This window comes from Lepisma saccharinum, chromosome 20 (assembly GCF_977018435.1).
Source record: "Lepisma saccharinum chromosome 20, izLepSacc3.1, whole genome shotgun sequence".
NCBI lineage: Eukaryota > Metazoa > Arthropoda > Insecta > Zygentoma > Lepismatidae > Lepisma > Lepisma saccharinum.
Genome location: NC_139248.1, coordinates 24,528,561 through 24,808,626, shown reverse-complemented (window position 1 = coordinate 24,808,626; position 280,066 = coordinate 24,528,561). Strand labels below are relative to the sequence as shown.

General features: G+C 38.8%; 3 protein-coding genes across 6 annotated transcripts; 2 read left to right on the top strand and 1 right to left on the bottom strand.

Moving 5' to 3' along the window:
• The first annotated feature begins 82,646 nt into the window (after positions 1-82,646).
• On the top strand, positions 82,647-143,574 carry LOC146003823 (acyl-CoA Delta-9 desaturase-like). Of its 3 annotated transcripts, none has more exons than XM_083142247.1 (6): positions 82,647-82,677; positions 120,352-120,576; positions 124,119-124,249; positions 125,706-125,911; positions 134,559-134,744; positions 141,361-143,574. In XM_083142247.1, exons 2-6 carry the CDS (start codon positions 120,360-120,362, stop codon positions 141,629-141,631), a joined length of 1,011 nt encoding a protein of 336 aa, XP_082998373.1. In that variant the 5' UTR covers positions 82,647-82,677; positions 120,352-120,359; the 3' UTR covers positions 141,632-143,574. The 3 variants fall into 3 exon arrangements, with proteins under 3 accessions (XP_082998373.1, XP_082998374.1, XP_082998372.1); XM_083142248.1 differs by lacking the exon at positions 82,647-82,677 and adding an exon at positions 99,858-100,029; XM_083142246.1 differs by lacking the exon at positions 82,647-82,677 and adding an exon at positions 114,206-114,268.
• A 2,209-nt stretch (positions 143,575-145,783) lies between these two features.
• Positions 145,784-273,489, top strand: LOC146003821 (acyl-CoA Delta-9 desaturase-like). 2 transcript variants are annotated; one of them, XM_083142244.1, is made up of 6 exons: positions 145,784-145,855; positions 249,006-249,220; positions 253,057-253,187; positions 258,424-258,629; positions 264,818-265,003; positions 270,743-273,489. In XM_083142244.1, the coding sequence occupies exons 2-6, from the start codon at positions 249,022-249,024 to the stop codon at positions 271,017-271,019; spliced, it is 999 nt and encodes a 332-aa protein (XP_082998370.1). In that variant the 5' UTR covers positions 145,784-145,855; positions 249,006-249,021; the 3' UTR covers positions 271,020-273,489. The 2 variants fall into 2 exon arrangements, with proteins under 2 accessions (XP_082998370.1, XP_082998369.1); XM_083142243.1 differs by lacking the exon at positions 145,784-145,855 and adding an exon at positions 214,892-214,969.
• Positions 151,719-172,930, bottom strand: LOC146003387 (uncharacterized). The gene is made up of 4 exons (XM_083141668.1): positions 172,797-172,930; positions 169,563-170,701; positions 153,274-153,446; positions 151,719-151,775 (listed from the first exon to the last, which is right to left on the bottom strand). Exons 1-4 carry the CDS (start codon positions 172,928-172,930, stop codon positions 151,719-151,721), a joined length of 1,503 nt encoding a protein of 500 aa, XP_082997794.1.
• Positions 273,490-280,066: the final 6,577 nt, after the last annotated feature.

The following is a 280,066-nucleotide window of genomic DNA, read 5'->3' as shown; positions in this document are numbered from 1 at the left end:
AGTGGACTGTATTTTAGGGCAACAATCATCCACACGTTGTCCATTTGTATGCAGAATTTTCCAAACTTTCACCATTGTTGCATACACACTGCTCTTTTCCAACACTGCATCCAATTTCTGCATATACACAGGGTCTTCAACCTGGGCGAGGGCCTCTTTAACGTCTTCTATAATTTTGATGCTTGTTTGAAGTTGTAACTTGTTTGAAGTTGTAACTTGTTTGAACTTGTTGAAAGAAGGAAGACAGAGGAAAAGATAAAGAAAAGAGACGAGAAGCGAGGAGAAGAAAAATAAATACAGTACTATATGCTCGATGTTGGTTGTGGGTACAAAAATAAACACAATATCGACTTATTTTCATACAAATATGCACCTCCTTATGAAATATGCATATGAAATAAACATCATTAAATATGCATTTGCACATGCAATATGCAAAATGCATAGTTATTCGAGCCCTATTAATCAATTTGTTATTGTTAATTCCTTTGTTCATAGTGTGTCTCAGAACAATATTGTGAGTTTTGCTTTAAGTCTATTTTGTGCACAAATGTTCTAATCGGGACTGAACTTACGGTTTAAAGTGGGATGCAAAGCACCATGTGCCTCTATCGGGTATCGAATCCCGGACCCCTTGATTACAATGCAACGACGTTACCAGTACGCCGCCGGAAGATCCAGTTCCTGCATTTACAATTCAGACTTCTCAGTTTACGTTATCTTCTTTTCCTCTCTCTTCTCTCTCTCTCTCTCTCTCTCTCTCTCTCTATATATATATATATATATATATATATATATATATATATATATATATATATATATATATATTCTTTATTATATATTATATATATACATACATATATATGTATACATTCTATATATATGTATATTATTTATTTGTTTATATATTATTTATTTATATATATATATAATCAAGGGGTTCCGGGTTCGATACCAGTTGGAGGCACATAGTGGTTCGAATCCCTCCCTATTAGCCTTTCTGTCCATATAACAAACAATGTAGGCACATTAAGGGGATGTGGGCTAGGTTACCACACATTCTGGATCTCGGCCAGTTTTCTTGGAGGTGATGTGATCAGTACCACGCTCCGGGCGCCTTTACCTCCCAGGGTTACCACCAGGTACCCATTGATTTGGGGCTGGGTGAGTCCCAGAGCCGAGTATGCGGGGACAAGACCGGAAACATTCCGACCTTAGATCGAACCCGGCTCTCCCGCGTGGCAGTCAGATGCCATACCGACTAGATCACCTCCTTTCTGTGCATAAAGTATACTTAAAGACAAAACTCAGGCAGAAAACAATGAATGAATGAATACTTATTTTTAAAAAGGGGGAACCTCCACCCGCATACATTCAGGGTAGTTTATCAATGTATATGATTGTTAATTATGTAGTCAAGAATGGTGGTTTTTGTTAGCATATAAGTATGTTACTTGTATGGCGTGTGGTGTATCTAACTAGAAATCACCAGGCATCCGTTGATGTTGGTTCCAAAGGTACCAGTCGTGTTATTTATTTATTATGTGTTTAGATTAATCGCAACGACGATGGCATAATGATTATTGAATGTAGCACATTGTGAAACAAGCACATTACCATGATTGGGACTCGAACCTTTCGGGGTAACAACGTCAATTGAGAGCTCAAGGCACTGGGGCTCAGCGACAGACGTTGGAAGCATGATATAAAGATGACATCTTATCGAGCGTAACTGAGAAAAGTCACGTTGCCGTAACCGCAGGTCATTGTACTTTCTCCGCTTCCGAGGAGAAAGTCGAAACTGGAGAAGGGTCACGAAGGATGAAGAGATGTGGAAAAATGAAGGATGAGGAAATAACAGGAGAGAAGAACGAAAGGTTAAAAACTTTGAAAAACTGGCATTACAGCAGCCTATGTGGGAGATTTAAATTCTGGAATCATGTACCCTAACCTGCTACTGAAGAGAATGAGCTTCGTTTTCGTCTCAGAAACGGTATATGTAGGACATGTTCCTCATCCGTTCCACATTTGTTATAGATCGGTTTTAACCTAATTGTACAGGGTGATTATAAAGTCAGACCACCCTCTCTCTTTTCGATCCTCAAGAATATAATAACCTAAGAGATGAACCAATTTTTAAAGCACTGATTATCGCACTGCAACAAATTTGAACTTTCTGTCTTGCCGCGATATGAAAGAAAGTGTTCTTTACTAAATCAAATACTCTGATTACAAAAATGAAATCAGAAATGTTCCATCACGTACCAATTTTTCTGGAGAAGATATGCCACATGTACCACTTAGCTTATATTTCATATAGTTAGCAATATATTGTAATTCATGAAAAACAAAGTAGCAACTTTCGCGACACTTGGAAACTCCTCCAGTGCAATACAGGAGTAACCTGTAACTGGATAAAATACAGATCAGGGAACAAAATTAATTGTTTGTATTACAAAACATAAAAAAAGGTACGAGAAAGCTGCAAAAAGGTTGAAATGTATTTACAAGTTAGAAACATGTTCTGGAAACTTTCCGTTTGTGGGTGGATGGTGAAACTTCTTGTAGGAGTGTCCAGCAGTAATCTGCCAAAGGGTTTGGTGACCATCTTCCCTAATATCGTCTTTCCATGGCAGCGATATCTTGGTGAAATCGCTCACCATGTTCGTCACTCACATGTCCGAGATTAGGCGGGAAAAAATCTAAATGAGAATGCAGGAAATGTATTTTCAAAGGCATGTTGCACCACATAGCCTTGTAACAGTCCAGCATGTGTTCCGACGTTACCCAAGAAATTGTTGCATACATCTTTGAAGGCAAGCCAAGCTGCCATCTCAGTATCTGTCAGCAACCCTTCAAAGGTTATGTCTTTCATCAAGTCACGAATTTGAGGCTCAATGAAAATACCTTCTTTAATTTTTGCATTACTAATCGCATGAAATTTGGACAGCAAAAATTGAAAACCCCTGCCATCTTTGTCCATTGCTTTCACAAAATTCTTCATGAAGCCCAATTTCAGATGGAGCGGTGGTAACATCACACTGTCTTTGTCAATACATTTTTCACCCGGATTGAAGCTTTTTCTCGAAGGCCACTGTTTCACTACATAATGGTCTTTCCTTACCCTACTGTCCCAGTAACACAAGAAACAGCAATATTTTGTGTAACCAGTCTGCATTCCCAGCACAACCCCAGAACTTTGAGATCAACGCAGATTTTCCATTTGTGGTTTGAATAGCCAATATACTTCAGAAGTAGTCTCATTTTCTCGTAGGTTTCTTTTAACTGAATGGAATGGGCCACTGGTATCGAAAGTTTCTCGTTCCTGTTATGCAAAAGAACAGCTTTGAGACTACTTTTTGAGGAATCTATGAATAGGCGCCATTCTTCCGGATTGTGAATCATTCCAAATTCTGTAAGCAGCCCATTTATGTCATTACAATATACCAGACACACTGCCATCGAGAAAAAAGTGGAAAGACCAAGCTGTCGTTTACGGAAATATATACTAGTGTTTGGTTGTAGCAGGTTTTTTCTTGAAGACGAGACCCAAGCAATTCTGCTTGCCTTTTTCAAAGACTTAGATCTCTTACAAGATCATTCAATTCTGCCTGTGACAATGGCTGTGGTTGGGGCTGTGATTTAGATGGCGTGTAATCAAGATCTTTGTGATCTATTGGTTGGTCACTACCATCATCTGTTTCATCTTCCAGTGTCCATTCCGCTGGTGGTTTTGGGACTGGGAGAGAATCAGAATACGGAACTGGGCGCATTGTAAATTCCAAATTTGGATATGAAACTGTGTGTTTTGATTTACTTGAGATTCCATTTACTTTCGTTAAACAAAAATAATCTGTTATGTGGTTTCTAGGTTCTCTCTACAACTGTGGTACGGCAAATGGCATAGATGGGTGGGTTCCATGCAACCAGCCTCTTAAATAGTGGGAGCAACGTGGGCAACAGTTCTGAGGTGCCCTACACTTACCCTCATCTACCTTTGATTCAAAATACAACTCGTACGCCTTTTGACGAGCGGGGAAATGGTATGTCTTTGGGACTTCTCGTAAACTCGCCACACACAATATAACAGAAAAGATTTGGCGAATTAACACACTTCCTAGACATCGCTGAACACAAGAAACACACGAACACACACAAACAGTATTCTTCACGTTAGGAGTCTTGCACGACGCACTGCAGGAACAGACACTGGGTGATCCTAATAGCAACCGACTGATGCAAATAACTGCAACTACACTATTCCTCAAACAAGTGTTTATCTACCCCTTCCCTCTCCACCCTCTCCCCTATGCACTGTCAAGCCCTAGTAACAGGCTGTGCCGATAAGCGCCGCGACAACAATAACGTGCAGTCGTGTGCTGATAAAATTGCGATTCCAGAGAAAAGTTTAGGCGATAGCGAAAAACGGTTTTCGCTATCGTCATCGGGGCACTGAACTCCACAGGAATCACATGTTTTTGTTCTGCGGCAATTTTCATTACTTATCAAAGCTGAAAATAGTGTTTTACATTTAATATTAGCTTTGAAGCATAAGCACAAATAATTCAATAGAATAATTACAGTTTTAATTACAGAATATTAACGAAATTAAGTTGTGCTTAATAAGTACAATCATATTTTGTGAATTAAATATTTTTTGTATTTTAAATGAATAATAATACGTTATTATTATTTCCTACAATTATTAGTAATACTGAGAATTAAACTTTATGTTACAACACATTTCACAAACTACAACGAGATTCGTGTGTTTAATTGATTTCCAGAACTTAGGAATGCAATACAAACATTTATATTTGCTCAAATAATGAGGTGAGAAAGCAACTTCGTCATAAAGGGAACACTAAGTTCAGGCAGGTCAATCAGGACTGGACCTACATTATAGTTTAAAATTTGATCTGAATCACTTGACAATATGCCTACGTCAGAAATCGACTCATTCATAACAAGCGATTGAGTATTTTGCTGGTTATGTACCGGGTGGCCAGAATTAAAGTTGCCCAACTCAGAACCCTTTGTAGCCTGTTTGAGGCATCGTAGAACTCTGAAATTTGGTGAATCCACTATGCAGACCATGGGGAAGAGGATGGTGATAAAAAAGTTCAATTTTCAGCCACCAGGTTGAAATGTGGCGCTGTACTTCCATGATGGGTTGTAATAATGACATAAACTGCTCCAATTGGTTATGGATTTGCCTTCACCTTGCAATCTTGCAATAAATGAGATATTATTTTCTCGCATCTTCCAGCCACTAACAAATGTTTTTCTAATTAATAACTCAGCTAAATCACTTAACGTGATTATTTGTACAACCCATCATGGATGTACAGCCCACATTTCAACCTGGTGGCGGAAAATTGAACTATTTTTATCGCCATCCTCTTCCCCATGGTTTGCATAGTGGATTCACCAAATTTCAGAGTTCTACGATACCTCACACAGGCTACAGAGGGCTCTTAGTTGGGTAACATTCATTCTGGCCACCCACACAACAATTGGACTACAATACATAAAACACAGTCACACCATTCTGTTAGATTTCGGGTAGGTTCAGGTAGATAGGCCACATAAGGGTTTCAGATTTTTATTGGCTTTATTTCTTAGCAAATGAAATAACGGCGCGTGTGCCTTTTAAACTAATCATTGAAATGTTTTGAAACAAATTTCAATGTTGCAGGTCATTGTTTTAACCAAGCCAAGTAAGAAAGTCTTGCAATCACCTTCAGGTAAATACTCCAGTGTTAGATTAGTACTGAAAATTTGTTATAAATATTTACAATATGTTTAATGAATGCAAAAATATTATTATCAAATTGCATCGTCAAGATATGAAACGAAATGAAAGTTACATAATAAAAGTTTAAATAAAACAAAAAATGGAAGTTCAAAATGGTAATTATTCAAAGGACGTTACAGAAACATGATATCTTCAAACTGAAGGAATGTTTCTTAAGGGCACAATACTATTATTTGGGAAAATGTTCCTAGTTCTCACCCCACCCCACCCTCCCAGACACCCCCATGGAAAAAATATCTTGCTTGCCTCTCCCTGCGGGCGTCCATGTCTACACACCCCCTTTTGAGTGCTTGAGTGAAATGCTGTAAGGCCCGCTTTAGACGAAAGCTTTTTCCTTAACATTTTTCTTAACATTTACGCCATGACCAAATGCTACCGTGTAAAATGAAAAATCTTATGGCTCTCAGATGCCATGTCATATTTCATGACATTTCTCAAGGATAGGCTCGGTCCGTAGCATTTTTCGTAGCGTAACCAATCAGAAGCGACCTCTAGGCCACGAGTGAAGTTATAATGGCGGCCAGGTGAGATGTAAACAATGTATCACTTCACATTTTTAAAAGCCGATAACTATTCAACCGAGAGGAATAACGTTTCGTGTAAAACGTTTTTAGGTATAAAACAATGGCGCTGCTTAAATACATACTTTACAACGTTTACTGTACACGTATGGAAGCATATTTTAGTTGTTTCAATTGTAAACACCGTGCACTCAGCATTGATGGTGTAACTGGACGTGCCTTTCATGCTGTATATACATTGTAATCGTAAGAGCTAACCGAAGAGTTACATGAAATGCTTACCATCTGCTAAAAGATTTCTGAAAGTTTCTGAAAGCATTTACGTGGCTTTCATGCTAGGAAAAATGTTAAAGCAAATGCTTCCGTCTAAAGCCTGCTAAATACACTATTCATCTTGGCACACAATAATGTATTTATTACGTACGTATATTAATATAACTATGAAAACAGCAATATACCAAAGCAGGTGATATTCAAGCAGTTAGTCGTGTTTTTCATTTCATGGATTATGGTAAGTGAGAGACAGTAATGGCAACAAAAAGAAAGGAGACGAACTTCTTCTGACCTTAGGAGCAAGAACCTTTGATGTTCAACTTTTCCTTTTGATTTTTCAAACCGTTGGATCGTGGATTCTAGAAAGTGCTGCCTCCTCGTGATCGGTGGTCGCAGGGGATGAGAGAACTATAATTTCATCGCTTTCCTCCATCGTGCTATGGAATTTAGCGAAGAGGCACACGCTGCAAGAGCAACCTGGGGGTCAAAGTACTTCCTGTCTCTGCATCCCTTCCTTATGTATGTATGAATTTCAGTTTGATTACCATAAATATAATAATGAAACTTTTCTACTGCAAATACAATTGCTAACATTTCTTCTTCTACGTATTTGAGCATATGACTTTGTCACGCACGCAATGCAATGGCAGCTGCCACTACTTGCGAAGGACGACGTGACTTCCAGTCGGACGTAAAGTTGTATATCCAAATATACTGTAGACAAATGAGGCACAGGCGAAGAAAAACGTACAACCACTGATCGGTCGCACGGCAGCTGCTAAACTGGACGCGACGAACGTCTCGACGCTACTGTCAACTCAACCTCTTTCACAGCGAGCGCGGCTCTGCTCGTCTTACCTACCTGCGAGACTTACTATGGCCGTTACGCGCGCTTATTCACGCATGAGGGTTGACCTTAGCTTAATGTAAGACGCAATTCATCTGCGTAACATATATATATATGTATGTTCATATAACTATAACTGTGTGTTATTTCACTCTCCACTACAGATAACCTTTCAGTAACACACACACAGAGAGCTGCAAGTTATGGTAATCCTAGCCTGCCTCAATCTTCCAAATACCTTATGTTCTAATTTCACCTCGGCTAAAACTCAGACGGCTAAATGGGATACTCTGACCCCTCTCAGGTACGGGCTTGGCGAATAAAGCATTGAGAACTTAAGGGTGTTGTTGGTGAATCATAAAATACAATGAACGACTCTTCTCAAATTTTAAGATTGGCAACTGCATCTTCTGGGAGGTTACTTTGACCTTTCTTTTCATTCATTTTTATCCAGGAGATGGTTTATTTCCAATACATACGAAAGCTTACATTACACTCAAGTTACAATTTACAGTCCATGAATATCCTTAAATTTAAAAGAAATACAGAATCCCCTGTTCGTTAGTATTATATTCGATGAATCCAGGATTCTAATTTGCTGCATGTCTCCATGGGGAAAATCCAAATATGTATATGTGCAGGGAATAGTTACGTGTGTATGTGTGTCGCTAGGAGGAAGCCGTACCAGGGAAGAGAACCCTGTCGTTTTTGCAACCGTAGACGAAGCTTACGGCCTACCATTCAGTAGCAGACAAAAACTTTCGTACGTGCCCCTTCCTACAGTATTGCGACCAAAATGTGTCACGAGTATCGAAGTTAATACGGGCAGGATTTAAGCAGAATCGAATCTACGGGCTCCACTGAGTACTTGGGATCGAGAAACGTTAATAGGCGGAGCTTGCATCAAGATACACGCCAATGATGACATGTCCATTGAAAAACGAGACTTATTGCATTACATGTCTAGTTTTGCTTCCTTGCCCAAAATAAGTCTACGTTGAATAAATTTTGAAGAAGGCCAAAATAAAGTTCGAAGATCTGAAATTCTATCATTTATCCGTAAGAATGAGAATATATGGGTCAACAGTGACAAATACATGTCCAATAGGCAGGCGTCATTAACCTCAAAGGATTTCGGCCGATCCTAACCTGTCGTCCCATAACATTATAAATTTCGGAGTATAAATTGTGCTTGGCGAAATACAGGTATATTTATTCCCAATTGTCATCAGATGTTTATATCGTAGAGCCGACGCTGATGGAATGCGTGCAAACTAAGCTCCGCATTTACTTATATACCTTTCCAATCGATGCTCACTTGTTAAGCATTACGTAATTTGCACAGCGCGACTTGCGACATTTCCAAAAACTAAATACTCATCAATGTCTATATTCACAATCTCAATATCAAAGTTGAACTAATTTCCACGTTGCAGCATAAACAAATAAAATTGTATAAGGGGAACGATTCGCCTCTGTTAATAAAGACTAAACTCTAATCATTCCCCGTTGCAACTTGAACCTTATTGAATACATTAAACTTAAAAGAACAGATTCGATCTTCCCATTGTTGTTAAACGAAATCTATGTCAATCTAAATCATAAACATTTTTCTGCTGTGAAAGAACACAGATTTACATATCCAATATTAAAGATTCGGTCAGAAAATTAACATATAGATTATTACATTAGGCTGCGTTTACACTTTTGTTACAATAATGGAAATATTAGTGGATTATATAAGTCTAGTAATAATCTTTCTATTTATCAAAAATTATGAAATGTGAAATATTAATAATCAAATAATAAGAACCAACTAATATTAAATATCCAAGAATAATTAACGGCACATGGATATTAGCCGTGAGGTTCATATCATATGGCCCCCACTTTGAAAATCGTTTCTTGGACGAAATATATATACATACATATATAAATGAAGGAGAAGAACGATTTACAGAGAATATGCACTATACGAATTACCCTTTTTTCACAAAAATACTAAATAATACGCAATATTAATACAAAGGAATATTTACAGGTACAGACATCCACTAAAACCATTAAATATCTATGGGTATTACAAACATATTATATACACCAAACACCTGGAGTGTTAGTCATAATATTTCCTTTAAATTTCAAGGAACTTTCATGCAAACAATGCCCTTATTGACACAAACATGTTTCATCAGCCTTTTCTTTAATTTGCTACGGCTGCCCACATACTTAAGTTCTGCAACCATACGGCTAACAAGTTCATCAAACTTCAGTTGTTTTCCAGCGATTTGCTCGGAAATCTTCTCCTTAAGATTCTGATTAGAACCTTGATCGATTTCACACACTAAAGGAAAATTTCCTTTCGAGTCTACCTCACTGATTTCTTCCATTTCATTCCAAACTGACTCTTCACCAAGGGCACTAAGTTCGTCATAAAGTCTTGGCGATATGGTTAGATCCACCAACATTTCATCGTCCAGACTAATCTCACTTAAACCATCACCTTCACATATTGTTCGGGAACATTCCGGTTTTTCTTCTACAGGCACTTGCATTTTCATAGTCTTTATAATTAAGTCCATTCGGGATTCTTTGCGACAACCGCAAAGGTTACACACCTCGATTTCTTCTTCAGTTTGTACCGCCACATCCATTACATCTCTCTGCACATGCACGGCGCCTTGCATCATCGTAGAGAGCAACGGATCTCGACCACCATCTTGAATTCCTATAGGATTCTTGAAGTCTTTAGTGCCAGCAATTTCCTCAACTTCTTTTACGTTTGTCCCAGAGAGTTCTGCGGTTAACGATTTCCTCAACAGGGAAAACTGCAAAGACATCTCTTCTTTCAGGTATTTCTTCAAGTCGGCAATTTCCTTTGTCACGTGTTCACGCAGCGAATCCTCCAAAGGTTGGATCTGCTCGGAAACAACTTCTGAAATTAGTTCCTCTGTTTGTATTTCTCTATACATATCTTGTTCTGTCTTTTCGAATTCTCTCTGCCACGTATTTTCTTGAATTTATTTCATGTAGCTTACGCTGATACGCCATCCTTTTCTTCCCTTCTTCTGGATTCAATTAAAATGTTTATCTTCCTTCCGTCTCAATCTAGCTTTCACCAATCTTTTTCTCAATCTAGCCTTCACCAATCTTTTTCTCAATCGAGAATCACCAATCTTTTCTCACTCGGGCCCCACGTTTAGGGTGCCAACTGTCACGAACGAGACAATACGTCGTACGCAATGGCAGGTGCCACTACTTGCCAAGGGACGACGTGAAGTTGTAGTCGGATGTAAAGTTGTATATCCAAATATACTGTAGACAAATGAGGCACAGGCGAAGAAAAACGTACAACCACTGATCGGTCGCACGGCAGCTGCTAAACTGGACGCGACGAACGTCTCGACGCTACTGTCAACTCAACCTCTTTCACAGCGAGCGCGGCTCTGCTCGTCTTACCTACCTGCGAGACTTACTATGGCCGTTACGCGCGCTTATTCACGCATGAGGGTTGACCTTAGCTTAATGTAAGACGCAATTCATCTGCGTAACATATATATATATGTATGTTCATATAACTATAACTGTGTGTTATTTCACTCTCCACTACAGATAACCTTTCAGTAACACACACACAGAGAGCTGCAAGTTATGGTAATCCTAGCCTGCCTCAATCTTCCAAATACCTTATGTTCTAATTTCACCTCGGCTAAAACTCAGACGGCTAAATGGGATACTCTGACCCCTCTCAGGTACGGGCTTGGCGAATAAAGCATTGAGAACTTAAGGGTGTTGTTGGTGAATCATAAAATACAATGAACGACTCTTCTCAAATTTTAAGATTGGCAACTGCATCTTCTGGGAGGTTACTTTGACCTTTCTTTTCATTCATTTTTATCCAGGAGATGGTTTATTTCCAATACATACGAAAGCTTACATTACACTCAAGTTACAATTTACAGTCCATGAATATCCTTAAATTTAAAAGAAATACAGAATCCCCTGTTCGTTAGTATTATATTCGATGAATCCAGGATTCTAATTTGCTGCATGTCTCCATGGGGAAAATCCAAATATGTATATGTGCAGGGAATAGTTACGTGTGTATGTGTGTCGCTAGGAGGAAGCCGTACCAGGGAAGAGAACCCTGTCGTTTTTGCAACCGTAGACGAAGCTTACGGCCTACCATTCAGTAGCAGACAAAAACTTTCGTACGTGCCCCTTCCTACAGTATTGCGACCAAAATGTGTCACGAGTATCGAAGTTAATACGGGCAGGATTTAAGCAGAATCGAATCTACGGGCTCCACTGAGTACTTGGGATCGAGAAACGTTAATAGGCGGAGCTTGCATCAAGATACACGCCAATGATGACATGTCCATTGAAAAACGAGACTTATTGCATTACATGTCTAGTTTTGCTTCCTTGCCCAAAATAAGTCTACGTTGAATAAATTTTGAAGAAGGCCAAAATAAAGTTCGAAGATCTGAAATTCTATCATTTATCCGTAAGAATGAGAATATATGGGTCAACAGTGACAAATACATGTCCAATAGGCAGGCGTCATTAACCTCAAAGGATTTCGGCCGATCCTAACCTGTCGTCCCATAACATTATAAATTTCGGAGTATAAATTGTGCTTGGCGAAATACAGGTATATTTATTCCCAATTGTCATCAGATGTTTATATCGTAGAGCCGACGCTGATGGAATGCGTGCAAACTAAGCTCCGCATTTACTTATATACCTTTCCAATCGATGCTCACTTGTTAAGCATTACGTAATTTGCACAGCGCGACTTGCGACATTTCCAAAAACTAAATACTCATCAATGTCTATATTCACAATCTCAATATCAAAGTTGAACTAATTTCCACGTTGCAGCATAAACAAATAAAATTGTATAAGGGGAACGATTCGCCTCTGTTAATAAAGACTAAACTCTAATCATTCCCCGTTGCAACTTGAACCTTATTGAATACATTAAACTTAAAAGAACAGATTCGATCTTCCCATTGTTGTTAAACGAAATCTATGTCAATCTAAATCATAAACATTTTTCTGCTGTGAAAGAACACAGATTTACATATCCAATATTAAAGATTCGGTCAGAAAATTAACATATAGATTATTACATTAGGCTGCGTTTACACTTTTGTTACAATAATGGAAATATTAGTGGATTATATAAGTCTAGTAATAATCTTTCTATTTATCAAAAATTATGAAATGTGAAATATTAATAATCAAATAATAAGAACCAACTAATATTAAATATCCAAGAATAATTAACGGCACATGGATATTAGCCGTGAGGTTCATATCAACTTTTCAGTTTCTGTTAGACTACGAGAAGCATACGCTACTGGTCTACCTTCTTGCATTAAGCAACAATCTAGCGCTTCACTAGAGGCATCGCACTGAATGACAATTCTTTTTTTGTCATCAAACATAGCTAACACTGGAGTTGTAGACACTTTGTCTTTTAACCTCTGTAATGCTTGACTACAGTATGATGGGGTAACCATTGCCAATGAACTTTATCTTTAAGAAGTTCTCTTAATGGAGCGGTTACAGTAGACATATCTGATATAAACTTACTCAAATTTACCATACCTAGAATTATTTGTAATTAATTCTTTCTTACTTCTGGGTTCATCAATGCTCATAATGGCTTTGACTTGTTCTTGGTCTTCTTTTATACCTTCTTTTCAAAACACATGACCCAAAAACTTCACTTCACTGACCTTGTACTGTACTTTTACTGGATTGAATTTTATATTCACTTTTCTAGCTCTTTCAAACACTTATTGCAATATTCTATCATGCTCAGATTCACTTTCTGCTGCAATTAATAAATCATCAAAGTATATACTTACACCTGAAATATCACCAAAATTCTTTCCATTGATTTTCTGAAAGACTTCTGGTGCTATTGACAAACCAAATGCCAATCTAGTAAACCTGTAGCACCCAAAAGGAGTATTAAAGGTACACAATTTACTTGAATATTAATCTAACTCTACATGGTAAAATCCATCTTTTAAGTCAAGTACAGAATAAACTGATTTGTTACTTAGCCTTGCACTTAACCCTTCCACAGTTGGTATTAACGCAAAGTTTCTTTTAATGGCCTTATTCAAATCCTGGGGATATAAGCACAACCTTAGTGAGCCATTTGGTTGTTCAATAATTACTATATTACTAACCTAAGCCTGAAGATTCTAGTATTATACCTTGTCTTTCTAACATTTCTAAGCTTTGTTTTTATTTAGGTCTCAATGCATCAGGTACTCTTCGTGGAGGCTTAGCGACTGGTTTTACATTTTCATCTATTTCTATTCTTAATTTACCTGAGCATTTACCTACGCCTTCAAAAACATCTTTATTATTTTTAATGAACTCAATTTTGTCACTTTCGGATACTGGATTAACCAGCGCCCTTTTTACTAGATTTAGGCTGAATTTACACCTAATATTGGCTTACATTGCCTGAACTCATCCTTAATTATTACAAATTCTAACTCTGTTTCAGACGATTGTAACGCACAGCTTGACTTTGCCATACCTAATGGACGAATTTTTGCACCTCCATAGCTTTCTATGACCAGCCTTGTTGGCCTTAGCTTGTCTTTACTATTGACTTTATTTAATACCCTTAGTGGCATTACATTAACTTCAGTACCTGTATCTAGTTTGAATTGAATTTCCTCATTTTCTACCTTTTTTTTCTAACCACTCCTTTCGACTTTCTTCTTTATTGTGGGTACTTGCACTCCTACTTGCTGCAAACACAGATGTAACACTTAGCACCTCACCACCAGTATCTGACGTGTCATCTTGCAATTCCATATGTTTTACTTATTTCACTTTACATCCAACTGCAAAATGATTATACCCACTATATTTATTACAACGTTTACCGAACGCTGGGCATGATGCTTCTTTTATGCTTATAACCACACTTCTTGCACTGATATACTTCCTCTTCATTTTTATTATTCCTGTTGCTCTTATTCTGGTACGACTTTTTAAGATTCACCTTACCTCTTAACTGGACGAGCTTCTACTTCCTTATGGGCTTTCACGACCATAACAGCATTCATACCTGGATTCTTATTCTGAATCGTGGTTGCTTGTTGCTTACTTCTTTCTGCTGCCCGACCCATTTCCACGGTTTTTTTGAGTGATAAGTCTCCCTCTCGTAACATCCTTTCTTGTAGGTTTCTGTCATTAACACCTAACACTATGCGATCTCGCACAGCGCTATCTGTTTGGTCACCAAAATTACATGACTTTACCAGTTCTTTAAGATCAGTTACAAAATTATCGAAGTACTCTCCTTGACCTTGCACACGAGAGTTGAAAACATACCTTTCCACCACAGTATTTTTTCTCGGATTTGCGTAGTTTTCATACGCCAGCAAAACGTGTTCATAATTACTCTTGAATTCTCCCGACAACAGCTTCCTCACCTATTACATTAAGTAATATAGCAATTTTTACCTCACTAGATTTCGTGTTATGTCCTGCTGCTTTCATATATGTTTCGAAGTTTTGTCGAAAGCGACACCAGTTAATGTGTTATTAGAGTCAATCTGTCAATTTACACGTTTTTGGTTCTGTGTGTGAGAAGGAGTCTTTCAATGTTCAAGTCTTTAAAGGGAATCAACAGTCACTTTCTTTTAGAAGGAACCTTGAAGTAACTAACTCTCTAGCCTTCTTAAACCCGAAGGTTCATAGCTGCAGCAACACAAGCCTTCCATCTGTCCCTATCCTGAGCAAGATCTATATACTCTTTTCCATCCCTACCAATTTACTTTAGGTCCATCTCAACGTTATCCCTCCATCTTTGTCTTGGCCTTCCTACAGGTCTCTTACCATCAGGTTTCCCAACAAGAATCCTGTAAACTCATCTTTCCTCTCTCATTCGTGCCACGTGGCCTGCCCACCTAAGTCTTCTTGATTTAATTATTCTAATAATATCTGGAAATATATACAAATGATGTAGTTCTAAATTATGTAACCTTCTCCACTCATCTGTCTCCTCATCCCTTTTAGCTCCAAATAATTTCCTAAAGATCTTATTTTCAAATACTCTCAATTTATGTTCCTCTTTCATATTTCGCAAATTCGATAACACCAAAAAATGATATGTAGAGAAGTACACGAGGAAGTCATTGCGTGCAACCCCCCCCCCCCCCCGATTAGGATCATATCCCTTCTTGCGACATTCATTAGCACGCCACTGAGGTTCAGGAAACACCTTTCTAGATGTTGCTTCCCGTTTTTAAGATTGTCTCTGTTATTCGGAATTTGTTAATTTGTCTCATTGGTCAATATTGAGACTGTTGGTAATAATTTCGTAACTGTTCACTAGATATTGGAAAAGAAAATCAGGTTTTATTGGTGCGTTGGCGCGTCTAGAAAGTATTACATCGTCTTGAAACGAGACGTAGGGTTACTAGCTCAGCACCTTAGTGGACAATATAGCTGTTGACCTTCTGAGAATAAGAAAAAAAAAATCTGCACGTGTGAAACGTGATCTCTGCTTTAATTTTAGAATACCAACCACTTCATCCGAAAAATGTACTTGAATCAAGCGGTTCAAACCCACATTTATTAACATCCTAGATAGTGGATGCAATTCGTAATTTTTCACTCTGGGAGGCTTCAGTGTGTCCTTTTTATACTACGAGTAATTAGGGTAATTATGCGATATCGCCCGAACACCTCTCACTCGTATATTTCGTTAATTTTAGCATTGATACTTACCTATTCTGCATTGCGGAAGATTCTTTGAAGTGAAGTTATGCCTTTTTCAATAAAATAGTGTCAATTTTTCATATTATGAGTCATTATTTGTATTCCTTGTTCCGCTTGGGTAACAGACAATATGGCGTGCACTCGTCATGGATCATCGCGCGTCGTGCTTGTGTTTTGTCGATTTGGAGTGGGTATGCAGTGTTTCAACATTCTTAACCGAAAAATACTTACTTTCGTGTTCATTATGTCATCACAAACCATTGACGGATAGCCCCAAAAATTATTCACGATAGCCCCACGAACCATTGACGGATAGCCCCAAAAACCATTTACGTATAGCCCTAAAAACCATTCACGATAGCCCCACGGACCATTTCCGGCAAGGTTAGGTTAGGTTGGGTTAGGTTAAGTAAGCATAGTTAAAAAAATAAGAATAAAAAAATTCTCGTAAAAAAAAGGCACGTTTGGATACACTGGCGAGACCGCGTGACTTCCGACGCTCACGCCATCTGCAGGTACATAATGGAAACAACGGCATAATGTTGTCGCTTTACAGAAAATGCAAGTTCCTTACATAAAAAGTGATTATTTCTTGTTCTACAGCATTCTATGGTGAAGTTTTCAGTTTCCGCGAAAGAAAATACCTCGAAGAACTTCGACAATGCTACAGAAACTGATTTCAGTAAGTAGTTTTTCCTGTAAACTTGAAGAAATCCGTTCGGGCGATATCGCATATTTACCGTAATTAGAGCCGACCTCCGTGGCAGAGTTGTTAGCACAGCGCACTACGACGCCAGGGATCCAGGGTTCGAATCCCGGCCTGGGAATTCAATGTGAGCATCCCTTCATCAACTTGTTACGTACCTTTGAGTCTGCTCAGGAAGTTACCCTTCGCTCCTCACGTTGTTGGCAAAATACTTTAGTAATCACATGTTGTGGTAAAATGAAAGGTTTATTCTTGTTAATCGTACTTCACTGGAATTTATAAACTTAAAACAACACATTGCAATTATTCTCAACATTTTTTACTTCTGTATCCCTTGTTTGTTGTGGCATTTTTTGCTGGTTGATAAATCTCTCAGTTTGATACATGTTGCCAGGTTGGCACATGCAGGTTAGTCTATTTGTCAATCTGATACTAAAGTCCGCCCGGCCAAAGAATGGACTTGAGGAAAACCAGACTTTCCGCCTCCAGTTCAAGGGTGGGAAAGCGGTGTTGCTACAGGCTGCTACACGCCTGATTTTTGTCCAGTCGTACACGACACCTCTTCCTGGCATCATGCCGCCTTCGCTCACATTTCAGGGAGAGGCAGGTAATCGAAGACCCATTCGCTTGCTACGCGGCGGCAACCATTAGGCTTCTCCGTGCTTGGCCTTGTTGAGGGCGCCACCTGTTTCGAAAACGACCCAAAACGTAAAATTTGGCAACGCAGAATACCACGAGAATTCCCCCTCACCACGGCAACTGGACAAGGCCGATTGGTTCAGCGGTTCACGTGACCCTCCATGACTTTCGACAGAAAATACAAAAATAGAATTTCCAAGTCCATTCTTTGGCCGGAACCACTGTAGTTGCCTGTGACATCATAAATATTTGCAAGATGAACAAAAACGAACAAACACAATATTTTAACTAAATAAGAAAGAATTACAGTGTAATGTCCAGGGCATTACAAATTTCATTATATCATTAGCTACTCATCCTCATCTTTACGATTAGCCAGAAGCGGCAGAAAAACGAACTTAACTAAACCAAATAATAAAAAATCAAAATAATAAAGTAGTTGGAGCTTTGTTTATTGTGTAACGATAGACATATAGGCATAATTGCTTTCCAGGCCCTGTCCTAACCCCATGCTCTCCCTATAGCAAGTCCGTTACTCGACATCTATGGTAAATAACCCTATATTACCAATAAGTCTTTAATTAATCTGCTCTGAAGATATATGTCTGTGAAATTCTACCTGTTTCTTGATGTCTGTGGATATTAGAGTAAGTGTAAGGAAATTTTTGAATAAACAATATTGCAAATTCGTTTATCAGCCGATAGAAATATATATATATATATATATATATATATATATATATATATATATATATATATATATATATATATATATATATATATATATATATATATATATATATAGATTGTACATGGTAGTAAAGATCTGAAATACTGAGTGTAAAAATAAATACGTTGTGCATTGTACTTAATAATTGAAATATTGTATTCATGTAGGCTATTTTTGTAGGTAATAGTTAGATATTTTATTCCACTCACTTCAATTAACATTTATTATTATAACTCGGTTTGTTAACTGTTGTATACACATATAATTTAGTGTTGACATGTTTTATGTTTATTTACATTTCTGCACAATAATATTTCTTATCAAACTGTAAATTTACAAACTCAAAGCAAGAAATGTAGAACACTGTAATTGGGCATCCGCCTGTTGTGTTTAATAATAAATAAATAAATAAAATCAAACAAGAACCGCTACTTTTATTCCTGAAAAAAAAAATATTTCGCAAACTTTAGGGATATCCCCCGCCTCCTGAGCCCATGTCTGGCTACGCCAACAAGCAATGTAACATCTATGACCACCTGCTCTGCAGGTACGGTTGAATTTCATGCCCCAGTGCAAAATAATGACTGAAACAAATCAAATCTTCATCAGTAAAGAAATCGGCATATGGCACCTTCATTGTCCAGGCACTGTTCAGTTGCACGGTAACATTCACACAGTGTGGGCAGAGGGATGGAGGGGGGGAGGGGAAGGGTGCCGGTTTTTTCCTTAATGTGTAATCACCCAATAATAAATCAAACTCGTGAAGGTGAAAACAGAAGAAAGTACACGTGACCAATGTGACGTCACTGCAAACTATCTGATAATTTCTAAGCATGGAACATTCGCCAGATCAGCGCATGGGTTTGCAAAAATAGGTTTCACTTCCGGCTCGTCCGGGTAGGTGCATTATGCACGCAACAATTTGAAATCAGCAAACATGATTTGAACTTTCACCCCCAGCTTCGCAGCAACTTTCCACGCTGGTTCACAAAGCAGTACCGCGTTTTGGGTGCCAACTTCTCACCGATATACGCTATTAACTGAATATGGGCTCTTCGTTTTACATGTCTCATGGAGGAAACGGTTAAATTTAATTGGAACGTCAAATTTTAATCTTCAGTTAAACTTTTTATTGTTGTTTTAAGACGTGCCTGGGACAGTGACATGCTGTAATTTATGTCTGCGTCTCAGAGGCGTGTCGTGAACGCATGCGGTGCATGCTGAGCATGCGTCAATTCTGGGAAAAAGGACAGCTTGCTCTGCGACGACATTAATGAACATTTCTACATTCTAATTTCTTCGTATAGGATAAGTATTTATTTTACACGAGAGCGCTCACATAAGCTTATATTACATTTCTTGGATCTGAAGTGAAAAAAGTAATAATTCATTTCCCACAATTAATCCAGTCCCTGTAATAGAGTCCCGTAAAAATTTTAGTTATGATTTGTCTAACCAATGGAACCTAGTAGAATACATGTAGGAGAGTCAGAAAAACTTGGGTAGACATCACCATATTCTGGACCGGGTGTTTTAGACGCCATTTTCCAAAATGGCCGACAGCGACAATATTTTGCTTCTATTTCCGCTCCTGAAACCGTTAAAGTCGTAATTTTGGTGTCTAAATATATGTTTTGAAGGGTGAGGAATCGAATAAAATGGTCCCTGAAGTTGTCTCGTTGTTATTTATTTCAGAAAATCTGTTTTTTGCATCTATATAGGATAATATGAACAAAAACTGACTACAATTATTTGGAAAGTTACATTTATACAACATAATAGATTTGAAAAAATATATATAATAAAATAAAGCACACATCAAAAAAATGATATTCCAATAAAGCACACATGACAATTATGAAAACTCTGAACTTAAATGTTGTTTACAAGTTATTGCAACAAACTGCATAATAATATGATAATTTCTTATTTTTCTCCTACACTATCTTTTACATTCTTCGCCGCATTTGCAATACTCAGTGCATGGTAAATATTTCATACGACATTTCCATCTACTAGTAGCACTTGTTTTACAAGTACACTGTATTAGTAGCTCAGAAGGCATTTCATGAAGGCAAATATCAGGCTTTAGTACGCCATTTGCATCTTTTCACCATCCATAATCGGTTGGTTGCAGGGTTCCATCAGGAAAGTATATCTTCGTGAAAGTTTTAAGCATTTCTTTAGAACAAAAAGAAACTTCTCAAATTTCCATTTCTTATTGAGAAAGATGAGGGTGGTAGCTCAGATATGTGCTTCTGTTTGTGTAATGAATAACGAAGCTCATCAAATGTCTTATACTTTGAGGATGGATGTTAAACTTGAACAAGATATTCCTCTGCTTTATCAAGTGCTTCTTCAGACAGACTATTTTCTTCTGCAAATCCAATTAGTAATTTTTCTGGTGATGCTTTCAGTGAAGATGGCTTTGTTCCTATCTTGCTTGTAACATCACTACCTGTAACGATGTGTGCCTTAATTAAAGTGATGCAAAGCCTAGCTCTCAGTTTTCTCCCCAGCGTGTGTAGAGGCACATAACGCAATTTATCACCCACTCCCACTTTAATCCACATTTCTTCCAATCCTTTCGTGAATAGTTCAAATAGATATCGAAGGACGAGAACAACTACATCAGTGTCATTAGATAATACTATGAGGTATGTTATACCTGACTCTACAGCATCATTCTGGAATCTGCTTCTTCTACAAAGGTCTGAAGGTCAGAGCAAGTTCGAAGTTCCTTGTTCATAACTATGAAGGCATCTCTGGTATCATTGTCTCCTGTGATGGTTCCACTTATCACTGGAAGTTAGTCGTTTTTGCATGTTCAATAAAACCGGTAGCAGCGGACAATTGAAGCAGCTGTTTGTTTTTACTTCAAGACCAGAATCTGTCCATCTGTATAGGAATTAGTGTGTCCTATTCGATTGTCTTCATTTCAATTGGATCAGCAGGTCTCCGTCTTTCTCTTTCACCTTCGTTTAGTGACTGCTCCATGTAACTGTCAAATACAAAATCCACTCTTTTAGTTCCATGGTATTGAGTTGCATTAGTCCAGACTTTATAAAATATACTTTTAAAAGTTCCCATACACTTAGTTCTGAGTTGGCAAACTTGTGACATAAAATCAACTACGACAGCAGTATTCATGACTTCACGTTCTTGAAAACAGTAATCAGTTGGATCTAGTTTTTTCTCCAATGTGAAACAGTAGATACTTTACAGGTTTAGTTATGTAGCCATTATCATCTAATAACATATTATTTGGCAGCAGATCATATTTCAAAATATCTTTCATTGTTTCTCCTCGTGCTTTAGCTATGTGTATACTTCTATCAGCTGCAGCAATATTATTCTTTTGGGAAGCAAGTGTTGTCTTCGATTTCGGAGCAGGCACTACGGTTTCACCCATCATTGTTGGGAGTCTTACCTTCGTGATGACACCAGAACGTTTTGTAGTTTTCTTAACGAAACGTTCACTTCTGAATAGTTCATAACTCTCTTCTCCATGCTCTCTCACTTTCCTCAGGCGGATAGCATCCTCTCTAGGTACTCATTGTTTACTGATAAAATTATGAAGTTGGGTCTGGTTGGATGTTTCATATGGATTGCCTCTACTGTTCATAAATTCAAATACAGCATTCACAAACATTAACATCTTGGAACTCAAGTTTCCTGATAATTCATGACGAAGAGTTACTTCATTGTAACTGGTATCATCAGCACCAGGTATTTCTCGGAAACAGTTGTTTATTCCTAGTACCTCGTGATATACCAACTCCCATTCAGTGACACACATTTGTTGCATTGTTTGTCCAATTATTCCTTCAGAACTCTTTCGAGATCGTTGGATAGTTTGCTCCAATTTCATGACCGGTGACACAGCACTAAATGATCGATTGGTTTGCCTCACTACAAAATGGCTTGTTTGAAATTTCTGATACACTTCAGGATGCTGATCCTCTAACCATCGCATTTTTTTTCCAGATACCATGATGCATTCCTTAAATAGTTAATACTGTCAAATTCACAGAATATAGGTTGAAGGTTCTGAATAGCTTGAAGGTGGCTATTCCAATCGCCATCTCTGTCAGACGCTATGAGAAATTTCAACAAGTTTACAAGGTAAAGGAATGTATCCTAGTATCGGCACATTTCGAACTTAGTGGCACAATCATTTAAACATTTCTGAAAGTCATTGTATAAAACTGCTAAGGTTGCTAAAAGTTCATTAAACTCTGTTGGGCTTGTTTTCACATTCTTAGTTGAAATACTTATTTTCAATTTCTGGGCTTGTTGAATGGTAATAGCATATTTTTCTTTGGGGTTACATTTCCGAAATGCTGACCATTTCATCTTCAATATAGCTTCTTCAAGAATCAGTCATCCCTTGAGCGATCTGACATAATGACTCCCATTCATTACTGATTAGCAGTTTTAACACCAAACACTTTGCACTCAATAAGTGCATCCTTTGCACCACTGCCACACAGATATTTTCCAATAATGAGCCGGATGACCTTTGCGCAATGGAAGTTTCCAATCATTGGTATGATGTCAGGAAACTCAGAAGGGCTACTCATCATAATATCAGAAATGATATGGAATACACCCTCATCTGAAAATACTGGTAAGGCTGATTGTTTTAACTGTGAGCAAACATTGTGCAAACTTTTCAATGATAAGAAAACTGTAGCATGTTCTGTAACTGGCCTGGGGATGAATGGAAGAAATCCCACATGCATGAGAGGTGGTGTAGCTGTTGATACCAAAGCACGACATCCAGCCCATGTTGGAACAATTAGATCATCAGTTGTATCTTCAGGAATCCCATGTTTAATTAAAGGGATTGCAAATTCAATTTCAGCATGTATCTTTTCAGTGCTCTCATTACATAACAGGTCTTCCTTAACTTTGAAACTTTCATGAAAACATGGTTTCCTGTCTGGTCTCTTGTAATGTAGACCCTTTGACATGGTAATTCATTTCGTATGTAGTGACTTCGTTGAATAAGATTACTCTGAGATATCCTTGATTTGACTGGCAGTTGTGTTGGATCTGGACAAACAAATAGAAAAAGAAAAGAGATTTTCTGAAATAAATAATAATCAGACAACTTCAGGAACCATTTTATTCGATTCCTCACCCTTCAAAACATATATTTAGACACCAAAATTACGACTTTAACGGTTTCAGGAGCGGAAATAGAAGCAAAATATTGTCGCTGTCAGCCATTTTGGAAAATGGCGTCTAAAACACCCGGTCCAGAATATGGTGATGTCTACCCAAGTTTTTTTGACTCTCCCACATGTATTCTACTAGGTTCCATTGGTTAGACAAATCATAACTAAAATTTTTACGGGACTCTATTACAGGGACAGGAGTAAATTGACGCATGCGTCACTTCAGATCTAAGAAATGTATGTATAAGCTTAGTTGAACGTGTAAAATAAATACTTCTCCTATATGAAGAAAGTAGAATGTAGAAATGCTCATTAATGTCGTCGCAGAGCAAGCTGTCCTTTTCCCCACAATTGACGCATGCGCAGCATGCACCGCATGCGTTCACGAGACGCCTCTGCTGCGTCTACAGCTTTCACACCGAAGTGACAATTGACATGGGCTGGAATAAACCTAGAGAAATATAAAAGCAAAATGTACTTTTTTTTGGCTGTTTAGCCTATTCGCGACGATTAAAATGAATGGATCAAATTCATGTATAGTCTATCTCGGGAATCTGTGGAGCAAGACCGTGCATAACGGTAGAGAAGGAGAGAAAACGAGTAGGCGGAGCATAGCAAACAGCTGGTAACCCGTCCATGCATCCACTTTCCCTCTCACGCGTTCATTCGTCATTGCCCGAAGGTCTTGTTTTCCTTCGCGTGCTTTACAGATTCCTGGGATAGAGTATAGGGTCAGTCATGAAGGATCGCTGATATCCAGTCAAGAAAAAGCAATATAATATACTAAAAATGCTATAACGAACGCCATGTTAGGCAGATTTCAGTTGTATATTGGCATTTATCTTATTCGTATACTTTCAAGTTAAGAACTTGGATTAAATTATATATACTTAATTGTTTTCATAATTCATGTATATATTTACGTTTTATTTTATGTTATAATATTATTTGCGTATTTTTGCAACATATATTCAGAATTTATAGGCTAATAATTATCCAAATAATATATGCAACGTTTTCATTGTTTTTCAAATCCAAAATGGCTAGGATTATTACTATCTTTCAAGCAAATTTTGTTGTTTAAGCACAAGTTAAATACATCTCTTCTTATTGTCGATTTTTGTTCAACAATGTACAAGATTGAAGTAATTTGTCTTCGTTATAAACTAAATCTTTATTTAATCATTTTTATGTGCAAGGGCAAATATGATTTATTTGATAAAATCAGTTTAGTTATTTCTATATAGTTTAATATTGTAATATTATAGCAAAGTATTTCTCCCTCGTTTTCAATAAAATATCGTTTTGTTATTGGCTGTTTATGTTAGGAGTGGGGGAACCACGCTTCGTGTTCTTGGCAATGTAAAAACTTCCACGTTGGCATTTTTAATTGTTGCCAACCACAATCAAAGCTTACTATCGCTAATTAACATTGATGCGTTATATAAATTATTAGTTTTTCTTGTGTTATTTTATGTTATGAGTTTGTATTGTAAGTTAGAACAATCTGTTATGCTGCGCCTCGCGCTTGAGGTAGCAGTTGAGGTCTTGCTATTAACTGTGAAAGCGGTGCGCGGACTCTCGTGTTAAATAAATTGCTTATCACTGCCTGCGAGCGTGCATGACCCAACAAATTATAACTTTTAACTTGTGCGAATCAGTATGTACGCACGCGATTCGTGATTAAAGATTTTGGACATTTTAATTATAAAGTATTTGGAATTTTATTTACTGTCACGTGTCGCAATTCGGTGGTACCCTTCCTGGAGGAAGGGTGGATCGTCTTAATCCCGATCCCTGGGTGAAATCAGGAGCTCCCAACTGACCAGCCGGAGCAAGGAGCGGTGTGTTGCCAATTCGGATCTCCATACCCTGGGGTTACGAGTGGTGGCACGTTGCAATACAATAAAGTGCATTAGTTGTCTCTGGTGAACAGATTACAGGATGCCCCAAAAATGCTTCATTTTATAACTAAGACCCCTGCCTCGCTCATTCCCTCTTTTCTACCCCTCTTACAGCGCTACAATAGCTCTGCTCGCTCTGCAGTCTATATGTGCCACAAGAACGTTCTTTTACAAATATGGCGGGCTCATTAGTAAATAGAGCACTAAACACGCACGACAACCGAGGTGGTTAATCCTGATGAGTCACCACGATCAACATTCGAACATGAGTCCTGTGACATAACACCGTGCAACTTTAAGAGGCAATTGAAATTATTTCTTCACAATTCCCAGCAAACCTTGATGACGAACGTGGAATTAATTAGAAAGCTTGCTCGCTTTGGCGCTTCAACATCTCTCTGTAAACAAATATTAAGTCATCGCTGATGCTTGTGCCTCGTTCAACGACATACGACTTCTCCGCTTTTTCAGTGCAAGAGAGAAGCACTTCCAGTACACGAAAAACAACAAAAGTCTTGTTGAATAATAATAAATATATTTGATTTAGTCAAGTACATTATATAACCGTGCGTCTGATTCAGAGGCAATGTTTCCGCACTCTTTAATCCCCGTGGAAATTTAAACGTACTAAGAATTCGGAATGCAATGGTCCATATAATTCGAGACCATGAATATCGCCAGATTTTTTTAGGGGGTCAGGCAGGCCGTTGATTATATGAAAGAATAATAACAATAATTATTATTACCATGGTTATAATTGCTATTATACATTATAACTAGAGACCGGATTTTAAAGGGAAGTCCTTTTTATTTTTCAACACGGATCATGGAATAATTAACAACAGTGTTGCCACCAATAAGATTATATGGTTTTGACTTCCCTCTTTCCCCTTTATCAGCCCACATTCCCTTTTCTTCCCTTTTTTAAAACATCTTTGGTCCCTTTATTGACAAGATATCAAATATTTTTGTTTTTTACCTGAATAAAACATTCAACAATTGTCTATTTGGTAGAGTTTAGAGGAAAGAAAGAACAAGCACCTTCAACAAAACATTGAACAATTGTGTATTTGGTACAGTTTAGAGGAAAGAAAGAACAAGCACCTTCAACAAAACATTGAACAATTGTGTATTTGGTACAGTTTAGAGGAAAGAAAGAACAAGCACCTTCAACAAAACATTGAACAATTGTGTATTTGGTACAGTTTAGAGGAAAGAAAGAACAAGCACCTTCAACAAAACATTGAACAATTGTGTATTTGGTACAGTTTAGAGGAAAGAAAGAACAAGCGCCTTCTACATTACCTTCCCTCCATGAGTGTTGGGAGTACGTTGCAGCGATTGTTGAAACAATGCGATCTGGGCTTACGCCTGTTGGGTTGAAAGTGTACTTTTTTTTTCTTATATATAAAATATTTATTGGTTGTGGACAAAATCCATGCACCAGTTAACAATTTATCAATTGGTAACATATACGTGTATGCACATAATATTTACTCACAATTATTCCTTTTATAATAAATAGTTACCAAATTTCATTACACTTTTACAGCATTATATTCGACTTATTAAGATATTTTGTAAGAATATAGATTACCGAGGATGAAGGTGAAGTCAGTAAACAAGGCAGTGTCAGTGGCGCTTGATGTCCACTCCTGTACAATTCCTGTAAAAATGGTTCTCTGCAAGTTTTATAAAGTTTACACTGAAATATAATGTGGTTCGGAGTTGCAGTATATTCATTGCACAAACTGCTGAAGTCACTAAATTCTTGTTGTAAAGTTGAGCTGCGGCGATGGTGTGATTTAACCTGCAGCGCATTATAGTTGTGAGGGAACTCCGGGAGAGTTGAATCTGTTTAAACCAACATTCCTTTGGAATTCTTTCTTGTATAGAATAGTACGCCTTACCGCATTGAGTGCCAGTATTTGTCCACAAGCTTTGCCAGTCAGTAAATAGTATTTTTATAGTGTGTGATTCCAAAACTACGGACGGAATCTTTATTGAAAGCGGCCGTTGGATTGTTTGATTCGCTGCATATTTTGCCAAAGTATCTACGATATCATTCCCTTCTATTAAAGAATGACCAGGTGTCCAAATAAAGTTGATATAATATCCCAATCGCGTTAATTTCAGTGTGAGTATTATTATGTTAACAATATACCATTCAGTATGACATGACCATGATGCACACTGTAAAGAATTTAGCACAGAGGCTGAATCGGTTGCAAGTATACTGAATTCAACTTCTTCTTTTGTACATAAAGCAATGCCTGTCGTATTGCGAAAGCTTCTGCAGTGTAAATGGACAGATACGATGGCAAAGGAAAGTGCACTTATCTGCTAGATTTAGACTTTTATTGTAAAGTTTTTTTAGTATAGTTTTAACTTAATTGTGTGACAGTGACGACAGTATTGAGTGGCAGTGAAATGTCGAAGCCAGGTACACCCAACGACAAAATAAATGGTAGGCGAATTGTCCATCACCGTTTTCATTCAATCTGTGGAGTACAATATGTGCTTCACATCAACAGAATTCCATTCTTTAAAACAACACATGATTCAGAATAAAAAAAATGAAAGTAGTGATGGACAATTTGCTTACCATTTCTTTTGTTGTTGGCTGTACAAGTGGCAGCAAGCTATGGAATGCGGTAAGCTGTTGCAAGGAAGATTTAATCGAAACGGATGGTATGATAATTCGCTGAGCTTTACCTTCCAAAAAAAGGAAATGAAAAAGGACTATAGTTTATTTTTACACTCTACTAAAAATATTACTTTAAATGAAAGCACAATGTATGCCATTCGTATAGTATTAAAAGGGATACATTAATACGAAATTTATCCATTTTTATATGAATATATTGCGCTTTCATTTAAAATAGTATTTTCAATGGAGTACAAAAAACTATACAGTCCATTTTCTCCTTTTAAGAGGAAAAAAATGTTCCTGTAAAATCCGGTCTCTAATTATAACTATTATAAACTAATAAAATAAAGCATTTTTTTTATTATTTATTGATTGAATTGGCCCTTACCATAAATAAAATATAACTATGTACAAAAACATAGCTGTAATGTCGGAGGACTAAAGTATTCTTACTTGGGTTAAAATCTGAGGCTGTGAAGGGGCACTCAGCACACATAAGGACAAAACACAGAATTATACTGGCCATAGGGCCAGTCGCCAGAGCCTCGTTCGTCTGCAAAATGCAGTCCAGTGTGTACTACGTGGAAGTGAGGTTGACAATTGGGTGTACTACGTGGAATGGCCACCCCTTGCACCCCATTTTTTTTTGTTATTATCGTATAAATGGGAAGACTTTGGTACTCGATCCAACAGAAGAATGAACATCCAGCCTAAACGTTTTCTATTATTATTATTTTTTTACACTTCATAAAGTTAGTGTACTGAAATTCTTAGTTTTTGTATTATATTATTAACTTTCCCACATGTTGTTTAAGAAAATACTTTAAAAGTCACTCATATAAGTACTGTCACATAATACTATAGTTTTTAGAATTCTTGAAACTACAGAACCATTATTTTTTTAGATTACAAATGTGTTAAGTAATGTGGATGTTTATAAAATCACTCTTACCAAAAATAAGCGACTATTGTTCTGGAGGATTTTTGTGCTACGTCTGTTTACAACACTGGTAGAACATGATAAAATAACCTGGTTCTTGTATTTTGCACTCAAGTTTTTCGATCTAAATCCATTTTTACTTTGGTTGTTCTGTTCGAATATTAACTAAGTTAAAGGAAATTTATATTTATGTTAATAACAATAAAAAAAATAACAATTTGGCCTTTTTTTTGTAATTTCCAAAGAACAATACCGATTTCCATCGGGGTCGACGAACTTGTTCGATCCGCTCATAATTAAATCCAACAAAATCGAAAATTGAAAAAGGTTTTTATTGGAAATCTTGAAAGAAAAAGAATGACAAGTATTTCACATTTTTACGGAGAGATGGCACTGCTTACGGCAAGAAAACAAATAAATAAATTCAGTCTTAACATTTTTCTTACCAAAATTCAACTAATCCTGAAATCTGAGCATTTTCTTCTCCCGTATATACTTTCTGCATTGTTACGTTGCCTATGAACATGAAGTGTGTAATTTACCGATGACGTAAGAAATAAGCAAGAAATGTACAAAGTAATGTGGATGTTATAAAATCACTCTTACAGAAAATGAGCGATCATTGTCCTGGAGGATGGAACGTATTGTCTTTGTACTACGGCTGTTTATAACACTGTGTAGTCTTGTAGTGTATAAGCATAGAGGATAATTACACATGTGTTGAAGGGGAGAGGGGCCGTTATATAATGTAGGTAAAATAAACCAAAGCAATAAATATATTTATGGACAAAACACGAAAGGAACCACTTCTCGGAAGTCACGTGGTTTTGTTCACATTCACTTCGCTCTTGCAGTGAATGCAGAATGGATCGCTGGAGATACCCTAACCACTTACCCACGGAGCTTGGCTCATAGATCTCTTGGATAATTCAAACAGGAACTTAGATAAACTGAAGCGTACGAGTGAGAATGGGAATTCAAGGGGAGAGCATGCCTTTTTTTCCCTTTGTTCTTTACACGCACTTTAATGTTTTAATCTGTCGAAACATTTGTTTTGCTCGAAGCTCGTAATCCTTTTCAGTGAGCAATTACACGGGGAAAGAAAGTTAGCTAATCGCCAATTTGCCAAATTCACCAAAGAATTCGTTTCGCAAGAGTGAACGTGAAGATATCGACAATTTCCCAACAATAAAAGAAACAGTTGTTTCGCCACCTTGCTGCTGCAGAGTGCCATTTCGCTAAGAATTTTCTTCGAATCAGCAACTTTTTGATTGCGGAAAATGTTCATGTGCAGTTCCTTCAAGGTGCATTGACACGGTTGCACTTCAGCAAGTCTTGCAGTTACTTCAGAGTACAATGCAATATTATAAGGAACTTTAATATATTTATGTTCGAACCATGGCAAGATAATGAAGCTTTTGTAGCTGTGAGTGGGAAGAAAATTATAAGTTTACAAGTAAAAGGGGATATAATTTTAACGCTTAGTCTGGGAAACTTGTTGTTATAATGAATTACAATACACAGGCCAGAAATAAACCAAGGATTCTAAACCCCTAACTCTTCCATGCACTACAGCCAGGAAACTACTCATGCAAGCTAACGAGGGTGTGGTGCCTGAACCAGAGTCGGTCCACCCGAGACCACTTCAGTGGTGCACCGCACCAGATAAAAACAATTGCTTGTGTATTTATACGAGGTTATAAGACGTTAGTGCTTCCAATAAGCAACTAGTTCTTGACTTAGTTGATTGTTTAGACATACTTAAAAATACCCCAAATTACTGAGGCGTCTCTGCTTTCTTTACAAAGAAAAGAAAACGCAGACCAATAAATTAAGACTGGGAAGGCCCAATATTCACCAGGAGAGCAAAGCTAAATATCTCGGTATACTTTTGGGGAAGGTTTAACCTTTAAGGAACAACTGATAAATACCGCAAACAAAGGAAACGCAAGAATAGGGAAATTGTATCCACTCTGGAAAAACGTACCACTAGCAGTTGAAAACCTAATTACATTGTTCAATGTCTTGATAAGATATAGTGCTGACTCATGCTTGTGTTGTGTGGCAACATAGCGCTACAGCTTATTCTAAATCGACTCCAAAGTATGCAGAACAACACTCTACGAATAATAACAGCTGCAGATAGATACGTTTGAACCACAGGTAGCCCTTGTTCGTAAGGTGTCCCAACTGCCGGATCTACAAGGCGTAAAACCCCGTAGTGCGGGGGGCGGAGACAATTAAGCCCTTAGGGGATCCTCAGCCATTGACATAGTAGAGGATTCGTATATGTGTATGTAAAAAAAATAAACTTAGTTACACAGGGGTACAGAAACGAATACAATATATACAGGTAAAGGTAAAGTTCAAGTTCCCAGTGCATATAGCACCGTGCCATGAAGGCTCATTTAGGGTATGTGGACCCCATCTTATTTTCGATGTTGGCCATATTGGAGGTGATGTGATCAGCACCACGCTGCGCCGCATTTACCCCCCTCCGATACCATTTGATTTGAGGTTGGGTAGAGCCGCTTTATGCGGGCACAAAGCCGGGAAATATCCCCTGGTTTCCCGCGGGGCAGTCAGACTATAGAATCAAATCAGGCTAGATTTTCAAGAGAAATGCATTGGTCAAGGTTTCATCAACATATATTTAATCAGGAAAATGTTACGACTGCATGATTGTAACAAATGTAGTTTCCATGTGTGAGAAAACAGTGTCATATATATATATCACATCACTCCCTTCCAATTAAAATTTTGAGTTGAATTCAATATGGCGGACGTCCGCTTGGAACACACCAATGTGGATCCACCTAAGCCTAACCTATTTCTATCATGACCAATTGTACCCAGCCTAACTCCTTTACTTTTTATAGGGCTTTTGAATCACCCTCTAGTCCTTTATATATGACTGTCTGTTACATGAGATCAAGAATTACACACACACACACACACACACACACACATACATTATATATGTGTATGTATGTATAATATACTATATATATATAGTGTGTGTGTGTGTGTAAAGGTAGGTAGGTAGAAGGGGCTGGTAATATTTTGCGGGGGGACCAAAAATTTGTAGATCCGGCACTGGTTGGCCCACTTTAAGAAAATTATATTAGTATTTTAAACAGCTAACAAATGACACTACCTTACGGTACGCAGTCCCTATCAGGCCGGACCCTGTGGGCGAGTGGTTAGCACATCTCGCTGCGACGCCAAGGGTCCCGGGTTTGAATCCCGTTCGGGCTTGGTTGTTTGTGAATGCCCATTCATCAATTTCATCATTTCATCATTTATCCCCATCTTCGCAAACTAGCCTCCAAGAGGCACAAAACGCGAAGTAAAATAAACTAAATCAATCAATCAATCAAGCAGCCCCCCTCAGGTGCAATATGCAGAAAACCAGCTGCCTCGGGGTTACAGCAGACATTTTATGTAAGTTATCGTGTTGTGGAGGGAGCAGTTTAGTCGTCGTTGTAAGAAAGAAATGTGTTTTTGTACATCCTTGAAATTAACGAATGTTCATATATTTTACATTGGAAAAATGTTCTTTGCGTCACAGCAACGACATCTACCTATTTTTGTTTAAAAACGTGGTCAAGATGAGATTTCCTAAGGTGGCTCATGATGGCTGATTTTTCATTCTTCTTTGCTTTTCTGGCACATTGGCTAACCGCGAAGATGAGAATGAATGATGATATGATGAAATCGATGAAGGGACACTCACAAAGAACACCCATACCCAGGACGGGATTCGAACCCGAGACTTCTGAGGTCGTAGGAGGTTATTATAACCACTTTGCCACGGGGGTAGGCTATTAATTGTTATTTTATGTAATGCATATCAACAATCAAAAGTTTGAGACCAACATTTTTCTCTAATAAATTGAAGAAACGTGAATAAATATGTTTTCTTGAACACAAGGTTATTCACCGTTATTGTATGTAATGCATATCAACAATCAAAAGTATGAGACCAACATTTTTCTTTAATAAATTGAAGAAACGTGAATAAATATGTTTTCTTGAACACAAGGCTATTCACCGTTATTGTATGTAATGCATATCAACAATCAAAAGTTTAAGACCAACATTTTTCTCTAATAAATTGTAGAAACGTTAATAAATATGTTTTCTTGAACACAAGGCTATTCACCGTTATTGTATGTAATGCATATCAACAATCAAAAGTTTGAGACCAACATTTTTCTCTAATAAATTGTAGAAACGTTAATAAATATGTTTTCTTGAACACAAGGCTATTCACCGTTATTGTATGTAATGCATATCAACAATCAAAAGTTTCAGACCAACATTTTTCTCTAATAAATTGTAGAAACGTGAATAAATATGTTTTATTGAACACAAGCAACACTTTCTAAGCAACTATAAGTAGGGACGTGAAGATTTCGTTTTAACGTTAACACCGAAAAGTTGAGGGAATCAAAATAAAGCGTTTAAAATGTATTTGGGTAGGCAAGGGAGGCAAGTTTACAGTGTTTTGGAATCGCGATATAACGCGAATTATGCCATTTTTCAGAATAACTCCTAATTTAGCACTTTAACGCGAAAAACGCCGCGAAATATGCAATATAAACTGGGGATAACACTTGTTTGGTTAAAAGAATAACTAACTGAAGCGCTATTTGATCTGTCATTTCTAATCTACCTGATGAAAGTTCAATGCAAAAGAGATTGTCGCCCTTCATTCATTGTAGTTTCGCGCAGACATGACTGACAAGTGTTTAACCTCGTTCTGAAATAGAATTCGCTGGGGATCTTCCCAGAAGGGAAGGTTTGTAGGAACGGGAAAATTTTCAGGAAACATCACCTGTTTTGTTGCAGGTGTTAGGAGGCGTATATGTGTGTGTACACCAAACGATAGTTTGAGATCGCAGAGGGATTTTTTCGCATTGTTAGGGAAATATGATGTGTCTGATCGTGTTCAATGGTTTGGGTGTTATCATTCAATAAACATTTCATATTTAGTGGCTGATGAGATTAAATAGTTCTCCAAATGGAAGAAATCTGGTAATTTCTCACAAAGTAAGCCATTTCTTTTTTTGCATTAAAACTAAAATTTGTCTTAATTTTCCAGAACTTAAACAATGTGAAAATCTTAAGTCTAGAAGGAACAGTAAAAATGCAAGTAAAAATAACACAGATTTTAAATTAATAACACCGAAGTTTGCCCTAAACTGCGAAAAATCACACCGAATTGCAGTAAAAAATAACATCGAAATTTAGGGGAAAATAATACAAAAACTTCACGTCCCTAACTATAAGTCGTGGGTCACCTCTGGGTCCCAAGGTGGCCCAATGTAACGGTTTTGTAAATATTCTTTTAACAAAAATGTTACAAGCAATTTTACAAAATATCCATTTGGTATACGCTGTTGATTAGTTATTGGGAATATTTAATTTATTTTCAGAAATATATCTCTCATTAGAGGTTTGTAAATTGTCCTTGAAGCTTAACTATTGCTACCTTTGGTTCAATTACAACATTTTTTTTGCTGGATCAATTACGAATTAAGTTAAACGTAATTATCTAGCTGGTGACCATAAAAACCAGATAAACTATGCGTCGTGGAGGGAACGATATCCACTCATTGTCCTCACACGTGCGGATGTTGAGAACGCTACATACATTCCTGTGCAGACGTTATTAGCTTGTGTATGATGGAGTCGACAGGAGTGAAGAAACCATCTATCTTTTTTTCACTATTTTTTTTAATCATAATTCGCGTGTCTACTTTCGGTTTTACAATACAAGTCGTTCTTTCTTCAAGAATTGGGAAACAGAATGCTTTACCCAACAGACAGGAGGTGGCCACATATTGGTATTAAACCGCTTTCTTCCGTCACGAGAGGTGTCCATCCTCCGGACAGTGACCCTCACGAGGGCAGGCCAAAAAAAATCCAACCTGGGAATATTATCGACTCGAAGAGTAATTCATAACGGGAGCCAAGAACTTGTGGTGTTCCTGTCGGGGCAAGAAGTACTATCTACATCTGGAACACACGAACACGATTCTACTCCAGGAACGATCGCAGGTAAAACACTTTTTGATAAGCTGAAGAAACGTGTGCTAGAGGAGCCACTGACACCTGTTCCAAACGTGTACAGGTTTGTGTACGAACGATTATTTTTACGAACAAATTTTAGGTTAGGTTAGGTTAGGTTATGTAATAATAATGACCCTTCATGTCGATAATATTCCCAGGTGAGAAATTTTCTTGTGTGCAAGGCGAAATGGGATGTCCCGTTTTGCCTTAGAAAGTTCGTGTCACATAAATCATTTGAAATTGTATTGGTGGAGGTGAAAACGCAATTAGACGAAATGGGATAGGGCGAAAATAGTCTAAACTACCAAAGCATAAGAAAAAAATAATTAAATGTTAATATAGTTTTTATTCTTACTTCAAGGTTCATAAATACACCGGTTTTTCTGTATACGTAATTCTCCTTTTCAGAGTGGATTTGGCACGATACGGTAGACGGCCAGCATCTGAAAATATAGCTTTGATTAGCATTCATCAGATTATAATTTATGTCGTGACTAAAACCGCAGCAAGGGAAGTTCAAAGTATTTGAAGCTTGCACTGACAATATTTTATGTTAATGGTGTACTTGATGAGAAATTTAAATATGTAAGTTATGCTTGCACATGCACGAAACAACAGAAGAGGAAAAATAAACTTCACAAATGATTTTAAACATTGCAATAAAGCGGCAAAATATACTGAAAAATTACATAAAAGCTAAAAAAGACAGAAAAATGCAAATTGATTGATTGGTATGATTTACTTTACTTCGCGTTTCTACCACTTTTGGCTAATTGCGAAGATGATGAAAGATAATGAAAAAAATACAATATTTTGTGGTTTTAACGTACGGGAGGCGGACTACTATCACGTTTAGCATTGTCTTCAAGGCCGAGAAAATATTATAATTTTTCATCAACGCCATGTACATAACAAATACATACTGTCATTTCTCTATTCTTATACAGCCTTTTTAGCAGTTCAAGAAACAATACCATTTGATTTAGATATCATTATGAATAATATATTAATCCAATTTATTAATTTATAATTTAACGTATTAATTGTGACATTCACAAGTCAATCATTTGCACGATTACATTTCGTTCATATATATTTGAAACTAAAACGCGAAGGTGAAGATATAACTTCTATGGGTCTATTCTATTAGTGAAATAACTGAGCAATATGCAGTTCACTATTACCTATATTTCCATTTTTAGTCACACACATTACCACATAATGACTATTGATTCTTGTTGCTATAGCAACATTAGAATTCCAAATATCTCGTTTATACAGCGTATAGTGCAATAAATAACATAAAACATAATTAACGTTGTACAAAGTAATAATTATACATATTTTTAAACGTTAATATAAAGTGATTTTTTATAATATGAAATTAATAATTTCAATAAACATATAATTATATTGTGCGGATTCACAGGACCGTCACAACATTCCCCTCCTCCGGGAAAATGAAAACTACGAAACAACGACGAGGAGTTTTCATTTATAAATCAGTCAGATGTGTATCAACATAACTACAACAAAGTTACAAATGGACAATATTATCTGACATTCGACAACAACGTGCACATAAACAGATTTGTGCCTAACAGGTAATAACAAATCAGAACATAATACAACATTCAATTGTACAAAATAATACACAGAATGGTTTCCTTTTTCCAGTATCTACTCTCATAAATTTAATTTTCAGACAAGAGTTGATTCCTCTTTTCTTCCGAACAGTTAAACACTCGAAGATTTGAAAAGTTCACCTTGTCATAATATTGCTGGTTCATTGTGTAAAGAATTGCATTATTGTCCTTAATTTCCTTGACAAGGAATGGCCCAATATACAAGTTGAACAATTTATGAATCTGGCTGTTAATTTTAGAACTAACTTGCCTATTTTTTATCATAACCAAATCTCCTGTTTGAAGTTTGATCGAGTTCAATGCATTCTTAATCTTTCTACTTCTTCTAGATTGTCTAGTCTTGATTTCTGCTAAAAACAATTTGCGTTTCCATGGCAAAGATTTAATTTGTTCTGGCCAGCCGATTTCTTCAAATATTGAGTCCTTCATATATTCATGTAAGAAAAGTTCACTAGGAGATAATCCGGTAACTGAAGAGCATGAATGATTTAATAACTGAATAATAGAATTTATTTTTGGATACCAACCGGTGTGATTATCATTGCAGAATAATCGCAGTAATCTAACAATCTCCTTATTGTACCTCTCAATAGGATTAGATTTCGGATTGTATGTAGTGGTAGTAATATGCTTAATTTTCCTTGAATCCATGTAGGCTTTCCACTCATTTGATGTAAATTGGCTTCCACAATCTGATAATAATACATTGCATACAGGGTAATGTTTAAAATATTGTTCTTCAAAACGATTGATAATTTCCCTGGCAGTCGCTTTTCTTAACGGATAAATCATAACAAACTTTGACATAACGTCTACAATTGTGAGGAGATATTCATATGTACGTGACCTTGGTAATTTTCCGATTAAATCAATAGAGAGGAAATCGTGTGGTTTGTGAGAAACGACGTGATATTCATCTCTCCGCAACGGCCGACCTACAATCTTTGTTCGTGCACATTCTAAGCAATCTTTCAGGTAATTTCTAATTGATTTTCTCATGTACGGCCAAAAATATGCTCTTCTACAAGCTGTTAAAACCTTCTGATAACCAAAATGTCCATTTAAATCATGCATTTTGTGCAATACCAAAGGTATAAGCTCACGTGGCACTACAAGTTTACAAATTTCATCTGAATTGGGTTTATAAAAAATAATTTTGTTGTAAAGAAGATACTTTGTAAAGTCTTTATCCGTTGTATTATCTTCCAGGTGAGAAATTATATTATTGCATTTTTCATCTGTTCGTTGAGCTTTTAACCAAATAGAAGAAGTATCATCTTGTGAATCTTCCATAATTACTTGATTGATATATAATTTATCATCAAGTGCAGAATAAGTAGTACAAGGCGGAAATCTGCTCAACGTATCAGCAATATTATTCGAAACTCCTGGGACATGATATAACGTGAAATCAAAACACTGCAGTTTGAGAGCCCATCTAGTAAGACGAGAATTAAGTGATTGTGCAGTTTTAAGCCAAGACAACGACTTATGATCTGAATATAAGTTGAAATCAGTTCCTTTAAGATATATAGCAAATTTCTCCAGAGCAAATAATATAGCTAAACATTCCAATTCGTGTGTACTATATGTAATCTCTGCTCCTCTAAGAGAACGACTGCCGTATTGTATGACACGAATTTCATCATTATCAACTTGCCAAAGTACACAACCTAATCCTTTCTGGCTTGCATCAACAGAAACACAAAACCTCAACTCAAAGTCTGGTTGACTCAATGCTGGTGCTGAAATTAGAGCATTCTTTAATAACAAGAAAGCTTCTTGACACTGAGGTGTCCAATAAAATGGCACATTCTTGCGTAAAATATGATATAATGGACTAGCGATATCTGAAAATCCCTGTATAAAACGATTCCTCCAATTTGCCAGTCCTAAAAATTTGCGAAGTGACTTTTTGTTTTGAGGAACAGGAAACTGTAGAATAGCTGAGTCTTTATCATGATCGACCTTCATCTCGGAACCAGACACCACATGACCCAAAAACTTAATTTCCGTTTGGAAAAATTTGCATTTGGCAAATTTTATGGACATGTTCGTCATCTGCAATGTCTGTAGAACATAATCAAGATGTTCAAAATGTTTCTCTATTGTTGGGCTAAATATTAAAATGTCATCCACATATATCATCAGAAATGAATGAGTCTCTGGTCCAAACACCTTATTCATTCTCTCAACAAAAACAGAAACAGCTGATTTTATACCAAATGGCAAGTAACAAAACACGTGCTGTCGTCCTCGATACGAAAAAGCTGTGTACTTATATGAGTCGGGCGTAAGTGGTATTTGAAAATATCCACAGGAGAGATCAATCGAAGAAAAATATATTGCACCCTTAAAATGTTGAAGTAGCTCGTTTATAGGTTCAACATGGGTAAGTGGTGAAATTACATGTTGGTTTAGGCGACGAAAATCCACCACTGGACGCCACTCACCATTAGATTTTGGGACGATATGTACTGGGTTTAAATAAGGCGAAGACATCTCTTTAATTATTCCCCAGGCCTTCCATTTCTCTAGTTCCCTTTCCAACGCTGCTCTTTTGGCGAACGGTACAGGATATATAGGTGCCTTGATTGGTTCCTTTGTGTCTAGTTCAATTTGATAAGGTTCTACGAATGCAGATCGGGGTCGATCAGAAAACAAACTATGATATTCTATTATTAGATTCTCAAGCTGAGACTGCTGCTCCGTGTTGAGTGATTCACACGACCGCACCTTCGTTGTGATCTGATCTAGAGAAACGACAAGTAAATTTTCTGCTTGTTTGACTATAGTAACTTCCTGCATCTGGCAGCGATCCCTATCAGTTGTGATTTTGCTAGAGTTAAATGGCTGAACCAATTCGGAACCAGTAGACGCCATCAAACTAATTTCGTTTCTTCTAAAATCGAGTACAGCTTTGTATTGCCTTAAAAATGGTATTCCGAGAATTAATTCAGCATGCAGTTGCTTCAATACGAACATCTCCAAAGTAAAAACTTCCGAGTTAATTGAAATACTTATAATCTTCCGACCAGCAACACGAAACTTCTGATGTCCTGCAAACGGCAATAACTTAAGTTGATCCACTGTATCCAGTTTGGCACTCGGAATAATTGATTTTATACTGCACCATAATTCATAACTGACTAAATTACACTGGCTTCCACTGTCGATGACACAATGTATCGTAATACCGCAAACTGTTCCTGTGATCAAAGGTTGATCAGTAATGGGAGTAGGTATACCAGTATCATTTAAAATCCAAGTAGGTTCATCTTCGTACCAATCTAATTGAAAAAATATTGAAAGTGGATAACAATGATCAACTTCAGGTAAAACGGAATTACTTAATACAGCATACTGACAAGTTGTGCCTATATTATCACTACGATATGATTTAGACGGACCCTCCATTATGTTAGTGCGAGCAAACTGGTCCACGTTCACCCGCGACGTTCGTTTAATGTTGCTTCAGGGACAGAAGAAATGAACTGTTTACAAGAAGTTTCTCTTGGATCGAAAGATGGAGCATTTTCATTTAATGGAGTATTCGCCACTGCAGTTGCATTGCAACTGTTTCCCGTTGACAACTGAGAAGACGAATATCCGCAATTGGCACATACACTGCATGGTTGGAATGAGTGGAAATTATTGTTAGAGAACTGAGAGTGAGGACGCAGTGTAAATTGCTGTTGTTCTTGCTCGTTTCTGGCATTAAAACTGTTGCTCATAAATCTACCATTATTGTTGAAGTATCGTGAGCTTTGTGGATTTCTATTTTGCCGGAAATTTTGAGTTCCTGCACCATTACGTCTGTAACGATTATATGGTCTGTTAGTTAGGTTAGGTTTCCCAAAATTATTATTTCTATTAAATATCATCGTCTTCTGGCTGGAGTTTGATTGTTGGTTTTCAGCAACAAACGGAACATCTGTACGTGGAATCTTGTTTCTTTTATTTTCATCGCTAGAAGAAACAAAATGAACAGTATCATTAGGTCTTACGCTACGTCTTGAACCTTGATTTCCATTAGGTTCATCATCGTTCACAAACGATGAACTTTTAGCAACACTCTGAACTCTCAGTTTTGCCCTTACACTATTATTGTCGGTAAAACTTTTAGAATTATTCCCATCATGTCGGAAATTTTTTTCACGTACATTATCATGAACATTAAAACTCTTGTTTGATCTTGAATTCACTAAATCCAACCTTTTTAGTAGCGCAATTACATCATCCATTTTAACTAATCTAGCAGCTAATATTGTTTGTGCAATAGATGTGGGCAACTGATTGATTAAAATATCAATAACTTCTGCATCATTCGGACGATCAACTAAATTATAATATGCTGAATGCGTACGAATAGCAAAAACTTCCATACTACTCGTCGATTTAGGATCATATTTACGACTTCTAAGTTCAGATAATTGAGCCTGAGTTAACGAATAAGACGTGTAGTGATTCAGAAATTCGTCAACAAACTGTTTGTACGATGTAAACGAATCGACATGAGTATTATACCACCCTTCTGCAGGTCCTTGAAAACAATTAGTAATACATTCAAGCCTTTGCATGTCAGGAACTTGCAGTAAGTCTAAGTAGGACGTTAAAGTTTTAATAAACTTACGTGGACTTGATTTTTCAGGATCTCCAGAATATTTAGGAAGAACAGTAAGTTCATTCAATCTTACCAACCGTCGAGGTTCTTGAGTAAGCGAACGCATACAATTGTCAGGATAATCACATCGATGATTCTGCGGATTTGCTGACTTTTGGTTTACTTGCCTCTTTCTTTCCTGACCAGAACCATCAGAATATAAGGAACGGGTTGATTGACATAACTTGTTAGTATTACTAGTTCTCACTCGATTATTTCTAGAACGTTTGTGTCTTTGTGAAGCAATGCGATTGTGTTCATCAGAAACATCACACGCTGAAGAATCAGATGATTTAGGAGAGGTTAGGTTCCGTGCAGGAATACCAGGTTGACAGTTACTATTCACATGAGAACTGTAAACTTGTACAGGATTACTTGATTCAACATTAGTCGAAATATTAGATGTCAACTTAGCAATATTTTCCTCACATGCTTCCACGCGCTTAGTTACTTCGTCCTTGCTCACAACGACTTCAAGTCTTTGAACTTGCCGAGACAACCCTGAAACATTGTTCTGGCATTCTGTAATTTGATCAGTCAATCCAGCAAGTTTATCAGAATTCTCTGTACAAGTAGTGTTGACTTCCTCGATTTTCTCTGTTAGTCCTTGCACTTCTCTTTCCATTTCCTGATGTAATGAACGTGTTGCTAATTTGCAGGACTCGGCAACTTCAGCTAATTCCCTTCGTAACGATGTACTCAATTCGTGGAAGTCAAGCTTGAGTAGTTGCTGTGAATTTTGAATTTCCTGTTGAGATTCCCTGATTTTTGTAAACTCAAGCTGATTAGACTCTTGAGTTTGCCTCATTTTTGTAAACTCAAGCTGTTGAGATTCTTGAGTTTGCCTCATTTTTGTAAACTCAAGCTGTTGAGACTCTTGAGTTTGCCTCATTTTTGTAAACTCAAGCTGTTGAGACTCTTGAGTTTGCCTCATTTTTGTAAACTCAAGCTGTTGAGACTCTTGAGTTTGCCTCATAGAATCTTGAGTTTCCCTAATTTTTGTAAATTCCATCTGTTGTGACTCGCTCATTTTTCTTAACTCTGCCAGCAGATCCAACATTTGAAAAGGAACATTACTTTGCCCCGTTGACGTCTCTGCCAACACAGAAGGACGAATGTCAATTTCTTGAACATTTTCTTGACTTCTTTTCCATTGCACAAAAGCTTCAATACTGAACGGATCATAAGATGGATCACAATCTGTACAGAAATAATTTTCATTTAACTGGTATAACTCCCAATGCTTATCGGACAAACCCAAACATTGTAAATGATACCAATGGCCACAATTTTCACAAGCTACCAACCTTTCCTTATCGGGGTCTTTGCAGCACTTCACCATATTCATGGCACCATTCTCATTTTGTGATTCATCAGGTTCATCACCACAATTGATAGATCTAGTTGTAAGACTTGTTTTGGATCTCAGATTATAAGGATTACTTGATGCGTACATAATATAAATTTATGTACAAACTAGATTCACGAGAACAATGGTGTAAGTTAACACTTACGCAAAACACATCACTCAAGATCGTGCTGATAACGTTCCCCAATACTGGACCACCAATTATACTGTGACATTCACAAGTCAATCATTTGCACGATTACATTTCGTTCATATATATTTGAAACTAAAACGCGAAGGTGAAGATACAACTTCTATGGGTCTATTCTATTAGTGAAATAACTGAGCAATATGCAGTTCACTATTACCTATATTTCCATTTTTAGTCACACACATTACCACATAATGACTATTGATTCTTGTTGCTATAGCAACATTAGAATTCCAAATATCTCGTTTATACAGCGTATAGTGCAATAAATAACATAAAACATAATTAACGTTGTACAAAGTAATAATTATACATATTTTTAAACGTTAATATAAAGTGATTTTTTATAATATGAAATTAATAATTTCAATAAACATATAATTATATTGTGCGGATTCACAGGACCGTCACATAATTTAAACATTTATATTATTATTATTATTTCTGAGAAACTTGCTTCAGACACTTCTATCCCTATCCCTGGATACGTGCCTATGGAAGAGACATATCCGGATGTGTTATACAATGCGCCCTTCCTGTTTGTTCCTGCCCTCTCGCCTCTACGGACCTACTTTCGTATCTCGCAGTATATTTTGTCATTTTGTTGCCGATGTGCTAAACGTACACCTCACAACTTTCTCCGCGGCTTTATCTCAGAGGCGATATTTGAGAAGGCGTTCGCTGTTTCTTCCCTTCCTTGCACATGGTGTATCCATGAAGGAAGAAACTGCACTTATGCCACGTCCCTGCAAAAATGTTGCAAAAGGTCCATCTCTTCTTTCGGCGGATGGGTTTTGAACGAAAGTGAAAGCGCGAACCTGGGGAGTTAAAACCGTCATCGTCTTTTGGATGCTTTTTTATTTCTTTCGTTCACCCTAAGGGGGTCATCTGCCGTCCGCAATTTTGCACCTATTTAAACGCTGGATGACGGAAAGGATTTCCATGCTATTGTTGCCAGGGATTATGCAACAGCATTACGCTGTTGGCATGTTTGACTCTTCATAAATGGCAAACCGTGCTGCAAATTCGTTAATATGTTTTTGACGATCTTTGCGGTACATTTCTTCAGGCTCTTTCGCCTACTTACTTCTCCATTACGTGTATACCTATTATCACTGAAGCTTCATGTTGGTAATAATTTGTCTCATTAAGGTACTTGATGTCATCAAAGTTTAACTTTGTAGTCCTAATAGTTACCGAATAATCGATGGACGGGATTGGCTTAAGTCCTCTGGGGAAGACAAGCGCGTGGCAAAAGTATCATGTTCGTTTTCGTTGCTTCTTCAGTTCACTTAATTTCATATTTACTTCTACTCTTGTTTTTGAGATGTGGTTTAGATAAGCATGAACGATTTTCTTCAGTCTGTTAGGCGTCTGTCTCATTTCCACTAGGGACCTCCGGCTTGGAAACAGGGCTCCCCCGAAATACTTCACCAAGATCAAAATTAAATAAGCAAAATACTTGTATAATATAAAGTTGATTAACATAATAACGTAACAACACTTTTGGTACTCAACAAATAATACATTTTAAACATTTTTGGCATTAATTTCTTTGTGAGGACAGCTGCTTTTATACAAAGTTTAGTCATCTTAACTAGACATAAACTAGATAATTAATACATGCTGTTATATCTTTATTCTTATCATCAATTTACCCGTTCATGTAACATTACAATTATTATTATTATTAATTGACGAATTTAATAATAATGTTATTAATACACAGATTACACTGGGGAACAAAAAAAATATTTTATTTTGCGGCATAAAGTTTAATAACAGTTTCAGCACACAAAACAGCTGTTATTGACAATTGTATGATTGGTTCAGTTGAATTGACTCCAGTTATAAAAATAAACACACCATGGAAAATATAGGAGGTAAAATTACTCTACGCTTTTCTCGGTAATATCAAAATTTGATAATGGGCTGAAATTCCCATAATAAACTTATTTATTTATTTGTAAATTGTTGCTAGGCAACTTATGAAGCATTGCTAGGCAATATATCACACACTCAACAAACCTTAAGGAAGAATACCAAAACATAAAAATGGTTTTAGAAAAAAATTGAATATGCTGAACATAAGTGGCTCGTGTGTGTGGATTTGAAGATGGTGATTTTTTTACTAGGACAACAAAGTGGGCACACAAAGTATCCCTGTTTCCTATGTTTGTGGGATAGTCGTGCTAGAGAAAAGCATTGGACGATAAAAGTTTGGCCCCCAAGGGAAAATATTAGTGGGAAAAGCTAATATCATTCATGAACCGCTGATAGATAGGGACAAAATCATCCTTCCTCCACTGCAAGTAGTATAAGTGGCCCGGTTCTACGCCCGAAAATGAGGCTCGGTGAGGCTCGCAGTGTTGCCAACCCCTTATTCGAAAAAATCACCAAGGTTTTTATCTCGGTCTAACCTAATTTAAAGCAAAAAGCTGGCAATACTGCGAATCTCACCGAGCCTCATTTTCTTGCAGTGTTGCCAGCTCGAGCGAGGCGTAGCCTTTTATGGTGTATGTTAACGGTTTGCTCTCGTAAGGCATGAGCCTTATTTTCTCGCAGTGTTGCTAGCTCACCCCAAGAATATTTCACCATGTGATATTTTACAGGCGAAGCTAACCTACAAATGGGAGTTGGCAACACTGGCAACATCAATTGCGGTTTAGTGTTGCTAACTCACCTCAAGAATATTTTACCATGTGATATTTTACAGGCGAAGCTAACTTACAGAGTAGTAGGATCAAGCCGGTTGACCAACCGAAAATGGCGCTCGGTGGCGCTCGCAGTGTTACCAACTCCTCACTTGAAAAAATCACCAAGGTTTTTGTTTTTGGGTCTAACCTAACCTCAAGCAAGGAGCTGGCAACACTGCTTGAGGCTTTTCTCGCAGTGTGGCCAACTCACCCCAAGAAAATTTCACCATGTGATATTTTACAAGCGAAGCTAACCTACAAATAGGAGTTGCCAACACTGATTAGTGGAGGTGCACGGGTTGAGTGCCATCAATTGGCGATCAGTGTTGCCAACTCACCCCAAGAATATTTCACCACATATTATTTTACAGGCGAAGCTAACCTACAAATGGGAATTGGCAACTCTGGCAACATCAATTGCGATTCAATATTGCCAACTCACCTCAAAAATATTTCACCATGTGATATTTTACAGGCGAAGCTAACCTACAAATAGAAGTTGACAACACTGGTAACATCAATTGCGATTCAATGTTGCCAACTCACCTGAAGAATATTTCACCATGTGATATTTTGCAGGCGAAGCTAACCTACAAATAGAAGTTGACAACACTGGTAACATCAATTGCGGTTCAATGTTGCCAACTTACCTGAAGAATATTTCATCATGTGATATTTTACAGGCGAAGCTAACCTACACTGACTAATAGAAGTGGCCGGGGTTGCGTCCGAATCAGCAGCAGATGTCACCTAGAGCGCTGTTCCATCCGGGACTCAGCCAATCTCTGTTGTCTGAATTTGCGGTAGACGTGGAGTCGGAGGGAGGCGCGACAGATGCACGCTTGAACTCGCTGTGACGCTGCGCTTGGCAGCCATATTCTAACTTTCATTTTGTACAGACAATATTTACTGATTAGAGGATGTAAAACTCAGTTATATTTTAATATTTTATCGATAATGAATGCAGAAAACGTAAATGATGAAATAGCGTGTTATATTTTTTAATGTGAGTAGTTAGGTGGAAATCATTGTCATGTTTGTTTGCGCCCCAGAGTGCGGTGGGTGAAGTTCGGGCTGACACCTGGCGGGAAAAGTGACAGGCGTACTACAAGGGGACATGCAGATTCGGACGACTTGGACGCGACTTCGAGTGCACGCGAGAGCAACGGGGGAGAACGGGATGGAGCGCTTGCCAATCCGGACACGGCTTTTGTAAACCTCTCTCGGGAACGATGTGCCACACACGCGCGCGCGCGCCTATCGGTAGATTACGTTTCGCGTATTTATTCGTTGTGCTGGCACAGCGTGATGAGTAAATAATGCATTTTCTCATTTTTGAAGTATGAATGCACTTTATCGTAATCTTCCAAGTCCCGGGGACACTAATGTTTGTATATCGTGACTTTTGTAAACCTCTCTCGGGAACGATGTGCCACACACACACACACGTGCACGCGCTGGCGCCTCTTATTATTTCTGTATTATGGCGCAAACACATCTAGAAAAACTACAATTTTGCTCCCTCTCCTCTCTGCGTGTGCTATCAACAATACGTAAGCCTTGGGACGACGAAAATTACACAACGGTGAGCCTCGTCAATACACCTACCCCGCAACATCTGGAGCGTGCAAATACATAAATAGCGGGTCGCTTGGGTGTATACAATTTGTTTTATTTATATTTTGTTTCAAAGCAAGCGAGATAACCGGAGCATGCAGGCACACAACAGCGAGCTGGGATGGAAGATCATCAGCATATCCGGAGCGTGCAGGTACATAATAGCGAGCTGCTTGGGCGTTAGCGTGGCTTCGCCGGATGCAATACACACGATGCTTAGATTACAACAGGTTGTTAACATTAGCTTTGGGGAAGAATATTCTAGAGAAGATTGTCTCAGAACATTTTCATAGTTTCACACTTCTATTAAATTGGTAGAAAAAATATATTAGTGGGCAATAAAATCTGAAGAAGATTTGTGTCTAGCAAAAATAAGCTAAATAGAATTACACATGCATACAATATTTATTTTTTTTCTATCTACAATCATATTTTTCTTATATATTTTTTCAATTTTTTTATAGGGTTGATTAAAGCACATATTTGAAGAAGACAACGCTCTATCACCAACCGATCACATATAAATAAACATACCCAAAAAAAAATGCGCTCCATGAAAAGTTGCCCTGTGTGCAAAACAGCCATATCAAGCAAAAATTTTGCAAGACATTGTCGCACCTGCGTGCCAAGCAAGCATTTGGCTGCCACCGAATTGTGTTCCGGATGCAATAAATACATTACAATTGCGTATGTCAAGAAGCATAAGCTTACTTGTCTAAGCAAAAATACATCTGGGGCTCAACCGTCGACCAGCTCAACCAAGAGGAAGGCAGAAGCAGCCTCCATCAATGCACCACCTGCTAAACGCGTCAAGCCTGCGATAAAAGCAGACCGGTCTGCTTTTGGGGGAATATTAGGAGATTACATTCAATTGTCGGATGGCTCATGCGACGTGCGTAGCTTTTTAGAGGAGAAGCAAGCAGAAATAGTTTCTATTTTTAGTAATGCACTGGCTACGCACTCCTCCACTAAATTCTACGCATCGCTTTGTTGCTGGTACAAGAAGCCGTCTGATGAAATTTACAGCTTCTGCCACAACACCAAGGCGAAGACGCTGCATTTGGCGGATGTCGACAACCTCGAGGACATCTACAACAAGTTTGTCGAGGAGCTGCTGGCAAAGCAAGAAGAACATGAAGCTAAGGGCTCGGGGGGTTCGCTGTGTGGTGAGCCTCACGAGCTGCGCGTCAAACTTTCCAAGTTTGTGCCTCTCTCCGCCTCCAGCTACGTCCGCTTACCAGAAGCGATTGAGGATAAAAAGGCCGTCCTGAACATTCAAAACAGTGACGCCAAGTGCTTTCTCTGGTCTGTGCTTGCAGCATTGCACCCTGTCGACTGGAAAAACCATCCATACCGAGTTAACCACTACCTACCCTACGAGCCTGAGCTGGAAGATGCCATTGCTGGGATTGACTATCCGGTGGCGCTTTCGGACATTCGCAAGTTTGAGGCCCGTACACACAACCCTCGGTTGGCCATCAACGTTTATGGCCTCATCGACGAAAATGTGGTGTACCCCATTCGGGTGAGCGACGTAGACGACGACGGTGCGCAGGAAATTCACCTTCTGCTCATCAAGAATGAAACTCACCATCACTACACCCTCATCCGTTCTCTCTCTAGACTTGTTTCGAGCCAGCTGAGCAAAGACGAACACCACATAGAAGTTTGTCCCAGGTGCTTGTCTAAATTTCGTAATCGAGAATGGCAGGATTACCAGCGCATCAGAGGCCGCAACATCGCTGCCGAGAAGCTTGCTAACCACAAGCTCTACTGCAATGCCAACGAACCTGGGCTGGCAGACTTGCCCGAACCTGGCACCGTGGAACGTTTCCACATGCACGGTGCCATGGTAGAGCACCCCGCCATCATCATCGCGGATTTCGAGGCCTTCCTCAAACCCCTGTCCACTTGCGATCCCGATCCTGAAGTTTCTTCCACCACCCCTTACCAACTCCACGAGGCATCCAGTTTCGCATACGTTGTCGTGCGACGAGACCAACACATCGCCCCCGAGCCCTACGTGTACCGTGGTCCCGACGCTGCCAAACACTTCCTCGAGAGGATGGTTGTCGAGGCTATCGAGATAGGGAAGGTGCTGTTGACCCCCAAGTCTATGCTCCCACTGACCCCCGACGATCAACGTAGACACGACGAGGCCATTGCTTGCCCTGTCTGCGTCAAGGAGTACACCGCCAACAACTGTAAAGTCCGACACCACGATCACTTTAACGGTAGGTACGTTGGTTCTTGGTGCAACGATTGCAACCGCTTGGCCCGGGACCCGCGCTTCATCCCTGTGTTTTTTCACAACGGCTCGGGGTACGATTTTCACCACCTGATCAAGCATCTTGGGTACGACAACGAGCGAATCAACGTCCTGGCGCAGAACGAGGAGCGTTACATCAGTGTGAGCAAACGAGTGCCAATCCCAGAATCCGACTCTACCGTCGAACTTCGCTTCCTCGACTCCCTGAGGTTTCTCCCAGCCAGCCTCGATGCTCTTGCGGGGAAGCTTAGCGACGAGAAAATGCTTATCACCTCTGCGAATTTTCCGAACTTGGACGCCGGTCTCTTCAGGCGTAAGGGGGTCTACCCCTACGAATACATCACAGACCCTACCAAGTTTGCGGAGACGTCGCTTCCTCCTCGAGCAAACTTCTATAGCAAACTGCAAGGCTCGGGCATCTCTGAGGATGACTATAACCATGCTCAGTCCATGTGGTGTGAGCTGGATTGCCAAAATCTCGGAGACTACCACGACGCCTACCTCAGACTTGATGTGACGCTCCTCGCCGACGTGATCCAGGCGTTTCGTGCAACTGCGAAGACCATCTACCACCTGGATCCCGCCTACTTCTATAGTCTCCCCGGACTGGCATGGTCAGCCATGTTTCTGGTGACGAAAATTGAGCTGGAGCTTCTTTCGGACGTGGACATGATGCTGTTTGTGGAACGTGCCGTGCGGGGTGGAATGGTCCAGGTGTCGCAGCGACACTCGCACGCCAACAACCATCACATGGCTACTGGCTACGACTCCACCCAACCGTCCAGCTACATCATGCACACGGACGTGAATAACTTGTATGGGCACTCCATGATGCAGCCACTCCCCTTTAGAGGGTTCGAGTGGGCTGACCCTTCCAACTTCAACATTAAAGGTTTCGACGATTCGAAACATGGGTTCTTCGCCGAGGTGGACCTTGAGTTCTCCGAGAAGCTGCAGGATTCGTTCTGCGATCTTCCCCCTGCACCCGAGTTCAAGTGTCCACCCGATTCCAACCAGAAGAAGCTCGTCATGGATTTCGAACCCAAAAAGAATTACGTCCTTCACTACCAGAATCTCCGGTGGTTGATGCAGCAAGGGGTCACAGTCCACGTAGTTCACCGTATCCTCAAGTTCGAGCATTCTCCGTGGTTGCGTCCATATATCGAAGTCAACACCGAACACCGCACCGCAGCCACGTCCGAGCTTGATAAGGATTTCTTCAAGCTCATGAATAATGCGGTGTTTGGCAAGACCATGGAGAATGTACGGAATCGCGTGGACATAAAATTGGTGACGAGGAAAGAGCGATGTCGTCAGCTTGTTGCAAGTCCATTGTTCAAGTCTCGAACAATCTACAACGAGCAGCTGGCTCTGATTCACATGAGGCAAGGTGTGGTGAAACTCACCAAGCCCATCTACGTTGGAGCCACTGTTCTGGATCTGAGCAAGCTCCACATGTTCGAGACGTACTACGACATATTACGTCCACACTACGGCCACAACATCTCGCTTCTCTACACAGACACAGACAGCTTGGTGTACCACGTTCGCACAGCCGACGCATACGGGGATATAGCCTCAGTTCCAGCTCTTGAAGAGCTCTTCGACACCTCGGGCTATCCCCAGCCGAACCAGTACGACATCCTAGCCCGCAACAAAAAAGTGCCCGGCAAACTCAAAGACGAGAAGGACGGAGATGTGATTCTCGAGTTTGCAGGTCTTCGCACCAAGGCCTATACCATCAAAGCCGAGGGTGGCGTTACCAAGAAGGCCAAGGGTGTCGGCAGACAGGTGGTTCGGCAGCATCTCACATTCGAGGACTTCGTGGATTGCCTCAAGACCAGGTCGTCGGTTCTAAGAGCAGAACAGCGCATCCAGAGCGTCGACCAGGTGTTGACCACCAACAAAGTGAGGAAGATTGCCCTGGATCCCAACGACGACAAGAGGTGTGTTCTCCAATGTGGAATCCACACACTGCCGTGGGGGCACTATCGCTTAGCAGAAAGCAAAACCTGCAACATATGTCCATCTTCAACAGAAGATTCATAAAACAAAACAAAAAAAAGAAAACAAAAAAAAACAACACTGACTGTTATTACAAAAAAACTTTGACCGTATTTTAAATAACCAGCATAATATGAATCTTTTTGGTTTCCGAAAACAAACCAACATGGAGACTGTACACCGCGCGACGACAGATCATGAATTTCTACCTTCCATGTTAACTAAACTCAACGGTCTACTGATTGTTCACCTTAACAGCATTTGGACGAAATTGGATGACGATGTGGGCAAGATGTTTTACGTCTTCAACAACAATTTACATTTCTACGAAATTCCGATCGATGGAAAACTTCAAATCGCCGTGAATCCGGAAAACGTAGGCGAAATCAAAATATCTACCGGCAAGAACATTTTTCGAATCAAGCACGACAAGATGCTTTCTAACATTACGTACGATGTTTCCGCAGGAGATTACCTGTACGTCGAACTCCTCGGAGATTACGACAAACTCATTCCTCTCTTCGTAGAATTACGAATCGTCTATCCTATTATAAATAACCGTTAACCAAAATGCCTAACGATATTTTCGGCAACACTAAGCGTGTAGACCACGCAGAAGAGATTCTCATGTTGGACGTCCGAATTAAAAAGTTGAGGAGCGATTTAATCGCTTTGCAGGAGACCTTAAACAAAAGTTTAGAGTCGGAGATCGCTACGCTCCAAACGCAATGTCTCGACCCCATTCTGAAAATCGATTCCGAACTAAAAACGCTCATAAAAAATTATGTCGACGTACCTTCTTACGACAACGTTCAAAATATACAGTTGAGCGTGGATAAGCTTCAAAATGATTTGGCCAAATTGCAGCAATTTCAATCAAAAAATGAAGATTTGGAAAAATTGAAACTCGAAATCGAAGAACGAACTTCGGCAATCGAAAAGAATTTCTCTGAACTTCAAACCGTCGTGAAGGATATTGATGTAGAACGCTTGCACGTCGTCGTTTCCAAATTACAAGAAGAATTCGCCGGCACGTTGGAAGAAATTAAATCCAAGTTACAGACTTTGGAAGATACCATGACGAACCTACCATCGTCAGACGAACTGCAAGTCATCAGCAAAAGCGTCGCGAACATAAAAATTCAATTGGAGGCTTATCAAGATTTCGAACACATTCAAACCACCATCGCTACGCTTCAGGCATCTCTGGAGTTGATCAACGAAGAAATTAAAAATATTCACGCTGAAGCAAGTGCGTTGACGAGCATACAAGACACGTTGAGCACGGTTCAGCAGAAGATCGAATATTTAGAAAATTTGAACGTCGAAACGAACCTTGCTCATTTTCATCACGTACTGGACAACATACAGGGTGACTTGGAATCGTTACGGACGAGCGTACCTTCGAGCGAAGATTTGGAAAAATTGAAAACGGCGGTGACGGCACTATCCGATTCGAGCGACATCAAAAATTCATTGAGCGATCTCGAGAGTAGGGTGGCCAATCTCCCCACCTCCAAAGAATTACACGCTTTGAAAAGGAGCATATCACGTATGCTGAAACGACTGGAAACGGAAACGGCGAACGTGGAACAGATTCGAGACGAACTTACTTCGCTGGTGTCGACGCTGCCCACTTCGCAGAGCGTCGCCGACCTTCACACACAGTTTACCGAGATGCGAAGCATCGTGAACGATCTTACCGAGAAGAGCTCGAAATTGAATCAAGTCGAGAACCTTCAGAATATCGTCGTCAACATCAGAGATCAAGTTGGAGTGCTGGAATCCACGCAGGAATCGACGCTGGCCTCTTTCGGTGCCAAATTACAAGAACTCAACGAAAACTTCAAGCAGTTGAACGTGGAAGTGAAAATCAAACCGTCATTTTCTACAGTAACGGATACCATCGTCGAACATTTGTTGCCCGTACAAAATACACTGGGACAGCTTCACAGCAACCTCGTTAGCGTCGATACTAAATTCGCTAAACTGCATTCTCTGCAAGCCATCGAAATCAACAGCGTACCCAATCAACAGAGAATCTCCACGTTCGTTGAAGGTAACAAACTGTACATGTTGCATCCTTATCATCCGTACTACAAGTTTCTTCTCGATGGCACGATTCAGATAAACGAATTTTCGTACTGGTCTCACGGCAGAAAAGCTAGCGTTCCCACCATGACCTTGATATCGAATCGTGGTGTCCAGAAAGCAGGAAACATTCCTCTGGCACGTTGGAACGAAACGCGCAACATATATGAAATACACGAAGACGAAGATCTCACCGTTTTTGACGTGAGTGCCGGCGATAAGCTGATCATTCAAAACACGAGCGAGGTGCCACCTTCTTTGAATCCCATCACGCTGGTGCTTCTCTTCAAACGTAATCTCTAAAAATGTCTAGGCAAGCCATCGTCGAAGAATTGCATAAACCTGCACGTCGCAACTACGAACGTTTGGCGGTGGTGACCAAGGGCATCGATGACCTCTGGCAAAGTGACCTCGTGGAGATGAGTAGCGGCAATCTAAAAAATGTGCATAAATTGAACAAGGGCAACAAGTACCTCCTCACCGTCATAGACACGTTTTCGAAATTCGCATGGGCTCTACCTTTGAAAGCCAAAACGGGAACGTGCGTAACGGAAGCATTTAAGACAATTTTTCGCGAAAGCGGCAGACGACCACGCTTTTTGCAAACAGACAACGGGAAGGAATTTTACAATGCCGTATTCCAAAAATTTATTCAAAAACATGACATTCAACATTATTCAACCTTCAGTCACATCAAAGCCAGCATCGTGGAAAGATTTAATCGAACCTTGAAAACACACATGTGGAAACGATTCACACTTCGAGGAAATTACAAATGGGTCGACATACTGCCGGAACTCGTTAACGACTATAATAATACGGTACACAGAACGATAGGCATAAAACCAGCTGACGTTACGAAATCCGACGAGCAGCGTTTAATTTCTACAGTTTACTGTCCAAAGTACACTCCCACGACTACCAAGAAATCAAAATTCAAAATTGGAGACCAGGTGAGGATCAGCAAATTCAAACGCACCTTCGAGAAGGGGTTCACAAAAAATTGGAGCACGGAACTTTTTACGGTGGTTCGAGTTTTACCCGGAAACCGACACACGTATATAATAAAAGATAGTAGCGACGAGATTTTGAAAGGAAGATTTTACGAAGAGGAACTCTCTAAAACAAAACATCCCGACACGTACCTCATCGAGAAAGTATTGCGTAGGAAAGGCGACAAACTGTTTGTCAAATGGCTGGGACTTCCGGAAAAAAGTTGGATCGACGCGAACGAAGTGATCTTGTGAGTACGTGGAACGTGGTGAAGCGTCTACCGGATTCGGAAAGTCAAACGAAAAAAAAGAACGGTGAGTTGCTTCCCGACAGCATCCGCTGTCTGATCGTAGGTCCTTCAGAGTGTGGGAAAACAACACTGCTCGTGGACAATTTTCTCCTCGCACCGAATTGGTTAGATTGGAAGAACAGGCACCTCTACGTATTTTCGAAAAGTCTCGAACAAGCGAAATACCAGCAACTGATGAAACTGTACGATGGTCTGGACATTGCAACATTCTCTTCGGAAATAAAACCCCTCGACGATTGTCGTGAAAATTCAGTTGTTGTGTTCGACGATGTCATCCTGGAAAATCAAAATGAAATTCGCAATTTTTTCACGCAAGGTCGTCACAAAGGAATAGATTGCTTCTTCCTAGCTCAAACGTTTTCCAAAATTCCAAAACAGTTAGTACGCGACAACGCTAATTTCATATGTTTGTTTCGTCAAGATCACACCAACCTCAAGCACGCGTACGATGACTACGTAGGCGGAGACATGAACTACAATCAATTTTCGGAACGCTGCTGCTCCCACTGTTGGAACAGTGACGATTTCGGATTCGCGACGATCGACATGACGAGGAAACCCAACGATGGAAAATACAGAAACAAAATCAACAACTTTCTAAACGTTGCAACGTTGTGAGCAACAACGTGTATAAATAACGTTATGGCGAAACGAAAAATCGAAGACGAAAATCTCAAGTTGCGAAACTACCTCGCAAAACGCTTCAAAGGTTGGAAATCCGAGAATCGCGGATTCTACGAAGAGAAGAAACGTCAAGATCAACCTGTGATCGATGCCATCAGCGATCTAGGTAAAGAAATTAAAGGCGTCACAGAACAAAATAAAAATTTGATCAACGAACTCGTACCACTTGCAGCTAAAAGTTACACCGTACCCACGCCTATTTCGAGCATTCCTTCAACGCCGTTCGAACTGAAGGACGTACCGCCAGGACGTCGAGCCATAAGCAGCACGTCGTCGTCTTTGGATAAGATCGAGTTGGGACCTTTGGCACGAGACTACCTGAGCACGGCGAAATTCGACAAGGATGAAGTGTTCGGATTGTATCCCACCATGGAAACCAATGAAGGCGGCGGTGTGGTTTGGAAGATTGGAAAATCGAAAGTTACCTTCGAAGGCAACGACATTAAAGTCAATTTAGGCGATAAGAATAGCTGGAACAGGTATCCGGGTACGGTGGGACTGTGGGAACTTGTTGCCAAAAAGCAGCCGAAAGATTACACCGACGAAGATTACCAGAGTTACAAGGAAATTCTGATCATGACGGACGCCTTGTACCAGAACAACGACGCTACGCAGAATAGGGTGAAATCGAGCAGCGGCGAAAAATACAGGAATCTCATCAAGCCGATATGGAACCAGGTGAAAACAGGCAGCGGCGTCAAACTCTACAACACCCTGCCCAAAGAGTTTGTGTGGGTGGACGACGTGCGCAAGCTCATAGACCGATTGTTGGTTATTGCAGGAGAGGAGAATGCAGGCAATCGTAATTTCTACAACGAGAAGGTTGGCATCGTGGACATGATCAGCACAAAACTTTCCAACTTCATCGTAAACGACGACAAGGGCATAGGGTACCTCATTAAAATCATCAACACGCTGCCTCCGAGATTCTGGAACGTGGCCGAAGGAAAGGGTCTCGTGAACGACATCATCAACAAGTTACCTTTCGAGATGCATTTACCTGGCTACCAGTACTGCGGACCAGGTACCAAACTCGAGAAAAGATTGGAGAGAGGAGACAAGGGTGTGAATCTGTTGGACGCCGCATGCAAAGATCACGACATCGCTTACAACACCACTCGCTCCGATCTGGATGCACGTCACGAAGCAGACAGAAAGTTAGAGCACGCAGCTTTCGAAAGATTCGTTAGCAGAGACGCTTCGCTGGGAGAAAGAGTTGCAGCACTGGGCACCACCATCGCCATGAACACGAAACAAAAACTTGGATGGGGTGTGTAGAAATAAAAGAATTTCTCTACCGTGAAAAAAATTTCTTCGGTATATAAATAACACTACGTAAAAAAAAAAAAACTCCAATTGTGTTTGCCATTTATAAAATGAGTAAACAATCACTAGACGCCCAAGCATTAAAACAAATGCTAAATTCATCAGTCGAATATGTAAAAATTCAGGAATTAGAAGTGGACAAACCTTACACGATAACTTCCGGTTCAATTGTTTCTACCCAGTATGGCCCCAAGGCGCGTCTGTTGCTCAACGCACAATACAGTCTATTTTTACCAGATCGATACGCTAACATGTTATCCGACGAGAAGCTAGCTATTTTAATCGAGAACAAAACTCAAATCGTGTACAAGGGTACAAAGGAACTTCTTGGTAAGAAAACAAAGCACGTAATAGAATTTGTGTAAGGGCTCTGCGCGAAGTATATCCTTGAAAAAAAAAATTACACAAAAAAAATCTCAGAACATTTATATATAAATAACATACCGAAAAAAAATTACACAAAACAAAAAAAATCTCAGAACATATATATAAATAACATACCGTGAAGATAGCATATAGAGCATCATCATGAAGCCCAAGGGTGTCGTGTACCAGATACCATACTCCAATCTGAGAAATCTAGGTGCCCTCGATGGGTTACTCACCAAGAAACAACGCGAGAAGAAACGTTCTTGCTTGACGAAAGGACACGGAATGAAATTACTTCTCAGCACACCTCAATTGAAACGCTTGCAGCGTTCGCGAAAACAGCAAAAAATCGGAGGTTTCATATTCAGCATCCCAGCCATCCTGGCAGCATTGGGGGCCGTTGGAAGTTTGGCCGGCGGTAGCGCCGCCATCGCGAAAACCGTCATCGACTCGAAGAAAAACAAGGCAGAATTGGAAGAACAGAAACGTCACAACCTGGCTATGGAGAAGAAGGGGAAAGGTGTGACCAAAAAGCGAAAAAGCAACCTCGATGCTTTGAAGAAATATAAAAAAAAGAAGAAGCCCTGTCCAACTTCGATATTGAATCTCTGATCGAACCGTTGGGAATAAAAAACTTCAGGGGTGTTTTCATGTCCGATTCTCTACCCTCTGCTGTGAAGAAAAAAGAGTATGGCGTGGTCAACCTGGACAGTTACAAAAATCCTGGTACACATTGGATATGCTACCTCAAAATTGACGATGACAAAGCATTTGTTTTCGATTCGTTTGGTGGCACACCACCTGCCAGGTTGGTGAAGTATCTCAGTGTTGCCAACCTCTACTACAATGACAAACGCATCCAGGGTTTCACCGATGTTAACTGTGGCCACCTATGTCTTTCCGTTCTCGCATACATGTCTAAAATAAATAACCCGTCGGTGGAACATTTTCAGAAAGTATTGTGGAATCTTAAACACGATGGGCGTGTTCCATCTCACGAGCGAATCTTCGATCTTGAAACTCACGCTGCACGACGACATCGTCTATCCTAAATCCGTAGCTCTGCGTGCATTCTACAGCATGTACCTCATACCTAACGTCACGCAGCACAACAACAAAATTAGCGTCGGAAACGAACACATCATCGTCACGCCAGGCCAATACAATCTTTCCACTTTGCAAGCTCAATTACCCAAAGGCACGTACCTTTCTCAAAATTCGGTCACGCACAGAGTGGAAATCCTATCGGCGACGGAGACCATAAACCTGGGCACCATGGGAGAACTTTTAGGTTTCGAGAACGACACCAAACTCGAAGCTGGCATCAAACATACGGCAACCAACATTCCTAAATTTCTAGCCATAGAAACTCTAAACGTTCACTGCAACGTGGCGGAAGGCATGATCACTAAATCTTCGGACGGATTACTGGGAAGTCACAAGCAGACAGGAATCATAGCCACATTCAAACCTAGTTCCGAATTCATGGAACCGATCATCTACACACCCTCTTCGCCGATCTATTTTCCAGTATGCCGCAACCGCATAGACGACATAGAGTTGGTGGTGACAAACGAGAAAGGAGACGTGGTGGATTTCGCAGGTGCAACAACCACTGCCATCGTGGAGATCAACGTATAATAAATAACACGCATAGTAAAAATGGAGCAAATCGAAAGTTACGAATTGCAATCTTTCCCTCCCAACCGTCGCACGTTCGCCAATCTCAACGAAGCGAACAGGGAGATCGAATACGACGTGGACGTAGGCGACGGGTTTGTTCATCCTCACAGAGCGGACCTCTATCTTCAATTCGACGTGGTGAAGAAGGAAAGCGGAGACGCGTTTCCCGCAACAGCAAATTTGATACTCGTGGACAACTTCGTGCCTCACCTGTTCTCGCAGGTGGAGGTGAGGAAACACAACACCGTCATAGACAGAATAGATTATCCAGGCATCACGTCGACGGCAGTGGGAACATTGAAATTATCCAAAACTGACGCAGCATACTACCAGGCGGGAGGATTCGAAGCGGGGACCAAAATATCGACTAGAAGTCACACGGTACTCTTTCCCATGCGTCTGCTACCGGGATTCTTCTCGGACTACAAGGAGATCATGTGGAAGGGGGGATTGCGCGTCACGTTTCGAAGAGCAGCCAACGACAACAACGCACTGATGCGATACACCAACTTGAACGCTGACGGCACGCCGATAGCCAACACATTACCCGAAGCGGCCAAGTGCGTCATCCGGAGCATGGAGTTGAGAATGCCGATCGTGGAATACGAAACAAACTACGCCCTCAAGTACAAAGCGGAGATCTTGAAGAGTCCGCAGGTGCCGATTCATTTTCACGGTTACCAGTGCGTGCAGAAGATGGCATCGGGAAGTCACATGGAATTCGACGTGACGACGCAGTTCAACAACATACAGTTCGACATGCCAGATTTCGTCGTAGTGTTCTTTCAAACCGGGCGCGATAACAACCAGGAAAAAGATTCCAGCAAATTCGACGACTGCAAGATCAAAAACATTTATCTCAAAAATGGACGCAACGAAGTGTTCCCGCGCGAGAATTACAACCTCGACATGACCAAAGACGATTATCTCAAACTTTACGAAGCTTACACGGCTTTCAAACGCGTGACCGAGGGAAGCATGGACATGTACTACACCCCCAGTGAATTCAAAACCCGCAGGCCGATGTTCGTCATCAACACATCTAAGAGGAAGCAGGTGGTGGTCAACGATCGAACCAACATCAAGATCGTCTGCGAGTTCAACAGTCCGTTGCCCGAGGACACCGTATGCAGTGTGATCCTGGTCGCCGAGAAGTCCTTCGTCCACGACGTGAAGAACGAGAGGGTCACAGAGCAGTTTTAACATGTTTAACATCTTTTTTCTTGCACAAATAATAAGAGGCGCCAGCGCGTGCACGTGTGTGTGTGTGTGGCACATCGTTCCCGAGAGAGGTTTACAAAAGTCACGATATACAAACATTAGTGTCCCCGGGACTTGGAAGATTACGATAAAGTGCATTCGTACTTCAAAAATGAGAAAATGCATTATTTACTCATCACGCTGTGCCAGCACAACGAATAAATACGCGAAACGTAATCTACCGATAGGCGCGCGCGCGCGTGTGTGGCACATCGTTCCCGAGAGAGGTTTACAAAAGCCGTGTCCGGATTGGCAAGCGCTCCATCCCGTTCTCCCCCGTTGCTCTCGCGTGCACTCGAAGTCGCGTCCAAGTCGTCCGAATCTGCATGTCCCCTTGTAGTACGCCTGTCACTTTTCCCGCCAGGTGTCAGCCCGAACTTCACCCACCGCGCTCTGGGGCGCAAACAAACATGACAATGATTTCCACCTAACTACTCACATTAAAAAATATAACACGCTATTTCATCATTTACGTTTTCTGCATTCATTATCGATAAAATATTAAAATATAACTGAGTTTTACATCCTCTAATCAGTAAATATTGTCTGTACAAAATGAAAGTTAGAATATGGCTGCCAAGCGCAGCGTCACAGCGAGTTCAAGCGTGCATCTGTCGCGCCTCCCTCCGACTCCACGTCTACCGCAAATTCAGACAACAGAGATTGGCTGAGTCCCGGATGGAACAGCGCTCTAGGTGACATCTGCTGCTGATTCGGACGCAACCCCGGCCACTTCTATTAGTCAGTGTAGGTTAGCTTCGCCTGTAAAATATCACATGATAAAATATTCTTCAGGTAAGTTGGCAACATTGAACCGCAATTGATGTTACCAGTGTTGTCAACTTCTATTTGTAGGTTAGCTTCGCCTGCAAAATATCACATGGTGAAATATTCTTCAGGTGAGTTGGCAACATTGAATCGCAATTGATGTTACCAGTGTTGTCAACTTCTATTTGTAGGTTAGCTTCGCCTGTAAAATATCACATGGTGAAATATTTTTGAGGTGAGTTGGCAATATTGAATCGCAATTGATGTTGCCAGAGTTGCCAATTCCCATTTGTAGGTTAGCTTCGCCTGTAAAATAATATGTGGTGAAATATTCTTGGGGTGAGTTGGCAACACTGATCGCCAATTGATGGCACTCAACCCGTGCACCTCCACTAATCAGTGTTGGCAACTCCCATTTGTAGGTTAGCTTCGCTTGTAAAATATCACATGGTGAAATTTTCTTGGGGTGAGTTGGCCACACTGCGAGAAAAGCCTCAAGCAGTGTTGCCAGCTCCTTGCTTGAGGTTAGGTTAGACCCAAAAACAAAAACCTTGGTGATTTTTTCAAGTGAGGAGTTGGTAACACTGCGAGCGCCACCGAGCGCCATTTTCGGTTGGTCAACCGGCTTGATCCTACTACTCTGTAAGTTAGCTTCGCCTGTAAAATATCACATGGTAAAATATTCTTGAGGTGAGTTAGCAACACTAAACCGCAATTGATGTTGCCAGTGTTGCCAACTCCCATTTGTAGGTTAGCTTCGCCTGTAAAATATCACATGGTGAAATATTCTTGGGGTGAGCTAGCAACACTGCGAGAAAATAAGGCTCATGCCTTACGAGAGCAAACCGTTAACATACACCATAAAAGGCTACGCCTCGCTCGAGCTGGCAACACTGCAAGAAAATGAGGCTCGGTGAGATTCGCAGTATTGCCAGCTTTTTGCTTTAAATTAGGTTAGACCAAGATAAAAACCTTGGTGATTTTTTCGAATAAGGGGTTGGCAACACTGCGAGCCTCACCGAGCCTCATTTTCGGGCGTAGAACCGGGCCCACTGTACTACTACTGCATATTAAACTTGGGTTGATAAAACAGTTTGTCAAGGCCTTAGATACAAGTGGTGATTGTTTCAAATATATATGCCACACTTTTCCAGGACTAAGTATTGAAAAATTGAAGGCAGGAATCTTTGACGGACCACCACAAATTCGTACACTCATAAATGATGCCAATTTTACAACTTACATGTCTTACATCGAATCTGAGGCTTGACTGAGCTTTGTGTCCGTCGACAAAAACTTTTTGGGGAATCACAGAGCAGAAGTGTACCCCGATATAGTTGGAAATATGTTGAAAAATTTTGAGAAATTGGGAGCTAATATGAGTGTGAAGATACATTTTCTACATAGCCACATTGACAGATTCCCTGAGAACGTTGGTGATTTTAGTGAAGTACGGGGAGAAAGGTTCCATCAGGATATAAGGATAATGGAAGAAAGGTACCAGGGACGGTGGGATCGCCACGTGATGGCCGACTACTGTTGGAGCTTACAGAAGGATTGTCCTCAAAAGCAATACAGCAGGAAATCGTATAGAAAACGTTTCACATAGTTTGTTACTTCATTGTGTACATATTTTCTTAATTATTTTGATCATAGGCCTATATACATTTATTTTTATAATAATGATTGTAATCACAAAAAGAAATATTAAATTGTTGTTGGAAGTTCATTTATATATATGTCTTATGTTTCCGCCATTTTCGTTTAGTTGCATTTATTTCATAAATTAGAGCCAATTCAGGAAATATATTATTATATTATTATTCAGCAGCATGAAATTGCCCTAAATTAGCTCTCAAACACTGTGCCGCAATTTCACTGTTCCCCAGTGTTATTATTATAGCCACCAGTCACTTCAAAAAGTTGAATCAGTTCAAAAACTATTTATCAGGTTATTATGCACAAAGTTTAAAAGAAAATACTATGACCAACATTACTCGGAATGGTTAACACAGTTGAATTTGTTTACCTTAGAAGAAAAATGAAAAGAATGAATTTTGTACAGAAAATCTTAACTTTCCAAATTGACAGTGAATATTTTTTGAATAATATATCTTATAAAATTCCCAGATATTCCCAGAGGGATATCTCAATACTTACATGTCCAAATAAGGCCAGAGGTTTTGTAGCTGATCTTGTTGAAACCTACAATTTGAATTTATGTTGATGTATAAGATTGTAGGATCCACTGTATCATTTTATAATTATCTATTCAATTATGTAATTTTGTATAACCAATTTTGACATAGTGATGTACCTGGTTGTTAAATCGTGCTCATCACTTAAATAAATATTATTATTATTACATGTGAGACACTTGGTTCGGATTGATTGATTAATTGATTTAGTTTATTTTACTTCGCTTTTCTTTCACTTTTGGCTAATCGCGAAGATGAGGATGAGTGTTGATAGGATGAAATTAAGGTGACCAGACGTTCCATATTAGCCAGGATAGTCTGTTGTTTTGAGTCTTTGTCCCGATTTTCTTAAACCTTAAAACGGGAGGCCAAAATGTCCCTTTTTTGTAACAATGACTTACAGTCATAAAATTACTACGTAACGCCAGAAATATTGGAAAACGGAAGCTGGAAAAAACATCACTTATACAGCGTACGGTTTTAGAAGCGATATCGGGCGGGGCCACGCAGAGCCCGTCCATCGTGACCAGCCAATGGTAGGAGTGCAACGTTGTACAGTTAGGAAACTGTGGCGCCCAAGTTAAACGCCGTGTCCTGTATTTTCCTTGCGCGCAAGAAGTTTTCATAAAACTCGCCACTGTTTGGTTCATGATAAGATGGGTCAAGACATTTTGAACCTGACTGTCCAAGCTTCATAAATTTCCGTCGCCTACAGCCGGAGTTATCGTTTCTCGAAGAAACACTGGGAAATAACACTTCTCCACACACACATATTGACCCTTTCATTTTCCATCTGTTTTTTTCGTTGCCACCGTGTTGACAGCTGAGTTGTTGTGAAAACAATGTGTGTTAAATTCGTCTCAATATACACAATGACCCTTCATTGTCGTGGGCGTTCTCCAACATTGCGAGTCTGAGTCAGTTTGAGTTCTTATATGCTGCAGTGATATGATATTATAATCCTGTGTAGAAATATTCACTATATTATTTCACCGTACTCACATCCGTACACTGTGTATGCATTACAAAAAAAAAAGTTGAATTTTAGACACAGCGAATTCTCTGTATTTCCTTTCGGCTAGCAGTTAGTTTGGCAACAGCGCAATAGCACTGGCTGCGTATTGGCTGAACTCTTATTCTTTCTAAAAGCGTACACCATATAGCGATTGGGTAGAAATTATTTGACATTTCAATGTCAACAATGTGGCATATTCCAATTTTCTTAAAGTATTGGTATCTATTCTCTGTTTACCTGGAACTAATGTTCCCACTGAACGAGTGTTTTCGTACATGAATAGTTCGTGAACATGAACGCTCTTTCAGTACAAACATTGAAAGCTATGTTGATTAATAAGGTGGACTTTAAACGCACATGTGAAAACTTTTACAGAATGTTATTTGAAAAGAAGAATGCACTGAAGAAGATCCATTCATCGGCAAAATATCAATAAGTGACTTCTAATTCTAAAGTTAGAGTCCAGTGCGTATCACTATATTATACGAGTTATTTACACAGTATTTATTTAGTTGATTAGTTTTCAAATATAAGTATTTGTGGCGAAACAGTTTTTATATTAAAATGTGTAAACCCTGTCCAAGCTAACTGTAGAGCAGGGCCGCGCATATCGGCAGAGGAGGAGGAGGAAATCGAGTGGTAAAAGCGCAGCGTTGCCAACCGTGCATGTACGGACGCACGGTCTAGACCTTAGACCGTACGCTGAATGCACGGCTTGTCAAAATTTGCTCTTGCAGTTTTATCCCTAATGTTTAACTTAAAAAATTCTTAAACCAATCGTACGGACCTGGAGACAAAAATACGGTCCCTTTGCCATGTGCATTATCCTTTTCAATAGTTTGCAACGCTGCATAGCGAAGGAGAAAATCGGGTAACTCCCGTCGCCCATTACGCAATCCAGTTTCTCTCACTGTTCATTGGTGGAGCCGTCTCGCGTCACTACTTGCGCAGGGACTTGTTCTCGTTCGCCTGGTCTACAGTTAGCTGGTACGGAGTATAGTACGTTTTGCCGTCCCATTTTTCCTTCAGGAAAATATGAAAATATCCCGTTTTGTTGTTTAAAAATCTAGTCACCTTAGATAAAATTGACGAAGGGACGCTCACAAGGAACACCTATGGCAGGCCGGGATTCGAACCGGGAAACGGCGTCGTAGTGCTAACAACCCCGTCACGGAGGTCGGCAGTTGTTTGCATAAGAAACTTACTAGAGATTCACACATTCCCGATATCAGCCACAGTGGAGGTGATACGATTACATCGTTACACCCCAACCCCCACATCGTAGCCTGTAACTGCACCGAGTTACTTTTTAAAATCAGTAACTGTTATTGTAACTGTGTCACATGTTGAACCAAGTAACTGTAACTGTAATTAACAGAGCGCGCCACAACACCAGGGGTTCCGGGTTCGAATCCCGGCCTGCGCACGGGTGTTCCTTTTGAGTGTTCATTCATCAATTTGGTCATATCATCACTCGTCCAAAAGTGGCAGAAAAGCGAAGTAAAATAAACCAAATCATTGAAACAACTTTTAACTTCCGAACACTGTACCTTACATAACTTTTCTTGATGTTATTTGCACTTGTTAGTAAATTCCAATGCAAAATGACTGATGATGTATTGGGATTCCTTTGTTACATAAATAAATAAACAGATACGCAAGTAGCGACCCTCCATGGCCACTCAGCGAGTTCCCACATGGACAGTTTCGTAACCTTTAGTTTCCGTAGAGTGTGTGCACAAGCTGTTTGAAACGTCGCTGGAATGTTTTCTCAGCAGTACAACTTCCGTCTTCCCTTAGACTTTCACAGCCAGCAAATACTTGCTACTCTTTACGAGTTTTCCATTTCTTTACCAATGACTCACTCACATCCCCTCGCTGAGGTTCACTCACTCTGATGGAAAAAACCCAATTTCAACAAACTCCTTGCCTTCAATACACTGCAAGCAAGACCCCGAGCCATGGTTGTTAAGGGTTGAGGAACCCACAAATTCTAATGGGTTCTATTGGGTTCCGTAACAGGATGGGAACCTTTCTTTCTCGAACAATTTTAATTCGGTCCAAGTTTCGTATTGTTTCATTTCAATAGGGAACTTGGACCCTATTTAAACTGATCCGGGAAAAAAGGTTCCTGGACTGAATTGGAATACTTTACGATAAAAAGGTTCTTTATGGTCCAGAACCCATTTACGCTTGCTGATTTTCTCTTCTGGACCGGAATTGAATTTATTAAAATTCCTGGACCTTTAACAACCCTGCTCCAAGCTCTTCCACTGCTTTAGTAAACATTTTGCATTAATCATGTAATTATGTAAACAATTGAGCACTGGCGTACGCAGTTTCTTTTGGCGGGGCTGGAATTGTAAAAATGGATAGTAGCTGCTTTCTATCGAGGCTGTAAACACAATAAGATAATTCATATTTTTAGAACTTTTCACTCTCGAGAATGGCAAATGGGGGTCATTTTCAGGGGAACTTGCATTTACCACTCTGGTTTTTCTCGAGTTCTTCACTGCTTTTATTAAAAAAATGTTACCCTCAGCAGCCCCTCCTCCGCCTACGCCACTGACAATGAGTCATTTCATGTCAGTTTATCCAATAATGTATTGAATATCACACACTGGCATATATCTCCATGAATATGTGTATACATTAGCATTAACCATAAGAAACCATATCAATTTGTTCTTCTCTGCGGGCTGATAGTTTTAATTACAGGAGGTCAAAGTTTTCAGGATTTGCTTACACAGGGTGATTATAAAGTCTCGATCCATTTTTTGAGGCTTGAGATTAGAACAAATGTATTGAATGATCTCCCGAGTACAAGGTAACACATAATCAACATTGAAAGAAAAAATATCGGTCATGATAAGTGGTGTACAGAAGAAAATCCGTGAAAGTGTCACATGAACATGAGCGCCCTGCATGCCTACACATGAATCCCAACGACGCACCGTTTCAACATCACCTTTGAGACTATTGTCGGTGTCATGTTTAGCACAGCGTGCTGGATACGTTGACGTAGGTGTTGAAGAGAGGTGATACTCACCCCTGTGACGTGTTGTAACCCCATGTAAAAAAAATCAAGAGGTGTGAGATCCGGAGATCGTGGTGTGCATTTGTGCTGTGATTCCCTACCAATCCACCTACTTGGAAACGTAGCATCCAAGTACGCACGAACAGTCTTTGCGAAGTGAAGTGGAGCTCCATCCTGTTGGAAAAACACGATTTCCAACATGCCATCCTGCTTCAATTGTGGTTGTCGGAATTGCAGCATATCGAGATACGCATTGCCTGTCACTGTGTGTCTTGCGAAGAAAAACGGGCTGTATACCTTGGACTTGGTGATCTCCAACAGCACATTGACTTTGGGGGCGTTTCGTTCCCATTGGAGTACCACACACCACAATCGTCCACACACTACTGCCATTATCTCTTCAGTAGTCAGCATCTTTCACATAACAAAGAAGTAAAAGAAGAAATCAGTCGTTTTCACAAAAATGGATCGAAACTTTATAATCACCCTGTATATGTCGCTGCAATAGTGTAGTACATTCGTGGCTCCATGAAATGTTTTCCGTAAGCCAATCAAAGTGCGCAGATCCAAAGAAAATTGTCCGAAGGTCTCTGTTTTTTTCTTACTGTTGCAAAACATAATTTTACGTAAACAAAACATATTCCCTACTGCCAAAAGCATCACAGTGAGATACAGTAAAACCTCGTTAATCCCGACTAATGGGAGGGATAAGTTGACCGGTTTAACGAAAGTCTGGATTAACTGAAATAACCTAAAAGAACAGTAGAAAGTGCATTAAAACTCCGTTTATAGCAACAAAACAAGTTTATTATGGGCTGTTTTTTACAAACTTGTTGCTGAATGTCGTTCGACTTCAAAAATTTGTGTGTTGGCTTAAAGCAAGGGGAGTCCGTTCTGAGAGTTTGGCAGGCGGAAGGCAAATTGTAAGGCTATTAGAATTGGCGTCTTGTTATGGAAAAGTGTCGCGTTTGTACGGCCACGTATTATAGTGACCAGAGTATTACGAGAATATGCCGAGGGTATTCCTGTGCCAATGCGGCTTCTTCCCGAAAGCCTGCGGGAAACAGAATTTCATCAGTGGTTGACTGCCTTTCCTTTGGGAAGTTCTCCCATGAACGTTGGATGTACGTATTCTTAGCGGTTACGGAGCAATATGACGAATGCCATTGTTGACTTATAGCCACATTTAAAACCTTGCATTCTGCTTTTTTTTCTTGCCTTTTGCCTGTCCGGATTAAGAGAAGTCCTGCTTATCGGGGTCCGGATTAACGAGATTTTACTGTATTAATATATAGCCGAAGGCAGTAATAATATTTAATCATTATAGCACTCTTTGTATTGCCTTGGTAATGTGCAATATCAGTGTTTTTAATTGAAGTGATCTCTAAAATGTTTCATATATTAGCATAAATTTTACGTATACGAGGGTCACTATTTATATTTTGAGCCTAACAATGAAAAAACAGGAATTTGGCATTGAAAACTGCTTTATTATTTTTCGAAGTATTCTCCTTTATGGTCAATACACTTTTGCATTCGTTCGAACCATTTGTCAAAGCAGTTTTTCCAATCTTCTTGAGACACCTCCATAATATGGTATTTGAACGCATCAACAGCGTCTTCCGCCGACGAAAATCGTTGTCCACGCAATTTATTCTTGACATTCGGAAACAAGAAGAAGTCATTGGGTGCCAAATCAGGACTGTACGGCGGATGACCCATCAATTCGATTTTTTGACTGTTCATAAAGTCGGTTGTTAGACGAGATGTGTGACAGCTGGCATTGTCTTGATGAAGAATGATCCGACGGCGTTTGTTTGTTTTCCGTATTTGACCGAAGACCTCTGGCAAACAAATTGTTGTGTACCATTCAGAGTTGACCGTTCTACGTTCCTTTAAAGGCACAGCTGCCACATGGGCAGTTTTCCCGAAAAAACAGGCGACCATTTGTTTCGATGTGCTGCGAGCGCGAACAACTTTTGTTGGATTGGGTTCATCTTGAAACACCCATACAGTCGACTGCTGTTTACGTTCCGGCTCATATGCATATATCCATGATTCGTCACCTGTTACAATCTTATATACGTCTTTTGAAGCACCACGATTGTATTTATTGAGCATTTGTTTGCACCAATTGACGCGAGCGTCTTTTTCAGTTTTTGTCAAATTGTGTGGGATCCAACGAGAACATACCTTTCTCACAGCTAAATGATCATGTAATATTTTATATATGCTGGTGGAACTAATGCCTATGGTTGCCTCAATCTCACAGTATGTCACATGACGATCTTGCAATATTAGGTTTTGCACAGCATCAATGTTTTCTTGAACAACAACTGATTTTGGACGACCTTCGCGAATCTCGTCGGTGAGCGAATGGCGGACACGATTAAATTCGTTATACCAGCGTTTTACAGTGGCAAAGGATGGGGCTTCATCGCCAAATGTGGAAGTAAGTTGATCGATGCACTCTTGTCTTGATAATCCACGTCGAAAATCGTAAACAAATCATCGCACGAAAATGTTCACGAGTTAATTTCATTTTATTGTTGTCGCGCAATCTCCAAGGCAACATAAACAACACAAATCAAGCTATTGACAAAACATTTGAAGTACGTTATGGTCAATAATGCCAGACGATTCCGTGCAAACGTCAAATCGCGCCTAACTTCAATCAGTGTTGCCAAGGCTCAAAATATAAATAGTGACCCTCGTACATAAGCCATTGAAAATCCACAAAAATCTTCTCTTAATAATTTAGAACCAGAGGCAGCTCAAGATAAAATTTTCACCCGGACGAGATGGATATCTGGCGCCATCTACTTTTCATCCTGTCGCCCCTAACTTTCCACCCTGGTATACCTATTTTCCACCCCCACCAATACAACCCTTGAACATATTATATATTTACGGATTTCATTACGAAATATGATAACTTTTTTCTTTAAAATACTTCAAGTGTTGCTGTTAAAGTACATGTTTATTGTAGGTATGTGTTTATTTAATACCTACATAATGATATCAAATAAGAGTAATCAAGTAATTACTTAGCTAAAATTGCTACATGATTTTGCACAAAACCAACTCATTTTCAAACAAATAGTCACGCTTATACGTATAATCAGAAATAAGGTTTTGGCGTCTCTGGTTAGAACATAGAGGATTCAGTGGCGTAGTGTGCGAATGCCCGGAGCGTCGTTCATAAGGGCCCTCGCGTACCATGGGGTTGATACGAAAAATGTATTAAAAGTGAGGAAGACAAGAGATGGAAAAGGCTAAATTTTGTAGGCATTAAAAATAAAACATTCTGTTTACATCTGGTTTTACATTCTAGTTTAACGGTATAATACGTCAAATCAGGGGCATAGCATACAGGCTGGCGGGTCCTATTCCTAAGGGGCCCCGAAAAAGTAAAGATTATTGTCATATTTCTCATGTGAAATATTTACGCAAAAATTCACGGTAACTTGGTTGGACATTTTTACCCATTTATTATTTTCTTGAATAAAAAGCACTTTGTCTTGTCTTCTTTCTCTTGATCTAGGATTCCCGATTTTAATATTTTAACAATAAACAATTAACAACTGCCACGAAGCAAGTGCGAGGCATTAAAATGTTTGCGTTGTTTTCAACGCAAAGAGATAATGGTTTATTAGCAGTTCTTCCTTCCTTTCTACAGCTTCAGATTTCAGCATCCGGAAAACATAGTATTTAGTTGTCGCAGAAGAGATTATAAGTTTTACCGCCATCTTTGTCGTTGATACAGTGTATCCAACTGATGAACAGAAAATTGTTGCACTTTTGGGTCACGAAAATCGGGTGAATAGGGTCAACACTGTAACGAGTGCACTCACGATCCCCGAAACGACGTGTCAATCATACCCCGGCACGGGGCCAAACGTCGTTATGTGTACGGGAGACCGGTCGTGACTCTCGGTCCAGGTTTTCAAGTTCGGTACTGAGACGGTCGTTTATTGTCATAGTATTGCGAGGCGGAGATTAATACCTTGAAATGTTACACTGTTTTGTTTACCTTTGATACGTAGATTCGAACAATCATAAAACACTAATAGCATAGTATCTGGTACCTGAAAAACGTCAAATAACAACACTGACGAACGGTAAAAAAGTGAATATATATTGTAACAACAAATAAAATATTGCAATCAACAACTGTTTACAAAACCTCCTCACTCTCACAACATTCACGCTATCTCTCTTTCACACACATGAGGCATTTTTACATGTGAAGTATGGATACAAATCATGGATCTCATTAACATATCATTCCTTTTAATTTTTAAACCTTTATGTGAATTTAGGGCATTTGTCTGCCAGCTCCTGTGCTCTTTTAAATTAACTTAAGTGCCAGCCCTCGGAAAGCGGTTAACTAAGACAATGGGTCGGCGTGGTTAAACCTTTCGTTCGAATGAACGTGTGTATCGAGTCGTAAGCTCGACTTTATACAAGTTTCTCGGACGGGGCATTACACACAAGCCTCTCTCGTCCCATGAGAACAACTACTCAATTACATAGTGATGCAAAAACTTAATTGGCTCCAGCTGCCGGAATACACTAATCAATCGTCGGCGCGAGCAAAAATTACCTTAAAAACCACTATGCAACAAATAATACTATTTCACGCACACGACCTTGCAATAAAAACAACTACGCTTTCCACAATTAAAAAGGACTCATCAGTCAACTATTGACAAATTAAATGGCGCGACGGGGCGGTCGGTTACACCAAAAAATGGAGCACACTTTGACAATTTATACTAAATATTAAAGAAATGAAATGGAGCTTCTAACGCTGAATGCAGACAATTAAATTAGCACATCTGAACATGAAATAACTCTTTTTTATAACAATACCAAAAATTATCAGACGCGGGGTTAGGTTTAGGTTTTTCCTGAGTAACTTTGCGAATAAGTGAGACTTCGGCGTTAACTGTACGGTGTTGATACTAACGACGCACGTTTACATGTACATGAGACCCTCTGAAGTATACTGTACCAGACTCTGCTACATGGCGTGGTCATTCATCTCTCCTGGACGCGGGACTTGCACACGGTTCCTTTGTGGCGAAATCGTCCTCCGAGGTCGATCGCGACGAAGAATAATTGCGACGATATGGTGTACTTGCACCTCCTCAGTACTTCGGGCGTTCCTCTTGTCACTAGCGTCGGGTGTACGCGGTCACGCGCCGGTCAGGAATCTCTCCAATGTCGGGCATCAATTCGGCGTCGTTCTGGAAGCGTCGTTCTGGAGTCGTCCTTCAATCTCTCCCTCTGGCTTCGATCAGCGTCGTTCTGGAGTCGTCCTTCAATCTCTCTCTCTGGTGGCGGGCTTCGGTCGGCGTCGTTCTGAAGACGTCCTTCGGGCTTTGGGCAGTGTTTGGCTTTGATGTCGTCTTTGGCGTTGGCTGACTGGCTTCATCGGAAGATGGCGATGCATCGTTGCGGGCGTCAGGGGAAGCGACGTCCCCCCTTCTCTATCTTCTCTAGCCCTCCATCCTTATGTAGTCCACGTTTGGCAAAAACAAATCACCGCGTAATCTTCACCAAAATAAGGCGCACACTGGTAACTCTATCTGCAATTCGCTCACGATACGTAAGGAAACAAAGTCCACGGACACAAAACAATGATCACGCGAGAGTGTAGCGCGGAGATGCTCTCTCTGTGAAATCCGGGTAAAAACTGTGTCTGGGATGGTAGCACCGCGTATTTAAGAGAGATTCAAATTCGTCCGTTGGGAATGACGCTCAAGTGGCTTGGCTTCTCTTTCTGAGGGAGTGGAAATGACCTCTCTCCATTGTCTTGAAACGCGGTCAAGTGCGCGTCGTCGATCCTTGCAGGACTTGAGCTCCAGCTGGCTTTCCTGGTCATCCGTGAACATGGGTTCGAACGCCTGCTGCGACTCAAGCTCGGTAGCGGCGAAAACAATCTTTCCTTATCTTCGCGCTGGTGCAAATATGTCATGTCCTAAGCCGAAAAGACAGTTCCGCTGTCACTCAAGAAAAACCCCATCTCTCAACTCCCGACGTCCGGCTCGGATACAAGTTTATTCACAAAATAAACAACCTCACACTTTCAAGTTGGTGCATAAAATGAATCAATAAACAAAAAAATAATTTTTATCGAACTGCGTTTTACATGTCACTAGATACCGTGACAACACAAGATATGAGGCTTCTAAATTAATTTGTCTCCTACAGATGGAGAAATTTAAGAGGAAATCTTCAACTTCGTGGAATGAGAAGGACATGCAGAAAGCGATTAAGGCATTTAGGGAAGGTAGGAACCAACGACATGCCGCAGAATTGTTTGGTGTTCCTTATTTGTATCTCCAAAGAAGAATACAGAGTGGCCAGGACAAATCCATAAGAAAAAGAGGGCAAAGTAGTTTTACCGTGGAGCAGAAGAATGGGCTCTTATCGCAGTTACTAAAATTATATTCGTGTGGTTTTTGCATCGACCCCAGTGATGTGAGAAAGGTTGCATTCCAATCTGTCAAGTCGCTCGCACGCTCTCATCATCATCATATTCAGAGTCGGAAATCGTCAGTGATGAAGAAAACGTTACTGTCTGTATGTTCTGTAATGTGAAGTACTAATACAACGAACCTGTTTCTGTGAAATTGGTTAATTTGGTACAGTGGCAAGAAAATCTAAAGATGGTTATGATGGGAAATGTATGACTGCACAAGGGAGAATAAAGTTTATTTGTGGAAAATGTGCGAGCAAAATATAAGGTCCTACAATCTAAACCCTTACATGTGACCCGATTCACCTGAACTCTTAAGAGTGAATAAGGTCATGCAGAGTTGAAGTTTAAAAGCTTCGGGAAAAAAAATAAGAGAAGTTAACAAACTATTAATTACTCGAAATTATAGTTAAAGGATTGCTTTATTAGATTCATAATTATTTTAAATTTGAATAAACCGTAGGAAATATTTACATTGTTTGATTTTTGACCCGATTCACCCTAAGTTATCGATTACGTCACCGAAGGGTAGACTGTATGTTGCAGACTAACGAGGCATTGGTGTCTGGACCTATGGCCAGTATAATCCTATAAGACAACCTTTTTCAGTCCGGGACCCACCTTGAAGGATATTATACTTCATGGAACCCATTAGCATAGAAGCCAGCAAAATTGCTTGTAGGGGCGGGCACCAAATTTACAATCATAATTTTGCTAACATCGAGTACTTTAAGAACATCGAAGTACATCGAGTACTTTAACAACATATCTTATTAATTAAAAAATAAAAGGTTTTAAAGACACAGTAATTAAATTTTCGAGCCCGACTTTGAGAGCCATCAAGCACCCCCTCGGGACCCAGTAGCGGGTCGCGCCCCATAGGTTGAGAAACAATGATCTAAGGGACTTTGTTGAGTGTTGTCCATATGTGTTTGTGATTATCTCTTTCATCTCACTATTCATCCTCATCTTCGCGATTAATCAAAATTGGCGGAAAAGAGAAGCAAAATTTACTATATCAGTCAATAAATAGAATTAATGAGTTTTAAAAATTGAGTGAGGAAGTTTTTAATAGACATCCTTTATTTTCTTGTTAGAGGCCTGTCCCCAATTTTGATTTAGTTAAGGAATTTATCCTCGTATCGTGTGAGGGGCACAAAAAGACTGTGTCCACAATATCAAAATTATTAAATCAAGCAAGCAATCAACCTTTATTCCGTGTTCGATTCAGTGGCGTAAATACCACCTCACTGTGCAGGGGGGGGGGGGTCAGTAAGAATGCTAAATTAAGAAAATCATATAGTTCGCAAAAGTTTTCCTTTCGGCTTTAAAATATATTTTCAACCAAACATATTTAATTTCTATCCTTACAACTGCAAACAGAAAATGTTAATCACTAGATTTAGAGGAAAACATTCATTAGCTGAATAGCTCAAGTCATCGATTACGTCACCGAAGGGTAGACGAGAGGCAAGAAAATATGATTTTCTACCGTCTTTTAGAAGTTGTAGTAAATCAAGTAAACAATAGATTTCAGAGTATGAAACAAATCAAAGAAAGCTTCACTTTTCTAAGCCCCACAACCCTAACGGAACACTGTTATTTTCTGGGAGAAATATGAAGAAAACGTATCTTGCACTGTAGCTACAGACATTGTTTTCGGAATGTAGTGTCAAAACTGAAATAATAAAAAGAAAAAACATGTCGAACATCAGCGAAGTTTCAGAGTTCCTGTTGACATAAAACAAAATTCTGGTTAGTAGCATTTCTGACGTATGAACTGTTTACATATATGCTGTATTTGACCATACCTGTGAACGTCTTCATCAACTGAGGTCGGTTTCGAAGCTAAAATTGATAAATTGAAGAGCACAATGGCAAGAGTGAGATTGAGTCGACTGGTGCTGTTCAGTATCGAAAGTGATCGATCAAAAAACGCAGAGGACTGGTAATGGGCATTTAACATTATCGTAACTTTTGTAGTAACAGAGTAGCGTCATTCTACAGTTTGTCTATTGTCTTAACCTTAACATGTATGCATTTTCATATTTGTATATGTCTAATATAAATGTAGGCGTGAATTAATATTTTAGAAAGGAAAGCTTTTTTAAAAAATAATAAAAAAAATTTAAAAACAAAAAAACAAAAACGAAAGGGGCGCACAACTGAAAGTTGCGGGCGGGAGGGGGGGGACAGTTCACCGCATTCGGATCCATTTCGAATCTCCATAAATGGCATAACATATAGATTATAGTGCACTATAGGTGCACTATAAGCACAACGGAGAAAAACATCTTTGCATGAAATGTAGTTCAAAATGTATGTAGGTTTATACGATGTTACAGCACAAGAGCGTGGGGAAAGTAAGCCATGCAATAATAGGATGAGAAAGCGGAGAGCAACTTGTTTTTTTGGTAAAGCACGGATATTTTGTTCTTGTAATTATCCTTTTTACTTCCAGCTACGAGGATAACCTAGAGGCACAAATACGACACGAAAAATATCTAAGTCAACTTAAAAATCATGAATGCGGAAATATACGTATAATCGTTACTTCGACATGCCAGTAACCACACACGCTGATTTCGTGGAGGTGAGAGACAATGATGGACATTGAGTTTCTTTTGCAGTTCACTTTATGCACAGGAAGGACGATCGGGACTAGACCTACAGTTTAAAGTGGGATACGAGCCGCTCTGTGCCTCCACCGATCATCGAACGCGGGATACTTAGATTACAAGGTGTCGACGTTACCACTACGCTATCTGGGAGGCCCTTTTCTGTCCATTAAAATACCTCAAGAGTGGCAGAGTATCATTTGTCTCCCAAAGTTTATCTTTTAAATATATCGTCGATGTTCTCACGAACCGGCGAATGTGCAAAATATTGATTTTGAGAACAAGGAAGTTGAAAGTAGCCAAGTACTTGCGAATCATTGAAAGAAATATTCGAGCTAAACTATATTTGGAGATAACAATAAATGCTGTGTGAGAAGGTGGTTCACATGAGAAAGTACACCGTAGAAAGAATTTTAATGAACAATAAATGAACAAAGGATTTCATTGAATCTATTCGTCAGTTCGTGAAAACAAAAAAAAACAAAAAATTGAAATATTTTTATCTTGATTCGTCATTGTAATTTTCACTAAAACTGCGAAATCTACAGTTCAAGGCTAAAACTTTCAACTTATTTATTGGATATTTATACAGAGTTAAATATTAGGCCAATCCTTAATACACTAATGATAACATACACCATAACAGTTTAATACGTAACAGTGAGAAACAGAGAAATTCACACAACACTAGACGTACCCGCAAATAAATTTCAAGAATAATAAAATTCAGGAAATAAAATGTAAGGAACAAAATAGTAATACATTGACCAACACTAGTCTGTTATCAAATACAAAGTTAATAGACGCAAAATGGTTGTGCAATTAATGAGGTAATCTGACATAGAAGTCTTTATAATCAAGATGAGAAATTACTGGTATTACTCCTCGACATAATGATAGCAAGTCCTGGTATTTTTTCATAGGCAGTTTTGGCTTTGAAGTAAAAGCCCTTGGTGGTAAATTGTCCTCTTTAGCACTGCGTGGATTAGGAAGTGATATACTTGAGTGTGTGTTTAGGTTATGCGATGTTTTTATAAATATATTGGGACAACCCGTGCGCACTTGAATTTGCATGACTTTTGTCCAGTCCACGGGTTGACCCTCATTTGTTGTTCTAACTTTTAGGATACGCAGGTATTGCGAATATTGTTTCCAATCTAAAATGTCTTTAGTATGCAACTCATGAACAGCATATGGTTGTTTCTTTCTTGCCATCCTGATTACCGGGATGAGTTGGGCAGGGATGAAGATATCTTCACTCCGTCGAAGTGAGTTTTCAATTGTTACTGTGAATAGCATCATCACCTTCACTTTGTCCGTGACTCGTTTCGAAGAAGAAAACATGCATGGTGTTGATGTTTTGGGCTTCATTGTTTAAAAAATAAACGAACATAGAAGGCAGGATACTGTTTTTGTTCTGAGATGCACATGCATCGGGGAAGAACGCTACCTGTTTTACACCTTGTTCATCTTTCGTCAGCAGAAACTTCCTTAAGTTTGTTGCAACTTCATTCGGGTCTCTTTTCGCTAATCCTTCGTGCCAAACGTAGCAATGACACTTACGTGAAAACCGAATCATATCGAGACGTTTGTGGGCAATTTTCACAGAAATTACCTGGTGTTGCAGCTACAGGTAGAGAAACAGTTAGGCAACGTGTTCCAACATTAAGAGAAACAGAACTTACAATAATTACGGAAGAGGAACTTTTACTGTCAATCAAAATTTTGTCAAAAGATGCCGGGAATGTGTTAATGCAATTGGTCACTACTTTGAGCAACTCTTATAACACAGGTTAATGCTATGTAAATATAATTTTCTGCATGCTAAAGATATATGGGTAAAAAAAAAAAGAGGGACGTTATGGACCTAAAATGCCGGAATCTGCGCCATGCCTCGCCGTCTGCAGTCACGCGCTATCTTGGCCCCGAGCCAAATTGAACGCTGATTATAACGTGCGTGTCTGACTTCAGTAAGATCTATTAAACAAATATAATGCTTTCATCTCTTTTAAATCGTTTAATAGGAATAGAACGAACTTCCTTTCTGAACATTGCATATTATATAACAAGATTAAGTCATTTTAACTCGTTTCACTGACCAAATCGCTCTTCTTGAATTCTGGCATTGAAAGCCGTGGTTGAACTTCATGGAAGGTCATGAGCGGTTTTCCTTGCAGGCCAGTTTGTGATGTAACTCGCGTTAGGCAGAAGACCAGTCCTTGACCGAAGCAACCAAACCAGGCACTTCGTACCCACGTCCGTCTAATTGCAAATTCCACGCAAGTAGCTTTGCGCCATTACTTACAGAGTCTAACGCAAGGAACGTCACATTTCCTTTGAACCGTGAAGGTTTATGCGTTCCAGTGTAAACATTCTTCTTGCTTCTTCATTCATCTATTTCCTCTGGGGTGTAAGGGGTGAACCTCCCACGTAGTACGCCCAAACGTTAACCTTACTTCCACGTAGTGCACCTTGTTACGTTCCCCGGTTTATTCTCAATGGATCAACTTACGTTTATTCCTCAACGGCGAGCCTGAGACTTATCAGCCTACTATGAAGCCCTCAGGTTGTGGGAAATCAGATAAGGATATGCTTACGTAAACCTTACTAACTCTCGAACACCAAAAATATATTTAGATGTCAGTTAATGTTAATATATAACACTTGCACTCTCAATTAAACTCCTTATTACAAACAAAATTGTATTAAGATCATAATAGTTCTTGACTACACAAATTAACACATTCACATTTCCAAAATCACTTCCATTATCCCGCAACATTCATAATATCTCTCTCCTAACAACCCACAATCAAATGTTTTAAGGTTAGTCCATAACCACAACAGACTACCCAATTGAACAAAACAAATTATGTCATCATAGATACTTAACATATTAAACACTTAAAATGATACAATAAGTGGGTGCGTATCAACCTGGACTGCATTTTGCAGACTAACGAGGCTCTGGTGTTTGGACCTACGACTAGTATAATCTTCTGTAGCGCTGTGTGTATGTGTTGTCCTGTGTTTTGTCCTTATGTGTGCTGCGTGTTCCTTTACAGCCTCAGATCTTAACCCAGGTAAGAATGTTTTAGTCCCTCGACATTACAGTAATGTTATATTAGTTATGGTAAGGGGCTGGACCCCGTATAATATGACGTGTGCAATAGCATAAGTGCTGACGCACCCACAATTTCGGATTCAATCAATATATTGCCTCTATTAATCGTTCCTCGTTTACCTTAGTTGAAAGGAGATACTCGAACATTTTGTCGTTTAGAATGCACTTTCGAGATCCGAAAAGTGTAGTTTCATAACATAAACATTGCCAGACGTAGGTATAAGTTCGGGTCCTGGTGTGTACAATATAATCGGGGCCTGCAACCAAAATTTTTCAGAGGTTTGTAACAATCCTTACTCTGAAGCGCAAGTGTCCTGTACGATCACAATACAAACATTATTACAATTAATAAACAAATAACAGTGGCGTTCCCAAGGGAGCGGTTGTAGGGGGTCATAACTGCCATTTAGCCCAGTATTCCTAAAAAACAGAACGTCAAAGGAAGGAAAAGATGGCAAAATGAAGACTCGCTACTAAAAAGTACACGTAACCCCATCTTTCGAATATCCTGCGCACGCCAAATAATTTATATATTTCATGTTATGACTTAAGAGGAATGAAGAGAACGTGTTGGGAGGATAAAACCAAGATTATGCGATGTTAATGAACATTTCTAAACTAATGCTTCTTTTCATTTCCGATGTTCCACTGGTGCGACGTTCATTGTATTTAATTACAAAACTGAGTGTGTTCAATATTAAACTATTATTTTCTCTATCAAAGTTGCAATCATATCCAATAATAGTCTATATCATAATTCTGTTTGCTTACTTTCCATTGAATTTTGACGGTGTAGTGAATTTACATTGTTTCACATGAAATAATATTTTCACTTCATGATATTATTCTCTGACAAACGAATTTTTGCATATTAACTATTATTTTTATTGAAATATTTAAACACGATTTTATGGTACTTTTTTTAGAATATAATTTCAGTAATGTTTATATTTTTAAGTATGTCAAAACAAGATCAGGTTAGTTGCATAATTGGAAGCACCAGCGAAGTTGAAATTCCCACCGTGAAAATAGGGATTCGGTTGGGATGAAAGAGTGTTGTACTGACAGTGTCTGAAAATTAAAATACAATAATAATAATATGCAAAAAATAATAATCAGGGGTTACATTTTTTTATTAGCCTACCTCCATGGCTACGACGGCAAGGGTCCCAGGTTCAAATCCAAGCCTGGGCATGGGTGTTCTTTCTGATTGTCCCTTCATCAATTTCATCATATCATCATTACTCATCCTCATCGTCGCCAGTAGCAAAAAGTGGTAGAAAAGCGATGCTAAATATCAAAATTCAAGTCAAATATTTTTTTTGGATGGAAAAAACAACCTTTTTGTTATCTAAAAAATATTGCACTTTATTTATTTTGACATTAGTTTTCTTCTCAAAACAACTTTTTTAATAAATTTTTACACTCTTAACGACAAATAGCTGTCAAATCTCTGTGTATTATTACGCTATCCTTTCACTTTCTAAGGCAATAATAATAATTATTATTATGATATGATATTATTCATAAAATAATTATTAAATTATTCTTATGCTACTTATCATTCTTTACAAGAAGATGTATTATTACTGTTATTATTACATGAGAGGCAGCGTTCAAGTAGGGATTTAGGTCAGACTTCAGGCAAGAGTGGTCGACAAGAAGATATCTTCAGCTAAGAAATGTGACATGTTACATAGGCCTACATTGAGTTTGTATAAGATGCATTTCCTATGTTGCAAAATCTCTCAGAATTGTTTAGAATCACTCACCAGAACTTGTATATCGCATTGTTTCCTGGGATTTACAAGAGATTTGCGTTTGTTATTGCTTTATTTGATGTCACTTTTCAGCCACCGTTGTTTGATCATGGTAATTTTTTGTAACAGTGGAATGGTGACTGACCGCGCTACGATAATGCCAATTTACATACAGAAAGTCCACGCTAAAAGATACGTAAAAGCTTTTGAGAAGGATTCGTAACACGTATAATTAGTTTTCAATATTGGCACGATTCTAAACAGTTGAAGATTTTTTTCTGAATTATCTTCCCCGATATTTTTCTAAAATATGTACTGTTTTGAGGAACCGTCCTGATAATTCATATTCTGTAACATAAGATCTCATTAAAGCGCAAAAGAGATTGCATGCGCTGTTTTGAGGATATTTGTAATTGAAAGTAGTGCTACGACGTTAGGGAAAGTTTGAGTTTTAAGTTCACTTTACGCACAAGTGAGCTAATCGGAACTGGAACTATACTTTTAAAGTGGGAACCACTATGCGCTTCGGCCGAGTATCGAACCGTTAGCTTCTTTATCGAAAGACCCTTACAACACTAGAAAACTATTACACGAAAATTATCCTGAACGGATCTGTATTGAGATATGTTCATAGTTTTTATTGTCACCACAGGACAATGCCCCTACGACACCTATAACGAAGAACACTGACGTTTTTCTCCTACCTTCTTACTCATTGTGATCCACTGACCCTTCTTTCCCGTCGCGGATAACCTAGTGGTACAATTACACGCCAGCAAATCAGCCAATCAAATTTTGCAGAATTTGGAATACACTCAAAACGAGTGATATTTGCGAACACAAAAAAGTCGTTGTCAAGACAGCCCGAAGCGACTAAGCACGCTTCAAGACCAAATCGCACGTGGATTAGCAAAAAGGACCACTTTCCTCTTGTGCAATTATCGTAGCTTGTTCTGGAAAACCTGTCGCAATCCAAAGCTACTTTTAACTTTGTCCACTGCTGGAAAACGTGTTATCTGGAACTGGAGTGAGGTTACGGAGGCGTCGTGCTCGTGTGACATTGACACTGCACGAGCTGTGTGCACAAAAAGGAGGGGGGGGAGAGTATGTGCATGTCATTGCTGAATGACAGAAGCACGTACCGTTTGTCATAGCCGCGTAATATGTGGCGAAAAATAAAAAAATGTCACTCAGGTAACATCCAACACGTTCCGTCTCCGCTGAGATGTGATCGTTCACTCTCTCCACCACAGCGATGCTCTGTAGGCTTGAGTCTCTTTTCGGTACCGGCATCTCTCCCCCCGCCCCCAGTGTGAGAAAGGAAAGTAGCGAGCATGGAAGCACGCCTCCTTTTCCTTCTTTTCTAAGATGATAAAAAGGCCTCACCTTCGTCGGAACTTGCCGAGTATCAAACTTGTGTTTCCCGATAACAGAAGCGAATAACGGTGAGTGACAAATTTCGATGGAAACGTGTTTTCAGCAGGTGTTAGTGAATAACGACCTTCTTTTCGACTCTCGAACTGATGTTGATTCACTCCTGAATCAAAGCTGTGGTTATCGGTGATAAAAGCAATCTTTCTCTTGCCTACATTGTGCCTTCTGTATCTACAAATATATGTGCAAGGGGAGAAAAACGAAGCATTTGTTTAAGAATAACTTCAACGTGAATAAGATCTGTTTGTTCTATTTGACTTATGTACACTTTCTGAACCTGTTTCTTGGTTGAATTAACCAAGTCTGTGCAAGGGGAGAAAAACGATGAACTTGTTAAAGAATACTTATGTACACTTTCTCAACCTCTTTCTTGGTTGAGATAACTTCGCGAGTCAAAAGAAAATCGCTACATACTAACAACCTGCTCTTCACGTTGTAGTTTCATTCAACAATACTGCAACAATTTTAATCTAACAAGGCTTTGCTTCTTATATGTGCTGCGAATCTTACTCTAGCTCGGTTTAGCACCGATTATTGTTTTCTTAATAGTGATATTATTGATAAACACTTGTTAATGATCATTTCTAAGGTGCAAGCATGATATGCTAATGCTAACGCGCCCAGAACATTTCATGCTTATCTGTAACGAATATAATTTCTCAGTTAACGGGAAACCGGTCACGTGGTCTTTTGCCCTGGGCTACACGGCAGGTCTCGTGAGTCTTAAGTTATCTTCTGCATTAAACATGCCAAGGATTGTACTTGTTATTTACCTTGAACAGTGTCTACTGCTTCACCAGGTGGGGGTGGCGAACCGGTCACTTCGAATTTTAAAAAATCCATTATTTTGACTGTCGATAACAAAAACGAAGTCCTATTAATGACTATTCTAGCAGAATAGAACCAAATAACATAAAATATTTTTCTCGAATAATTGAGCGTAAAACGTAAGAACAAGGTCAGAACTTTATGCTTTGTAATATTCTACCTCTTTATCCAAAGTATAAATGAGTTTTCGAAACTCTGTAAATGAGATTCAACAACGAAATCTTTAACTAAAATTTCAAAGATTTTTCTCTAACAAGTTTTGCGGAAGTTAATATCGGTACTTTAGTATTATACAGACTACCTCATTCTCCAGCGTTTATAGTTGTCGGAATTTCGTACTGGACTGTTTGAAGCAATTTTAAAACTGGAAGTAGGTAAGGTTAGGTTAGGTAGTCCGCATAATACTAAAGTACCTTAATATCAAAGTAGAATAACTAAGAATATTAACTGTATAAAAAGTGAAAAATAAATAAAAATAATTTTGAATGTTCACTCATCTGGTGTATGGAGTGATAAAGTCTCTCCAAGAATAATAATATTAATAAATTGGCAATATAATATAAGTTTATTATTGCTCGGTTATAACAATTATTGTTATGTGATTATTATTATTATTTCTACTGCGGGCCTCTTAACCTGTTTCTGAGGAAGTTTTGAGTCTATCCGCATCTTTTTAATGTGTTGTGTATCTCCTGTGCAGGTCCCTTTTCAACCTTGCACTTTTAACCATTCTCAAGGGACTTTTCAGACTCCTCTATTAATATTAAGGTAAGGGTTTCAGATAAGAGAATGTTTTCCTCGCATATTTTGAAAGCTGCAAATGGTAATGCATGTCGATGCACCCAAAAAATATAACTAATTCATTCATTTATTTATGTCAGCGGCCTAAACCCCCCTCCCCAAAAAAATTCTTGCTGCATCCATGATCTGATGTCTTAAGGAAAATTGTAACAATTTAAAGTTGATCAAAATATTAATATTAGTGGGTAAGTATTCCATTAGAATTACAGGCATCCATTTATCAGAGTTTTCCTTCAAAATGTTCCAAAATTGAATCAGAATATTAAAATACTTGCTATGTAATTACAAATTTTAGTTTTTCTCACAATATTAGTGCAAAATAAATGGAAACCTAACATTTTGCATAATATCCAGGATAATTCGACTCCCTGAAAGTGTCGCGCAGCATTTTTGCGGACCCCTTGAAAGACCAAAACTTAACTAATCTTTTGAGTAAAAATAATTACATTATTAATTTAAGAATAATTATAACGGGGGTGGTTTATGAATTTAAGGCGCATAGATGTATACACCTGTAGTCTATTAGAACAATACCGTATAGTATAATTAAAATTTGCAATGTTCTTACGTTATTGTTACATTTAGAGGAAAAGGTCTAAATATGGGCCCCCCCTTTTTATGTTGTCATTTTCGGAGGACAAAAATTAATATATCATGCACCTGCCTTTAAAATGCATATCTATGAAATATATACTTAAATGTAATAGCATGCTAAGGTAAATGATATATTTCAAAATTGTGGTCTAAATACGGTCTACTAGTGTCAATATCACTAAAAGCAATTAATTTTTTTAAAAAATAGTCATTTATCCCTAAAACATTATAAAAATCATATTTGCGAATAATCTGTTGTTTTGAAAATCACGCGGAATTGGAAAAATCGAAATTAAGAAAAACATCCAAATATTTGTTGAAAATGTGATCTTAACATTAGACCCCATGTCATAGCCCATATTTAGACCATGACGCTATTTTTCTTCTTCAATTTATTTTCGCTCTCTGTGATACATATTTCACAAACATATCATGGCATTATAAAAGCCCACAATTGTTTTATGTACCGCTAATATCATAACGTATACAAAGCAGATGATAATTCAGAAAACGCCGAGTTAAAACATACCTGCAAAAAGTTTTCGGAGGTCGCAATTCTATAATAGCGTCCAAGGCCGAAACTAACCACCACTTTCTCTTGCGAATTGTCGACGCAACCTTTGTGCTTGACAGATAATCAGTTCCAATAGCTTCTGCCAGGCTGCAGGACAGCGCTGATACCTCCAAAACCCATATTTAAACCTTCGCCCATATTTAGACCTTCTCCTCTACCGTTAACCAGGGGTAGAGAAAACTAAAAATAAGTCAGGTGCCAGCTTTTTGTTTGGCAAAAAGGAGCTAAGAAAGCCATAAATCTAAGACAAGCTACGAAACGTGATCTTAAAACATTTTATTTATTAATTAATGCAAATTTGGGTTAATGCACCCGAGTGGCCTTCCTAAATAAGGCTCAACTGGTAACAACATGAATACCAAGGCAATACATTCCAATATATGGCAGACTCTACCATATGGCTGTAGATTTTTTAATTCGGCTAGCAACAGTGCAAAAATTTATAATCGCATGTTTAATATTTTGATTTAATGATACCGGGTGGCCAGAATTAAAGTTACCCAACTCAGAGCCCTCTGTAGCCTGTTTGAGGCATCGTAGAACTCTGAAATTTGGTGAATTCACTATGCAGACCATGGGGAAGAGGATGGCGAAAAAAAATGGTTCAATTTTCCGCCATCAGGTTGAAATGTGGCGCTCTAATAATGAATATTGAAAAACATGAGTCAGGTGTACAAATCTTTAAATCCGCCACTACAACAGCCACTTCGGTGACAACTTCTTCTGCAATCGGCCGGCGGCCTCCTCCTGCTGCAACACCCAGATCTCCAGTCTCTTCAAATTTCTTCATCATCTTTCTTAACCCATGCATCGTCATGGCCCCCTTTCCAAGTCCTTTCGCATGACGATAGCCTCGCAGTGCAGCTGCACTATTACTACCGTTCTGATAAAACAACTTCACCAGCAATGCACGTTCTTTCTTATTTAATGGCATGGTGATCACTTCCGAACTTTTGTTCAGCACTCACGTTAAAGCTGAGCTATTAATTAGAAAGACATTTGTTAGTGGCTGGAAGTTGCGAGAAAATAATCTATCGTTTATTGCAAGATTGGAAGGTAAAGGCAAATCCATAACCAATTGGAGCAGTTTACGTCATTATTACAACCCATCATGGAAGTACAGCGCCATATTTCAATCTGGTGGCGGAAAATTGAAGTATTTTTAATATCGCCAACACATACCGTACTCGTTATTTAAAAAAAATTAATCGAAATTTCCGTAATCGAACTATAAATATTAAAAAGAAATAGAACTGGATATAAAAATTTAGTCGCCAGGTAAACATTTTCAGGCGCCATGGCTAACGGGCGCCCTATATTTTTTCTACCCATGCCGTTAACAATGCCATGAGTAAATTTCGTCAAGGATGGTTTTTATCAATAGTCGTATTTCGGCAAAAAATCGAGGAGATATCTTGTTTATTGAAATTGGCAAGTACTCCTTTAAATATTACCCTAATACTGTGGTATATTTACGAGGGAGGCTCCAAAAGTTCGTGATTGGCAACACTGCACCGATTCTGTGTAAGCCGAGTCTGTGATTGTTGCACGTGAACATAGCCTGTGGTGTGCTTTGTTAATGTACGAGTGAACCAACGCGCAGCTGTTGTTTGATTGCTCGCTATAAAAGTCGAACTGCAGAGTGTATCACAATGGCGGATGAGAATAATATACCGATAATTACCAGACAAAGGATCGCTATTTAATTTTGTGTGAAGTTACGCAAAAGTGGCCAGGAAAGGTTTGAGATGATCAAAGAAGCTTACAGTGACGAAGCAATGGGCAGACGACCGTATTCAAGAGTTGGAAGCATTTTAAGGAAGGTAAACGCAATGTGCAGGATAAGGCGAGAAGTGGGAGTCTATCAACATCAGTGAACGATGAGAACATTGCGAAAGCAGAGACATTGTTGAAAGAAGATAGACGTTTATCGATTCGTGAATTGGCAGCTAAACTGAATGTTAGTGTAGCAAGATGTCACGAAATCGTTAAGGAACACCTGACAATGTCTTATATTTGTGCAAGATGGGTGCGACATTCACTGAGTGAAGAATGGATAACGCTAAGCCACATGTGGCAGGGCAAGGTATGGCAGCATTGGAGAAAATTGGTGGGCAGTCTCTAGACCATCCTCCATACAGCCCAGACCTCGCACACTGCGATTTCTGGCGTTTCCAACACTTAAAAGAGTTACGCGGAAGGAAGTTTAGCACGCACCAGGAAGTGAAAGCTGTCACAATCACTACCTTACACCGACTCTCAGAAAATGATCTGCAACGTGTGTTTGAGAAGCTAGTGCATCACTGGAATAGGTGTATAGAGTTTCAAGGGCGCTATTTCGAAAAGGAAACTCACACCAACATTCGTACTGACTCGGATTCCTAATAGTGATCTCAGTCCACGAACTTTCGGAACAACCCTCGTATATATATTCGGATCAAGGACGCAATTGAATTTTCAACTTCCAAAACCTGAAAAAATGGTTATATTCGACGAAATACGGTACATGGACAAACAATCTTTGCCTCTTTTTAAAATTCGTCTTCCATCCTAATTATCAGGGAACTGAACTTTATGTGCTAAAAAACTCAGAAATATTTATTTTTTATTTGTCATCAATGTTGAAAATATGTGATAAAAGCAGGAAATTATGTGACAAAAATAGAAAACATTTGGTAACAAAAACAAAATATTACATGCATTTTAAACATCTGAAATCCGTTTCTAAATGTTTAACTCTTAGCGAGCTATTTTTTGGAAGAGTTTCAGTGAATCACCATAGTTTTTTTCCAAATTCTCCGCTGTAAATCTGTGACGATTATCTCTAAAAAGCATCTTATATTGTGAGAAAGATCGCTCCACGTCACAAGAAACAATTCTTGCATATTTGAAGTACGAAATGTCACGAAAGCTGAAGTTTTCCAAAGCTTCCTCTTCCTCTATTTCCCCTTCCAAAAGACGTGCAATTTGGCACAAAATTTGAAAACCTTGGTTTTTCCCAAAAATGCATGTACATTTAGACATTAGCACTTGTGCGTTAGATCCAGTGGGGGTAATATTTTCCCACAATAGGATCGTAGGCGAGGCGCCAGAGTCTACCAGCGAGCGTGTTCAAAGACAAAACAAACGTAGCACTCTCGATATGAAAGAGGTGCGGAGAATAAACATTTTTTTCTTCGAGGAAGCTGGAGTCAACGAGCAATTTTATGTACTATTTAAAATGAAAATTCACAAAATATTTATTTACATACGGAAAACTGGAAAATATATGATTTTATGTAAAATAAAATTTGCTGTGTTGACATATAAGGCTATGATCAGAATTTTGGCAAAAACGAGGGTCTCTATCTTATCGCAGAAAATAAATATTTATATACCTAAATTTCCGTTCCCTACTAATTATAGTGGTTAACATTGAAAGTGAGAAGAGCAAATTGATGTAACAAAAATTACAAGAACATATAATAACTGCTGGCTTCGACAGGGGCGTATTCAGAAATAAAAATTTGGGTGGTCCAACAGGAGTCCTCATTCCCCTATCCCCTAAGGGCAATGGCGGATCCCCCGTCTATAATGGTAGGATGATCTCGTTATCTTGGGGGGAGGGGTGTTTTGTTATTCTTGGAATCGTAATTTCAGAATTGAATGTCCATTGACACTTTTCAGAAGCAGTTTGAAATATTTGGCTGAACTCATCTGAAATCTCCTGAAGTCTCTGAAGCAGTTTTGTGACGTCTCTTGGGTGAGAAAGAGCAGAGGCTAAATTGTGATGAGGACTCTAAATACATTGAAAACTGTACAGTAAAAATGGAAACCTTTTCACAGAGTACAATTAAGACAGTCCCCTTTTCAACTGCGGCTACAAGATCATTTGCTTTGGATGGTTCACTCGGACAGCTCCGTTTAACCGAAGTCAGATTTTCAGCTGGTATATCACTACCCAGTGTGAAACTAAAGGGAAAAAAATAGGTGATGTTATTTTGAGAATCCACAAACCGTGCACACAGAGAGAATTTTCTATACCTGCCACATCAAGTGTCTCATTGGAAAGTATGTTGAATCTACCATAGTATTTTTTAAAAAAATGAATGAATTTGAGGGGGGGGGGTCCGGACCCCCTGGACCCACCCCCTGGATACGCCCTTGGCTTCGAAGGTACTGGCTGTTGGTACCTAAACTGTTAATTTCCTACTTCCGTCTCTGTTCTGGGACAACTTCAAATGTCTGAAGATAATATCCAGCAAGAGCGACGAAACCGGGTTGACCACGTGCTGGCCAAACATCCTAGCGTTCCCGAAGGCATTCGTGATACTTTTCTTCCACTTTGTTTTGTTTCCTGACGTGTTCCAGTCTGCTTCAATCTACGGAACTACTTTCTTCCAAATCGTTCAGTATTTTGATTAATATTCAACATACGAGTATATTATGAATGTCTTAGAGCCCTTAGTAGAGCGTGTGCAGTGGACAGACATACAACTTTGCAACAAAAAAATCATCCGTATATAGAAGGCGCAGAAAAAGAGAGAATTGAATAAAGGCATTTTATCAGCACCTTTTTTCAAACATTTTCAGAACCTTCCCCCCCTCCTTTCCCTACCATAGCTTTGCACCTCAAAATCCTTTCGCTAGTGATCAAGAGTTGCAATACTTAACATCACGCAATTCTTGCACATCTGTTACTAGTGGGGAAAACCAGATGTGTAAAATGCTTTGCCGACCACGCCGAAACAGAAATTGCCTCCAGTGTATTGGAAATCAGTTTGATAGCTTTCTCCCCTGACTCATATTAAGACATGTCCTTTCCTTTTCTCAATCTCTCTTTTTAGAGCGTGAATTCATAGCGATAAGGTTTGATTTGTTAGAAACGTGTGTTCAGCTGTACCCACTGGCGTATTTGTAGAGGTAATAGGAGGGTCTCAACTTTCATTAGTCCGATGATAATAACATTTAAATACCTCTAATATTAATACTAGCTATTGGTTACGGTTGTTATTCACTAATGGTAAACTGGTTAATAATTACAATATTTTTCCTTGAAAAAGTGTTAATGAATATTTCCTATACATATCAAAGTTCACTGATTATATTAAAATATAATAATAATAATAATTATTATTATTTCACGAGTTCGATTCACGGTGAAGGCACATTGCACAGTGGTTCGGATCCCACTTTAAACTGTAGATCCAATTCCGATATAGCAATTCTGTGCATAAAGTGAACTTAAAAAAACAACAATTCAAACTAATTATACTAAGAATGACAATATTATTTTCACGAATTAATTATGTAAACTTAGATTTTTAGTTTCAAACTTCTCAGGTAAAAAATATACGAGTCATTTGCCATTTTTACAGTACATTTTTAAAATAAGGAACACCGATACAGTTATTCTGAAGATACATGAATAAAATAGAATTATTGTACAATCAACGGCAATATAAATGGGACACCTAGATATGAAAATACTCGCTTCCAGGCAAGGCGTTATGTGTGTTGCCTATATCTACGGGGGTGGTAGAAATGTCATTGAAAATTTGCTATTTAATTATAGGAGTCAAAGTATGTACGACTTTGCCCCCGCTCCCCTCCTAATCTACGCATTATATTTTTTAAAAAATAATTAACAGCATTCTACCCGAGATAATGGGTACTGTCAGTAGCTTCTTATGCTGTACAAATACAGTCTAAAACAGAGATTAGAAAAGGTAGGAAAATACTCACAGAAAAGCTAATGCATCAGCTGATGCAAAAAAAATGCATACAGTATGTAGGTCAGGTCAAATGTTTAAAGATGCGGAAAGGTGTATCAAAAACGCATCTATTGATGTATTGCAGTGCAGGTCACTTGCATCATAATATGATGCACTCTGGCGATACCTTTACAAACGATGCACCAAAAGTCATCAAATCGTTAACCTGATTCTTGGAATAGGCAAAAAAAAAACACTTTAGTGCATCAAATTGATTTCATGCATTTAGTTGTGTGTGTGTCGAGGAGAAACAGAGGTTAATTTGAAATATAGATGACATAAAAATGCCAGGAGAAATGAGGAAGGAAAACAAGTATAAACAAAAGTAAATACATGGCAAACATTGACGGCAATTAGGTGACTTGAGGAAATTATAAATAATGAAATAGTTCCAACTTCCTCCTTCGGCTCTGTTATGTGTGCAACAATTTATATATATTATCGAGACTTGACAAACGATTGAAACAAACAAACAATACCGTATTTTATTTGTTTCGTTTTCCCAAGAACCGGTTGGATATTGTCGAACTTTCTTTCAGAAGCTTCCGGTAAATATATGAGAAGAGGAAACAGTGCCATCTAGTTTTAAAAAGTTGCATAATTCAAACACAAAAACAATGAAAAATACAGCGTAAGAAGAAAAGACATCAAATCCTCGAGACCCTCGAGACGGGCAAGTAGAGTGGAAACCGGAAAGAGAGGAAGTGTGGTAAAGGGAAAGTGAACAAGAGAGTGTGTGAGGGGAAAGGAAGCGTGAGAAAACAATATGCAGAAAAGGAATAACATAATGGAGAGTGAATAGAAAGGAAGAGAAGAATAAGCATGAAGAAGATGATAAATGGAGAAATATAGTACAGACGATGTTCTGTATTGGCAGCTTAGGAGCGAGTCACAACTACTCAAGGCACCAATATACAAGTGAGCCGCTGACGTCATTTCAGCTCTGCACCTATCGCTAACGCTCTTGCTCACGCACTACACGCCTACTAGACTCGCTAGCTAGATTAGTTGGGATGTTCTGAAAGTAATCGGATTCTAGCAACGAATGGAAATGAAGGCTGTACGAATATCACTTTACCCTGAGCCTCCTTATGAACGCCGGAGTGTTTAACAACAATAATTGAACACACAAATAACCAATCACGATTTAATGCCACATTAAAGAATAATTATGCATTAAACTTCCATTAACTGCGTTAATGATTATTGACTTTATATGCCAGATTGACATAGTAAAACACAAATACAGGGTGATTCGTAAGTCTGTGTAACATTTGAGAAATTTATTACAGATGAACGATACAACAGACAGTCGTAATTCTGATATAGCGACAAATTCTAAAAGTTCTTTGTACAGACCTCACAAATGTTTTATGTGTCCAACTTTGCTGCCGCGGCAAATATCTAACCAATACTGCATTTCTTCCCACTCGCGTGTAAGCATTCACGGCCGATCAGTGCAATAGTCGTGGTGATATGGTTGCGAAGTTCCTGGATATTAGCGGGGAGAGGGGGCTCTTTCCGAAATTTTGCTCGAAATCGCCACAGTGGACAAGGTTCTTGCGTATTTCAACACAAAAAAACGCCTTCTGTCGTTTACTTAGCGTCATATTTGGTACTACTGCCTCCTAGCGGCAAACTATGGTAACTATGTGCTCGGGTGGTTTCCAATAAAAACTTGAATCGTTTGTAGTTTATCGGCATCAGCATTACCACTACCCGTTCTGTAGTGAATTTCTAAAATGTTTCAGACTTATGAATCACCGTGTATGTATTTGCACGCTCTGCCTGTGGACTGTTTGCATCAACTCGAATCGTAACTCCTTTGTCAGTTTCCAAAACTCACATTCCGGTTTCACCTTGTTTGGTTTCACCTTTCTCGAGTTAAACCAACATAATTTGCATAAGTTGACGCACGAGTCCTGCTAATCCACGAAGCTCAGGAGTTTGACAGAGTAGAAATATGTTGCAAGAAAGAAAGTAAGCTCGTGAAAGAGCGGTAAAAAGACTAGTGGCGTCAACTTACATGGGCCTGTAGGGCTCGAGCCCACACAATAATTTTCCAGTTGTTCAAGATTCATCCGCTTAAAAAAGAATGTTTCATCATGATATACGAGATTTAAATAATTTTCAAAACTTAGTTACTAAGTGATATAAAAATATTTCATAATAATATGTTACATCTCTAATATGATACTTTTCAGTATCCAGTATTATTTACACTATCCGTGGTCACATTGTTATTGAGAATATAAGGATGAGGTTCGACAGGCACTAAAACATCTCTAAATAGGCAGGTAAAAAAAAGAACACATAAAATACAAAACGAACCCTAAAATTGATGAACATCGACAGACACTAAAAATTGCCAATGTGGAAGTTTTTACATCGCCAAAAACAAATAGCGTGGTTCCCTCACTCCTAATATAAACAGCCAATAGGAAAACGATATTTTCTTGAAAACGAGGGAGAAATACTTTGCTATAATATTACAATATTATACTATATAGAAATAACTAAACTGATTTTATCTAATAATTCATATTTGCCCTTGCACATAAAAAATGATTAAATAAAGATTTAGTTTATAACTAAGACAAATTACTTCAATCTTGTACATTGTTGAACAAAAATCGATATTAGGAAGAAATGTATTTAACTTGTGCTTAAACAACAAAATCTGCGTGAAAGATAGTAATAATCCTAGCCATTTTGGATTTGAAAAACCATGAAAACGTTGCATATATTAATTGGGATAATTATTAGCCTATAGATTCTGAATAAATGTTGCAAAAATACGCGAATAATATTATAACATAAGATAAAACGTAAATATATACATGAATTATGAACACTATTAAGTATAAATAATTTAATCCAAGTTCTTAACTTGAAAGTATACGAATAAGATAAATGCTAATATACGACTGAAATCTGCCTAACATGGCGGCCGTTACACTCTCATGAATGTCCTGAAAGGGTTCTTTAAATATAGAAGCCTACATTTTCTGGGGAAGGGAAAAAAATTCATTTTAGGGATATTTCTGAGCTTTCTTTTGACGTAGTATATTATTATATAAAATTTTAAAACAAATCTCCGATTTCAGTGCATCCATTGTTTATCGAAAGTTGGTGCTACTGGTAAATGCATACGAAGAGCACGGGACCATGACGGAACGAGACTTGGCATAATCTCGTATCGTCTCGTGAACGATAAAACTTTTCTCTATGTTTGCTTACTTGCTTGATTGATTCTGTTTATTTACTTTGCTTTCTGCCACTTTTGGCTAATCGCGAAGATGAGGATGAGTGATGATATGATGAAATCGATAAGGTGGACTCTGACAAAGAACACCCTGCCGGGATTCGAAGCCAAGACTTCTGCCGCTATGCTAACACGGATGTTAGTGTTGTAAGTAACTAGTTATAATTGAAACGCAGATGCATGTAACAGTTACTTTTTATGAGAAATTATAGTTGTAACTATACTGATCGTGGCTCCAACTGGCGGCTGACCTACATAGCTTCATCTGTCCACCAATCGCCTTCGAGGACATGTTGCTCGTCGAAGGTCAACAACCTCAGTTGCGAAGTAAAAGTTGCAGGGGTAACATCGCTCTCCCGTTACAACGTTGCCACGTCTGTTTTTGTTAGTTGTTTTTATTAGCTTCTTTGTACAGTGTTTGGGTGTTTTGTGTACTAATTTTCCGTGCTTTGTGTACTATTGTACAACTTTTATCCAGCAACGCCGCTGATCAACTCCCCCCAGCCCGTTTTACAGTACGTTTGGCAACATGCTGCGTATACGACGCTCATTTGTTTCGTCCCGCTAGGAACTTTCGGTGCCTTGTGACGCGAAAATGCCCGATGTCAGTCGAAGATAATTCAACTGATCGCTGATTCGTTGTTTCCCAGCCGCCAATTGGAAATTCGATTAGTATAGCTATTTGGAACGCGAAGGAACAGCTATATTTGTCAACTATGCACCTTCTCTTGATGTCAAAGTGAAAGGACATTCGTGGAATTGCCTGTGTCATCACATATTATGTATTTCAAACAAATATGTAATCCCTGTAATCAGTTTTCGGAGGACTGTACGTCGTGACTACACCGCACGTGTAATAATCTCTTTGCAGCCACTCCGTTAGTAGTTGAACTAGAAAAAAGTCATTTGGTGAGCGAACCTTGTTGAGCTTGGAATGCAATTATCTTTAAGCATTGAATATTATATTTACTAAGCTAATAAAGAAATGTTAATGAACTATATTGCTTAATTGGAGAAAGTGCTTAAGGTACATGAATATATAATCAGAGACAGTAAAATAAAATAGATTGTCATTAAGTAGAGCTAATTTTTTTGTCCTTCATTCATTTGTTGTAATAATATAAACAGGGCTACATGAAGACCTACATTAAGTATCAGAAACCCAAGTCTTCATTTATATTTTATATTATATTATATTATATTATATTATATTATATTATATTTTCATTTATATTTTTAAAAAATAGTAACTCTGGCTGGCTCAGTTCTTTTAAAATTAACTTTCCTAATACTGATTTAAACTTTCGTCTCGATCTCGTAACAATGGGAATGAAAGCAGTCATACGAAACGGTGAGAATAAACCCAATAAAATTGCCTAAGGATTATTCATGGTAGAGTTGTAATTACACAGAGAGAGGGATATAGAGAAAAGGAGAGAGAGAGAGAGATGAATATAGAAAAGGAAAGGGATAGAAAACTAGAAAATTAAAAGAGAAAATAAAGAGAAATAGAATATAAAGAGGAAATTAGAGCGAAGAAAATATATTAAAAAAATGAAGAAATAGAAAAGAGGGGAATAAAAGAGACAGAGAGTGCGAGAATGGAGTAAAAAGAAATTGGAAGAAATGTAGATAAAAGAGAATTTAAGAAAGAAAGAACGAATAAAATTTAAACCATAAATACATTGGAACAGAGGTGGGAGAGCAAGAAACATAGATGAACAAAATTAAGGAAGAAAAAATGATAGAGAAACTGAATGAAAAGTGATAGAGAAATACAGAAAGAAGGAAATGTGGCAGAAAGGAAAATAAAGAAAAATAGATAATCAGGAAGGATGAAAAACGGAGGGAGAAAATATAAAGAACAAAAGGTAAAAAAGAGGGAAAGAAAATAAACTTGAAAATGAGAGAGAGAACAAGACAAAACAAGTGAGTAAGAGACAGAGATAGAAAGAGATAAACAGAGGGAGATAGAAAGGAAACAAGTTAAAAACAGAAGATGGATGAGACAGATAGAATTCTTGCAAGTATGACCACCCGAGTGGGGCCACAGCCCAAGCACAATTATCATGGGACGTCAATAATAGGAACTGAAGTTGCAACCCCCGCAAGCCTTCCGCATAGCATGCGCCATTTGTCATACTGTACGGTAAACAGCTTTAGTGATGTTATGTAATGTACACAGCGGAATAATCATTTACCAATTAACACACGGGTGTCGCAAACTTGGAAGGAAATAGAAAATTATTATTTTTTCTTTTTTTTGGCCTAATCGACTAATACCGGTCGAACTAAGATTATACATCCTGTACAAATATGCTGTATAAACATATAAACTGCCGGGTTTCAAACCCGTTTGACTGCATCTCTCCACCGGAAACCCCCTTTGGCGAAGGTTTTTATTATTATAACCTGTTCTCTATATGACTTCCTCTCAATTGTACAATGTTACACCGACCTCCGTGATGGAGTGGTTAGCACAGCGCACTACGACGCCAGGGGTCCCGGGTTTGTTCGAATCCCGGCCTGGGCATGGATGTTCGTGAATGCTCCTTTATCAGTTTTATCATCACTCATCCTCATCGCTGCGATTAAACAAAAGTGGTAAAATTTACTCTCTTCTTCACCTAATCTACTTTCTTCACCTAATGAATTCAACATCAATTAGTAGTGACATCGGTTACAAATCGCGTGTATAATTGTAAAAAGCAAGTAATTATTAACCATTAATTATCGAAATGTTACTAGAGTTGACGAGTTGTATCTTTGCGGGTGAGCCTTGACCGCGACTGGCTGCGCCGTAGCAAAGGGAGGAGCTACCGGCTGCTTTAGCCAATGGGTGTCATTCTCCTCTAACGTTGTAAGAGCTGTCGACCACTCAACGGCGAGTAGGTAGCATCTACGGACATGTATCTGCGCGAATTTGTCAAGGTCACCCGCAGAGATACAGCTCATCAACTCTAGTAGTGTATTCCTCAAGGAACCTTGTGGCCAGCGATTGTTAGCTGGGGTTATGTTTTGTCGAGGCTTGGAGATAGCTGTAATGCTCAATTGCAGAGGCGGCGCCAGGGGGGAGGGGGGGCAAGCACCCCTTCATTTTCTTCCGCGCTCAGTCCTCACACCCTTTTTAAAACTTATTAAAACACTACTAACTCTTCTAGTGCCACAGAGCCGCGGTGATATAGTCGGTATGGGGTCTGGCTTCCACGCGAGAGATCCGGGTTCGATTCCGATCTAAGGTCGGAATTTTCCAGCCTTGTCCCCACATAAAGCTCACCCAGACTCAAATCTGGGTACCTGGAGGCAACCGTGTGGGGTAAAGGCGGCCTGAGCGTGGTGCTGATCACATAACCTTCAACATTACCGAAATCAAGAATGTGTTGGGGCCCTACCCTCGCATCCTTAAATGCGCATTCATGGAACAGCGCTATATTCGCATGTTAAACTTTATCTTTACCTTATTAACAACACGTCGTTATATTGAGCGTATGTATTAGGTATTGGCGTACTGTCGTAGGGAAAGAGAGACGCTTCCCACGTGGCCTATGGCAAACTGGACATTGCTTCATAGAGCTGAAGTGAGGCCGCTATTTTTGTCTGCAATAGGCAAGCCATTCATTCTAATCTTCAAAAAAGGCTGTATTTAGTTTCCTGTATTGGGGGCAGTCTTTACAAGAATCAGCTATTGTTGTCTTTCTTACAATATACCAGGTGGTTATAATTAAAGTGACGGTGTTCAGATTGGTACAGCACGGGCTGTAATGAGAGTAGCAGTCTGAAACTTCGTAGATATGCTAATGAAGCAATGCGCTCACGAATTATGCAAAAAAATAATAGTTCCAATTCTCGCCACCAGGGTAAAAAATGGCGCTGTAAGCAGTCAAAACGTGGAATTTTCCGTAACTCTGACGTCAAAGTCGGTGACATTGCCTAACCATTGTGTGAGCTCCCTGGTTGCTGTTGGCGACGCTTGTTGCTTTTTCCTTTAGTAACGTTCATGTAATTCGAATAGTGAAATTGTAGCGATATTTTATTACAAAGAGTATTGTTTTCTGCGATTTATAGTGTTTTTCCTGTAACTATACCAAGTTTCGACTGCTTACAGCGCCATTTTTTACCCTGGTGGCGAAAATTGGAACTTTTTTTTTTTTTTTGCATAATTCGCGAGCGCATTGCTTCATTAGCATATCTACGAAGTTTCAGACTGCTACTCTCATTACAGCCCGTGCTGTACCACTCTGAACACCGTCACTTTAATTATAACCACCTGTTACATACATACATTATATGCCATTGAAGCACCTTGAACAATCTTTGTTCATTTCAAATTACAAAACATGTTGCTGTTTGGGTCAAGCCATGCAAGTTAGTAGTAGTCCTCAGTTTCATTTGTAAATGTTCACATTTTAAGCTCACAAAAAGTTGATTGATTTTTTAAGTACAGTAAAACCTCGTTAATCCGGACTAATGGGAGGAGGATAAATTGACCGGTTTAACGAAAGTCCGGATTAACTGAAATAACCAAAAAGAACAGTAGAAAGTGCATTAAAACTCCGTTTATAGCAACAAAACACGTTTATTTTGGTGTATTTAAAGGGCATAGTACAGTACAAAGTCTGCGGGAAACAGAAATTCATCAGTGGTTGACTGCCTTTTCATTGGGAAGTTCTCTTGTTGACTTCTAGCCACATTAAAACCTTGCATTCTGCTTTTTTTCCTTTTGCCTGTCCGGATTGAGAAAAAGTCCGGCTTATCGTAGTTCGGATTAACGAGGTTTTACTGTAGTGACTAAAGCATGCATGCATATTTCATTTTCAACATCGCACCCCCTAAATTCTAAATTTCATCCCGCACCCCTTCAACACCCTTAAACAAAACTATGGAGGCACATAGTGGTTCGGATCGCACTTTAAACTGTAGGTCCAGTCCCGATTAGCCTTACTGTGCATAAAGTGTACTTAAAACACCAAATCAATCCAATCCGATTAAGCAAAACTCAACACATTCGCGTTGCAGTGGCGTATCAAGGATTTTTTTTTTAAAAGCAGGACAAGACCCCCACGTCCCCCTTTTGGTGACGGCACTGGTTGCAGCCACTCATAAAATCGTGATGGAATAGAAAGTACTGCATGAACTCCACATCGCTATGCTCCTCGAACAGGACATGGTAGAATCTTCTTCCTGCATCGTGTACTACCTTCGCGAAACATAAAAGGGAACGTCACCCCCTTCCCCCTCATGGGATACGATGTTGCGCTGGCGGCAAGCGGAGAAATCGATTCGAGGTTGTGGGAGGTCGGGGAGCGGGGAGCAGAGTTGGCAGATCCATTTCCTGTGGGTGGGGTGGGAAGTTTCTGCCACACTGCTTAGCGATTGTGTTCGCAGGACTCCTCACACAGTGGAAGTGTTACAGGTTTTTCCACCTGGGAAAAAATGCTCCTGGGATATTGTGCAAGAGTGAAATTGACAGATGAACGATTACGGTCGGTATACTTCAGTGTTGCCATCTAATGGAAAAGATCTTTCGGAGAAAGGGAAATTTCCAACTGTGAGTTGTTACTTTCGCTTTGATATTGAATACGCATTAATTCCAGTTATTACTATTTATTTAATTATATTAGAGAAACACGGAAAAAACCTTTAAAAATATACGTCCTCCTTTTTCTATGCAAATTACTTAAATGTTTTAAACGCCATATATATTTTAATATGATTTTAAATTATGCTTTTCCAGTCTTTCTTCTCCATTTCGACACGTATTCTCATTATTTTCAGCAATTCTTGATTATATTTAGAATGTTTCTGATGCAAGATTGATAAGTTATAATTATACGTCTTGTTTTAGGAATTTGTTAAACGTTTTCAACTCCATTTTCTGTTTAAATCACAGACTTAAACAGGGCCTGCCTTTTTGTTGGGCGACGCGTAGTGAGCGCATCAAGTCCCATCGCCGCTGCATTTTGGCTTTCGCTTCTTCTTTTCAAGTAGCTCGCAATTGTCCTTCCGATTCTGGGTCAACACCGAAATTTTGGGAACTTCCATTTGTGTTACGTAGTGTTGCTTTTCTGCCACTTATGGCTAATCGCGGCGATGAGGATGAGTGATGAAATTAATGAAGAGACACTCACACCGATGTACAGGTCAGGATTCAAACCCGGGACCCCTAAAGTCGTAAAGCGCTGTGCTCACCACTCCACCATGGTGACCGCTTGCACCAAATGCGAAAACGACATCTATTTGTCTACGCGGGAGCTCATTAAAAACATATACTCTGGTATAATTAATGATTCCAGTGTAGAAATGAAACAATACAAAATGTTATTTTATTCATTAAAATTCATAAAATATTTTTAAAAGTTTTAAAAATATTAATAATAAAGTTTCTGAAAGAGAACAAAGTTTTAACATTTCGCCCACTAAATTTTTGTAGTAAACATGACATAGAAATATATTACACTGTGTTCTCTTTAATTTGAACTTAGATAATTCAGAATTTTGCTCCCCTTGAAATCGTCTTTAATGTCGTCCTGTTTTTGTTAATTCGAACTTTTTTCGTGTCTTCTTGAAGTTCGAATTATAAAGAGTCCATTGCACCGGGTATCCCAGTTAAAAGTAGCCAGGCTCAAAGACATCTATGAGGCAAATGTTGGCTGTATAAGGAGAATAACTAATAGGCGTAAATTTGGGAGAACTAATTAATTCCCTATCTTTCTTTTGTATTTATGCCACTTTTGGCTAATCGCGACGATGATGATGAGTGGCAATATGATAAAATTGATGCAGTGACACTCATCATTCGAATAAAATAACCAAAGTAATATCTGAATTAGATTGAAAAAATGTGTAAAATAGAGAAACAAGGTTATATTTCCACATTCTACTATTTAATTAAAAACATTAATAGTTCCACAGTTCTCCAAATTCCAAAAAATACAGTGCCTCCCTGATGGCGTAGTGGTAACGTCGTCGCTTTGTAATCAAGACATCAAAGGTTTGATACCCGGTGAAGGCACATAGTGGTTCGGATCCCACTGTAGTCCCGATTAGCCTTTCTGCGCATAAAGTAGAATTAACAATAAAGGTAAGTTCTTTTTATTAGACACCATACAACATAAACTTCATGACTAAAATTTTCCCTCGGGTAAAAAGGGGTGATTCTTCCACGTAGCACACCCAATTGTCAACCTCACTTCCACGTAGTACACCCTGAACTGCAGACGAACGAGGCTCTGGCGACTGGCCTTACGACCAGTATAATTCTGTGTGTTGTCCTGTGTTTTGTCCTTGTGTGTGCGAGTATAGGACAATTGTAATGGCGGACAATTGCGATGAAGCCAAAATCGCGGACAATTGCGATGATTTTGATGATGAAGGTCATTTTACACATTTTACACACAATTTCGACGATCAGGACCTAACCTAACCTGACCAAAGGCGCCACAGAACTAATAATGCTGTAGAAGGTTGGAGCAACAAAATAAATAGGTGGCTTGGAAGACCGCATCCACAAATTCATGAAGTTCTGGCATGCCTCAAGAACCAAGCAGAAGACACCAACATCGAGTACATGCGGATGGAACTTAATCTAGAAGGTCAGAAAAGGAAAAAGCGTGACATTAAAATCGACGAGAGAGTTGGAAAGTGTATTCGCACATATGAGGCAACGGGTGACTTCAAAAGGTGTCTGTTGGTTCTAGCCCATATTCAAAAACTTGATTGAATTGAACCAAATTCCCAGCCGAATATATAAATATTTCACATAATTCTCTTGTAAGAGGTATTGTACGGGGTGTTAAGTCATCCTTCAATTTGATAGAAGATTTAGAATGTCATCACAATTGTTCACCCGTCCTTTCACTTCTAACTGTGTTGATTGCAATTGTCCGTCATCGCAATTGTCCGTCATCGCAATTGTCCGGCTACCGTGTGTGCTGAGTGCCTCTTAACAGCCTCAGCTTTTAACCGGTCAGAAAATTTTATTATTTTAATATTTTAGTTACGAGACGACATTACAATTATGTTACCTGTATTTTAGTACTGGTAAGGGGCTGGATCCCGTATAAAGTGACGGGTGCAAAATAGCCTAAGTGCTGACGCACCCAAAATTTTAAATCCAAATTCAAATTTTTTAAAAAAAATCCGCTAACATTTGTGTTGATATGTTAGCAATTAAATAGAAAAACTTTGCATTTGGGTACACTAACTGCATAAAATTATTAAAAATTATGAAAAATGGTTGTTTGGTGGATTGAGAAGAAGAAAGAGTCTTCTCGGGAAATAACAATAGTAATGACAATAATAAATTTAGAATAAAATTTATTTCTATTAGTCTATAATAATTATTATTGTATAATAACAATATTAAAATTATTATTATTTATGCTATTCAACTTTAACAAAGCCCTGACCCCCCTTCCCCCCCGACAAACTTTTCTACCGACACCTATGCTATATATATGGCCATGAGTGTAACCAAAGAAGATTGTATACGTTCCGTTTTGGTCGGAACAGTCCCGTTTCAGAGACGGGTCCCGGTTGTCCCGTCGATATTATTATAAAGCATTATTTGTCCCTTTTTATAAAAGTCTACGAGAAAGTTTGAAAATCAAATCCAAATTTGAGAGACATTTCAGGTTAAAAAAATGTTAATGGAGTTATTAAATAGCATCATGTCTACACCATGGCAAAACAGCTCTACCGTTTCAAGCACTTCATAACAGTCAAAATGTTCCGTTGTCGTCGAAAATGTTCAGGCAGACAGTTGTACTGCATGTCTTGCGATATTTGTAGAGCAATGAATAGGCGTAGTTTCAATACAAACCTGCAAAAGAATTTAAATTCCTGCTTTTTCACACAAACTGAAAATTCCGATCTCGCGTTGTGTGTCAGATATGTTTTATGAATCTCTGGTGAAAAATTAAATTGTTCTCAAGAAGAAGATCGATTCTTCTGATGAATACTTCTGGTACTCCTTTAACTTCAGCGTCGGGCTAACATCAAAATTTGATCAGAAGAGACAAGAAAGACTGTAAATCACACCGAGTTGGACAACGGGACATCATATTTCATTTATTGGTTATGATGTATCATTTATGTGATCCATACTTCAATAACAATAATTTTATAATTACCCTTATAGATACTTCACTAGAAATCGAGCATCAATAATTAATGACCTCCTTAGAAACTTGTGCATGTTCTTAGAACAGAAAATATTATTAAAAGTTTGAGCCTTAGTTTTGTTAGATCCTCTATGGTAGGGAGCCTACCCGAATTCGATTATTGTAGCTTAAATACATATCGATTGTCGTCTGTCACGATCATACAGTCTAGTCGATTCAGTTAATTTATGCTGGAGACACCATCGTTACGGAGTGTTTTTCTTCCAGCCTTTTATGATTACTACCTCAGAAACAGTATTAAAGGAAGGAACCATGTGTAAAATGTAAGACATTTTTGTTGTTTCTACAAAAATATGTCAAGTTTCTGTTCCCGTAAGCGTATTGTAACCACTGATTACACGAAGTTCGCAATATCGCCACTAGGTGGCACTGGCGTTTCAACTTACGTTTGTCATTTGCTTTATACAGCTTGACTACCCTAATGTATTAGTGGATGAAAGAGGAAATGTGAACAGTCATTTGGCTTTTGACAACCGAAACAGAATAATGTTGATTGAAATCTGTGATGAGTTTGTAGTCGTTTACATTTGGAACGTTTCGACCATATTATCGAAACTTGACTTTACAGAAGACGCCAAAAACTTACCCGAGTAACTTATCTATTGTATGTATGCTGTTTATAGATTTTGCTGGGAAAATTGTCACCTAAAATCACCCAGCACGGCAATCGAACCATGGTCTCGTACGTTGAAGTAAGAATCTCTAAGGAGGATGGTGCATTTATATTGAAAATATAAGTATCTCAAAAAATTCACATCTTACGAAAGTAACGTTCAATATGAAAATTATGATACCGAAAGGGGACAGTAAGATCGATATAACTGTCAGTGAAACAGATACCAACCTCATTTCATAAATATTTTCCTGGCCACTTCGTTCGCAATATGACCATTTAAGTAGAGGCTATATCATGTTTATACTAACGGCTTAAAAATAGATTTGTACAGTGGGACCCATGAGTATTACAGTGTAAATTGTCCATTACCATGTTCGTGCACTTTATATGACCCAATAAGAGTTTCAAGAATTAAAAGAAAACTCAAAACAAACTGTTCACAACTTCTGCACCAGCGTACATAAAAATCCATCGCTTAGAAACACATTGGATGGAAGAAAAAAATTATGAAAATAGTCATGGACAATTTGCACGGTAATACTCATGGATCCCGCTGTACTATTTGTTTGTGATGATATATATAATGAGTAATGTGAGAGTAGTAGAATCAATAAGCAAACTTTGCATGGAAGTAATCGTGACGCAAATGGTTCTTGTGTCAAAATGTGTCAACAACTTATTCCGGTGTTCAAGTTTGGTTTCGCGCTTAATCCTTTTCGATGTTGTTCCTTTCGTGTTTATTCCGGTGTTCAATTTTGGTTTCGTGCTTAATCCTTTTCGCTGTTGTTCCCTTCGCGCTTATTTCGGTGTTCAAGTTTGGTTTCGAGCTTAATCCTTTTCGCTGTTGTTCCTTTCGCGCTTATTTCGGTGTTCAATTTTGGTTTCGAGCTTAATCCTTTTCGATGTTGTTCCTTTCGCACTTATTTCGGTGTTCAAGTTTGGTTTCGAGCTTAATCCTTTTCGCTGTTGTTCCTTTCGCGCTTATTTCGGTGTTCAATTTTGGTTTCGAGCTTAATCCTTTTCGCTGTTGTTCCTTTCGCGATTATTTCGATGTTCAAGTTTGGTTTCGAGCTTAATCCTTTTCGCTGTTGTTCCTTTCGCGCTTATTTCGGTGTTCAATTTTGGTTTTGAGCTTAATCCTTTTCGCTGTTGTTTCTTTCGCGCTTATTTCGGTGTTCAAGTTTGGTTTCGAGCTTAATCCTTTTCGCTGTTGTTCCTTTCGTGCTTATTTCGGTGTTCAAGTTTGGTTTCGTGCTTTATCCTTTTCGATGTTGTTCCTTTCGAGCTTATTTCGGTGTTCAAGTTTGGTTTCGTGCTTTATCCTTTTCGATGTTGTTCCTTTCGCGCTTATTTCGGTGTTCAATTTTGGTTTCGTGCTTTATCCTTTTCGATGTTGTTCCTTTCGAGCTTATTTCGGTGTTCAAGTTTGGTTTCGTGCTTTATCCTTTTCAATGTTGTTCCTTTCGAGCTTATTTCGGTGTTCAAGTTTGGTTTCGAGCTTAATCCTTTTCGCTGTTGTTCCTTTCGTGCTTATTTCGGTGTTCAAGTTTGGTTTCGTGCTTTATCCTTTCCGATGTTGTTCCTTTCGAGCTTATTTCGGTGTTCAAGTTTGGTTTCGTGCTTAATCCGTTTCGCGGTTATTCCATCACCACGCTACGTTGAGTGATGTGGCTTATCACATGCACTATTTTCTTATGCGCAAGATTCCATTTGAATAACCAATACGATTGCTCACATGCCACACGCATTTATTTACTTTTACTTGATTCTTACTTACAACAGACAGAAGAATAAATCTTCAGCCATCACAAGAGCTAAGGAGATCATTTTCCACTTACGTCTTGGCGACATTTTCTCACGGTTGTAACTCAGATAATGCATTTCCGGCTGTCCCCATAGGGAACTTTCTCCATTGTTATTGAGGAGCTCGAACCATCCCCGTCGCTCCCACAGCATTACGCATAAAGATCACGATCCAAGGTCTCACAACCACTTTTACTCTCGAAATGCTACGCTGGCCATTTCTCTTAGTTGCCCCAACTCTCACCAGAGGGCACGGAGGTCGCGTGGAAGGCAAGCAATGTACGCGAAGGTCAATCAAACAGGTTCTCTCTCTCACATCACTTTGTGGCATTGAACCCACTTTCTTTTATAACAGTTCTGTGCAACAAAATTTCCAGACTCTGTTTACTTTCTCCATGTGTCGGAGCTGCAATTGCGGAAACACGTTTGTTTCGTTTTGTGCACAGTGAGTGAGTGGTCTTGCAGTTTAAAGTGGGATCTGATTCCGAAGAACTATGTGCCTCAACCGTGTATCGAACCCAGAATATCTTGATTACCAGGCCACAGTGCCACCAGAGAGGCTCTCGACATGTCTCATGGCTTGAAACAAAAACAAAACGTGCATTAAACAAAGTCTATGTCAGGAAGATGAACTCTTTGTCTTACTTAACTGAAGATTACAATCTCCTTGCTGACGCTCTACAGGACAACTCGGCACACATAAAGAGATAACACAGGTCAACAAACCAACATACCGGCTTTGGGTCCAGGCACCAGAACATCGTTAACTTTCATGAAGTTTGAACGTGCGTTACTACGTGCTAACAAAGTGGACTTGATGATAATGAACACATTGTAAAGATCTCAAGATTCAATTTAGTTCTTACTTGTAGATGGCAACACAGTACAGTATACATTTTGTGTTACAAATATCTTAAAGGTTAAAAGGTTGATGAATATTTCAAATAACCTTTAATTGCAGATATTTAAGCTTTGAAAGAAATTAGAAAACTATAATTTGAGACTGAATTTCTAATAAGAATTCACCAATAAAATTAACATATTTTACGGTAATCATTACAGATTTCTAAGAAATACAAAGCTTGCATCAAAAACAACAAGCAGTAATCTCATCTTTTGCATGTAGGCGAGAATTTAAAATTCCCACTAACTTAAAAAATTTGTCAACAATGAAGTTACTTGAACACACTAAAACATAATATTTGAAAAATATAATATGGATCTATTTTTTATACACACACACACACACACACACATGCCTCACTTATACTTATAAAACTTAGCTCGACAATTTCCGATGTATACATTCATGTATACATTCTTAAGTTCTTTTAAGTAATAAGTAGTGTTGGGATTTTAATGCCTAATTAAATACCAGAAAATACTCTTGTAAAATGCAATATTGTCATATAATTCACAGAAGTATTCTATGACTTGTCACTTCTATTACTGGGTCCCTTTATTCTAGAAGGATGTAACAGTTTTCCTGGAACCAAAGTTGTTGTTCTGAAACTTTCAAACTGGCAGGAAACAAGTGGCCTGCTTTTTAGGAAAGAAAAAAACTCAGAAATGCCCCTTCTCTAGTGAAAACATAAAAAAGGAAAATAATGTTTTTACAAAATTGTTAAAATGTGCTAAAATGACAAGAAACCCCATAACAATGCAATATCATAAAAAATCATGAAAACATTTCCTATCAAAGCTGCCTGTTCGGATTTTGAATTTCAATTAATTTTTTTTGGGTGCGTCAGCACTGAGGCTATTTTGCACCCGTCACACTATACGGGGTCCAGTCCCTTATCATAACAAAAATAGAAGCGTGTCTCAAAACTAAAATTTGCTTACCTTGGTTAAAAGCTGAGGCTAAAAAGGGCGCTCAGCACAAACAAGGACAAAATACAGGACGACACAGAATTATACTGGCCATGGGCCAGTCGCCAGAGCCTCGTTAGTCTGCAGTCCAGGGTGCACTACGTGGAAGGAGCACCCCTTACACCCCACCTGTTTGGATCGTTTTGATATGAAACCCATGAACATGTAATCGAGCAATATATTGGGATTTTTTTTAAAAAATGCAAGATCATCAATACCTCAGCCTTGACCTGCTCTGTCCAGCATTTGAACCCATGGTTCATAGCACGTGACTCCGGTGGCGTGTCCACGGGGGGTGTTGACGGGGTTTATACTCTACCCCTTTACCCAGTATTCCTTAAAAATAAATAACGTAAGAGACAGAAAATATGGCAAAATTAGGACTGACTACAATAAAAAAGTAAACGTAAGATCCTTCTTTACAAAATCTTGAATGCCGGCCCCCGCGGCGGACTGATTAGCACATCGGGCAACGACGCCAGGGGCCCTGGGTTCGAATCCAGGCCTGGGCATGGCTGTTTTTAAGTGTCCATTCATCAATTTCATCATATCATCACTCATCCCAATCTTCGTAATTAGCCAAAAGTGGCAGAAAAGCGAAATAAAGTAAACTAAATAAATAAATAAAAAATATTGAGCACGCCACTGATCAGGATGTCTGAGGGGGAAAGGGGTATAAGCAGTGGCCGACCCCCCCCCCCATTCAGCGGTGGAGAGGTCATACCCTCTCCCTTTGCCCTGTATTCATAAAGAAAGCAAAATGAGGGCTACGCCTTGTTTATTGTTAACATCAGTGGCGGCGATTAGAGGGGCATTTGCCACTTTTGCCCCCGTACTATGCTAAACCTTATATACCATGGAAACGTAAACTGTCCTTGCCCCCCCCCATGCATCTTGCCCCCCTAGATTTGGAACCCACTGTTTAACATGAATATGTTTTATTTGTTTGTTTTAATATTGTAAGTGTTATCAAATTTATATTTTTTCGTATTTATGTGTGATTAAAAGTGGTTTCTAGACATTTCTAAAACTATCCAGTCTGATACAGATATATATGTGTTGCTGAGGAGGTTGCCATGACAACAGTGTACGATGAGACAGAACGTTGATTACGATGTGTAAGAAATTCTATTTTAAGTAAGTATTTTACAGAGAAAGGTTCCTTGAATTGTAATGGTGCATGTAATTATAGTGGTGTTAAATAATTGTGAGTGTTCCTTAATGATAGAACAAAAATAAACTTTAGTAAAGGTAAGAATTTTGTTTTAAAAGTCTTCCGCTATCACGTCCTGAGAGGTCTCTTTTGTAGCCGCAACATAAAGGAGAGTCTCATAACTAAAGCCCGGATTTGTATGTAATTACATATTCTATTCCCTTCGAGATACATACCTTGAACAGGAAAATGTAACTGACTTGATTTTTCATAAGTTTTGTGTTACATATTTTTACACATTTGCTAATTTACTTTACATAAAACAACATATATTTCGGTAATTTTTTCCTATCTTGATTCTCTTTTTTTCTATGTTTTCGATCTCTGAAACATGATGAAGAAAATTTGTAGCTCTTGTGATGTCATATTTTATAATCAATAGATGCCTAGTGCTTACGGTTACCTAAGATTGACTGCCAAGTCGAAAAACAGGCTGAAAAGGGAAAAAAAAACCACGCGAACTGTTATTTATCGAAAGATGCTGTTCCCCTCCCCCTCCCCCTCCCCCCGTTCTGGTTGTGCGTAGTGAGTTACACAATATGTTCCCTTGTACAAAAAGTAGCTACGTATTTTCATTCGATTGTTTTCTGTGAATGCTTCTTTTTACAATTTGTTTCTAAAGTTGGAAAGAGCTCTCTTACATTTGCTGTGTGAAAAGTAATTAATAGTTGACAAAATTGGTTTCTTAAATATGTACACGTTGGTATGATTTTTTTAGTTTATAAATGTGATTCAAATATTAATTTGAACAAGTTATGTCGTTAAAAATTATGTTGAATATGTTAAAATAAAATGAATATCTAGAAGAATTCTTGAAATTCCTTGGATACTCGATTGTTATTAATATTACATATTATTTGATACTACATACTATTTAGCTACATATTATTTTGATAATATGAATTTAGATACATATTTTATCAATTATTGTTACATATTTATATACATAGCCTATTTTGTACTTTGATATCACATAGAAATCTGGGGTCTACTCATAACCCTACCGAGCACGTTGATTGGGTAGCTACCGTGACGTGGTAATCCTGTGACTCCGACCAAAAAGAACGTCAAAACTACTAAAGAAAGGTTTTGTTTAGTTTAGCCGGAAAAAGCGCCGATTGCAATGATGAATGAAAAGGCAAATAACCTACAAGAATGCGTTACATAATAGCATGCAAATGAGCATCTGTTTGATAATAAGTATGGCTAAGCGTGTTCCGAGACGGGAAGTCTACGATGAGTGGACACGAAGTGAAGTATGAATGATGACACTGCATCTTCCGTAACCCATATTGAGAGACCTTGTCTTGCTCAACAGCGTATGGTGTACGTTTATGAAATGATGACTCATCGGAATCGAAAAGTCGAAACAGCAACTCGATTAGAAAGCATTAAAATACAAGTTGAAGGAATTTGGTAAACATGAAAACGTCTTCCTAGGAAACAAATCCTTTGTAGGTTATTTCTTGATGACTTTGCATTTCTAGTTGTTTGTTGACTTGTGTCGGCATAATTACGTATTAGCTATAGGCATACTAAAATCCTAGTTCACACACACATATTAAAAAATGTATCTTTTCACCATGACTCGGGATGACCATTCTGGAAAAACACCAAGCATAACAGGATGGCTAGCACTCTCGACTCTGGTGAGAGCGGTCTTGGGTTCGTTCCCCGGCGGGAGTTCAAGAATTTCGGTGTTCACTCATCATCGTCACGACCATTGTGGAGCTACATGAGATGAAAAAGTAGAGTGCTCCGGTCTAGAAAGCTAAATAACAGCAACGATGGGGCTCGATTCAATGACCATGCGTCACCCGATGATAAGCCACTTAAGAGGCTTGGCCCTGCTTGACATGAACGAAGATCTGAATAGTTTAACTTTTTAAGAACCAGGAGCGTATATTCTAGGCCAGCAAGCCTATCTGCGAAGCCTGCAGCGTAGAGAATAAAGTACAGGAGAATAATCGATCAGAAATTGTAAATAATATTATTCATATCAGTGATATGATGATGCTGATTCTGGAGTTGGTAACCAGATTTCCTATGAGTTGGCAACCTGACTTCTTATGAGTTGGCAACCTGATTACTTATGAGTTGGTAACCAGATTTCCTATGAGTTGGCAACCAGATTTCCTATCAGTTGGCAACCAGATTTCCTATGAGTTGGCAACCAGATTTCTTAGTAGTTGGCAACCTGATTTCTATTCATAGCCTAGGAGCACGTGACATAGTGAGATGGTCCAGACCTTGGACTCGGTATACGCCACTGTCAAGAACGTATTATTAAAACAGAGGTTACAGTAGATTAATTCAAAATTGCAGAACTGCACAAAAACTGATTTGTTGGAGTTAACCAAAAATGTTTGGTAAAGCTTTCCAATTAACCAAAATTGTTGGTTGAGCGTCTGAGTTAACAAAAAATTCTTAGTTGAGCTTTTGAATTAACCAAGAACGTTTGTTGAGCTTTGCAATTGACCAAAAGCGCTTCTGGTTGAGCTTTGCAACTAACCAGAACGTTTGGTTGAGATATTGTATTAACAAAAACATTTGGTTGAGCTTTTAAATGAACCAAAAACGTTTGGATGAGAATTTGAATTAAGTAAAATCGTTTGGTTTAGCTTTTTGAATAGGTTAGTCCTTACTGAATTGGGTAATTTGGACTAAATAAATATTAATTTTAACGATTTTGGGTTAAATCGATATCGAATTGGGTTAAACCAAAGCAAGTCTCTCCTTGTATGAATAAAGGTGTGGGTGGGGGCGGGAGGTTTGCAGTAAATCTCCTTACGACATTTCTGAACACACCACCGCCTTACAATCATAGCAAAGCACCAAATATTTGCAGATTACACGTGACCGGCTCTTTCTCCTTTCCTAATGAAGCCGAAAGATTTCCGGATTTTGTGTGAAAAATTAGAAAGTAAATCACACTTGTCACGCGACTGACTTGTAACTCCTGAGAAGAAGACTTTGGTTTTATTTGTTTTTATTTTTACGACAACTGGAAGTAAAATACTTTATGGCCACAGTTTTGTCAACTTCCTGTCCTGTGCAGCTTAATGTTTCGTTACGTTGAAATAGTAATGAAAAGCGAGTTTTGGACATGGTCGCCTAGAACATAGAACCAGACAAGTTCATTCGAGACTTCAAGATGAGACCGAAAACGTGAAATGAGACCTCGACTTACTCACGGATTAGCTAATTACTGTAATTAATTCAGACCCGTAGCATGGGCGTAGTTCGAGCTTTTGCTTTGGGGGTGGGGGAGAAGAATATGATGTACCTGAGGGTTAATCCCTTAGTTTATAAAGGGTCCGGAGGCCTTCCCCCGGAAATAATAAAAAACAACAACTTAAAAACACTGAGATTTAGGCCTTTTAGATTTGAAAATGTGAAATATCCTCGCTTAAGTAAACAAATATTAATTAATATATTGGTTGTCAGTTTTAAAAAAAGCAAAACAGTACGATTATTGCATTTTGCATTTCATTAATTTTTTTATTGATACAATACTCGTATTACTTTAAAAAAGTTACGGTACAATAGTAAGCTTCAGAAATTTTAGAAAAATTAAATTGAAAAGTTCTCTTGATGCCTCAGCAGTAACTGTAGACTCAACACAAAGTCATTTTACGTTTTTCTTTCTTCAAACTGTACACATCAATCAAATCGTCTAAGTCCCGCTATTGCGGCGCAATTACCGCACATGCCATCATGCCAAACGTCAAGATTTGCGGTATGGCTTCATAACAAAAATGTAGTAACTGAACTTAATCTTGTGTTATTTTTTAGCCTTTATTAAATTGGGGGGCCAGGTCCCCCGTGGCCCCTCCAGAACTCCGCCTCGAGGGGTAGACTGGAGCGGGAGGGGGTTGAAGCCTTAGTCGCCATGCACAGAGGGCGCCATTCAAAACTTTATTATTGAAAAGAAAATACAACCAAGTCAGAATATGTGACGGAGAAATTTACGCTTGGTAGACGTATATTCTGGTAGCACACTGCTGGAATTTTCTGTTCCTCAAAGTAGTAGTAGTAATAATACGTTTTGAAAGAAAATCTTCAGACACTAAGATATAACTAAAATATTCCTAATGCTATTTTTTTAAATCAGGACCGCAAACTAAGAATCTTTAAATATTATCTATATTATCTTTAATGAGTTTTTCTGTTTCCTCAGTTCAAAATTTGTATTATGTAAATATCACAAACCATGGCATAAAAAGGTAATGTCGAAGGACGCACATAAAATGTTTGTGGGGCCGGGGGGAAGGTGCAAATCAAGATCCTGCCTAGGGCGCCAAAATATCCAGCTACGGTGCTGAATTAATTACACGAATGTGTAATTCAAACCCAGGATAACACATAGACATATTGTCACACAGGTTTCAGCATATGCAACATAAAGACACAATTTCGTTTTCGACCCACTTAGACAATTTTATGGACCTGTATTTGTTCCTTGGTTTTGGACCCTGGTTACTGAATCTTAGGAAGGAAAATTTCGCACCCCGTTCTAAATTTCCCTCCCCAGGTCGCCTGGTGCGTTCAATACTAAGGCGGGGCCTGCAAATGAAAAAATCTTTCTGTGTTCGCTGTAAGATTACAATTGTGCAATCTCATTAATGGGTATTGCTCGCCCTTTTCCTTTGCGGACAGTGTCTTACATGTTACCATCTTTTACTGCAACCGACGTTAGGTAGGGTGAAAATGGGCCCCTACCAACCCCATCACCCCGTGGGCACGCCACTGACGGCAATAATGACGTGTTGTCTTTCGTAAGCCAATCGTTCACCCTTTGTCCTTGTATATATTTGTTTCCGTTGGCAGAACAATACATTATTACTTCACTTACACAATTCCTAGAACTAACAACAAACATCGTATTTTGTTTCACCATTACAACCTTCCCATGTGAAACAAATTTTGAGAGAAAAACAAGCTAATCACTTTCAGGGGTGTAATCAGATGAGGAAGTAAATAAGGAAAAATGCTATAAAGTAAAGAATGCACTTCAACGAAATATTCCTCTAAGCAGAACCAAACTGGAAACAGCAATAGTGTGGTGATATCATCATTAGTGAGATGACTACAATACAAGGTTGGTTGCATGGAAAAGCGTCTCTCAACCGGCAGGCCGCGAGCTTCATTATACTCGCAGTAATTTATTTATTAATATTTAATTTCACGTACATGTATACAGTGAAAAATTAAAAATATATTTCCTATAACGTAGGCATAGATTTTAAAGAAGAGAATTTACCGGCCCGCGGCTTTGAAGATTGTAAACCACACCACACCACATATATATATATATATATATATATATATATATATATATATATATACAGGGTGTTTCCGGGCTGATGATACAAACTTTCAGGGACGATGGAGAAGGGCACATGTATCATTTTGAGATAAGGAACCGTGGTCCGGAAACGACTTAGTCGAAAGTTATACGCGAAAATCTCAACCTCTGGGTCGTTCGAACAATGTCACAGGCAGCGAGAATTCTTGCCAGTAGATCCTCTTCAGTCTCGACAGGTGTCTCGCCAGAACTTTGTGCGACGATGTCATGCCTGCAGCGAAGCTGGGGGACGCCACTTTGAACAACTGTTGTGAATGTAGCAGCTTGTGAAACTTGTGCAGGTAATAAAAGTATTACATCTTCATACACAGATTTTCGCTTATAACTTTCGACTCAGTCGTTTCCGGACCGGCGTTCCTTATCTCAAATTGATACATGTGCCATTCTCCATCATCCCTGAAAGTTTGTATCATCAGCCCGGAAACACCCTGTATACGAAGAAGAGTCAAATAAAAAACTAAATTCGACTTTATTTTTTATCTAGTATATTTCTTCGTGCATGGTTGCACAAATTTGCTGCATTTTAACATAGACCAATTGCTGATCTCATATAATTTCAAGTCTAAGTTAGTGTTTCGATATGGAAGTGCAGTCTCATATGAGCCACTGCGAAGTTCTTTCAGCCCATCAGCCCTCCGAGCTGAGGACATTTTCAAATTTATTCCCACCATCCCCAAAATTGATGGTGCTGTAAGCATGCATAGTGATATTGTATTTTCATTTGCCGTACAATTTCTATTCGTTATAAGGGGCCGGGACTTTACGTCCTATAAAACTGTAAAATATGTATGTAATTATGTCATATAAATTGGAAAATATGTCGAAAAATTACAAATATGTCAGAAAAATGCAGAAATATTCCCAGTAAAGCCAAAAATATGCACAACAGTACTCTCGAATTTCTCCCATTCCCGACAGAGTATGTAGAGAAGGGGCTGTAATGTACCTAATGTTATTTTTACTTTTGACTGATTTTTGTGAAAAGCGAAAAAGGTAAAGAAATGAGAACGAAACTTCTTTACTTCCCGTGCAACAATGAGAGAGAACATTTTTCCTCAATAATGATTGCATGGCTATCAATTGTCGGCGGGATAAAGAAAGTGGGGTATTATTGTTCTGTACTAAGAAAAGACGGCATCTTTCTTCCTCCGTAATTTCCATGTCCTGCCATCGACAATATGAACTATCCGTTGTGCTAAAGCTACGAAGAAAATAATATGAAATAACCGATTATGTGCAATAGAATTACGAAATTATACAGAAATATGTCATATTACAACAAAATTGAAGAAATATGTTGTAAAAACGCAAAATTAGTGAAATATGTCAAAATAAGCTTTGTCAAGTTTGTATATTTCGGCTGATTTTCATCAGATATGTAAAGATCTCACCCCAATATTAGATCCGAAGCCAAATGAAAAATTTGTTATAACATACAGTCCCGGGCCCTTAAGCTTCAAGAGAAAAAGAAACCACTGTTCTTCACTGGAGCAACTGGGTGAATTTTTCTTACAGGGTTAATTAAGAAAAATGTTTCTAGAATATTGAAGATTTTATTACTTTTTATAAATATATATAAAAAGTTTATTTGTACGTTTATTACATTTATTTATATAAACGTATGTAAATTTTGATTAAAAGTTCGTAAAAGTTATGTCTTTCCACCATTTTTGCTACGAAAAATATTAATTTGAATCCACTCTGCCATCTATGAACGTAAAAGGTTACTTTGTATTTTTAACTGTCAGAAGTGCTAGATGAAGTATTAGTACAAATTGGAATGTTGTGTAAATAAGATATCTGTTAAGTATGTCACTGTCTACGTATATTCCACGGAGCTACAGCAGTGATGTGCGTCTACGCGTAAACAACGATAGTCTACATTCTACACGTAGACTATTTTATGCACGTAGGTTACGTAATCTATGTAAAGAACATGGCGAAAGGTGATAACTTAGCAAAGGGCGCCGTGGAATTAAAGAAAATTATACTACGTATAAGGTGCTGATGTGTAAGGATAACTTTTCATGCTCTTTCTTCCAAATTCGAGCAATTTCTCACCTAGAAGAAACCTAATATAGACAATATTCTAGTGTTTTATGGGGAAAAGACCACTCTTAGCTCACGACTGCCATCTGTTGTTGTTTTTCGCATACTATTTATCTTCTTCCATAGTTGATAATAGAAGAGACGAGAAATTTTGTTGTAAATAGGGTTCTTTTCATTTCGTTAGGAAGCAATATAGTTGAAAATGTGACTTTCCTTTCATGAAACCCTTTAAAATTAATTTTAATGCACTTTAGATTGTCTACGTAGTCTATGTAAACTACAACCCAATGTAATCTACGCGTAGATTACGTGTAGACAACGCATGTAGACGTAAACGTATAGTCTACGGCACATCACTGGGCTACAGCCGAAGCAGACTACCGTGAGAAGAAAAGGTGGGGGAGGGCGCTTATTGGCAAAGCGGCAAAAGATCAAACACTTAGGTTCTCAGCATGTTAAGTGATTAAATTCCACTTCGGCCAGTAGGCTCCGAGGAAGTGACGCAAGGTGTCTAATGAAAAGACTTTCTCCCACAAATTAGTCAGCGGTTCCTTTCCATTCCTTCCATTGTGAGGGCCACAGCTCTCTCGCACATTGGCTCTTTCAGACGCCAAGGGAATAGCTTTTTTTAAGTGTATTTTTTGCTCGCTTGTTTGCTAACAGTATTACGCAAAATGTTGCGGTCGACTTGTGCTTAACTTTCGCACCACAGAGGAACAGATTTGATTCGGTGAATGCCTCACATTTGTTCCAGTAGGTTAACCGCGATGTGGAGATGAGAAAACGAGCAAAGATTAGGTACAAGAAAGAGGTGGGAAATGTTCGTGCCCTTTCGCTTAAGTAATAAAAGCATTTGCCCGTAATTACTGAGGGAAAACCACTGTGAGCAGGGAGGGTTTATAAAATTCGGGCCTCTAAGCTATCCTGTGAGCCTTGCCAACGTTATTATTATTATTATTATTATTATTACTATTATTAACAGTTTTGTTATCATGGCACTTCACTTCCACTAATTGCATGCTATGTATTAATAAAACTTGTAAACTTTAAAATATAGACTCACTTGATTAAAAAAAATATTCATTAAACTTCTTAACTTGACTTTCAATTCTTGGCATTCAAAATGTTCTCGTTTCTTCAAGGAACTATTCGTTTATGTTCGAGCACTGTTACATAACCTCACGCGGCTTCCTTTGCAGTCTGCCATACAGACTTGTACTCCCGTTAAAATACAGTATTGAAAATAGGGTTATGATGGAAGACGTTATTTCAACCCTAGAAACTCCTACCTTCTTTAATGACATAAGCAAGGACTTGACATTTTTTACTTTGATATTATCACAATATAAAGGAATTTTAAAAGCCCATGATCCTTTGCCACTTCTGCGTTTCATTTTTGTGCGCCACGATTATTGTAGGAAATGCACTATTAAAAATCAATTGGAGAAATGACCAATAAAATGATTAATTTTCGGTACCACCCAACTACCATAACAAAATGACCATGAACGTTTTAAAAGTATTAACGGTCATTAAATGATTAACATAATTAATGCAATTTTATTGATTCGGTTTTTATAATATATTTATGGTACACTGAACTGCAATTTCTGATCATTATCTATCCTTTTGCATGATAAAAATTTCAAATTTAAATAATAAAAAAATACTGTTGTGTTCCCCTTTTCGTAAATTGACACGCAGACCATTAATTTTTAGCCATATAGCTTATTATTGTAAATTTTACTGTCACTTCTAGCAGTGGGAGTTTTTAAGTCAACTTTATGCACAGATAGGCTAATCGAGACTGGGTCTTCGGTTTAAGCTGGGATCTGAACCAGTATGTGCTTCCACCGGGTATCGAACCCGGCGCCCCCTTGATTAATAGAAGACGACGTTACCCTTGGCAATTTTATTTGCTTATTGGAATTGATGGATGTGACGAAATTGACAGCATACATAGGTGATCGGATGGAACTTCATGGACAACAAATAGTTATTTATCTAATTATAGTCTAACATGTCTCAGTTTGTTGCATTGCTCGAGCTAGATATACTTTATGAATTATGCTAAATTGTTATCTGACCACAAATTTTCAAAATATATATTATTTTATGTAGTAACAACGAGATAAAACTATGATCTTAAACTCTCTTTCTAATACATATAAATGTGTCGCACACTTGTGCCATCTACCGGACAATATCTAACCTCTCTGTTAACATTAATATTGATTGACAATGAAGAGAGAAGTTGGGAATATCCACATTTTATGACAATGTACATGAGCGTCCGGAAGGGGGGGCGGGGGGCCGTGGCCCCTCCTGGAAAATGAAAGTAAAAAAAATATGTATATCACACATATAATTTCACTTTAGCCACAATAATATGTGTTAATTATTGCATTAACACCATAAATTCAAATTTAAGCAATGTTTTTTTTTAGGGAACTACACTCTTTTCGGGGAAAATGTGACTTGTTTGCCTGCCCTGGAAAAAATACCTTCCTTGCCGCTCCCTGGAAAAAATCCTGCGGACGTCCATGACAATGTAACGCATTACTTTTTGTGTGAAGCAATAACAACATGTTATTTTTGTGTAACGGTATCTTGTAACGTTACAACGAGTAAGTTCCCAGTATGTCTGGTTTTGGGTTAATTGTGTGTGTGTGTTTTCATCAACTTCATCTGTTCAGAACTTTTAAAAATCATTGGGTGGGCTGAACTCGAAGATTTGTTGTATAATATTATATAACAATATATGGAGTAGCGTAGATTAGGGGTGCATTGGGGGACAGTTGCTCCCCATTTTTTGCCAACTTTGCTTCCGTACTATGGCCTCCTAATGCTCTAAGCCTTGTCCACCAATGCAAAGTAAACTGTCATGCCCTCTCCCCCTCCCCCAGTTCTGGCACCCAATCACCTGTCCCTTGTCCAGAAAGTGTAGGCTTTCACGTTGAAAAGTCGTCTCAGATCATTCTGAAAGGAATACATTAATTCTATAGTGGCTGTTTTTGTCTATTTAAGCCTAAGTGCCTAGAACTCTTTTTTTTAGTGCCTGAAATGAAAAATCTGTCGATGTTTATCAATTTTAGTCCCTATTTTGTATTTTTCGGTGCTTATTTGCCTGCCTATTTGGAGAATTTAGTCCTATCGACCCCCATCCTGATTATAAGTCCTTATTATGCTAATAACGATGTGACCAAGGATAGCATAAATGATATAAGATCCTGAAAAGTATCATATTCGAAAAGTAACAAATTCTTATGAAATATTTTTATTACACAATTAAGTTGTGATAATTCTTTAGGTGAATAATGATGAAACATTTTCTTTTCCTAAGCTCGGGTACTTTATTTCAAAAAATAAATATAATAACAGACAAATTATTAGGTGGGCTCGAGCCCCACAGGCATTAGATATGATCCAAGTAGACAAAATATTAAGTTTGTAGTTTCTACTCATAGGTGGCAGCACAATGTGATATAATTTTTGTTGGATACGGATAACCACTTGAAGCTAATAAGTAGATCATTGTTAGTGCTTTTAATACACAGTAATTAGTCCTAAATGAATTAATTAAAGTATAATAAAGCAATTTATGTTGTAATAATTTTAATTAGCTGTTTAATTGCAACTCCTTAAATATTTAGATTAGCCAGCAGCAATTTATTCAGAGGGAAAATGTTATCAAAGATATGAGCTTAAATATAAAGTTTCGAAAAAATATGATGCTTTAACCTCATGTTTTTGTGTCTTTTTTGCAGCTACCGACATGCCGCCAAATAATACAACGTGTATAACGCCAAGACTGGCTGAGAAGGTGCAGGATGATGTTGCCAGGGATGCAGTGGAGGGAATGAAGGATAAGAAATATCCGAAGCAGAGAATCATCTGGCTCAACGTCTTCAACATAGGCATCGTTCATCTACTCGCGGTCTGGGGCATTTACAGATCCATGACGTCTTCCATGGCTTCCACCAATCTTTGGAGTATGGACAATTTGTCATATCTATTATCTTGAACAGTTTCACTTTGAATGAGTCAAAATTCTTAATTTGTAGACATCAGTAGTGACGGGGGGGGGGGGGCGAACTGGTCACTCTACCCTACACTGGAACATCCATTTTCAATTTAGAAGAGATGGTAGTTGCTAACAGAAGTAAAATTCAGTTAATGAGAATTTTAGCAGAATTGCCAAAAGGAAAGAAAAGGTCATGTTGGAAAAATTGAGCGTAAAAAGCAGGAACCATATCAGAAATTCAGATTATACCACTTAATCCATAGAATGAATGGTTGCATGAGTTACCACAAACAAGAACGCACGCAGGATTTTATCTCGGGGGGGTGCAGCAGTGATCAAAATGAAGGGAACATGGGGGATACTATCCCCCAGTTAAGAAAATTCTCATAAAACATCCACCGACTAGGATAATTCGCATAGGCATCCTCCCACCCACTGCAATTTCTCTATGTTGGCCCATACAAGCATCTCCCTCATCTTTCCCCAAACTGGGCAAAGCATCTCCCCAGTTACGAATTTCCACTTCGAGCACTGAGGGGCAGAGAAAGATTTCATATCTTGACCTTCAGTAATAAAAACTCATATTTATCTTTTATTATTTTTTTTTATTATAATAAATTTACAAATCATATAATTGAAATTGAATTGAAAAGCACATTAGCGTTGTTGTTGAGTCCAGGCTGGAGCCCACTATTTATTTCACCATTTGAATTATGTGAAGGTTTGCCAGATATCAACGGGAGCAAGTACCCCCTGGCTCCCCTCTGCGGCGCAATTGACCAAAACCCAGAAGAATGATATTTCTATGTTCGACGTCATAGAACGTAAACTATAAATGTATAGCTAGCTACGTCCGGTTTTCCAAGAGTCTTTTTCTAAACAATGTTTCCATTGTTACATAGTCTCTGATTGTTATTGTGAAAACATAATATTGCTGAAGAAGTATCGCCGATCTCCACGGCGGAGTGGTTATCGGTGTTCTTTGAGTGTCTCTTCATCAATTTCATCATATCACCACTCATCCCCATCTTTGCGATTAGCCAAAACTGGAAGAAAAGTGACGCTATGTAACAAAAATATCAGTCCAGTTGCAATTAGCTTATTTTGTTCATAGAGGGAGCTCGAAAAATAAATAAATCGACAACAATGAAAATAAAGCAATAATTAAAAGAAAGCAGTTTTACAGTTTAAATGTAAATATTAAAGAATTTAAAGACGTTTCATATACAGTGCATGTCTGCAAAAGTCAACTGTTAATAGTATTTTAACTTACAAGCTCTGTAGCACTGCCTGACACATGCATGATTAATAAGATGACAGTCTTATATTCGATAAATTAATGGAGAATAGATTCTGAGTTGTACTTTATTTGCAACAATAACAGTAGAATGTTCGAGTACGGGGTTAAAACTTAGGGTATGGTATATTTATATTGACATGTCAAATATCTTTCTTGTACTTGAGCATATGATCGTGTATGCTCAAGGTATGAATGTGTAACGTAAGTAACTATGGAGTAATTCGCAGGCTCTTGCGTCATCATATTACTAAGAAAATTACAAGTCTTCAAAATCCATGCTCGTTTATCATTACGTTCGCAGTTATTAATGGGGAGCCATGGTTGTCAACAGGAAGTATGACCCTTGCAAAGTAATTTTGCGTGCAAGGAAAAACATCCTAACAAATGAATTTGCGTGCAAACGAAACTTAAATGAAACTGTTTACGGATGAAGCGTGCAATAGGAAATTTAAAAGTTCCTTGGTTTTCGTTCCGTATTTCTTACTTTCTTATATTTCTTATCTCTATATCTCTTATACTCTGTCTCTCCCTCTTTCTATTTATGTCCTTCCACTCTCTCTCTCTCTCTCTCTCTCTCTCTCTCTTTCCATCTCTCTGTGCTTTATCCCTTTTCTCTCTCTCTTTCCAATTCTGTGTTTTTATCCCTTTTTCTCTGTATCTTTAATAACCCTTTTCTCTCTTGCTCTCTATCTTCCTCTTCGTGTTTGTGCTTGAGCGTATCTTTATCTCACTTCTCTCTCTCTCTCTCTCTCTCTCTCATTATCACGCTTTTCTAATTCCGATCATAATCTCCCTCCTCTCTCTCCCTCCCTCCCTCTCTCTATCTCTCTCTGTCTCTGCATCTTTAGCTTTCATCTCTCTATTTCTCTCTCTCTCTCTATCTCTCTCTCTCTCTCTGCATCTTTAGCTTTCTTTTATCTCTGTGTGTATCTTTAGCTTTCATCTCTCTCTCTTCTCTCTCTATTTCTCTTTCTCTCTCTCTCTCTCTCTGTCTTTAACTTTCTTCTCTCTCTGTCTCTCTGCATCTTTAGCTTTCTTCTATCTCTGTGTGTATCTTTAGCTCTCATCTCTCTCTCTTCTCTCTCTATTTCTCTCTCTCTCTCTCTCTCTGCATCTTTAACTTTCTTCTCTCTCTGTCTCTCTGCTTCTATAGTTTTCCTCTATCTCTGTGTGTAGCTTTAGCTTCCATCTCTCTTTTTCTCTCTCTTCTTTCTCTATTTCTCTCTCTCTTTCTTTCTCTCTCTCCTTCTCTCTCTCTCTCTCTCTCTCTCTCTGCATCTTTAACTTTCTTCTCTCTCTGTCTCTCTGCATCTTTAGCTTTCTTCTATCTCTGTGTGTATCTTTAGCTTTCATCTCTCTATATTTCTCTCTCACTCTCTTTCTCTTTCTCTCTCTCTCTATCTCTCTCTCTGCATCTTTAGCTTTCTTCTATCTCAGTGTGTATGTTTAGCTATCATCTCTCTATTTCTCTCTTCTCTCTCTATTTCTCTAACTCCGAGTCTTTAACTCTCCCTTCAATCTCTCTCTCTCTCTCTCTCTCTCTCTGTGTGTGTGTGTGTTTTTTAGCTTTCCTTTCTCTGTGCGTTACCCTTAGGTTTCATCTCTCTCTTTCTCTCTCTCGTTCTCTGTATATTTTGTTCTATTCTCTCTCTCCTCCCTCTCTCTCTCTTTCTCTCTGGTGTGTGTGTGTGCGCGCGCGCGTGTATCTTATACCGCCCACACTCTAGTATTTTCTATCTTTCCTATTTTTCCCTGTTTCTTGTACCTTCCTCTCTCTCTCTCTCTCTCTCTCTCTCTCTCTCTCTGTCTATCCCTATATATATATCTATCTTTATATCTTTTCTCTCTATCTCTAGTTAAACCCCTCTTCTGTATTTTCTGTGAGTATTTTCCTCTTCTCTCTCCCCTTGTCTCTCTGTAACTTCATCTTTCTCTCTCTTTCTATACTCCTCTGTAGCATTATCTTATTTCTCTTTATCTGTCTCTCTCTATCCCCTCTTCCTGTATCTCTCTCTCCTTATTTCTTTTTCATACCTTTATCAGTTCCTTCTCTACTCTCTCTCTTTGTATGTGAGTGAACGTTAAAATACGTACAATTCACATCGTGTTCCAAGAAACTACACATTGCAATATTAAAAAATGTGTGCTAACCTTATGACATTATCTCAATATTTGTTAGAAACACTTATAATTTCCTGTTTTCATTTCAGCTCTGGCACTGATCATTTCCTCTGGCGTCGGAGTGACCGCGGGCGGACATAGACTTTGGGCCCACAAGACGTACAAGGCTAAGTGGCCCCTAGAGCTAATACTCACCTTCTTCTTTTCCATGGCCGGACAGGTAGGTTTCCCATACCTCTTCTTCTCGCTTTTCTAACATAAGAATATGTGTATGTGTGTGTGAGAGAAAGATTTACGTGGTTTGGGGTAATTTAGGATTATGGAGTTTCGATTATAGTGTTGTTTGCGGTTATCGGCGAAGTGATTCAATGAGCTGACCACGCGTCATCCAATGAAAAAGGCGCTGTGGCAGGCCGTGTCACTTAGTTCTAATCTATAGTTTTAATTTTGCTGCCCGTTTGGGACAATTTTTGTCATAAATATGTCATATATGATTGATTTGATGTTTTGAGTCCACTTTATGCACAGTAAGGCTAATCGGGACTGGACCTACTGTTCAAAGAGGGATCCGAACCACTATGTGCCTCCACCGGGTATCGAGCCCGGGACCTCTTGATTACAAGGCGACGACGCTACCACTGCGCCAATAGGGAGGCCCAAATTTGTCATATAATTTTGTCATATATTATTTATTCCATTGCTCTTTCACCGGGACAATTTTCAACTTTCTGTATTTAGTCGATTATTTCTTTCGAGCAGGGGGAAATCTCGTCTTGCTTTCAGTCATTTACTCGCTTTCAGTGACTCTTTTCTTATTTTACGTCGCTTTCTACCACTTTTGGATAATCACGACGATGATAATGAGTAACGATTAGATGAACTTGATAAAGAGACATTCAGTAAACACAACAATACTCAGACCGGGATTCGAACCCATATGCATTTCGATTGCCACCGGATAGACTTGTATGATGATTTGATTGATTGATTGATTTGATTTTACTTCGAATTTCTGCCACATTTGGCTAATCGTTGATTGATTGATTTAATTGATTTGTTGTTTTAAGTCCACTTTATGCACAGTAAGGCTAATCGGGACCGGACCTACAGTTTAAAGTGCGATCCGAACCACTATGTGCCTCCACTGGGTATCGAACCCGGGACACCTTGATTACAAGGCGACAACGCTACCACTGCGCCATCGGGGAAGCCTTGGCTAATCGTGAAGATGCTAATGAGTTATGATATGATGAAACTGATGAAGGCACACTCACAAATTAATCAGGCCGGTATTCGAACCCGGGATCTCGGTTGTCGTAGTGCGCTGTGCTAATCTCTCCGCCCCGGGAATCAGGCAATATTAAGATAGTTTGATTGACTGATGGATTGATTTTGTGTTTTAAGTCCACTTTATACACAGTAAGGATAATCGGACCGGACCTACAGTTTAAAGTGGGATCCGAACCACTATTTTGCTTCCACCCGGTATCAGACCCGAGACCCCTTGATTACAAGGCGACGACGTTACCACTACGCTATATATTGAGATGGTGTTTTCTTTTTGATTCTGAATTTGTGAATTTAGTATGTGAATTCTCACATAAGAATATGCTAAAATTTTACACTGATATTGCTTCCGCTTATGTAATGTAATCCACGTGCATCTTCTGTTACAGAACAGCATCTACGAGTGGGTGAGGGACCACAGGGTGCACCATAAGTTCAGCGAGACCGACGCAGACCCCCACAATTCAAGGCGCGGTTTCTGGTTCTCGCACATAGGGTGGCTGATGATGGAAAAGCACCCCGAAGTCAAGGAGAAGGGAAAGACGGTGGACATGAGTGACCTCAAGGCAAACCCCATTGTGGAACTCAACAGGAGGTAGGTAACATACGAAAATTTAGTGTTTAGTGTAAATATAGCTGCACCTGGCAACCCTGCAAACAACTAAGTTTCTGCTATTGGCAAATCCAATGCTGATACAAATTCTTACCACTTAGAAGGGACGGTAGTGATAACACAGCTGAATATATTTTAGGCGAAGTGTTGCAGTTTGCCACCAGTCGTGCATTAATTTCAATATAGTCGGAATGGACAATGCTACTGAAGAAAAAATCAAGGTGTGCAAAAGAGTATGAATTTCTCCGCATGTTGCAAGTGGAAGCGTTTTTTAGACATTTAAAAAATATTAATCCCATGCATTTCTTTTGGGGGTAAAACCGCAACAACTTCAACTTTAAGTTACTGCTAATCAAATGGAATCCGCTTCTCAATCACATCTTCAATCTGTCCTCTTTCCGTTGATACATTTTTCTATGCCATCGGAAGTTTGATATTCCCAAGAGAACAAATAAAATAACACTCCCATAAGAGTAACGCATTTCTCCTTGTCTTCAACGGCCATCCTGGAAATGTTGCCAAACCTATTGCGCATAAAAAAAGCTAAATTTCACCTTAAATGGAGTTAAAACTTACTTTATGCACAGATATGCTAATCGGGAGTCGACCTACGGCTTAAAATGGGATCCGAACTACTGTATGCAATGTGTCCCGGCGGGGTTAGAACTACGCCATCGAGGAGTAAGACCTTTAGGGAAGAGGATATTTCTCCCCACTCCCTGAACTCCTATTTCGTGATAATATTTTGGGACTATATTTATGACAAGAGTTTTAAGTTTTGTCTTAAGTCTACTTTATGCACAGGTAAGCTAATCGAGACTGCACCTATGCTATTTTTCAAATTTTTGTTTTTAAGTCCACTTCATGCACACATTGGCTAATCGGGACTGGACTTACAGTTTGAAGTGGGATCTGAACCACTATGTGCCTCAACCGATTCCTTGACAACAAGGACCCCTTGATTACAAGGCGACGACGCAGGCTGAATGCTGGTTTGTCGTATCTCCATTTTACGTCTGAAATGCGTTCATCACGTTATGGTATTCCGTACATGTTAATGCGTCACGTTCCGAAGCGACGTATCTGATTCTCAGATAGTGTGCATTTATCAACAATAATAAAATATTTGTGCAAATCTTGTAGTGTATTTCAAATCCACGTAAGTCACACGTTAATCGGCTCTCCTGAAAGCTAGTGCAGATGGACATACGACAAAGTAATGTTCAGCCGGTGATATGCCAACGAGGAGGACCGCCTATATTTTAACATCACAATACATATTTTAATTTGTATTGTTATTTCTAAAAATAAAATTGGTCACATTCTATACTGCTGGACAATGAAAACCGGACACTTTAATATTTGACATCTGAATTGCAATAACAGCTCGCAGGTATATTACAGAATGTTCGGCAGATCATGTAGTACCATATGCACCATTCATAGGCTCGGACTTTGTTTATGCATTCGTACTTAATTCAGTTTCTGCAACATTTAGTTAGCCCTTGTACCAGAGCTTTTATCGACCCATTGCGTTATCACAAAAAATGCAAGTGTCCGGTTTTTTTTGTCCAGCAGTATATTATATTTTTCTTTGATGAAATGTCATATTTTTTCTGACATCTCGGACACGATGCCCATTAAATATACACAATATTACACTTTGTCTAGAACCCAAAAAAGGTAATTTTAAACTCATGTTTTTTGTATTTTTTGCCAATTTTCAGGTTTTAGGTCATTTCCCCCGATTTTCGGCATTTCCCCGTCATTTTTCGCAACATTCGGTGTATTGTTTCGTCATATTTTGTCACTTCTTTCATTTTGGTAATATTCTTGATTCTTTTCACCAAGGTGAACATATGCCTATATATATATATATATATATATATATATATATATATATATATATATCTCGCAGGATTGCAATTTACGAGCAAAAGAAATAGTGAACTGGTGACAGTGTCGGGGGAAAGCACCAGGTGTCCGTCTGGGGTAAACTCAGATTTAAGATAAGATTTTTCCATTGGAAATCCTCGTTGCATATTTTAATTTAATGTGCATGTGCTTTCATTTGGTGCCTTTTTTTTAAAGCAAGATTGCATTTTGTTTAATTTCCTTTCCATTTCAATTTTTAATCTGAAACTAACAAATTTAATGGTCATTTTTTGCATTTTTTTCGTCATTTTTTCCCATTCTTTTAGGACATTCTATAGGTCATATACCTATGTTTTTCAGGTCAACAACTTCCACTCCCTAGTGATAAAACATGTCGTAATAGCTTTCTTACGAGCCTCAGAGGGCTGGAAAAAGTCCCGCCCAGTTCGGGAATCGAACCCCAGTCTCCCGACAGGCAGCCACACGTCATACTGACCACCACGGCTTATAAATTAGCGAGACTAATAGAACCCGCCAATAAGAAGGCTCAAATCTTTAGCTCCGTTTTAATAGGGAACGGGAAGTTTACCGAGTCCAGAACACACAGAATACTAACTCCGAGCTCCTTGGAGTGATTTAAGATTCTCTGATCTGAATTCGACGCACACGAACTCCTTGATACATCAGTTTCACTCTGTGCAAATTTTTCCTCTCTGGTTTCTTCTCTGATCCTTACTATTAGTTCATCAGGTCTGAGTCTACAAATGTCACGTGCAAGCTTTCCTTTTTCTGGGCCAATCAGTCACTGGATTGAAACTGAACACCTTTCGAACCTACTGGTTTGGGAGTTGTTGGTGAGGACCCTTCCGGGGGTGCGCAACTGGGAGTTATGATTGGTTGATTGATTTGGTTTATTTTTCTTCGCCTTTCTGTCACTAATCGCGAAGATGAGGATGAGTGGTGAGCCCGGATTTATAAGCACAATCAAACAGTAAAATAAGTAAGTTAATAAGCACAAGAAATGAAAAAAATAAGCACCAAGATAAGCATAAACAAGTACAGGAAAATCTGGAAAAAATATTTGTTTATTAGATCTCTTACCTTATTCAAAGCTGTTACAGTATGTAAGGAAGGTCATCCTGAGATTCTCTTGTGTGAAGCTGGTGTGTCTTTGAGTGAGGAATGATTTGTACAGTGAAAATGTTCTTTCCACGTAGCATGACATCACAGGCACATGTGAAAAACACCACAGTTCTTCTTCGGTGAATTCCTCTTGAATGTCTGTTTCTTCACCAGAAATATTTTTATAAATTTGACACGGTGTTTTGTAACCGGGATTTTTCAGTAATTCCTGACTGAGCTTGTCGGACACAAGTTTGCCAAAACCGTGAGTTTCTGAAGACAACGTTACCGAAATTTCATCAATAAGAGAAAGCGAATGTTGCAATGTATTATTTCCAACTTTCAACTGTGTTATAATATCAGGTAATTTGGAATAAATGATGATGGATGTACTGTATCTTTTCTTGGATGCTGTTTCTCCAGTGCGGATATTTACAAGCATTGATCTCGTCATCCCGATGCCGTCGTGTGATTGAAATAGGATTGAAATATGACAGATTTGGGCTATGCTATTTTTAACCAAAATCATAAAATAAGCAAGCATAACCGTTTCCTGCAGAAATAAGCATTTATAAGCACTTTCAACCTTAGTTAAATAGCTCATCAAGGTATGTAATACGAAGTATAACCTTTCTTCTTACCATTAGAAGTCTGGAAAGGAATATGCATTTCACTTATAAACCCGGGCTCTAGTGATGATATGGTGAAATTGATGCCAGGTCGGGATTCGATACCGGAACCCTTGACGTCCTAACGTACTATTTAACCATTCCGCCACGGAGGTCATTATCATGATTGGAGGTACAATATAAAGTTTACTGCACTATCTGACAGTTAAAAGTGAAGTAATTCATGGGCTCGATTGATTGATTGGATTTGAAATTTTGGCTGCGTCAGCACTTAGGCTATCTTGTACCCTTCACATTATACGGGGTCCAGCCCCCTTAATACAACTAAAATATAACTATAGGGTCTACCAATTTGAACGTCAGATCTTTAAAATTAAATAGAATGAAAACCACAAGTGATAATGACATATTTTTATTTTATGTTCAAGAGCAAACAATGGCATTATGTCTTGAACAATAATCGTTCAAATGTCCTCCTCTGCTTCGGTGGGTGGAATGGATTCTGAATGTCCAATTTTCCAGCACGTCTGCACACATATTGAGCGGTATAGCCTCAATGTTCCGTTTCAGGTCACGAACTGTGCGTGGCTTAGTCTCATAGACATTAGATTTGACATAACCACATAGAAAATAATCCAAGGGGGTTAGATCACATGATCTGGGTGGCCAGTTGACATCACCCTTTCTGGACAGAACTCGTCCGGGGAACTTTTCCTTCAATAATCACATTGTTTGGCGAGCTGTGTGGCAAGTTGCACCGTCGTGTTGGAAAACACATTGTTCATGTCAAGATTTGCCAGTTTAGGCCACAGAAACTGCGCCACCATATTCCTGTATCGCTCCCCATTGACAGTCACGTGACTTCCATGCTGGTCCTCAAAAAAAATAAGGCCCGATCACGCCATTGGCCCAAAAACCACACCACACAGTCACTTTCTTCGGATGAAGGGGTACGTCCAGAATCACTTTCGGATTTCCATCTGCCCAAATCCTACAGTTTTGTTTGTTCTGTCGGTGGATTATGTTGACCATAAATTCCTCTCAATGCACGAAATGTCTGTCGAACTGAACACGAAATTTGATAATAAATTCGAATAGTTTCTATGCGTTGTTGCATTGTGTATCTCTCCATGATAACTTGCCACAGACTACTGCACACAGATGTCACAGTTCCATCTTGTCATTCGAGTCAGTGTTGCCACAACACTCTTTCAAAGTTCTGACGTTCAAATTGGTTAGACCCTTTAATATAACATTACTGTAATGTCGAGGGGACTAAAATATTCTTACCCGGGTTAAGAGCTGAAGCTGAGCACACACAGGAAAACAGCACACAAGAGTCCTACAAGGATTATACTGGTCGTAGGTCAAGACGCCAGAGATTCGTTAGTCTGCAAAATGAAGTCCAGGATGCACTGCCAGGAATTGATAGGAATGAATTGTTAGTTTGACTTCACCAATGCATCTAAGCCCAACCTTAGCATGGGTGTTCTTGTGAGTGTCCTTTTGTCAATTCCATCATTATTCATTCTCATCGTCGCGATTAGCCAATAATGACAGAAAAGTGACGCTAACTAACAAAAATCAAGAAATCAATTTCCTTACTTGGGCCTCTCTCTATTTGTGTGTGTGTGTGTGTGTGTGTGAGAGAGAGAGAGAGAGAGAGAGAGAGAGAGAGAGAGAGAGAGATCTAAACAAAGCAAGACCAATAATCTCAATTGCGCTGGTAGGTCATGTATCTGTTTCGAGTCTGCAGTGCGTAACCACTCTCCAGGGTTATCTGACGAAATAACACGAAGAGGTTCATTCAAATTGGACAACCACGAAGCGAAAGTGTTATACTCGTATCTCAGTTTTGAATGTAGCTAATTTTCACACATAGAGAGAAGCTTTCAAAGCTTGACCAACTGCTGTTCCATACGATAGAGCTCATAACTTTCTTCTCCATCGTCATTGTGTGTTCGTTGGTGTTGCGAAATCAGGCATCGCACTGTGAATCAGCTTAATAGAAATCGTGCTTGACCAGCGCCTTCTTTCATACAAGGCCTGCGCAAAGATCCTTAGTCTACATGCAACGTCATCAGTCGTAGGCAGTGATGTGCCGTACACTGTAAGTTTACGTCTACACGCGTTGTCTACACGTAATCTACGCGTAGATTATATTGGGTTGTAGTTTACATAGACTACGTAGACAATCTAAAGTGCATTAAAATTAATTTTCAAGGCTTTCATTAAAGAAAAGTGACATTTTTAACTATTTTGATTGCTAACGAACGGAAAAGAATCCTATTTAAAACAAAATTTCTCTTCTCTTCTATCATCAACTATGGAAGAAGATAAATAGTATGCAAAAAAAAAAGAAAACAGATGGCAGTCGTGAGGCAAAATTAGTCTTTTTCCCATAAAACACTAGAATATTTGCTATGTTAGTTTTTTTTTCCTAGGTGAGAAATTGTTCGAATTTGGAACGGAGTGTATGAAAAGTTCTCCTCACACATCAGCAACTGATACGCAGATTATTTTTGTTTTACTTCCACGGCGCCCTTTACTAAGTGATCACCTTTCGCCATGTTGTTTACATAGATTACGTAATCTACGTTTATAAAATAGTCTACGTGTAGAATGTAGACTATCGTTGTTTAGGCGTAGACGCACATCATTGGTCGTAGGTCATGTATCATATTAAGATCAGAAAATTCATCTTAGTATTTTTATCGTGTGTGTGTGGGGGGGGGGAGGGGGGCAAGTGTAAAGAACACACAGTTGCGACTGCAATGATGCCGATATCGTTTTGTGCTTCGTGACCTACTACTTATGACGTCGTATGTAATGAAAGGGCATGCGCAGGCATTGTATGAGAAGGCGTTGGCTTGCCCCTTCGTTCAACAAACAAGGGATGAGGTAAAGGTTGGCAGAACTTTCCTTATTATGAGCAATGAGTCCTAATATAATTAATTAATTAATCTGAATTTAAGTTTAAGTAATTTTTTTCATAACACATAGTTACAGAATCAGTGTCAGCGTAGCGATCAATGATATCACCCTGTAATCAAAAGAAGCCGAATCAGATGCTTCGATACCCCACCCCTTTTCTTTCTCGCCAAATTTAAAAAATTCGGTCCACGTTGCGTATTGTTTCATTTCAATACCGAATTGGACCGTATTTAAATTGATCGTGAAAAAAGGTCCCGGGACCGATTTAAAATACTTTAAAGATAAAAAGGTTACTTACGGTCCAGAACCCATTTTCGCTTCCTGATTTCCTCTCCAGGACCGGAATTAAATTTCTTTACAATTGCTGGACCTTTAATAATCATGAACATTTTTTTCAAAAAAAACTATGTGGTTTTTTCAAGATAGTGTTTTACATGTTTCAAAAATACGTACACTCTGAAAAATATACACATGAGCAGTGGCGGCGATTAGGGGTGCGAGGGGGGCAGTTGCCCCCACTTTTCGCCACTTTTGTCCCTCACTATGCTAAATCTTATATACGAAGGGAAATATGCTGTCTTTGCCCTCCAGTTTTGGCACCCAATCGCCGCCACTGCACATGAGTTGCTATCAAAAGTGGTGGCAACAGGTGTTAATGCGAAATTGGCATTGTTTAGCACCATTTCTGGTGTCTTCGTACATCATGGAGGACTGAACACTCGGTTAGCTGTTGTGTTAAACAGGGTGCGAGATCATTGAAGACTGGTGGGGGGGGGGAGAATGATCGTAATATACAAACCCCCTCCCCCACAAACATATATATCAATTATACGATATATATATATATATATATCTTTATAATGTAATTAAAAGTAAAAATAATTCACTAAATTAAAAATATGTTATTATTATTATTATTAATTACATTCGTATAAAGAAATTAATTTGTTACTTTAATATATATCAGATATTATAAAGTAGTAAAATAATTCCTTTACTAATTGGTTATAGATGTTAATAAATTATGAAATAGTTGAAGTGGTTTTATTATGAAAAAGTTTTTATTTAGTTTTTGCTACATGTTAATATAAATCAATTAGATATCATAGTTATTATTTTCTCCCTTTTTTTACTTTTATTGTGCATATTGATGTAGATTGGTTAATGATCTCTTGAGAGAGATTATTAACAATACTCACAACCACACTAATTTGTGTGCCTTTTCGATATTATTCTTAGCGAAGTATATTTGAAATTAAAAGTACTTGCTTATCTTTTGTTTGTTGTTACAAGAATATCTCCTCCGGAAATTTTTGGTTGGGGGGATGTTTTAGGCCAAGATTGTTGGTGGGGGAATACCCCCGTCCCCCCAGGATTTCGCACCCTGGTGTTAAACCAATTAGGGTGTTACATCACTTTTGGTAGCAACTCAGTAGCATAGTGTACACATCTCTGGAACAGATAAAGCTCTAGGCCTATACTCTGTCCAAGGTATCTCTGAAGGAAGGCCGCGCATAACGTCAGAAAAAGGGAGGAAATCGAGTGGGCAGAGCAAAGCAATGGGCGCTGCTGCGATGGCTGGTAACTGCAGTCGCTTCCCCCTCCACGCAATCCCGTTCCTCTCACGTGTTTATTGGCGGACCCGTCTAGCGTCACTACTTGAGCAGAGACTTCTTTTCGTTCGTCTACTTCAGAGATAGGTGGGACAGGGTATAATCCCATCATTTTCAGTAATTTTAAACAGTATTTACTTAGTTATAACATTTTCGAAGAGCCCAGAACCAAGTGAGGTATTGTAGTAGGTTCAAAGTGGTCTTAATCCCTTTGTACAGGTAGATAATGTAGAAAAAGACACTTATTGAGTTTAGCTACTAAAAACGACATTCTTTTGACGGCAATATCTTATTTGAGGGTTGTACAGTACGGATCAAGAACTTAGGGCGCACTGTATACCGTCAAAACGATTTGTGATACAATTTATCCCTGTATTCCCAAGTTCCTGCAGCATTGCAAAGCATAGTCTTTCACAGGAACATAAGTTGAGTAATTAAGTCATATATTTGTTTCAGGTTCTTCGTACCTATCGGCATTTTCTGCTGGTTCATCGTTCCTGTCTTCACGCCCGTCTACCTGTGGGATGAGAACTTTTTGGATGCACTTCTGGTTTCGGGCATCTTCCGCTATGTTCTGACGCTCAACATCGCTTTCTTTGTGAACAGCGCCGCTCATATGTGGGGGAACAGGCCATACGACAAGTAAGTGACAATCTTTTCCCAAATATTTCGTTATATATGGTACAGTGCACGTCAAAAGTGGGGTACCCTCAATATACATCCTCAGAGGTAGACAATCCGCAGTACTCACAAGTAGAGCGGGTTCCATAATGTATAAAGAAACTGGTGCAAACTCGGTTCTTATGCAGGGCAATTTAACTATCAAGACAAAGGTAGGTAGATAGGTACCTTCAGGCACCGCTTAATTATTATCTGTTTTTAGTTGTAGATTTCACTCCCCGCAATAATTATGCAAGATATTTTTTCCGTGCAATACATTATATGATCTGTAGCATGTTCAAGAAAACGTAATTGTAGCTGTAACTAGGAATATAGGCAAATATGTTAAATTTGACAGAAAATGTGTATCAGAATATGGAATTGGGCTTCTGTATATTTGCCACGTTCTGCTCTTCAGGTACACACCATAAAATATATTGGAGACAGATAAAACAAATATGTATATATATATTTGGACGCAATATTGGTAGGTTTTTTAAAAGGGGGGAAACCCCCCTTAAAGTTTGGAAGTTGCAATTTTGCTTTACGTCCATTCTATGTACAGTTAGGATAATTGGGACCAAACCTACAATTTAAAATGCCTCCATAGCGTATCGAACCCGGGACCCCTTCATTACAAGGCAACGACGTTACCAGTATGCTATTGGGGAGGCCTGGCCCCTCTTAAAAACGGACAAATTGAGAAATAGCACAACCACTTGAGTAAGATGATGGATCAGGAATACCCACACACAAGGGTGCCGCAGGATTTTTTCTCAAGGGGGGCAGAGTCATGGAAACTTTCATTATTATTATTGTTATATTTCTATTATTATTGCTATTATTTTTATTTTTTTAAAAAAATTAGATACATTTGTATTTTCCATATTCTGTGTACCTATATACAATTTGCATAACTGTATACTGAAAAAAAGCTGTTTTTTTTATAGTTAGATAGTCAGTGTAAAATAGACTAAGCTTAAATGTAACTCATTTTCAAATAATAATAATAGTTGCTGTAACTTATGGCCTGCTAATCACAGAAAACAACATTTTTTTGTTATCAAATATCCACTACAATTTCACCATTAGAATTACATTAACTCTATACAGAATTCTCAGGAAAGGGGCAAGTTCCCCCTGGCCCCTTCCTGCGGCCGCCCTTGCACACACACCTGCACAGTGTGTAACAGTATAACACGGGCAAAGTTTCACTTCAAGACAAGGGCTTTCGCGGTGGCGCAGTAGTACCTAATGTCGTCGTCTTGGAAACAAGGGTTTCCGACTTCGATACCCGGTGGAGGTATACAGAGGTTCGAATCTTACTTTAAACTGTAGGTTCAGTCCCGATTAGACTATCTGTGCATAAAGTCAAAATTGATGATTGTTACGAAGAAACAAGGCGTGATAAGAACTACCTCTGTAAGTCCGTCTGTCTGTCCAAAGTTAGAAAGCAACAGACATTTAAAGGTGCGTATACATGTTCGAACAGAACCGTTTGTGAACTGCTTGTGAAGAAACCGCGAACCACAGGCAATCATTTGTTCAGTGTTCATCTTGTCGTCATGTCTTCGCGTGAGGAAAAGTATGCGATTTTGTTGATGAGTGGTGAGGTTTTAGCAATGGCTAGTTTGTGGAAGAAGAGGAAACAACGACGTTGGTGGCACACCAGCCTGTATAAGAAACGCACTGGTACGGAGTTTATGATGGATTTGAAATCACATTTGTCCGCACAAATATTCATCTCGGCTCCTATTTCCCTCCAGGCATCTTCTTTTAATTTTTTTCGAAATGGTCCTTATGTTTAGGATCCCAGAGTAAAGATCTGGTTTCATAAATACCAATAAGCTTTAGTGCATTTTCCTCTGACCACTCCATAATTACTGCAACAAAACCAATAGAAAATCTGGAGGTTCGCGAGCAGACCAAAAGCAACGAACTACGCACCACGCGTCCCGCGAACGCCTTTGAGTTCGTCAGAAAACCGACAGGAGGTGGATCGCCACGTGCGGTTCACAAGCAGTTCGCTCGGCGCTGAAAACCACGTCCCAATAGTGAGAACAAGAGGATCACCAGCGGTTCGGTTCGCACATATATACGCACCTTAAGAGATAGTGCGTTACTCGCGGGTCTGTCACCTCCTACGCCAAGGGCATTATATGACGTGAAGCATGGTAGCAAGCCATTTTTGTGCGTTTGGAGTTGAACGACTTTTTCCAGTGAATATTCATGTGTGTTGTGTCCAACTTTCTCCTGCACCTAAGAAAAAAGAACTAAAAAAAGTTGAACAGGTCTTCGTGCCAACTCTATTTCTTTACACGTGGTCCTCAGGGCTCTTTGCTTTCCCTTCTTTGAGCATCCCAGACAGGGCGTTCTTTCACGTGACCACAGAAAGAAGGAAATAAAGGGTTCATAAGTTTGCCATCTTTTTCCAGTATAAATTAGACTACAGAACAATCCCAGAAAAATGTCAACCTTAATGGTCAAAATTATATATCAGTGAGGAACAATATGATGTACATTATTTTTGATTTGTTGTTTTAAGTCCACTTTATGCACAGTAAGGCTAATCCGAGACTGGACCTACAGTTTAAAGTGGGTTCCGAACCACTTGTGCCTCCACCGGGTATCGAACCCGGGACCCCTTGATTACAAAGCGACGATGCTACCACTGCGCCATACGTTGTGTTAAAGAACATCTTTAGATTGTGAATACATAATACATGTTTCTAAACTCTCAAATTTGTAAAAATAAAAAATACCTTACCAAGTGCTATTCCACTAACTTTAATTCAGAAAATTTAGATTCTTAGGTTGCCAATTGCGTCAGTCTGTTATCGTCAAATTTGTTATTATACAATGCTGGCTGAATACATTTGAAGAAATTTTGCTATGCAAGAAGGAAGACTACTACTTGTAAATTCCCTGGATATATTTATTTCATTATATGTTTAATGAATCATATACAAAGAAACACATTAAACCTGCTTCAAAAGTGTCAATCTTTTACTTTTGGAATTGCTATGTCCCTGTTGGAATCAGCTACTGCTTCCAAAAGTGCCCAATAATTCTGTTTATGATCACAAAATGATCAGCACGTATCTAGAAATATATTTTGCGGGAGGGGGGAGGGGTGTCCGAATCGAATGTCTCAGAAATAATAATAATGATAACAATATGATAATAATAATATCAATGATTAAATTAATACGTAAATATAATTTATAGGTCCTTCCATAATATGTAAATTAATTAATACTGCATTGTCATTATTACATGAATAAATAAAAACGGGGTATGACTAACATATAAGTGCACGTATTCATTATTTAGCTTTCGTGTAGTTAAGATCGCTCAAATTTGTACAAAAACAACTGTCCTGGGAAGGATATTCATGACAAAAAGATAAAGAATTGAATATTTTTTAATAACACAAAAGGATGTTAGATTCAATTATTGAAAAATAAAGTTCCTGATTAATATTCTGTTCATATTATTGTAAGTAGTATTGAGCGCAAATCTTTTTTGGCACCATCTGAGCCGTATAAGTTCGGCGGAAATGAACCCACCATTATACAACAAATGCTAAACAAGTATATTTTCATTATTTAATTTTAGTGCTTGCTAAGTCTTTATGGGGGCCCGGCTCCCCAGTGTTTCCTCTAAACACGTGCTTGATGATGGCAGTATTTTTCCTTTCCTCTGATCAGAACTCAAAAGAGGTTTTCAGTTGAATTTCTGTAAAGTTTCCTGGTCGTTGTGAAGAAAGTAATGTTGAAACTGCAGCCAAATCAACTAAATCGCCAACGAGTTTTTTCCAAAGATAACATAGAATTTAATGTATCTGTGTGGGTTCATTTACATACAAGTCAAACAGACGGAATACTTTAAAAAGTTTTTTCATATGAGGACAAGAATTATCGAAATACGAAATTATGTCAACCCATCCAGGACAAGTGACATTATAATATTTCAGAAATGTGGTAGCACCTTTTTGGTGCAGATCGTTCAGATTTAAAATTCTACATCTTTCACTTAATTCTTTTGTGTGTGTGTATTATGTGCATATTCTGGAAAAAAGACACTGCTTTGTATGTATATTATGGAGAAATACAATACCACCTGAAGGACGGGGTTTGAGGCTCGAAACTTCGCTTAAACCGTATCAATGATGTCTGAATTATAACAGGCAAAATACTTTGTGGTAAGTTCAAGTGGTGTATAATCAGTAAAGTTTTAAGATTGCGTGTAAAAAGTAGCTACTTTTAATCCTAGTTACTTGTGAGATATTCAAAGGATGGTGCAAAATTTTCATGATCAAATGCTGGAGAAGTAAATTTGAGCTAGTGAAGTTCTAAGTTTTCCATCAAACCTCTGACATTTCCCTAATGGAAGTTTGAAGGCGAGTAGCAAACGTTATACTAAGTTGCTGGTGTCCAGTGGCGGCGATTAGAGGGGGCGAGGGTGGGCAGTTGCCCCCCTCCCTTGTTGCCACTTTTGCTCCCGAACTATGCTAAACCTTATGTGGAAAAGTAAACTGTTCTTGCCCCCCAAGTTTTTTTGAACCCAATCGCCGCCACTGTTAATATCATTTCAAGGCTGAAGAAATTCCTCCTCATTTTACCTATTTTACCCCGCACAGAGTGATATTATGATAGCTGGAAAGACCCAGTTTATTTTAAAGAAAAAAATAACAATATATCAATGTATTGTTGGTCGCTACTATTCTATTTCGGCTTTTTAGTAGTCATTAGCAGTTTGAAACGAGGGACTTGTGCTGTTCTTCCGTGCAAGAGGTCAGTAATCTCGTTTTACAAGCTTTATCAGCAGAGTTTGCATTATAGTAAACGGCTTTGCAAACACGAGAAGCAGATTATGTTAAAAGTTTATATCGCTGTGTGATGTTATTCCCTGTTTCGCGACCCCACCGTGCCCTAGTTTAATGATGAGCAAGGTAAGTGAATTTTGAAAATATTCTAAACGTAAACTTTGCACAAGTCAACTGTAGAAAAGAAAGTAGAGTAAGAAGTTAGAGGAATTATACATGGAAGAATGGCACAAGTATCTCGTTTTCAAGCTGAACGCCTCGTTCATAGAGCGATTCGAAATTGTTTGTATTTTGATTTGGTTTTGTGGTGTTATTCTTGATTTATATTCCAACACACAATGTGTATCCAGAAAGCCACATTTAAATATGTATAACCATTATTACACATTTAAAGAAGGAAATTGGATTACATCCATAATACGGCTTGCTGTCATATTGATCACTACAGGATGTTTATCCTTGTCAACACTTTTGTCACAATTTCAGACCAATAGAAGACTAAAGTTGACGATGGATTTACCTTGGCATTCTATCTCATTTTAACTTTAATTATGTGCATTAGTTTCGTGCCACTATTTATGTTATAACGGTTGTGTTGATTTTTCTCAAGTGAAATGGAACATTATTATGCAATCTTCTGTGTCATTTACCGGGTTAATATCTGAATGTTCAAATTTGCAACATGCAATTTTCTTCATTGCGTAAATTACTTTCGACCTGATAGTCGAAGAAAGATCTATAGGAGATATTTGAACCTAGAGCAAGTTGCACAGGCTACTTGATTGTAGCCTAACCAAGTAACACCACTTAGATGCATGGCACACTTATCAAATAGTGGAGATAGATTATTCTACGAGGGACATTGTTAAGGAGGGCCTCTAGGTACCCAGATAACACAGAAAATTTGCTGCAAACCTGAAGCAAGCCTGCCATACCAAATGAAGAAGCTTGCAGCAAGCTGTCCACCCAACTATCTAGTTACCATAATTCGAAGTTGCAGAAAACTTGCCTGCATCAAGCTTCTCATAACTAGCTGTAATCTTTCGGCAGAAGCCTTTCTGCAAAGCAAAAGTGCTTGCGAACAGTCATTTGCCGAATACCACTTACATCGAATTTGCCATATCAAACTTACTTTGGCAATTATAAGCCTATAAGCAAGCTGTCGTGAGCTTGTCACAAGTTTACGCGCTATCTGGATAACTTCAACATGCCCCCCACCCCCCAAAAAAGTTTCCGTGTCTTATGAAAACTCTCCAAAATATTTATTAAAAAACGTTGTATTTAGATCGCAACTGCACTGTATATGTCTGTATATTAAAAGTTTTATGACACATGTATTATGTTATGAATATTATTCATGTAGATAGAAAACAATATTTTTTTTCCAAATTTGCACCCCCACGTCTCTATATTCTACTAACTCCTTCGAAATCTAAGAAAACCTCCTTGTTGCAGAAACAGACTTACAGAAATCAACAAGGACTAATCTTACATGCTCTTCCGCTTTTTTTGTTTCTTCTTAAATACGTCAGGATTTGAAGTGCCAAATAGTTAAGAGTATATTCCAGAATATATTATAGTACTATCTAGGTATGGTGCCGAGATCGAATATAGTCTATCGTCTCAGTTCTAAGAGACGAGGGCCAGAACACATTCATGAACTCCATCACTAGACAGAGAATGATTTACCATTCGAAACTAGGATCGACCCTCAGTACCATGCCTAGAACTAACGTGACTGGCTGTTAACATCCCAACTCTTACTTGCAGATCCATACAGCCAACAGAGAACATGTTCGTGTCCATGTTCTCCTGGGGAGAAGGCTGGCATAACTACCACCACGCCTTCCCATGGGACTACAAGGCGGCAGAACTAGGAAACTACCGCATGAACATGACCACCATGTGCATCGACTTCTGGGCATGGCTGGGACTTGCCTACGACCTCAAGACCGTCACCCCGGAAATGATCCTTAAAAGGGCCCAGAGGACTGGGGATGGGACACATCCGGTGAGCGCAGACGACATGTTTAGTGAGTGATGTGCATGAGACTGTGCATTGACTGAATCAATGTTGGTAGCTCGTGACTGTAAGAGTTCTCAATACCTTGAGACTATGATCTGAGATCAAGTTTCCCAAAGAGCAAGCAAGCGCGACTTCTATCAAAGTGTATGCACTCTACGAGTGCCCATTTGGGCACTCCTTAAGTGGAAGTTATTAGGTGGGTCTCTTCTCTGAAAACTTATTCTGATAACCTGGACATTCGGTAAATCCAGTCTGGTGTAAACCGGGATTCAAATCTACACCTCCAAGTTGACGACGAGTGTAGATATTGTGTATAAATGTACTTAATGTGCATGAGCTGTCTGTGACACCTTTCTCACTTACAAGGTTTGACAATTAACTTCCAGGACTGAGCACATTACCTGCAACTCATGAATCCTTTGGAGCATGTTTCAACTTGTCCACATTGGCTCTCTCTCACTCTCTCTCACTTCTCCTAATGAAAGTATATATTGTTCTTCAAATCAATAAAGAGCAATTGATTTTTCTTTAAAAAAAAACAAAAAAAAGAACAGGCAATATTGAAACTGCCATCAAAGCTCATACTCTGCGAATAAAGTATATTCCATGACAATTGTTGGCAGTGGTGACACGTGGCATTATCGAAGCAGTTCGAGAATCGATTTCAACTTACAGAAGGTTGCAAGAGTTACTCTGACAGTATCATAGGAACAATTTGCCACGTGTTTACTGAATATCTTTTTCTTGCATGTTTCCCTATTACTGAAGATAATGTTAGTTCCTTTTCCATGACAATGAAAGATCTCACATTAACAAAAGAAGAGATTTCAATAGTTAAATCACCACCATAGTTTATCCTTACAATCTTTTTTTTAATTCTTGTCCTTCAGTCTATATTGACTTGGAGACCAAGATCATTAATTGAAAAATGACAAATTAATTGTTAATTTCTCTTTTCCTATGAAAGTGTTTCCACCTTTAACAGCAAATGCAGCAGACTGTAACTTCTAACTTAGTTAGTCCTGGAAGTAAAATGTCAAACTATGCTTTGTTATACTGTATATTATTAATATAGATAACAAATATGGATGAAGATGAACAACGGGCTCAAAACCCAAAACAAGATCTTTCCGTAGTGAATATGTGCACTGACAATAAATAAACTCTTGCATCATCGAATTTCTAAGTGCACTTAAACCAAATGATATCAGACGAAAAAAGTGTGCTTGTATCGTAACTCACCAAATTTTCAGGACGCAATGGTCGATTCTGGGGCATGTATAGCAAATTCAGACCATATGCAAATTTGTCCCATTATAATACATTACGCAGTGCTAGTGGTCTAATTAAGGATATGACCTGCGTACGAAACAACTTTCAATGCAGTATTTTTCCTCCAAGTTTATTCCACGTAATCGAGTGTTTAATCCAATAGTGACGTACGATTTTCTTCAGTTGACTAAACGACCCAATAATGATGAATGTTTTGTTGTGATGAGTGTTGTACTTAAATGAGCTCATATTGACTAATAAGGTGTAATTGTAAAAGGTATGATCTGAAAGCAATAACAAAATACAAGGCCCTTGAGACTGCATGCGCTTGTTCAAACTGTTCTTTCCCTACTAGAAGCATAGAATGCATTAAGATAGACATAAATATTTTAAAATGTCTTGCTGTTGTCCATGTTACAAGCATTTATTCTGTAAACTGTGATTTCTATATGAAACAGTGGAATAGTTTTCTATGTTTTTGAAGCTTCATCAGATACAGTAATTATACTTCTTCTTATTCTTTTCTTGGCCCACATCGCATTTAAGTGATTTCTAGCCAACGTTGCCAAATACTGATTTTGTTATCTTTATTCTTGTTCCAAACACAGTAATCTATATGTGTATTCACTTTCCTCAGGAAATTATATTATCTATTGTCACTTATACAATTTCGTTTACATTTCTGTTTTTAATTATAAGTTAAACAATATGTACAGGCTAAATAAATGATTGACATAGAGATCATTAATTAAAAAAAATACGTTGTTAACAAAAATTGCTTAAAATTGTAGTTATATTGCTAGTTTCATTTTTAAATTTAAATTTATTTTCACTATGTATGTAAGAAGAAAAATGTAGATAAAGAAATATAAGCTTTAAATATTTAATGTAACAGTAATTAGTAATTAGTTACCTCCAGTTAATTGTTTACTAAGCCTGTTTCTATTGTTTAAATGTATTGTCAATATATCTTTTGGTAAAAAAAATGCACGTTTGTAATATCGACATCTCGAGAATACAGAAGAGTTACACAACAAGAGGAAGATTGTGTTGAGACCTGCATACAAACGAAATTTGATAAACACAACTGTATGTTTGTAACAGATGGATTTGTGCACACAGTGTGTCTAATCTTAAATCAAACTAAGTTCAACAGATAGTAGTACTTGTGTTTCTTCAGTCTCTTGTAATTACCTCCATGTCATCTTCAGTTTAGCTCATCTTGCTATTGTTAAGCGTAGACTTACATTAACTGCACAACAAAAGCTTTCATAAGTTCGTGGAAATGACAACTAAGCGCATGACTAACTTGTAACGAGATTGTGATATGATTGATGGTCTAAAAACTTGTAAATAACTTCAACTTGCTTTAATTATAATAAACACGTGAAAGACATTGCCTTTTGTATAGAATGACGTCACTGTATATAGGTCACTATGTTATACTGTAGACATGAGTGTGGTGATTTGTATTATTGATTTAAATGTAGTTGTTGAATATTTGTAAGATTATATTTATAAATAAAGACACTTTAAACGTACACATTATTTTTCTTTGTTTAAGTTTTTAGAGGATGATTGATTGATTGATTTGCTTTATTTTACTTCGATTTTTGTGCCACTTTTGGCTAATTTGCGAAGATGGGGATGAGTGATGATATGATGAAATTGATCAATGGACACTCACAAACATCCATGCCTAGGTCGGGATTCGAACCCGGGACCCCTGGATGCAATCCAGCCTCCGTGGTGAAATGGTTAGCGTAACGCGTTTCGAAATACTCGCTTTACTGCAATGCGTTGTGTGGGTTGTCTAAATGTACGGGGATAACCAACCTTTCTATTGAAAAGTTGCTGTTCAAATTATCTTATTGCCGCAACATACAGGCAGACACTAGCCAGGGGGAGGGCTCGGGGAGCTGAAGCCCCTCCCCACGAAATCCTACAAATATCTAATTTAAATAGCGTACAGTGGTTATAATATTTTACTTCCTTGGCAAGATTAAACATCTTATGTAATAATTTGTAATGTACTGAGAAATTCATCTTCAGGGCTTCTATCCCCTAACTGTTTCGCCTTTAGATGGCTGCTGCTGATAAGGGATGAGCCCCGCACGAAATAACATTCAGGCTACGGACCTGTACACAGATTATATTGCAAGCAAAAGAGTATTTCAGGATTTACACAGAGAAGAATGTTTGGAATAGGCGACAAGGCACAGGTTTCTGCACCAGAACCAGCTTTTTAGTAATCGTGTGCATATTTGTTCAGAGTTGCCAAGTAATCTAGAAAATTACCAGATGTAGTAAAGGTTACATTATTTTATTTGCGACTACCACAAAGCTTGACCAACTGTGTTTTAAATCAAAGAAAATATGTTTCCACCATTTTTATTGCACGTGTCTATACATTAACATTTACTCATTAATCGTTCATCATTGCCTTCCCGTGTTACGAAGCTACGACGCCAGAGGTCCTGCGTTCGAATCCCTATCTGGGCATAGTGTCCTTTTATCATGATATCCCCTATCATGACTCGTCCTCAGTTGAGAAAAGCGATGCTAATAACAAAAATTAAACCAACCATAAAGAAGGGAAGTGGTGTTAGATAACAATTTCTTTATTCATCACTGTGAAATTTCACTTTCAACAGTGACGTCACTAAAAGAGCGAGGTGAGAGTTCAAGCTGACGCAGCAACTTTCATTGACCAGTTCGTTGAGGGAGATTTGAAAAGGAAAGTTTTTTTTTTTACTCTCTTTGTTGTGCCGGTGAAATTCTAAATGGATGTGGAGTACAGAGTTGTCCCTGACCAACCGGAACCAAATTTCCTCCGATACGGAAGAAGGTTGACGATCCTTGTCTGTAGAAAGCGGCTGTCTTAGTAAAAGATCAGCCCATTCCGAAACTAGTGCACGTGAGGTGGATATCCGAGTGCTTCAACGCTTGAGTACATCTTAACTCTTAGTAAGTACGATTGTACATTTATATTTTCTTCGTGCTCAAATGTTCAACTTTGTTAGTAAAGGGTGTAATAGAAAGAACTTTGTTTGACACGCACCTTCTGTCTTCGGGGCTTGAGATTGCTTACTTGATTTGTTATTTTAAGTCCACTTCATGCACAATCGGGACTGGACCTACAGTTTATAGTGGAATCCGAACCACTATCTGTCTCCACCGGGTATCGAATCCGGGACACCTTGATTACAAGGCAGCGACGTTACCACTACGCCATCGGGGAGGCTTTTGGAGCTTGACGTTAGTCCATATACAACCTCTTATCGGACTTCTCTCAAAGGGCATCAGTGGGTCTCCGTGGTCTGTGGTGTAGGATTCGTTTTACCTCTACATTTTTGGAATATATGATTATTAATATCTCTTCTTTAGAGCTTTATTCAAACTACCGACGATGTACATAAAGATTTTAAACAGACAATTCACCCGATATAACTTGTAGGCCTACACCTACCGCAGTTTAAAACCCTGGTTTTTTGGTGATGAAGAGAAGCGCCCTTTCGGAATCTGGGTTAGAAGTATTCGCCTTTCGTACACCAAAGCCACCCCGAAGAGCACGGTAAGATATTTCCCAAGGGATCCCCTAAATCGACAGCCTTTCAGCAACCAGGAGAGTGTCCCCCCCCAGTTTACAGAGCTTTCTCCTTTTATAGAGTGAATTTGTTTACATTTTTCCAAGATGACACTATAGTTGTTTATACATTCTCATAGTTACAGAACTTTTACAATGATTTACAATTTTCTTGTATTTAAGCAAAATACCAAATTTTTTTACGTTATTTTTTAGTAAGAAATCAGTTGGAAAAACCTTTACATATGTGATATTAACAATACAGTAATTTTTAGAAACATATTTTAAAGAAAACTGAGTTACCACAGATCACTCAATTGGCGTTTTAAAAACGAGCAGTGCACTAGGGCGACAGAACTTGACGAGAGCAAAGTAATATATTTCACGTGTCGTTAGAGGTACCGGCTCCAAACTTCACAACAATGTCTGTTTTACTTCGTTTTCTGCCACTTTTGATTAATCGCGAAGATGAGGATGAGTGATGATGATGTACCGACATTCACAAAAAAAAACCATGCCCGGGGCAGGATTCAAACAATTACTAATTTGGTAGTGAAGTTAGAACGAACTGGAAGTTTGGAGGATTGACTTGCGGGGTTTTTAATTTTTGTATGTAGACATAATCATGTGATTACCTATGAGGCGTCTCGTATAGAACACATGATTTCATAAACACCATGAGTTCTTAAGTAATTTCCACTTTGTTAAGTAATTTGAAATGCTAACTTCTTGCAACTAGCCTTTACCAAACTAACACATCCATTATCACATCAAATCGAAAAGAGATCGAAAACTGGCGTCTTAAAAATTCCTAAAAAAAAAGACCTATCACATAAAATATTTTCTTATATTTCCCTTTGATGCGGTAACGCTTATGGTAGATGCTTATATCACTATGATACGCGTATGCAGGAAGAAGCACATACAATCTTACTTGAATCATACTTCTATTGTTTCACGTTATTGTTATGTGAGCAAGACGAATTGGATTCTGAAAAATATGTATCGTTATGTCCACGCATGTCTGTCAGAAGGTGACGTCAAACAATGAAGATTGGCAGCAATGATTGTTGCATTCTATTGTTAACCACTGGGTACAGCTCTTTTCTAGTTGATATCTGTTTTTGCGGACCTATTATATTAGCTGACTGTTGGTTGCATTCGTGTTACGTACTTTAGATTTCTCTGTTTCGCCGTACATAACGAGAAACTACTGTTTTTGTAAAGAAACAGCAACAAGCGGATCATTGACTCAAACGGTGAATTACGCGTGTCAGTGTTTCGAACAAACCTCCTTAATTCGTTGCTAATTGTGTCATAAAGTAAAAAGTATTTTTTTTATTGAGTCAGCAGAAATTATCAAGCAACTGTAATATAAACTGTAAGGGGCTAAGTTTGCGCTACAACCCCTCCTCCCAACAGCGGTGACGCCAAGTGTTCGGGGAGGGGGCACTGGATGCGAGATCTGTTCCCGATTCAGAACTTTTCAATACAGGAACTGTGGAAATTCCAATGAAATCAATGCCATTTCAGGAACAGGTTCGTACGCACCAGTTGGATATTTTAGTGAAATGTCTTCCCAACTCAGGACGTCCTACTAACTGCCTCGAGGGAAGATGAATTGGAGTTTGAAATAGTTGACATTACGAACGTCTGAGTAACTGCTAACCTAACCTACAAGCAAATGATCTGCAATATACTCAAAATGGGAAAGTAGAAAATTTCGTGCAGTCAACAGGTTCAATCACGGAGAGCCTGAATGACATAGTAACGTCATCTGTTGTACTCACCATGTAACTACGTACTTGGAAACATCAAATAGATCATATTGATTACATGCACCTTATTTATAAACCTTTCAAGTGGCGAGATTAGACAAGTTGAGATTGTTTTTACCTTTCACGAGTTCTACAATGTTCATAAATTTAATCTTGAGAGAAATGTTCACGAAATATTACATATATTTGGAAATAAATGAGTGAAAGGGTGTCGAAGGGGTGTGGATAAATCACCACAACAGGTAGACTCCATTCTTCGCGTTACTAATCGTTAGAAGCCCTTCAGGCAAATTTTCTTCCACGGCACAAATCGGCAACAGAATAATTGCGACCGCTTCTGCCACCTAGTGAGAACTCTCGTAAGTACATCGATAACAAGGAGACGCAAATTTCCTATTTTCGTTTTGCCTATTCAGCGTTTAATTTTCAACGAATGGAATTTCAATCTTAAGCTCCTCATTGTTCTCGTTAACTAACGATCGTTATTTCAAATAAATATTTGGAACCAATAGTGACGAACTGTCATATGATAAAACTACGTCAGAAAGTACCCCTGTCATTGTAGAGGAATGTGCTAACCACTCCGCCACGGAATTCCGCTTTATATATATGCATATAATATACGTTAGATTATATGCAGTAGTGTTCATCTCAAAAAGGGGAGGCGCCACAAGGGGGAGGGGGCTATACTACTGCAACAGAGTCTTAGCCCACCCTCCTACACATTCAAATATTGTCCCGTAGATTAGAAATGTTTAACAAACAATACACCCTGCAAGTAGTATTTTTATATAAGACGCACACGCACACACACATGTGTGTGGGGAGAGGGAAAGAAAGGAAGAAAGAAACGGATAATGATAGAAAGAAAGAAGAGAGTGGGAGAGAAGAGAATGAAACAGACAAATAGGAAAGGGATAGAGAAGGACTAGAAAATATATGTAGAGAGAGAGAGAGAGAGAGCAAGGGTTAAAGACAAAGAAATAAGAGAATACATAGAGTGGAAATAAAGAGAGAGAGGGAGGAGGAAAGATATAGATAAAAATATAGATGAGCCATCGAGAAAGGATAGAGGTGCGTCGAAACGACGCACCAACGAGAAAAGTGTTACTGAGAAAAGTTGCTTGTTTTCACGTCCTCTATACGAATGTGTGGTCCGTGGGCGCCATTAAAATGACACCCTGTATATATATATATATATATATATATATATATATATATATATATATATATATAAAGAAGGGAAAATGATTAAAAATAGATAAAGAGAAAATGGATAGAAATGAATAATAAAGAGAAAGAGAATTAAACAATTAGAGAGAGGGATAGAGACAAAGGATTGAGAAATAGAGAGAATATAAATTGAGAGAGAAGGGTGGAAGTAAGATAAAGAGAAAAAGGGAAAAATGCCATCGAGGAAGAATAGAAATATAGATAAAGAGAGAGTGGGATAGAGGGGGAGAATATATATATATATATATATATATATATATATATATAAAGATGGAAGATAAAGATAAATACAGAGATGCAGAGAGAAAAGGGATAGAGAAAGACTATGAGACATAGGGAGAGAGTAAAGAGAGAGAAACAGACAGAGAGGGGATAAACACAAAGAAAAGAGAAATAGATAGAACATAAAGAGGGAGAGAAAGGAGAAGTAGGATAGAGAGAGAAGCTGCCGAGAAAGACTAGAAAAGATAGATAAAAAGAGAGAGAGAGATGGAAGATAAAGAAAAAATAGAGAGAAACAGGTACATAGAAAAGGAATAGAGAAAGCCTAGCAAAGATAGAGACAGGCAGACAGACAGAGAGAAAGGGATAAAGACAAAGTGAAGAGAAAAGAAGAGGTACGATAAAGGGAGAGGAAAAGCGACGAAAAATACTATGAAGAACATAGAGAGAAAGGGTAATAAAAGGCTGAAGATAATAAGAAATAGAAAGAAACAGATAAAGAGAACATGAATAAAGAGAAGAATATGGAAGAAAAGAGGAGAAAGGCACCAGAGAGAGAGAGAGAGAGAGGAAAAATCAACAGCACTGACCACCGAAGAATTCACTTGAAAATATTTCTGACAACGCAAGTGAGATATTTTTTGAGTAGTTCTCACACTGTTTTGACGCTAACCATCAGAGACATCTAGTGGATTCCGCTGTGCTAATCTTAATATTGAACAACGCCTGCCGCTTCTGACAAATGAACAGCGCATTTGTTAAGCTATCCAATTCAACACTGGTAGACACAGGGCAAATCAGAAAGGACATGAAAGGGGAAAAGTGCAAAGTCATCTTAACATAAAAAGAGAAGAAAAGGAACATAGTTTCTATAAAGGCAGGGGTAATAATCTCTCGCTGGAATTGGAGCTGGAACTCTTCCGCAGTTTCCTGGAACTTTTTCTTCCACTTATGCTCAGTGGGCGAGCCGCGGTAGCTCAGTAGTTAAGGCTTCTGACTACCATGATAGAGACCCAGGTTCGATCACCGGCGGGATTTTTTCCACCTGTTCAAGCGGCTCCGGCGCCCACCCAGGGTCGTATAAAGTGGGTACCTGGGGGAAAGTGTGGGGAGGGGAGGGGGGCAAAGGCGACCAGGGGCGTGGTGCTGATCACATCACCCCCCCCATCTTTGGCCGTGATAAAGAAAGTGTGTGGCCCTAACTCCACACCCCCTCGTGGTGCAAAACACAGGGGAGCACACACACTATGCTCAGTGGCGTGCCGCACGAGCGTTGAGGGGGGAGGCATATTCCCTCTTTCCTTTGTCTGCCTCTAAGAAAAGGATCGGCAACTCCAGAAAACGATAGCCTATCATATGACTGGCTGCTAGAAAAATCAAGAAAACATACCCCCCTTAAGCCGAAGAGTGACAGACAGTTTCGCATCAGAGTGGTCCAGATGCATGGAAAACCTGGTCCAAATTAATCTTTTGGTCTGTGACCTCAGAATGCAGATTTTTTTCACACATTCTATCATTTTAGGGAGCCAACACAATATTGGTCAGTATTATGATATTTTAATGCCAATTGCACTCACAATACAGTAAACTACGACTTACGCGTTGTTCAACGTATTTACAATTTCCATCTCGATCGGTTTCAACATCAGCCAGTGACTGATTAAGGAAGTCCAATACATCGTTTTGAAGTGTCTATCTCAGACTGCTCTGTGGAAGTGACTGGATTTAAGGAGTCGACGGATTACATCCTCCTCCTCCCCCCCCCCGAGAATTTGTCCGAGTATGGTGTTACGGATACTGCTTCTTTATATGCTTTGGCATCTTGAGTCTCTTCTGACATTTCTCCTATTGGCAGAAGAACAGCCGAAATAATCGCTGGACCATGGACAAGTATCTTGTGAATGGAAGCTGGCATGTTGATAGAGCGAGAAGCGCAGCTTAATTTTCTGCTTGGTCCCCATCTCAAATTTCACCACGTCTAGGCCAAGTCCATCAGATAGTGACTACAGGATTATTTCTTGAGGAGGTCTCTGTCTATTTCCGTTATATCCACCACATTCTTGGAGTTCTGGGGAAAAAAATATTCTTCTCGGTATTCTTGTCGTTGGACGTCCCACTTTCCACTTGCCTTGGTGCATCTATAATGATGCCTATTTCCACCTTCATCTCGGCGTGTATATTCTGTTTTATTTTCTTCATGAACTGTTTATTTGCCTTTCAACTCACCTGCCATGATTTGATTTCCATGCAGTTCCACAAAGTGTAATGTAACCTGCAGAGGCTAATACGGAATATGTCCAGATTTTCGTTCCTGCTAAAGTCTATTATCTTCGTATTTTTGGGAGTCTTGCCCCCCCCCTCCACACACACACACAAGCATGCCACTATTGTGTAGATCTGGGCTAAGTAAGCGCATATAACACCGTGGTTTCCTTTTTTAATTGTAGCCTGATCGGATAGCAAAATCTTGTCGTTGAAGATCAAATATTTTGTCAAATACCAAATTTTCCTACTTTCTTGCATTCATTGTGTATCTTAAGCTGCACAAGGGATGTGAAGAAAATGTCTGTGTCGTGAAATGCCTCTTCCTTGGCCCTCTGCTTACATTGAAATTGCCCAGATGTCCATCCCAACCCAACTTAGGAAGAATGAAGATCTAATGTATCCAATTACATTTTACGACTTTTTTTGAAAAGGAGCAAGAACGGGCAAAACTACTTTTGGATCCTGAAACTAGAAATATTATTCTAACATAAGATGGCTTAATCTTAACTTGTGCTTGTTTGAGTCGTTCTGTAGCTCAACGAGAAGTATCGAAAAAGAAGAAATCTGTGGCTTCTGGCACTAACTTCAGTTCCGGCACATTAACAATTTAATACTTGATTATACCGGATGACGAAAGTATCTCCTTATAATGAAAGCTCAAAACTAACAAAAAAAAAGTTTCAAACCGCAAAACTATGTGGAAAAATCCTTTCTGCAATAAACTAACAAAATCACACCATACCCACACTTCAATGGTCCCTAGCCAACTGAGGGTGACACTTATTGTGTAACATCAGGTGGTTTTCAATAGAATGGACCTTTTTACTCTAGAATTATAAGAGTACCAAACCTACTTTCGCAATCTCAATTTTGGGATTTTGGCAAGGTTTTCCATTCACTTGGACCACTGTGGCATTTATTTCAATATCGTTGGAATGGGCACCGCTACTAAAGAGAAACCCGACTATAGAGGAAAGTGAACTTCTCCCCGTGTTGCAAGCGGGAGCGATTTTTCAATGGACACGGTGTTTGAAAAATATGATAGATAATAATTTTCAGATTCCCATGCATTCCTTATGGAGAAAAGAAACTCAACAACTTCAAGTTACGGCTAATAAAATTGGAATATTCGACTTCCCTCCCCTCCCACGACTAATCAAGTCCTCAACGTGTCATCTTTCCGTTCATGTGTTTTTCTTCGCCATCGGAAGTTTGGTATTCCCGAGAGAACAAATTAAAAAATACTCCCATAAGCGTAATGCTAAGTTTTCTCCCCTCCTATAACCATCCAGCAAACATACCTCTTTCCCCAGCTCGCTGCTTGGAAAGGTCGGTTGAGGAGGAGCAGATGAGGGTCTTCGCGTCTGGCTGGACACAAAACCGTTCCTCCTGCCCTTAAGAAATTGCAAGGCACGCCACTGTGCACTTTCCTTTCTTGAACCGGTTTGTGCAAGAAGATAGTTGAGCAGAAAAACTGCAAATATTTTTTAATGCAAACGAACATGAAAGTGCAGTGAAATCAACGAAGTTATGGATATATAAAGAAGAGGAATCTAGAACGCTTCACAACATATCTAAAGCAAGAAGAATGGAGTGTCAGCAGTGTATACGGACAGGTCTTTAATGAAATGAGATGTAATTATTTGAAGGTACTCCTGCGTCTTCTGTATGCTAGTTCATTGAAATCCAAAGTCAATCATTTATTCAGTAAATTTTATTATTTGTGTGAGTTGGCAATATTGTACGAGTTTGGCAGTGGTGCCGAATAGGGGGCATTTTCCATACCACTTTTTGCCACTTCTTTCCCGCACTATGCAAAATCTTATGTACCAAGGAAAAGTAAACTATTCTTGCCCCTACACTTCTTGCACCTTGCCCCCCTAGTTTTGGAACCCAATCGCCGCCACTGGATTTAGGTAATAATAATAATAACAAAAAATCCATGTTGCAGTTTTGCGGTAAGAAATTAAATTTTCTCACACGTAGGGGAAAATTTGATTAAATGAAATTTTGCAAATGTAAAAGGGAAATTTCGCAAATGGAAAAGGGAAATTTTGCAAATAGAAAAGGGAAATTTTACACGTGAGTAAGGGAAACTTTGAAAATGGAAAGGGATAATTCTGCTCTCACGTTGTGGCAACACTGATCCGGAAACTATTCCATGTCTACGAGTACTTAGCTTATTTTTTAGAACCCAGGACCTTCGTGAGTCGAACAAGTAACGCGCTCGGTCACTGACGCAACACACTGACGCAACACGCTTCAGTTCATCTCCCTAGAAATAGCCAAGATGCTGGCGCACACAGACAATTCAATATTACATTGCGCGCATATACAGTGAGTGTAAAAAGTGTTTGGACACCATTGATGGTACGTAAACAAGGAATCCGCTCAGGGTTGTGGGTGCAGATAGGCGAATTGAATGAAAACCACATTATTCTACCTCATATACTTGTTTATCTGATACAACAGGAAAATACAAAATATAAAAAATAAACCATCTATAAACAATAATAACGAAAATATCACATAATTTGAACACAAAAAGTCTTTGGACACTTGCCATTCTTGTCCATATTTTCTGCAAAAATAAAATAATTTAATATTTTGTTCGATTTCTGCGGCACGAATCACTGCCCGGAGCTGGAGCCAGATCTGCAGTAATCTGAGGTGAAGTGGCGTTCCATTCTTCCTGCAATACTAATTTTAGGTCGGATTTGCTGGATATGTTTCTTTTTCTTATTATTTTCTCTAATACACTCCATAAATTTTGTATGGGGTTCAGATCTGGGGGATTTAGGGGGTGTGAAGTTGTTTGGGGGTGTTATATAACAGCTACAATTTTGTATTAAGGGCGGTATGCTTAGGATCGTGGTCCTGTTGAAACAAGTAATCAAGCCGCACTAGCGCTCAAATTATTCTTCAATATATCAATGTACATGTACTGATCCATCGTCCCCTCTATGAAATGCAACTTGCCAACCCCAGCAGCACTCATACAAGCCAATACTAAGAGTGAACCGCCACCGTGTTTGACAGTTGGATTAAGTTTCGCGGCTCCAATTCTGTATTTCTTTGCCGCCATATCATATGCCTACCATCCTACCCAAATAACTTGAATATGCTTCCGTCCGAAAAAAATGACCTTGTTCCAGAAGTCTGTGACGTAATTGCAGAGATATAGGGCAAATTCGAGGCGGTTCTTTCTGTTTATTGCACTAACCCAACATTTCTTCCTTGCCACTCGTCCATGGTAGGCACTTCGTCGGCATACATTACGAACTGTACTGGAGGAAACTTGCTTACCTCGGTCTTGAAGGCTTGCAGCCAACGTAGGAGCATTAGTTTTGGGGTCTTTTTTGATAGTATATAAAAAAAAAACGTTCGTCTTGCACAGAAAACACTCTTGGTCGTCCACTCCTCGACTTATTTTCTACTGTTTTTCTTTCGCCAAAGCGATCTATGATCACGTGCACTGTTGATTTAGGAATTCCGGACAAGCGTGATATTTCCCTTAACGATTTGCACTGATTGTGAAGCCGGATAACTTGCCGACGTTCAAAGACGGCGAACTCTCTCCTTCTGGGAGATAGTTACACTATCGTATTCAATGAGACGGAGCTTCCGAACTGACAGCTGTGAGGCCAGAGGTTGAATGGGTCAGTGGTACGTGTATGGCAGTCCAGGTTTATTGATCGTGTTTCACAGAGGTCCTTTTTAATGTTTCAAGTGTCCAAAGACTTTCAGTGCCCATAATTTGTGGCATTTTTGTTATAATTGTTCCTGGATTATTTATGTTTTGATATTTTTATTTCGTTGTTGTGCCAAGAAAGAAAGAATTTGAGGTAGAACCATTACACTCTTATCCCGCTCACCTACCTTCATCCAGAACGCCAAGAGAATCCATTATTAACGTAACTACTGCAGTGTCAAAACACTTTTTACACTCACTGTATTTCCCAACGTTCTCGTAAGTTCACTTCATCATCTATCTTCCTTGCACTCTGCAATCAGCAGGTCGCGACCTGATTTTATCCCCCCTTTGACGTTTGCAAATCTGGGAAGACTCTCTTAACACGTGACCAGCGGGCGCCGATTGGGACACTCCGTTTCCTCATTCGCGAAGTCCATCAGAAGCACGTTTAGCAGCACGTAGGAACTTTCTCCTACACCCCTGCCCCCCTCTTCCTCTCGACCCAACAATGAAGCTGTTTGCTGTTAACCTCACTACATGATACACGAGATCTGCAGCCGTGAGGACTGACACGTAATCTACATACCTTGTCGAAGATTCGCTTTCTTTCTTGATTCGTGTGTTTGGATTTGGGTTTGATGTCCGCTTTATGCACAGATTGGGACTGGACTTGCAGGATAACATTGGATCCTAACCACTATGTGCCTCCAACGGGTATCGAACCAGGGATCCCTTGATTACAAACCGACGAAGTTCCCACTGCGCCATTGGTGATGCCTTCTACATCTTTTCGTTTCCATTTCACTTAACTGCGCACTCATAGGCGTCGCCAGAATTTTTGTAGGGGTAGTTTAAGCCATTGATAAAACTTGAATAGTAGAAAGAATAACAATGATGAAATTATTATTATTATGCTTATGATTATTATTTTTAAAATGAAATGAAATATAAATAATAATAATATTAAACCAATGTTTTCCAAAATAAAAATAGTTACAATAGTTAATATTATTATTATTTTTAATGTCAGGGAACAGATTTATTTGTAAATACATATATTTACACGATGCTAAAATCAATGTTATTTTGTATTATTTTTGCGAATATTGGCATGTAAGCTCCAAAAATGCTGTTTTTATTATTTTACATATATTAGCACATATTTTACATATTTTAGTTATTTTTACATACAATGTATATATTTTCAATCGTTTTCCAGCAAATATTCCATTTTCATGTTGATAGTACATTTTCTTTTCTTTTGTTACATACCAAAAGTTTAGAGTTCATCTGCATTTTGTTCGTTTTGTACATTGTTTATTTTAAACCTTAGCAATAGACAATGAATCTGTCTTGTCAAGAATAGACAATGCAAACTCAAGCTTTCGCTGTGAAATCTATTTCATATTTTAAAAACATCCCCTGTGATATTGAACGCAGCTTCGGTCAATATAAATTTGTGATTAGGCCCAATAGGAGATTCACGAATTAGTACTCAAAAGAAACTTTGTAATCCATTTTTGTGTTTAGATTTTTGCATTACAGCTACTGTCATGTAGACTTGAAATAGTTTATTCAGTTAGGTGAACCGCTTGCTTAACTAAAATTGCCAATTTCACAAATGTAAGTTCATATCTAATTCCATATTTTGATTACAATAACTAAATATATACCGGGTGGCCAGAATTAAAGTTACCCAACTCAGAGCCCTCTGTAGCCTGTTTGAGGCATCGTAGAACTCTGAAAGTTGGTGAATCCACTATGCAGTCCATGGGGAAGAGGATGGCGACATAAAAAAATAGTTCAATTTTCCGCCACCAGGTTGAAATGTGGCGCTGTACTTCCATGATGTGTTGTAATAATGACGTAAACTGCTCCAATTGGTTATGGATTAGCCTTTACCTTGCAATCTTGCAATAAACTAGAGATTATTTTCTTGCAACTTCCAGCCACTAACAAATGTCTTTCTAATTAATAACTCAGCTAAATCACTTAACGTGAGTGCTGAACAGAAGTTCGGAAGTGATCACCATGCCATTAAATAAGAAAGAACGTGCATTGCTGGTGAAGTTGTTTTATCAGAACGGCAGTAATAGTGCAGCTGCACTGTGAAGTTATCGTCATGCGAAAGGACTTCGAAAGGGGCCCATGACGACGCATGGGTTAAGAAAGATGATAAAGAAATTTGAAGAGACTGGAGATCTGCTGTGCTACGCTTCCAACAGGTCATTCACTTCTGGCACGCATATCATCTAATCTTAGTAACGATTAGCCAAAAATACAAATAAGAAAGGGGAATTCACCATTAATATTTCAATGACTGATTGATTGATTTGATTTATTTTAAAGTATTCGATTGTCTTATGCTGATAAGACATTAGGTGGAAACGTCATTAGACGAAAAGGGAAGTTAACATAAGTGCGAATCGAGCATAGAATTTTGAAAGAGTTCCTAATCGGAATAGTGTAAACTGAGTTTGGAATTCTGCCACCTCCCGAGCAAACAAGAGAAACTAGGTAACTAAAAGTTTATTTTACCCAACTATGCATTTTGTATAAGGTATTGAGGATTGAATTGAATTGACTACGCCTCCGAAACTGCTTCCCCTCTCCCTGCCTCCCTACTACTTTCTTCTCTGTAGCGGTTATTGACCTGCGTACCTCGATCACAATGGAATAGTATCATTCATAATTGAAAAATCGAACCAAAACCGAATTGAGACAGAAAATTCTAGTAAGGTTTTACAGTATAGCCTCACAGTACCCCCAGATAAGCTGAAGTCTTCAGATGAATTGAACAAGTTGACCCCAACTTATTTGTTAAGTAGTCAAAAACAGAATATGCATAAAAGTATTCACTAAATAAGTGTTCAAAATAAAGATAAAATAGGCTAAAACAGTCAATATGCAAACCTCAGAATTCCACAATGACAATCAAACAATTTAACTACATTAAGAATACATAAATATAGTGCATTCACAAACTCGTACACTAAGCAGTGTTACTGTAGACTACTCTGTGTACAAAGTGATATTACCGGCGTAGAGGCTTAATTTCTTTTTTATTCTTGTTTCATATAACGCAATTTTGTCAACGGCAAATAACTACCGAAATGTTCATGAATACCTGAACGAATCAATTCGTGCTTCCATGCTACCAAAGTTTTCAAACATTTAAATAATAGAAATAACCATGTAAAGATTGTATACTGGTTACGTCGTAATAAAGCAAACGATGAATGTTTCTCTCAAAAGATATCGGTATATACTTAGATCGTGTTTGGTAAAATCCTAACTATGATCATATGAATAAAGTTTTATGAAACTGTGAGCGTTCAAATTATTTACCTTGCTGAGGAATTTTGAACAAATCAAGTGTTCTTGGTACAGCCACAGCACAATCATAATTCAAACAAATGACCGTCTTTACTACGAATAAACACGGCTTTCATATCAACGAACGCAATGATGCACCAAGATAAGATTTTGCTCAAGAATCCCTTTATACGTGTATTCAAAGAAGATTTGACGCATTTAAACAATCTATTTGTCAGTACTTACTCTCGTTTGAACATCGCTTTGACTCGTAAGAGCAATATAATTACATATGATGTGGTTAACAGACGTCTGATAACACTACTACAACTAACATGTATACAACATAATCTCGAGGTATAAACTGCATCGCATTCGATTATCACGAATCGTTGTCTCTCCCCCAGAAAGCTTATAAATAAAACATAGATTGAACACAGCTTGTATGTTGGTTTACTATAACTTGCATACACGTAGATCCTGTCATCTTCATACTTCATAGACATTTTTGCAACAATCCTAAAACTTCGCTGCAATCATTAATGTTGCCTACACTCACTACGTTCAGAATCTTAGTGCTTTAAAGATCCATTTTTCTTGAACCAAACACTAACACAGGAACGTATCAACGGCAAACAGAAGATTTCCCCCCTTACTACGTTTCTTTCACGACATTAATCATCAGAATCCCCATCCCCTTTTCCGAACTAAAGGAAAGTCTCAAATACCCAATAGCAGACAAAACAAACATTACTTAGCAATCACTCATGACTTGACAGTTCATTCATCTAAAAATGAAACGATAATATGGAAAAACATTTGAATATAACTATAAACAAGTTCGGATTATTTTACACAACAAACTGATGCTTATATCAATACGCCTTCTACATGTGACAACAAATACGAAGTGGAAATTACGTCGAACAATTTTCGGGTAGATGTATTTCATCCTTTTATCCTAAATATATAGAAGAGTTACTTCACACAAACGCAATACAAGTTGTAAAATGATTTAAAATGGGCAGATAGCGTTCATGTAACAATTTTCAACAATTAAGCAGCTTCTAAACAATGACATTTAAAATTAAAGCAAAATGCAATTTTCCACCTGGTGACGTCACTTTAACTAGTAATTTAACAGTGCCATCTATTGACAAATAAATCACATTTCTATTACCTCCACAGCATAAAGGCCTCTTACAATTGACAATTTTACATTTTGGGTATAGGTCTAGTGTAATTCTGCTTTCAGTTTTTGTTATTTTTTCGGAAAAAAGAAAATAGGTCTTAGTACTATTCTCGTGAAAACATTCACATACGTTACGTTATGGCCAGGAGATAGTTTCGCAAGAGAATTTCAATTACAGCAAGGGCTTTTTCAGTATCATATTTAGGGTTAATGAAAAAAAAATATTGTTTCTGCAACTTCATTTTTGTAGAAGGAAATTAAACATACTACTTGTATTGCCACGCTGATGGATGGAGAGAAGGTACCACATTTTATTATGTATTGCACACTATTCCACACGCTTCCGCATTTGGCCGCTAGATGATACCATGCGCAATGCACTTCCAACGGAAATGAGAAAGCGAAATCGTACAATCCAGTTTCATAAGTTTCTAGCTTACCTTTATTATTGTGAAAAGTTGAACTATTATTTGGCAACTATGTATTTCTTATTCTTGTAAATGCGATGGAAAATTTAAATATTATCTTGACTCTCTTAATAACATAAGCAAGAAACAATTATTTGATATGCTTCAGAGTATTGGACAAGTAACTACTATCCTATGTCATTACATCATGAGCTTTGTTCTGCTAATTTCTCTGTCTTTTCTTTTCTCCGTAATTTTTATGTTTATTGCCTCGTTGGTTTTTTCACTTTACTCACGTTTTTCTCTATATTCTCTATTTAGTTTTCCATTTCTTTGTCTCTCCTTTTCCGCTGTTTCTTTTTGCCTTTCGTCCATTGTCCCTTTTCTTCTTGTTCGCTGTTTTTCGTTTTTTCTCCTCTAAACCATTTTACATTTCTCCTTTTCTTCCCGTTCTTCTGTCTACTTAACTCTTTCTAGTTTTCTCATTTTCTTTCTTTCTCTTCTCCTACACTATTTTATTTTCGTTCTGCCTCCTACTCCTTATCTACCATTTTGTTTTTGCCTTGCTCTCTTTATTTTTCTACCACATTCTTTCTGAATTTCTGTCTTATTGTTCTCTTGTGTGTGAGTGGTTCCTGCTTTATAAAAATTCTCTTGTATGTTTGGAAGGACAAAGAGGTGGGGGGCTGAGATGGGCTACTGCTCACCTTATACATATACATTTACACAGGGGTTAACAAAACTAAGAATAATTCAGGCGTCAGGCCCATTTTCTCAGGAATATTTTCCTTTCACGTACGGGCTCAGAAAGCCTTGAATCCAAATAAGATAAGTTATGAAATATGCACTTAAAACAGTTAATTTATTAATTAATACAAGATTCTATTATAAGTAATTAATTCTTGCGCTGGGGTGGCATTAATAAAGAAGGCTCAAGTGGTAACAGCATGAATAACTATGCAATGCATTCTAATATTTAACCGTCTCCACCATATCGTTGCAGATTTTAAAATTTGGCTAGTAATAGCATGTTTATAATTCTGATTTAATTATATATGTGGTACGGAAAATATACAAACATTCAAAAACTCAGACTGTGCTCGTTATTTTATAAAAGTAATGGAAATTTCCGTGAACTCTAATTTATAAAACAACAACGTTTGATCTGATGAAACTTCCCAGTGATGCAGAAGGCGAGGGGTTAAAATTTATATTGTCGCTGCTGTAATTGCTGGTGTATATTAGCTTTGTTGTATGTTAACATTATTGAATCAAGATGTCTCGGATTCGATTTTCAGAGGCGGCACATTTCAACGTCAAACAGATCCACTACCGATTGTCTTATTTGTACAAAACTTTCTCTTTTCGTATTCTTTGGTAGTCTGAAAAACAGGATAATTTTGTTATTTAGCGTTGCTCTTCTGCTACTTTTGGCAAATCGCGACGAGGAGGATGAGTGATGTGATAAGAGAACATCCATATCCTGACGTGATTCGAACCTGAGACCCCTCCGCCACAGAGGTCAGGTGTTGAGGGACCCTAGTTTATTTTACTGGAATCTAACTATGGCATTACCATTAGACATTTCATAACATTTGGTCTCACAGATAGATACAACGCCAGGGGTCCCGGGTTCGAATCCTGGTTTGTGTATTCTTTATGAATATCCGTCCTTTCACCAATTTCACCATGAACGTCCGCAGGATTTCTTTTTCCTGGGAGGGACAAGCATAATATTTTCTTTCAGGGGAAGGCAAACGAGATATATTTTCTTTCCTTCATAATAATGTTGCCCCCTAAGAAACACTTCTTCGAATTGAAGCTATCATGCTTCTGCAACTGCCTTCCAATAATTAACATAAATTACTGTGAATGAAATGAAATATCGGCACGTGTGTAATATATAAGTTTAAGTAATATCCATTTTACGGGAGGAGGCCTGGTCCCTTTGCCCCCCTTCCGCACGCCCGTGCATATCATCCGCTCATTCTTACCTTCGCGAGACCTCCCCGATGGCGTGGTGGTAATGTCGTCGGCTTGTAATCAGTTGGTCCTGGCTTCGGGGCACAGTGGTTCGGATCCCACTTTAAACTATAGGCCCAGTCTCGATTAGCCTTTCTGTGCCTAACCGGACTTAAAACAACAATTCAATTTATCTTAGCGATTAGCCAAAAATGGGAGAAAAGCAAAGATAAACAACTAAAATCAAGCCATAATACTTAAGCCCCGCGAGAGGTTAAGTTTGCAACAACGTTTCGCATATACAGAACAAAACGTGCAGACAGAATGTAGTTGAGGTGTAAAACTGCCAATTTTCTCACAGTCTGGGATATGAAGAGCTTGGCGGTTGAGGTAAGACTGGCACGGGAGAAGCTGAGAGCCATTCTCGAGCGGACTAATACCAGTGATGTGCCGTAGACTATAAGTTTACGTCTACATGCGTTGTCTACACGTAGTTTACATAGACTACGTAGAGAATCTAAAGTGCATTAGAATTAATTTTCAAGGGTTTCATGAAAGGAAAGTGACATTTTCAACTGTATTGGTTCCTAACGAAATGAAAAGAATCCAATTTACAACAAATTTTATCTTCTATTCTATTATCAACTATGGTGGAAGATAAATAGTATGCAAAAAACAACAACAGATGGCAGTCGTGAGGTAAGAGTGGTCTGTTTCCCACAAAACACTAGATTATTTCCTAAATTATTTCTTCCTAGGTGAGAAATTGATCGAATTTGGAAGGGAGCGTATGAAAAGTTCTCCTCACACATCAGCAACTGATACGCAGATTATTTTTGTCTTACTTCCACGGCGCCCTTTGCTAAGTTATCACCTTTCGCCATGTTGTTTACATAGATTACGTCATCTAAGTGTATAAAATAGTCTACGTGTAGAATAAAACCTGCTGCAAAGTTAACCTGTCGCGGGGTTTAGTCATCGTCTTAAAGTGCACGTGCTACTGTTATCCCCCCCTTTTATCCACTAATTCCGTCAATGGCTAATACATAAACATTCCCTGCTTTGTTTCGAAGTCATTGCAGTGAACTGGTAACGTTCATTTCCGGATATGAAGCACTCAAGTCGAAATTGCCCATAAAGAAGAGATTGCACAACGTAAAGATTCCTATAATAACAGTTCATAACAAGCATATGAAATATAATGCGCGCGTTTCTATTTGCACATCCATACTCTTCATCTTCTCACAGGTTTTCATTGCCCTTTTCCCTAGCTCCTTAATTACATAAGGTTATCGAAGAAGGGGCAAAAAACAAACAAAGACAGGACAGTGCTTCATGGGCTGGAGTGCTAACAAGAATTGCTCAACGTCTTCGTGATGTAAAAAGCAGTGTTTGTCACGTTGATAACCTGATTCCAATGACTCCGCGTTCCGCTTTCAATACGCGTGGTCCATGTTCCTCACTTACCCAAGACAGCCTCCGGATACTGCCACTTTCTTAAAGCCTGTACACCAGGAAATATAGTATGCAAAAATGTTTTGAAAGCAATATTTACTCGCTATTTCTTTCTCTTTTTATCAAAATTGTTCCAAAGGAAGCAATTATGGTCTACGACTTTCCAATTAATAATAATCCACGTGTCCTTGAACGCATTTGTTCAAGAAGTTCAGGTTCAAGAAAGGTTACACTTCTAAGTAGTGGCGGCTCGTGGTCTGGCTCTATGGGTGTGCACTTTAGTCTCGCGTCCAGAAGTGTTATAACATCCCTGTCAAATACTAGCACCCATTTTTGAGCATATATTGATGCTTATTATATTGGCATCCCAAGTTTTGATCAACTTTCACTGAAAATCAAGCTGTTTTACAAATTTCAAATATCTCTGAAATTATCCAGCAAATCACGAGAAGAACGATGTTATTGTGCAATATGTAATTCAGCATTCGATAATGTGACAAAATCACTCAATACGTATAAGTACCGATCTACAATATCAATACTATTGTCGATTTGCAAAATATTTTATAAAAACTTCCTCCTCTGCTCCGCTGATATTAATGAACAAGGAGAATAATAACATTGGCGTACACCAAAGAAGCCGATCCTACTACCACATGTAGGAAATCAATTGTAATCTATCTAGCTAATGACAGACTGATCGAACCAAGCAAATCAAGCGAAATCAAGAGAATAATAAATCTTAAAGAAAATTACAGTACGCACTCAGTTCACACCAGGGAGTCGTAACGTACCCAATTTGCGTTACACGGTACGTTCCATTTTGTAGGAGGAAGAGTATGGTTCAGCTGCTGGTACCCATGGAACGTAACGAAATGCAATATGTTACAGACTGACGTTACAGAGAACGTAACAAAATGTATTATGGTAGATATTAACGTTATAAAGGAACGGAACGAAATGAGCACATTGGAACATAACGTAATATGCAATATGGTATATACTACCGTTACAAGGATACAAGGAACGTAGTAACGAAATGCATTGTGGTATATACTAGCGTTACAAAAAAACGTAACGAAATGCAACATGGTAGTAAATAACGGTACATAGGAACGTAATGAATGCAATCCTCCGTAACGGAACGAAGTGAAAGGCAATATGGTTAATTAACGTTACATAGGAATGTAACAAAATGTAAACCACTGTAGCGGAACGGAACAAAATGCAGTTGGGTACATACCATCTGCATAAGGAACGTAAATAAATTCAGTATGGTAGATGTTAACGTTACAAGGAAAGAACAATTCACAAATGTTTGCTAGTAACGTTATAGGTGCGTGACAAATATAATCTATTAAACATCAAGGAAGAAAAAGGAATAGCCCAAATCTCTTGCCATTCATTGGAACATTGCGAAAAATAACTCAGTATATTGTGTGGGATTAATGTTTCGTTAAAAATATGGTTGTTTGTAAATTAATGAATTTCCACCAGGGTTGTTAAAGGATCAGGAATTTTAAATCAATTCAATTCAGGTTCAGCAGGGAATATTAGCAAGCATAAATGGATCTGGACCGTAAAGAGCCTTTTTATGTTTAAGGTATTTAAATAAGTTCCAGGAACCTTTTTTCTGGATCAATTGAAATACGGCACAGGGTCCTTCGTTCCGGATCAATTTAAAGACGGTCTAAGTTCCATATTTGAAATGAAACAATACGCAACTTGGACCGAATTTACACTGTGATAGAACAGGTTCCGGTATTGTTGCGGAACCCAATAGAACCCATTAGTTGATGGGTTCGTGGACGTTTAAAAACCCTGATTTGAAAATTACATTTTTGGCTCGAAATTGAATAAACCTTCCATGTAGTGTAGAAATGAGTAGCCATAGGCGTGCGCACGAAGTCCAAAGGGGGGGTTAATGCCCCGCCCTAATCATGGACGTCTGCAGATATTTTCGACGGAGGGAGAAGCGAGGTATTTTTCCATGGGGCATATTACCCCGATAATAGTGTTGCCCCCTCAAGAAACACCACTTGAATTCGAAATTATCGCATTCCTGCATACCCATTATAATAATTAATGTAAATTACTATGACTGGAATCAAATTATACGTGTGAAATATATACTTTTAGCTGACATTCGTTTTCTAAAGGAGAGAGGTGGCCATCCGCACCCCCCTTTCAGATTTCCATGCCCCTATATTATTATACTTTAATCCAGAAATTTAGGGGAGAGGAATTTTATCGCCGGTTATTAAACTATATTATGCTCTTGAAGAAAATGAAGTATTTTTAAGCCAATGAAAGTTCACAAAACAACTACGGCTAAAGAAGGTGCAGTGGCGCAACCACAGGGGGGGGGAGATTGGGCCTCAACCTTGGACGGAAATCAATTCTAAGGGGTAAGGTTGCAAACATTGAACTATGGAAAGAAAGGTTGCAGAATCTAAGAGTTGCAGGACAAAACGATACTAAAGACGGATTTAGTTTTCACGTCTTTCGTGCATTATTTCTTCCAGACGGTCAAGAGCATCTGCAAGGAGGCACAGAAGGGCAATTGCCCCCTTTCGATTTATATCTTTATACAAATGTAAATAAAGTTATATAAAATTGTCTAGCTCGTTTCGCTCGCAATATCTGCTTTTCTTACAGTCTTGTCAATTTCAAACCCTTAGCTATAGTGGAACCATGAGCAAAACAACCTGCGCAGACCCACGACTCCTGTACACCATACTCCCGCTTGTAGGGGAGGGGGAGAGTGGACCATGCTTCCTTATGGCCCGAGGTGGAGGGAAGAAGGGAAAGCTGCGCGGGGACTTTTCGTCCCAAGGTTTTTTTCCTTGTGGTCGATGTATAGGGGACGGCGGCAGTCAGCCCTGGACGCCGAACGATGTAAATAGAAAAAAAAATGTAAAAGAGAATGTCATGGGCCTCCATGATTTTTTTGCGCCATATTAAATCAATATTGTTTTCAGTTTGCAAAAATTTGGATCTAAAAGTTTTCTTGATCGCTTCGCTAGCAATTTATTTTCTGTAATGCATTGTAAATTACCAGAGGGAGAAGTAACAAGAAGTAAGTACGTCAGACTATTACAAACAGTTGAGTCTTAAATGTATGAACAATTGTTTGGGGGAGAAGAAGCGCACACATTTCAGAGGCATATTTTTTGTTGTTTGTTGTGGGGGCGAATGAATTCATTATGTAATGTATTAATATAGGCTATATAAATTGTGTACGTATAATAATAGTGCCATTATTACTACTATTATTAATAGTTTATCCAAGTACTCCCCCCGCAGACAAGAATTTGTGGTTACTCCTCTGAGGGGGTGCATCATTTTCTATGTAATTGAAAACTATCGCGCTTCGTTCTCTGGCAAATTTCTTAAAAATAAAAGTAAGGACATTTTGAACAGGACACTTAATAACATAATGGCGATGTCTTCCATTCCTAACTCCCAGGTGTGGGCAGACGTTGTAACATGCACTTTTAGTGACCATTGATTTCTACCATAAATTGCTACTACTAGATAGTGAACATAGAAGTGCATGTTTGGACACACGCCAGAGATTGTGCTTATGGCAATGGTCATCGTTAGTGCTCGAAAGTTGATGTGTGTGTGTGTTCAGTAGACTTTCAGCTATGCAATTGCGGGCGCGCACTTATGTGTGTGTAACAAATTTACTTTGTTTTTATATAGTTTTGTGCAACGTACGCATACTGTACTTTAGCGAGGACAAGAATTTACATGACCCCAACTCAGCCATGCAAAAATTAAACTTTGATAGTTATTGGAGCCCATTTTAATATTACAATTGTGGGTTCAGTATTTTTGAGGTTTCGATAAGACATGTGGAACGACTGATTCTAACAAAATGAGTCAAGTTCAAAAGATATGTGGATGCTATTTGTCATCTCCATTTACATTCCATGCTGTTACACGGGATGATTTGGTAGTAGAGTGATTGACTATTCGGTTTCCATTCTTCAAAAACTCATTGTCCAGAACATTAGAAAGTAACATGCTGATTTGGATACACACACAGGCAGACACGTGCGTCCATCAAGGTAATTAATGTACATTAATTTGCATTTGCGTGCGTCTTTTGATAATTTATCAGATGCCATGCAATAATTACTTAGACAAGATAATGACAATGATGTTGCCATTTTTTGATATTTTATTAAGAGAATTTTATAACAAGAGAACTAAACTTAACCTTAGGAAGTAGCGTGTTTGAAAAACAAGAATTGATTTTAGGTTACATATTAGGAGGCTAACAGTAACGTCTGTTATTGAGTGGTGTTCCTGAGTAATTTGCTCTAAATGTTACATTTTGAGGTACATTCTAAAATGGCTGTCAAATTTATCATAAAAAATCTAAAAATTTACACTAATCTCTCACAAAGAAATAGATATCATGGGAATTAATACAATAAAAAAAAATTAGGATTTGTTCACCAACCAAGGAATAACAATATTTGCCATATATTCAACTCCCTACAACATCGAAGCTCAATTTTTTTTAAAAAAATGTAAATATACATATATTTAAAGTATGCATTCGTACTGTATAAGCATAAGAATAGAACGGAGGTTCTGAAAAGTATATATTGAAACAGTTTTTAAAATTTTGTTGAATATCTTTATTATTCTCTTAATCATTCCAAGGTAAATTCTAAAACAAGGAAAAAAAAGACCTTATTACTTAAAAAACTAGAGAAATTTTGTATCTTTCAAAACAAAGCAAATACACTGTCATTTCCTTCAGGTGTCAATTTAAAACTAAACAGAATTCCACAAATTTGACATGAATAAAAATATATTTCATACTCTTGTATAACATCAGTATATCTGTGCAATTTTGTGAACAGGTAAGACAGCTACTCAAAACTAAATGTATTAATTACTAGGAAACATTAAACAAGTACGAGCAAAATTGTTCTTTTAATTAAATTACTTCTTATGGAACCTCTGAAAAGATTTTCTTTGGTTACAGCTACTTATGTATAATGAACTATAAGATCACAAAAAAAATCAAGTAATTATATACATTATTAATCTAGACAGTAATATTCCCCACATTTTCAACATGTTGTACAAGATCTTTCTGTGGTGTATCATTGGATTCCACAAAGTTTGCTACAATGTTTGTAGTCAATTCTGTGCTGCTATTTCTGAGATTGCTTTTTAATGAAGATTTAGTTAGATTTTTTTTCATGAAAATATAATTATTTCTAATAACAAGTATGTCATCAATAATTTCGGTTGCCATATTACACCTGAGTGGGTTTAGTATGAATTTCAGAGATGAAAAGAGTCTCTCGACACTAACTTGTGTTGCAGGAGTAGAGAGAACAATACAAGCCAAAATGTACAATTCGGGACAACTTGATTTTCTAATTTCCCAGAAATTTAAAACATTTTCAGTCCTTTTCAGTCTTCGAGTTGAAACAAAGTAAGTGTCCAATAATGACGCAATATTAAACTTTGGTGCAGATATGGTATTCCGCCGCAATAAATCTTGTTTCTTTAAGTAGTTTGTGACATGGTCACTGTCATCATCTTCAGTGCTGGAATCTTCTTGTTTCTTTACCTCTCCACACACTGATAAGGATTTCATGTGTTCAAGTCTTAACCACAACTTCTGGAGATACACCTTCGCCACATGGATGTTTTCTTCACTTAAAACAGAAAAGTACCTGGGATCCATGTAAATAGAAGCAAGAAATCCTGGATACTCAAATAATGATGGAAGTCTCTCTTCGTTATTGACATATAATGCTTGTTTTTCTCGTTTGTCCATGCCCTCTACTATGTGGCGTGCAAGGTCTGTGTTGATTGTTGATGTTTTAAGGCGACACTCCAGCCATATCCCGTAGAAGTCGCCAAGTAGAAGCTGTTCTTCTTGCAGCCTCTTTGTGGCTACTTTGGCTGGTTCCAGTGACGTCAAAATAGCCTCAATGTATATCCAGTCTTCTTGCTTTATTTTAACTTGCTCTTGATAGTAATCCCCTATGAACTTTTTAAGTGTAAAAAGTGACTGGAGCATATCATTTGTGCTGTTCCATCTTGTCGGGACATCAAGGGATGGTACCGGCAGTGATTCTGCATTCAATTGACGCCGTGCTGTAGGCGATCGTAAGACACGGCATGCTGCTTGACATGTCACAATAATATCCTTAACTTCAGGAATGGAATTGAGAGCATCATTCACGACTAAATGAAGAGTATGCGACGCGCAACGAACGGATTGGAGACGATAATCTTTACTCGTCAATTCCATTTCAATATCTTCATCTTCGTAAGTGTCTTGAGAAATATTAGACATCTTTGTTTCTTGATCTTCCCCAATAAGTTTCCCGGCTTTAATCATGTTTGCTCCAGTGTCTGTAGTTAAACTATATATATTCTCCACGGGCACATTATACTTATCCAGAATGTTCAACAATTCGTAACGCAAATTGCTACCTGTTTGAGACACAAATAACTCTTGAACTGACAAAGTACGCAATTGGAGAGCCCCATTTACAACAAACTGGACGTTGACACCAAAGAATGATCGTCCATTTTTCGAAGTAGAATCAACTTTTAGATGTATCAATTTTCCCTCCATTTCGCCGCGTATTGTTTCTCTGATCTGCTGGGCCTGACTGAATAGCATGTTCCGTACACCTTCCTTGTTCACGATAAACCTGCAGAGAATAAAATTTGCTTTAATCCTTAATTGATAAGTTGTTTCTTGATTTTTGAAATTTTCAAGACATTTGTTTCAAACCCAAAATAGAATTAAAATTCTTAAAAATATTTTTCAAATAGTATGAATTAATTATATTATCAAGCTTTCATCAACTAGGCAAATGCTACAAATATGAGAAAGCAGAACACTTTTTTGGTGAAAGTGAAAAAGATTGTTATTTAAAACCATAATAGGTTAACCTCTATCAGTGTGTCTAGAAACTAACGCAGCTTGCATGCAATAAACAGTGTTATTTGATGCAATCAACGCTCTTTAGTAAAGTTTGAACTAATGAGGAAGTTATAACACCACCCTCCCTGGTCACAGCACTGGGCTTTGGCAATAGGTCTTTTTGCTTCATTCAGATATACCTAAGGCTGTGAAAAGGATATATGTGACACCTATATTTTTTTTTATTTTCTAAAATATATTAACAATAGTATATAGGGGATATCTAAATAAGTTGTACTGCATGCTCAGTTCCATCCAGCACTGGAAAGCTACAGAATGTTAGCATAACCTGTCTCTAGGCATATGGAGTACAGTGAGTTTGTTTTGTCTCTGCGCAGAGTTAGCACGTGATATGGGACAGATGCCGGCATTTTCGTCCCGTAACGTCTAGCATGCAGACAATTATACAGTATTTATATTACATATTCCGACCTAACCTGTGTTATAAGAGTTTAAAACGAACGCACTGTATATGTAACAACTTTGTAAAATTGAGGAAAATTTGACATAATATTTGAAAACTTTATATTAATTAGTTTTGTTTGAGTGTACAAAAGTGTGTTAAATATCATTTGATGAAAAAATGTGTCTCATACATATCAGTCTTCAGAAAATTACTTTTCCAGACAGTTATACTTAGTTTACTTATTCAAAGAGTAACTGTTGCAGTTGAAATTACTCATGATTATGTCAGTGAGTAACTAGTTTTACAGTTATTTGAAAAACTAACTTAACGTAATTGCATTCCTTCTAAACATTGTAAGGATATACAGAACTCTCTACCTTCATTACATGAGGCTGGATCAATAAAATCAATGTATTTGAAGTAACCTGAAATGAATTTCTAAGGAATTCTAACTAAAGAAGGTAGCTGTAACCGTAGCAGAGTTTCATTTTTGCAATAGATGTAACTTTATGACGTTACTTTTACTATTCTTTAAGACAAATTTTTAACTTTAAAATTTGTAGCGTTGGGGGAAAAAGTTAAATTTGGCAACACTGTTTCAACTATGGGCTCCCGCGTAGCCAAATTATTAGTGATTTAACATTTGGCGCTAGCGGTCCAGGGTTAAATTCCTGGTGGGAGCCCTCCAAAATTTCAGTCCTGCCCAGCTACGCGAGGACAGTAGTTGAGCTAGTTAAGGAGTGGGTTCTGTCTTGAAAGCCAGAAATAGCTGCGATGGACTATGCGCGGACCAAGCGTCATCCTTTGAAAAATCAGCTTAGAGTTGTTGGCATTTGAATAATTAGTCTTGTTTGTATACGTCAAATTGATTTAAGGGCCTTTCTCTTAGAGGGGTAGTTTAGCTTCCAACTATTTCTTTTCTGGACGCTTTTGTTTCCTTTTTTTTTTCGGAATCTCCTACTAAGGCAAGAAAGCTGGGCTTCGTTCCATTTTGAATTTAGGACATCCACGCTTTGTTGCAATTCGTCATTTCTAGTTGCTCATTAAAACTTCAGTGTTTGGTTTAATCTTGATTGTTGTCATAATATTACAATGCGATGACATACCACAGACATAAAATCCAAAATAAAATTTCTTAAATATTTATTTTCTTGTAATTAATGATCATTGGGTGTGTTCAATTTTTCGCAATAAAATATCCAACAGAAAGTAACTGCAAAAGTAAGTTATTCTTTAAATTGAGTAGCTGCACCGAACCTACTTTTTGAACCAAGCAACTGACTCGAGTAACTTTCCGAACACTGATTAAGACTGTCCGTTACTAACAATGAAAATAATTTCATTCGTATACAATGTGAACATACTAAGGAATACATGTAAAGGACAATCTGACGACATTGATGAAAATACGCACCTGTCAGAAGCTGGCATCGCTTCCAAAAGAGGATTCACTATATCTTGAAATGCTTGGTCATTCATCAGTGAAAAAGGACGTCCGTGCTCCGAGATGAGTCGGATGCAAGACTGCCTGAGGATGTCTGCGGTCATCTTTACATTTAGGAGAATATTGGCTTTCGGATTACTAGAGATAGCATTTCTCATTTTCTTCTTCTGCAGAAATGACAGCTTATCTTGATGCCTCCGCTTGATATGTTTCTCTAGGTTACCACTATGATCTCCCTATAAAGAAAATAGTTTTATTCATACTGAAAGAATTAATATCAAAGTAAAATCTATGTGCGAGTTTGTGTATTCGTACAATATACCCATATACGTAAATATATGGAGACCACTAACTGTCATTATATAACAATATGCTTAATGTATGGAGATTAGTCACAAATTGGAATCCCAGCACTTTTTACGCCTGATTAAAATACTATAGAATACCCTACACATAGTGGACCTTCCCCAATATAAAATACGTCGAAATTCTTGAACATGGGGAAAGCTAGACTACAATGCGTGTGGAGAATTTACAGGACAACGAGCTGGAGGCAACTATAGAGGGGGGCGTGGTGATAAGTGACAGAACAAGACTAATTTGCGGTATAAGCTCGCCTAACTTCTAGATAAACTCTACAGGTTATAGGGAGAAAGTTGTGCTTATGGATTTTGAGATTTTGGGAAAAATTGAAAGTCAATGATTGGGATATGCATTTGAGTTGATTTAGTATATTTTACTTCGCTTTTCTGCCAATTTTGTCTAATTGCGAAGTTGGGGATGAGTGATATGATGAATGGGCACACTTTTGCTCTTTTTACTATAATAATAGAACAAGTAATTTGATTTTGAATTTTAAAAAAAGGATGCAAAGATTGCTCCAATGCAAGAACAATGTGCGTAAAAACTTTGTTCAGTAAAGCCAATTTGTTCAGGCAAATTTGCTTTGAATTTTTAATGCTTAAGTAATGATAAGTAACTTTTGTCAATTCTAGGTAATTTTGAACATTTATAGTAGTTTTCTGAAGATTTTTTGTAGAGTTTGACATTTTATTAATTGAATATCTTTTACCCTTATTTTTCAAATTTTGTCATGTGATAATGTCCTCTTGCTGACTGAAGTAAACCTAGGACACACTGCTTTCAGTATCTTTCAGTTCTTTCAATGAGAGTATAGAGGAGCTTTTCCATGCTGATTTCGATGCATAAGTATTAATTACTAAGCAAATTATCCACCATCGCGTTTGTTCTGTTTTACCCAATGAGAGTTGCGAATTTGAACAAAGCGCCAGACAAGCAACTGAATCTCTACACAAGCATTTATTTCTCAAACACACGCACGATGCAAGAAAAAAAATTAACAAAAGTAATCTTTGTCAATTTCCCACACGATACTTGTGTATCGTACTGTACACGTCTTTACTAGCAGACAATCATTTTTATTTTAGAATCTCCGTCAAGTGTTTATTGATCATATTACTTCAGCTTTATTCTGAAAAGCCATTGCAACTTTTGTCTTCTGTAACAATACAACATAAAATTATTTTTTAAAAAAAATGATTTTAAATCTCACGTATTTGCCAATTCTGCATTAATCTCACTGCTGCTAACAGTGTGTATTACTCCATTTTCCGAACAAGTTGTAGTAAATTTAAACATTTTACACTTATCCATTAAATTTATCAAAAATTAACTCATCAACTGTTAAGGAATTAATAACAAATGATATATTTTTAAAATTTTATTTTTAGGTCATTAATTGCTTCGCCCTGTTATAAACGCTATTTCCTTGATATTAACCAATTACTGCAATTCAATCCTGGACATATTGGACACCCATTCAGAGGTGTGTGTTTTATAAACTACAACCCACGGAAATCTTTCCTGAACCTGATATTTTGTCTTTCCAGTAAAGTCACAATTTGATCTGAAATATTTTCATACGTTCAGTTTTGGCCCGCAACGCCATCAATAAAGCATTTGGTTTCTGACGAAATATAATGTATGTACCAAACGTAAAATTTAACTTACCACTCCATCAAATTGATCAATTTAGTCCAATTTTGCATATACGAATTAAAATAATAAATTTTACTAAACAATTCAAGTGATGGAATAAAGGTCCTACTTGGAATGTTAGAATGTAACCATCCTCCGCAATTTTATATGGATATACTAGCTAATGGATAGTAGGAATTTCCCACGATTGCTCTCTCCACGAAAACAGTCCAGTCAAAGTCTGAGCTTCCCCTTGTCTCCTCCACACCCCTGGTCCTACAGGGTTGCCACACATCTTAGCTGCTCAGTCGACACTTCGCGCGTTGTACAGTGGGATCCATGAGTATTACCGTGCAAATTGTCCATCACCATGTTAGTGCATTTTATTTGACCCAATAAGAGCTTCAAGAATTAAAAGAAAACTCAAAACAAGCTGTTGACAACTTCTGCACCAGTATACATAAAAATCCATCGCTTAAAACACATAGGATGTACGAGAAAAATAACGAAAATAGTCGGACAATTTGCCGAGCAATATTAGTGCATCGCACTGTACGTATGCGGTTGATTGCGTCAGCTGAAATTGTTGCTTATTGGTAGAAGAGGCATATATTTTTGGTAAATAATACAAAATTTCGGTACAATTTTCGGGTTCAAATGCGCTAAATAAAATAAAAATTCGTTGTTATAGCGGTGAAAAATCTGATCAAAAGTGGTGTATAAAATGACAAATTGAATATAATCCTAAATTTGATTAAAAAACTTCACTTATTACACAAAATAAGTATATCCCTTATAGTACATTCGTAGCATATCAGTTCTGTTGGAACGCTACGCATTTATGTAGTTACGAGAGTATTAAGTCTATTCTGTATAAAGGGGTCAATTTATGCTTCTCAAATATTTACAGCAGAATTAATCATTTCTCCGTGAATTACCTAACTCAGGATATTTCAAACTTCAGAAAGTATCGCATCGGTAAATAAACTAATTTTGTGTTTAGGAGTATTTCTTACTTTGCAGATCATTTCGTTACGAAACAGGGTAGGAAAATGCACCTCACCTTTCAGAAACATGAAAAATTAACATTACAGCATGTCATTTCACATTTCGTGTTTTCGTCAAAAACGAAATATGGATGTGTCTACTTACTGGCAAGACTAGGTGAGCGGCGTGACCTTGACTGAACTCTTTTCGTGACTTTAGATTTATAAATTAGCAGTTTGCACCTTTTCATTAAGTAGCCTCCTTCCTTTTTTGTCTTATTTCTACAGAGACTAGTTGAATATCTAGTAAAATGACGCGCTGTATTACAATTACTAATAGTATTACAAATTGTACACAAACATCAAAGAATGAAATACATTAGACACGAGTTTTCTGAAAATTTCTTCTTTTTCAAACTTTATACAGACGAAAATCGTGAATGGTAGTGAGCTCGCCCTGTTGAATAGGATGGGATTTCTGAGTGGAATGTTCAATGCAGCATATTGATCAAGATACAACAACTGAATTACGGCGAAGTAGGTTAGAAACCCTGCGTGCTCAAGAGCAGCTTCGATAAGGCACCTGAATTGTCTAGAGCTGAACAAGGAAATGGGCGATCTTTATTTCCCAAGGCCATTCCGCAAAACTAATGCCACAAGAAGTTTCCTGTGTGGATTTGTGAGCATGAAATTGTAGGTTGATGATAGTACTACAAGACGTCAAGTGGATTTTTTCCGTTTCGTTATTTTATATCGCTTTGCTACCTATAGAGTTTGAATAACTAATTAATCATTTGATGAGCAGACAAACACAAAGTAGCCGATCCCGTGGCAAATTAATTAGCGTAATACAATGCGAAGTCTAAAGTCTGATTAGAACCTGGACTAGAAGATATTGTCTTTATACCACTTCCATCATCTATCGCATCCTTTATCATCGCGATTAACAGTGGTAGACGCGAAATAAAAATAGAACCTTTGCAAGGACGTCCGAAAGAGGGGCAAGGGGTGGACGACCCCCCTGGAAAATGAAAGTCAACCAAAAATTATATATATATATATATATCACACATATAATGTCATTTCAGCTACAATAATATATGTTAATTATTGCATGAACATAACTTCAAATTAAAGTAATGTTTTTTTTTAAAAGACAACACTTATGGTGTAGGACATGCACCTTGTTTCCCCCCCTGGAAAAAACTACCTTGCTTGCCCTTCCCTGAAAAAAAATGCGGGCGTCCATGAACCATTGGTATCTACTTCGGAGTATAAAGCGTTGTTTCTTCAATGTATAGCGCGGAAGTAGACCGCAACAGCCTCTTATTTGACAGGAAATAGCAACACGAGAATAGGGATTCCTCGTATTTTAGATTTTGTCAAACTAATTTCAAGTATGTGGTGGAAATTCCTTCTATATAGTATGCAAATCGAGGTTTGCAGTTTGAATGGGCGTATTCCTTTTCTCGGTTTTTCCTGGAGACGATATTTTCAATTACTTTGAAGCATTTTGTACCATTTTTTATTTTTATAAGCAATTTCATTAATTATACATATGATAGAATGATCTAAACATGAAACTCATTGTCTCTTCCAATGATTAACAGTTTTCCTTGCCTTTCATTACGCTAGGCCTCTCAGTCGCTATCTTTGTTGTGAACCTAGATTAAGTGTGGGGCTTATCCTCTATGCTTTCATCATACAGCATGGCTGTGGGCTACATGCTTGACATCTTAACACAACTCCTTTCAAATATTTCTCGGGAAACGTATTTCACCTATCGTCCTACGGGAATCAGACGAACGTAACTACAAAAATGCGGTTTTCAGTTTTGTTAAAAAAAAAATCCTCTGAAGGGTATTTGAAGTAAATCGACATTTTTCCACTTCTAATTCTTATCTGTAAGACTGAGTCACGTTTAAGAGTCAGACTTTATGCACAGTAAGGCTAATCGGAACTGAACCTACAGTTTATAAAATTGGATCCGAACCACTGTGTGCCTCCACCGGGTATCGAACCCGGGACCCCTGGAATACAAGGCGACGACGCTACCACTGCGACATCGGGGAAGCCGACCTTCACTTCAAGTATCGCTATCACTTTTTAGTAGTCAAGGAGTATTGCATTCATTTCAATTTGGAGTAAGAGTTCAGCATTCACGTAAATCAGCAAACTTTGAGTTTTAGATACCATGTTCAATAACAACTTATATCGTCACGGCCAACAAAATAATGGCCATGAAAAAATTAGTATCAAGACACCATACTAAAATTGCTGCTTGAAGAACACCGTAAAGAATAAAGTCGTTGCCTGCTCCGTGACTGATCAGCTAAGCTGCTATTTGAAACCCTGGCTAAGGTATGGACGTACCATTGAGTTTGTCCCAATATCTATTCAACCTCAACATAGTAAATAACTGAAGAGGTAGGAAAGCTACGTAAAATTGCCGAAATAGGAAATAAAATACTCCTCTACCCCCCACACATGCATATGCAGCCGAGTTTTGAAATGCCGAAGCAACTATTGCCGACGGTCAGACGATCAGTTGCTTTCAAACGTTAACATGATGAAATGAACGTTTCTATATGCACCTCCATGCAAATAATTTCATAGAATCCCAAATAAAGTTAAATTAATTAATGTATTGAAACTAGGCATTTGAATTTTCCCAAGGCAAACCTGCAGACATGAAAAGATCTGCTCATAGTCTTCAAGCACCTTTAAATACGCTGGCTCATAGCAGAATGTGATGTGTGAGCAAGAGTGCACTCGTGCACAATCCTACGTGTAATTTACAAACGTTAATTATTTTCCATTTCCTTTCGCCTGCATCCTAACATTTTTTTAATCCACGACAATCAGAGCAAAAAGTTTAGTTAGTTTTTTATGATAAGATTGAATTCCTGCAGAAATGAACAGAAACTACTGTGGGACCACAAGGATATAAACCTGAGCAGACTCGCGGCTCGCGTGCACCGTACTCTCGCGTGGAGGAGAGGGGCACAGTAAAGCATGCTTTCTTATGGCCAGAGCTGAATGGAAGAAGGAAAATCTGTGCGTACACTTTTCGGCGTTTTTTTTCCCCTTGTGGTCGCTCTATACGACGTATAACCCCATTGCACTCTAAACTAAGGCTCTCCGACATTAAGACGAGCTGTTTTCAGTTTCCTTTTTCGAGACCACGTTCTCTACGTTGACCCTCACTGGCAGAACAATTGAGAGGAAGAATGTAACTTATAAGATAGAAAACACTTATGATGTTTAAATAGTAATAACACGATCAAGGTGGCTTCGGTCTAGGACGGCTATGAGATTCGACAAGTTAAGATAAGTCCCATCCTGAAATCCTAAATAACGGAATTTACGGCGAGAACTGAAACATTTCAACCTGCCCGAAGATTGCACTTACCGCAACTTTCTTTCCGCAGCCCGGAATAAGACAGTGAGATTCTCGTCGTATGTCATAAAAGGAGAAAAACATGCGAACGGGATTTTTTCTCTTTCTTCCCTTGGATAGCGAAGAACCTTCTCCTTCCATTGTAACCAATCGTAAAAGACCGAGATTCCCATTCACGCTAGTTTTAAGGATCCCAATTTCTTCATCTACCTCCGCTGTAAAATGTAGTTCTAACCTCCTACCCCTCCCTTAAATCGAACACTGCGAATCTGATTGGCTCCATGTAGAAGCAGCTTGTGGCGTATTTGTACACTGCTGAAAAATGCAGAAGCAGAAATAGTTATTTCCGTGGGTTAAAGCAAGATATATATATATATATATATAGATATATATATATATATATATATATATATATATATATATATATATTGCTTTAGTATATATATATACTAAAATGACAAAAAGGTAAGTAAAATAACCTAATTCAATTAATCATATACATATACACACCTGAACGATTATCGCCTGCACCATATTACTGAACAAATCCAAAATAAAACTTTATAATCACTCATTCCACTAAATGCCCTTGAGAACTGGAGATAGGTTGTCGTCGTCTTCTTTGTTTGGCACACACCGCCTATTAGCGATTTCTTGCCAGAGGTCCTATTTGGTAGTATTACACTTCTCTTAAGAAAAACACTTGAGGTGTTTTATCAAACTTTCTAGGGTGCACGCAGTGATTCTAATCCATTTCACCAAAAATATACTTTTGTCCCTATGGATTCATGTCTCACCATATGTACGCTTAGATTTATTTATTGATTTATTTATTTCAGATGTTACCCCTAATGAAGTTAAGGAGTTTTCATTTAATGCCCTTGCATTTTCTTTCTTGTGTCCCTCTGCTTTGATACCGAAATGCTCTTTTGTTGTAAAACACACCTACAAATACTTAAAAAAATAATAATTCTAAAACGTATTAGCTAAAAAATACATTTTTCTTGGACTTCTTTATTAGGCACAAATGTGTACACTAAATACATATTCAACAAATACAAAGTGAGATCACTTACCTTTAAGAAGCCGGGTTCGCATCCAGGATAAAACGTTCAATAAATGTTAGTATTAATATCTCCATTTCCTCTCTTCTTTTTCACTTAGAATTCCATCAAATAAACAGGCGTAATTCTGCAATTCCCCATCATTTGACATTTACAATCAGTGAATATGATAACAAAAGTGCTCACATGTCTACAAATGTCTTTATACTTCACTACCTTCGAGACGTTACGTTGTTCACGTCGCAAACAACAGAAAAACGCTTCGCTAAATAGGTAGACTCTCGAATATTTGGCCAGATAAGACGTTTTCATTTTAAGGCATGTCAGACACATTTTAAATGAAGGAACGTTAGAATTTTTTTTAAAAAAATATCTTCGGTATCGTAGATGTGTGATACAAAGTGGAACAATTTTGAAAAAATACAATTTAGTCAGATATTAAATTATGAACGTTGGACTTTACATAGCAGCAACATTAATATTCGGATACACTTAATAAAATAAGGAACAAAGGAAGTAGCTAAAAATGAGTACATAAAAAATATTACGTGGTAGAGTGGCACAGCACGCTACGACGCCAGGGGTTCCGGTTTCGAATCCCGACCTGTGCAGGAGTGTTCTTTGTGATTGTCCCTTCATCAGTTTCACCATTTCGTCGCTCATACTCATCGTTGCTTTCTTAACCGCCAGATTACCATTTCGGATGTGCAGACGGGATCAAATGAAATGTACTTCCGTTTTCCTACCAACTCAGAAGCGAGTTGGAAACTCTTCATTGCTCCTGTATAGATAAGAAAGTGGGGGAGGGCAATAGCAGACAAGGCCAGCACGCAAACTTGTTTCCGGCAAAGCGTCTTGTTGGAGTCTTGGCAGTTTGTGGAAGGATTTTGTGTTCCTCCCCCACCCCAACCCCGCCTTTCTCTCTCTCCTTGAGTTTGTGTTTGTGTGTGTGTGTGTGTGTGTGCGCGCGCCGACACCTGTTTCATTTTAAGTTTGACGTATTTTTATTGCATCGACTAATTGCTGTCATGACTGGAAATGAAACAGGTTAGCAATGGAGACATAATGAGGGATCAAAAATACAAAAATTCCGGGCATGAGTACTTAGTAGTAGTAAAGGTAAGGTAAAGTTCGTCGTGCGAATAGAACCGTGCCATGAAGGCACATTTAAGGGTTTGTGGCAGTAGGGTGTCGCATATTCTCGAGTTCGGACATTTTGGAGGTCATATGACCAGCACCACGCTCCAGCCGTCTTTACTCCCCAAGGATGTAGAAGAAACGAGAAAATAAAAATGTTTTACATTCTGCGTATGTGACAAGTAATTTTTTGGATATTGTCTTTGAAGTATCTGTTAACATCCTAACCCGCAATTTTGTTTAAGGATAAAACTGGTTGAAGGCCGCGAGTGTTCCTGAGAAGTAATGAACATATCACAGAACGCGCAATAGTTTAGCTCGCGTTTTTCTGAAAAAAAGAAAGAATGATATACAAATCAATTCTACGAATGCTTACGTCATTGTGACCATGGAGTGCATTTTGCACACTAACGAGGATCTGGCGTCATGACATAAGGTCAGTATAATGGTCTGTGGGGTTTGGACTGTGTCCTATCCATTTACGTTTGTAGTTGTCCTTTCACAAATTTCATCTTAACACACCTTTCATACTTATCTTTGTGATTACCCAAAAGTGGAAGAAAAGCGAAATAAAATAAATAAACACATCGATTATTGTGTCCCTGCGTTTTTCAATCTTTCTTCATGACCGAAAATTTATGTTTCACTGATGTAATGCATCACTTTAATCATGTGAATTATTTTCCGTCATCGTTGTGTGCTTAATCATTCCTTAAAGCATAGACTCTAATGCTGTTGTCCTTAGTGTAATTGATCTTATTGTGTGGAAGTTTTGATGTGGACAAAATAATGGTGAAGAATAAATCTCAATTGATTGTTCGAAATTTAAAATATAATAACTCCGAGGTGACGCATATTAACTGTTCTTAGTTCGATGTCAAAGAACGATTTCTCCTATACATTAAGAAGGATTCCGGCCTCCGTGGTAGAGTGGTTAGCACAGCTTGCTTAAACACCGGCTTTGGCATTGTGTTCATTCGGTGTTCATTGTGAGTGTCCCTTCATTAATTTCATCATTTCATCGACCATCCTCATCGTCGCGTTTAGCCAAAAGTGGCACAAGAAGCGAATTAAAATAAAGCAAATCAATCAATCAATCGATCATAGGGTCTCCGGTTTCATAGAGCAGTATGCAAAGCACTTCGTCATGGATGCCCTCAAAATTCAAATAATAATTTGCAACAGAAAACCTGATATTAGAGTATTTTAATAGTTTAGGCATATTAACAATTCACGTCAACCAACAATAAACAATTTATTGATTGATTTTCTTTTATTATACTTCGCTTTTTGTGCCACTTTTGGCTAATTTGCAAAGATCAAACATTCATGGCCAGGCCAGGATTCGAACCCGGAACCCCTGGTTCTGAGATTTCGGCCTGTGTATGGGGTTGGTGGCCATCCACCGTCGTGAGGAAATTGAGGAGCTACAAATTAGTAGCGTGACGCGGCCATGGAAACCTGCAAAGACTGAAGACCACAGATTAGCTGAAGACTTGTCTTGTTAACCACGCGTCACCCCATAATTCCAACCTCGGCAGGTGGAAGTGAAGCCGGCAGTCGGTAGGTAGGACGTGGCCCTCACGGACCGTTGCGTCACGGGTTATTATTATTATTATTATTATTATCATCATCTTCAATCAAATAAAGCTTTATCGTTATATATTACCGTATTTCATCGCATAATCGTCGCACCCTGTTTTTCAATCCAAAGAGAGAGAGGAGGGGGGGAAGGCAGAACACAAAATCCTTCCACAAACTGCCAAGACTCCAACATAAAGCTTGCTGGAAACAAGTTTCCGTGGTGGCCTTGTCTGCTACTGCCCTCCCCCACTTTCTTATCTATACAGGAGCAATGAAGAGTTTCCAACTCGCTTCTGAGTTGGTAGGAAAACGGAAGTACATTTCATTTTATCCCGTCTGTAAAGCAGTCCCAATGTCTGCTCCAAGTTGCACAGCTGCTTTCAGAGCCCTTGGTTTGAGAAGGGGGTGGGGGTGAGGAAAGGGTCTTGATTTTTCATACCGAAGCTCCTTCATTTCTTTCTCCCATTTATCTTGGTTGAATTTTCTGAGATACGGAATTTACCTCATTTTGCTTTTCATTACGTTTTATTGCGTTACCCACGGTACGCTTACATGTACTTAACATTTTCAATTTCCTTGCACGTACCGACACCCTTTGGTTAGATACGGCAAATATAAATAGCTGTCGTTCGTCAAATGTTGTTTTTTTGTTTTGTTACCCATTTTTCTCGTACTTCAGTCAGGGATCAATGCAGTTACTCATAACAGATGTAGTCAGGAAGTAGCATGAATTGTTCTTTCCCCGCATTGTAGTTGACCGGTAAAAAACTATGTAACAGTAACAGAAGGCTTTCAAGATTTGTCTGAATATTAAAGTGATCTTTTTTTTCACACCCAAATATAAATAACTAATTTCAGATTTGAAAACGTAACAGGGGTGTAAGGGGTGACCTTCCACGCAGTACATACACCCGATCGTCAAAATCAGTTCCACGTAGTACACCCTGGGCTGCCTTTTGCTGACTAACAAGTCTCTGGCGACTGGCCAGTATAATTCTGTATGTTCTCCTGCTTTTTGTCATGTGTGCTGAGTGCCCCTTTACAGCCTCAGCTTTTAACCTAAGTCAGAATATTTTCATATTTCAGTTATGCGACCTTACAGTTATGTTATTTGTTGTGGTAAGGGGCTGGACCCAGTATAACGTGGCGGGTGCAAAATAGCCTAAGTGCTGAAACACCCAAAATTAAAAAAAAAAAGAAAAACGTAACAGGGAATATAGCTTTAATAAATGCGTATAAATATTTCACAATGGATTATATTTATGTACATGTTGTTAATTGTGAAATATTGTGAAGAAATGAAACAAAATGCTACGTTTCGGTTACTAATGTGAGCCACTGTATATGTAATGTTTTTATTTCATTAACAATGTACAATGGTCAAATACAACTTTGCAGACCTCCGTGGCGGAGCGGTTAGCACATCGCAATACGACGCCACAGGTCCCGAGTTCGTATCCCAGCCTATGCATCATTTTCATTTTTCTTTGTGATGTCCTTTCGTCAATTTTGTAATTTCATCACCCATCCTCGTCTTCGCGATTAGCCAAAAGTGGCAGAAAACCAAAGTTAAATATAACAAATCAAAATCAAACATTACTTGGCATGACAAGAATGGATAGGTTATTTTGAAGCTGCTGTTATTAAAAGCAAATTTTATGTAGCTTTCCTAGACAGAAGTTTCAAACACAGAAACTGATTGATTGGATAACGCCTGTGGATTCCTACTCGAGCAGAAAATGTATATGTTTCCATTTATTACTTACAACAATAGCAGACTGATTTCCCGCTAAATCAAAGAAAACTTGCATTCACAGTTACAAATTGACGTGTTGAATGATTTCTCTCACTCCAATTCTGCTTAATCGAACAGCACACCACAACGTGGGTCATTAAATATTTGCAACTTACTCTCGAGTTCCTCAACTAAAAATAAATTGACTGCGAAACAAGACCTCGTCTGCGATAACTATATACCACGTTATATGAAGAGTATACGCAAGTTGAAATTCCATCATAATAATTTGAATTCTTCTAGTAGCTACAAACATATTTTTTCATACATATTTTCTTAGCAAAATATGAAGTTCCTCACTTCAACAAGGACAACATATACACAGTATTCCACAAGAGTTTTTAGTTCGAGCTAGTCGTAATATGAATATACACGTCACTTCATTACTTAGTTTAAAAAAAGTGCCAGGCAATGTGAATTCGACGGCATGCCTGAAATTATTTGCAGTATCTCATGTATCAAGGGGGCTTTTTAAGTAAAATGAAGGACACATACCACATGCTTGGGTCAATTGAGAGTAGTAGAAACGTAATTATACTGCATGTTGCAACTGAAACAGTATCCTCGAAGCCGAAGTCGTTGAGTGATCCACTCATAAACTCTCTACCAAACATTTCAAGTTCGAGTAGACACCTGGGCATGAGCGTTTTCTTTGGTAACCATCCCTTCATAGATTTAATATGATCATCATTAATGTTCATAGTCGCGATTATCTACAAGTGGCAGAAAAGCGATACAAGAACAATACAAAAGTAGAAGAAACAAAAGAGGATAAAAGGATGAACTTAGTTAATGATAGGAAGTTTTATAAAATTACTGTTTCTTGAAGAATCTTGTCCTTTGTTCCGATTGTATTTCTCAGTCACACGTTGCTCAATGTCCATGTCGACTGTCGTTCTTACATTCTTGAAAATTACTTTAATGTCTGCCTATGCTCTTCTTTCAAACGTGGTAGGCGCTCTGTCTGTTTCTACACCAAAAAGTTTAATTCATCTCCTGTCCAAAAAGGCACGAATTACTGAAAGTAATTTTCAAAATTGTAAGCAGATGAGGGCCCTTGTAAAATACGTGTACTGTCCTTTTATTCGCTTAGTTTTGAGAATCACTCTCCATACAATTGTTGCCTACTTCAGAGTCCAAAGGCCCTGTCTAGCTACAGACCAGTTGCGCAAACGCGGTTTCATTTGTTTCGTACACAAATTCCATCCTTTATACGTATTTTCTACTTGCTAAAAGCAGCGGCGGCTCAAGGGGGAGAGCCGCCGTGCCATGGCACTACCCTCAGAAGAAATGCATACCTAGCCCCTAGCCCAAGTATTGTTAAATTAATACATTGATAGTTTACAGACAATGAGATTCGAATCTTTCAATCGGTCAAGCTGACGTGACGACCGCCCCAACCACAGACTAGATATGAACCGCCCCAACCTCCTCACTGCATCGCCAGCTGTTTCGTATCCTCGGCGAGGCAGCGGTCGGCGCCACCCAAGAGCTGGCCTAACCAAGTTGAAACGCGTGCAGAGGGTTGGTGAAGTCTCAGCGAGTAACCTTTGCACCATAAGCCGGGAAGAAGGTGGCAGGGGGTGGTGTTAGCCAATGGGGTTAGCCCATAAGACACCAGCCGTGCCCGTTTAGCACAGCGAGGGAACTTTCTCAGTGTTGACACCGTTGCCAACTTCAGAGATAAGTCGCTAAATACGACGGATTTGTACGACCCGTTGGGGAAGTAATTCGTGAAAAAGGTACTATCTACTTTTCTGCCAACATTTGGAGAAACGAACCTAGTATTTTTCCGAAGTTAAATGAACATTTTGATAATAGATAGATGCGCCTAGAGGGCCATCCAGACTTTTTAAAAATATAAAAGTAAAAATTCCTTTGGCATTTCGACAATTTCTTTTTACATCAAATGTAGAATATTTTCAACGTCCAGTTGGAATACGTGTGCATGGGGGAGGAGAAGGTGAGAAGATTTGCTTTCCCTTCCTCTTGTAATTGTGTTTTTAGTGAAGTGTCCTGTAGTGTTTAAAGATAGGTTAGTGAGTGAAGATGAATCGTATTAGTGTGTTATTACTTAAACACACTGTTTTCCACGTTACCAAACAAGGATATACATCTTGGCCAGTGGGGCAACCTCAAGGAGGGGGGCCAAGGCATTGCGGAGGTTTTTTTTCTTCGATTTCTTGATCACGTTGACAGTACCCGCCGGCCGCCACTGGCTAAAAGTGCCTTTCATATCGCCTCAGGGCGTTGTCTACTCGGATGCTTCGTGATCGAAGGTCACGTGTACAAAGTTTCAGATTTTCCGATTTGCGTGGTGCTGCTGCTATCAGTTCGGTTCGCCATCTCAAGGTCGCGCAGCAAGCAATTATTTTTCGTCTTCCGATAGGAAAAAGCTTGCCTCTCGCTTATGTGGACGAACGCGTGGCACGGATGACTTTTTGGCTCGACCATGGTTGGTCCTTTATGTTTCGTCCTTCAGCATTTTAATCTAAGAACGAATCATTCTCATCGAAAAACATAATGTATTTTTTTTTAATTGATGTAACACATGTAAACCGAGAGCGAGAGATAGATAGATAGATAGAAACGTTTTCCTTCAACAAACGTTTGTTTTCCTATTGTATAAAGTGAACGCACATGTTAAAATTCATCTTGCATAGATATTCAAATTAGAACAAATTCACGTAAAGTGATTAAGTATGCAGAAAAGAAATATATTTGTGATAAATACATAGTTAGTCAGTAAATTCCGATAACCAGAATTCTGTCACGCCGAATGAAACGTTTTGTTTTACAATTTAATGTTTTCACTGACATCCAAAACGAAAATACGTATTATAACTTAATGACTTTCAAGGTGTCAAAATATTGTAATGTTACTATGCTGCCGATCACAATTATGAGAACGCTACGGGTCCCGGGTCCGAATCCCGGCCTGGGCGTGGATGTTTGTGAGTGTGCATTCATCAATTTCATATTGTTATCACCAATCTCCATCTTCGAGAATTAGCCAAAAGTGGCAAAAAAAAAGCGAAGTCAAATAAAGCATATCAAAATCAAACAATTATGAGACTTCTTCGAAAACGCCTTCGATAACGGTATTTGCTATTCGTAACGGATATGTGTATCACTTTTTCGAAACAGACTTTTGTGGAGGAAAAGAACTGTAACGTTACAAAAGTAACGAGCACAATTATACGAGAGACCTATGTTATTCTCTCCGGAACACGGCATCGGACACGGTATTGCACATCGGAACGTCTGTATGATACCAGCTATAAATAACGTTGTTGCTTTGAAAAAAGGAGTGTAACGTTTTTTCAGTAGTGACCTCAATTAAGTTACTGGTTAATTGTAACGTTACTATCACTTTCCACACACACTAAAGTTACTAGTCAATACGTGACGAACCTCTTTCTTACCCTGTAACGTTACTGGTTGCCGGCAATGGATGTAACGTTAAAGTGTCACGTGAAGACCTACTTCTTTTAAAGATCAGTTATGGTTCGGTACCGTTATGCACACCTGTAACGTAATGTTCATATACCTGAGGTAACGTTTCTGTTCACGAAAAAAGTTATTCTGTTTCTGGTTGTAACGTAACGGAAACCGTAATTGAAAATACCGTTCCATTTCGTTACGTTACGACTCCCTGGTTCACACTGCCTTGCTTCATACTTCAGAATTTTTCCTTCCCTTCCGCCGTATCTATATATTGCTGCAGTTGCTACAGGCTTTGTAGCTAACTTCCCTCTAAAAATTCAACAACGTTAAATATTAAGTCTCTGCTTTCGCTATGCACAGTTTCCCTATTCATCATGAAATCAAACAGTTTGCACTGAAACAGGTACGAGCTTTTGACAGCGCAACTCAGTAACAGAAACACACAATGCAAAACAGCTGGCTGATTGATGCACGCTCCCTCCGCGTGGGTTGATAATTCGGCTACTGCGCTACAGAGACCGTTTATTTTGGCCAAGATGGACTAAGGAAAGGCAATATCAGGCTTGTTTAAAACACCCGTCTCGCTTTCAGCTGCCCTCCTCCCCTTCCCCCATTTCTTCCCCTATCATGCACGGGACACCATCGAAATTTCCCTTTTCTAAAAAAAAAAACAACAACCTCAATTTGAAATGATGTATGGGTTGGCTCGACTCTGTCACACGATCTCTAATGGAATGGGTTTGCAACACTACATTTGCTCGCACACCAATCGCTGTGTTCACAGCTTTCGTAAATGATGCAACCTCCCCTCACACGGCGCTCAAGCCAAAAGACCCAATCAGCGTCCTCTACGCGACTGCTTCAACAGCGTCCGTCATAGGGAGCGCAACTTACATTGCGTTCAAGCCTCAAGCCCGGCTCGGTCGATGTGGACTGATCGCAGGCTTCTCCACCAACTCTATTGGTGAAGCGGCGTGGGAACACTTGATGTTTCGAAGGAGATAGAGTTCAATAAATAAGTATAATAATAATGTTTTGCATTACAGATTTATTTGGGTGTGCACGTGCGAATAGGCAGAAACCGCTACTTGTTCGAAGGATTTGGTGTGTGTGTGCGCCGTTAAGACCTCGAAAAGATGCATACGTTAAAGTCTCTAACATGTTAGATATGATATACATAGACAATAAAAACACTCTTCAAAATAAACGAGCGGCTGCAAAAGCCTTAGCAACTTGGAAATACATGCTACCAGCACGAAAGCTGACCTGCCTAACCTGTCCACGTAGGCATGTAATAGAAATAAGCGTGTAAATAGGTTAAGTAGTTGTGGCGGCGAGTGGGTTCCAAAACCGGGAGGGGGAGGGGCAAGGTGCCAAAACTGGGGGGCAAAAGCAGTATATTTCCCTTTGTAGATAAAATTTAGCATAGTGCTGGGGCAAAAGTGGCGAAAAGTTGGGGGCAATTGCCCACTCGCCCCCTAATCGCCGCCACTGAGTAGTTTATATTTTGTTTATTTAAACTATTATAGACAGACATGGATAGGTAAGGCTTGGTGCTCGTCCAAAATAACATCACATTTGTAGTTTTCTAACATAGGTGGCAGCACAATACCATAATTTTTTCTTTGCTGGAGAACTCGACTTAAAGGTAGGAAGTTAATCATTATCCAAAGTTTTTAATACACAATAATGAGTGCTAAATTATTTTAGGAAAGCGTAATGTGTAATTAATTTTGTGTGCAGTGCACCTGAAGTTTCATTGACATTATTCAAAGCTAACCAAACAGAAAAAAGTAGTTATTCAAATTTCCAATTTTATTTCAACTCGAATTCTTGATTTGATCAGTATCAATGTACCAGGACTTGTAAAATTGAAAATGAGATGGAGACCTTGCTGTTAGTTAACTAATTTGTATGTATTCCACGTCTGTATTTTAAATCATTTCTAATTGGTCTTGGTTTACTCCAATGCAGCTTATATTTCCACACTTAGGGTGACCAGATATTTCTTGACCAAAAAGAGTATAGTCTATAGGTTGAAGGTGCGCATGCACAAAACATATAAATAAAACGAAAATACGGGTGGTTATTTGTTATTGCTTCTATTATAGTCCCTATAAAATAGGCTTACACTCTACAGATTCAAATTACTTATGAGTCTAATGTAATCAGCTAATTACAAATACTTCCTCACCAATGACACCATAATTCATACTTCTGGGATGATTTTGCTTTCTTGAGTATGTTTAAGTCGTCCTTTATTGCCAGTCCAAACTCTTCACAGGTCATGTCCACATTGAATTTCACTTTCATTACTTGTTCGAGTGTTGACACCAGGAGTGTACTTTATCCTCTCGCCAATAAGTTTTAATAACACTGAAGAGTCTTTCACAATCAACATTTGTACCAGGCAGAGTAAACAAGAATTTTATAAGAGGCACAATCACTTTTAAATTTGACCCAGCCTGTACTGGTCTCCACTTACCCTCATTGTTTCTTTTCTTTCTGTGGATTTTAAATTAAATAGGAAGGAAAAGAGTATATTTGTGGATTTTTGCAAATTGAAAAGAGTATAAAGTATATGAACCTCTAAAAGAGTATAATACTCTTAAAAAGAGTATGTCTAGTTACCCTATCCACACTAAACCTTGCAAATCAGGCAAATTTTATCGTGTGTGTGTGTGTGTGGGGGGGGGGGAGCGGAATCTTAACCTACGCGCCATATTGGTGTTCATGACTCAGCCTTGGTTAGATCCATGGGCGTATATATAGCTCACGTAAGGAGGGGGGTTCAACTTTTGGTTCAATTAGGGTTCCAATATTTCATAAGTGAAAATCGGGGACACTACTCACCGGTAGCTTGTTAGGGACCGGGGAGAGTGGGGGGGGGGGGGCTGGACCCGATAAAGTTGTATGTATGCACAACATAATTGTCATTTACATACCTTATTTGAAAACTGCGGACTGAACAGAGAGGCACCCAAGCACTGACTCTTTATACTAAGCAGGTTAGTATACAATGAATGGAAGAGAATCGTAACTGAAATTCAGCACTGCTAGCAGACGGCGGCGCCATCGTAAAGTCAAAGATGTTTGCAGTACCGTCTGTATCTCGTTAACTCTTGTATTATGGAGAGGGAATGGTTCAATGTAGAGTTAGATTGCTTTGTAAAATGATAATTTTTAAATGACGTCCAATTTTACTAAAAATTTTAAAATATAAATAAAGTTCAGGAGAGTATAGTCTTAGTCATTCTTCTTTCCCACCCGATTCCAGGACATTTGTGCATCCCCAAGAAACTATTCGGGACACCAGGACAAATTATACTATTCCGGGATTGTCCCTGAAAGTCCGGGACGTATAGGGTCCCTAGGTATGATCTGGCTATCAAAATACACTCTGCCACCACATGAAAGGTCATACATTTATTAAATTAAGTCTATCTACGAAATTCTAATTTTTTTTACATAAAATGAGCAGAAAATGCTTTGAGAAAGCTAATCCCAGCTTATCTTTAAAAAGGAATTACAATTAGTATTTTCCTCCTTGCTACAAAATTGAAAATAACATCATTGGCGTTATTTTAATATTCGTATGTATGCCCACTTAACAGGGCCCATTAGTCGAGGATCTCCCGTTGAATTACAAGGAAAATGGGAAATGGTTTATCGACTTTCGGGATTATCAAACAGTTGGGAAATTTAAAATTATCAAAAAATTAGAACCTGAGGAATACTTAAAACTTGAATGGAATAACTTCTAACGAAATTATAATATTCGTGCTATAATTTCACAAGCAGCTGCTTCGGGCAGAAATTACATGTGGCATTATAGAATTTGTGAAATGTCAGGAGCTTTCTGAGTATTTTCCAGAGAAATTCCGAAACCATCATGAAATTGGAGACATTTGCTTTGCAGTCCCATCTGGTGTGTGGAATTAATTTCTTTCCCATCCGTATACCATTCTATACGGTTGTAATTTATGAGAACAAAATAAGTCTGAAGAAATTTTTACGAACAAGTCTCTGCGCATAGCGGATAGAACAGGTAATCTGGTAATTTTACTGAACCTAAAGGGGGGGATTGGACCCGTTGAACCCCCCCCCCCCTTAAACCATTGCGCTTAACCTAAACTATGGGAAGACAACGTTGACTTACCAGGCCCCAATAAGAACACAACTACCGCAAATTCAGAAACTATTGCAGCTACATAGATAAAACTTAGCAGAGAGAAAGACCTGATAACTGCTACCGTATTATACCCGTTTTATACCTACTATACCTGCCCACTCAATCATCGATATCTCAAGGTAAGATTTTCAGAAATTCAACCTCTAAGGGAGCAAAGGGGGCGTTAAACTTTATTATTATTATTTTGATAATTTTAGAACCCAAACTCCTTGGTCTTCAAACATAGTACTTATTATAAAGAAAAGTCGTCAAGAGATGGCGCTGTGTATGTAAAACATGTCTTTTTCGGAGAACTAATATCGAACAAGCCTAGCATATACATATGTAACATATAAATATAGCATATCGCGCAGTAAAGCCGGAGGTTGGTCGTTAGTAATACTATTTTGGATCACACTAACACATACTTCAAAGGACAGAGAACAATTCCTTCAAAATCTATTTAAGAATGTATACAAATGTACTGTCAAATGATGATCACAAATTCTTGGAAAGTAATGATACTAAATCAAGTATTCAGTTGTCAAAAATTGTATGCTGTGATTTTGAGACGAATTTGTCATGGCAAGGATATCAAATATCAAGTTCTTAGAAACGAATTTGTCATGGTAAGGATATCAAATATCAAGTTTTTAAGAACTGCGTAGAACTGGCGCAACCAATAAATAAACGTTTATAAATTTCTTGTTTTCTCCTTCTAAAGATTAAAACGAGCTTTACAATGAATGTTATTCACTTGTAACTTCAGTATGTTGAACATAAGAAAATGAAGTATAAGGGATTTGTTAATAGATTATATTAGTGAAGTGTTCCCCTGTGCTTTGCTCCAAAGTCGTATAAGGTGGGTGTGGAGTTAGGGTCCCACACTTTCTTGATCACAGTCGAAGGTGGGAGTGATGTGATCAGCACCACGCCCCTGGCCGCCTTTATCACCAGATTTGCCTCCAGGTGTTCACTTAAATCGACGCTGGGTGCGTGACGGCCGCTTGAACGGGTGGAAAAAATCCCGGTTCTTCCCCGTTTACATATATCAATTTTTACTATATTTTCGGTTTTCTCATTACGGACAAACACAAACATCCATGTCCTAGCCGGGATTCGAACCCGGGACCCCTGGTGTCGTAGCGCACTGTGTTAACCACTCGCCACGGAGGTTGGCTAATTGTGAATAGAAAAAAGAGTAGAGATTTCTATGCGATAGGTCACATGAACTACATGGCGCATCCACCTCAAGACTAGATAATGACTTAGGGTAAATGTCCTGGCTTGCGTTACATTCTGCAGTCAAAAAGAGGGATATGCACCCCCAAAACCCTCCTACGGTTCGCCCCTGTAGTATGTCCATAAGGGAATTACTTATGCAATATATAAACTGTACTAAATCGTAAAACAAAACTTTATCAGGAAATAGATAAGCAAAATATTTACAAATCCCACTCATGTTATCAATTTGAAAATATTTTGCACAGAAAGCAAAGCTACATAATCTGAAATCAAGAAATGGTATGTAACACGTCATTTTTACGCGAGACTTCTGCATCTGTGTCTACATAACACGCAGCAGGCAATCGCAATGCAATAAAACGCTTTGCTTGTTATTTTACAATTCATGCCAGTGAAAGTAGAGGTTTGTAGTAATAAAACTCGCGAAGACAATAAAATGGTAGAAACTTATCGCTTACACCTATTGCGCTGTCATTAAGGCTAACGTCTTGGTATGACCTCTCAAATTGTTTCGATTTTACAGATTGTGAAGGGGGTTTTGAAAAGTGCATTGAAGGCGAATAGTCACGCATACTTAATTCTCATTGTGCAAGGCGCTTTTAAAAAGAAATGGCCGATTCATTACATGAAACAAGAAAATAAGTGTAGTACCACTGTATTAGTGGTTACAAATACAGTAATACCTCGTTAATCCGGACTCCGATAAGCCGGACTTCGCTTAATCCGGACAGGCAAAAGGAAGAACCAGGTCCGTCGGGCACATGATTATCGTATGGGTATCGCGTATGCGTGTCCTCCCGTTTCGCCTTATTGCGTTTTCACCAACCCCAATACAATTTCAAATGATTTATGTGACACGAACTTTCTAAGACGAAACGGGACCCATGTTGCCTACCTTGGCTCCCCCCCCCCCACGACCTCCAGGAGCACCGAACAGGTTAGGTTAGGTTAGGTTGATTACAAGTCAATAATATTCTCTGGTGGGAAATTTTTTGTGTGTAAGGCGAAACAGGATAAGACGAAATTGGATGTCAGGTATCGCCTTAGAAAGTTAGTGTCACATAAATCGTTTGAAATTTGAATTGGGGAGTTGAAAACGCAATAAGGCGAAACGGGCCGTAATACCCGTATGTACGAACTGTATTGTATCTACAGTATTGCTTTACATTTTACTGTACTGTATAGTGTATGTAGGTCTATGTCCTTTAAATACAATAATAAACGTGCTAAAAACGGAGTTTTAATGCACTTTCTACTGTTCTTTTAGGTTTTTTTCCAGTAAATCCGGACTTTCGTTAAACCGGTCAACTTATCCCCCATTAGTCCGGATTAACGAGGTTTTACTGTACGTACATAACCACTTCATTTCTTAACATAGTCACTATTATTTTCCGAGCACCTTTGGTAACGCAGAACAAACTTCATTATTCCCTCTGCATGGAAGTTCACCGCCTTTGAGTGCAGCCAGTGCAACATTGCCGTTTTCAACACTTCAGTTTCTTCAGATCGTTGAGATGCAAGTCACTTCTTGAGGTGCAGGAAGACGTGTTAGTCCAGGGGTTCCCGAACTGTTTCGTTTCACGGCGCCTTTAGTGTTTCAAGATTTTATCCGCGACGACCAAGTCAGAATGTAGGCCTATCTAACAGTTGCAACACCCAGTTAGTGTGGTTAGGTTGCTTGCCTTAAGTTAAAAAAATAAACACATATTTCAAATTCAGAAACATTTTACGAGGGCTGCTGGAAAAGTTTCTGCAATCAATATGAAAAAGACATGTGCAATTCTGAGAATGGCTTTATTGTTTTTCAAAGTATTCACCCTTATTATCGGTACACTTTTCCATACGCTCAAACCAATTTTGAAAGCATTTTTTCCACTCTGAAGCTGATACCGTTCGGAATGCGTCAACAGCTCCTTTAGGCGACGCAAATCGCTCACCACGCATCTTACTTTCCATGTATGGGAACAAAAAGAAGTCATTAGGTGATAAACCAGGTGAGTATGGACAATGAGTTATTAATTCGACATTTTTACTGAACAAAAGATCAACAGTTTGGTGTGCTGAGTGGGAACTGTATAACGGTCAAATATTGAGTGACAAGTAATTAATCTAATTGCCCGTTAGTAGGAATTAATTGCAATTGGTAATATTAATATCCGTCGCGAATACAGGTGTCTAGCGAACTGTCTTAGCCAGCACTAGCTTGCTCAACCACCGTTTTTCGCCCGAATTCGGATTTACATGCATTCTTATGGGAATAGCAAGAAAAATGCAACTTCTAAACCAATGGACCGAATTGGATGATATTTTACCCAGCGGAAGACCACATCATGAAAGTACTGATTCCAAGATTTGAGCCTAATCAGAACAGAAATACGGGAGTTATGATTTATTAAAGATTCATCGCTGGATTGAATAGAAGACGGAACCCTACTGAGTTGGCCTCTCTGAACGTGTCGAATACATAAGAGGAAGAGTTAGCCTAATCTCTGCGCGAGGGGCTGCTACCAGGGGTTAAGGACCGGAGTGAGCATTGACCAGGATAGGAGGACAACGGTCAAAGCACCAGAAACAATAAACAAGCACCTGATCATAGAGGGTAGCGCGTCACCACGTTCAAATCTGGAATAAAAGGGATGATTTGGAATAGCGAGACACAGTTTTGCCACAGTTTTGCCTACAATCGCCACCGGAGTGTGAGCTACGCGCGACCGAGCTGCGAGTTGCAAGCAGACTCGAGGTCTGGATTTGTTTTTCTCGAGTGAGTGTTTCAGAGCCATGGAGTAGAGCAGAATAGAACCAGGGGCTCCTTCTCCCCCTCGTCAACGCATCCGTGCACATACGTGTGGTTATGTGAGAATAACGCGAGACACGTCCACCTGTGTCAATCGTCCGAAACAACGTCCTAAGTAGTAAAAGTCAATAACATTTGATATATATGTGAAACCGCGAATGGCTCATCGCGTATGTTCGTCTCATCGCCCAAGTCACGTATCTGTACTTACGAGTGACCGCGAAGAACTGACCTATTATTGCGCAAGTTGTCGTATGGAGTCGACAGTGTACGTGTACCGTCCTGGACGTCCCTGCGAAGTGCACGAGTGAATCCAGGATCCGATTATGCCAGATGGAGCTGCCGACTGATCCACTTCCGCCAACCAGGATAACCGCGAGGTGCAACAATGGAGAGTGGAGGCCTTCCAAAACTGTAGGACCACTTTCACCCAACCCAGGTCAGAGGGAATGCAGCGAAGGTAAGATCCAACCATGTGCGTGTGTGAAAAAATGACGACTATCTACCGCGAATCTGCGTAAATCAAATCATTGCTTAACTTAAATCAGTGCTATGGCATCCCTAGACATCTGTTTTCCGACGGAGTAATCAATTTAAAGATGAGAGTTTATGTTAACAGCAAACAATAGTTCATTGAATATATTTATACCTTCAAAAAAGATAGAAGGGGTTCGCACAAGGAACAATTATTCACTTTATACTTAAAATCCTAAACGATAAATTGTAAAAGGCAATGTAGCCAAGACATAGCAAGAGTATGGTCAAAGTAGTAAATAATCTAACCTTTGTATTTGTCATATTGTCGCAATATGCCATGGAATGAGAGAATGAATGTGAGATCGAGTGAAAGAGGGCAAGATGTAATGTGTATTTATCTGTGCTTTAATATATGTGTATATTCAGAAACACCGTAGTATTATGTAACGTCATTTCAGGTATTTAAAATCAAATCCTCCTAGGTTTATTCTTGGTAACTCCGACTGTTAGGCACTTATCCTGACCGTATTATATTTCAAGTGATGTTTAATTCGCCCAGCAGGTGAGGCGAGCGATTCTTCGTTGTTGCGTTGCTAAGCTCAGTTGAGTTAGTTGAGTCCAGTTGAGTTAATTAGTTACTTATTAAATTAGCCCGTAACAACTGGCGTTGTCGTGATGAAGAATAATGCGACGATTTGGGTTTACTTTACGCAATTAATTGATGACCTCTGGCAAACAAATTGTTGTATACCAGTCAGCATTTACGGTCCTTCGATCTTCTAAAGCTATTGTTGCTACATGCCCGGTATAACCGAAGAAACAAGCAATCATTTGCTTGGAAGCACTTCTCGAACGAAGAATTGTTGTTGGTTTCGGCTCACTTTGAAACACCCAAACAGTGGATTGCTGTTTAGTTTTCGAGTTCGTATGAATAGATTCAAGTTTCATCCCCTGTAGCGATGTAGTACACCAAATTTGACTTGCCTCGGTTAAATTATTTTAGTATTTCTTTACACCAATTTACGCGAGCCCGTTTTTGAGCTTCCGTCAAGTTGTGTGGGATCCAACGGCTTGAAAGTTTCCGTACGTTCAGATGACCATGCAAAATAGTATGTATTGCTTTCATGTCAATCTTCAAGGATGCCCGAATCTCACGGTATGTCACATGCCGATCTCTCTCAATCATTTCAAGCACAGCATCAACATTACAGGATGGACGACCTTCACGAAAGTCATCACCGAGAAATGTGCGACCACGCTGGAATTCGGAAAACCAATTGTACACAGTCCTATTGGATGGTGCTTCATCCCCAAAAGCCAAATGAAGTCACTCGATGCATTGTTTCGTTGTTAAACTACATTTGAAATCATAAAAAAATCATTGCCCAAAAGTGTTCACGAGAAATTTCCATTTCTCAAACGAAACTACTTCTTCAAACTGCTGTGAGAAATAAACGAATAGGCTTATACAAACAATCAAATATAATTTAAACATAAAAGAGGTCTATTCTTCCGATTTTTATAATAGCGGAACACTAGCGCCACTGTTGGTGGTAGTTTGCAGAAACTTTTCCAGCAGCCCTCGTACTCATACAAAGTACGAAATAAGCGCATACGAACAAGTGTCATTTCAGTGAAAATGGTAGAACATTTCGCGGCGCCCCTGTAAGCCATCCACGGCGCACACTTCGGGAACCACTGTGTTAGTCACTAGGTGCAAGATCTGGATTATACGGGGAGTGATCAAAAAGTTCCCGAACCTCTCAATTGTCTGGATAGTGAGCGCAACGGTGTTTGGTCTCGCGTTGTCATGATAAGAACAGTTCCTGAGTGCAGCATTCAACGTCATCGGTTTTGTATCGCACGTCTTAGCTCTGATAGTGTTTCACAGTACGCCTGCGATGTGATGCTTTCTCCCGGATCCATGTAATTCACCAAAAGAACCGCCCTATTAGTCCAGAACACAGTTGGCATGACTTTCCGTGCAGATGGAGCTTGCTTGAACTTTGTCGTCATTGATGGGTGTGAACGCACACCATTGCCGTACTTCTCCTTCACTCATTACAACTCGGACCTTACACTTCACACAGTTCTCGGTGAATTTCGGCATCATTATGACATTTTGCGTTAGGAAATCTAATCACAGACGTACGTCTAAACTTGCGGGATTGTGTAATCACACAAGCCATTTTAACACGCTCTAACTCACAAGATAACCAACAGTTGACAGAGAAAATATTATTGTTGGGTCGTCAATGGATGTTACTGCGCAGGCGCGATGCGATCACTCTTGCCAGTCACTTTTTTTTTAAATGCACCTCGTATATATGAAAGTGAAACTACACTCGTGCCGTAGGAGTCAACGGTTGGAAGGGTTAAGGGTACCTCAACGAAATAAAGAATTGTGTATCTTTGTTATATTACGATCCGTTTCTGCCATTTTTGGCTATTAGCGTCGATGAAGGATGTCATCCTTTACATCTATTTCTTTTCCTGCCTCTCTTTTACTTTATTTCTTTTTCTCCCTCATACTCCCTGTATTGTTCGCTTTCTCTCTTTCGTATAAATTCTCTTTATTCTGTCTTATTTTTTACCTCCTTGCCTTCCTTTTTCTCCTGCCCTCAATACCTGTCCCTCTCTATCTCTCTCTCTCTATAAATTTTCTTCTTTCTTTCTCCCTTTCTATACTATCCTTTCTTTTCTACCAGGTGTGAGTTTCTCTTTCTAGCTTTTTTCTGTCACTATTCACCCTTTTTCTACCTTGACTGTTTTCGTCCTTCTTTTCTTAACTCTAACTCTTCTTTCCCTATGTACATTTCGTTTTCTTGTTTTTCTGTCTCTCTTTCACTTTTCGATCTTTTTCTACTTTGTGTGACTTCCTCCTCCTTTCTATTTTCTGTCACTTCTTACTTTTTCTTTTCCTATTTGTCTGCTTTCGTCTTTCTTTTTCCGAACTCTCTCTCTCTCTTCCTATCTATCTCTTCTCCTATTTTAATTCGCTCTCTTTCTGTACTTTTTCTTTCCTTATCTACTTTTTGTGCCTTCCTTTCTGTTACCCACTTTATCTTTTTCCACTTTGCTTTCGTCTTTGTTTTTCTGAAAGTGTCTGTCTCTCCATCTGTATTTGTGTGTGTACTAACTAACTAACTCTCTAGCCTTCTTAAACCCGAAGGTTCATGGCTGCAGCAACACAGGCCTTCCATCTGTCCCTATCCTGAGCAAGATCTATATCCATCCCTAACAATTTCCTTTAGGCCCATCTCAACGTTATCCCTCCATCTTCGTCTTGGTCTTCCTACAGGTCTCTTACCATCAGGTTTCCCAACAAGAATCCTGTAAACTCCTCTTTCCTCTCCCTTCGTGCCACATGGCCTGCCCACCTAAGTCTTCTTGATTTAATAATTCTAATAATATCTGGACTGGGATACAAATTATGTACTTCTAAAATATGTAACCTTCTCCACTCACCTGTCTCCTCATCCCTTTTAGGCCCAAATATTTTCCTAAAGATATTATTTTCAAATACTCTCAATTTATGTTCGTCTTTTAATGTAAGGGACCAAGTTTTGCACCCATATAATAGTACAGGCAATATTACTGTTTTGTATATTTTAACTTTTAGTTTCCAACTATTGTGTACAGCTTTACTAATCTGGATGTAATGCTTCCTATATTTCCATTATGGTTAAACTAAAGCCCGCAGCGCAACAGGCCTCAAAAGACCAGGGCCTATCAAGCGCCTTTTTCATTGACTAACATGTGGTCAGCGCATCTATACTCTATCCGGGGAATCTGCAGTCGCCCCCTCCATACAATCCCGTTCCCTCTCACGTGTTCGTTGGTCGAGCCGTCTCGCGTCACTACTTGCGCAGAGACTTGTTTTCGTCCGCTTGCTCCAGAGGCAGAGTATAGTAACATTTCTGCTATTTTCTGGCTTTCGAGACCGGAGCACGCTACATCTTTTCAAGTAGTAGCACGATTCTGGACCAATGCTGAAGTTTTGTGAGCTCCCATCGGGAATCGATCCCGGAACCGCTCCCACCAATGGCTGAAGCAATTCCATTGTGATTGCTACATAATATATTGCTATTAAGTCACGTAAATTAAATTCCCACAAAGTTAAAATTATTTATCACTCGGTGTGCATACGCCCAAGCAGGCTACTTCATATTCTACTGTTCCCAGTACCGAGTGAGCTTGGCGTGGAATATCCTCACATTCTCAAGGAAATGTCTTTTCTTCCTTCAAGTTCGATACGATTGTTGCGAAAGAAAGTCAACAGCTACATCTCACACAATTCCATATGCAAGCAGCGTGTGAATTGTTTTCGACGGTTTTAAAGGAAATGTTGTGTTAAGAATCGCACAGCTTTGGATTTCTTCCCATCCAACAAATGTTGCACTTGACTTGGATCCCCCCAAAAAAACCTCGTCTCCAAAAATATTAAAACTATTGCAACAGACCTTTTAATTGAAATACATTTTGCAATTACGTCTCGTTAATTTCTGTTCTGTATCATCTGTAAAGAACGAAAAAAGTTTCGTTGCACGAACTGTATGGAATATTGATGTTCTTTTGTTAACAGTGAATATAGTCATGTGTTAAATGACCAATTTCTTTACTTCATATGCTCCCACTGCACTATGCATTAATTTGAATCAAAATTGATTGATTGATTCTTTAACGTCGCATTTCTCCAACTCTTAGCAATTCGCAAAAATTGGGATGAATAATGATAACATGAAGTGGATGAAGAGACAATCACTAACAGATGGACGACAAAACTCAAACCTCTCACTAGCAGCCCCCCGTGGCGGAGTGGTTAGCACAACGCGCTACGACGCCAGGGGTCCCGGGTTCGAATCCTGGCCTGGGTATGGATGTTTGTGAGTGTCCATTCATCAATTTAATAGCATCACTCATCCCCATCTTTGCAAATTAGCCAAAAAGTGGCAGAAGAAGCGAAGGAAAATCAATCAGTCAACAAGCCTCACACTGGCAGAGAGGTCAGAGACGCCAGAGCCTCGTTGACCTGTATCATTGCAGCCCAGGATGTGGAAGTGATGTTGACTTTTGGGTGCCTTCTCTAAAGGTCCGCTGACCTCCATTGCGGAGTGGTTAGCACAGCGCGGTAAGAAACCTAGGGCCCCGGGTTCGAATCCAGTGCCCAACGTCATCACTCATCCTCGTGTTCGCGATTTGTTAAAAGTGGTAGAAAATCTAAGCAAAATAAAATTAATCAATCTAATTTTTTGGTGTGTAATAATAGAGGTGTGACTTGATTATTTAAATAACAATAACTCAGGCAGTTAAGAATTGAGAGTCTTTCTTGGGGGTTACCTCCACTGCTGGTTCAGGAATGAAACGCTACTGCTGTAGACCAGTGATGTGCCGTACACTGTAAGTTCACTTCTACATGCGTTGTCTACACGTAAATTATATTGGGTTGTAGTTTACATAGACTACGTAGACAATCTAAAGTACATTAAAATTAATTTTCAAGGCTTTCATGAAAGTGAAGTGACATTTTCGACTATATTGGTTCCCAACGAACTGACAAGAATCCTATTTACAACTAAATTTATCTTCTCTTCTATCATCAACTATGGAAGAAGATAAATAGTATGCAAAAAAGACAACAGATGGCAGTCATGAGGCAAAATTAGTATTTTTTTCCATAAAACACTAGAATATTTCCTATGTTAGGTTTTTCCTAAGTGAGAAATTGTTTTAATTTGGAAGGAAGAGCATGAAAAGTTCTTCTCACACATCAGCAACTGATACGCAATATAATTTTGTTTCACTTCCACGGCGCCCTTGGCTAAGTTAACATCTTTCGCCATGTTGTTTACATAGATTACGTCATTTGCGTGTATAAAATAGTCTACATGTAGGATGTAGATTATCGTTGTATACGTGTAAACGCACATAACTGCTGTAGACACAATGCACTGGTGTTCCAATTTCTGGCTCGTCTGCCAGACATCCGAACGAGAGCGAGTCTGGCCAGAACGTAAAAGTGGAAATACCTGATCAGTTGAACGTATCCATTACACTCGAAGAGTCAGTCTGGACAACACGTAACCTTCACTCCTCGACTGCCTTCTGAAAAAGAGAAGTGTTTTTTTTTTGTTCTAACCGTGCCATTATGCAATACACCGTTATAATGTTCTTTATAGAAGCGATCCGGTAATCTCTGGTTCTAACTTCCTGCGTGACTAAACTCGCAAAAAGTTTGTTTTTTTACATCGTTTACGTCTGGAAGTTGCTGAACCTGTTAAAAGCATTCACGTTTAATTGTAAATCCTGACAATTATTTTTTACAATATTCTTAACACAGATTCCAAAGGAAAATGGAGAAAGTTCTTCAAAATAACACCTTTCACTATGATGTATTTTGACCTTGACATCCTGTGTATCTGGTTCAATAGATTGCAAGAAAAGTAAGCATATGTAAGCTATGGGATGGCGGGTGGCTTTCCCGTGAGCACCAAAATGTCAACCTCTCTTCCACCCTGGACTACATTATTGCAGACTAACGAGGCTCTGGTGACAGTATAATCCTCTGTGAGACTTTTGTCATTGACCCTTGATCCTTTGCATCTCATCACAATTTTTATCATCATAATTTCTGTCAATGTCAACTGTGATATTGGTAACGTTCCACTCACAGGTACACACACACGCGCAGAGAAACAGAATTGATTGATTGAATTGGTGTTTTTAAGTCCACTTTATGCACAGTAAGGCTAATCGGGACTGGACCTACAGTTTAACGTGGGATCATGACCACTGTGTGCCTCCGCAGGGAATCGAACCCGCACCCCTTGATTAAAAGGCGACGACGTCACCACTACGCCATCTGGGAGGCCCTGCAGAGAAATAGAAAAATAGAGAACAAGAAAGAGAGAGGAGAGAGAGATAGGGAGAGAAGAATTAAGGTAGACAAATTAGATAAAGAAAGAGAGAGGAAAGAGCAAGAAGGAAATCGAAAGAGGAGGAAAAGGAAAGAAAAGAAAGAAAGAAAGAGGCAGGAAAGGAAAGAGAGAAAAGAAAGAGGAATAAAGGGAAGAAAGGGAAAGATAGAGGAGGAGGAATAGGAGATAGAGAGAAGAATGAGATGCAACAAAAAGAAAGAACACTGAAAGAGGAAGAAAAGGAAAGAAAGAAAATAAAGATAAATTGAGAGAAGAAAGGTATAGAAAGAGGAAGAAAGGAAAGAGAGAGAAGAGTGAAAAGCAAAGAAAGAAAGAAGACTCAAAGAGGAAGAAACGGAAAGAGAGAAAAGGAAGATAAAGTAAGGAAAGAAAGAGGGGGAAAAGGAAAGAGAAAACAGAAGGAGGGAGAAAAGAAAATAGAGACAAAGAAAGGGAAAGAAAATAAAGAAAGAAGGAAATTGAAAGAAATATAGAAAGAAAGGGAGGAGGAAACGAAAACAGGAATCAAACAAGAGGAAGGAGTGAATGACACAAACCATGTTTGGGAGAGAAAGAATAACGGTTAAAAGAAAGGGGACACAAAGCAGAAAAGAAAAGATAAAAGGAAGATGAAGATAAAGAGAGGTGGAGAATGAGAGATGAAGACAAGAAAGGAATAAAGAGGTGTAAGTCAACTTTAGCTCAAATAGGGTTAACTGGACTGGACCTGCGGTGTGAAGTGGGATCTGAACTAATGAGTAATGTGTCCCTTCCAGGATTAGAACCCGGGATCTCTTAATTAAGAAGCGAGACTGTTAGGCGGAGAGGTATTTTCAACGTAGAGGGGTAGGTAACAGGAACAGCAGTATTGAATGATTCCTTCTGGACGAGGAAAATGTTCATTCAATAATTCAGGCAAGCTTATTCAGCACAAATTGTTGTAAAGTAAACGAACTTTCTTTAAGACTTGTGTCAACAGGTCTGGTGTTGCAAGGAACTCCTTCCCTCTTCCCCTTTCAGGTGAAAGTATAGAGTAACAATATGTCTGGCGTGAGCAGAGGCGCAACCACGATTTTTTGTCTGGGGGGGCAAGTACCAGGATAAACGTACCTGTAATAATAATAATAATAATAATTTTAATAATAATGCAAATAATAATAATGTTATTATAATAATATTATTATTATTGTAATTATTGATTTGCTTTATTTCACTTCTTTTATTGAGTCACTTTTGGCTAATTTGCGAAGACGGGGATGAGTAACGATATGATGAAATTGATGAATGGACACTCACAAACATCCATGCTCAAGACGGGATTATAACCCAGGAGCAACCTTATTGTTATTATTGTTAGTAGTAGTAGTACCAAAGACGTTATTACCCTCGTAAATTATGCAAAAGGGGGTAGAAGTTGATGCTAAAGCATTTGTGTTCGAACAAACAATTTGAATTATTTTTTCAACACGTTCAATTTCACATTAATAATGTAAAAAGAAGCCCACAAACTATTTTTGAAGGACAGAAAATGCTTGATAAATCCATTTCAAATATAATTCATTTTTACATTAACATGTATAACTTTCATGCACGATATACGTTTCACATATATGCAAGATCAAGCGATGTGGACACTAAATTGTGTACGTATTCAAAGTTTCTTTAATACATATATATACAACATGTATTATTTTTAAATACATTACACAACCACAATAAAGCAACAGCAAAAATGACATAAATTATCTCCCAAATGTGCACGCTCCTTTTCCTGCAATTGTTCATGCATTTAAAACAAAATCAATTACGACAAGTCTTATTTCTCTGTCTGGTAATTTACAATACATTACAGAAAACAATGAACGATAAATTGCTAGCGAAGCGAGCAAAATAAATTTTGGATCCAATTTTTCTCCAGGCTGAAATCAATATTGATTTAATAGGGTTCAAATAATTCCACAGGATGCCAATGCATTCTCTCTTTTACAACTTTTGTGCCCCCCAATGGTGTAGTGGTAACGCCGTCGCCTTACGATCAAGGGGTCCCGGGTTCGATACCCGGTGGAGGCACATGGCACAGTGGTTGGGATCCCACTTGAAACTGTAGGTCCAGTCCCGATTAGCTAGACTTCAAATCACAAATCAATCAATCAATTTTACAACTTATTTCCATTTAGATCGTCCGGCGCCCAGGGCCGACTCCCACTGCCCCCCCCCTTACGGTTCTGAACTTGATAAGACTAAGAAAAGTAGGAAACGCGAGCGAAGCGAGCAAGAAAATTTTACGAAGAGTATTTTTATTTGCATAAAATTTGATGTTGTTGGCGGTAATTGCCCCCTGCAGGCACACTTGGCCGTAAATGTTTGCCCCCCCTTGCCCCCTTAGAACTCATTTCCATCCAAGGTTGGGGGGGGGGGGCGATGCTTCCCCCTGCCCCTCCCCTGTGGTTGCGCCACTGGGCGTGAGCGTGTTATACTATACTCTGTCCCGGCTATCTCTGGAGAAAGCGAAGGAAAACAAGTCTCTGCGCAAGTAGTGACGCGAGACGGCTCCACCAATGAGCGCGTGAGAGGGAATGGGATTGCGTTGAGGGGTGAAGCAACTACAGTTACCAGCCATCGCAGCAGCGTGTATAGCTTCGTTCTGCCCACTCGATTTCCCCAATTCTCTGTCGCTATGCGCGGCCTTGCTTCGGACATAGCCGGGACAGGGTATAGTGTTTGGAATATACGAGGGGTGGTTAGAAAATGAAATGGAATATCATTGTTATGTTTCTCTTCGTATCTTCATTTTTCATTACCTTTATTGTTTCTGCCATGCGTTGCTATTTACTCTTTCTTCCATTTTAAAAATACTGAAACATGCCGTTATGGGGTGGATGTGTAGGTAGGGCTCCACGCATTGACTATCTCAGCCATTTGTTGAGGTGATGTGATTAGCACCACGCTCCGCCCGCTATTATCACATTCCACCACCAGGAATGTCCTCAATTTTAATTTGTTTGAGGCCGAGTGAACCCCAGAGTCACTCTAGGGACATTGCTGGAGAAATTTCTCACCTGAAATTACCCGCAAATCGAACCTCGGGTCTTCCGCATGGCAGTCCCGCTGTTTATTACCTTTCGGGACTGGAGTCCGCAACTATTGCTTCAAGAAGAACGACACCGAATTTTGGAGCCTTCCACCGGGAGTCGAATCTAGGACTCGCATTAAAAGCAAGAGTGGTGATCATTTGGCTATGCAGGACCTCTGGTAAATCTATTTACAGCGAAATAATGAATAGTTAATAATCGTCTGTAAGTCTTTGTTAGAGAATGATCGCTTTAAAGACGTTGACTCACTCTCTCGCAATTGAAAATTCCTGGATCGAGTCTTGGCCTTGGCATTCCTTCATCAATATCATCTCATCAAACCATTCATCCTCATCGTCGCAATTAGCCACAGTGGAAGAAAAGCAACGTAAATACAGTGACAATGCAAAGGAAAGCAATGCAATGTGATTGTTGGTATATTGAAGAAGACAATGACGATATGATTATAAACATTCATATATTATTAAAGAGACATGCAGAAATTTCTCTCCAAGGGAGTTTTCATGCCAAAACAACAAGCGCAATAGAGGTTTAATCATAGACACCATATGGAGCTTTTAGACGAAGCGACACGTGTCATTTGGGTACAAGACCTGAGAAAGGAATGCAACCTTTCAGTGCGTGACGCTTGTCGGTCGGACTGGGTCATTTTCTCAATTGTAGTACAAGCGTGCCGACTGCATGTGCCCATGTCACTTGTCACTTCGGTGCGAAATACACCGTGTAGCTTGTCATCTGTCACGTGTCTCATAGGTTTGTTCCATAACACGTGTAGTGCCAATGGAGCTACAGCACCAACAATTCTCCAGTGAACATTTACCTTTCTTGACGGGGATACTTGAAATTGATGAGGGGTGATAACACTTGCACCCCATCATTCTGTTGATTCGCAACCTGGCTTGTTTAATTTTTCTTCGCTTTTATGCCACTTTTGGTTAGTCGCAAAGATGGGGATGGAAAGCTGGAGTGTTCAGCATTAGAACGGCGATCCTCATGAGGGCAGACCTCATCGTCACCCTGATCCTCAACCCCCCGAAGACTTGTGAGGGTGAGGTCTTGAGCGAATCGTGAGGGTGATTACGAGGGCGGCCGTGAGGGTGAGTGAAGTTGATTCAAAATTAACACCTCTGATGAAAAATTAACAAATGAAATTGACGTTTACACACTGCAACCTGATTTGAACCCGGAACAGATAAATCTCCTGTTCCCTTCTTGTACCTTTACCACATTAATTTAATATCCAACACCAAAAACATTAATAGATGATAAACAAATAAGGCTATCGATTTATGTCTTGCGAATGCACATAACTCCCAATAGAAAGCTCTTTTCTACTTCAAAGCTTTTTGTGAAATGTTCTTTCAATATGCTAGAAAAGGCACCAACAAACACTTCCTGAATATCATTATAACGCATCACTCTCAATTGTATAGGAAATCTCTTATCTCTTTTTCAGCTCTATTTAAGAATTACCATCACTGGATATAAACTTTCAATGGCTTAACTTGGAAGAAAAAAACTTACTTTTTCACCAATCTATTTTCTAAAGACACGACAGTCAAAAGTAAGTAGAAGTAAGTCAACACATTCACGTGTTGTTTAGTCAGACTTCAAAATTTTCTTCCCAAAACAGTATTGACATTCTCACAATTTAGTTAATAAATTTTTTTAACAAATATTTTCTTCTGATCATATATACATAGAACATACTATACTTGTGTAACGAACATGTACATGCAGTGGTGCCTACTTATATGGGCCTGTGGGGCTCGAGCACACCCAATAATTTACCTGTTATCATATTTTATTATAGAAATCAAGTCACCGCGTGTAAGGAAACATGATTATACGTTTAAAGAATTCTCACAATCTAATTTCTGACCGTGTTATCAAAATATTTCATAATAATTTGATACTTCCCCATTATAATACTTTTCGATGTCCTATAATATTTCCAACACTAAAAACTCAAAATAAGCAGGCAAAAGTATAAAAAATACAAAATAGACAGGCAAAAGTACGAAAAATACAAAATAGCCAGTCAAAAGTACGATAAATATAAAATAGGCAGGAAAAAGTACGAGAAATATAAAATAGGCAGGCAAAAGTACGAAAAATACAAAATAGGTAGGAAAAAGTACGAGAAATACAAAATAGGCAGGAAAAAGTACAAAAATACAAAATAGGCACTAAAAGTGATGAATATTGACAGATTTTTCTTCACTTTGCGGGATTAGCCACTCAAAAAGCAGTTATGTTTGAAATAGGCACTACGACTAAAACAGGTAAAACAGTCACTTTAAAAATCAGTATTCGTCTCAGAAATGCCCTAAAACTGTTTTTATTCCTAGAAGCCTACATTTTCTGGAAAAAGAAAAGGCACATTAGAGCAAATCATCATCCAACTTATCTAATGTTTTTTCATGCAACAAAATTTAAAATAAATGGGGGACTATATTCTTACGAAGCAATACTACGGCAGTAATATTCGCGCAAGGATACAGACAATGCTGGTGAAAGAAATGAATGACGAAATGCTGATTGTTAGACTCATATGTTAAATAGAACGTGATTAAATTTTATTCAGTTTTAGCAATATCGTTTTAACAGTGTAGTCCTCTTAGGACTTGTTGGATCCCTATTAGAAATCCCAAATTGTCGGTGTTAATCCATCTTCGTACTCATCTACACCATAAATTTTATTATTGTATAAAGTTTTTCATAGTATAGACACTTTACTCTTAAAGTAAATAATAATAATAATAATATAATGTCGGCACGATCATCTTAAATCCAAATGGTACATCCGCCATACAGTCCAGATCTGGCGCCCTCTGATTATCACCTCTTCAGCCCTATGAAGAAGGCATTGTCTGGCCAGCACTTCTGGTCTGCTCGTGAAGTGCAACATGCTTTCGGCAGTGGTGGTAGCAGCAGCCGACAACGTTGTATGGCACTGGCATATTCAAATTGGTGTCACGGTGGGGAAAATGCATTGCCGTCGGATAGGCCTCCCCGATGGCGCAGTGGTAGCGTCGTCGCCTTGTAATCAAGGGATCCCGGGTTCGATACCCGGTGGAGGTACAAGTGGTTCGGATCCCACTTTAAACTGTAGGTCCAGTCCCGATTAGCCTTACTGTGCATAAAGTGGACTTAAGGCAACAAATCAGTGGTGGATATGTAGAAAAATAAGTAAGGAACTGTTACTGCTGCACACCTATTGTCGACTTGTTTGACCAATACATTGCTGTGAAAAAAAATCGTGGAACCGACTTATTGATTTGCCCTCGTATGGCTCTTTGAGGTATTAAATTTCATTATCGTTGTTATTCTATTTATATTTATTTAATATTATAAAAATTACATTTCAATGTTGTGAAACCTTGCACGTACCTATATACATGTCTCTGTCCTTGGCCCAATCTCTAATGTGCAATTATTTGTCTACTTAACTAAGTAATATATATAAGTTATTTCCTCAGAAACTATAAGTTCAACATAGATAAAACTCCTAGTAATAAAAGATCTACAAAATTACAGCTGATTGGAACATTTTACTGCAAGAATAGACATTTTATGCTCCAGAGTGTTGTAATTTATATTACTATAGGCATACACAGAGCATTTATTATGTGCCTGCCATCTACAGAGATGTCTCATAAGTAGCTAAGGTCGTGTTTTAGTAGAACAAGAAAAAAGTTCTGAAGTTCTCGGGTTCGAGATTCTGTCTAGACATGTGTATTCTTTGTGAGTGCCCCCTTGATCATTTGATCAATTTCATCTGATCAACACTCATCAAGGTCTGGAAAGTACACTGGGTGATTAACAGTTCGAATTAATTCTGCTGTTTGACCTAGGTTCAACGAGCTGTATTCATTGGTGCATTGCCCGACCCTGTGGCCGAGTGGTTAGCACATCGCGCTGCGACGCCAAGGGTACCGGGTTCGAATCCCGGTCGGGCTTGGTTGTTTGTGAATGTCCATTCATCAATTTCATCATTTCATCACTCATCCTCATCTTCGCAAATTAGCCAAGAGGCACAAAACGCGAAGTAAAATAAACTAAATCAAATAAATAAAAAATAAAATAATAAATAAATAATCATTGGTGCATTGTTCTGAAACAACAATACTTGCTTTCTGTTGACGAACGACATGTATCTTGGAAGCTTTTTTTTCATTTTTGTAGAAAACTGAAAATCAATTCCTACCTTGTGCTTTCGCCATTTTCGTATCGGCTGTTTGGGCTCGAGCCCATCTTGATCCTCTGATGACGACGCCTGTGCGTAAATATTGCTGAGACAGATGCCATGTTTTGTCACATTATCAAACCCGTGACCACTTGATTACAAGGCGATAACGTTACCAATGCAACATGGGGGAGTTCAGTTCCAGGAAAGGATTAGATATCAAAACTGGGAGGACAAGGCCAGTTTACCTTTTCTTGGTAAACAAAGCCTAGCATTAAGATGCCATAGTGCGGGGCAAAAAGTGGAAAGAAGTTGGGGCAACTGCCCCCTACGTCTCCCCTAATTACCGCCACTGGTCGGAAGGGGTGATTTTGCATGTAGTAGAGTGAGATTACTTTCGTAACATCTCTGGCTGTTTTGCATTAGCAGCTTTGGAGCGAGTCATAAGTCCCGGATCAACCAATCAGCAAACGAACCGCTGGGTCATCTCTACCCAGCACCTATCGCTATCCCTGTTGCTCGCGTTCTGGACTGTTGATAGGCTCACTAACTGGACTCGCGCGGTTAGCTGGTGGACCACGGGTCAGTTTTGTGTGTTTTCCTGTGTTTTTCCGATATATGAAGTGTGCCCCTTTACAGCCTCTGCTTTTAAGGTAAGGAGATTTTAGTTCTCTGAGACACGTATAGATTTTTAGTTATGAAAAGGGGCTGGGACTCGTATAATGTGACAAGTGCAAATAGCCTATAAGTGCTTACGCACCCACAATTTTAATTCCAATCAATCAATCAATCAAGTTCCACGAAAGAACAGACAGACGTTCGTATTTTTGTTATTTTGCGTCACATAGCTGCCCCTTTCGCATGATCGCAGCGACGATGATTAGATGGAATTGATGAAAAGATACTCCCAAATGAACACCCATGCTCGGGCCGGGACTTTGCTGACAACTTCGAAACTCGGCCACTGGGCAGATTGTGATTATCCAAGTTCCTGCTCGGTAGATCTTGCAGTGTGTCGAATAAGTTGTGAAAATATCTCAGATAATGACTTATGACGCAACGGAACTTGTTTCCCAGCACTGTGGACTCCACACATATTAAAATCTGAAAAATCTCGCCCCGAAAGTGAATCGTTTGTCTTTCATAACTCGTCCAACTGCGGTTGACCAATCGTGAAAGGCTGCGGCTGAAATACAGTGTTCTGTTGCGTGAACTGCGGGTATGAGATGTACGATAAATGCACTTCTGTTCATCGTTGCCAACCCAGGGTACATATCACTAACCGTGTGGATGTTGCCAGCTGAAAACCCGCAAAATGAAACTTGAGAAGCGAAAGACTGGTAAGGGGGCTAGGGAGAGATGAATACCCCCCAAAACAGAATTCAGCCCCTCTTGTAGCCCCAGATTTTTGTAGTACGGTAGATGCATTTCGACCTAATTTAAGAAAAACTATAGGTTTTCTTACATAATATTTTACATTATAAAACTTTTATTGGGCCTAGATCATGGCAGATCTCCCTGTATCAACAATGGCTACTGATAATTTAATACTGTACATGAGTCGGCCGCCACACTTGCTACAAATTTGACATGATACTGCCTGAATGGTAATAAGCAATAAATAGTAATATTTGAGATTTCACAAACGTCACAGTTATTTAGCAAATAATCCTGGACGCTGTTTTTATTGGATGCAAAACTTTTTGAATCTCTTCCCCCAGACTTAAGCCTAAGGTTTGATTCTAATCCCTCAAAATTAGACCCTAGGTCTGATTCTGCCTCCTCAAGATTAGGCCCGTTTATAATTCTTCCCCCTCAAAATTAGGGCCAGTTTAATTCTTCCCCCTAAAAATTAGGTCAAAGTTTAATTCTTCCCCCTGAAAATTAGGCCGTTTAATTCTTCCCCCTCAAAATTAGGCCCAAGTTTAATTCTGCCACCTCAAAATTATACCCAGTTTAAATCTGCTCCCTGAAAATTAGGCCCAGTTTAAATATGTCCCCTCAAAATTAGGCCCAAGTTTAATTCTGCTCCCTGAAAATTAGACCGAGTTTAATTCTGCCTCCTCAAGATTAGGCCCAAGTTTAATTCTGGCCCCCTCAAAATTTGGCCCAGTTTAATTCTGCCCCCTCAAAATTAGGTCCTAAGTTACGCCCATGCATCTTACCATTCATTTTCTGGGATGTTATAAAGGATCCCTTTCACGAAATGTTCCTTGGTTAAAAGGAAAATTTACATTAATAGATAAAAAAAAACTTCAAATTATTGATATCGGAAGTTTTTCATGCTAATTACAATCAGTTTTATTTTTATGGATAAAGTTGAACATAAACGTAATAATGTGCCTCTTACAAGTATGGAGATATAGTCATCATCCATCTTGTTTATTTCATAGAGATTGACTCGTGCCTCCACAATTGCTGTTCATATTATATCTTGTTGAAATCATTAGGGCGTCTGACCGCCAGGAGGGAGACCTGGGTTCGGTTTCGGAGGTAGATGATCTAAGGTCGGAGCATTTACGGCCTTATCCCTGCATAAAGCGGCTCTGGGGCTCACCCAACCTCAAAAATCAATGGGTACATTGGGACAACCCTGGAGGGTAAAGGCGGCCGGGGCGTGGTGTTGGTCATATCACCTTCAAATTGGCCGAGCTCGAGACTGTGTGGTTCCCTACCTATACATACATATATACTACATATGTATGTATGTATATGTGTGTGTGTGTGTGTGTGTGTACACACACACACACACACATTTTCTTTTCTTTTCTTCTCCTGCCTTATCTCTGCATAAAAGGGCAGCTCTGGAGTTCACTTATCCTAAAAAAAATTGGGTACCGGAGCGTACCCCCCTAAAATGGCCGAGATCGAGAATGTATTGAACCCCTACATCCTAAGGAAAATGAACCATGTAAAAGGTAAGAAAGGTGCTCTCCCCTGTGCTTAGCACCACGCCATGAAGGCGTATAGGGGGTGTGGGGGTAACGCCCCACACTTTCTTGATCCGGTCGTGAGTGGGGGTGATGTGATCAGCACCACGCCCCTGACCGCCTTTACCTCCCAGGGTTTCCCCCAGGTATCCATGTTATTCGACGCTGGGTGGGCGCCGGGGCCGCTTACAACGTTAGAAAAGTTCCCGGATTTGAACCGGCCGGTGATCGAACCCGGGACCTTTAGCATGGTAGTCTGACTGAGCCACCACGGTCATGTGCAACTTATAATTTATATATATATTTGCAAGGGCCTCCCCGATGGTATAGTGGTAACGTCGTCGCTTGGTGATCAAGGGGTCCCGGGTTCGATACACATTGCACAGTGGTTCGGATCGCACATTGAACTGTAGGTCCAGTCTCGATTAACCTTTCTGTGCATAAAGTGGACTTAAAACCATAATTCAATCAATCCATATATATCCAAATTCCAAATCCCCCCGCCCCCGTCCCACCAAATACATCAGCCTAGCTACGTCCCTGTTCTTCCGCATCGTTGCTGTCAGCCAAGAGTAGCAGAAAGCAACATAAAAACAAAACATGCATGGAACATCCCTAAAAACAGTTGGCAACACTGCTTCTGTTGACAAATACGTGTGGAAAAATTAAAAAATGGTTCTCGGCCGCTCGGTGACATAACGAACGGATCGCCACGGAAAGAAGGTTCCCTCGATGGAGCCACATCCTCCCAGCAGCCAATGGAGGGGACGGCAGAAAGAAAGTCCTGGCCCAGTTACCACTGTTCCTCATGCCCCCGAGTCCGCAGGAGTGATCCGTATAAAACGTTGGGGATTGCGCGAAGCACGTTTTAGTTCTCGGCTGCTACCCACGTGAGGACTGTTCCAGGAAGTAACCGGGTGAGTGCTGCACCTCTTTCTACAACTACATGTGCTGTATCTTCCAAGAGCTTTTGGCCAGATCCTCGTGTAATTACCTCACTCCCGCTGTCAAGCATTTGTACTTTTTACATCGTGTTTTACTTATCTGTCTAGATCAATTGCAGGGAAGAGTATTTTTAAGTTTTTGCTTTCAACTTCATGAACATGTAAGCTAATTGGGACTGGACCTACAGTTTGAACTGGGATCCGAACCGCTGTGCAATGTGCCTCCATCGGGTATCGAACCCGTTACCCCTTGATTACAAGGTGAGGAAGGAAAGAACAAGTTTTTTTAGTTTTCGCTTTGAGTCCATTTTACGTACGTATAGGCTAATCGGGACTAGACCTACAGCTTCAAAAGTTGTATCCGAACTATTGTGCAATGTGCCATCATCAGTTATCGAACCCGGATCCCCTTGATTACAAGGCGACGATGACAAGAACGATGTTTACTGAGATTTTAACTCCAACTTTATACACAGATAGGCTAACCGGGACTGGACCTACAGTTTAAAGTGGAATACGAACCGCTGTGCAATGTGCCTCCATCGAGTATCGAACCCGGTACCCATTGATTTCAAGGCGACTATGTTACCAGTACACCAATGGGGAGGCCCAATTGCTAGGACGAGCTTGAATGAACGTGATTGATTTAGTTTAGTTTATTTAGCTTTTCTGTCACTTTTGGCTTACCACAATGATGATGACTGGTGATAAGACGAGATGACGGATGAAGGGACAATAACAACCATACGACACAACAGGATATCCACAGGGAATTAATACTGGCTGTGAGTCCAGACGCCAGGGCCTCGCTAGACTGCAAAATGCAGTTCAGTGTATACTATCGTTGAAGGGAGCTTGCCCCTTACACCCCGAATATTGCTGCAACTTTATGTCATGACCCCTTAGCGGGGTTTGGCTGCTTGCAGCTGAAGTGTGGTACCTCGTTCGATACCCAATAGGCAGGGTTACTATATTTTGTGAAGTGTAAAAGAGAACAGCAATTTTTTTTAAAAAAAAATTAGCAAACAGTAAACACGTATATTACAATTTTAGATTAACAGATTTGTTCACGCTTTGTTACAACTTCACAGTATTTCTGACGGTTTAGTAAAACGTCGACCCCCGTGTAGGAGTGGTTAGCACAGCGCGTTACGATTCCTGAGAGTTCCGCGTTTGAATCCCGGCCTGGGCATGTGTGTTCGTTGTGAGTGTATCTTCATCGTTTCATCAGTTGTCACAATCTTTGTAACTAGTCAAAAGTGGCAGAAAAAACGACGCTAAATAACAAAAAATCAAATTAAAGCATTAGTAAAACCTCTCACAAAAAGATCGTGAGCCATGTACCAAATCTGTAACCTTACGTTTTATTTTTTGCCATTTCCATTTCATGCAAGAGCACAATAATTCAACTGCACGTTATTTGATACCACTTTTAACGGAACACAGATAAAACTTCGAGTCCCAAGATAAATCAACGCACAGGATGGCTTGTTTAGATTTCTGCTTTCGACTTATCGACCGCTATCGATAGTGCTTGCGTATCGATTCTAGCGAAGATCGTATGTGCACTTGAACTAAACTGACATCTAGCGAGCATATCGTGACTTGCTATGCTAATTTTTAAGGTTTTTAAACTTTTTGTTTAAAACCTGAACAAAGTAAAATCTTTTTTAAATAAATAGAACATGTCCTTAAAAAATATGGCGTATGGTAATCCTGGGTATACACGCATCTCATCGGAATCCAGTGGTATGCCCAGGATTTTGAAATGGGTGGGTTATGCTAACTTTTTTCTGTAGTCAACCCTCATTTTACCTTATTTTCCTGTCTCTGACGTTATTTTTTCTAGGAACTGGACCAAAGGGGGAGGGGTTATGACCCCCATTAAACCCCCCGCCTTGGGCACGCCACTGGCGGTGCGTATGCCATTTAGCTTCGGTCTCTATAAACTTACGAGTGTACAATGTGAGATCCTCTGACTTGTAGTACCAACAAATCATGAACCAACATTATGAGAATTTTGAACTAGTTTATTTTAGTACAATTTTCAAAACAAATATTTTTTTTTTATCATTTACTTGTAGTACCACATTTGATTTTGATCTATCTCTGTTATTTGGCTTGTACAAAAATTTTGATTTGTTTTGCAAAATTGACAAAAACTACAAAATTCCTGCAGTATTTACTTTATATTCTCGAAAATGCTAGTGAAGATAAATGGTAGATACCAATTTTGATTTTTATGCGTTAATCGATTTGTACAAAACTTCTAATTTGTTAGGGGTCCCGGGTTCGATACCCGGTGGAGGCACATGGCACAGTGGTTCGGATCCCACTTTAAACTGTAGGTCCAGTCCCGATTAGCCTTCCTGTGCATAAAGTGGACTTAAAACAACAAACAATCAATCTAATTTGTTGTACAAAATTGTACAAAAACATTAATATGTGCCTCTACTATTTATTTTTGAATTCTTGAAAGTGGTACTACAGCATTTACGTGTAGTACTAGTATTGTCTTTGACTTTTCTCGGTGATTTGACTCGAACAGAATTCTTGATCTGTCCAGAAAATGGTACAAAAATAGTACTAAATTCTATAATGTTGGTTTTTGATTCGTGAATGTGGTAATACAAGTAAATGGAGCTCAAGAAATGGACTTCACGACACGCCGAATGTCTAAAGAATAAGAATGAACTTGTCCCCCTGATAGGGCAACGTTGTGTAGCATTATATCGAAGAGTTCTGAGTTCGTTACGCGGTGGAGACACAAAATGATTCGGGTCCCACTTTGAACTCGACTAATGTCATGAAAGTACTGTCTGTTCTTATAGTTTATTGAAAATAATACTTACTGAAAGTGTGCGACTCACTATTCCTGTTTCTAATGTTCTTATAGTGTGTTGAATAGAGATTACATTAGACGAGACAGGCCACAGTAAAATCGAGACGAGACTCAGTTTCCGAGAATCTCGGTCTCGGTCTAATATTTTGAAAACTGTTTATCGTAATTGCAAAATTGGTTCATTAGTGTCAACTGTAAATGTGTGCGGCGTGGTTGCATACATGCAGGATACACTTTAATGCGTTGATGAAAGAAGAGATTCATTTTGTTTCTTGTATCAATGCCACACTTCACGTTCTATGTATCTACTGTCTGCAGCCCTAGTTGTTAGATGCAGAAGTTGCCCTCTTTTAAATCTCTCATATATCTGGACCCCTGAATGCTCCCAAGAATCGAACCCAGGACCTCCTTGATTACAAGGTTATAGGGTAAGTTCTTTTTACATCAAAATAGCAATCAGACACCTCGAACAAGATCCTTACCGGGGAAAATGTTGGAGGAAATTCAACGAAATCTGTACTGAATGATTGCTTTTTGCTATTTAGCGTCGCCTTTTTGCCAATTTTGGCTAATCGTGGAGATTCGGATGAGTGATGATATGATGAAGTTGATGAAGGAACACTCACAAAGAACACCCATGTCCAGGCCGGGATTCGAACCCACCACTTAGGTTGGCTATCAATACATGACGTAGACATGGGTGGAAGTGATGTGATGAGCACCAAGCTCCTGTCGCCTCTTCCTCGCCCCAGGTACCCCAGTACTTATTTGAAGCTGGATGAACCCCAGAGCCGCTCAATGCAGGGGCAAGACTGAATATTTACCACCTGAAATAACGCAAACAAGGAATCGAACCCGGGCTACTCGCTTGACAGTCACAAGCCCTACGGAGGGAACTAGCACGGACGAGCCGACTCGTGACGAGAGGGGTGTTTATAATTTGAAACGAGATAGTGGTCAGCACCACACTCCTAAATCCTTGTTGTATTGGATTATTTAACGTCCCTTTTTATGCGTTTCATTTAAATCCTGTGGCTGCAGCGCTCGAGGTGAGGAGGGATGCGGGAGGAAGGAATTCCCCCAGCTAACAATTTTTTGCAAAACACCCCCCCCCCCCCAGCTGTCTCACTGTCACCATGTTAAATCATAGGAGCATTCCTCCAGATAATCCCAACGCTCGACCAAACATCCCCCCAGCTAACACTTTAGGCGCTCCGGGGATGAATGATGATTAGACGATATAGATGAAATGGCAAGTATAACAGGAACACAAACGCCCTGTCAGAGACTCGAACTCGGATCCTCCGCAGTCGAATTTGAGTCGAGGGCGCTCAGATTACACATCCAAGAGCCTTGGAAGACCTCAGACCTAATAAAATGCCAAGCACGTCCTCGATACCGATCTTAAGTCAATCGCATCGAAGCCAAACACTATTACTACTGGACATCGCAGGTTTTTCTCGAGACCGAACAACAATGAATCATTGTAGGAAGTAAATGCTGCGTGTTGCAATCGCCGGAGTAAGGCCATTTTCTCTGTCCTAAATTCCTTAATGGCGTCTCGGTCGCAAGAATGAAGTCATTAGTTAAAGTAAGAGATTAGTGGAGAGAATGTTCACTGTGATCTTTCGTCACCGTTCAAACATGAATGCACTTCTGGAACGATATTCACTCACGTCTTCACATCACTTGGCATGTTCTTCCTGATCTTCTTTCGAATGAGGCATATTTCCCCAATAATAGCGTTTCCCCCCTCAAACAACATTATTTCAGTGTGATGTCATCATGTTCCTACAACTCCCTTATAATAATTAGCATATATGACGATGACTGAAATGAAATTACATGTGTGAAATATATAATTTTAGTTTGACATTCATTTCTCGAGGGTGACGTTCCCCCCCCCTAAAAAAAAGGTTATTGAAATTGTACCCCAGTATTTAACCTAATGCACCGACTTTCTGTTCCAACTAAGACTTCAACATCGAACTCATATGATAGCCCTAGTGGTAAAAAATAACTATTTTGTTGTGAGAATCATTATAAGTTTTCTGATTAAAATTCTTTATCTATGGCATATTTACTATAAGTTGAAAAATTATTTTTAGATGATTTTTTAAAGTTTTTTTGTCATTTTGTGAATTTTTTTGGGTCATAAGGCATTTTTTGGTAGCTTTTTGGTTAACACCACCTAGCAATCACAGAAACATTTATCTCTTATTGTAGAGGCTGCTACGAATTGAAATGATATTGCGTTTCCCTTGTCGGTCCTTCCGTCCGTCTATCGTGATAATCAGAAACTAAAATGGGCAGTAGCGTGTCCAGAGATGTCATAAGGGGCCGGGGGTAAAAGCCCCCTTCCCTCTTCCCGTGATGTACAGTATGCCACTTGCGCATGTTTTCTTCTGGCGTATGAATTCAACGGGAATTCAACCACCTCCTCTTTACGTGCTAGGATACACCCCTTACAGAAGCTGAGTCCGTTCGTTTGTCCGTATGGATCATAGGGAAAACATGAGTATGTGGTGTTTCTAAGATACACGTTGATTTGGTGTTTGAAGTTCACTTTATGCACAGTAAGGCTAATCGGGACTGGACCTACAGTTTAAAGTGGGATCCGAACCACTATGTCCCTCCACAGGATATCGAACCCGGGACCCCTTGATTACAAGGCGACGACGCTACCACTAAGATACACATGCTGAACGTTCTATATTTCAACACGAATATATATTTTATCAAGTAGTATTGTACAGTCACATACAATACGATTGCATATATATTTACTCTCATCGCCTCCATTAAATATACAGAAGAGCGTTGTTAAATTATCAAAACTACAACAACGCTACGACGCCAGGGATCCTGGGTTTGAATCTCGGTCCGGGCAAGGATGTTCGTCGTGAGTGTCCCTTCATCAATTTCATCATATCATCATTCTTCCCCACCTCCTCAATTAGCCAAAAATGGCAGGAAAGCGACGTAAGATATACTAAATCAAATACATGTCAGTTCTCAATGAACACACGGTAATTACGCGTCGTAAAACAGCTCCAGCTTGTTCAAACATCAGCTCAAGAACAAAGTGTTGGCCGGCTTTCCTGATTTCGCGACGAAAAGGGAAGAGCGAGTTATGCAAAAGTTGCCGTCAGACATCCTATGTTACCTCACTGCTTTAAGTAGGTATACATCAGAGACGGTGATGCTTCGGGCTATTGTCATGTCCTCTCCGCTATTTGCTTTCGCACCTTCCGCTTTTTAAGCTAATAGCGTAATGGAAGTGTGGATCTATCAGATGTTACTCTGAGGGGTGTTCCAAGAGGAGTGTTTCAGGAATCAGCTTTTAAGAAGTATTGTGGGAAATCGATCTAACTGGAAGTGAAAGTGAGGATGCCATCCTCGGACCTTTGGGTCATGAATCTTTTCGCCTGATAATGTCCTCGATCGTAAAAAAATGTTCTTCCGTGGTGAAAGGGAAAGGAGTGCAGAGACGTCTGGGGCCAAAAAATGAAACCTTTGTTTTATCGATTCCATAACGAGCTAGCGATAATTTGCACTCGACCGTTCGGATGTGTTTTACATATTTCACTACATTTTGCTTTCAATGTGAACTAGATTCTTCATCTTCTTCTCCTCCTTTCCTTCTTCTTCTCCTCCTTTTCTTCTTCTTCTCCTCATTTTCTTCTTCTTCTCTTTTTCTTCTCATCTTCCTTTTCTTCTTCTTGTCTTCTCCTCCTCCTTCTCTACTTCTTCTTCTTCCTCTTCTTCTTCCTCTTGCATGTCTGGATAACAAAAGTACGTTATGCAACTCCAAAAATCGATCGGTGAATTGGTTTTCCTAAAATTCTTCTTCCTTTCGGCCTGTAATTTGAGGTAAACGGCTATCTGGCATCCTCAGAACGTGTAGATTCCACTTTAATTGGTATTTTATAAAATTTCTTCCATCATTTCTTCGACCATCCATTTATTTCGAATTTCTTCACTTATAAATTTGTCTCGCAAGGTAACTTCACTTAAATACAGCAAAAAACATCATCTCTGAACAATTTATTCTTGTTTTATCATCTTGACGAAGAGTCAAATATTCGCTACCATGTAGAAATTTTGGAATTATGTTATGGTATTTAATTTGATTTTCTTTCCTAATTTGTTTTCCAATTTTTTTTTTTCAAAATTCCATTTTAATCTGTTATCTGTTCTTGTTAATGTTCTCCTTTTTATATCATTGCTCTGTTTTCTATTCTTGCACCTTTTTCACTTACTTCCTTGTATCAATTTCCTTCAATTTTATCTATCTCCTGTTTTTCTTCAGCTTTTCTAGTTTTCTGTCACTCTCTCTCTCTACTTCTTTAAACATCTCCCATTATTCTCATTTCTCTTGTTTTTCTATTCTGTTAATCTTTGTATTTTCTTTAATTTTATCTCGTTCTCTCTCTCTCTCTCTCTCTCTCTCTCTCTCTCTCTCTCTCACACACACACACACACACACACATTCTAGCTCTCTCTTTCTCTCTATCTCCCCATCTCTCTCGCACACACAGTGCAACACTCCAAGCGATGCAGTACCCTCACCCAAACCTTTGATCTGAATTGTTCAGTCACCAGCAATACACCTACATCCAGAAATACTCGCTTCTCTACAATGTGTGTTATGTGTGTTGCCTAACTCTCGGGGTATAGCGGGACTCCCTGTTGAAAAGTTGCTAATGAAGATGATCCATCGCCGTACAGTTAGACAACATGCATAACGCTTTACAGAGAAGCGAGTAATTCAGGATCTATGTGTTCCATTTTTATTGCCGCTGACTGTACCTCTTGTACCGTCCTCATATAATTTGACAGACATACAACAATGCTGCCGTTAAAAAAAATCTCGTTTTTAGTAGCTAAACGCAATTATTTTGATAACATCATCTCCCCATCCAAAATTGATTGATTGGTTTACTTTATTTTACTTCTTTTTTTATGCCACTTTTCGCTAATTTGCGAAGATGGGGATGATACCTCGGATTTTTAGGTTCTAAAAAGTGTACTTTTAGGTTCATAAAATAGGCTCTAAAAATCCTAAAATAGGCTCTAAAAATCCTAAAATAGGCTCTAAAAATCCTAAAATAGGTTCGAAAAATCTTAAGATAAGCTCGAAATTTCCTAAAATAGGCTCTAAAAATCCTAAAATAGGCTCTAAAAATTCTAAAATAGGCTCGAGAAATCCTAAAATAGGTTCGAAAAATCTTAAGATAGGCTCGAAAAATCCTAAAATAGGCTCTAAATATCAAAAAATAGGTTCGAAAAATCTTAAGATAGGCTCGAAAAATCCTAAAGTAGGTTCAAAAAACTTAAAATAGTTCGAAATTCCTGAAAAATGCTGATTAGGTATAGTCACCGGCAATGAAAATTGGACACCTTTATCCCGAAATACGCACTCTCTTGCACAACGTTATGTGTGTTGCCTAACCCTACGGCTATTGGAAATTTGCTATTAAAATCCACTCTTCGGCGTATAGTTACGCAACAATCTTTTTTTCATGTTATCAACAGTCAAACTCTGCAATTGTGTCTGTGAGGATCATGTTATGTGCTGAAAATAATCTTTCAACAAAAACATAGTTAGTGGTGCAAACTTCAATGCTGAAATGTTAGTTTGCAAGGCGTGAATGCCACAAAGCACCGAAGTGACGCGAAAGTGAGCAAGACCACACGGATCAGACCACTTTGGATTGCACACAGTGGCACCAGACATTTTGCTTTGTTGAGAGCTTTGAAAAACCACCATGGACTTGGAGGAAGGGAAATCGACAGAGTGTACGTTTCAAACACGTTCGTCATTGAATTTTTTCGTGACAAAACAAAAAAAATGCCTGTGTGTGACATAAAAATCTTGTAAAATCTTTAAAAATATATAAAAACCTTTAAAAAGGCTTGATTTAGGCGCATAAACCAAAAATAGGTTCTAACAAGCAAAATAGGTTTTTTAGGCACAATAAGACTTCATCAGTTGTTGCATTTTTTTTTAACGAAACGCTGACACAACATATTTTTTCTTACATACCTGTAAAGGGAAAAAAATGGATTGAAAACTTACGAACGATGAAATTGATGAATAGACACTCACAAACATCCATGCCCAGGCCGAGATTCGAACCCGGGACCCCTGGCATCGTAGCGAGATGTGCTAACCACTCCGCCACGTGGGCGGCTAACCAAAATAATCCAAACCACCGTATACCTATTATACATCCACTTTGACTGTGGTCCTGGAAAACTTTATAAGGAAGTAAAAACTGCTTAAAACGAGTGCAAAACGATGAGTAGTGAGTTGGTCTTTTAAGTCCACTTTATGCACAGTAAGGCTAATCGGGACTGGACCTATAGTTTAAGTGGGATACGAACCACTGTGTACCTCCACCGGGTATCGAACCCGGGACCCCTTGATTACAAGGCTACAACGCTACCACTGCGCTATCGGGGAGACGAAGTGCAAAACGATGAAATGAGGCATAGAGCTTATCTATTCATTCCTGAATTGATACTTTTAAAAGTATTAGAAACTATCCTGAAAGAAGCAATTCAATTTACTCAAAATGATTTTGTGGATGTAGCTTTTTTAATTGGCAATATTAGGTTATTAAAATTTCATTTTAAAAATTAAGAGCTCTCTGGTCTGTCTTAAAATGGAATGGAGGTTGAATGTTGTGCTCCCCAATCGAAAACGAACCTGTGCACTACACACACTTCGCAAGTTCTTTAAAACTCTCGCATCCCCTTCCTTAAGTGTTGTTCTCTACCACTATCTTTCCACGTCTAACCTCTCTCTATCATTTGTATTAAATTTTCGTATTTTTCTCTTTCTTCGTTTTCTTCCCTCTATTCCTCTCTACATCTGCATTTCTCTCTCGTTCTAAAATCTCTCTATTAACTCTCAAGTTTTGTCTCATTCCTCTCTCTTTCCTTTTCTGATCATTTTCTTGCTCTTCCTTCTCTCTCTCCCTTTCTTTCTCCTACTTTCGCTTTCCCCCTCCCTTTCTCCCTCTTACACCTCTCTCTGTCTCGTTTTCTTTCTTCTTTCTCGCCTTTTCTCTTTCTCTCTCAAATCCCCTCTCTATCGCTCTCTCTCTCTCTGTCTCTCTCATTGTCTCTTTCTCATTCAAGCTAATATTCTTTCTCTCTCGTTCTTTATTTCGCTCGCTCTCCTCTATTTTTCTCTCTGCACATTTTCTATGTTCCTTTTCTCTTTTCTAAAGTTCACCATTTTCTCTTGTGTTTTCATATGCGTTTTCTTTTCTCTTCACCTTATTTACAATTTTCTCTGTCCATCTTCCTTGCTATTTAGCGTTACACTCATAGAAAACGAATTTTTCTTTATGACAATGCATACCCATGGCTAGGCTTACCATACGTCCGGACTTAGCCCGGACAGTCCTGGTTTTTTAGAGCTGTCCGGGGTGATGTTCGGGATTGCAAAATGTCCGGGGTTTTGAGAATCTGAACATGAAAATAGCTACCGGTATAGAATTTCACGACCAAAATTTATGACTGGCAAGGATCGATTATACCTTTTCTGATTTACAAGAGAGTGCACAAGTTATTAATGCAATTGTAAAAGATGCCGTAAATATTGATGACCTATTTGATGAACAAGGTAATTCAAAACCAAAAGGTAGGTTGTGGTTCAAGTTCTGAAAAAGTACCAGATACTATTGAAGAGAAGTGGCAAGCAATTTTTAAGGTGTTTCAAAAGACTAATATTTCACGTAACAACATTTCTAAAAAGGTTGAGTTTGCTATGTCTTTGCCTGAAACATCTGCTCCAGATGAGAGAGTATTTTCAATTATGGGGAATATTTGGTCTGCAGAAAGCGGAAGACTTCAAGTATCAACTGTTAAACATCTTCTGAAAGTTAAAATTAATTCAGAACTTTCATGTTGTGAATTTTATGATGTTATTAAAACAAGCAAGCCATTTCTGAAAAAAGTCATGTGTAGTGAAAAGTGCAACTGAGTCAACTACATAGAACAGAGAGGTTTCCTAAACATCAGAAAATTGATTATTCAATTAAACATTTGAAAATTAATTGATTGATTATAGAAAATAATGTTAATATTTTTTTGTACAATTTATAGTTTAATGTTCCAATAAAATGTTAAGGCTTTTAAGTCATTTCAATTTAATTTGGTAAAAGAAACCTGAAATTCAGCAGTAACGAGGTGATCGCGAATATGTCCTGGGTTGGACCAAAAGATAATATGATAAGCCTATCCATGGCTATATCTCAATCCTGCCATCTCGGTGACCGAATAGATTGAGCCATTAAGTCACGATTAGGCTTGTATGTTCCTTTCTCTTCATCAATTTTCATCAACTTATTCATTGTCATTGTTGCGATTAAACAAATTCGACATAAGGCGACGTTTTGACTGCAATACTTCTTCATATTCTCCCAACCTCCGTGGCGTAGTGGTTAGCACAGTGAGCTATGATGCCATGGGCAGGGTTGTTATAGGTCCAGGAATTATATATAAATTCAATTCCGGTTCGGGATAGAAAATCGGCAGGCGTAAATGGGTTCTGGACCGTAAAGAATCTTTTTATAATTAAGGTATTTCAATTCGGTCCAGGAACCCTTCTTTCCAGACTAATTAAAATACGGTCCACGTTCGGTGTTGAAGCGAAACAATACTCAACTTGGACCGAACTTAAATTGTGTGAGAAAAAAGGTTTCGGTCCTGTTACGGAACCCAATACAACATATTAGAATCTATAGGTTCTCTGGACCTTCAACAACCCTGGGCAGGGGTCGCGAGTTCGAATCCCGGCCTGGCAATGGTTGTTCTTTGCGAGCGCCCCTTCATCAATTTCATCATATCATCACCAACTGTCGCGATTAGCCAGAAGAGGCAGAAAATCGACGCTACACAACACAAGTGGCTCCAAAAATTAGAGCACAACATTCTATAAATTCGTTATTTTCCGAGGTTATTAAAAAATGATACCCCGCGGAAGATATTCGTTTCGGAACATTGCGAAAGTGAAAGTGAAAATGTGACATCGTTACTCTTCTCTGCCAGGTACGAACCGTCCCTCATTCAGGATTTCGGAGGTATGATTACCTACACGAAAACCGTACGCGTCATGCACCGGGATTACATGATGCTTCCCACTCTGGGCGAAATTATATATACGTATAGACATACGTTAACCATTGCGAAAAAGGGGGACAGCGAATGTAAGAAAAAAGTCAGAGGCATTAGCAATAAGAAAGAGAAAAAAATCAGCTTGATATTTGGGTCCACGGGTTCTATCCCGGTGGAAGTACAGTCACCAGCAATAAAAAAGTGACACCAGGATCCTGCTATTAAATTTGCTATTAAAATCTACTCGTCGCCGTGAAGTTAGGCAACACACATAGCGCCTTGCAGGCAAGCAAGTATTTCAGAATCCAGGTGTCCCATTTTTACTGCCGGTGAGTGTACGTGGTGGCTCGGATCCCACTTATTGACCACCGTGGCAGTACGAGGTCATGGATTCAAGGTTCGAGTCACTGGTAAGACATTTCTCTGAATTATTGGTTGATTTGGTGTTACAAGTCCACTTTATGCACAGTAAGGCTAAACGGGACTGGACGTACAGTTTAAAGTGGGATCCGAACTACTATGTACCTCCTCCGGGTATCGAACCCGGGACCTCTTGATTACGACGCTACCACTGCGCCATCGGGGAGGCCCTTTCTCTGAATGAGTAATACTGATACACGAGAGATGGGGGGAAAGTGACAAAGGAATATACTGAATAGGGGTTTAAGAAACTTTAAACTGTAGGTCCAGTGCCGATTATTAACCTATATACTCATTCTTTGATTGATTTTCTTGTTATTTAGCGTCGACTTTCTTCCCGTTTTGACTAACCGCGACGATGAGTGATGATATGATTAAATTGATGAAGAGACACTCATGCCCAGGCCGGGATTGAAACCGAGACGCCTGGCGTCGTAGCGCGCTGTAGCTGTTGACTAGTGGCGTCGTCAGAGGGGAGCCAGGTGGGGCATGAGCCCACTGACATTGAATCTTGCCCCTTCACCAGAGTTCCCGAAAACCGAGAAAAAATGCATAGCAAATGCTATTGTAACACAAATATGAACTTTTTATGGCATTGACGTAACGAAATATCTCTTTCTTGTAAATCAAGTCCGCCATTATGACTCCGAACTGAATTTATTGAACGCGTGGAGAAGCTTGCCAAAAATATGTAACAGCATGTTTTACAATGTTACATCACTCGACTGACGTCACGGACAAGCACCAATACATGACAATCCTCAGAGGTGACCGTGTGCCATTACCTAATAACGTTTCACCGCCTCGGCAATAAAGAAAAATGGCGCTGGTTTTTCCAGTTCGCTCTAAAACGCACATTCACAGACAAGGTTAGCAAAAAAACAGATTGCGAAATTGAAGAAGAAAAAAAAAAATTTGCTCATGTTGTGACACAACTGTTATGAAGAGTCTCTGGTTAGGTGCCAAAAGAAGGGTAGTATACTGTGTGTGTGTGTGTGTGTATATATATATATATATATATATGAATAATGTTATACGTGTGAGAATATTCAGTCATTACGTGTAGGTGAAAGTGTCGCTGGAACACGTGGACCGTCGAGATACGTTATGCCCTAACTCGCTCATTCGTCGCCTGGGTATAAGTTGTTTAATATCATACTGAGAAACTCTTGTTAGAATTTCCCACGCGTTCGAGATCCTGTTCGAACCGGTGCGATGGAGTTTCGATCTGGCTGAGCTAGGGTGGAACCTGTTCTATCCAATGCAGGAACAACATTGTAGCTCCTTGTGTGTTACGCCCACATGTGATTCAATAATGCGACGTTTAAAATGTTAAAAATAAAAGTAACATCTTTGTCATATTATTGTTTTGATGCAATTCTGTCGAATGGTTATTGACTACCCTGAAAGTTCTTCCAATTGCTAGGACAAGTTAATTGTTTATTATAATGATAATATTCATTCATTCATTCAGTATTTTCTGCCCAGGCGCAGGTCCAGGCTTGCGTGTGGAACTCCCACGCAAGGACCACGTGTTCATTTGTACCATTAACACCCGCTGATTTCTGGTGCTGGCAATATTGTTGCCCGACAATACTCTTTCTCGCTTTACAGTATGTTTGGCAACATGTGGTGGACCCAACGCTCATTGTTTCGTCCCGCCAACAACGTTTGGTACCTTCTGACTCGAAAATGCCCGATCTCAGACGAAGAAAATTCAACTGATCGCTGATTCGCTGTTTCCCAGCCGCCAGTTGGAGATGCGTTCAGTATAGTATCATATCATGCAACGATGTCTGTGATAATAAGCATGCGCGCAGTGGGTCACCCAGAATAGCCAGGAGTTGTTCGTAAATTTGTCATCGGTAGGGAACAAAACCTCAGTTCATTCCTTTAAACAGCGTTTGTCGCGAACCTATAGTGTAAATTGTCTACAGTTGTAAATCCAGTAGGAAAACTCAGTTGCTCAGCCAGCCTGTCAAAGCGTGACGAGTCGTTTTCATATTCAAATTAGAACTAAGAATTTTCCACATTTCCGTGGCGGAGTGGATAGCACAGCATGCTACAACGTAACGGGTCGTGAGTTTGAATCCCGGCATGGATGCTCTTTGTGAGTGTCCCTTCATGAATTTCATGTCGTCACACATCCTCATAATCGCAATTAGCCAAAAGTGGCAGAAAAGCGAAATCAGATAAAAAGCAAATCATGCAAATCAATCAATCAAATGCAGGGTTGTTAAAGGTCCAGGAATTTTTAATAAATTCAATTCCGGTCCAGGAGAGAAAATCAGCAAGCGTAAATGGGTTCTGGACCGTAAAGAACCTTTTTATCTGTAAAGTATTTCAATTCAGTCCAGGAACTTTTTTTTTCGATCAATTTAAATACGGTCCAGGAACCTTTTTTTCAATGTAACAATACGCAACTTGGACCGAATTTAAATTGTGCGAGAAAAAAGATTCCGGTCCTGTAGCGGACCTTCAACAACCCTGCCCAAATGTCTCACAGAGATCAGGTGCTCCAGGCTATAAGAGAGATTACAGATCAAACCATGTACTTCCTTCCTGTTCTTGCCTCGATTAGCCTCGGGAAGAAGAAGAAGAAGAAGAAAGGGTAATTTGTGGAAAAGAAAAAAAAAAAAACTTAAGCCGCTTTCCTTGTTCTCTCCTTTTTATCTTGCGGTAAAGTGATCAAGAGTAGGAAAAGAAATTTACTGGGACAGTCCTACTAAAGAAAAAAGGACAGTTTTACATCTCGAATCTTTCGTATCTTTCACAACTTTTTTATAGTTTTCATGTATGATGTTCTTATTTTACTATTAGGGAAAGACATGGAAAAAGGAACACAAATGAATTTGCCTTTTTTTTTACCAGGAGCTCGATTTTTTTGTTTACAAAATCACACTTAGTGTTACGAACACTAGCAACAAGCGGTACGTGGCAGTAACGTATGTATGTGTAGTTATTGTTATTAGGGTTGGGAGCCAGGCCCGTACCCAGGGGAGGGGTCATGGGGGCCATGCACCGCCTCGAACCTTGAAATATTTAAATGTGAACCTATAAAAAAAGCTACGAAAATAACATCATCGATTTTTTAAATATGTAAAAATTTCAATTTCGTTCTAGCATAAATAAATGCTTTTCTTGTGTAGAAGTCTTCGGTCTGCAATATTGGCTAGTTTTAGATTTATAATCATTGATGCAAGTTTGCAAGACTACCAGACGTCAGACTCACAGATTTAGTCAGGACAGTGCGTTACTTTTAATACTTGTCCCGACTCTTTCGGACAGCAGTCCAAAAATATATCTTTATTATTTTTGTTAACTCATATTTCAACATGTTCTTTATTCTAATAATGATTCCTAATACGCAACATTTAATTAATAAATATATTATTTTCTAAACATAAATTATCATGACTTTTCAATGTCGCTGGTATAAGAAAATTGAAGGAAATTTTCGGGTCTGGCCCCTCCCTCAAAAAAATACTGGATACGGGCCTGTTGGGGGCACTCTCCCCCCCTCTCTCTTCATCTCTCTTTACATCACTTACAGGCATGGTACAAAATAACGGGGCCGCCAAACCGGGCTGTGCCCCTTTTATTAGCACCAAGATCTTATTTCTAAAAGCGTGGATATTTGTTTGTCTGAGTTTAGTTACGAGTCCAATTTATACATAGAAAGGGTAACAGGGACTGGACCTACAGTTTAATTAGGGATCCGAACCACTATGCACCTCCACTGGGTGCGTGGCTGTTTGTTTCAATAAGAGTCGGATTTACTTTTGCACCTGTCCCCTTGGCGGAGTGGTTAGCACATGGCGCTACGACGCAAGGGGTCCCGGGTTCGAATCCCGACCTAGGCATGGATGTTTGTGAGTGTTTATTCATCACATCATCACTCATCTTCGCAAATTAGCCAAAAGTGGCACAAAAAGCGAAGTAAAATAAAGCAAATTGTTGAGAAGAATTAATTGAAGTTGCTGCTGCAGAACCTAATAAGTGTATTGCAAAATCAAGTATTAATTAAAGCTAAGAGATTACTGTTGTTTTGATGCCATTGCGTAGGTATTGAATAAACACGAACCTACAATAAACGTGTTCTTTAAAAGCAACACCTAAAGTATTCTAAGAACAAGGCTATCTTTTTCGTCATTAAAACCGTAAATATATATCATGTTCCCGTTTTGTATTGGAAGAAGGTAAAAAGTAGGAGGAGCAGGCATCAGGGTAGAAAGGCGAGGAGGAAGAGGGGTGAAAATTTTATCCTGAGCCGCCCCTGCTGATGCCAAGGATTGCTTCCATGGATACAAGTATCCTTGGTAATATAGGTAAATTTTAGTTCCTACCAGGACAGTATCAATCCCTTATAAACTTTGGGTCAGTTATTTTTCCTGTTTACGCCTTGATCTCTCCATAGATGGCCTCCTTGTATAGCAAAAGGTTTAATTTTCGTAATGCTTATGACAAAATTCTTAAAAATTGTCAAAGTTCAGAGAGTTTTGATGCTAACACTTTACTATAGGGGTGACGGATTTCTTCAAATTTACAGGAGAAAGTACTTACGCAAATCATTTTCTGTAGCGTTGTGGAAGTTCGTGAATGTAGTTTTGATCCATTTTAATGCGAATGCATGTTGTTTTCTGCAAAAATCTCTGTCCGACACGCTGTTCCTGCTGCCGCCATTTGCTTTCTGCACGAGAGCACAATGTTCCGTGTGTTAGATGACGTAAACCCCGTAGTCAGTGTTTCAAACTCGCCGTGTTTTCACTATAACATGACGTGTCGAGTGTTTTTAATGTTGTTTTTTTTTAATTTTTAAACTATGCTTGCCTAACCTAACCTAACCTTACGTAAAATGGTTTGTGGGGCTAACGTGAATGGTTTGTGGGGCTAACGTGAATGGTTTGTGAGGCTAACGTCAATGGTTTGCGATGTATTAGCATAATTTCAAATCCGGGCACGAAAGTAGGTATTTTCCGGTGAACAAGGTTGCAACACTGCTTAAATCGACAAAACACTCTCACAACGCGCGATGAACCAGTACCTATCGCCATAATGTGTGTTACAGAATGGAAATAACGAGTAACAGTAAGTATTCGTAAATGTAAGAAATAGACATTATTTTCGTTATAAATTAATTATTTCGCCTATAGAAATGTTCCGCATTCCAGAATAGTACTTTAGCAATGTAAAAAAGTGAGAAATAAATGATTTATAGGTGTCAGCCCTATAGTAAAGTAGTACCGTTTTGATTATATATAGCCACTAACATTGACGGCTCCACTGATAGTTAATGGGGTGTGTACAAGTAGTGTACAAGTGCACAAGTGATTGTACATATTGTTTACAGTATGTATATATTGAATTCAAAACTTGTCATGCCTACCTTAGTCACGGGTTTGGTGTGGCGCATACCCAGCTTGCAACAAATGGCAAAACTAAATGCTAAGGGCTCTAAACCTGGCCCTCTCAACTTAACCTAAAATCCGCTTGGTTATGTGGTTAGGTTAGGTTAGAAGGGCCAGGTTTAGAGCTCTCAGTATTTAGTTTTGGCGCTTCTTGCATGCTGGGTGCGCATGCGCTGACTGGACGAGTCGACTAGCAAGATAGGGGTGAGACCATGGACGTCCGCAGGATTTTTCCAGGGAGGGGCAAGGAAGGTATCTTTTTTTCAAGGGGGAGCAAACAAGTCACATTTTCCCCCAAACGAGTGTAGTTCCCTAAAAAAAACATTGCTTAAATTTGAATTTATGGTGTTAATGCAATAATTCACACATATTAATGTGGCTAAAGTGAAATTATATGTGTGAAATACATCATTTTTGGTTGACTTTCATTTTCCAGTGGGGCCACGGCCCCCACTTGCCCCCACCGTCCGGACGCCCATGGGTGAGACGGATAAGAGAAACAGGTTACGTGAAAATCGTCTGCTGCTGAAATGACCTTGAAATTTCACACGGAGGGAAGCTCACGGGCAAAATACGTTCAGAGAGGAGTTGAGAGTTGTAAATGCCTTAACGGGCACAACAAAGCGAGTGATAATAAACAAAAACAGAATACTGATCTGAAACCCACAGCGCGTTTCAACTGCTCTTCACTTCCGGGTGTGGATTCGTCTTCTCGATCTAGCCTCACCACCAGCGGTCGGTCTGTATTTCGGACCAATTCACGCGCTACATCCAGCGAAGATGCTAAGAAATTATAATTCATAATATTCACTGTTAACTCACAAGCAAGCTATTATTTGTTGGTTTCATATCCATCTAATTTCACACCTCTAAAAAACTATTTGTCCCCGAGGCATTGATCGTTTACGTAATCTTCTCTTAAAGGTAGCTTGTTGAGGTCTGTAATTAGAATCTTTAAGAACGAAGCGAAAGTGGCGTGCGTACAGTAGCTAAACGGTTCGTGGGTACTAATTGGATCCCCCCCTCTCTCTCTCTTTATCCTCCTTCTCTCTCCTATTTCTTTCTTTTCTTACCTCTCTCTCTCTCTCTCTCTCGCTATTCTTCTCTCTCTTTCCTCTCCCCCTCTCTCTTCCTTTCTTTTCTTCAGAGAGATAGAGGTGGGGGGGGGTAAGTTCTTAAGATCTTCGGCTGTTACCTCTGATGCTCTAAAAGTTTCAGAAATTTCTGCAGATTGTATAATATAGATTAATGATGCGAATGGGCACAGTAAGTCATTGTCGATTCCGGAGGGGGGGCTATGATGAGGGGTTTCAGTGGCTCATTTCGAAGCATCGGAATATTATAATATTAAAATATCCCCGAAGAGCAATATATATATATATCCTGTCCAGAGGTGGATTTCCTCCCTTCCGATAGAGGGGTGTAAGGGGGTGACACTTTGATAACACACTCAAATGTCAACCTCTCTTCCACATAGTACTATCGTGTTATAAATGGAATAATTCCGTCAGCTACACCGACATGTTTCCCACGATTCTTCACCTTCTATCGCAACGTTCTGCATCACCGAGGAAAGCGGTGAGGTTCTGGCGGTAGATCGAGTGCGCATCTACCGTCAGGAGGAAGCCGAAACATCGGCATTTGTTGCGCGAGAAGAAATAATAGAAAATAACTTCCTCAATCGTTTCCTAACGTATGAAACTATCGCGAACAGGCGTTGGTTATGTGATCTACAATGGAAAATCTAAGTTTATAAGCACAATGAAGGTAAAATATTAGATATATTTGGCACATTGATTGATCTGCTTTATTTTACTTCGCTTTTTGTGCCACTTTTGGCTAATTTACGAAGATGGGGATGAGTGATGATATGATGAAATTGATGAATGGACGCTCACAAACATCCATGCCCAGGCCGGGATTCGAACCCGGTACCCCTGGCGTCGTAGCGCGATATGCTAACCACTCCGCCACGGGGACCAGGATACGTAGGTATATTTGGCATAAAAAATATGCTAAAATAAAAACTCGAATTTGGCGAAAAGTAATAATAATATTATTAATGAAGTAATAGTAACACCACCACTTTAAAAAATCAGCATCTTTACCAGGCACATATATAGAAATATATTTGGGGGCTCAGAATCAAGTGCCTTATAATAATAAAAATAATAATTGTTTAAATTAAATAATTAAATATGCATATTAATTGATATTGTATTTTTATTACATGAGCAGGTAAAAAGACTGTATAAGAATATATATAACAGCACATAATCATTATCTAGCTTACATATAGTTTAGATCGCCAAAATTAAGGAAATTAATGTAAAATACATAAAGAATTGAATGTTTATTCAATAACAAAAAAAATAATGTTTGTGCATATATGTTATTTGGTACTGTCATTCAACTTTATGATCTCAATATAATCCTTGCTTTCCAATAAATTCGGCGGAAATAAATGACAACACAACAAATGCTAAACAAGTATATTTTTATTATTTAATTTTAGAACTTGGTCAATCTTTCAGGGGGCCCTGACCCCCTGGAAGCCCCTGAATATGTTCTTGATCCCTTCTTATAATACTGTAAGAGAAACGGTCTGGACAGTAGGGACTGGACACAACAAAGAAATGAATTAGGAAAGACAGAGATTAGCTAAAGGGACAGAAGAAGATAGGAAGAGATGCAAAAGAAAGAAATATATAGAGGAAGAAAGAAAGGTAGATAATAAAAAGAAAGAGACAGGGAGAGATAAAGATGCGTGAGAAAGGAAATTAAAACGAAGTGTGTTCCAAAGGTGAAAACAATTATGAGCTCTGTAAGATGTGGGACAGTAATCAGAAGCTACCATAATTGCCACTGCAGAACAAAACGCGATCTGCAATTGGATTAATGTTACGTCTGCCGTGAAGCAGCACTTGCCAGCTATTGTTCGTTCAGGGAAAATCGTCTCTCACGTTCTGAACAGAACAAAGATGCCGACGGAAGTCTATGGATCACAGAAATGAACCTGGATTGCCGCTGGACATCCAAGGAAATGAAAGTTAAGCTCTGGCTTCCTGGGGCGGGCAAAAATGTTGATCAATGAAAGTTGCCTCAGCCAATCCGCGTGACTCAAGTTTATAATAAATATTTCAGCTATTACATCACATTTTGGGTTTGATAACGTCATTACCTAGAGTTTTATTTCCGTCATTAGTATTTTTATAATGGCGGAAATTAATGATGCAGGTGAGTTTCTTGTTGTTAATGATGCTTTCTGTTCTTTCTCTATGTCTCACCATTTTCTGTTTTTTTTTTATTTCTTGGTTCTTTTTTTATCACGCTTCTCCATTTTTCTCCAGTTTCTTCAATTTATATCATTCTCTGTGTGTCTCTCTACTTCTTTTATTCTTTTCTCTCTTGCCCATTTCTTCTCCCTTTCCTTTATCATCTTTTTTGCCGATCTCTGCGGCGGAGTAGTTAGCATAATGCACTGCGGCGCTAGGGGTCCCAGGATCGAATCTTGGCATGGACATGATTGTTCTATGTGAGCGTCCCTTCATCAGTATACAGGATGGCTCAATAAGTCACTTAACACCCCCAGTACAAGGCCACTGCAGCTCGCAACATGGAAATGGTGATGACCAATCGTTATCAGGCCAAGGGGGAACCACATTGACGCCACCCACACGGTCGGCGGCCATCTTGATGTCCGCCATCTTGAATTCAACTTCAGAATTTTAAATGGGAAGGGGGTCGTGCGACATATCAAAATGGGCTAGAATTTCACGAGAAATGCAATGGTGAAGGTTTTTTCGACGTATCTTTAACCAGTAAAAAGTTATGACTGAATTCTTGTACCAATTTGCTCCTTTTCGAGTTGTTAGAAAAATGCCTTAAAATTTGTTTAGCGCTTCGGTAATGCATCGAGATCAAAGTGACGTCTATGGAGAGACGTTCGCATGCCACTGCACATTATTTTAATCGGATACATCCATGAAGAGCTGTGCATTATGAATGGTTGTCGCGAACAATTTACAGTGTGACGCTTCCATTGAATTAAAAGTCCTTCACAGTGACAAGGCTAATGTTTATGTTCATAAGGAAGTTCATAAACAGAATATGTGACCCTTGTCATCTGATAACTAACTTTGGACAAAAACTGGTTCATAACGTTCCCATAAGTGTTCTGGTGTTCTTCCCTATTGAAAAACCTCTGTAAAAAGTACCTTCTTCCATAAGCAAGGTTGAAAAAAACTGTTTATTTAACAAATCCAAGTAGCCCTAAGCATTTAAGGTTCCGTTGATGGAAAATTGACTAACCAATCGTGTTCCACACAGCACGCCACACCATTAACTTACTTTGATCTGTCGAAAATGGGTTATCAGATAAAAATCATCGAATATTCTGTTTATGAACTTCCTTATGAACATAAACATTAGCCTTGTCACTGTGAAGGACTTTTAATTCAATGGAAGCGTCACACTGTAAATTGTTCGCGACAACCATTCATAATGCACAGCTCTTCATGGATGTATCCGATTAAAATAATGTGAAATGGCATGCGAACGTCTCTCCATAGACGTCACTTTGATCTCGATGCATTACCGAAGCGCTAAACAAATTTTAAGGCATTTTTCTAACACCTCGAAAAGAAGCAAATTGGTACAAGAATTCAGTCATAACCTTTTACTGGTTAAAGATACGTCGAAAAAACCTTCACCATTGCATTTCTCGTGAAATTCTAGCCCATTTTGATATGTCGCACGACCCCCTTCCCATTTAAAATTCTGAAGTTGAATTCAAGATGGCGGACATCAAGATGGCCGCCGACCGTGTGGGTGGCGTCAATGTGGTTCCCCCTTGGCCAGATAACGATTGGTCATCGCCAATTTCAAATTCCATGCCGCAGTGGCCTTGTACTGAGGGTGTTAAGTGACTTATTGAGCCACCCTGTAATTTTCTTAATAATACCCTTTGCTAAGTTATCACCATTCTCCATGTTGTTTACTTAGATTACGTCATCTAAGTGTATAAAATAGTCTACGTGTAGAATGTAGACAATCGTTGTTTACGCGTAGACGCACATCACTGTTTCTAATAAACAACAAACCAAATTGCATCAAACATAATGCAATTATAACAATTGTTACTTGTACTTTGCACACTGTAAAAGTTAACTGGAGCCGTCAATACCAACTCTCATCCAAACCCTGTAAAGAAATTATCACGACGGCTTTCTTTAAAGTGATAACTGCCATTAAATAGTAACCTAATATATTTTTAGTGGTTCAGGTTTCATCCTATACTTTCGGTGCACATAAGTTCAATTTAAGCAGCCATCTATCGTTAGGCAGGATAAAATATTCAAATTAAAGTTAAAAAAAACAAAAACTGTTAAGTTCCGATTTTGTAAATTAACAGTCTGACTATTAACTTTTAACGGTAGAATATTGTAAGTGTTACCGTAATTGCTAACAGTGTAGGCCTAGAAAAGTTTACTAGTTTATTCTTATGGTATGTTGTATCTTAACATTGCTTGCAATTGCAAGATATTGTGTGGTGTAATATACTCCTTAACATATTTTCTAAAAAATAAAAAGGACTACATTAGTGATGAATAATATGGTGCTGAAATCTAAGAAACGTTCCACATTTTTACTCACTAAATTCATTATCATGTGAAATTTGCTTCACAAACTATGTTCATTTTCTAAACAATATTTTTTAACGATCATTTCATCCTCATATTCGCGATTAGCCAAAAAGGGCAAAAAAGCGAAGTTAAATGAGCCAAATCAATCAATCTTTCCTTTTTCTCGCCATTTCTCTCAATATTTTTCTCCCATTTGTATCATTTCGCATTTTTTTTTCTCTAGATGTTTTTCACTACTCCTTTTCTTTATCATTTTTCTCTTCACATTTCTTAACTCGCCTCTCGTTCTCTTAAATTTGACAATACTTTTGCTCACATATGCCTGAAGATTCTGTATAGATTCACATTGAGATTTCAAATTTAAAGAACGCATTCTAATCTCTTCCAGGGCATCACGGTATGTTGCTATACTACGCCACTTTTCCTCAAAAACTGGGCAAAACATCACCCCAAAAATTTCTGCTTGGAGCACTGGTGGGCACAGCAAGATTACATATCTTGCCCTCCAGTCATAAAATCTCATATTTTACCATTTATTATTATTGTTGTTGTTTTACAAATCATAGAATTGAAATTGAATTTTAAATTCTATGGCATTGTTGGCAAGTTGAGACTAGAGTCCACTATTTAAATAGGAACTGGATTCGCCTTGCTTCCTTTTCACAAACATCTATCACTTTGCTGATGAGCGGTTTTCCTTGTATTTAGTATTTCTTCACGATACACAGAGATTCGAACCCAGGGCCCCTGGAGTCGTACGCCACTGTACTAACCATTCTGCCACGGAGGTCGGCAAGAGATTAGAATGAAGTGTACAAGGTAATTGTCATGTCGCTTATGATAATGACTGATCAACGTTACCGTTAGGCACGTAGCTAGGGGGAGGGTTAAGGGGGCTGAAGCCCCCCCCAGAAATCCTACAAATATTTAATTAATTAAAGTTATAACCACTGTATGAACTCCATTACATCGAAAAAGGTTTAGTATTGTAAAGGAACCAGGTTATAGTTTTATATTCTATCATTAATCCAATGAATAAATGGATCAACAGCTTCCAAAACTTAGTTTTCTTTGTGAAAGGTCACGGAATATAAACTTTATGAGTAAAATTTACCCCTAACTGTTAAAGCCTTCTTTTAACGTTTGCGTAAAAGTTAATAAAATACAATAACTATACAAAAATATAAGACAAATAATGGACAACAATTGTGCTAGATATTCACTGATACGGTGGATCGAGTAGCAATATATCTCCAGTAGCTAATAATATAAATTTGATTGAAACTGGTATATTTTAATAACTTCTAATAGTTATTATTGTAAAATAACAATAATTATTAGTGTCATTATCTTTTTGTATTAATCAAGTTTTATCTATGGCCTCACCCTATCTACAAATATTTCTGGCTATACCAGTGCTGATAAGGGATAAGCCCCCACTCCCCCGAAATATAATTCTGGCTACGTCCTTTAAGAATCACCGATCACCTAATCCTCATCGTCGCGATTAACTCGAGAGAGTAAAAGCGAAGTCAGAAAACGAAAATTCAAGTGAGTGCGGCGGGAACAGCTGTTTCATAACAAGTACCATTGCCCCCCCCCCCCCTCCTTAGGGACGCCCACTTCTTCCGCTTTTCCAGGAACCTATAGGGCGCAGCTAGCGGTTCGCGGTTTTCTTGGGAGAAAGCGCGAATTGACCGCGCCACCTGCTCCTAAGATTTAGCAATGTGAGTGACCCAAATAGGATAGCGTATTTGTTTGCCTATCTTGTATAACACTCCTCTCAAGGTAAGCGGCCGCAGCGTGACGCAACGGGGCGATGAGATATGTTGGATGAAAGTGAAAGCCGTTAGTTACATTTAAGAGTTTTCCGGAAGGCGCAGCATCTCGTGAACGATTTGGCACTTGCTTTACGCACGCCTGCCGCCACTACCGCCACCTGTTATTCATCGTTGAACTATAACATTCCTATCGCCCAAGGGGGACCGAGCATTGATTTCATGCGACGTTAGTTTTGTAATCCGACTCCATCGGATCACATGCAGTGGCGGGCCCGGGAGTTACAGTTCGGAGGGGCGCATTTCAGTCTGGCCTCTCACCTGCATTCTAAATTACACTTGTACTGTTGCATATAAACAATATATCGTACTGTAAACAGGAACCAAAATAGGGGTGGACGATGTCTGAAATTTGATATCGCGATATATCGTCAAGAAAATATTGTCACAGACGATACGATACGATATTTCTTCCGTATCGTGATATCGCGATATATCGTCTCCACGATATATATAGCCAAATATATATATATCGTCTATATGTCGCCTGGACGATAATTTTTCAATATCGCGATATATCGTGTTCCATTTCTAGAGATTATTGTATTGCAAAAATAGAATCTAGGGCTGGAATAGATGGTTAGTATTGTATGCTTTTAGCCTAATGCTTACACTTGCCATGGTAAAATGAACGATCAGATATCGGGAGTACGGTGAATAGACAAAGAAAACAACTTACACTCTAGTGGGGGCTCGGATTCATCCCCCTTGTGGCGTATTGCACATGGTTCGGACCTAAATTCACACTACCGACCTCTGTGGCGGAGTGGTTAGCACAGCACCCTTCGACGTCATGAGTTCCGGGTTCGAATCCCAGCCTGGTCATGAGTATCCTTTGTGAGTGTCCCTTCAACAATTTACTCATTTACGTTTACTCATCTTCACCTTCGCAATTAGCCAAAAGTTGCAGAAAAGCGAAGTAAAATGAACGAAATTAATCAATCAACAAAATTAAACTGTAGGTCTAGTTCCTATCAGCCTATCACAAGCATGAAGTGAACATCAATGAAAATACAAATATATTTTCGACCCTGTCAATCTTTATGATGAAAGACAGAACGTATAAGTTTTCAAAAATATAATAATATATCCGAAAACCTAACAGTTGAGTGTCTCCCCGTGGTGCTGCGCTTGCTCACACATTTCTTTATTCACGCGTAACGCTAATGTGAAGCGTAGCAAGAATATTAGCGAAATCCTTTAATCCTGTGGGCAACTTGATAAAAAATCACGAAGAATACAATATATGTAAACAGTGACGTGGTCAAATTGTGGGACGCACTCTGCTCTGATAGTCGTCTATCTCCGCCCCCAAAACAGTCGCTTTAATTTGATGAATCACATTTAAGCATTTTGAATATGACCACCTCTTCTGCCCCTATTTTTGTCTCTTGGCAATAATTGTTTGTTTAGATTTTAGTGCACTTTATGCACAATTGGCTAATTGGGACTGGACATACAGTTTAAAATGGCATCCTAACCTACTGTGCCTCTACCGGATATCGAAGCCGGCACCCCTCGGTTACAAGGCAACGAGGTTACCACGCTATCGGGGAGGAACTCGTGACGATAACTGTGCTGGTAAGGTAAATAAGTAGCCCATCGAAAAATATTGAGATTTGAGTAACAGGAAGAAATTATAGCTATTTCACTTCCTCAGAAACATACACATTTTTTGCAACTAATACTAATATATTGCACAGGCGTCTCGTGAACGCATGCGTCAATTGTGGGAAAAAGGACAGCTTGCTCTGCGACGACATTCATGAGCATTTCTACATTCTAATTTCTTCATATAGGAGAAGTATTCATTTTACACGAGAGCGCTCAACTAAGCTTATATTACATTTCTTGGATCTGAAATGACGCATGCATCAATTGTGGGAAATTAATTATTACTTTCTTTCACTTCAGAATCAAGAAATGTAATATAAGCTTAGTTGATCGCTCTCGTGTAAAATGAATACTTCTCCTATATGAAGAAATTAGAATGTAGAAATGCTCATGAATGTAATCGCAGAGCAAGCTGTCCTTCTTTCCACAATTGACGCATGCGCGGCATGCACCTCATGCGTCCACGAGACGCTTGTGCTTTGGGGATACCCATGAATTATCTTATCACACCATAGCTTACTTTGCATTGCTGATATTAGATACTGCTCATAATCCGCTCTACGGCATTTCCTCATAGTTGTTTCATTGCAGTAATTATCATTATTAACATTATCATTATCAATGCTTTCAATTGATGAATCAACTCGTAGCCTACTTATCGAGAGTTACGCCACGCCTAGTAATGTAACAGTCGCTTCTGAATTCTTGAGCAGCAATTCTCGACCTGGAAACCTTGTCATTGCGACTGCGATTACCCCACTTACTAATTAATTGAGCAAAAATAAAAGCAGGCCTGTGAGGAAACGGTTTCTCGCAACTATCTGCTGTTCTTGACATTGGCCCACACTGGCGCCGCGTTGCGGCAGGCGCACGACCTGTACGAGCTCGGAAATGAGGGAAGGTAGTAATTACATTATGTCACGTGGTCGTTGACAACTCCGTGAATGTTGTCACGTGAAAGCTATTTTCCCGCTGAAATCGTTGACGTAACAGCTCCAGGAGCGGCACCAGGCCCGTAGCCAGGCAGGGGCCAGGGGGGCTGAGGCCCCCTGGAACTGGCGTCAGCCCCCCCTGGCAATGCCATCAGCCCCCTTTGACACTAGGTAAAACTATTTTGTGTAATTTGTGTACAGTTCACAACTTTAAGGATAGATCCACAAAACATGAACAGCAGTTATTCGTTCATCTTGTTTATGAGCTGAAGTCTAAGTAGCTGCAAGTATTTAGAAGATTATCTAGACTTTCATAGAGGAGCTTCTTTATCTGTACTTTCGCTACCCCTGTTGCGACGTCCCGTTTACACAGAAATCTGTGACTTTGATGTCATCATGAAAATTCCCTTCGCATCTTCATTATCAATGTGGATTTAAACGTAACAGATCAAATTTCTCACATCAGACAGACACTTGAGAAAAGGTGGGAATATAATCAAAATGTTCATCAGCTATTCATTGATTTTAAAAAAAGCATATGATTCGGTCAAAAGAGATAAATTATATAATATATTAGTTGAGTTTGGAATAACTAAAAAGTTTGTTAATATGATAAATGTATGCACCAGTGAAACAGAAAGTAAAATTCGTGTGGGTATTAATGTGTCTGACAAATTTACAATTCATGATGTGTTAAAACAAGGAGATGCATTATCTCCATTGCTCTTTAATTTTGCCTTAGAATATGCTGTTAGGAAGGTAAAAGAAACTAACGAAGGACTAAAATTAAATGGTGTGACTCAGTTGTTAGCATATGCAGATGATGTAGACTTATTAGGGGATGAAATAAATACAATTAAGAATAATGCTAAAATATTTTTCAAAACTGCTAAAGAGATAGGTTTGGAAGTTAACAAAGAGAAAACTAAATATATGCTTACAGGCCGAAACCAAGTGTTAGGTAATAATCAAAATCTAATTATTGGTAACAACTCGTTTGAACCAGTTTCCAAATTCAAGTGCTTAGGAGTAACATTAACAAATTAAAATGATATTAAATAAGAAATAAAAATAAAGCTAAATGCAGGAAACGTATGTTACTTTTCTCTTCATAAACTTTTGGATTCTCTTTTAATATCTAAGAAGATAAAAAGTTAAAATATACAAAACAGTAATTTTGCCTGTAGTATAATATGGATGCGAAACGTGGTCCCTTACATTGAAAGAGGAACATAAATTGAGAGTATTTGAAAATAAGATCCTTAGGAAAATATTTGGGTCTAAAAGGGATGAGGAGACAGGTGAGTGGAGAAGGTTACATAATTTAGAACTACATAATTTGTATTCATGTCCAGATATTATTACAATGATTAAATGAAGAAGACTTAGGTGGACAGGCCATGTGGCACGCATGGGAGAGGAAAGAAGAGTTTACAGAATTCTTGTTGGGAAATTTGATGGTAAGAGACCAGTAGGAAGACCAAGACGAAGATGGAGGGATAACGTTAGACCTAAAATATATTGGTAGGGATGGAAAAGAGTATATAGATCTTACTCAGGATAGGGAAAGATGGAAGGCCTGTGTTGCTGCAACCATGAACCTTCGGGTTTGGGAACGCTAGAGAGTTAGTTAGTTAGTTAGTTATCTGCATCAAAGGTCAACAGATCACAAATTTTGGGAACAAAGGGGAATTTCATTGCTACGGCCAGGGGTTGAATGTAACTGTACGCACTATAATTGAATATTGTGCATTTTGTTCTGTATGATATAAATATCTGTTTCATATAAAGTAGTATGGAGTGTGTAAGGGATAATTTCAGTATCCGTCAATTAACACTTCGAGAGATGTTTTAAAAGATGTAGAAAAATGTAGTATTTCTATGATATTTATAAATTTTATATAACTTAATGACCTCCCCGACAAACACACACACACACATATAATTTATCTTCATTTAATACTGTTAATTTTTTTTAAAAAATGTGCTTGGTTACAAAGCCTCCCCTGATAACCCGTGAGCCCCCCCCCCCCCCGAGATCAATTCTAGCTACTGGCCTGAGCGGCGCAAGATAAAATTTTCACCCGGACGGGGTGGATTTTTAGCCCTTCCTCTCTTTCCACTTCCAATAAAACTTTGACCATATTGCATACAGTATTTACTGCATTAAATAAGAAAAATAATAGTTTCATTTTTTTGTACTCTGTATTCTGTACGCCGCGAAATGTTCCAATATTTCCACTGAAACTCAATCAATGATATGATTGTTCCAAATAAGTGGTCGTTTAGTACTTTTTACTCATGAAATGATTCTGAATTTGAAATGTGTTTATTTTTTAACTAAAGGCAAGCAACCTAACCACACTAACTGAGCGTTGCAAGTGTTAGATAGGACTACATTCTGACTGATCCGGAGGTCTCGGGTTCGAGTCCCGGCGAGGGCATGGGCGTGTTTTAATGTACACAAGAGACTTGTAAAGAAAGGACATGTGACGGGTGCAAAGAACCTTAGTGTTGACGTACCCATAAAAATAGCGAATATTTACAATTATAAGAGTTATATTTAATTATTTACATAAATGCTGGCACAAATCGCAGGCAAATAGTTTTACTTTTTTGTTCTTCCTAAAATATTTTACTTTTTAAATTTAATTTTGCAATAATAAATAAACACATAGCACGCCATGCTTTAGCAATAATGCCTTTGATCATAGCCGTTCCCGCTTTCGCTATACAGACTTTTCATAAGCTTTCTTTGCGTACTTTACTGCAAGCCAGTGTTAAATAAACTCAAAGACTATAGAATTATTTTCCCCTTATTCTTTGGACTAGAGGAAGAGATTACGAGGATAGCTAAATATCGTACATATCAATATTGCCTGAAAGTCGTGTTTACGACCTCAAATTGTTCAGAATTCACTAAACAACATACTGGTATAATTGTCATATCACCTCGTTATTTTGGAAGTCTTTTTAGTAAAAATGTTAACAATACTCATAATTATATACTTAGTATATAGTAATAAGTCATGTGTTTTGCTGTCTCCGTTCATACCCCCCCCCCACAAAGTTGATGGTTTAGCGGTCTCAGCCCTGCAAATTTCATGGTCTAGAACATTTCAAATGTGTATTTAAAGTTAAGTTCATGTTGCACAATTCAGAGTAAACTTTACAAGAGAAGCAAAATGATACATTAGATCCTCTTAAGCAAAATTATTTGAGTGGCTCTGCCCCCACATCATTAACATTGGGGGGGGGGGGCCTCGAGCCCCCCAATCCCCATGGAGTCAGCGCCTATGGCCTTTAACGTTGTTTTTCTTAGTAATACTAGGCCAAAAGGTGGTTATTAACCCCACCAAACCCCTCTTGGGTACGCCACTGTCAGACATGTTCTTCTTTATAAGTATTATTTTTAGTACACATCAAACCAAATTGCATAAAACGTAATGCAGTTATAACAATTGTTACTTGTACTTTGCACACTGTAAAAGTTAACTGGAGCCATCAATACCAACTCTCATCCAAACACTGTGAAGAAATTATCTTGACAGCTTTCTTTAAAGTGATAACTGCCATTAAATAGTAAATCTAATATATTTTTAGTGCTTCAGGTTTCATCCTATATTTTCGGTGCACATAAGTTCAATTGAAGCAGCCATCTATCGTTAGGCAGGATAAAATATTCAAATTTATGTAAAAAAAACAAAACAAAATCGGTTAAGTTCCGATTTTGTAAATTAACAGTCTGACTATTAAATTTTAACGGTAGAATACTGTAAATGTTACCGTAACTTCTAACAGTGTAGGTCTAGAAAAGTTTACTAGTTTATTCTTATGGTATGGTGTATCTTAACATTGCTTGCAATTGCAAGGGATTGTGTGGTGTAATATACTCCGTAACCTATTTTCTAAAAAAAAAAGGCTACATTCGTCCTGAATTGGAGACGTGTTATGGTACTGAAATCTATGAAACGTTCCACATTTTTACTCACTAAATTTATTATCATGTGCAATTTATTTCACAAACTATGTTAATTTTCTAAACAATATTTTTTTCATAACTTTTCTACAGCTAAAGATGGCAACACCGCCAACTGATTTTTTTTTCCCGGAAGTGTTCATTTTCTGATCCATAATTTTTTCATGATTCTTTTATAGCTGAAGATGACAACACTGCCAACTGAATATTGTATTAGGCTATGCTCATTTTATATACTCTGTCTCAGTTTTCTCTGGAGCAAGGTCGCAGATAGCGGTAGAGAGGGGAGCGGAATCGAGTGGGCAGAGCAAAGCAGTACACACGATGCTGAGAAGGCTGGTAACTGCAGTCGCTTTCCCACCTCCACGCAATCCCATTCCCTCTCACATGTCAATTGGTGGAGTCGTCTCGCGTCACTACTTCCGCAGAGACTTGTTTTCGTTCGCTTGCTCCAGAGATCACCGGGACAGAGTATACCAATATTTGTTTCATGATTTTTTATAGCTAAAGATGGCAACACTGCCGACTGATCTCTTGGTCCGGCAATAGAGAAATCTTGTCTCTCGAGAAAGCTTACGGATTCAGCAGGATAAGTTGCATTGCAGGAAGCCCAATTATGGATTCAGGGGCTTGCTTTTGTCATTTGTTTTTTTTAACTTTCCACTCATGGAAAGTTGCAATTTGGCACACGGCTAAGATAATCCCAAAAGGCAAGAAATTCAAAAACTTGAGGTTGGGAAATTTACAATGGAGCCTCTCCGATGGCGTGGGACTAACGATGTTGGCTTGTAATCAAGTGGTCCCAGTGAACAGCTGTTTGTAATTTCATTTTAAACTGTAGGTTCAATCCCAATTAGCACATATATGCATAAAGAGGGCTTCAAATAAGGCTTGACATGTTTTTAAGGCAAAATATCTATACATTTTTCTCGATTGCATGATCTATTTCTTCTTTGCAAGGGACGATAACTTCAAAGAATTGCGAAATTTTCATTTTTAAAGATAAATTCATGTTCATAAGTACAGTTACCAATTAGGAAAGTTACACTAATTAAAATTCTTCCCATCCTGCTACGACGCCAGAGGTCACGGGTTCGAATTCCGGCCAGGGTGTGGATGTTCTTGTGAGAATCGCTTAATCATTTCATCATCGTCGTAATTAATCAAAAATGGCAGAAAAGCGACGCTAAGTAACCAAAATCGACAAATCCAAAAATTACAATTCTTGTTTTCTAGACGTTTTACATCTGTTGAAATGGAGAATGGCGAATGGCGGAGCACAGCAAATACCTGGTTGCTGAAGCCAGCCGAATTTTCCCCTCCATGCACTCACTTCTCCTCTCGCACTTGTTCGTTGATCGAGCCCCTTCCAATCACTACTTGCACAGAGGCTTCTTTTCGTTCGCTTGCTTAAGAAATTCCAGGGACAGAAATTCCAGGGGATGTCCCTTCTCCTTGTGATGCAGGTTTATCCTATCATTTGAGCAATTCGCCACTGGTCATATTACGTTTTACTTGGACTACAGTTGCCTCTAAAAAAAGTAAAACGTTTATCAGTACTAAAGCGTGCCACATGAAAGAAACATTGGCGAGTCTGATATGGTCCGAGGGCCGTAGTTGGTGGAACCCTTGTACAGAGGTCATGAAAGCAAACAATTTCTCCTAGTAACATTTTGTCTTTGACTTGTCGTTTCGACGCTACGAACACTTAATAAATGACACGTTATCCTGAATATATGTTACCACGTGCACACATTCAAGGTCGCCACTAACGGATTAATTTTGCAGTCACGATAAACAAAATATATGCCCTATCTATAAATAAATCAATTAGCCATAAGCCATTGGTACGTGTGAGCAAGTCACATTAATAAAGTAATTTCGGTACATGTGAAGTATGCAAGTTGTTTTGCAGTCTCGAGACGAGAATCTCGAACACCTCGTTATCGTCTTGATTTTACGATAGCCATATGCAGCTTCGAAGCGAGTCGTAATTCCCGAAACGTCCAATCAACAAGCGAGACAGTGACGTCATCTCCACCCAGCACGTATCACAAATCTCCTCATACTCTTGGTAGGCTTGCTAGACAGCAGGGGATGTTCCGAAAGTTATCAGACTCTAATAATATCTGTGTGATGTAGAAACCACTGTTTATTTTGGAAGCTCCTAATATTAAATGTCTTTGTTTCTGATTTCAGGTATCTAGAGTAAAGAATGCCGCCAAATAGCCCTTTGAATCCCGTCCATCATGCGCCGGAGTCGCCAATCAGAGAAGAGGATGGAAAGAAGGCTGACTACAGCTGCCAGGAGATAAGATGGACGAATGTGTTCATCATAGGCATGGCCCATATCTTCGGACTTTATGGCTTCGGCTTGATGTTCACCTCTGCGCATGCGTACACGAACCTTTGGAGTGAGTTGGAAATCTTTAGTCCGTGTACCATATTTACTCGGGTACAGATCGCATATCTTTTTACCCAAAATTGGACGGAAGAGGTGCTGTGGCTTATATTCGAAATTACTGACAGTCATATATATCTTCTAAACAACTACTCAACAACACTACATGCATTGGTATGCGAAGCAAGGGGCGAGATGAGGGCGCTACAGCCCCTCCAGAAATTTCGAGAAAATCCAAAGCAGTAAAAGAAACTCGTGAGAAACCAAAGTAGTAATTGCAAACTCCCTTAATATTACCCTAGATTACCATTCTGTATTTGAACAACTTTCAAAACAAATGTTAAAAATGATACACAATATTTTATTGCATCCACATTTACAATTCCAGCCCCTCAGAAAGAATCCTGTATACACCAGTGGCTACATACCTCATAAATATGCCGATAAAACCAATATCTTCATTTGTATACTAAGTTACCTACTGTTCATCACTTTTCTAGCCACACTCCAACCACCATGTTACACCAGGTATAGTCGACGCGCTAGCTTCGGTAACGACCGGCTGGCTTTGCAGTCCACGGAGCGCGCCCACCAGCTGCAACAATCACATTCAACGCACAGTGTTGCCACACATCTACTCTACGCCACCTTGTCCCTCCGCGCACAAGCACCTTCCCACGGTCTCCACATTGAAGTTGCAAAGTACGGCAACAGCGTATCCGCAGTCATGTGACGGAGACTCCACGTGGAGTAGACGAGCAGAATGACAGCTGCGCCCATTGGCTGAAGGTTGAGTGTGATTGGACGAAGACAAATCGCCCGCTGTTTAACCCCACCCACGTTCGTGGCGGCGGCTTCCTTCAGTTATTCGACGTTAGCGAAGTAAACGAGTGGACTATATCATTATCTTTATGAGTGTGAGCTTAGGAGCTTGCAATGTTGCCACTTGCGTTTCTGATTGATTACTTTCTTGAGAGAAATTTCAAGTAGTTTATTCTGAATGGAACTGTCTGAAAAACAGGTTGCACGCGAAATACGGTACGTGTTCACTCACTGACACTTCTGGGTTGTAACAATTTCATTTACTCTCAATGAAATTCGTTACAACCCAAGAGTGGCCGTGACTGTACATTCGCCTCACCTATAGCTCTTTTCAGTTCTTACGTCGTGCGCTCTAGAAGCTGGCAGGGGAAGTGGGGAGCGGGGAACATGCCGCTGACCAACCTGAGAACAGACCACCTAGCGGTGGAGCCGAGAGTTACGCAGTCGCGGGAGGAAGCTGCAGGCGCTAACTTCGTTCTGCACGTTGCTGTGTTGCCAATTCACCGCGTTGCTGATGGTCTTTTGCCCCAGTGTTGATTCCTGTTTGTTATGAGCGGGATGTAGGAATAACATACGTGGGAGTAATTGTTGTTGCGTCGTGTATTGCCTAACTGCATTGTTTCTTCGATAAACGTGTATGTGGCATGTGATGTGCCGTTTATTTGTACTCTCGGTGTTCCATTGTGACGCGAACTGTGCAGCATATTGTTAGGGAAGGCAAAGACAGTCTTGAGGAGTCGGGGTCCACGTCATTTGAATCACCGCGCAAACGAATCAAAAGGAACAGTATCAAAAAGGCAATCGACGGTTGCGATAAAGATATAACAAGAAGAATTATCCTCGGGTATTATGTAAAGGGTGAATATCCAACACTGAACAAGTTTTCGTTGATTTGCATACACAAATAAGCTTTCAGTGGGGAGTTTCGTCGTTGTGGGGGATACTGAAGTATATGGGGTTCAAGTACAAAAAGAGCAACGACGGTAGACGATTTCTGATGGAGAGAGCCGATATAGTTACAGCCAGAGTAACGTTTTTGCGAAAAATGCATCTTCTAAAAAATAAGGAACCTTTGCCCTATATAGGTATTTCATTGAGATGAAACGTACATACATCAGAATTACGCCCCAACGAAAATCTGGCAAAGTAAAGAGGGTACAGGGGGTTTAAAAGTGCCCGTGGGTAAAGGTGGGCGCGTTATTGTTTGTCACGTAGGTTCCAGTCACATTGGTTTTCTACAGGAATGTAAATTAGTTTTCAGTGGTTTTTTGCAGTTTTTAGATACGCTTGACGAAAGGAACATCAAAGACGCAGTGATTGTAATGGACAATGCTAGCTAACATTCGGTACAGTTGGAAAGAATTCCTACAACGTATACACTTGATATCATACACTTATCGGTATTCTACTGACCACAAGATGGGGATAATACGCATTCTCAGGCGATACGCGAACAATGGGACGTCTGTATTTCATGGTTCTTTTGACTTCAACTCCCCTTTCTCGCTACTCTGGCAACGCTGCAGTCTCTCTCTCTAACCGGCCTGTCTCGTTGCGCTGGATAGGTCGTTTCCCCGCTCTCCACTTCCCCTGCCAGCTTCTAGAGCGCACGCCGTAACAGCTGAAAAGAGCTATAGTAGCACTGGAAATCAATTTACATGTATAAACATAATTTTCGTTCAATGTGCAATGCGATCGACATTGTTCGATTATTTTTAAAGTAAAAAGAATCTATTGCAACTTTGATTCTTCTCAGTGAAAGTGTATTTTTTCCTAATTAATTTTACCAAACGTTAAAATGAATTAATCAAATTGTACAGTACTACTAAAGTCGTTGACTGTACAATCAAGAACAAAAGTTGGATGTAGTTTAGATATAAAGATATGCCCTGAATTTATCAAATATAACTGAGTAGGTGAGACCAAAAGTTACTAAAAATTACATTGAGAAGTACTTTACACTTCACTAAACTGTAATATTCAAACTATACTTTCGCATTCTGAACAAAACACACTTCTTTCTCACGCAACATTCCGCTCACCGCATTATATTTTTATTTCCAACAGCCTTTTCTTCAGTCCGTTCAATCAACTAACTTCAGACTCTAAACGAGAGGATTTGGATATCATAAATATTACATTGAAAAAGCTACTCCAAATGTCTTTATGGAAAACAGTTCAACAATTGATAAAGAAAAAGCATTTAGAACTTGTAATGTCAGGTAACACAGATTTCATATAATGATAGTCTGGTTCTACTGTACGCTAGTATTAGTGAGGTATAATTAAATTCTTGAACTTTTCTTTACATGGTATACAACACTTGTCATATTTCATACTTTCAGTTCAAATCTATTATAAAAATACTGCATGCAGCATTCAAAGAAATCTTATTAAAACAACAATACTTGATATAATTAGTAGGAAATTGCTGATAGACTTTCATTCATTTGGAACAGTGTTCTATTCTAATACGGATGGAGTCCTCTATCGCATACTTTATGAACTAAATACTTCTCATGGAAATATATCAACATTTTTATGACATGGTGACAACATACCCATGGCTATATAATTAATACATTTGTTCTTTTTCATTCATATTAAAATTTGAGCACAAGGTAACAATTGAGCACACCCTGTGTAATCAAGTTCTTCCCCTTTTACTCAAAATGAAATGGATACGTGCTCCAAAATCTTGAGAAATTTCTGTCCTCAGTTTTATTCATGCGGCCAAGTATCACGTACAGAGTGATCACAAAGTGGGCGTACCCCTTTCATTTCGGCTCTGAAACGCAAATTACGGTGTCCATACCGATGTTCTCTCTCTTAAAGTATCTGGCATATGTCCATACCAAGTATTCAATCATAATCATCGTTGTTTCGAAAATGTACGCCCACTTTGTTATCACCCTGTATAATTATGTATAATGAAATTCTAAATGCATATTTGTTACATACTTTTATTGTAATATATATTTTAAATAAATGTTTTCAAATATATTTATTGTATGTCATGTTTTCCAGCTCTGTTCCTAACCATATTTTCCGGCATTGGTGTGACAGCTGGTGGCCATAGACTATGGTGTCATAAGGCGTACAAGGCAAAATGGCCGTTGGAAATTATACTAATGACGGCGTTTTCCATAGCAGGCCAGGTATGGGTCTTTATTACATTTATTTTATTATTTATTTAATAACGATAGTACTAGATCTTAAAATGAACAAGCCTAAGTCCAGTAAAAATTATATTTGTGTATTCGTATGATCAGGCTCGTACCCAGGCCTTTTGAGGGAGGGGCCAGATCCTAAAATGTCTTTGTGTGTGTGTGTAATATGCTATAGTTGAAATGTTCTTATTAAGTGTTCGATTTTATTTAATTCTTGCTTTCTTTAAATAATGATCACCAAGATTTCATACTTATATCTGTGAGGATCATTGAATTAGGTTATTTTGCGTTCCTTTTCTGCCAAGTTTGTCTAATCGCGACTATGAGGATGAGCAATGATATGATGAAATTGATGAAGAAACACACAAAGAACACCTATGTCCAGACTGGGAATCGATTTTGGTTGTGTGGAGAGGCAGGCTTCAGAAGTCTGTAGTTTGCAACATTTGAAAATTTTAGTTTTGTAACTATTCAAGGCTACCGAATGTTCCCATTCATCTCGACTTTTTTTCTTTCAAAAATTTGTTATTTTCGTATTTTATTTATAGCTTCACATTTTAATATTTCATAGTTCAAGGGTGGGGGCATGGCCTCCATGGCCCCTCCCCTGGGCACGGGTCTGCGAATGATACAACTTCCCCAACTTCAATGTCACACTCAAAATGGATAAAGAAGGCTGAAATTTTGTTTAAAAAATGAACCAAAGATGGCACCAGCGTTTCATTTTAGAGATGCCTGTAACTGAGGCATGAACCTTTGAGATTGATAAAATTACTTGTATTGAATTGGACGTTCAAATTAATTGTCTAAATTCAGAAATGTTCCTGTTCTCTACTTTCGACAATCTATTCTTTTCCTCCAAGCGCCTGTTATTCCTATGTAAAATAATATACACATATACAATAAAGTCTACTGACTAATAACGGAATACGTAAACAGAAGTTTGTCATTCATGAAGTCTTTCCCTGATTACAAACTTTTATTGCTAGAGAACTATGCTAGATTGTAGCTTAACTCATACAGATATGCGGTTTGTTGTAAATTGTAGCTTAACTCATAATGTTTTGTTATCAGTATACACTTCAGTACACTTCGACATTTGCTCCCTTTGTTGCCCTTAGAACGTCTAGGCGATATTCAATTTCTCTCCATGTCTTTGCCAACATCTCTTCCGTCACCGTCTCTATAGCATCCCGTATTCGTGTCTGAAGAGTTTGCATATCAGGAACTGGTGAACTAAACACTGTGTCCTTAACGTAAACCCATAAAAAAAGGTCAAGAGGGGTTATGTCCGGCGAACGCGGTGGCTCCCAGTGTGGCGGTGCACCAACTTGTTGAAACACTACCCATGGTTGAAATTCCTGCAACTGAGGCGCAACGTAAAGTTTCAACATGCCCAGGTAAACTGTTGACGTAATGGTAGGCTCAATGAAAAAGAACGGTCCAATAATTTACCAAACATTCACTTTCGGGCTGTTCTTATGTGCTGTAACACGGCATGTGGGTTCTCCGACCCCCATATCTAGACATTATGTCTGTTTACTTTCCCGGATATGTGAAACGTCGCTTCATCTGAAAATTACGCTTCCTGAAACACAAGAGAAGATGAAATCAGACAGGAGAATAAGAATCAGACAAAACAAAGAAATAGAAAAAAACTATGTATTGCACTACTTATTGCCATAGGTTTTATTTGCTTATCTACTGTGGAAGTTGAGATATAAATATTCTTAATCGGGGAAAGACTTTATGCTCACCCTGTATAGCTTACTACATTGGGGACAAATGTAGGACCCAAAAAACTTGAAAATGGTGTATTCTGTATTTCTGAAAGTTTTCAATTAATTCCAATTGTCTCTCTATAACAACAATAATAAACTAGTAATATTTGAGGCACGTTTAAAAAAATAATAAACATGTAGATGGCAGGTTTTACGTAAAAATGTGGTTAATGTTACTGCACTAGATTCTGACTGCGGAATTATGCAGTATGATATCTGTTAATACAAATAAAAAAAATCCGCCCAATAATTGTATTCGGGAAAAGGCACATGAGTCACAAACAGTTGCTTTCGTTTGTTCTTTGTAAGTGTCGCTTCACCGATCACGAATATGCCTAGGAAAAGTAGGCTTAGGATATTTCCACCATCTTTAATAGTATTCTTACTGCAAATATCCAACGTGATGATGATATGAAATTAATGAAGCGACACTCGCAAAGAACAAACAATCATCCCCAGACATTTACCCCTGGTGTGCTAACCACTCCACCACGAAGGTCCGTTCTTAGGTCTGCCTGAATTGAAATTGGTTTATTTTGGATTCTCGTTCACGCAGGATAGTGATACATGTACAGACTTTTACAAGAATGTTATGTTTTCTTTGGAACAATAATACAGAATCTTTTACAAACATACTCCTATCGCAATATAGACAGTGGAGTCCCTAAAAAAAGGGGGGGGGGGCGATAACCTAGCTTTGGCCCAGTAGAAAGAATGTCAAAGGCAGGAAAGAATGGCTGCCTACTAAAAAAAATGTATAGGTCCTTCGAGGCGTCTCGTGAACGCATGCGGTGCATGCTGCGCATGCGTCAATTGTGGGAAAAAGGACAGCTTGCTCTGCGACGACGACATTAATGAGCATTTCTACATTGTAATTTCTTCATATAGGAGAAGTATTTATTTTACACGAGAGCGCTCAACTAAGCTTATATTAAATTTCTTGGATCTGAAGTGAAAGAAAGTAATATTTATTTTCCCACAATTGATGCATGCGTCACTTCAGATCCAAGAAATGTAATATAAGCTTAGTTCAGCGCTCTAGTGTAAAATAAATACTTCTCCTATATGAAGAAATTAGAATGTAGAAATGCTCATGAATGTCGTCGCAGAGCAAGCTGTCCTTTTTCCCACAATTGACGCATGCGTTCACGAGACGCCTCTGAGGTCCTTACCCCTTTCGAAAGTCCTTGGTACGCCACTGTATAGAGCTATGTTTTTAAGCCAACTTTATTCACAGGAACCTTTATCGTGACTGGGGAATTGCAGTTCAAAGTGGGATCCGAACAACTTGTACCTCAACCTTGCATCAAATCCGGGAGCCCTTGATTACAAGGATGCGACGTTACCACTATGCTGTCCATCAAAGAGAGAAAACCGAAAACCGTCCCACAACTTGTAAAGACATGGGATGTTCCATTTGGAACAAAGAAGAGTAGGAGAAAGTACTTTTCCACTTTTTGATCGAGGAGGAAGTGTGATAATTTACATTAACATTTCGAAACCTTTTTTTTTCTCGAAAATGGGACGAGAATCCAAAGCATTTTTTATTTCCATGTATTAGTACATATATTCAGCTACAGGATGGCATACTTAGTTTAAATTTTTCTCGATGCTGTTTTGAGATAAGTCTCATTCTAAAGTTGCGGATTTCGCATTTTTTTAGTATTCAAAGGGTTATATCTGCTAACAGCATCAATATCCAAGTAATGTGCTATAGCTATCAGGTAGCTTGTCCTAATAGTGAGCTTCAATGCCCAGTTAACAAATCTTTGGGGTACTGTTGCTTAACCAAGATATTAAGGGCCGAAAACAGGAAAAAACTGCATATTGGACCCTCTTTGTTGCCTCATAACAATGGAAAGCAACAATGTCCCATCAAAACAATTGAATGTATATAAGAAACAGTCTTATATTAACAGTATATCAAAACAAATGTTTGGGGTATTGTTGCTTTCCAAAGATACAGCACTTCAAACTTACTCATGTTTCACTTTTCATGAAAAAAGGAGTGTAAGACTTTGAACTTCAACATTTTCTACAGGGAGGGACAATTTTTTCCGGGTCTCAAAATTGCACAATATTCATTTCTCATTACCTACTTCAACATATAAAAAATAACGGCTTGTAAAAGAATAAGCAGAAATAACATGTCTGCTGCAAAATTGCACTTTTTTAGTCAAGTGCTTTTTCCCGAACAGCCTAGACTTATTCCTTAGCCACTGCCCGAGTTAAATTCGTAGCTTCAATTGACTACGAAATGAACTTGATTCTAACTTCGTTGAAGTTCATAACTTCTCAGTGTGTCGCCACTGCGGACCTGAGCTGATACAGCGCCTCTGCTGTCATTAGTGGAAACTGTTATCAAGATCAGAGAATCAATATTTAATGAAAAATATGAACATTTATTTCTCTGTCCGGTCCGGGAGATGGCGATGTTCTGTTGGAACAATTGTGATCGTAATTGCAAGTAATGTTTGTGTTAATATTAAATGGACTATTATTTAAAATAAATTGCTTATATGCTTTCCGCTATACATTTGTTTACTGAGTAATCATTTGTACGTTTCATTAACTGTGGTCCTTTAATACAGGAGATTTTTTAAGTGCTTCTTCAAGACTTACTCATTAATTCAATAGAACAAAAAAAAATACAACATTGTAACCATTGAAGACTTGTATAAAGCGGAGATAGCTAGTTGAAATTATAATATGGTCATTCTTTTATTTGAATAATAAAATACTTGAAAATGATAGGTAGTCGAGAATCAGAAAGACGTAACTCAAATTTACAGAAGAGAGGACATAATGTATTCTTTAGAATATGCTTAACTCTTAAAGAGTCAGTAAATTGGAGATAGATGGCTCCACCTTACTGCTAAGGATTAAAAGGGAGATATGCCGATCTGACTACAATAAGGAGCTCTTCAGAGAAGTTTATTTACACAGAACTGAAAACAGCATTTTTGGAGTTACACTTCTCTGGTTCTCATACGACGAAGTGTAAATAAAGAGTTATATATGCTTCATGTAGGGCTTGATTATAAATTTATTGGATCTCATGCTTAGTACTGACTTTGTAAGCAGGTTAGTGTTTGAAAATCATTCCCGTCCTTATCGGAGAGTGAAATGCACAAGTATTACCAAGCAAATTGTCCATCAAAATGTTCGTTCTCTTTGTTTCACGCAGTGAGAGCTTCAAGAATTAAAACAAAATACCAAACAAGCTTCTCACAATCTCTGCACCAGCATACATAAAAATCCAGTCCTTAAAAACATATAGGATGCAAGAGAAAAAAATAATGATGGACAATTTGCCCAGCAATACTTGTGCACATCCTTCACATGACATCATTTCTCGCTAACCAATGACCGTTCGCTATCGGCAGTTGACTAACCTTCATGTAACCACCTTGGTTTAAAACCACACATTTTTCTCCCAACAGAACAGCATTTACGAATGGTGCAGGGACCACAGGACTCACCATAAATTCAGCGAGACTGACGGGGACCCACATAACGCCAGAAGGGGGTTCTTCTTCTCCCACATAGGGTGGCTTTTGATGTCAAAGCACCCAGAGGTCATCAGGAAAGGGAAAACAGTTGACATGAGCGATCTTCAAGCCAATCCTATTGTTATGTTCCAGAAGAAGTAAGTTTGATCATGAACTCTAACCTTCTCGTAGAGAAACCTTTTTCAGATAACTTTTTCGTGGGGCTACCAAATCACTGTAAGCAGAAAGTACACGCAGTGTTCATAACTGCACGACTTTAATTCAAAATGTATGGCACATAAGTTTAAGTTCTTGTTTTAAGCCCACTTTATGCACATATAGGTTAATCGGGACTGAACGTACAGTTTAAAGTGGGGTCCGAATCACTATGTGGCTACACCGGGTATGGAACCCGCAGCTCTTTGATTATAAGGCGATGACGTTCCACTATGCTATCGGGGAGGCCCGTATGGCATATTGAATCGTAGAAAATTACTAGAAAATGTTAGCAAATATAGTGAAATTGACACATTTTAATAACTAATTGTTTAAAATGAATTCTCGACTTCAAAATTACCAAATTTGCAATTTAAAGTACCTACATTTTTCCGAGGAGGCATTATTTTCTAAACAATTTCAGTTTTCGTCAAAATATTATTATAAAACTTTGAACAGGTAAGATATTTGAAATCATAGCTAATCAATACCAAACGTTTCACAGCATGTCTCCGATGACGAGGTATTGCTGGGTGAAATATCGTCCAGACGATATATCGCGACATTGAAAAATGTATATATATCAATGATATATCGCAGATAAGACGATACGGAAAAATATCGTATCGTCTGTGACGATATTTTCTTGACGATATATCGCGATATCAAATTTTCGATCGATATCGTCCATCCGTAGTAGTAGTAGCAATCAAGGGGATGCCGGGTTCGATCCACTGCAAGGGCACATTGCACAGTAGTTCGAATGTAGGTCGACTCGATTAGCCTATCCGAGAATAAAAGTAGACTTACACAAAAATTTCCCATAATCTGATAAAATTAGTATTTGTAATCTGGAATAGTGATACAAATATCCTGAAATTTTCAGAACTTCTAAACGACACTCGGTACGTTTTGTTATTCACTCGCTTTACATAACATGCAATTTTGTCAAGATAAGAAAGTTGCTTTTCAACAAAGTTATTCAAATTACTTAATTAGTCATACCACTTAGCCAATCAAGACAAGTTGTGTTTCTGTATCTTCAAGAAGTAAATCGAGCAATTGTTCAAATTGTGAAAAATACTATGTATGACATTACAACTTTTTTCAAATTTCTCTCTAGGATATACCGTAACAGATTTAGTTTCTAAGAATTTGGAATATCAATGTGTCGATTTCGAAATTAGACATGATCACGCAAAGCCTTGTGGATCATGCTCCTAGACATGAAATCTGACTACTCCCCTTTTTATAAGTTATTGCCACCTATTGTGCGTTTATTGGACGAGGCACACACCGCAACGTGCTCGCAGGACGCGTTCGCGTTTTCTTACTCCAGACGTTCCGGAAAAGGAATATATATTTTTGTAGTAGCTTTAACATTAAGTGCTTTAAAGAATGAGTGTTTGTGCAACTGTATTATAATTTTGCAACAACTTTTAGTTAGTTTTATCTACCACCTCAGATTTTATTGTGAAGAGATTAACTTAAACAAAAGAAAAGATAAAAAAGAAACTTTGAAACTTTCTTGCACAGCCTAGGATTTTTTCTATTTAGTCACTCAATATTCACAGAAAATTATTATTATAATGTTTCCAAATTTATGCATAAATTTGTATAAAATTATTGTCTGCAAATAAATGCGAATACTAAAAAAAAATGATGTAAGACTATTTCGTGGAGGGGGGGGGGGATGGGACTCAAATCTGATAGCCTCCCGGAGATGCGTCGGATATGTTCAGAAATATAACTCAATATTCTTGTATTCTCATTAATTTAGAATAATTATTACGTTGGTAACTTTAATACTTTAACGTGATTTTTCACTGAGTTTCAAACTTTTACTGAAAGAGAATTATCTTAATATATTGGGGCATTCTATGTCAAAGTGCCGCTGAATCACAGTTTATGAAATTAAATGAAATGCTGTAACCTTATTCTATCTTGTGAGTCAACAATCTAGAATTCTCATTTGGATAAGAATTTGAATATTATACATAATTAAGTTATATATTTTGACTTACTTTTGTTTTGTATTATGTCCCACCCGTGACACCAAAAAACAATTAATTTCCCCTTTAACTGTTACATTTCCCCTTTAATTGTTACATTTCCCCTTTAATTGTTACATTTCCCCTTTAAATGTTACATTTCCCCTTTAACTGTTACATTTCCCGTTTAACTGTTGCATTTCCCTTTTAACTGTTGCATTTCCCTTTTAACTGTTGCATTTATTCTATCTTGTGAGTCAACAATCTAGAATTCTCATTTGGATAAGAATTTGAATATTATACATAATTAAGTTATATATTTTGACTTACTTTTGTTTTGTATTATGTCCCACCCGTGACACCAAAAAACAATTAATTTCCCCTTTAACTGTTACATTTCCCCTTTAATTGTTACATTTCCCCTTTAACTGTTGCATTTCCCCTTTATCTGTTGCATTTCCCCTTTAACTGTTACATTTCCCAATTACCTGTTACATTTCCCCTTTAACTGTTACATTTCCCATTTAACTGTTGCATTTCCCTTTTAACTGTTGCATTTCCCTTTTAACTGTTGCATTTCCCCTTTATCTGTTGCATTTCCCATTTAACTGTTACATTTCCCATTTAACTGTTACATTTCCCATTTAACTGTTACATTTCCCCTTTAACTGTTACATTTCCCCATTAACTGTTACATTTCCCCTTTAACTGTTGCATTTCCCTTTTAACTGTTGCATTTTCCTTTTAACTGTTGCATTTCCCCTTTAACTGTTGCATTTCAACTTTATCTGTTGCATTTCCCCTTTAACTGTTACATTTCCCCTTTAACTGTTACATTTCCCATTTAACTGTTGCATTTCCTTTTTAACTGTTGCATTTTCCCTTTAACTGTTGCATTTCCCCTTTATCTGTTGCATTTCCCTTTTAACTGTTGCATTTCCCCTTGAACTGTTACATTTCCCATTTAACTGTTACATTTCCCTTTTATCTGTTGCATTTCCCTTTTAACTGTTGCATTTCCCCTTTAACTGTTGCATTTCCCTTTTATCTGTTGCATTTCCCTTTTAACTGTTACATTTCCCTTTTCACTGTTGCATTTCCCCTTTAACTGTTGGATTTCCCTTTTAACTGTTGCATTTCCCCTTAATCTGTTGCATTTCCCTTTTAACTGTTGCATTTCCCCTTTAACTGTTACATTTCCCATTTAACTGTTACATTTCCCATTTAACTGTTACATTTCCCCTTTAATTGTTACATTTCCCCTTTAACTGTTGCATTTCCCTTTTAACTGTTGCATTTCCCCTTTAACTGTTGCATTTCCCCTTTATCTGTTGCATTTCCCCTTTAACTGTTACATTTCCCATTTAACTGTTACATTTCCCCTTTAACTGTTACATTTCCCGTTTAACTGTTGCATTTCCCTTTTAACTGTTGCATTTCCCCTTTAACTGTTGCATTTCCCCTTTATCTGTTGCATTTCCCCTTTAACTGTTACATTTCCCATTTAACTGTTACATTTCCCCTTTTACTGTTACATTTCCCCTTTAACTGTTACATTTCCCATTTAACTGTTGCATTTCCCTTTTAACTGTTGCATTTCCCCTTTAACTGTTGCATTACCCCTTTATCTGTTGCAATTCCCCTTTAACTGTTACATTTCCCATTTAACTGTTACATTTCCCCTTTAACTGTTACATTTCCCATTTAACTGTTGCATTTCCCATTTAACTGTTACATTTCCCATTTAACTGTTGCATTTCCCTTTTAACTGTTGCATTTCCCCTTTAACTGTTCCATTTCCCATTTAACTGTTACATTTCCCATTTAACTGTTACATTTCCCCTTTAATTGTTACATTTCTCCTTTAATTGTTACATTTCCCCTTTATCTGTTACATTTCCCCTTTAACTGTTGCATTTCCCTTTTAACTGTTGCATTTCCCCTTTAAGTGTTGCATTTCCCCTTTAACTGTTACATTTCCCATTTAACTGTTACATTTCCCCTTTAACTGTTACATTTCCCTTTTAACTGTTGCATTTCCCTTTTAACTGTTGCATTTCCCCTTTAACTGTTGCATTTCCCCTTTATCTGTTGCATTTCCCATTTAACTGTTACATTTCCCATTTAACTGTTACATTTCCCATTTAACTGTTACATTTCCCCTTTAACTGTTGCATTTCCCCTTTAATTGTTACATTTCCCCTTTAACTGTTGCATTTCCCTTTTAACTGTTGCATTTCCCTTTTAACTGTTGCATTTCCCATTTAACTGTTGCATTTCGCCTTTAACTGTTACATTTCCCATTTAACTGTTACATTCCCCTTTAACTGTTACATTTCCCGTTTAACTGTTGCATTTCCCTTTTAACTGTTGCATTTCCCCTTTATCTGTTGCATTTCCCCTTTAACTGTTACATTTCCCTTTTAACTGTTGCATTTCCCCTTTATCTGTTGCATTTCCCGTTTAACTGTTACATTTCCCATTTAACTGTTACATTTCCCCTTTAATTGTTACATTTCCCTTTTAACTGTTGCATTTCTCCTTTAACTGTTGCATTTCCCTTTTAACTGTTGCATTTCACTTTTAACTGTTGCATTTCCCATTTAACTGTTGCATTTCCCTTTTAACTGTTACATTTCCCATTTAACTGTTACATTTCCCTTTTAACTGTTGCATTTCCCCTTTAACTGTTGCATTTCCCCTTTATCTGTTACATTTCCCCTTTAACTGTTGCATTTCCCATTTAACTGTTACATTTCCCTTTTAACTGTTGCATTTCCCCTTTAACTGTTGCATTTCCCTTTTAACTGTTGCATTTCCCCTTTATCTGTTGCATTTCCCCTTTATCTGTTGCATTTCCCCTTTAACTGTTACATTTCCCTTTTAACTGTTGCATTTCCCCTTTAACTGTTGCATTTCCCTTTTAACTGTTGCATTTCCCCTTTATCTGTTACATTTCCCATTTAACTGTTACATTTCCCTTTTAACTGTTGCATTTCCCCTTTAACTGTTGCATTTCCCTTTTAACTGTTGCATTTCCCTTTTAACTGTTGCATTTCCCCTTTAACTGTTGCATTTCCCCTTTAACTGTTGCATTTCCCCTTTAACTGTTGCATTTCCCTTTTGACTGTTGCCTTTCTCCTTTAATTGTTACATTTCCCCTTCAACTCCACTAGAATATTAACAGGTCAAATTTCCTTGTCTTAAATAATTTATTTTTCATCATTTGACAATTCACAGAAATTAAAATATATTTCTTATTAAGTAAAGAGGCAGTGTTTTATCTGTCCCACCCGTGACAAAATTGTTCACTTATCTGGCAAAGTATTTTAAGGGTAGCTATGTCTAATCAACAGCGTTTACCTTCATAATTCACTGCACAGAAACTGTAAGAAAAATGTTGCTTAATGATCAGTACAATAGTTACTTTAATGACAAAAATGTAATCTGGGTGTACCGAAAGTGACAATGGAATGTGTTTTGGGGCATTCCAGTGTTGCGTGTGTGACATTCAGACATAAAGAGCAAGGTTCTAGACTAAAATATTCATGATGAACTTTTTCAGAGAATTGTGAATTACTGTGTGGTGTCTCTTAACGAAAAAAACTTGAGTATGATGACATAGCCTAAATGCATAAAGCATTAATGAAGATGTGTTACGTGTGTAACACCGGGCCCGCAGCCAGAGTTTTATTTCGGTGGGGGGGGCTCATCCCTTATCAGCATCCGCCATCTAAAGGCGATAAAGGGAGGGGGGTAGGATCCCTGAAGATGAATTTCTCAGTACATTACAACTTATTATACAAGATGTTTAATACTGCTTGCTAAGGAAGTAAAATTAATTACACTATTTAAATTAGATATTTGTAGGATTTCGGGTAGGGGCTTGAGCCCAACGATCACCTTGGGTTCCGTGCCTGTGTGACGCTTTAGCAATGTAGCATAGTTTATCTTAATTTATCTGTGAAGCATAAAGGAAGCAGATGCTAATCATTTTTCTTTATGAAACATGCAAATTATGTGCATTCACATGTTTTTAAACCCTAATGAAGATTGATTCATTTTGTCATTTACGTGGAGTAGAACTACTTTCCGTGAAATGCCCCTTACATTACTAAAACTGTGATTTTCTTTTGCAGCTTCTATTTCCTTGTTGGCTTCATATGGTGGCTGGCCGTTCCTATCCTTCTTCCGTTCTTCATGTGGGACGAGGACATTATCGTGTCAACAATGATCCCAGGATTCTTCCGCTACGTGGCCACTCTCAACATCGCTTTTTCCGTCAACAGTGCGGCGCATTTGTGGGGGAACAGGCCATACGACAAGTAAGTCTGCTTTTAAGAAATGTGAGGTCGCAGCCCATCCCCTAACTGGCGGATGGGAGCTGTCTAAGGTAGGATATCCGTTTCGGATATCTGAATATCTCAATTCAGGCACGTACCTAGAAATATATTTCGAGGGGGTCTGAACCAAGTGGAAAAATAATAATAATTCTAGAATTGTTAAAATTAAAATAATTATATTTATATTTAATTAATTGTGTAAATTAATTTATATTGTACTTTTATTACATGAATAGGTAAAGATACTGTGTAAGAATAGACATATAGAGGAGAAGGTCTAAATTTGGGCGAAGGTTTAAATATGGGTTTTTGAGTTATCAGCGCTCCCGGGTGCTGCAACCTGGCAGAGGCTATTGAAACTGGTTATCTGTCAAGGACAAAGGTTGCGGCGCCAATTCGCAAGAGAAAGTGGTGGTTAGTTTCGGCCTTGGACCCTGTTATAGAATTGCGACCTCCGAAAACATTTTGCAGGTATGTTTTAACTCAGAGTTTTCTGAATTCTCATCTGCTTTGTACAGGTTATGATATTAGCGGTACATAAAAACAAATGTAGACTTTTATAATGCCATGATTTGTTTGTGAAATATGTACTACAGAGAGCGAAAATGAATTGAAGGAGAAAAATAGCGTGATATTCTAAATATGAGCCATGACATAAGGTCTAATGTTGAGATCACATTTTCAACACATACTTGGAAATTTTTCTTAATTTCGATTTTTCCCATTCCGCGTGATTTTCACAACAACAGATTATTCATAAATATGAATTTTATAATGTTTTAGCGATAAATGACTGGTTTTTAAAATTTTAATTGCTTTTTGTGATATTGACACTAGTAGCCCTTACTTAGACCACAATTTTGAAATACATCATTTTACCATTTTTTGGAAATTGCTTTTTCTTTTTAAAAATTGAGACCTTCTATACTTTAGCATGCTATTACATTTAAGTATATATTTCATATATATGCATTTTAAAGGCAGGTGCTTGATATATTAATTTTTTTCCTCCGAAAATGACAACATATAAAGGGGGGCCCATATTTAGACCTTTTCATCTAAAGGTAAAGGTGCCCCTGTGCATATGCATACATGCCATGAAGGCATATCGGGTGATGTGGAGATAGAGCTCCACATATTCTTGATCTCGGCCATAGTTTGGATAATGTGATCAGCATCCTGCCCGACCACCTTTACCCCCACTCCAGGGTTGCCCCCAGGTACCAATTGATTTGAGGCTGGGTGAGCCCCAGAGGCGCTTTATGCGGGGACAAGGCCGGAAAAATTCAGACCTTAGATCACAGCATTACAGAGCTTACATATAGTTTAGATCGGCAATATTAAGGAATTGAATATTTATTGAATAGCAAAGAAAGAATGTTAGATCCAGTTGACGCCAATGTAATGTTCCTGATTAACATTTTATGCATATAAGTAGTAATTAATGTCATTCAAAGCCGTATAATCCCAATATAATCCTCGCCTTCCAATAAGTTCGGCGGAAATAACCATCGGCTAATAACAAATGCTAAACAAGTATATTTACATTATTTAATTATAATATTTGGTAAGGGGTGGGGTCCGGACTCCTAGACCCTCCCTAAATAGTCCTTATCCGCATTATACGGTTATCTGAATAATATGGATGGCCGGATGATCTCTATTTACGTTTTCAAGGTCAGTAATAATAGATTCTGAAATGAAAGAAAAAATACCAAATAAACGATAGGGATTTTCCTTCACAAATGGCTCACATCAAAAAATACACAAACAAAGCTCACAATTACTGAACTTAGTAATACAGAAATCCCTTTTAGAAGACAAAAGGTGAACATTTAAAGGATATGCTGAGAATCCGCAAACGCACTAGCCTGCAATGGTTCTGCGGTAAAAATGAAAATAGGTGATTCAAGAAGACATCAATGACCTAAATCCAAAAATAACAACAGTTTTTGCGTATCACGTCCAGTTGTTTCACAATGTAAGTTTTTTTTCTTTTTATATAGCTACATTATATGCGCAGCGTAGTAATACTACCGCACATATTACTCTGAATATGAACGAAGATCTTGAATGAAATGAGAAATACATTAGATATGATGGCACTGTTGAAACATTTGTGTTTCAACAGTGCCTTTCTCAGTACCTATGGTCTGGCGCGAACAGAAAAATCGTCATAAGAAATGTTATTTTTTGTTTGTCACAAGTTACTGGTTACAACAAAGAAGGAAAGGAAATAAATATCCCGATCTGCCATCAGGTAAGAGGCCTATTCTGCATGGGCGTAAATTGGAACCTAACTTTGAGGGGGCAGAATCAAAATGGACCTAATTTTAAGGGGAGAGAATCAAACTTGGGGCCTAATTTTGAGGGGGCAGAATTAAACTGGGTCTAATTTAGAGGGGGCAGAATCAAACTTAGGGCCTAATTTAGAGGGACAGAATTAAACAGCCTAATTTAGAGGGGGCAGAATCAAACTTGGGGCCTAATTTAGAGGGGCAGAATTAAACTGGGCGTAATTTAGAGGGGGCAGAATCAAATTTGTGGCCTAATTTAGAGGGGGCAGAATAAAACTTGGGCCTAATTTAGAGGGGGCAGAATCAAATTTGGGCCTAATTTAGAGGGGGCAGAATCAAACTTGGGGCCTAATTTTGAGGGGTCAGAATCAAACTTGGTCCTAATTTAGAGGGGCAGAATCAAACTTGGGGCCTAATTTTGAGGGATCAGAATCAAACTTGGGCTTAATTTAGAGGGGGCAGAATCAAACTGGATCTAATTTAGAGGGGGCAGAATTATACAGGGCCTAATTTAGAGGGGCAGAATTAAACGGCCTAATTTAGAGGGGGCAGAATCAAACTGGACCTAATTTTGAGGGGTCAGAATCAAACTTGGGCCTAATTTTGAGGGGTCAGAATCAAACTTGGAGCCTAATTTTGAGGGGGCAGAATCAAACTGGGCCTAATTTAGAGGGGGTAGAATCAATCCTAGGGCTTAACTTTGGGGGAAGAGATTCGAAAAGTTTTCCATCCAATAAAAACATCGTCCTGGATTATTTGCTAAATAACTGTGACGTTTGCGAAATTACAAATATTACTCTTTATTACTTTGCTCCTCGGACTCCATAACTTGTAAATTTTAATAAACCCAAAAATTTGGGGGGGGGGGGCAAGTACCCTCTCTTGCCCTCGCCAAGTTACGCCTATGCTTGCCAGTACCTAAACAAACCAGAAGTGACAATGAATATGAAAGCAGTTCCTCATGTGATGAAATATATCCCGAAACAGAAGAGTTAAGGCACTTCACCGAAACTATTTACGAAACCTGAGTTGAATGATTTGGTACGCGACGTAGAGCTCACTGAAGAAAAGAGTGAATTACTTGGCTAGAGACTACACGAGAAGGATCTCTTGGCTCCTGATGTTACATTTTCTTGGTATAGAAATCCTGACATTTTCGGTAGTACTACACACAAGAAGATCAACTGGTATTTTGTACCGATATCTCTAATCTTGTGCAACAGTTAGGAGAGGAAGCACATGATCCCAGTTCCTGGCGTTTTTTTATCGACTCCTGCAAACGAAGCCTTAAAACCGGTTTGGTATGCAATGGAAATAAATTAGCATCCATTGCTCTTTGCACATTCTACATCATTAGCTGAGTCATGTGAAACATTGAAGTTAGTTCTGGCCAAAATAAAGTACCAGGAGCATCAATGGCAAATATGCGGTGATCTTAAAGTAATTGGATTATTACTGGAACAACAGGGAGGAAACACGAAATTTCCCTGTTTCATGTGTGAGTGGGACAGTAGGGCCAGAGAAAAACATTGGAATATTGTATATGGGCCTAAAAGAGAGGAACTGAAACCAGGGTCCAGAAATGTTACAAAAGCGAGTCTAGTAGATCGTCAGAACCTTCCCCAATTACACATAAATAAATGTCATTGTGAAACAGTTTGTAAGACACTAAACAAAAGTGGCTCATGTATTCAATTCTTATGCATGAAATTTCCTTCATGCATAAGTTCACAAGCCAAAGTCTGAGAAGGTGTATTTGACGGACCGCAAATTCGTAAGCTGATGATTGATGACGATTTCAACAAGACAAAATTCAGAAAAATGCATTGGGAAGCATTCAAGGCAGTTGTGAGGAAATTTCTTGGTAATGTACAGAGATATTGTGAGAAATGTTGGACAAGTTCAAAGTGCCTGGTTGCAATATGAGGTTGGTTATCCCCTGCATTAACGTAACTAACAACTCTCTAGGCTTCTTAAACCTGAAGGACCATGGCTGCAGCAACACAGGCCTTCCATCTGTCCCTATCCTGAGCAAGATCTGTATACTCTTTTCCATCCCTACCGATTTCCTTTAGGTCCATCTCAACGTTGTCCCTCCATCTTCGTCTTGGCCTTCCTACAGGTCTCTTACCATCAGGTTTCCCAACAAGAATCCCGTAAACTCTTCTTTCCTCTCCCATTCGTGCCACATGGTCTGCCCACCTAGGTCTTCTTCATTTAATTATTCTAATAATAACTGGAAATGAATACAAATTATGTAGTTCTAAAATATGTAACCTTCTCCACTCACTTGTCTGTCTGCTCATCCCTTTTAGGTCCAAATATTGTCCTAAGGATCTTATTTTCAAATACTCTTAATTTATGTTCCTCTCTCCATGTAAGGGATCAAGTTTCAGATCCATATAACGTAGAATATATAATTTATTTTATGTATTTAGGCACATATATTACATAATAAATGTAATTATATTTTATTTTTATATACCATATTACTATATCATTACAATTTATTGTATTTATCTTTTTATTTGCAATCTCTACACTATTACTTAGACTATTTTCCTTCAGTTTTCATTGCCTACTTAGACTATTTTCCTTCAGTTTTCATTGCCTACTTAGACTATTTTCCTTCAGTTTTCATTGCCTACTTAGACTATTTTCCTTCAGTTTTCATTGCCTACTTAGACTATTTTCCTTCAGTTTTCATTGCCTACTTAGACTATTTTCCTTCAGTTTTCATTGCCTACTTAGACTATTTTCCTTCAGTTTTCATTGACTACTTAGACTATTTTCCTTCAGTTTTCATTGCCTACTTAGACTATTTTCCTTCAGTTTTCATTGCCTACTTAGACTATTTTCCTTCAGTTTTCATTGCCTACTTAGACTATTTTCCTTCAGTTTTCATTGCCTACTTAGACTATTTTCCTTCAGTTTTCATTGCCTACTTAGACTATTTTCCTTCAGTTTTCATTGCCTACTTAGACTATTTTCCTTCAGTTTTCATTGCCTACTTAGACTATTTTCCTTCAGTTTTCATTGCCTACTTAGACTATTTTCCTTCAGTTTTCATTGCCTACTTAGACTATTTTCCTTCAGTTTTCATTGACTACTTAGACTATTTTCCTTCAGTTTTCATTGCCTACTTAGACTATTTTCCTTCAGTTTTCATTGCCTACTTAGACTATTTTCCTTCAGTTTCCATTGCCTACTTAGACTATTTTCCTTTAGTTCGCATTGCCTATACGTACACTATTTTTCTGCAGTTTGCATTGCCTACTATTTTCCTGCAGTTCGCATTACCTACGTAGACTATTTTCCTTCAGTTTGCATTGTCCACGTAGACTATTTTCCAAATTCTTACATATCCTTACTTCATATAAACCAATTGGTTGGAGACCAAGACTCAATGGCTTTTATTTTTCAGGTACATCCAGCCAACGGAGAACATCTTCGTATCGGTGGCATCATGGGGAGAGGGATGGCATAACTACCACCATGCCTTCCCCTGGGACTATAAGGCGGCAGAGTTGGGCAACTACAGGTACAACTTTTCAACAGCGTTCATCGACTTCTTCGCGATGATTGGTTGGGCCTACGACCTGAAGACCGTCTCTCCTGAGGTTGTCAGGAGTAAGATCCTGAGGACTGGAGATGGGAGTCATCCTGAAGTGAGCGAGGAAGAGTCTGCGAAGTGCCAGTGATGATTGGGGAAGGAGTTAGGAATCGAAGCCATTCCGTGGCATGAACTGTCTTAGCCCTAGAGGAACTTCTTAGTTTAATCCCACACGACCCTTATTTCAGGATTGAAATCAAACTAGAAATTGTTTTCTATCCTCAATGTAGGAGATGCATAGTTCAAGTTGGGAAGACGCGATGAAACTTTTGCTACCCATGCTCCATCCTTAATTCAGTCCGTAAATCAGGTTCACACTAATGGTCCCATAAGTTACATCCTCAGTGAAGGACTCCCTCTCAAACAACTCGTTTTTTCATGTTGAAGAGGTTATCTCGGATTGTCAACCTGGTGAGTTCTGTCTGAAAGTTGGATCTTTCGATAGGTAACACCATAGGTAACGTTAATCACATCTCTATCTCTAATCAAAAGAATACCTGTTCATCGTTTTCTATCAAGAAAGTTTCAAGCTCCTAATTCACTCCTTGGTTCAGAATGGTAAACCAAACTGAACATTTAAAGTCGCAATCTAGAATTGTTCATGATAATACACTATGATTACCTTTTCACTCTATCATACCTCTTGCAAAAGTTCTCAACTTTATATTAGTCAGTCAGTACTTCTCATTATCACATGACCAAGCTTAACAATTATATCCCAAAGAAAATAGAACATTCTGCTTTGGTAGCTGATTCATTTTGGTGTTCAAGGGTGCTTTCTATTGCATCGAAAACTATGAGGAGTTCATGAATTTGCATCCTGAACTGACATAAACAAAGGTTCAAAACTTAAAAAGAAACTGTTGGGTGATTATCTTGCATACAGATAGCACATAGAACAGTGTGACTAACTACTACGAGTCGTATCCTAACTTTGCTAGCTCAATTCATGAAGTCAGCTTCGACCTAACCATTTCTTAACAGGGTTATGCAGGGCTAATTAAAATAAGAAAATTGGTGCTGTTTTCTGAAGGATATACTCTGGGGCTATGTCTACATTTTCGCATTGGCTGTAATTTCTGCAGTTTTGCCTTGACCATTTTTAGCTTAGGTGGAATCACTATTTTCCTTAAAGGTCTCGACTGTGGTATAAGTCGTTTTAACTTCATCCATCATTATCACCATGATCATCCTTTCATAATCATAGTTATAAATAATCTGCAAGTATAAATGTACAACACTTAGGGACGTCAAGAGAAAAAAAGCAAGTTACCATTAAAGCGTTTCGTGATCATTTGAAGAGCAAAATATTTAATGATTCGGCTCGAACATGTTCTCATCATGCCAGATGTTACATTGTTGGTATTACATTTACTCGCAATGACCATCCAACTAATGAACTTTATTCAATGTTTCAAAATAGTGAAATTATTGATTACAGGAAAAGAGCTGCTGTTATAAATTATAAATGCCAACTAAACATTCTCTGTCATGTCAATATGACACTCAGGGCAACAACATTTCGTGATAGAAATTGTTATTTTGTATATACTGTTTTTCTAATACGGCCTGTCTGATGGTTGCTCAAGGAAGTTTATCAAAGATATCAACTATAAACATAATCAAATCAAACATGTCAAACTTGGTATCCGCAATATCACAATATATTCAAACTATAAATAGTGAATATCGTCAGTATCATACTTTCATATTCTAATACATAATAAAAGTTCATATGAAATATGTGTGTTAGGACGGGTTTTCTGAAGTAAACTAACGTTACGAATGTCATATATTAAATGCATATACCATTAAACTCATATGCTATACATACACATATTGTACTACACACATATTATACTCTACCGTACACTTTACAAAGGCCATACTGCTAACTCATAGTGAAAACTCACCTGTATATATAAGGTGGAGAAAACGTTTGTTCGAAAATTATTACAGCAATTCCATTATTTTGATTTAAGTGAAACAATACTCAAGTGTACAATAGGAAATTATAAAACCTACGTAGAGATTTTTAAGAAAATAGAACAATTTAAATCAAAAGTTCTCCTTTTAGATGTCTCAAATTCACTGCTAGCTACATGGAAGAGTACAAGTTCTAAAAATGAATAACTTGCTTCCATTCCACGACTTTGATACATTAAAGAATATATAATACTCATAGTGCTAATTTTGTGCGATATTGATGCGCGTACGTATACATATACAATACCAGAAAAATGTGTATAACGTATAATATGTAAAGCAAATAAGAGTAATATAAAAATATTTCTGTTTGACAGGAAAGTAAGAGTTAAATGGACACCAATAAATTAAATTAGTCTTTTTATACTATAGGAATGATTACGGCAAACTAATGTAGTGAGAGACTGTTCTTGATAATTTTAGCGTCTTTTTCACGTTAGAGGACTCTGACATAGTATTATGTAATATTCATGTTAATTCAATGTTTTGAAGCTTTAAAATGTAAAATGTGTAAAAAAAATATTGTTCATGTGTTGTATGTGTGCTTAATAGAAAAATACGAGTGAGTTGAATAAATATATATTTTAAAATATTCATTGTGTTTATTATTCTCACACAGTGTCTTTACAATATAGTGTTTGGCGTATATGCTAAAATGAATGTATTCTCTGTCAACGAAATAAGCATTGAGAACAGTAATTAAAATTGTGCATAACATATTTAACATTTGAAAATAAGAATACACAAACTAAATAAAATAGTATGTAGAAAACAAAAATGTAAGGTCAAAAACCATACAGTATTTTTTTATTATGTAATTTCAAGTCAAAATACGCAATTGCTATTATTACGCAGTGTGCATTAAAAGCGAATGGGTGTATGTGTGTGTGAAAGGGAAGGGGCGCACAGAGATAGAAAGGAGAGAAAGCAAGGTAGAAATAAAATAAAATGGAAGTCAAAGAAACAAAAGAGAGATGAAAACGGAGGTAAAAGGTACTAGAGAGAGAGAGAATTAAAAGGGAAGTGAAAGATATTAGAAAGAGAGAGAGAGAGATATGAAAGGGGAAGTTAAAGAAAGTAGAGAGATACATGAAAAGAAGAAAAAGAGATATTAAAAGGAAAGTAACAAAAACAAGGAGATAGAAGGAGAAGTTAAAGGTACTAGAGAAATGAAATGAAAGGTAAAGGAAACAAGACAGAGATTAAAATGTTTTTGAGAGAGAGAGAGAGAGAGAGAGAGAGAGATATGAAGTATGTCCAGAAAAAAAAAAACATTTGGTAACAAAGTACAACTATTGATTCTCGCAAATGCTTACATTGACGTGGTATACTAGCGACATGGACGGTTGATGCTAGCTAGTTCAGTTATTTGCAGAATGTTTCTTATTATCACACTCGTCATTCTGTTTGGATGATAAACCAACGTTGCGATGTCAGTTTCAGCGTAACTATTGTATTCGGTATTAAGTCAAGGTCAGACCTCCGCAATTTGCAGGTAAGCAAGGAGTATCATGTTCTACCCTGAGCATACGTTTTGCCCAAACAAACCAGTTAATGGCACTCCGTACTTCCCACATCGGAAGAGCTTTTGCTGCATACCACAACTTGGAACAAGCATGCACATTCACAAAAGCAACACTAACGTACAGCTAAGGTCACGAAATTTATGTTGGTAACATACATTGTATAACTGCTTTCATCGTAATGAATATACAAGGTATTATAATTCAAAATGAATGGTGCAATTTTACACAGTTATCATGACGTTGCTATTTATGATAGAAAATCAAACAAAGCATCAATTTAAAGAAAAACTCTGCAGATTTTATTCCCACTAAGCGAGCTTATTTGCTTAGCCGATGCTCCACCAGGATCTCCAGTGTCGCAAAATGGCTAATGACCAGTAGAAGGCGTATTGTGTGTTGGAGCTATCGAGAACTGATTCAATCACAATGGTGCAAAGACATTTCCGCATGCTTTTCGGTAGTAATGCATATGTTTCACCCTTCCGAAAGATTTGCCAAAGTTACAACTGCGAATTATTAGTGCCTTTGAAACCTTTGACAACGACTTGCTGTCTCGTGCATAGCAAGTACTTGATTTTTCGTTTGGACCTTTCCCGCGCTACACGTGGTTCCCATGTTGAATCTTTATAATGTGAGTCATGTGAGTAAAACTTACAGAGTTCTTTATATTGATGCCTCGTCTGATTTTCTATCATAAATAGTTACATCATAATACAAGGCACGTCCAGAAAGTAAGTTCCGTTTGGTAATAAAATTAAATTGTGTAGAGATACAGAAAAGTTATTTATTGCACAAAATTCTACAACTCTTAAACTACTTTTCCACATAACTGCCGAAATTTTGCAGGCATTTGTCATAGCGTGGCACAAGTTTTTGTATACCTTCTTCATAGAAATTTGCCGCCTGTGTCTTCAACCAGTTGGAAACAGTTTCTTTCAGCTCGTCGTCATTGTTGAAGTGTTGACCGCCAAGGAAAGACTTGAGATGTAAGAACAGATGAAAGTCGCTAGGAGCGAGGTCAGGGCTGTACGGAGGATGGTCAAACACGTCCCAGCCAAATCCCTGTAGGAGGTTTTTCGTCACATTTGCAGTGTGTGGTCGTGAGTAGACCTAGTGGCCGGGTACTGGGCCATCATTTGGCGCTCGAATCATCATGTGGCGCTCGATCGCCTTAATGGATTTCTCTCGTAAGGCATGATCTCCACTTGATGGCGCAGTGTTGCCAACTTCTTACCCGAAAAAATCACCAAGGTTGTGGCGCTCGTCGTAGCCTTTTATGATGTATATTTTGAGAGCAGAGTTGGCAACACTGTGGGTTTACTGTAGCCTTTTATGAGGGGGGGGGGTTTATTGCCCTCTGTTTACATCTGGCAACACTACCGTAGATTGACAGTGTTGTTAACCTACTGGGTTTTTTCACTGTAAATTTTTATCAAAGGACCTGAGGGGTCCATGTATTTTTTATGTCTGGCAATACTGTTGGGGGCCTAGTGTTGGCGACACTGTGGGTTTACTGTAGCCTTTTATGAGGGGGGGGGGGTTTATTGCCCTCTGTTTACATCTGGCAACACTACCGTAGATTGACAGTGTTGTTAACCTACTGGGTTTTTTCACTGTAAATTTTTATCAAAGGGCCTGAGGGGTCCATGTACTCTTTATGTCTGGCAATACTGTTGGGGGCCTAGTGTTGGCAACACTGTGGGTTTTTACTGTAGCCTTTTATGAGGGGGGTCTATTGTCCCCTTTTTATATTTGGCAATTTTATTGGATGTTTTGTTTGAGGCTCGGGTTTTACCAACCCATCCGAAGAAAATTCCACTATATAATTTTTTACTGGCTAAGCTAACCTACAAATAGGAGTTGCCAACACTGACGAGCATCAAATGATGATTTCGAGCCTCAAATAATGATTTCGAGCATCAAATGATGATTCGAGCCTCAAATAATAATTCAAGACTCGTCGGTGTTGCCAACCCACTCTACAAAAATTCTACTATATGATATTTTGAAGCCTTTCACGGTGTATGTTAACCTCACAATCAGTGTTGCCAACTCGGGGGCGAGGCGTAGCCTTTTATGGTGTATGTTAACCCTACCAGCAGTGTTTCCAACTCGTCGTAGCTTTTCACGGTGTATAATTTTTACACGCGCGCGCGTGTATTGTGACGAATACACTCTCTCATCCTTGAAGGTACGGTAGTGTTGCCAGATGTAAACAGAGGGCAATAAACCCCCCCCTCATAAAAGGCTACAGTAAACCCACAGTGTCGCCAACACTAGGCCCCCAACAGTATTGCCAGACATAAAAAATACATGGACCCCTCAGGTCCTTTGATAAAAATTTACAGTGAAAAAACCCAGTAGGTTAACAACACTGTCAATCTACGGTAGTGTTGCCAGATGTAAACAGAGGGCAATAAACCCCCCCCTCATAAAAGGCTACAGTAAACCCACAGTGTTGCCAACTCTGCTCTCAAAATATACATCATAAAAGGCTACGACGAGCGCCACAACCTTGGTGATTTTTTCGGGTAAGAAGTTGGCAACACTGCGCCATCAAGTGGAGACAATATTGTACGTATATTGTATTGTATAGGAGACTAGAAGCATATAATTTGGCGAAAAAAAAACAAACCCAAATAAGGTCATAGAAAATAGTTAAAAAAAAATTAACAATTATATTTTACATTACACAACATTGGATATTAAATAACATACCCCCAAAAAATCTCTGCATTATGCGTTCTGTAAAAAATTGCCCTACGTGCCAAATTGCTATGTCAAGTGAACATTTTCAAAGGCACTGTCGTACTTGTGTGCCGGGAAAGCGAATATGTGTACCCAAATTGTGCTCTAAGTGTGGAATAAATTTTTCTATTGCCAACTTCAAGCGACACCAGCTTACTTGCAAGAGCACTGGAACATCTCTACCGCAACCTTCCAAGCGAAAGGTAGAAGTAACCTCCCTCGATGCATCGCCACCTGCCAAACGCGTCAAGCTGGCGAAGAAAGCAGACCGATTTGCGTTTGAGCATTTATTAGAAGACTTTAACATAACATCAGACAGCTTCTGCGATGTGCGTAGTTTTCTGGAGAGCGAGCGAGCTAAGATAATATCCATCCTCAACGATGCATTGGCTACATACTCCACTAAATTCTATGCTGTGCTATGCTGCAAGTATAAGAAACCGTCTGATGAAATATATAAATTCTTCCATGCCACAAAAGCAAAAACACTGCATCAGGCAGATGTCACTGACCTCGACAGCATCTACGACAAGTTTGTCGAGGAGCTTGTGGCAAAGCACGAGGAGCATCAGGCTGAAGGCTCGGGCGGTTCGCTGTGTGGCGACCCCCACGAACTTTGTCTGACACTTAACAAGTTCCTGCCACTGGCAGGGTCTAGCTATATTGCCCTGCCACCCGAGGTTGAAGCAAGGAAAGCTGTTCTCAATATTCAGAACAAAGACACCAAATGCTTCCTCTGGTCGGTGCTGGCAGCATTGCACCCTATACCTCGGGAAAACCACTCGTACCGTGTTAACCACTACACGCAGTATGAGTCGGAACTGGAGGATGCAATGGCCGGGATTGCCTACCCTGTAGAAGTCTCGCATATTCGCAAGTTTGAGGTTCGTGCTCGTGACTTGTTGGGCCTACAATTAGCCATCAATGTTTACGGTCTCACCGAGAACGAAAATGAGGTCCACCCCATCCGGGTGAGCAACGTGAGCAACAACAACGAGGTACGAGAAATCAACCTCCTGCTCATCAAGGACGAGACCCATCACCATTACACCCTTATCCGTTCCCTCTCTCGGCTTGTTTCGAGCCAACGGAGCAAAGACAAAACCCACGTCGAGGTGTGTCGCAGGTGCTTGGCTACATTTCATAATCGAGAACAGCAGGATTACCGGCGCATCAGAGGTCCCAACATTGCTGCTGAGAAGCTAGCTCGCCACATGTTCTACTGTGGTACCAACAAGCCTGCACGAATTATCCTGCCCGAACCTGGTACAGTAGAGTGCTTTCGCATGCACAGTGCTATGGTGAAGCATCCTGCCTATATTGTAGCAGACTTCGAGGCCTTTCTTCAACCTCTGTCTAACTGCGAGCCCAACCCCGAAACATCCTCTACCATTCCTTTCCAAATCCACGAGGCCTCGAGTTACTCCTATGTTGTGGTGTGGCGAGACCAACATATTGCCTCCGAGCCCTATGTGTATCGCGGTCCCGACCCGGTCAAACACTTCCTGGAGAGAATGCAACAGGAAGCCATCAAGATAGGGAAGGTGCTGTTGGCCCCCAAGCCCATGCTGCCTCTGTCTCCCAAAAACAAGCATCAGCACGAAATGGCTCTAAATTGTCCTGTTTGCAACTCGGTCTTCACTGACGATAACAAAAAGGTCCACCACCACGACCATTATGGGAGCGGAAGCTACATTGGCTCGTGGTGCAACAGATGTAACTTGAGAGCCAGGGACCCGCGCTTCATACCGGTCTTTTTTCACAATGGTTCGGGATATGATTTCCATCACTTGGTTACACATCTAGGGTACGACAATGCGAGAATCAATGTCCTGGCACAGAACGAGGAGCGTTATATTAGCATCAGCAAGTGGGTGCCGATCCCCAACTCAAGCAGCAGCATCGAGCTTCGGTTCCTCGACTCTCTGAGGTTCCTCCAGGCAAGCCTCGATGCTCTTGCTGGGAAGCTCATAGACGACCAACTAGCCATTACTTCATCAAGTTTCCCGAACTTAGATGTCGCACTCATCAGACGTAAAGGGGTCTACCCCTACGAATACGTCACAGACCCTTCCAAGTTCGAAGAAGAGTTGCTGCCTCCCCAGGATAAGTTCTACAGCCAGCTGAGAGGTTCAGGTATTACCGACGAGGAGTACAAGCATGCTCAGTCTATGTGGGTCGAGTTGGGTTGCCGAACTTTCGGTGATTACCACGATGCATACCTGAAGCTTGATGTGACGCTTCTTGCCGATGTGTTCCAGGCGTTTCGGGCGACTGCGATAAATATTTACAACCTGGACCCTGTATATTTTTACAGCCTTCCTGGACTGGCATGGTCGGCCATGCTCCTGCTGACTAAAATTAAACTTTCACTTATCTCCGATAATGATATCATGCTTTTCATCGAGAGAGCTATCCGGGGCGGCATGGTCCAAGTGTCGCAACGCTTCGCATACGCCAACAATCACCACATGGCCACTGGTTACGACCCCTCCCAACCATCAAGCTACATCATGTACACTGACGTGAATAATCTTGACGGGCACTCCATGATGCAGCCACTCCCAACAGGACAGTTTAAGTGGGTTGATCCTTTATACCACGACATCGAAAAAGAGTGCGACGAGTTTGGGTTTTTTGCCGAGGTGGACCTTGACTTCCCCGAGAAGCTGCAGGATACATTCTGTGACCTTTCGCCTGCTCCGGAAGTCAAGTGTCCACCTGGCTCGGATCAACCGAAGCTCGTCATGGACTTGGAGCCCAAAAAGCATTATGTGCTACACTACCGGAACCTCCAGTGGTTAATGCAGCAAGGGGTCTCGGTCAAAGCAGTTTACCACGTGCTCTTGTTCAGGCAGTCTCCATGGTTGAAGCC

Coding starts and splice junctions, on each gene's coding strand:
- LOC146003823 (XM_083142246.1), top strand. Junction 120,577..124,118: donor GGCTTCCACCAATCTTTGGA/GTATGGACAATT, acceptor TTTTCATTTCAG/CTCTGGCACTGATCATTTCC. Junction 134,745..141,360: donor GGGAACAGGCCATACGACAA/GTAAGTGACAAT, acceptor TCTTACTTGCAG/ATCCATACAGCCAACAGAGA.
- LOC146003387 (XM_083141668.1), bottom strand. CDS start 172,930: ATGACCGCAGACATCCTCAGGCAGTCTTGCATCCGACTCATCTCGGAG. Junction 170,702..172,796: donor GCGATGCCAGCTTCTGACAG/GTGCGTATTTTC, acceptor TATTCTCTGCAG/GTTTATCGTGAACAAGGAAG. Junction 151,776..153,273: donor GCAGCGAGCTGGGGAAAGAG/GTATGTTTGCTG, acceptor TTTTTTCCCCAG/AACTCCAAGAATGTGGTGGA.
- LOC146003821 (XM_083142244.1), top strand. CDS start 249,022: ATGCCGCCAAATAGCCCTTTGAATCCCGTCCATCATGCGCCGGAGTCG. Junction 253,188..258,423: donor CGTTTTCCATAGCAGGCCAG/GTATGGGTCTTT, acceptor TTCTCCCAACAG/AACAGCATTTACGAATGGTG. Junction 265,004..270,742: donor GGGAACAGGCCATACGACAA/GTAAGTCTGCTT, acceptor TTTATTTTTCAG/GTACATCCAGCCAACGGAGA.